The following is a 268,514-nucleotide window of genomic DNA, read 5'->3' on the forward strand; positions in this document are numbered from 1 at the left end:
AATAGGTCGGATCTGATTTCATCATCATTTAAAAAATCATCGATTATTTTTCACTTTATGTTTCTGTGTGGGAGCAAACTGTTGAAATCTTTACTTAATGTATACTAAGCTTATCTTCTGTATATTAAGAGAATCGAAAATGAATCTTGATGTGAATGGAAGGGGAGAGGGAGTGGGAAAGGGGAGGGTAGCAGGTGGGAGGGACGGTATGGGGTGGAAGCCATTGTAATCCATAAGCTGTACTTTGGAAATTTATATTCATTAAATAAAAGTTAAAACAAACAAACAAACAAACAAAAAAAAGAGAACTACAGGCCAATTTCTCTGATGAATATTGATGCAAAAATCCTCAACAAAATTCTAGCCAATCAAATCCAATAACACATCAGAAAGATCATTCTTCTGGACCAAGTGGGATTTATCCCTGATGTGCAGAGATTGTTCAACATTCGCAAATCAATCAATGTGATATATCACATTATCAAACTGATAATGGATTAATAACTATAATATATAAAGAGATTAAGAAACTTAACAACAACTAAACAACCCAGCTAAGAAACGGAAAAAGGACTTAAATAGACATTTTCAAAAGAGGAAATCCAAATGGCCAACAGACACATGAAAAAAGGCCCACAGGATCACTAGCCATCAGGGAAATGCAAATCAAAACCACAGTGAGGTTTCACCTCACTCCAGTTAGAATGGTTTTAATACAGAAATCAACAAATAACAAATGCTGGTGAGGACATGGGAAAAAAGGTACCCAAATCCACTGTTGGTGGGAATGTAAACTGGTAAAGCCACGATGGAAGACAGTATGGCAATATTTCAGAAATCTGAATATAAACCTACCACATGACCCAGCCATCCTACTACTGGGAATTCACCCAAGGAAAATGAAATCAGCATATGAAAGAGTTATCTGCACCCCCAAGTTTATTACAGCCCAATTCACAATAGCTAAGACATGGAATTAAAACAAATTCCTGTCTACTGAAGACTGGATAAAGAAATTATGGGGTATTGATACTATGGAATACTGCACATTGACAAAAAAAAGCTGGTCATTTACAATAAAATGGATGAATCTGGAAAGCACCACACTTAGTATAATAAGTCAGTCCCAAAGGGTCAAATACCACATGTGCTCCCTGACCAGTGATAACTAATAAAATACCTAAAATGCAATCTCTAGAAGTGAAACCGACACTTTGAAAAACAAGGACTTGAACAGCCCTTGTCTTGACTGTTGAGGAACAGTTTTTTATACTATTTGTTGAACTCTTTACTTAACATAGTGTTAGACATATTAGTATAAAGTCAATTGAAAATAGGTATCAGTAAAAACTAAGAGTGGGAATAAGAGAGGGAGGAGGAAGGGGGTGAGGAGTGGTAGGGGTGCAGACATGGTCAGGAAAATCACCATGTTCCTAAAGTTGTAATTATGAAGTGTATGAAGTTTGTAACTATAAAGCTGTATAGTTCAACACAGAATACTGTACCCTGAAAACCTCTCATTTATGAATGATGTTGAAACGAAGACCTTCCGTAACAAACAGATTTTGAAATAATTTGTCACCACTTGTCCAAACTGGAAGACCTGGAAGAAACTCCTGGCTTTGGATCAACTCAGCTCCAGCTGTTGTGACCATCTGGGAAGTGAACCAGCAGGTGAAAGACCTGTTTCTTTCTTTCTTTCTCTCCCCCCACTGCCACCTCTCTGTAACTCTGCGTTTCAAATAAATAAACAAATCTTTAAAAAAAAAAAAAAACTTAATGATGTGCTATACACAAAAAACATGGTCATCACTATGCAAGAAGGTGAAAGCAGAAAATGGCGCCGTGGTTCACTAGGTTAATCCTCTGCCTGCAGCGCCGGCATCCCATATGGGCGCCAGTTCTAGTCCTGGGTGCCCCTCTGCCAGTCAAGCTCTCTGCTGTGGCCTGGGAGGGCAGTGGAGGATGGCCCAAGTGTTTGGCCCCTGCACCCGTATGGGAGACCAGAAGAGGCACCTGCCTCCTTGCTTCAGATCGGCATAGCTCTGGTCGTAGCAGCTGTTTGGGGGGGTGAACCAACGGAAGGAAGACCTTTCTCTCTGTCTCTCTCTCTCACTGTCTGTAACTCTGCCTGTCAAATAAATAAATAAATCAATAAATCTTTACCAAAAAAAAAAAAAAAAAGAAAAGAAAATGTTCCAGTAAAACTACAAAGGAAATCCAAAGTAAACAATGGGAACATTTATGTAAAAACAACAGAAAAATTGAAGTTGCTCTGTTTTTTTTTCTGTCGTTCCTTAGATTTCAGAATACCTTGTTCCTGGGAATCTAGCCACAGATCAAGGCAAGACATTGCTTATATTGGACCATCTTGTTTTTTCTTAAGTCTTAGTACTTATGTCATTGGGCAAGAGTGTATCAGTTATTTTGGGGCCGGCACCATGGCTCACTTGGTTGATCCTCTGCCTGCAGCGCCAGCATCCCATATGGGCACCGGGTTCTAGTCCCGGTTGGTCCTCTTCCAGTCCAGCTCTCTGCTGTGGCCCGGCAAGGCAGTAGAGGATGGCCCAAGTGCTTGGGCACCTGTACCTGTGTGGGAGACCAGGAAAAGCACCTGGCTCCTGGCTTTGGATTGGCACAGCGCGCCAGCCGTAGCAGCCATTTGGGGGGTGAACCAATGGAGGGAAGACCTTTCTGTCTGTCTCTCTCTCTCTCTCTCACTGTCTAACTCTGCCTAATAATAATAAAAAATAGAGTGTATCAGCTATTTTAAATGAATTTTTCCTGTCTTGGAAGATCAGTTAAGTGTGGTGTTGCTACAACAGAAAATACTGGGGTTTGCATTACTTGAATATTTGAAAACTGAAATTGATAAGATAAATTACATAATGAATTAGGTTTTTATTTCTGCACAAAATTAGAAATGATATAAAAATTTGAACTACTTAAGGATGAAAATAATGATACTGCTGATAAGCACTGTGAATGCTTGTATTCTTCCTCTTCAGACAATCATTAGCAGTGTACTAATATGTACAAATGGTTGTTTTCTAAAGAAAATATTTATGATCATATGAAACATAATTAGAATGTAGAAAGTATACAAGGGAAAACTTGGCAAGTTCTTGCTGCATTCAAGGCAAAAGAAAAAAGAAAAAGAATCCAAAAACAACTCCAAATGTGACTTAAAGTTACTATGGTGAAGTGGAGAATGTTTAGAATCAAGATCAATAATTTCAAATTCTGAATCTTCTGATTCATGACATGATTTTCAGCAAGATATAAAATTTTGCTAAGCTCCAGGTCCCTTTTTTGGAAAAGAATACTACTGTCTTTGTTGTAAAGTTTATTAGGGAAAAGAAAAGTACCATGTGTGATACCAATTGAATATTTAATGCATTATTGTAATCTTCTCCTTAGACACATACAGTAAAATATTATGAATTTGCATATTTGTGCACACTGGAATCTAAATAAAATGTGGAAGTAGTGGAAGTATTTATAGGCAATCAAAAATATATTTCAGAATCTCATAACACAAGTTAGGATTGGAAATGCAGTTTCAAATCCAAAGAAAGGTGGCAGCAGAAATTTCAGGAGTGGTTTACATTGTCCAGATAGCTATAGGGGACAAGAAACGACCTACTGAGTGAATTTTTCAGGTCCAGCTTCATTTATGTAAACAAGGAATACAGAAGAAACCACAAACAAGAATGGCATAATGGTAGAATAAGATATGAGAGCACACTGTTACCAAAAAAACAAAGAAGACATTTTCAGAAGTGGGGATAATATACTCCAGTGCTACACTGCATTGAGTACTGAGAACAGGCTTTTGAATTTACATTTAGGGTGTTCTGAGGATGACTTCTGTGGCACCAGTTTCAGTAATTGTGATAAAAGCAGACTTCAGAATTTCATGAATGAATATTAATGTCAGAAAATGAAATAATTATGAATCATGTATTCTTCTGATATATGTGCTCTCTGCATATAAGAATTAAGAGGAATGAGTCAGTTGCATGTTTACCAACAGGAAAGAAGGGATGAAGAAAGCTTGTCAGTGAAAGAGAAAGATCACAGAAAATACAGTAAGGTCATTTCTATAATTGAAGAGGCTTTCTTCATAAAAGCAAAAAGGAGGATAAAATTGGTTGAAAGGTTCCAGGAAAAGAATACAGAAAATTGCAGTAGTTTATGGAAAAGTAGTCGATATTTCTATCCTCATGCTTGAAAAAGATGAAAGCTAAAAACTCCTTCATGTGAAAAACCACTGAAGAGTACTGCTAGCACATTTCATGATGCAAGTGCCCAATCTTATGGCATATGAAGCTTACTCACCTTAGAAACAAAGGAACTTTAATTAATTTATACGATCAGTTATTTCTCACCACCCCCTTAACAGGAGCCATGCTACTTGGCTTCAGCTACGCTATGCAAATACCATCTGTAGAGGATAAGGATCTACTGGGAGAACTGACATCTCTTCATTGACATCACAGACTGACTCATAGAGCAGCATTTGTGACACATGATTTGTGGGAAGAGTAAAACAGCTGCTAGCACCCATTAAGACTGGGCATACATGAAGAATCAAAACAGGAAGCTCAAATCTGGCACAGAAGGTTTGATGAGAGTTTGCAGTGAGCAAAAATCACCATGTTAAATAACAGAATAATGTTAACTATCTCAGAATGTTTTCTGAAAGAAAGCCCTTTATTTTCTTCTTCTTTTTGAGTCTGTGATACAAATACTTGGAGATTGGGAAAAGTTAAATACATGAATAAAGATCACGGAAAAGAGAAGCATTGCCCTCAGTGATAAAATCACAGGTAATTTTCAAACTTCACGCCCATCAAGCTTTGCCATAGAACCCCCTTGAACTCAATGATGATTCTGTTTTCCGTTCCTTTACCAAAACAACATTTTTATCAACACCACTACTTTCTGCCTCATTACACATCTGTGGGAAATTTAGAGCATTTTGTCTTCCAAAGGTTCATCAAGAAATGGATACAGCTTTGTTCTTGTTTTCACCAGAGTGAAGAAAATATCCATTATTAGTTTAACTGGAGAAAACTGTTCAAGAAATAGTAAGCATGTTTCCTTGTTTATTGAATATGTTTTGAGGACAAAGTAGAGGTTTCCTAAAAGTGATCCTTGATTTGCATGTTCAGATTAACTTGAGGAGCAAGTTAGCAAAAAGAAAATTGTAAAAGGAAGCAGATGGCTTTTCCTAGAGAAACAGACATGTTTTACTCCACTGGATATTTTCCTATTCATGAAGTTCGTAAAACATTGTAAACCCACCCCAATACACTTCAAGTTTTATTATTTACTTATTTGAAAGAGAGTTAGAGAGAGAGAGAGGTCTGCCATCCTCTGGTTCACTCCCCAGATGGCCACAACGGCTGCAGTTGTGACGATCCGAAGGCAGCATCCAGGAACTTCCTCCGGGTCTCCCACGCGGGTGTAGGGGCCCAACACTTTGGGCCATCTTCTACTGCTCTCCAAGACCATAGCAGAGAGTGGGACTGGAAGTGGAACAGCCAGGTCTCGAACCGGTGACTATATGGGATGCTGGCACTGCAGGCGGCGGCTTTACCCACTACGTCACAGCGCTGGCCCCGGACTCAAATACTTGATCCATCATCTGCTGCTTAAAGATGCATTAGCCTAGGATTAGCATGGAGTTGGTCCTCTATATATAAAGTCATACTAAATATGATCCATAATGATGAAGGAGATGGGAGAGGGAATTGGAGGTAGGATGGGAGTGGGGGGGGGGGATGGGGGAAAGAACCACTATATTCTTAAAGTTGTATCTATGTAAAAATGCATTCATTTAATTAAAAAAATGCATTAGCAGGAAGCTGGACAGGAAACAAAGTAACTGGGACTCTAATCAGCACTCCTGTATCAGATGTGGGGATCTCTAGAGGGGTATTAAACTGCTCAGCCACAATGTCTGTCCCAACCCAATCTACCTTCAGCTCTGAGCAATGAATCATTAAATCTTATCAGGAAGATGTAAAGAGAATATGATGCACCACACACCACTAATGCTGGATAGACAAAGAAGAATACAGGAGACATGATGCTGGACCCTATGGAGTTTATATTACACTTGTAAAAGACATAAAATACACAAAGAAATCAAAGAATAGAATGTTGAGTATCATTCTAAGAGAATACTTACTAGGAGATAAGTAGCTTGATGCAAGTGCTTCAGAGAGAAGTTGTATTTCTCAGAGCTTCAAAGTATGAGAATTTTCAAGATCCTTTGTAAGGACAACAGTAGTCAAATAAGGATAAATGTAACTTACAAACCATTTATTTGTGTGTATTAAATGGAAGGTAAAGATATACAGGAGGACTTGAGGGAGCATAAAGGTCAGAGGAAACATCCAGGTTATCCTCAACCTTTTTTTTTGACAGGCAGAGTGGGCAGTGAGAGAGAGAGAGAGAAAGGTCTTCCTTTTTGCCGTTGGTTCACCCTCCAATGGCCACCGCGGCTGGCGCACTGCGCTGATCCAAAGCCAGGAGCCAGGTGCTTCTCCTGGTCTCCCATGCGGGTGCAGGACCCAAGGACTTGTGCCATCCTCCACTGCACTCTCGGGCCACAGCAGAGAGCTGGACTGGAAGAGGGGCAACCAGGACAGAATCCGGCACCCCGACTGGGACTAGAACCCGGGGTGCCAGCGCTGCAGGGGGAGGATCAGCCAAGTGAGCTGCAGCGCCGGCATCCTCAATCTTTGCAAAAAATGCTTTAATTGCTTGTGTATAGGGTATTATTACTTATGAAGAAAGAAATCCTCATGAACATTGAAAGAAAGACTACCAATTCTATTTCATTTATCAAAAACATCTAGACAAATACCAAACTAGCCTGATAGGTAGGTTACCACATGATGGTTTTCTCACACAACATATGAAATGAGAGATGACAGGTAAATTGTTATATAAAAAGTCACATATCTACAACTAACTGAGCACCAAAAAGGAAACCTGTTAAAGTGAAATGAACACTATGAGAAACGGTGACTTGATCAGCCCTTGCCCTGACTGTTGATGAGCAACTTAATACGTTATCCCTCTTAGTATTTTTTTTGTTTGTTCTACTTAATACTTTTGGTTGAATACTGTAATCAATACACAGTTACTCTTAAGTGTTGAAACTTAACTGAAAAGTGATTGCTGGTAAATATAAGAGTGGGAATAAGAGAGGGAAGAGATGTGCAATTCAGGACATGCTCAAGCTGACGTACCTCAAACGGTAGAGTTAGAAACATACCAGGGGATTCTAATTCAATCCCATCAAGGTGGCATGTACCAATGCCATCTCACTAGTCCAAGTGATCAATTTCTGTTCACAATTGATCATAATGATAGGACTAAGAGTCAAAGGGATCACATAAGCAAGATTAGTGTCTGAAAATACTAACCGATAGAAGAAAAAAGGGAGAGAACGATCCAACATGGGAAATGGGATACACAGCAGACCCATAGAATGGCAGATGTCCTAAACAGCACTCTGGCCTCAGAATCAGCCCTTAAGGCATGCGGATCTGGCTGAAAAGCCCGTGAGAGTATTTCAGGCATGGAAAGCCAAGACACTCTGGTAAAAAAAAAAAAAAAAAAAAAAAATGACCTAAATGAAAGATCTCCATGAGTGACAGCCCAGTGGAAAGAACGGGTCTTCAAAGAAAGAGGAACCTTGCTCTGAAGTGAGGAGAGAACCTCCACTTTGACCATGACCTTGTCTAAATATGATAAAAGTCGGTGAACTCAAAAGGCTTCCATAGCTTTGGCAACTCATGACAAGAGCCTAGGGTGATTACTGATGCCATAAACAAGAGTGTCAATTTGTTAAGTCAATAACAGGAGTCACAGTGCGCTTACTCCTCATGTAGGAACTCTGTCCTTAGTGTGCTGTACATTGTGATTTAATGCTATAACTAGTACTGAAACAGTATTTTTCACTTTGTGTTTCTATGTGGGTGCAAAATGTTGAAATATTTACTTAATATATACTAAACTGATATTCTGTATATAAAGAGAATAGAAAATGAATCTTGATGTGAATGGAAGGGGGGAGGGAGAGGGAAAGGGGAGGGTTGCAGGTGGGAGGGAAGTTATGGGGTGGGAGACATTGTAATCCATAAGCTGTACTTTGGAAATAAAAGTTTAAAAAAATAAAAAAGTCACATATCTAATAAGTCGCATAGCTACAAATAATAGTGTAGTATCTCTGAGTTTAAAGCCCATATAGACATGTTCAAGCTGACTTGACCCAAATGGTAGAGTTAGAAACATACCAGGGGATTCCAATTCAATCCCATCAAGGTGGCATGTACCAATGCCATCTCACTAGTCCAAGTGATCAATTTCTGTTTTCAATTGATCATAATGATAGGACTAAGAATCAAAGGGATCACATAAACAAGTCTAGTACCTGCTAACACTAACCGATAGAATAAATAAAGGGAGAGAACGATCCAACATGGGAAGTGGGATACACAGCAGACTCATAGAATGGCGGATGTCCTAAACAGCACTCTGGCCTCAGAATCAGCCCTTAAGGCACGTGGATCTGGCGGAAAAGCCCATGAGAGTATTTCAGGCATGGAAAGCCAAGACACTCTGGTAAAAAAAAAAAAAAAATGACCTAAATGAAAGATCTCTGCGAGTGAGATCTCAGTGGAAAGAACAGGTCATCAAAGAAGGAGGTACCTTTCTCTGAAGGGAGGAGAGAACCTCCACTTTGACTATGATCTTGTCTAAATATGATCAGAGTCGGTGAACTCAAAAGGCTTCCATAGTCTTGGCAACTTATGACTGGAGCCTAAGGAGATTATGATGCCATAAACAAGAGTGTCAATTTGTTAAGCCAACAACAGGAGTCACTGTGCACTTACTCCTCATGTAGGATCTCTGTCCTTAATGTGCTGTACATTGAGATTTAATGCTATAACTAGTACTCAAACAGTATTTTTCACTTTGTGTTTCTATGTGGGTGCAAACTATTGAAATCTTTACTTAATATATACTGAACTGATCTTCTGTATATCAAGAGAAGTGAAAATGAATCTTGATGTGAATGGAAGGGTAGAGGGAGCAGGAAAGAGGAGGGTTGCGGGTGGGAGGGAAGTTATGCGGGGACGGGGGGGGGGAAGCCATTGTAATCCATAAGCTGTACTTTGGAAATTTATATTCATCAAATAAAAGTTTTAAAAAAGCCCATATATTTGATTCTGTACTTAGCTGTTATCCTTTCTCAGTGGCAAAATTTGAAGCATGAATAGGTTATTTCTTTGTACATAGGGAAGCGCCACCATTTGTTGTCTTGTGACTCTTTGGGTAGTTAAAGGAGTTAAAATGTGGTAATACTATAGAAGACAAGGAAGTTTTATGCAGAGAAATCAGTATAGATTTATTTCTATGGAATAGAAAACATGGGAAAAATGGTGAAGCAGGCAGAGTGTTCTAGATTTATTCTTTATTTCATTCTGGTATCTTTATTCTTCTCTTGCCCACTTGTTCTGTTAACCCTATGCAGCAATGCTTTAGGGCTTATTTTCACCAACTAGTGACTTTCATATGGTCCTGGGACTATCTTTGCTAAAAGACTATCGATAAGATGATTCTCAGTCTCCAAAAGTTGAGTCTGCCCATGTCTTCAAGGGTTATAATAGATATAAATACATGTGTAGATATACACACAAAATAGATCATATATGTGGAATGTATAAAGGCTATTATAGCTACCAAATAAAAACGAGCAAATGCATACATTTTATGAAAATGTCTATAGAAACTTACTCATAATGACAAAAATGACTGGAAACTCTCTAGATGCCTATTTAATAGTGATTGAATAAAGAAAACATTGAGGTTGCCATTGTGGCATAGAGGGGAAAGTGGCTGCCTGTGATACCGGCATCGCATATCAGTGATGGTTTTGTGTCCTGGCTGCTCCACTTCCAATTGAGCTCCCAGCTAATGGCCCAGGAAAAGCAACAGAAGATAGTACAAGTGTCTCAGCACCAGCCATCCATGGGAGAGATCTCGGTGAAGCTCCTGGCTCCTGGTGTCAGCCTAGTCCACCCCTGGCCATTGCACTAAATTGGAGAGTGAACCAGCAGATAAAAAATATCTCTTCTATCTCTCCCTCTCTCTCTAACTCTTTCAAAATAAATAAATACAACTTGTCAAAAATAGTGATGGAGCTATCCATTGAAATGCTACGAAGCAAAAAAAATGACAAATACTGATGAATATAACAGCATAGTTAATACTCAAAAACATTAATCAAAAACATAGTTGCAAATCAATAATTACTATATTATTATTATATTATTCATTTATACAAAATCCTAGAATCGGACCTATGTAAAACAAGCTTCAATTTTGAATTTTAAAAGCACATGTGGAGGGCCAGTATTCTGGCGCAGAGTGTAAAGCCGCCGCCTGCAGTGCCAGCATCCCATGCAAGCACCGGTTCGAGTCCCGGCTGTTCTACTTCTAATCCAGTTTTCTGCTATGTCCTCAGAAAGCAGTGGAAGATGGCTCAGGTCCTTGGGCCCCTGCACCCCCGTGGGAGACCAAGAAGAAGCTCCTGGCTCCTAGCTTTGGAACAGACCAGCTCTGGCCTTTGTGGCCATTTGCGGAGTGAACCCATGGATGGAAGACCTCTCTCTCTCGCTCTCTCTCTCTCAGCCTCTGCCTCTGCCTCTCTGTAACTCTACCTTTCAAACAAATAAATAAATCTTTAAAAATTATACACGGCACTTTGAATTTCATTAACAATGTGCTGATTCAAAGGATATCATTGAGATAGAAAGATATAACTCATGGGGCCGGCGCTGTGGTATAGTGGGTAAAGCAGAAGATGGCCCAAATTCTTGGGCTCCTGTACCCACATGGGAGACTCAGAATAATCTCTTGGTTCCTGGCTTCAGATCAGCACAGCTCCGGCCATTGTGGTCAACTGGGGAGTGAACCAGTGGATGGAAGACCTCTCTATCTCTTTCTGCCTCTCCTTCTCTCTCTGTGTAACTCTGACTTTCAAATAAATAAATAAATCTTTCAGAAAAAAAGGAAAGAAAGATATAATGCATAGTATAGCAAAAAATACTTGGGGGCCAGCACTGTAGCACAGAAGGTTAAGGCCCCGAGATGCAGCGCTGGCATCCCATATGGGCGCCAGTTCAAGTCCCAGCTGCTCCATGTCCAATCCAGCTCCCTGCTAATGTGCCTGGGAAAGCAGTGGAGGATGGCCCAAGTCCTTGGGGCCCTGCACCCACGTGGGAGACCTGAAAGAAGCTCCTGGTTGCTGGCTTCAGATAGGCTCAGCTCCAACCTTTGTGGCCCTTTGGGTAGTGAACCAGTGGATGGAAGGCCTCTCTCTCTCTCTCTGCCTCTGCCTCTGCCTCTCTGTAACTCTGCCTATGACTCTCTGTAACTCTGCCTTTAAAATAAATAAAAATCAAATGTCTGATAAGGAACTTGTATTCAAGGTATGTAAAGAATTCTTATATAGCATCTAAATACACAGCACTTAAAGAAGATAAACTTAACCAAAAACAACTTTGAACTAAAGAAGCCTCCATACTTGAATAAGTTTGGCCAAAGTAGCCTCTGTATGAAGTGAACTATGCACAAGCTATCTTGATACAGAAGTAGGTTCTAACCTGAACTAGGAGGGTATGTTTGTAGCCACTCAACTAAGTCACAGACAAACAAAGCAGTTAAGTCAAGTTCATCAAACACTGCCAAATGACCAAATCATATCAATTTAAGGCAAATGCCAACTGAAGCCAATCAGTTTGCTTCTGTCTGTCACTACCTTTTCTTTGACTATAAGCCTACCTTGTACATGTGATTTGAAATGCTATCCAGATATAGACCCAATTTTTTTCTTAAATGAACTTTATAAAACGTAACTGGGGCTGGTACTGTGGCGTAGCAGGTAAAGCTGCCGCCTGCAGTGCTGGCATCCCATATGTGCGGCGGTTAGAGTTCCAGTTCCAATCCAGCTCTCTGCTAAAGCTGTGGAAGATGGCTTAAGTCCTTGGGCCCGTTTACCTGTGTGGGAGACCCAGAAGAAGCTCCTGGCTTTGGATCAGTGCAGCTCCAGACATTGCGGCCAATTAGGGAGTGAACCAGCAGATGGAAGACCCTCTCTCTCTCTCTCTCTCTCTCCTCTCTCTAGGTAACTCTGACTTTCAAATAAATGAATAAATCTTCTACAAAAAAGAAAGGTAACTGTTTATTCACAATACAAATATATAATATACAAATAAAAAAAGCATTATTAACCATTAGGAAAATGCAAACAAAAAGCCCCAGAAGATAATATTCTACAACCCCTAGGATACTTAAAATAAGACAGATGGTAGGAAATGTTGAAGAAGTGGAGAAACAATGACTCATGCACTGCTGCCTGAGAATGCAAAGTGGTGCCAGTACTTATAAAAATATTTAGTATTGGGGCTGCATGATAGTGCAGTGGATTAACCTGCTATTTGTTATGGTGACATCCAATATGGGAGTTCCAGTTCAAGTTCTTTTCTGCTTCCAGTACAGCTCACTGATAATGGAGCTGAGAAGGCAGCAGAACATGGCCCAAGTGTTTGGGCCTCTGCACGCCTGGGAGAATGGATGAGGCTCTGAGGTCCCGGATTTGGCCTGGCCTAGCCCTCTCAGTTGCAGTAATTAGGGAGATGAAACAGCAGATGGAAGATTTCTCTTCTTTGCTCTTTCTCTCTTTTTCTGCTTGGGGGCTCTGCCTTTCAAATAAATAAATTTAACTCGTTCAGGACCCAGGCAAGAGACTTTAAAATATATATATTAAAACTGATTCTTGTACACAAATGCCCATAGCTGCCTTATTCACACTTCCTAAGGAGTCAAAGCAATCCAAATGTCCTTTAACTAATGAGTGCATAAGCAAAAGTGGTATATTTATACAATGGCGTATTATCCTATCACAGAAAAGAATGGAGCATTTATATATGCTACAGTGTCAATGAGTTTCTATAATATTATCTAAGTGAAAGATTATGATTCTATTTATATGAAGTGCCCAGAATAAGCCAATATATAAACAGAATGCAAATTAACAGTATCCAAGGGCCTCTGTGATCTAGGAATTAACTCCTAAGTATTTAGTCATGAAAAATGAGAATGTTTCTTGCAAAATAGTTGTGACTTAGACAAAAATTATAATGGCAGTTTAAAAAATCCACAACAATCCATGTCCATCATAGCTGAATAGATGACAAATACATGACAAATTCAAAGAATGTATTATAATTTAGCAACAATTATTGGGGTAGGGGTTTGTCATATCAACTAAAACATTGCTTGGGCCCTCACACCTCACACCTGCTAATGTGCATCCTGGGAGACAGCAGTGTTGGCTCAGGCTATTGGTCCCTGACACGTATGTAAGAGACCTGCATTGAGTTCACAGCTTCTGGCTTCAGCTTGGCCCAGCCTCCAGATGTTGCAGGAATTTTTTTTTTTTTTTTTTTTTGACAGTCAGAGTGGACAGTGAGAGAGAGAGACAGAAAGAAAGGTCTTCCTTTTGTCATTGGTTCACCCTCCAATGGCTGCCGTGGCCGGCGCACTGCGGCCGGCGCACCGCGCTGATCCGAAGGCAGGAGCCAGGTACTTCTCCTGGTCTCCCATGGGGTGCAGGGCCCAAGCACTTGGGCCATCCTCCACTGCACTCCTGGGCCATAGCAGAGAGCTGGCCTGGAAGAGGGGCAACCGGGAAAGAATCTGGTGCCCTGACCGGGACTAGAACCCGGTGTGCCGGCACCGCTAGGTGGAGGATTAGCCTAGTGAGCCGCTGCACCGGCCGATGTTGCAGGAATTTTAAGAATGAACCAATGGGTGGAATCTCTCTTTCTCCCCTACACCATCTCCCTGCCCTCTCTTTCAGACATTCAAATAAATAAAAAATGAAGAATATTACTTATGGATATTTCATTTATACTGTTGCAGAAAAACAAAAAAATACAGAGATATACCATGACTGCCTATCTATAGTGGAGGTGTAGGTACTGACTGCACAGATAAAGCAAAGAATTCAGGTGGTAGAAATGTACTCTGTCTTGATCGATGTGATGGTTACAGGGATTCACATATTTGTCAAAACTCATCCATCCACACTTAAAATATATGCCTTTTAATTTATACAATTATATCTCAATATAGTTAATTTTTTCAAAAAACAGAGATTCCTGATTCAAACTTTTTCAGGTACTACTTAACTTGGTTGGTCTCAGTTTATGCTAAGGACTTTGAGAAAGGAGATTTTTGGTTGAAAAATGCTTGGGGTCCTTTCTAACATTTTCATTTTGGTCAATTTCTACGTTATGCACAAAACAGAATGGTTGAATTCATTCAGTTCTTAGCAATTTGGGCCTGAGGTTTAACAGATGAGTTGAAAATACAATGTGTGGGTGAAATACGTGTCAAAATTTAAGAGCAACCTCTGAACAATTGCTCAAAATATCTCTTTTGTAGGAGACAATAACATAGTATTTCAGATGTAGATTTAGAAGTAAGTACGAAAGCCACTGAACAATAGGGATTCATTCTGGAATTCATATAATTGTAGTAGGAGCATATTTTCTTTTACTATTTTAAAAATATGGTAAAAGCCAAATACTTAACCTCAGTTTTATTTTGTATGGTCCAAATAAAATTTGAGTCACAGTACTTGACAACAGAGAACAATACAAGATTTTCTGAAAGCATGTTATTATAGATATAGAATGATATATCTGAAATCACAGAATATTCTAGCAAAAGTTACTGTGAAAAGTGAGTAAAGTAGGCAGAAAACCATTATTCAAAAACATTTATTACATACATGGTCTTAGAAGAGGGCACTACAAAACAATTAATACTCAATGATATTCAAAAATTGTTATAGAATGCTCCCAAAACTGGTTGGAGGAATCAATATCTAACATCCACAATTGGGTCTGCTTCTCGAGAATAGAGTCAATACTGACATTAGGGTGACAGAAGAAAACAGTATATTTTCCATGTGCAGAGCAAAGATCCAGATAGCTAATGCTCAATCCAGACTCCCCAGGGATTATGGCAAGGAATCTATTGGTTCAAACTATGAGATGAGCCGTGAGTGATCAGTTCATTTGTGGGTATCTGATAGGTATACAGTCCTTGTGTGGACTTCCTTTGATTGATCAGTGATAGGAGCCAGTGTAATTTTTTTGAAATGTCAAATGCATGCTATGGTCTGCATGAGTCTAAGGGTAAACTGGATATTATTTTGTTTCATATGGGCCTGTAAGTTCCTGTAAAACTCTGAGAATTGAGTTGAGCTTTGTGATCTTATGTACAATGTCTGTTTCCATCATTGTAATTCATGGTCTTGGCTCCAGCTTTACCATTGATCACCCATAGTTAAATAAGAGAATTAAAGACTAAATCAAAGACAGTAGAAGTAGGGCCTCAATTTCAATATTAGACATTAATTCATGTACCTACACAATGAAAGTTTACATAGAAAATCTATGTTACTAGGATCTATAATAGAGAAAGGAATTTCAGAAGTGAATTAAATAGGTATGGCCATTGAACTTACGAGCTTTAAGTTCAAAACAAATTCACTGACAAATTTAAAGAGTTCTTTTCACTGTTTTGTATTTGTTTACATTGTTATTACTTTCAAACTGCATTCCACGTGTAATACTCAAATTTGTCATTACAAATGAGCAGAGTGGAAAAAGCAACAGGGTCATTTAAAGAACTGAAACTTGATTGGTCTGCTTCTCTGGCTTCTCCATCTACTCTTGACCCATTTTTTGGTCTCTCTGTAATGGCAAGTTTCCTTAAATACCTAGGAACCAACGTCAGCAGCTATAACTGTTATCACCAGAGTTTAGATCTACTAGAAAATCTAGCAAAATTTTAGGAAAAATTCAACAAAAGGGATTCTGAATTTTTAAAATAAATTCAGAAGAGAGAACTAACATAATGGGATAAAATATCTACCAAAACAACAAAAATCACTTAATAAATTGGCAAAAGTTCAGAATAAACATTTCACAACAGAAAAATGCAAATGGTCACCAAATAAATGAAAAAAATTGTCAGTATCACCAGCATTTTGAGGACTGCGAATCAAAACTGTATTGAAATACCATCTTACTTCAGTTAAAATGGCTATTATCAATGGGACCAAAATTTCTGACAAGGTTTTGGTTTTTTTTTTTTTTTTTAAACTTTTATTTAATGCATATAATTTTCCAAAGTACGACTTATGGATTACAATGGCTTCCCCCTCATACCGTCCCTCCCACCCACAACCCTCCCCTTTCCCACTCCCTCTCCCCTTCCATTCACATCAAGATTCATTTTCGATTATCTTAATATACAGAAGATCAGCTTAGTATACATTAAGTATGGATTTCAACAGTTTGCTCCCACACAGAAACATAAAGTGAAAAATAATAGATGATTTTTTTTAAATGATGATGAAATCAGAGCAGACCTATTGTCATGTTTAATCCCAGTGAGAGTCAAGTTGGGAATTGATAATTTCTTTTTTTTTTTTTTACAGAGGATCAGTTTAGTATGCATTAAGTAAGGATTTCAACAGTTTGCACCCCCATAGAAACACAAAGTGAAATATATTGTTTGAGTACTCATTATAGCATTAAATCTCAATGCACAGCACATTAAGGATAGAGATCCTACATGAGGAGTAAGTGCACAGTGACTCCTGTTGTCGACTTTACCAATTGACACTCCTGTCTATGGCATCAGTAATCTCCCTATGCTCCAGTCATGAGTTTCCAAGGCTATGGAAGCCCTCTGAGTTCTCCGACTCTTATCTTGTTTAGACAAGGTCATAGTCAAAGTGGAGGTTCTCTCCTCCCTTCAGAGAAAGGTACCTCCTTCTTTGATGACCTGTTCTTTCCACTGGGATCTCACTCGCAGAGATCTTTTGCCAGAGTGTCTTGGCTTTCCATGCCTGAAATACTCTCATGAGCTCTTCAGCCAGCTCCGAATGCCTTTAGGGTTGATTCTGAGGCCAGAGTGCTATTTAGGACATCTGCCATTCTATGAGTCTGCTGAGTATCTCACTTCCCATGTTGGATCACTCTCCCCTTTATTTACTCCATCAGTTAGCGTTAGCAGGTACTAGACTTGTCTATGTGCTCCCTTTGACTCCCAGTCCCTTCACCATGACCAACTGTGAACTGAAACTGATCACCTGGAACAGTGAGATGGCATTGGTACATGCCACCTCGATGGGATTGAATTGGAATCCCCTGGTATGCTTCCAACTCCACCACTTGGGGCAAGTCAGCCTGAGCATGTCCCAAATTATACATCTCTTCCCTCTCCCATACCCACCACCATGTTCAACAGGCATCACATTTCAGTTAATTTTCAACACTTAAGAATAACTGTGCATCAATTACAGATCTAAACCAGTCATATTAAGTAGAACAGATAAAAAAACTACTAAGAGGGATAATGTATTAAGTTGTTCATTAACAGTCAGGGCTATGCTGATCAAGCCACCATTTCCCATAGTGTCCACCTCACTCCAACAGGTTTCCCTCTTGGTGTTCAGTCAGTCGTCACCGATCAGGGAGAACATATGGTATTTGTCCCTTTGGGACTGGCTTATTTCACTCAGCATGATGTGTTCCAGATTCCTCCATTTTGTTGCAAATGACTGGATTTCGTTGTTTCTTACTGCGGTATAGTATTCTAAAGAGTACATATCCCATATTTTCTTTATCCAGTCTATCGTTGATGGGCATTTAGGTTGGTTCCAGGTCTTAGCTATTGTGAATTGAGCTGCAATAAACATTAGGGTGCAGACCTCTTTTTTATTTTCCAATTTAAATTCCTTTGGGTAAATTCCAAGGAGTGGGATGGCTGGGTCGAACGGTAGGGTTATCTTCAGGTTTCTGAGGAATCTCCAGACTGACTTCCATAGTGGCTTGACCAGTTTGCATTCCCACCAACAGTGGGTTAGTGTCCCTTTTTCCCCACATCCTCGCCAGCATCTGTTGTTGGTAGATTTCTGCATGTGAGCCATTCTAACCGGGGTGAGGTGAAACCTTATTGTGGTTTTGATTTGCATTTCCCTGATTGCTAATGACCTTGAACATTTTTTCATGTGCCTGTTGGCCATTTGGATTTCCTCTTTTGAAAAATGTCTATTGAGGTCCTTGGCCCATCTCTTAAGTGGGTTGTTGGTTTTGTTTTTGTGGAGTTTCTTGATCTCTTTGTAGATTCTGGTTATTAACCCTTTATCTGTTGCATAGTTTGCAAATATTTTTTCCCATTCTGTCGGTTGTCTCTTCACTCTCCTGACTGTTTCTTTTGCAGTACAGAAACTTCTCAATTTGATGCAATCCCAATAGTTGATTTTGGCTTTGACTGCCTGTGCCTCCCGGGTCTTTTCCAGAAATTCTTTGCCTGTGCCAATATCTTGAAGGGTTTCTCCAATGTTCTCTAGTAACTTGATGGTGTCAGGTCGTAGATTTAGGTCTTTAATCCATGTTGAGTGGATTTTTGTGTAAGGTGTAAGGTAGGGGTCTTGCTTCATGATTCTGCACATGGAAATCCAATTTTCCCAGCACCATTTATTGAATAGACTGTCCTTGCTCCAGGAATTAGTTTTAGATCCTTGATCAAATATAAGTTGGCTGTAGATGTTTGGGTTGATTTCTGGTGTTTCAATTCTGTTCCATTGGTCTATCCATCTGTTTCTGTACCAGTACCATGCTGTTTTAATTACAACTGCCCTGTAGTATGTCCTGAAATCTGGTATTGTGATGCCTCCGGCTTTGTTTTTGTTGTACAAGATTGCTTTAGCTATTCGAGGTCTCTTGTGCCTCCATATAAATTTCAGCACCATTTTTTCCAGATCTGAGAAGAAGGTCTTCGGTATCTTGATTGGTATTGCATTGAATCTGTAAATTGCTTTTGGGAGAATGGACATTTTGATGATATTGATTCTTCCAATCCATGAGCATGGAAGATTTTTCCATTTCTTGGTATCCTCTTCTATTTCTTTCTTTAAGGTTTTGTAATTTTCATCGTAGAGATCTTTAACGTCTTTGGTTAAGTTTATTCCAAGGTATTTGATTGTTTTTGTAGCTATTGTGAATGGGATTGATCTTAGAATTTCTTCCTCAGCCATGGCATTGTCTGTGTATACAAAGGCTGTTGATTTTTGTGCATTGATTTTATACCCTGCTACTTTGCCAAACTCTTCTATGAGTTCCAATAGTCTCTTAGTGGAGTTCTTTGGGTCCCCTAAATACAGAATCATGTCATCTGCAAAGAGGGATAGTTTGAGTTCTTCCTTCCCAATTTGTATCCCTTTAATTTCTTTTTCTTGCCTAATAGCTCTGGCTAGAACCTCCAGAACTATATTGAATAGCAGTGGTGAGAGTGGGCATCCCTGTCTGGTCCCAGATCTCAGTGGAAATGCTTCCAACTTTTCCCCATTCAATAGGATGTTGGCTGTGGGTTTTTCATAGATTGCTTTGATTGTATTGAGGAATGTTCCTTCCAAACCCAGTTTGCTTAGAGTTTTCATCATGAACGGGTGTTGTATTTTATCAAATGCTTTCTCGGCATCTATTGAGAGAATCATATGGTTTTTCTTCTGCAGTCTGTTAATGTGGTGTATCACATTGATTGTCTTGCGCACATTAAACCATCCCTGCATACCAGGGATAAATCCCACTTGGTCTGGGTGGATGATCTTTCTGATGTGTTGTTGCATTCTATGGGCGAGAATTTTATTGAGGATTTTTGCATCTATGTTCATCAGGGATATTGGTCTGTAATTCTCTTTCAGTGCTGCATCTTTTTCCGGCTTAGGAATTAAGGTGATGCTGGCTTCATAGAAAGAATTTGGGAGGACTCCCTCTTCTTCGATTGTTCTGAATAGTTTGAGAAGAATTGGAGTTAGTTCTTCTTTAAACGTCTGGTAGAATTCAGCAGTGAATCCATCTGGTCCTGGGCTTTTCTTTGTTGGGAGGGCCTTTATTACTGTTTCAATTTCTGTCTCAGTTATGGGTCTGTTTAGGTTTTCGATGTCTTCCTGGTTCAATTTAGGCAGGTTGCATGTGTCCAGGAATCTATCCATTTCTGATAGGTTTCCCTGTTTGCTGGCATACAAGTCCTTGTAGTAATTTCTGATGATTCTTTTTATTTCTGTGGTGTCTGTTGTTACATTTCCTTTTTCATCTCTGATTTTATTGATTTGGGTCTTTTCTCTTCTTTTTTTAGTTAGTTGGGCCAATGGGGTGTCAATTTTGTTTATTTTTTCAAAAAACCAGCTCTTCGTTTGGCTGATTTTTTGTAATGTTTTTCTTGATTCAATCCTGTTGATTTCTTCTCTGATTTTAATTATTTCTCTTCTCCTACTAGATTTGGGTCTGATTTGCTGTAGGTTTTCTAGATCCTTGAGGTGAATTGAAAGCTCATCTATTTGGTGTCTTTCCAATTTCTTGATGTAGGCACCTATTTGTCGCTCCCCGTCTTCGTGGAGGAACGACACAGGACCCTGCGCTGTTCTTTTGTCTGCTCGGCCCTCCCCGGGTTTGCTGCTGGTTCTTCCCGGGTTGGCTACTATCCCTTCCACCTCCGTGGAAGGGCAGTTCCCCCTGGCCGCATTCCCCACTTCCGCAGGGGAGCGGCACCCCGCCGGCCGGTTCTCTCGGGGGCTGCACGGGTTCCCTTAGATGTTCCCCATAGATGTTCCTGGTGCATGCCGTCTCTCTCCTCCTTTATAGTCCTCCTCCGCCAATCCCAACTCAGCTGCCCACACGCCGAGTACGCTGCTCTCCAATCAGGAGCAAGTCCTACAGTTAATTGGTTGAACTGGAGGCAGCTGTGCGGAAGCTGTTTACTTCTCTCCCAGCGCCATATTGTGGGAGAGCAGATGCATAGAACAAGTCCCAATCCCAGTAACAGTCCAGTCCGGTTTGCTCCCCACAGATCCCCCTTTCTTTTTATTTTTTGGCGTTGATACGCGCCTGTCTTCGGTGTCCCGCGGCACACACTCTGCTCTACTTGCTAGAGTTGCCACAGGCTCTTACAAGTCCTATCAATCAGGAAAACCGAATCCGGGTCCTCTCTTCGCCATTGTGAGGAGGTTTTTAGGCGCTGATGCGTGCCTGTGTTCGGTGCCCTGCAGCGCATGCTCTGCTCTGCCCGCAGGGGCTTACAAAACCTATCAGGCAAACCGAATCCAAGCCTTCTCATTGCCTTTTTGTGGGGGAGACTTATTAGTGTTGGTTCGTGCCTATCTTCGGTGACCTGCAGCTCATACTCTGGTCGAGCTGCTTGCTGGCGTTTACCGCCTTAAATCAGGCAGACCGAATCCAAGCCTCCTAATTGTTGCATTGTGGGGAAGCTTTACTGATGTTAATTCGTGCCTGTCTTCGGTGACCTGCGGCGCATAAGCTGCTAGCTGCCCGCAGGTGCTCATCGCCTCACTTGATTAGGCAGACCGAATCCAAGCTCTCACATTGCAGTGTTGTAGGGAGGCCTTTTTATTTCTCTATTTCTCTATCTCCGGGCATTCCTATTTCTCCCATTTTACTTCTATCTTCCAGCATTCCTATTTCTCTCACTTTACTTCTAAAACTTCTGTTTCTCTTATCCCTGCGGCTTTCCGGCGCCTCGCCCTGCCGGCGGGTTCCCGGCTCTGCGCCGCTTCAGCCCGCGCCTCATCTGCGCGGCTTCCCGGCTTTGCGCGGCTCGGCTTCGCGCGCTCCGCGGTCTCCACGCTTAACCCTTTCGCGTCTGAACCACAGCCTCGCGAGCCCCGTTCCCTATCTACTCACGCCCCGTGCTCTCTCTGCACGCGGCGGCTTCCGCGAGTAACACAGCGTAGCTTACGTGTCCGCCACTAGCATTCAATCTAAGTTCCCCGGGCTAGCCTGGCGAATTCAACCCAGCGTACGTCTCCGCCCCACGGTTTGGCTTCCCGTCCTTTGCTCCCCGGGCTAATCAGACGGATCCCAATCTGGCTTGCGTCTCAGCTTCTGGTTTCAACTTTTCGCCCCCTATTCCCGGGCTAACTTGAGAACCCCAAAGTGGCTTCCGTTTCCGCCTCGGCCTGCCCCCCGCGGCTTCAATTTCCCTAACATTTTTCTCTACCCGGTATGTTTCCCCAAGCTTTCCTCCAACGATATTCCTCCCTCATTTCTCCTGGCCTCTCCCCACAGTCCGCGTCCGAGTCTGTTTGTTCTAGCTTTCACTTTCGCTTTCGACCTTAGAGATTTCTCCCAGCTTCCCCCCGTAGTCCGAATCCGAGTCTATGCCTAGGCTTTCAATAGCTTCTTCCGGCTCCTTTTTCGTCCGGCTTTTCCCTAGGCTGTTTGCTAGTCTCTCTCTCCGATATTTTCCCAATTCTTCCCGTTTCTTCCCGTTTCTTCCCTCCTAAGTTTGCTATCCGTCCTAGGTTTCCTATCCGAGTCACGGCACCATTATGTCGCTCCCCGTCTTCGTGGAGGAACGACACAGGACCCTGCGCTGTTCTTTTGTCTGCTCGGCCCTCCCCGGGTTTGCTGCTGGTTCTTCCCGGGTTGGCTACTATCCCTTCCACCTCCGTGGAAGGGCAGTTCCCCCTGGCCGCATTCCCCACTTCCGCAGGGGAGCGGCACCCCGCCGGCCGGTTCTCTCGGGGGCTGCACGGGTTCCCTTAGATGTTCCCCATAGATGTTCCTGGTGCATGCCGTCTCTCTCCTCCTTTATAGTCCTCCTCCGCCAATCCCAACTCAGCTGCCCACACGCCGAGTACGCTGCTCTCCAATCAGGAGCAAGTCCTACAGTTAATTGGTTGAACTGGAGGCAGCTGTGCGGAAGCTGTTTACTTCTCTCCCAGCGCCATATTGTGGGAGAGCAGATGCATAGAACAAGTCCCAATCCCAGTAACAGTCCAGTCCGGTTTGCTCCCCACACTATTGATATAAACTTTCCTCTTAACACTGCTTTTGCTGTGTCCCATAATTTTTGGTATGTTGTGCTGTTATCCTCATTTACTTCCAGAAAGTTTTTGATTTCTCTTTTGATTTCTTCTATGACCCATTGTTCATTCAGGAGCATGTTGTTCAATCTCCATGTGTTTGCGTATGCTCTAGGGATTCCTGAGTTACTAATTTCCAACTTCATTCCTTTATGGTCTGAGAAGCTGCATGGTATGATTCTAATTCTTTTGAATTTGCTGAGACTCGCTTTATGGCCTAGTATGTGGTCAATCCTAGAGAAGCTTCCATGTACTGCTGAGAAGAATGTAAAATCTTTAGCTGTAGGATTGAAAGTTCTGTATATATCTGTTAGATCCATTTGGGCTATAGTGTCGTTTAAATCTACTGTATCCTAGTTGATCTTCTGACCGGATGATCTGTCTATTTCTGAGAGTGGAGTATTGAAGTCCCCCAGTACTATTGTATTGGGGTCTAAGTCTCCCTTTAAGTCCGTTAATAAATCTTTTAGATAAACTGGTGCCCTGTAGTTAGGTGCATATACATTGATAATTGTTATATCTTCCTGTTGAATTGATCCCTTAATCATGATATAGTGTCCCTCTTTGTCTCTCTTAACAGTTTTTGTGGTAAAGTTTATGTTGTCCGATATTAAGATGGCTACGCCCGCTCTTTTTTCATTTCTATTGGCATGGTATATCTTTTTCCAGCCTTTCACTTTCAGTCTGTATGGATCTTTGTTGGAAAGATGTGTTTCTTGTAAGCAGCAAATAGATGGGTTTTGTTCCTTAAGCCAATCAGCCAATCGGTGTCTTTTAACTGGACAGTTCAGGCCATTCACGTTCAAAGTGACTAATGATAAGTGGTAACTTTGCCCTGCCATTTGCCAAAGATAAGTTCTAATATATGCTTTGAATTCCCTGTGATCTTTTGCTGTGAGGTTTCCTTCCTTGGTTTCCTTCCTTTACCTTCTTTCATATTGATGACCGTGTTTCTGTGTTTCTGTGTGTAACACATCTTTAAGCATCTTTTGCAGGGCTGGACGAGTGGCAACAAATTCTTTCAATTTCTGTTTGCAATGAAAAGTCTTTATTTCACCTTCATTCACAAATGATAGCTTTGCAGGATATAATATTCTGGGCTGGCAGTTGTTCTCTCTTAGTACCTGGGCTATATCTCGCCATTCCCTCCTAGCTTTTAGAGTTTCTGATGAGAAGTCAGCTGTGAGTCTGATTGGAGATCCTCTGAGAGTAATCTGACGTTTCTCTCTTGCACATTTTAGGATCTTTTCTTTATGTTTCACTGTGGAGAGTTTAATTACAACGTGTCGTGGTGAGGATCTCTTTTGGTCGTGTTTATTAGGGGTTCTGTGGGCTTCCTGTACTAGGATTTCTCTGTCCTTCTCCAAACCTGGGAAATTTTCTGCTAATATCTCACTAAAAAGGCCTTCTAATCCTTTCTCTCTCTCCATGCCTTCAGGAACTCCTAGAACCCGAATGTTGGGTTTTTTAATAGTATCCTGAAGATTCCCGACAATATGTTTCAGATTTCTAATTTCCTCTTCTTTTCTTTGGTCTGACTGTATCCTTTCCTGTTCTCTGTCTTCTAAGTCCGATATTCTCTCTTCTGCTTCACCCATTCTGTTTGTAAGGCTCTCTATTGTGTTTTTCATTTGATCTATTGAATTCTTCACTTCAGTCACTATCCCAGTTTCCTGTTGTACTAGTTGTTTCGTTTCATTTTGATTCCTCCTTAATATTTCATTTTCACGAGAGAGATTTTCTATCTTGTCCATTAAGGATTTGTGTAGTTCAAGAATTTGTTTTTGAGAACTTCTTAATGTTCTTATCAATTTTTTGAGATCTGCTTCTTGCATTTCTTCTATGTCATCATCTTCATAATCTTGAATTGGGGTGTCTTTTTCATTTGAGGGCGTCATGGTGACTTCCTTGTTTTTATTACCTCGGTTTTTGTGTTTGTTATTTGTCATATTGGAGATATTTGGTTTCTTCACTGTGGTGCTTTTTCTTGTTATACTATGACTCTAGATTAAGTGGACTATCTGTTTTTGATGGAGCCTTAGGGCTTGAGATGGGTGTGGCCTGAGAGCTCTGTTTGGTGTGCCAAAGGTGACACTCCCAGGTTAGGCGTAGTAAATCTCTCTCTCTCTCTTTCTTTTTTTTTTTTTTTTTTTGATTCAAAAGGGAAGTAATTCCACACAGCTGAACGAAGTTGGAGGTAGTTAGCAGGCAAATGATATACCCACAGGAGGCAGAGATCGGAAGCTCTTTCCCAAGATCCCCACAGGGAATCTGTTCGGCCCTCAGAGTGGGCTCAAATTCTCCTTCAGCCTCCCACTGGGTTGCCAAAGTTACGGAATTGTAGCGTCTCTGGAGAGTGCTCACGTGAATTCCGTGAGTTCTCTCCCCCACCGTCTCTTTTTTCACAGTCTCAGTTAAGTAGCACCACAAATTTACTAGGTCCTAATCTGTTAATTCGCCCCGCCCAGAGTCAGGTTTTTCTGCTAGGCTCTGGGCCGGTGCAGACCTGAGGTCGCTCTGCTTATGACGTATGTCCAAGATGGCGCCTGCTCTTTGTCTTGCTTGCCCTTGAGAGGTGAGCGGAGAGAGAGAAACCCGTGTCCGTACTAGTCACCCTTTTTTTTTTTCTCTCTCTCTCTCTCTCTTCCAGTTAGCCTCGTGAACTTCCCCCCCCGGGGGTCGTTCCCTCTAGTCTCCTCTCTCCGCTTGCCTGCCGGTGTCTCGGGCTATTGAGGTTCGGCTCACCTCGCGTTCCAGCGCTGGTGTGTTGAGTCTGCCGCTGATGTCCCGAACTGTGGGCTCCCACGCTCTCCACGCAGGTCCGCTGTGAGTCACGCGTTCCGGAAGAGTTTCTTCTGCTGTTTCCTCCCCTACTCTTCCTTGAACCTGCAGTATCTCCACTTTTATTAAACTATCTCTCCCCAGACTATCAGTGTGCTCCCTTCCTATTCCGCCATCTTGCCGGAACTTCTGACAAGGTTTTGGAGAAAAGGGAACTGTTATACACTATTTGTGAGAATGTGAATTTGTACAGCCACTACAGTAAACAGTAAGAAGGTTCCTCAAAAAACTGAAAATATATCTGAAACTGAAAATATACCCCAACTAACCCACTTATGGGTATAAATCCGAAACAAATGAAATCAGCATATGAAAGAAGTATGTGAAGCCTTATGTTGAGTTTAGCACTACTCACAATAGCCAAGATATGTAATCAACCTAATGTCTATCAACAGATGAATGGATAAAGAAAATAGGATATATTAGGATATATACACATATGTATAGATATATATATGTATACACATGTACACACACTCACACAATGGAATATTATTCAGTCATAACAGGAAAATAATTCTGTTATTTGCAGGAAAATGCATAAAATGAAAGTGAAAGTGAAGCCTCTGTCATACATGGAAGACAAAAAAAAATGGGAATAGAATAAAAACTAGTGGAGGTTGAGGAGGTTGGGGAAAAATGTGTTGAGGGAGGATGAATATGATATCAAAACATAGTCGGACACAAGTAAGAAGTTCAAGTGTTACGTATAATATTCTCATAAATAAGAGAAGAGATGATTGGTTTTAAGTATAAGGAAAGAAATATGAAGAAAAGAAAGGCTACTTGGTTTGACTGGTTTATTCATGTGAATATGTATTGAAAAAAATGTTTACTGCAGCGCAATTCACAAAAGCTAAAACCTGGAATCAACCCAAATGCCCATCAACAGCAAACTGGATAAAGAAATTATGAGACATGTATAGAATACTATACAGCAGTAAAAAAAAAAAAAAATGAAATCCGGTCATTTGCAACAAAATGGAGGAATCTGGAAAACATCATGCTGAGTGAAATAAGCCAGTCCCAAAGGGACAAATATCATATGTTCTCCCTGATCAGTGACAACTAACCAAGGACCAAAAAGGAAACCTGTTGAAGGAAATGGACACTATGAGAAACGGTGACTTGATCAGCCCTTGCCCTGACTGTTGATGAACATCTTAATACTTTATCCCTCCTGGTATTTTTTTTGTTCTACTTAACACTATTGGTTGAATTCTGTAATTGATGCACAGTTATTCTTAAGTGTTGATACTTAACTGAAAAAATGATCCCTGTTAAATATGAGTGGGAATAAGAAAGGGAGGGGATGTACAACTTGGGACATGCTCAAGCTGACTTGCCCCAAACGGTAGAGTTAGAAACATACCAGGGGATTCCAATTCAATCCCATCAAGGTGGCATGTACCAATGCCATCTCACTAGTCAAAGTGATCAATTTCTGTTCACAATTGATCATAATGAAAGGACTAAGAGTCAAAGGGATCACATAAACAAGACTAATGTCTGAAAATACTAACCGATAGAATAAAAAATGGAGAGAACGATCCAACATCGGAAGTGAGATACACAGCAGACTCATAGAATGGCAGATGTCCTAAACAGCACTCTGGCCTCAGAATCAGCCCTTAAGGCATGCGGATCCGGCTGAAAAGCCCGTGAGAGTATTTCAGGCATGGAAAGCCAAGACACTCTGGCAAAAAAATAAATAAATAAATATATAAATAAAAAGAAAATAAAAACCAAACCTAAATGAAAGATCTCCATGAGTGACAGCCCAGTGAAAAGAACAGGTCTTCAAAGAAGGAGGAACCTTTCTCTGAAGGGAGGAGAGAACTTCCACTTTGACTATGACCTTGTCTAAATATGATAAAAGTCGGTGAACTCAAAAGGCTTCCATAGCCTTGGCAACTCATGACAAGAGCCTAGGGTGATTACTGATGCCATAAACAAGAGTGTCAATTTGTTAAGTCAACAACAGGAGTCACTGTGCACTTACTCCTCATGTAGGATCTCTGTCCTTAATGTGCTGTACATTGTGATTTAATGCTATAACTAGTACTCAAACAGTATTTTTCACTTTGTGTTTCTATGTGGGTGCAAACTGTTGAAATCTTTACTTAATATATGCTAAACTGATCTTCTGTATATAAAGAGAATTGAAAATGAATCGATGTGAATGGAATGGGGGAGGGAGCGGGAAAGAGGAGGGTTGCGGGTGGGAGGGAAGTTATGGGGGGGGGGAGCTGTAATCCATAAGCTGTACTTTGGAAATTCATATTCATTAAATAAAAGTTTAAAAAAATAAAAAAGTCACATATCTAATAAGTCGCATAGCTACAAATAATAGTGTAGTATCTCTGAGTTTAAAGCCTATATAAACATGCTCAAGCCACTGTAATCCATAAGCTGTACCTTAGAAATTTATATTTATTAAATAAAAGTTTTAAAAAAATCTGTGCAGTAACTCATAAATATACAAGTATTATATGTTAATCAATAATGTTAAATGATAAAATGAAAAAATAAATAATGCAAATTTAGTATTTCTGCACATGGGTCATTTGGGTAATATAATATGTGGTTCAGTTTTTGCAGTAATTAAATAATAGCTTATTATGAATAAAGTAAAAAATTAGTTAATCTGCATTCAAAAACAATGATAATAGTCTGCATGTTGCTGCCAGGGGCAGGAAACACACTCTGCCTATGTCACAGTTACCCAGAGGCATGCAATGTCAACATGGCTGTCAAGTCTCTTGAAGAGTTTCTTGCAATATTTGAGTTAGAACCCATTAATAGGTCATTAAATCAATTTAGGTGGAGTAGCATTTTAAAATATGAAATACGCATAGACTAAGAAATGTATCACACATAAAAAAGGTAAATATTATTTCATAAAACTTTGATTTGAGCATTATTCTGATGCAAAAAATTTAGAAATCCCTTCATAATATTTTCATATTACACCTTTTATGCTTTGATGACCCCTAACATGTATTTATGCAAATAGTGTCCTATAAGTTTTAATTTGAATATTTAAAAGGATAATTTCCCTAGGTATCAAAGGAAAATCATGAAGAGGGAGTAACTACAGTTTTTATCACAGACATTGAGAGTTGTAACTTTGTAATATTTATCTTTGTACATGTATATACATAGGTAATATTTGAGAATGACAATTGTAGGATATACATTTATAAAAATAAAATGTCAACTTTGCATGATTTATTAGTTCTAATGAGAACAATTTTTTTAATTTGGATTAATATAAACTAATATTAGTAAAAAAATATGGCTGTCATGGCTTTTTCCTCTTCCCTATTCCTGAGGCCAGACTCTAGTAGGGATAATAAAAAGGAGAAAATAAGCCTAAATAACCTCTGACCTATATGTCCAGATCTGAATAACAAAGAGGGGGCTGCTTTTTGAAAATAACATGTCTTCCTTTATGTAAATAACTTATGTCGAGTGGATTAAAGCTGGTAGTCCCTGGGCGTTCTTTTTATCATCGTACTATATGCCAAAATGAATTGTCAGTGCTAAAGTGATTCAGAACAATTGAAAATGATAACATGAAATGTCACTATTTCTCAGAGGAATAAAGAAAATACAAATGGGCAGGGAAGCTAGATTTACACTGGTCCTTCATGTAGTAGTTACAATGAAAGGAAGAAAAATCTGGAAAATTTAAGAAATAATACAAAACCCACTTACTGTATTCAAGTGATATTTTCAAAAGCGAAAAGTTACCAAAAGAAATGAGTTTACTCAAAGATGAATTGTGTAAATAAATGATATTTATTACATTTAAAGTTTTTATTCAGCATATCAAGTCATTTCTTGGAATCTCCTTCATGGTCAATATTCCCCAACTGGGGTAATTTCTGATCTAATGCTCCTCTGTGCTATAACAGCTTCATGTTCCAGACATTTGACTATCTCTGGTTATCAGAGAGACATTTAACTTGAATAAGTAAATGAAGTACATACATTAACACACAATAAGCTGTTAGCCAGCAGTATTATTGCAATGTTTCATTCTTCCTTGTAAAATTTCTATTTCAGAAGTAAAATTTATGATTTAGATATATTAAAATAATCATAACATGTGGGATTAGCTAAATCAAGTTAATTAACATGAAATATCTCACATAATTTTTGTGCTGAGAATACTTAAAATCATACCATATATTAACTAGTTAATACATTTTTATTAGCAATATTCACCAAGATGTACAATAGGTTTAACTTAATCCTCTAGTCTAATGGAAATTTTGTATCCTTTGATGAATATCTGCCCAATCCTCTCCTCTGCCATAATTACTGCCTTAAGTAACTAGAATGATTTCCAAATAAATCTAATAGAATTATTGCAAGAATGTATTTGGCCAGAAATGCATTCCAGTATCCCTGAAAATCCACCACATAGTCTGTCTCTCCTACCGTTAAGGATGATGTTGCTTACAGCATTTTTTGGCTCAAATTAAATAAATTCCTATCTAATTAAAGAACTAGCATGATTCTCTGAGTTGCAATCATGTTACATTTTCAAGGACTTCCTTAGCTGTGGAACTGTAGTTACATGCTTGATACTTACAGCACTTCACACATAAAAACAGCTGCAGTAATAGAAGGTCAAGTTAGTATCAGAGTCAACAACAATGCTCAATATAAGCAAGCCATGGAAATAAATGAAATCCTGTTTATGGATACACTAAAACATTCAGAATATATCATACAAATACATTTTTTCACATTTAGATTATCAAGTTAAAATCTGGAAAGCAATCACAACTTCTTGTCGAACTATTCCTTCCTGATGTCTCAAAAACAGATGTCTGAAGAGAGCCAACTCGAAAGATAAGATAGGATTTTACAAAGTTCAGGAAGAAGTGGAATTAAAGGAGGCTACTTTGGTGCAAAAATTTTCAAAAATCTGTGCTTTTTGATAATGCATATTTTCCATGAACTTTTTAATGTCTCCTAGTATGTAAGGTCAGGAACCTATCCTACTATGTGATTTCTGTAAGGGACCCAACTTCCTATTTCCCATTTTTCTGCAGACAAATTGAAATACAAAAGAATTTCTCAATCTAATGAAACATATAGAAATTTTCATCAGTTTAGTGATAGAAACATGATGGAAGGGCTAATAAAGACCCTGGTCATTTTTTAAAAAATGATTTGTTTTCTTTATTTGAAAGCTGACTTAGAGAGTGAGATATAGAGGGAGAGGAGAGAGGTCTTCCATCAACTGGTTTACTCCCCAAATGGCTGCAGTCAAGGTTGGGACAAGCTGAAGGAGGAAGCAGGAGCTTCTTCTGGGTCTCCCGCTTGTTGGCAGGAGCCCAAGCACTTTGGCCGTCTTCCGTTACTTTCCCAGACACAATAGCAGGGAGCAGTAGTTGGGACTCAATTCGATGCCATCAGGGGATGCTGGTGCTGCAGGCAGTGGATTAACCTACTACGCCACAGTGCCGGCCCTCTCTGGTCATTGTTAATGGGGAAAATAGAGTAAGACCTGTAAAGGAGTACCTTTTGCTTCTAAAACACTGAATGTTTAGCACTTTTGTAACCAAGACGAATGACTTTAATAGCAAAGTATGAATATAACCACTTTTCATTCAAGAACCCACCCACACATAATAGCAGAGAGTTCAATATCTTCTTTTCGAAGCTTTAGAACTTTAAATTGACCAAGGTTAGAAAATTCTATTGGATTCCAAGTTGGTCAAGTTCTGCCTCACATTCATTTAAAAAAAAAAAATTGGAGACTCTCAGCATTCAAGGAGCAGACATGGTTTCCAATTGCTTGTCATTTCTGAAACAAAAGATGGAGTTGCTGTTTAAGAAATACACTGTTCGTCGCTGGCGCCATGGCTCACTAGGCTAATCCTCTGCCTGTGGCGCCGGCACACCGGGTTCTAGTCCCGGTCGGGGCACCGGATTCTGTCCCGGTTGCTCCTCTTCCAGTCCTTTGGCCCTGCACCCACATGGGAGACCAGGAGAAGCACCTGGCTCCTGGCTTCGGATCGGCGCGGTGCACCGGCCGCTATGGCCACTGTGGGGTGAACCAACAGAAAAGGAAGACCTTTCTTTCTGTCTCTCTCTCACTGTCTACTCTGCCTGTCCAAACAAACAAACAAACAAAAAAAGAAATACGCTATTCGTGGTGAAATATGCCATCATACACTGATTTTGAAACATACTGGGTGGCTCAGATATCTGAACATTGATCTTAATACCACTGCTTCAATTCTCTTGATATCTTAAATAAGACCATTAAGGAACAAAGTCAAAAATCACTTTGATCTCAGCAGAGTCTACTGGATGTCTGACCTATAAAAATGAGAAAAAATGAACAGGTATTGTTTGAAGCCAATAGGATTATTATAATTAATAAACAGAATGACAAAGAAGGCAGGGAATCTAAAACCGTTAAGAAATGCAAGCTAGTGGGAGGTCCATAGATGACTGGGGGAGTACATTTGGAAGGTAGTTTTCCTGAGTGTGGTTACCAAACCTGAGATTAGAACCGCTTTCTCAGTTTCTGGATTGAGGACCACTGAATCCTACACATGCTCACAACCAAAGGTGAACCCAAAGAAGCCACCTGATCCTGGAGTTTTAAACATTTTCTCTTTCTGAAGTTAGTTACCTCAGGTGTTTCATTACAGTAACGCCAAGCTAGGATGTGCCAGTAGCACAGTGTTTTAAAACTAGCATAACTTTATACAATACTTTCAATACAGAAGTATGATGACTCCACCTTTCTTTATATTGCTTTGAATACTTGAGGATTTTCATGGTTCAATACAAATTTTAAGATTTCTTTTTTTCTGTCAAAAAAACAAAATATGGTATTGGGATTTTGATAGGGATTGCATTGCATTTTCAGGCATTTTGAATACTATGGATATTGTTAACAATGTCAAATTTTCCATTTTTCAAATCCATGAACACAGCATACCTTTCTATTCATTTGGATCATCATTAATATTTTTTTCATTAATGCCTTAAATTATGCATTAAATGTGTTGTTCTTCTTGATTATTGTAAATGAGACAGTTCTCAAAAGCTCTTTTTCATATAGTACATTGTACTTCACAAAAATAGGTTTTGTTTGTTGATTTTATATTAAATAATTTTGATCTTTAGTGAATCTAATAGCTATTTGTTGGAGTCAATGGTTGTATTACTACATTTGAGATTATGTCACCTGCAAATAGTGATCATTTTAATTCTTTTTTTTAATTTTTAAAAATTTATTTGGATGGGGCCAGCGCCATGGCTCACTTGGCTAATCCTCCGATTGCAGCGCCGGAATCCCACATGGGCACCGGGTTCTAGTCCCAGTTGCTCCTCTTCCAGTACAGCTCTCTGCTGTGGCCCGGGAGGGCAGCGGAGGATGGCCCAAGTGCTTGGGCCCTGCACCCGCATGGGAGACCAGGAGAAGCACCTGGCTCCTGACTTCAGATCCGCGCAGCGCCAGCCGTAGCGGCCATTTGGGGGGTGAACCAACGGAAGGAAGACCTTTCTCTCTGTCGCTCCCTCTCACTGTCTAACTCTACCTGTCAAATAAGTAAAAAAAAAAAAAAGTTATTTGGATGCCTTTTTTTGTCACTCAAATGCTTCAGCCAGGAATAGAACTGCTAAGATTGGAAATGCTTGCCTTGTTCCTGATCCTAGAGTAGGAAGAACTTTCATCTTTCTATACTGAATATGATGTTACTTGTGAGCCTGTGATAAATAATCTGTACTGTATCAAGGGAAATTCCTTTTATACTTAGATTCTGAGAGGTTGTTGAATGAAAAAAATGTGTGCAATGTTAACAAAATGCTTTTTCTACCTCTTTTAAGACAACTGTTTTATTTTATTTTTCAAACCGTTAAAGTGATGTATCACATTAATTAATATTCTTATGTTGAAACATTCTTGTATCCCAAGGTTAAATCTAATTTGGTCAGGCCGGTGCCACGGCTCACTAGGCTAATCCTCCACCTTGCGGCGCCGGCACACCGGGCTCTAGTCCAGGTCGGGGCACTGGATTATGTCCCGGTTGCCCCTCTTCCAGGCCAGCTCTCTGCTGTGGCCCGGGAGTGCAGTGGAGGATGGCCCATGTCCTTGGGCCCTGCACCCCATGGGAGACCAGGATAAGCACCTGGCTCCTGCCATCGGATCAGCGTGGTGCACCGGCCGCAGCGCGCCAGCCGTGGCGGCCATTGGAGGGTGAACCAACGGCAAAAGGAAGACCTTTCTCTCTGTCTATCTCTCTCACTGTCCACTCTACCTGTCAAAAAATAAATAAATAAATAAATAAATAAATCTAATTTGGTCATGGTATCCAATCTCTTTAAAATATGTTGTTGAATTCAGGGAGCTAATTTTTTTCTGAAGATATTTTACATACCATCATCAGGGATATAATGGCCTATACTTTTCTCACCAGCATCTTTGCTGTCATGTATATTGTTGTTGGTAAACTGAGTTTGCAAGTTCTCTCTTTTTCTAAGTTGTTGGAAGACTTTAAGAAGGATTGGATATTAATTTTTCTCTTTATGTTTGGTAGATATCATTGGCATGGCTACTTGGTCCTGAACGTTTCTTCCCAGGAAGTTGGTTTATAGATTCAATATTGCCAAAAAAAAGTAACTTTTTTTATGTTGTGATAATAGTTTTGCAGATTTAGACCTCAATATTCATCCTGTACAGACACATATAAATATTATTTTATTTAATTATTTTTGGGAAAGTTGTTCTATTCATGGTTACACTAATGGAGGTGATATCCAGGTTTTCAAATAGACAGCTCCTCAGGATGATGACTAAATGATTGTTGGCTTTATGGTTTGTTTGTTTGTTGTTTTTTTTTTTTTTTTTTTTTTTTGACAGGCAGAGTGGACAGAGAGAGAGAGGCACAGAGAAAGGTCTTCCTTTGCCGTTGGTTCACCCTCCAATGGCCGCCGCGGTCGGCGCGCTGCGGCCGGTGCACCACGCTGATCCAATGGCAGGAGCCAGGTGCTTATCCTGGTCTCCCATGGGGTGCAGGGCACAAGCACCTGGGCCATCCTCCACTGCACTCCCGGGCCACAGCAGAGAGCTGGCCTGGAAGAGGAGCAACCGGGACAGAATCCGGCGCCCTGACCGGGACTAGAACCCGGGGTGCCGGCGCCGCAAGGCAGAGGATTAGCCTAGTGAGCCACGGTGCCAGCTTATTGTCATTTTTAAAGCATGCAAAAATTACATGTGATTTTCTCTCTTTCCTACACACACACACACACACATACACACAAATATAGTCATGTATAAAGAGAAAACTTTCCAGAAGTGACCTTCGAAAATTTTACCAAATTTTACAACATCCTCAAAGATCCTACATTTATATATACTTTAGTTAATATCAAAATGAATTTTATTATTATAAATCTTAAGGCACAGGGCCAGGACTGTGGCTCACCAAGATAAAACCACTGCCTGCAATGCCAGCATCCCATATGGGCATCGATTCGAGTTCCAGCTGCTCCACTTCCAATCCATCTCCCTGCTAATGGCCTGGGAAAGCAATGGAGGATGGCCCAAGTGCTTGGGGCCTGCACCCACATGGGAGACCCAGATAAAGCTCTTGGCTCCTGGCTTTGGCCTGGCCCAGCCCTTGCCATTGTGGCCATTTGGGGAGTGAAGCAACAGACGAAAGACATCTCTCTCTGTCTCTGTCTCTCCTCTCTCACTATAACATTTTTTAAAAAATCTTAAGGCGCAGCTTAAATCCTGTATTTCATTATGTTAATTCGAAAATCACTGGTTTTTTAATTGCTATATTTGGTTTGATGCTGAAAAACAAGTAGGAACAGATGTAAGTCGTGTCTGTGGGGAAATCTCTTGGAAGTAGTAAGCAAAACATGTTTAAGTTTAGCATTCTGCTGGCAAAGAGGATGACAAAATAATTCTGTCACATGGCAATCTGAAAAGATGCTATAATATATGGATAGGGTTTCTCAATATGGTCATTAGTGACATTTGAACCAGTTGGTGCTTCATGTTGGAAGGGCTACCTTGTGCCTTATAGTCTCGATCAGCTTTCATGACCATTACCTACTAGATATCAGTGACACCATTCCCACTGTTGTTGCCACTAGATATATATCTCCAGGAAAACACATATCATCAGGAGAAAGGGACATAAAATCACTCCAATTGATAACCAGTGACATAAGTTCAGGAAAGTAGCAGGAAATATATAAATACATATAGTAAGAAAAAAATTATATATTCAAAAGTGCTATGGCCCCTAGTAATTTCATATGTATAGCTTACCATTTGTAATTGTGGATGATTCTCTGTGGATTCATTCAATTATAGTTTGAAAATATTTGGGAAAAAAACCTGCAGCTGTATTGAACATGTATAGATATTTTCGTGTCTTTATCCCCTAAACAAACATATCCTTTATCCTTCATTAGGAATTACATATAATCCAGAGATGATTTAAAGTATATGTACAACTACTAAGAAAATACTACTCATTACTGAATTAGTAAAAAATAATTCTAAAATTCATATGGAATGGCAAAACACTCGGAATAGCCAACTATAAAGCTATACTAATTAGAACAACATGGTAATGGCATAAAAACGAAGATATACATCTAAGGAACAGTATAGAGAGCCCAGAAATAAATCTACGTACATATAGCCAATGGATTTTTGACAAAACCGCCATGCACATACACTGAAGAAAGGATATTCTCTTCAATAAACTATGTGAGCAAAAGTGGATGTATATATTTAGCAAAATGTAATAAGATTATTTCTACACACCATATACAAAAACCAACATAAGATGGATCAAATATCTAAACTTAAGACTGAAAATTATGAAGATGCTAGAAAAAATGTAGGGGAAACATTTCAAGACATCGGTGTTGGTGAGGACTTCTTGGATAAAACTCCCAAAGCACCGGCAACAAAAGCAAAACTGGACAAAGGAGATTACAAAAAATTCAGATGCTTTTGCATAGCAAAGAAAAAACTAAATGGAGGGAAGAGAAAAATAATTAATATCCAGAATATATCAACAACTCAAAAAACTCAACAACAGAAAACAAAACAAATAATAAAATTAAGAAATGGGCAAAGGACCTCAACAGACAATTAAAAAAAGAACAACCAGAAGTGGCAAACAAATATATGAAAAAATGCTCAACATCACTAGACTCTAAGAAAATGCAAATCAAAATCATAGTGAGGTATCACCTCATTCCTGTCAGACACAGAGTAACAAATAATGGTAAGGATATAGAAAAAGGTAAAATTTTATAAACTGTCGGTTGGAATATAAATTGTTCCAGCTACTGAGACAAATGGAGTACAGACTTCTCAAAACAACTAGAAACAGGCCGGCGCCACGGCTCACTAGGCTAATCCTCCACCTTGTGGAGGCGGCACACCGGGTTCTAGTCCCGGTCGGGGTGCCGGATTCTGTCCCAGTTGCCCCTCTTCCAGGCCAGCTCTCTGCTGTGGCCAGGGAGTGCAGTGGAGGATGGCCCAAGTGCTTGGCCCTGCACCCCATGGGAGACCAGGATAAGTACCTGGCTCCTGCCATCGGATCAGCGCGGTGCACCGGCCGCAGCGCGCCGGCCGCGGCGGCCATTGGAGGGTGAACCAACGGCAAAGGAAGACCTTTCTCTCTGTCTCCCTCTCTCACTGTCCACTCTGCCTGTCAAAAAATAAATAAATACAAAATAAAAAAAAAAAAAAAACAACTAGAAACAGGCTCACCATATGATACAGCTATCCCACGACTGGGTATAGACACAAAAGACATGAATATGTTGTATCATACATTGAATATGATATGTTGTATCATATGACGGAGGGCATCATACTGAGTGAAATATGCCAGAGACAGAAAGCCAAATATTGCATGGTCTCCCTTAGATGTGAGAGCTAAAATTAAAAAAGAAAAAAAGAGGGGCCGTGGCATACTAAGCTAAGCCTCCGCCTGCAGTGTTGGCATCCCATAGGGGCAGGTACCGTTCATGTCTGAGCTGCTCCTCTTTCGATCCAGCTCTCTGGTACGGCCTGCAAAAGCAATGGAAGATGACTCAAGTGCTTGGGCCCCTGCACCCATGTGGGAGACCCAGAAGAAGCTCCTGGCATCTGCTTTTTTTTTTTTTTTTTAAGATTTTATTTATTTATTTGAGAGGTAGAGTTACAGACAGTGAGAGGGAGACAGAGAGAAAGGTCTTCCAGAGCTGCGCCAATCCGAAGCCAAGAGCCAGGTGCTTCTTCCTGGTCTCCTGTGTGGGTGCAGGGGCCCAAAGACTTGGGCCATCTTCTATTCCTTTCCCAGGCCACAGCAGAGAGCTGGATTGGAAGAGAAACAGCTGGGACTCGAACTGAAACCCATATGGGATGCCAGCGCTTCAGGCCAGGGCGTTAACCCGCTGCGCCACAGCACCGGCCCCTCCTGGTTTTCAATTGGCTCAACTCCAGGTGTTGTGGCCATTTGGGAACTGAACCAAGAGATGGAAGACCTTTCTCTCTGTCTTTCCCTCTCTCTGTCTGTAACTCTACCTCTCAGATAAATAAATAAAATCATTAAAAAAAAGAATCAAAAACAGAAAACAAAATAGAAATGCCTGTGTGTATCAGTATTGCTATAAATGTAATTTCATCAAACTTTATAACTTTGTCAAACCAATGTTTAAAACGATAAACTTCTATAGTTTTAATGATCTGTGACTGTTTTAAAATTTATGTGTATTAATGAAATGGTACATTTTCACTTGATTTTTGTTTCTAATCCTTACATATATTCCCACTGAACTGGGGTCTTTTTAATTTTTATTCACTGAACTTTTAATTTAGTGGAATATTAAGCCTGTAACTATAATGTAAATTAAAAAATATTGTCTCAAAAACTAAAAAAAAAGGAAAGCTAAATAAAAGCAAAAGAAAAGGAAGAGAGTAGGGAGAGGAAGTAAAGAATGGAACTACCATTTTATATATATATTTATCTAAGAACTACATTGCATCTGTTCTCTCTGTATTATTATCACATTAACATAAAAACTGATGAAACAAGTATTGATTTATTCATTTAAAAGACAGAAAGAGGAAGGAGGGGGGAAAGGAGAGAAAGGTTTTACATATATTATATAGAATGATTTCATATATATACATATACACACTCTCTCTACACACCCACAACATCCAGGAAGATTCCAGGCCAAAGCTCATAGATGAGTCAGGAACTCAATCCAGTCTTCCATGTGGGTGGCAGGGACCCAACTACTTGAGCCATCACCTGTTGCTTCGCACCGTGTATACTACAAGAAGTTCGAATTGGTAGCACGGCCAGGACTCAAACACTGAGGCCATCTTTAATGGCTCTCTTTTTTTTCCAAGTTAATATTATATATTATTTTTCAGACAACATTTCTAATTTATAGTTGGCTTACTGCCCCAATAAATAAGACTTCAACAACAGCAACAAAAGGCTCTCCTTGGCTGTTAAATCTTTCTCCACAAAAGTCATCTTTTTTTTTTTCATGTATGCCATATCTTTTATTTGGTCTTCTCATTGTAAATTCATTATAAAAACTACAAAAAATTGTTTGTCAATACTACCCTCCTGAAAAGCACTGTCAATCTATAAGAGTAGCATGAGATAAAAATGTCTTTGTATCCAAATCAAATACATCTTGTGTGTATGTTAAAGGTAGTCAGGAGGCTGGCATGGAGCCGTATCAGGTTACATCTCAGCCTGCAATGCCAGCACCCATTAAGGGCAACAGGTCCAGTCCTGGAATCTCTACTTATGATCTACGTGCCTGGGGAAAACGGCAGAAGATGGTCTAAACTGTAGGACCTTGCCTCCTGCATAGGAAACCCAAACAAAGTTCCCAGCTCCTGATGTCAGCCTGATGCAGAATAGGGAGATGCATCCACTTGGGTCCTGAACCAGCAGATGGAAGCTCCCTCTCTCTCTTTCTCTCTGTCTCTCTTTTAAATAAAACAATTATTTTACAAAAAACTGCATACTGTATTATTCCAAAGGCATTATGTATGGAAAAAAATTATAAAGCTTATAAACAAATAAATCTTAAAAAAGTAGGCACTATCTGGGAATATAACCCTTAAAAGAAAAAAGGAACACTAGACAAAAGTTCCCTTCCTCATGGAGTTTATACTCTTAGGGAGCAGAAACAAAACTGTATGTTTTTAAAAAGTTAATTACACGATCAACTCCTAAGGTAATAAGTGGTCATTATAAGTGTGTGTGCTTGTGAGAGTGTGTGTCTGTATGTATGAGGATAAGGGAGATTATGAGTGCCACAGAGAGTGGAAAGGTGGTATACATGTTCTCTATTTTAAATAGAGTTATTAGGGTAGGTTATATTGACAAACTGACATTTGAACATCATGACTAATTAAAATAGTAACAACAAAAAATATAATATAGCAAAGGTGACCCCTACAGCTTTAAAAATAAATTTGATAACATTTATTAAATTTGTAATTCAAAAAGTAAATAGCCTTTGTTAGTGACTGCTATTGAGAATCCAATTTGAAATTGTGCTTCTATGTTTGTTCAGGCAATATGCATCAATTATTCTAACCTATATCTCCTCTTCTAGGAAATGTACTTTCATGAGGTGTAGCTATTAGCAACAAATATCATTGTTAATTTAAGTCCCAGGGCCAGAGAATTGCTAAATAAGTAATTGGTACAGACATATAGTAAAAAGCTAAAAATCATGTTAGACATTTACATTTAATGATATGGAAAAACAGCATATAGTGTACAAAAGTTCCTTTTGCCAGATTGGGTGACAAGCTCACAGGTTTTGGGGATTAGGTGTTCACATCTTCGGGGGTATTAATCTATCTACTGTATCAACTATGGAAGTCATCAATGCGTTCATAACACTTCAGAGGTCATCACAATGAAGGACCTTGGGCATTAAAATAAATATTCCAGCTCCATTTCTGGTCTCTAAAGTAGAGACCCTGATTTTGATATATCTTCACAGTACCCATGACATACTACACACATAAAAGGGACTCAGAAAAACCTGGTTGAACGACTAAGTGTTAAAATCTTTTTTCATGTTCTCTAACTGCAGAATACCATCAAGATCTAAGAAGTTTATTCAAATCAGCCAAGTAGTCTACAATAAAAATACATATTGTTTTGGTGTCATTTCCATTTATCAACCAAGAAATGACTCTTGGACTATTTCATTTTCTCCAAGTATATTTCTGCAAATATAGTTTTTGTCAAACTTTGTTGTATATATTTGTCAAAATAATGGTTAAGGATGATATGTTACTATAGTTTGAATGATCTATGATAGTTTTAAAATTTACTGTATGAGTGAAATACTCATCTTTTCATTTGATTACTGTTTATTGTCCTTTCCTATATACACACTGAACTAGAGTCTTTCTAAAAAACATTTTACTTCTTGAACTCTTCCTAAGTGGAGCACAAAGTCATTGAATATAATGTAAACTAAAACTCTGGTATCTCAAAAACTGAAAAAGGAATACAGGGATGGGGTGGGTAGGGAGGTAAGTAATATCATTGAAATTTTAGGATTGTGTCTATGAACTGCCTTGAAGCTGTTCTGTTTGTATTAATATCACATTAACATGAAAAAATAGCATAAAATTTAAAACATATATTAGGAAACTCAACCAAGTGTATATTTAATAAAGAAGTGAAAACATATGTGATTTTGAAAGTCAGAGGGTCAGAGAGAGAGAGGGAGTGACAGACATCTTTCATCTGCTTGTTCACTCCCCAAATCGCCAAAATGGGCAGTGCTGGGTCAGGCTGAAGTCAGGAGTTTCATCTGGGTCTCCCACATGAGTGGTAAGGGCCCAAACACTTAGGCCAATTTCCACTGCTTTTCCCAGACCATTAGCAGGGAGCTGCATTAGAAGTGGAGCAGCTGGAACTCGAACTAGCACCCATACAGGACACTGAAATCGTAACTGGCGGCTTTACTTGCTATACCACAATGCCAGGCCCCACAAATGTGGTTTGTTTAAAGTAATTATATTGAAAAAGAAAACATCTTTAAAAACAGTGAATACTTGTTATTCATGCTTCCACGCTAATGAGATTATTGGCATTATTGTCATTGCTTTCAAAAGTATTCATGCATGGGGTAGGGTGGTAATTCTAGCGCTAAAGACACCATTAACAGTGTCTGCATCCCATCAGATACCAGCTTAAATTTCCATTTTTAGCTCTTCATTTCAGCATTAGGGTAATTTTAGACCCTGGGAAGCATTGGGTTCATGCCACCCAGGTGGGAGACCTGGATTAAGTTCTTGTCTCCTGGCTTTGGGCGTGGCCGAGCCCTGGCTGGTTAAGCATTTGAGAAGTAAATGTGAGCTGACAGATGTGAGCGGTCATCTGTGTACAGCTCTCTGTCTCTAGCTCTATGCCTCTCAAATAAATTAATAAAACTTAAAAAAAAAGTCATGCAGAATCATTTTTTATAACTGGAACTCTTCCATATGATTAACACCCACATTTTCTCTGATATTTTGTTATACTGTTTCAATAATCTTTGCTCATAACCTCTAAGTGAAATGATTCAAGTTTCCAGGGAGTCATATAATATATGAATTAAATGTTCTAATAAAATGAGTAACAAACTAATTTTGCTATTTCTATCTGACAGTGTTGTGGCACAGCAGTTTGAGCCACCACCTGCCATGCTGGCATCCCATACTGGACACTCCATTAGAGTCCAACTGGGAAAGCAGTCAAAGATGGCCCAAGTACTTGGTTCCTGCCACCCATGGGGGATACTCAGATGGAGTTCCAGGCTCCTGGCTTCCAGTTGACCTAGCCCTGGTCATTCCAGCCATTTGAGCAATGAAACAGTGAATGGAAGATCTCTTTCTCTCTGTCTGCCAACCCACTGCCTCTTTCTCTCCATCACATTGCCTTTCACATAAAATCTTTAAGTAATTATATTTCTTCTTCATTACAATAGTTAGCTAAGATATAAAACATTTTTGGTTTCACTGTTAACTGGTAAGTCTAGTGGAAGAATCGCCATTATTTGCTTGAATATTTATTATTATATCATGTGAATACTCTATCAAACACTAAGGGAAATACAGTAGTAAATTTCACAGACACTCACACATTTTCCACAAGTTCAACTGGAGAGTTAACAGCAAATTTAAGTCATTCCTTGTTATCCGAGGAGCAGGACTATGTTTTTCATAACGTTCAAAGGTCATAGCCTCTAAAATAGAAAACATTTAATAAACAGAGCCACAAAGCTTTATTTTTGATTTGTGGAGTAGCATTTTAAAATAGCTAAAGTGAACTTCAAACTTTCTTGAAATCCATACCACTTAAGGTCATCCTGTTGACGAATCGTGAAAGTTATATATCTTGTTAAATCAATCATTGTGTTTGGCCTTACAAATGAAAAATATAAAACTAAGTATTAGATGCGTAGCTTCCCACGATATTGCAAAAGCTGATGGTGATTTTTTTTCTCTTAAGCAGTAACAGTGACCTGGTTTGATACACTGAAATGCATTTTAAATTTTGTGTTATTCATTGAAAGAAAGAAGTTAAGGAAGAGAGACCTCCCTCTGCTGGTTCCTTCTGTAAATGCTTACCATGGTTGGAGCTCGGCCAGAGCTACAGTGAGGAGTCACAAAGTCAGTTTTGGTCTCTTGCATGGGTGGCCTGGACCCAGTCACTTGATCACTACTGCCTCCCAAGATCCACATTACTAGGAAACTAGAGTCAGGAGGCAGAGTTGACTCCAGTGTGGGATATGAGTACTCTAACCTCTGTCTTCAAGGCTAGACCAAATGCCCACCCCTTAACTTTCATTTTAAAGTGCTATGCTACTATGAATATAGAACATTATGCTTTTCAAATTAATAATGTTCTTTGTAATTATTAGTTCTCTTTAATGAATTTACTACAACAATCACTTATATTTTTATCAAGTAACTACAAATTGAATCCTTCCATACAGGGCAATAATTAAATTAATTAAATAAAATACCTAGTAGAAGTATACTATTTTGAAACATAACTTCTTGCTTAGAAAGTACAGTATGCATGTGGAACATCAGTGACTAAAATCCCAGAAAATAAAGGGAGAGTAAATCCTCACAGAACATCAAATAGTTTAAAAGTTAAACTTCATATATACTTTTTTTTCCTTTATGATGCATAAATATTTCGTAACACAGGGTACAAAAATACCTGCTTGGTTGGCAGGTTTGCAGAGAGTGAGGAGTGGCGGCGTGGGCAGGCTAATTGAGGCTGACCGGCCTTGGCCTAGCCAAGAAAGGAGGCACGGGGGACCCCGGTGGGTAATGAGAGGTGAACCCGGAAGAATTGCTGTGGGGTGGGGCCTGCTGGACTGGTTAGTTGGGGGAGGGAGAAGAGGTTGCAGGGTGACCATTGGGGGCGGGTGTGGAAAGATGAACCATTGGGGGCGGGCATGATGAACCATTATTGGCCAGGGCTGTTGCTACGGTGACGCAGCAGATAAACAAACTGTACACTTGAAGACGCACATTAAGTGTTGTACTCCATGCTACGAAACATGAAAAATCACATACCGCGCATCCTTCAGGCAGAGGTTCAATGGGTGCCGGGGGGCCTCCAAGCTGGGCCTGGGCGTCCCACCAAGAAGACCCCCATAATCCTCCCGAGAGGCCTCAGAGAAAGGCTTGGGGGCAGGGCAGGGCTGAGGGACAGGAACCAGGAAGCAGTCCAAGAGGCTTAAGATTCCGTCTTTGGAGGTCCTTGGCAGCTCCGCACCAGCGGAAGCTCAGAGCACCTACGTGGGCGCCACCGCACAGATCCCCAGAACCAACTTCCCGCTGCTAAATTGGAAGCGCTAACGGAAACTGGCAGAACTTCCTTCCATCCTTGCCGCGCGCTAACAGAGGAAGGGTACCAGTGCACCTACGCATGCAGAGTGGCAGTGGCGGCAGCGGCAGCGGCAGTGGCAGCTGAGTAGGAGAAAGTAGCCTGTGAGATGGCTGGGCTCAGCTCTGTGGTGTACAGAGCATCAGGGGCCCAAGCCTCTGGGGACGCAGGGATCAGACAGTCCCCATCACGTCATAGTGGTCCCAGGCGATGAAGTATGCGCTGAGGGCTGGATGGATGCTGCTGGGATTTGGTTCTGCCACGAGCTTGCTCTTGGCCATCTTGATGTTTGACATTATCTAGCTCCAGGCTCTGCGGGTTCTCAGGATCAAAATGAATGCCATTCAACGCGTTCTTGGCAGCTTCTGCTCCTGCCTGGCTGTCAAAGATCACGAAGCCTACAGGCTGTCTGGAGGTGAGCTTGATCAGTTATACTTCATACCCCTTGAACGGCCAGAGAAGCAGGTAGAGTTCTCTGGGCTTAATGCCCACAGGGAGGCCACTGACAAACAGTGTCTGAACCTGTTGGTAACTGTCAATTTGTCCTTTGCCTCCCATCCACTATCGTATTTAAATAGTTTATTAACTTCACAATTCTAGGTATTTTATTTTATGCATCTGAAACTAGTATTTTGAGAAGGGATCCATGTGATTTTCCTGACAAAGGATTCCTGTACAACAAAAAGGCTACTAATGATAGCTCCTGTTGGGCGCCCTCCCTTCCATGGCTAACAGTATTTGAGTATCACCATCTTTTCCTTTTTACCCTTCAGAATTAATGATGGCTATTTCTTCCCCCTGTTGCTATTTCCAAATGCCTCAATCAGCCTCGCTGGCTCTCTTAATCCTGCCATAAGACTTAGAATAGTCCCTTCATTAAATTCTTTTCAAATTCCCAACTGAGCAGGTCTTCTATTTTCTTTGAAGATTAGTAACAAGTATATTATCCTGCCTTCTAGGGACAGGATTTAGACAGAGGCAAAGTAGGTAGGGGTCGGGTAGCTTGATACGATTTGATGAGAATTATGTCAATACTGAGCTCCTTTGCTAAATATATTTGACTTGTACAATGAAATACCAAAATTACATACTAACATATTTTAGATAAGCTAGCACCCTTTACAAATATTCCTCATTCTAAAATTCAGGTGTTCCCTGGAGGTCTAACATATGCAGTTCCTTGAAAGAGCAATATGATTTTTCTTTTATTAAGCAGTGAAAATCTAAGCAGACATAGTGCTCCTTTACTAGTGAAATCCTGAGTACTAAAATAGGGGCAAATGCTACAAAAGATGTTATTTCCAAAGGCATACTTCATTTTCTGTCTACTATTCATTTTCCCATAGGCCATCAATATTATTATTTACAAAGGAAATATACGAAGTTATATTTCTGCACTATTGAGTTTTAGTGAATAAATTAGAAACCCTAAGCAGTAGAATTGTATCTCTGTATACTTATTTCTGTTGGTTCCTGAATGCAGGAGGAATCTCAAGAATGATGGGTTATTCATGTACTATCCTCTGAAACATCACCTACTGCTAATGTGTCTTACATGTTTGGCCTGGCATACCCCATCTTCTGTTCCCACCTTATCTGCTTTGCTGTAGCTAAGAGAAACTGAGTTTTTGAGCATGTGCTATTATTGCCACTGACATCTATAGACCCTGCCAAGACCTCAACTCATAAGAATCACAGATCTTGAAACTTCCTTTCTTATGTCCAAGCCTATTTTGCCCATCAGTTCCTTTATTTATTTTTTATTTTATTTAAGGTAAGCAAATTTCATGTATTTTATACTTCCCACCCTCTCCTCCATCCTGCCCACCTCTTCTTTCCTCTCTTATTCCTTATCTTATTTTTACAATGTTCCACTTTCAGTCTGCTTTATAATCATAAGATTAACCCTACACTAAGTAAGGAGTATGACAAAGAGTAAGAAGAAGAAAACACTGTTCCTCAACCCTAGAGACAAGCCTGTGAACAACCACTGAATTCTTTCAGCACTTCTATGTTTGCCATTAGGTTATATAGAATCTTCTACTTCTATATCCTGGGCCCTCTGGAACAGTGGGAAACAAAGAAAGGGATCATCTCAGATACCCTGTTTACCTTAACAAGCAAAAACTCCAATTGTACTTTATATATCTATCTTGTGTCTGCATGCCATATGTTATAACATTGTTTTCTCCTAGAATTTCCAATAAGAAGTGATACAGACACCTATTCTGTTTTGTATTTGTTTGATGTTTAAATCCAGGGAGTCTAGTCTTGTCTGCTTTAAATATTTCTGTCTCCTTCTTATGTCCCTGCAGTGTATTCTTACCTTCATCCACTGTGGACACTGACTTTGTATCAGACCTAGTGATTTATGAGTAGGAGCTGAAGAAACAGGGGCTACAGTAAGGTCTTTTAAACTATTGTAAGGAATTTCAATCTTTGAAAGAGAAAGAAAGTCACTGAAAAAACTTTGAGCAGAGTAGAAGGATGACAAGACTCTTTTGTTGAATGTTCAACATGGCTTCAGAGCTGAGAATAGACCACAGCATGGGTAGTGAACAAGACAGAGACTAATTAGAAGCTATTTTCATAATACAGGTGATAGATGATGGCTTGGAACAAGGTTGGAACAGTTAAAATGGTGAAAAGTGGTCAAATTTCATTTGTACTTTATATGATACAGATGATATACTTTATATGATGATGTATTATATATATCATATATATGTATCGCATATACATATGATGTATGTATGATAAAGATGATGTACTTTATATGATACAGGGTTTTCTTATAGACTGGAAGGAGAACATAAGAGAAAGACTCCAAGGAAAATAAGAAGACATCACTGGATTCTTAGCATCTCCCTTACTAACAAAATTTCCTTATTATTGGAGGTAGCAACATACTCAGCTTATAAAAGAAGGAGGGAGAAGAGAAAGAGAAGGAGGAAAAGGGACAAGAACTACATTTCTCACTTTCTCTTTCAAATCGCCATGACCAAGGCTGTTAACAGGTTAAAATAGCTGGGTGGATCTTCTAGGAAATCTATTTAAAGAAGAGTTGGCTCATCTAGGATATACATTGTATATACATTTGTCTTTTCTTCGATTCTGTTACTTGGAATATGAACTAAAAGGCCAAGACGTTTGTAAAAAGACATGTCTTGACTCCTTAAAATAATAACAGTTACCTATATAAACATGCTTATTATGCTATAAAAATAATCCATTATGTGTTTAAACCACTGTAATCAGGTCTCTGTATTTCTTTCTTTCCTCAATTTCTAATTGATGCAAATGAATTTGAGGTATTGGATCTAGGCAAAAAAAAAAAAAAAAAAAAGACATTGCTATGTACTGAAAAGGGAAAGTTAAGGGAAGGAGCAGATTTAGGGGGAGTCCAGAAGCACAGTTTTGCAGGTGTTAGTTCTGAGATGCTCATTACATGTCCAAGTGTAGATTTTTTTCTAGGTGACTGGAAATGGAGTCTGGAGATTATGGCAATAATCCATAATTTCTAAAGATTAATGAGTCATTTAAAGAATTATTTCAAATTATTATTTATTATACTTTTTGTACAGCTGTTAAACATTAGTTCATAAATTATAACAAATGGATAAGTATCTTTAATGTCTTTGTTTTCTACATTATAATGACATCACAATGGAAATTTACTAAAATAAAAAAATTCAGATAGCATCTTAAAATCTTTGTAATCATCTAGGTGTCAATTTATTTCCATCAACTTGCCTAAAATTATTTTTAGTAAAGTAAATAAGAAACTAATACAATCACGAATTTGATTACTTAAAAATTGTGATGCTGTTCATAATTAACAAAATAGTCATATATACATGTATATGTGCACATTTTATAATGAGCTGAATTATCATGAACAAAAACATGAATTATCAAAGCACAAACTGGAACTACCTCCACTTATTATGCTTGATTAACTTAATTAGCTAGTAGGTACATACTTGAGGCAACAGAATATATCAAGAAGGCAAATAGTAATGAATTAGCTATGAAAATATATTATCTATTGATGTCCATCCAACCTAAGCAGAAATCTTCATACTGCTGATGCGGCAGTGTTATAGAAGCATGGGTGATTATATTTCTAAAGATTCTTTCTCTATAAAAGCCTTGCTCTGCCCAAGCAGAATGTCAAAATTTCCATTCACATTTTAACACTATAGCTAGATGTTTCTTTGCTCTCACTGTAATTACTTAGAGGAAAATTAGTATCATAAAGTTGTACATTTATCATCTTATGGTATTCTTCCCATTTTTGATGCTGCATTTATGAGCTTGCGTTCAGCCGGGAGTTTATTATTATCCAGTTATAAGAAGCCAACAAAATAGTAAATTATGCATTTGAAAGCCCTGCTGGCTGACATTTTTGAAAGTTCACTGGACATTTTTTTTTTTCTGTAGTAGAAATGTGCTGCAAGCACTCAAGGTCTGAAATCTGATTCCCATTTAGATGTCGTTGAGAGGTAAGTGCAACAAGTTCTCATTAATATTTCATGGCCTAACTGTGCCATATTTTGACATTGCCATCTTGTAGTGATTTGTCCTATATCTAAAGAGCAACTTATAATCAGATAGATGTAATCTAACAGGTGCATTAAGCTTGAATATGTTTCACCACATCTTCACATACATAATTGTAAGTGATATATTAATTAATTTGCACGTGTGTTCTTTTTACTGTGTAAATACTATCAGAGATGGCATTAGGCATATGATAAGTTGCTATTAGACTTGGAAAAAATGATATTCCTTTGAAAAATTACAAAACAGCAAAGTATAAAAATGTACCTATGCAAAATTGTACATGACACAGAGAACTTCTTTGGGAAATAAAGACCTGAAGACCACAGAAAGTTTTGTAGTTGTATGCTAAATCTGAAGAAAAAATTTACATACTTGTGGAAAACCATGAGTGGACAAAAAGAAGTATGGCTTAGTGGTAATAAACTAGGGGGAACTTCCATGATAACTGTGTTCCAATTCTTTCCTGTGTCTCTGAGTGACAATCTTTCAGCCTAGATCTTTCGCAAACTAGAATTAGGTTTGAGGATATAAAAACGAACACACACCAAGTTTCAAACTGGTATTATTGTAGGACATGTAAATCCCAATGTTAGCTTTGTTATTTTACATGTATTTTTTGGTCATTAGCACATAAGAATAATTCTTTTGTTTAAAGTTGCAATATTTGATAACTGACATTTAAACAGCAAGTAAACATGTTAACATTGCTGTTTTTAGATATGTATTGGCCCATGTAAGACAAATTTGGAATTTAATTCTATTGACTATTTTGGGAGTCTGCACATCTCTTTTTCTCACCTACATTAGAATTTCTGTGGGGTGGTAGAAAGGCATAAAAGACATATCAATTTAAAACTTTGAAATTAATACTACAAAGCAAACAAGTAAATTATATAAGACCTCACTCACAGAGGAAAAAGGGCAATTTGTTAACTTTCTGTAGTTGTTATACTGCATTGATGGTTGAAGATTAATGAAACCTAATCTACTTATTGTCGACTATCAATAACCATTATGATAATTATTTCTAATATCTCAGGTAGATGAAACAACGAACCACAAAAGGGCAATTAGAAATATAATTAGTTAAGCCCACCTCCTTAGTGCAGTAGGCAGTGTGTCAGTTTCATAATCTGAAGAAATATAATTAGAAATATAATTCAACTTTACTGGAGAAATTGATAGCTTAGATTGCTGTCATGTTTTATAGGTACCTTATGTGCAAAAATGATAATTCAAATTTTTCTTTCTTATTCTAAATCTTCAGGTGAAACCTACATACATAAGGGCCAGCGCTGTGGCGCAGCGGGTTAAAGCCCCTGCCTGTAGCACAAGCATCCCATATGGACACAGGTTTGAGTCCTAGCTGCTCAACTTCCAATCCAGCTCTCTGCAATGGCCTGGGAAAGCAGTAGAAGATGGCCCAAGTCCTTGGGCTCCTGCACCCACGTGGGAGACCTGGAAGAAATTCCTGCCTCCTGGGTCCAGATCACCTTAGCTCTGGCCCTTGCAGTCAATTGGGGAGTGAACAATCGGACGGAAGACCTCTCTCTCTCTCTCTCTGGCTCTAGCTCTCTCTATTATTCTGTCTTTCAAGTAAACAAAATAAATCTTTAAAAAAAAAGAAATCAACATATATAAAAGTAGTACTGAGTTCAAATATTAATTGGAGTGATTTTCAACATTTATAAAATGTAAAGATATTGTAGTGAGTTCCAACTTTTGCCTTCTGATTCCAATATCTTTCCTTAATGACAACTTCTTAGTAGATGATGTTTTTGATGTTATTTATCAGATAGCTAAATTTATAAGGCTACTTAATTTCTTTGAAATCTTAAGAAAGTTTAATACTGAACTTCTAAGACAGAAGATCTTAAGTTGTCATGAAGGTTGTTATAAGAGAAGAACTTTCTCTCTGTCTCTTCCTTGCTCTGTCTGTAACATTGCCTATCAGACAAATAAATCTTAAAAAGAAAAAAAGTAATAGTGTCAAGAGGCAGGTATCTCAGAAGCACCAAGACATGCTATTTCCAAGTAATAAATATATTAGGTGGGCAGGATAATATTCCACACACACAATGTAATATCAACTTTTTAAGTTTAGATGTCCCCAGATTTTTCCACAGGAATGTTAGTTTTTTAATCTTTTTCTATTGTTAAAGGTTATAATTAGGAATCTGGTTATGAATTAGGTCAAATAATTAGACTAAATGTATTCTGATCACTTATTGAGAGCAATTTTTTTTTGACAGGCAGAGTTAGACAGTGAGAGAGACAGAGAGAAAGGTCTTACTTTCCGTTGGTTCACTCCCCAAATGGCCACTACGGCCGGAGCTACACCGACCCAAAACCAGGAGCCAGGTGCTTCCTCCTGGTCTCCCATGCAAGTGCATGGCCCAAGCACTTGGGCCATCCTCCACTGCCTTCCTGGGCCACAGCAGAGAGCTGGACTGGATGAGGAGCAACCGGGACAGAACCGGCACCCCAACCGGGACTAGAACCTGGGGTCCCGGTGCCACAGGCGGAGGATTAGCCTAGTGAGCCGCGGCGCCGGCCCAATTTGTTCTTTATATAATTTTTGAATTAAATAAATATTTAAACTATGATTGAATGATTCTTACATTTCCAGCTTAATAACAGACAATGTTGCAATTTTATGCATGTATTACTGACTCTTATTTGCTTTTATGCAAAATGTATAAGTCAATGTCCAACAGTGAGGTGGTTAGATTTTCTTTTTGTCTTCTATCTCTGTTTTTGTTTGATACTGATTCTGATGTGATGATGGTTGAATAATAATGAAAATATCAAATATTGTAAAGGATATCATTTTTAATATTTTTACATACCAGCATTGTGATTCTTGAAAATACATAATTACTTTTTCTCTATAGTAAGGAATATTTAAATATTTCCCAAAATTATCTGTTCTTAAATATATAGCAAAAGTTGTCTTTATAATTTTCTGGGCCAGAGATTTTCCATGGTATGATTTTTGAAAATCTGCTTAATTTCTTACTTGCATAATCCTCTACTTAGCTGTTAAATTATTTCTTGAGTCATGTTTTTGCTAATTCTCATTTTGTTTGTAAAAACACTAACATAGAATTTACTAACTTCACTATTTTTTGTTTTAAAATTAATTATTAATTTTCCTCTACTTCTTTTCATGTTTTCTGTAATCCTTTGTATTTCATTGTAATTACAGGTTTTTCTCTTGATAAATTATATTACATTATTGATCTCACTTGGAAATAGTTATAAAGTCTACTAATCTACTATTATTTTTTCAGTGTTAGTTGTTTTTCTTATTTTAAAAATTATTTGAGAGGCAAGGAGACAGAACACAGAGGGAAAGAAGGAGAGAGAGAGAGAGGGAGAGGAAGGGGGAGGGAGAGGAAGAGGGGGAGAGGGAGGAGGAGGAGGGAGGGAGGGAGGGGGAGAGGGAGAGGGAGAGGGGGAGGGAGAGAGGGAGAGAGAGAGAGAGAGAGAGAGAGAGAGAGAGAGAGAGATTCCATTTGCTGGTTCACTCCTCAAATGCACACAATACCCAGGGAGGCCAAAGTCAAGAGCTGGGAATACAATCTATGGCTCTCATGTGGATGCCAGAAACCCAGTCTCTTGAGCTATTAACCTCTGGTTCCCAGCATCTGCATTAGTAGAAAGTTGTGTTTAGTAGCTGGAGATAAGCATTGGACAAAAACACTTCAGTATGGTATATGAATGTCTTAACTAGTCCAAACACCTTTCTCTTGGGAAAATATTTAAATTTCTCTTTCCCTTCTATTGAATGATGTGTTTGTGTGAATGTTATCACTTACCTATTATGTTTATCCCATAGGTTTTGCTGCTCTCATAATCAGTTTTTCAATACTATTAACTGCACATTTTGATTAACTCTTCAACACTAGAATAAAACACTAAAAATAAAACAAAAACAAAAGAGCGCCTGTGATTGTACAAAAAGCAATCTGTAGCTGAATATTTTTGTTTGCTAACTGATCAGTAAAATAATAATTATCATTAGATATATAAGACTGAAAAGCAAAACCCCCAATTATCAATGCAATTATTATGTTCCTTCTCTTGTAAATTTGCCTACCTTGCATACGTGCGCACCTTGACAAATCAATTAGCATGTTCCCCAGACATATTCCCTTGTGAAACAAGCGAAAACCACAGAAATAACCACAATCATTTAATATATCTGGAATGTGGCCAAATTAAGATGACACATTTATTCAAGAAAATCTACAAAAACTGAATACGTACAGAGAGAGTCCATGGTATTTGACATAATCGTCCTGTCCTCCCATTTCTGTCTTACCTGGGTGAATATGGCCAAGAAGACAGACTACCACCAACCTTATATCCAAATCCAACTAGAGGGGAAGGCCAGAATTTCTTATTCCCTCCAACTACAATTAAAAGAACAAATGTTTCATTTAAATATGCCCAAGAAGTTGGGTTTCATAACCACATACAGCCTCTAACATGGAATGAAGGTGCTTCTTAAAGGGTGCTAAGCCACGAATGCTGAGTCTCCAAACAGCACTGGACCAGCTCACTCTTAGAAAAGAGTTTTTGTACCATGAAAATCCAGCATAAAAGAACAGTGACTGCTACCATGGCCAGAGGCCAGAACAATGGCTGAGATTTTCCTAGAGGAGAGGCAGTCCTTAAGAAAAGACAACTCTGAAATGCCCCTCAAAATAACTAACTTCATCTGAAATAGGGTGTGGGGAAGTTCAAGATTAAGGGCATTCTCAACAGCAATGACTCTTCTTAATTAAGATCAAGAAGTAAAAATATAAGAGAGATGCTTTGTCACAGAAAACATGGAGAAATATAGCTAAGAAAAGCTTCCTTGGGTTCAGAAAAAAGTTCAAAGAATGGCTTCAAACACACCTCCTGACCCACCTTAATTGGATCAGACTGCTAAGCAATTTTTGCTTCAGGGTATTACTGAGTACAATAAAGAAATCAGTAATTGGTAGAGCTTACTGGAAAAGTATAATACTAAATAAAGGAGAGAGCTAAACAGAATATAGAAAGAGACAAAGAGAGCTCGGCCAAATTCACTTCAGTATGTGATTGGAATCACACCTATCTATCTGTGCCTTCCAAGGAGGGACACAGGAGTTTTTACAGGGAAGGGACAATCGATTTCTCCATCACAGCTTAGTCAGATACCAAAAGATAAATCACCAAGCAAACAACAAAGGCAAAGCCTGAAGAGGGATGAGGAGAACTGGTGTTCAGAATTTCTATATTATGTATAATGTCCAATTTGAAATAAAAAGTGTATGATACGTAAAGAAATAAGAATGTGTGAACCATATGAAGGAACAAAAATCAAGCAACAGAAACACTGTGTGAAAAGCACCAGATGCCAGATACAAGAGATAAACAGACAAACACTTAGACTTGCTGTTATAAATATGTTCAAAGGACTGAAAAAAATGCTACAAAAAGCAAAAGAAGGTATAAATACAATGCTTCATCATATGGAGATTATCAATAAAGATGAAAATATATAAAAGAATAAAATGGAACTTCAAGAGTTGAATAGTACAGGAATATCAAAAATTTTTTAGCGAGGAAAAATGGATTAGAATTGACAGAAAAGAAGCAGCTAGGCTAAAGATAAATTGATAGAGATTATGCAATTTGACAAGCAGAGGTGAAAAATGAAAAAAGAAAAAATGAAGGAGGGAAACACAGCTTTTCGGAAATATAAAAACTGAAGAAATTTTATGCTGGTAGACTTGTCTTGCAACAGATGTTAAATCAAGTCTTCTAGAAAGAAGGAAAATGATATGTCAGAATCTTAAATCTACACAAAGAAGAGTGTCAGAAAAGGAATAAATGAATATAAACCATTTTAAAATTGTTCTTATTTTTGATCTACGAGATGAGAGCTTGTCTAAAATAATTCTAACAACAAAATATTCAGTGAGCATAGCTTTCAGAAAATAAAATGAATGACAATTATGCTATAAGATTACAGAGAGGCATAAGAAATACTGTTACAAGGTAGTATATTACTTGAGAGTGGACATGGATTAGTTTTAATGTATGTGTCAAATTACAGGGCAACTACTAAAAGGAGAAAAAAAAGAACTCATATGCACAGGAGAGACAACAGAATGACAGAAAATATTCATGAGATGGAAAGAGAGCGGAGGGCCAGCACTGTGGCACAGGGGTGAAAGCCCCAGCCTGCAGAGCTGGCTTCCCATATGGGCGCTGGTTCGAATCCCAGCTGCTCCCTCTTCCAATCCAGCTGTCTGCTATGTCCTGGGAAAGCAGAAGATAGACAACTCCTCGGGTCGCCCATGGCTCCTGGCTTCAGATCAGCTCAGCTCTGGCCGTTGCGGTCATTTGGAGAATGAACCAGCAGAATGGAAGACCTCTCTCTCTCTCTCTCTAACTCTATCTGAAGCCAGGAGCCAGGAGCTTCTTCCAGGTTTCCATGTGGGTGCAGGGGTTCAAGGACTTGGGCCATCTTCCTCCGCTTTCCCAGGCCACAGCAGAGAGCTGGATCAGAAGTGGAGCAGCTGGGACTCCAACTGGAGCCCATATGGGAAGCTGGAACTGTAGGTGGCAGTGCCACACCTTGTTATCTTTATATTAATACATTTTTTTTAATTTAAAAAAATATAAACACAAAAGTAAAGCGATAGAGAAAGCTATGGCATAATAATAATATAAAGTAGAATAGCTATATTAATTTCAAATAAAGTAGACTTGTCACCAAGGAAAATGATCAGAAATAAATAGAGCTTCACTTACTAATAAAGATGCTAATTCTCCCAAAAGATAACAATACCTAATCTGTTCCAAATCTAAAAACATCAGAATACATGAGTTTTTTATACATTGTGTGTGTTAGTGCAAATTATTTAACTCTTTATTTAGTATACAATTAGTCTTCTGTGTATCAAGTTAAATGAAAATGAATCTTAATGGAGAATAGGACTGGGAATGGGAGAGGAAGGAGGAGGAGAGGTGGGAATGGGGGGGGGGGAGTGCAGGTATAGTGGAAAGAATAACTATATTCCTAAAGGTGTACTTAGGAAATTTGAAATCATTAAATAAAAGGTTTCTTTTGGGAGTAAAAAATGACTCTCAAATAGATGCAATGCTTTTGAACAGGGCTTGTCTCAACTATTGTAGAACAGTGATTTTGGCTGGCGCCACGACTCACTAGGCTAATCCTCTGCCTGCGGCGCCGGCACACTGGGTTCTAGTCCCAGTTTGGGTGCCAGATTCTGTCCCGGTTGCTCCTCTTCCAGTCCAGCTCTCTGCTGTGGCCCAGGAAGGCAGTGGAGGATGGCCCAAGTGCTTGGGCCCTGCACCCGCATGGGAGACCAGGAGGAAGCACCTGGCTTCTGGCTTCAGATCGGCACAGTGCGCTGGCTGTAGCGGCCATTTGGGGGGTGAGCCAACAGAAGGAAGGCCTTTCTCTCTCTCTCTCTCTCTCTCACTGTCTAACTCTGCCTGTCAAAAAAAAAAAAAAAAAAAAACAGTGGTTTTTTTTTTTTTTCTGAGCTCTTTAATCAGTGTAGGGTTAATTTTATGAGGATAAAGTAAGCTGAAATAGAATCTTTATAAAAATAAGAATGAGAGTAGGAGACAGAGGAGGAAGAAGGGTGGAAGGGTCCGCGGGAGGGAGGGTAGGGTGCGAAGAATCACTGTTCCTAAAGTTGTGTATATGATATACATTAAACTTGTATTCCTTAAATGAGACAATTAGGGGGAAAAATCACACACACAGTTCCAGGAAACATGAGGAAATGGAGCCTGTGCGGATGATATGCCTTTACACCAGGGTGACCAAAATAAGCATTTCCCTACAGACAAATCCAACCCACTTAAAGTGGAAGAGGTGAGTGTACTCAAATACTGAAAGACATATAAAGAAACAGCAAAACACAGTGCCTTCAAAGGCAGAAAATAAATCTGTAGTCATCAACCCTAACAACACAGGCCTCAGAATTACTTGAAGCAGATTTAAAAACAGTTTCTTCTCTATCAATGGTTACGTTAAATGTAAATAAGGGGTGGGCATGGTGGCACAGGCAGTTACAATGCATTTGGGATGCCTGCATCCCATATCACAGTGCCTATAATCAGGTGTCACCTCCATTTACAATCTAGTTTCCTGCTAATCCACTTGAGAGGGCAAAGTATTTGGGCTCCAGCCACCCATTTGGCTCCTGATCTTGGCCTGGTACAGCCCCAGCTGTTACAGGCATTTGGGGGCTGAAGCAGCATATTCAGGTATTCTCTCTCTCTTTCTCCCTCTATCCTTTTCACTCTGCGTTTAAAATATATAAATAAATCAAACTTTGAAAAATGTCAGCTGATCAAACTGGCCAATCAAAAGACATAGCTTATCAGAACAAGAATCATCCATATGTAGGCTACCAGAATCTCACTTCACCTCTAAAGATAATCAACTGTTTAAACTGAAAGGATAGATATTGGTTTGTTCCAATATCACTACAGACACTGTAGTATAAAAGACAGGGTGAGAATAGCAACCAATGACCCTACAAGTGGCATTAACCAGGTAATGAGAGGATTTCATAGAGGAGAGGAAACAAAGGGGTCTCTGGACCCTAGTGAAGACTGATGGATGGACGTGGTTTAAAGCTGATCCCAAACAAGACTGGAAGAAAGGCCGCTCAACTTTTGCAGGTAGAGGGAGTTTGTCTGTAGAGAAATTCTGAACAATCATATAACATTAAGTGGGGGAGAGGACCATCAGTACACACAGGTCAGGAGTAGAGCCATTTAAGTTAGAGTAGAGGCTATGATTACAAAGGAATGAAGCCCCAAGTGGGCTAGACAGGGGCTAAAACAAAGAACACAGAGTCATTATTGGAGAACTTAAGAAAGGTGCTAAGCCACAAAAAAGTTCTCCAACTGAGAGGCAAATAGAAACTGACAGAAGGGGCTTGATAATAATCTGGTGGGCTTTAAGGCCTTGTCAGTTATTAGACCCAGACCTATCTATCTCTTCACATGGGGCACATCCTAAGGGAGGTGTGAACCTCTTGGGGAAGGCACCCTGTTGACTTCCATTACCTAGCTGGCCTTGGAGGAACAAACCAAGGCATTCAGAAACCAAGTGGTCAACCAAATGCTGCTACAGGGATATACTCGGCTCCCCACAAAGGATACAGTGGCTTGAGACATTGCCCCATGCCAACAAAGAGTACCTCGTCGCCCCATGTCAGCAGGAAATAGGTCTGAAGACACATCATTGTCCCTCTACTCCTCCTGGACTTTTGGGACTAATGTAATTCCATACAACTCCTGCTTTATAAAAAACAAAATGGGAGAGTGTTAGTAAAATGGCGCAGTCTTATCTATGGCACGATCTACACCCTGATACCATCCTAGGCTCTAGCCCCCACCGCCATTGCTGGAAGCCAGGTGGCCACATGGCCCAACCACCAGTGTCAAGCTCTGCCCGCATCCTAAGGGATTCGCTGCTCTCTACTTTTCTGCCTCTCCCCCCCACCCGCCCCCGGAAAGTTCTTTTAAAATGACCTGCTCCTGAACACGTGGTTCTCTCTTTCTCTCTGTCTCCTAATCTCTGTGTCTCTCTGTGTCTCTGGATCACTCTCTTACACTCTCCTTCTCCCTCTTTTACTTCTTCGCCCCTTACCTTCCCTCCAGTCTGTTGGGTTTCCCCAAATAGACTTTCCCTTAAAATAAAAAAAAGATGGACAAAGATATTGCATGTAACTAACAAGCAAAAGAGAGCAGCCATGACTATATTAATAATATACAAAAAATCACATCAAAAACTGTTATAAAAGACAAAGAATGACATTATGTAATAATAAAAAGTTCAAATCACCAAGAAGATATAAGCATATATGCACCAAAAATCAGCACTTACAAAATTGCAAAGCAAATATTCATTGATTTAAAGGGAAAAACTTGAATACCTTACTTTTGATAGTGGGGGGAAAAAGGGATACAGAAATAAAATAAATAAAACATGACATGACAAACATTACTGACCAATTAGGTCTAACAAATGCATATAGTACACTTCACAAAAGAACCACTATGGAAAATAGCATGAAAATCTAACAATTAAAAATAAAATTACTATATTCAAATGTTCTACTTCTGGATATATATATAAAATAATTGAATGCAGGATTTCAAAGGACTATTTTTACTCATGTATATAACAGCATATAGCAGCATTTTTCACAATAGCCAAAATGTGTAGGCAATGGATGACTAAATAAACTAAATATAGTATATACATATAATGTAATATTTTTCATCCAGAAAAAAAAAATTGACACGTTACAACATGAACACTGTATACATTGTTATATCAAATAAATCATTTAATTATAGCAAATATTCATCAATCCAATCAAGACAAAAATAATATGTACACATATTGGGAAAGAAGAAATACAACTCTTAGATAATCTAAGTAGGAAACCCAAAATCAACATCAACAATAATAAAACTCTTGGAACTAATCAGCAATTATAATGTGATTTCAGAATACAAGGCTAATATTATAAATAATCATAATTAGATTAACTGTAAAGTTAATATACAAAAGTACACTCATTTTGTATATTACAGCAATGAAGAATTAGAATAGCCTTTACATTGCCCAAAAAATGAAATACTTAGACATAAATCAAATAAAATATGAGCAAGTTCTGTATGAAAAAAACTGTAAAAGACACATTATAGAAATCAAATTAGACATAAATAAATGAAGAAATGCCATTTACATAGATGGGGTGATTTAATACTGTCAAAATGTCATTTCTTCAGTACTTGATCTATAGTTTCAATAAAATACCAATCAGAATTCCTACACTAGACCTACATAAATACACTTAACTGATATTGACAAAGGACCAAGGGCAATTCAAAGGAGAAAAGATTGTTTTCATCATACATACACTGCTGCAACAACTTGACATCTATAGGCAAAAGAAAAAAAAAAAGAAAAGAAAAGAAAGGAAGAAAGAAAGAGCAAACCCACAATATTTAACTTAAAATGAATCATAAACATAATTTAAAATGTAGAATTACAAATTACTAAAAGATAAGATGTTCCTAAAGAAACCTCTAGGTGACCTTGAGTTTGGTAATAGCTTTCAGACACAGCAGCAAAAAGCATGATCCATGAAAGAGTCAAAAGAATTCATAAGTTAGATCTCATTAAAATTTTTAAAAATTATGCTTTGTAAAAGACACTATTAAAAAGTCATATCCCAAACTAGTAGTAATTTTTTTAAAAAGCCCACATATCTGATAAAAGGAATATTATCCAAAGACTATTTAAAACTCAACAAAAACATCATTGGATAAAATGAAAAGATCTAAACACAAACCTCAGCAAGGAAGGAATACAATCATAAATAATAACATGAAAAACACATATCTCCTTAGGGAATCAAAAACTAAAAAAGTAGCAAAATGTATGTTATTAATATGGCAAAATCTAAATCACTGACAGTCTCCAAAGTTGGAAAATGTTATGGAACAAAAACAACACTCATTCAATGATGGTGAAAATGAAGAACAGTGAAGCCACTTTGCTTTTTTATGCTTTTAAATATAATTATGCTTTTTTAGCATACTGTTTTTAATTATTTATTATTTTTTGAGAGGGAAGGAGGAAGTATGGGGGGAGTGGCGAGAGAGAGAGATTTATTTATTTGAAATAGTTACAGAGAGAGGTAGAGACAGAGAGTGGTCTTCCATCTGCTGGTTCACTCCTCAAATGGCTGCAAGGGCCAGAGCTGAGCCAATCCAAAGTTGGGAGCCAGGAGCTTTTTCTGGGTCTCCCACATGGGTGCAAGGGCCCAAAGGCCTGGGCCGTCTTCTGCTGCTTTCCCAGCCCATAGCAGAGAGCTGGATCAGAAGAGGAGCAGCTGGGAAAAAAACTGGCGCCCATATGGGATGCCAGCAGTGCAGGAGGTTGCTTAACCCGCAATGCCACAGCGCTGGCCAAGTGCATAATTCTAAATGAACAGAGCCAACTGAAAAGTAACAAATGTTATATTTCCAAATCTAAGTCATTGTGAAAGTATATTTGGGAGCAGATGGTATGGATACCTAAGTGGAATACAGGGTATTATTAGAGCACTGAAACTATCGAGTATGATGATCTAAAAACGAGACATGTTATTACATAATCGTCAAAACACATAGAATGTATAACATGACACATGAACCCTAACTTGAACATTGGAGCTAATAAAATAAGTCTATATTGGCTCTTCAGTTATGACTAATTTATAACATAATGTAAAACAGTTTTAATAGGAGAAACTGGGGGGCCAGCGCTGTGGCGCAGTGGGTTAAAGCCCTGGCCTGAAGCGCCAGCATCCCATAGGGGCGCCGGTTCTATTTTGCATGATATCTTTTCCTATCCTTTTACCTTTAACCAATTTTATATATTTGAATGTAAAGTGAGTTTCCTGTAAGCATTATGTACTTAGATCTTTTTTTAAGCAATCTTAATGTATTTTGCATTTCTTACATTACTGATCAATCCATTCAAACTTAATGCTATTATTGGTAATATTTAATGTTATAAGTGGATTTATATCTGCCCATTTACTTTTTATTTCTATACACCTTTTTTGGATATCCTCTATATTTCCATTCAACTTGTTTTTGAAATTAAATGAATATTTTATAAAGAGATATTTAAATTCCTGTACCTATTTTATCAATACTTTTAAACTATTTTCTGAGATCCTGCACCAGCGTGAGAGACCCAGAAGAGACTCCTGGCTCCAGACTTCGGATCCACGCAGCTCCGGCCATTGCGACCAATTCAGGAGTGAACCAGCAGATGGAAGAACTCTCTCTCTCTCTGCCTCTCCTTCTCTGTGTTCAACATAGGGATGGGGAATCTATGCTCAAGAATCCATCATATTCAAAGTTCTCCCTTCAGGGCCAGTGCTGTGGCACAGCGGGTTAACGCCCCTGGCCAGAAGCGCTGGCATCCCGTATGGGCGCCGGTTTTTTTCCCAGCTGCTCCTCTTCTGATACAGCTCTCTGCTGTGGCCTGGGAATGCAGCCATCTGGGGAGAGGGCCAGAGGATGGAGGATTCTGTCTCTACCTTATACTATAACTCTTTCAAATAAATAAATCTTTAAAAAAAAGAAAAAAAAGATTTGAATATTTGGAAACAGTAGTCTTAAGGGCTCCACATTTGACCATGGGGAAGAAGTTGGACAAAGGAATTACATAAAAAGAGAAAATTCTCATTCAACTAATACTGCTACAACTTGTTCTGTTGTATTCTCTGATAGATACTCAAACATTAGCTCCTTTCTTCATAGTTAAATAGATATAAACACAAATACATAGTCAGGATATTTTTAAGAGTTTCCATTGAAAGCCAAAGAATTTTGGATAGCAATTGCTGATTTCATAGGTATAGTGTCCTCATGAGGGAGGAAATATGCAAAACAAAGAAAAAATCTTCTGTTGATACCAAAGAAGTTAAGGAAATTATCACTACAATCTCTATTTATGGTATAAATTATGCCCAAGAACATTAAAAGGACTAATGAGTAGTTGTTACACAAATGATTTGTTTGGAGAACGGTCACACAGAATGTTGCAAATTCAATTCAAAGAGACTACGGTAGGTGGGCCAGGGGTAAAAGCTAATTCATCTGTGGATACAGTCATTAAAAAAATAAACATAAGTGAGCATAAATCATCTAACAGTCTTTATGCTGTCTTCATGGAAGATATAGCTTAATATAGCACAGGCTTTGGCCTCATGTATTCCAGATACCACATATTCCAAAACCAAATGTTTTTCCATATAAAATGCACATGCAGATTCTCCTCTGTATCCATTTTGATGAGACAGGGATGTTCACAATGAAGTTTAAATTATCAAATGAAAATAATTCATTAGGAATGTGTAGTTAAAAAGCAAAGCTTGAAAAGAAATTAACTTCTGGGTCTGTTGTGGTGGCAGAGTGTGTAAAGCTGACACCTCCAGTGCCAGCACCCCATCTGGGCGACAGGATCCTCCACTTCTGATCCAGCTCTCTGCTATGGCCTGGGAAAGCAGTAGAAGATGGCCCAAGCCCTTGGACACCTGCCACCCATGTGGGAGACACAGAAGAAGCTCCTGGCTCCTGGCTTCGAATGTGCGCAGCTCCAGCAGTTGCGGCCATCTGGGCGGTGAACCAGGTGATGGAAGACCTCTCCCTCTCTCTATCTCTGGCCCTGCGGCTCCATAGCTTTTTTTTTTTTTCCAAAAAAATTTATTTATTTATTTATTTGAAAGAAACAGCTACAGAGATCAAGAGACAGAGAGAGAGAGAGATTCCATCCACTGATTCACAAGCAGGGTTGGGCCAAGACAAAACGAAGAGCCCAGAACTCCATCCATATCTACATGTGACTGTAGGAGCATAGAAACTTGAGACTCTTCTGCTGCTTTATTTAAATGTAATTATTGAAACTCTACTGTGCTATAGATATTATTACGGTCTGTGAGTACAAGGATGAGCAGTCTAAATTCTTGGCCCAAAAGCATTCAAATTCTGGTGGAGATGGCATTCAAAGCAGCCATTTTAATCATATCTGATAAATCAAAAAAAAGGACAGGAAGTGATAGAACATCGCAGAGGGACATTGAAGTCATATTGCTGTTAACACACAGTGCACACAGAATTCAATCTGTGAGACCAGTCATTCAAGAAGAGAGAGGTATGACAGGGAAATGACTGTATGGGGAAATGATGGTGAGGCAAGTTTTCACTGGAGAGACTTGGGAAATGGCCAGTGAAGTAAAATGAGTGTGAATTCTGCTTCCCTTCTGAAGCAGAGCTCACTTTTAGAAGGGCTATGGAGTTTTTTAAATTCCAAATGTTCTCCAATCTCTTAGATTCTACAGGTAAGCTTTTCTTCCCACTATGCACGCTTAGATTTTTCTGTACCTGCACAAATAATTTTGATACAACTCCCCTAAAAAAAAAATTAACTTTAAAAGATATGATCAGACCTTATGACCAGAATCTATTCTAAAAGCATAGGGCAAGAAAGGAACAGGGAGAAAACAGTTTTTGAGCTTCTGGGTTTCAGGTGTGCCAAGAGGAAATCTGGTTAAAGGAACAATGTGGGAAAGTTTAGTCATGAATATCATGAAGAAATCAACTGGGTGAAGTGTGATTTGAGGAGTGGAGGATATTCCAGCACAAAGAAAACACTGATAAATGAGAAAGGAAGAATGACATATTTGAGGCAATGTACAGTTTTAGCATGCTTTTAACAAAAGGCATATTTGTAGATGCGGTATGAAATGAAATTAGATAATTAAACGGCCAAGCAAGATCTTAAAAAGTGGGTTTTATGAGAATAAATGGGAAATACTGCAAAAATCTGAGAAAAAAAAACAACTCAAGCACCCATCAAAAAATCGGGGGGTAGGGGGAGAATGGAATTAAAAGATGTTTACATTGGTGCAAAAAAAATTGAAATTCGCAGATAGTTCTCTTCATAATTTGCATTTCCCATGAAGTTTTTGTAGATCCCTCATATAAGCTGCTTGAACAAACCAAACTGCTTTAGTAGAGACCAATTATAAGAACCATCCACGTTTCATAACTACCCAGCTGCAAAGCAGTAAAATTCAAATGTAAACTCTCATTTTCGGTGGTATAGACTTAGAATAGAGGTTATTAAGCTGCTTGGGTTGTCTGTATCCAACATCAGGATCCCTGGATTTGAACATCAACTCATCATCAACTTGCCATGCTACTCAACTTGTCCTCACCTTTGGCCTAGACAATCAGAAGTTATTGCAGGAATTTAAGGTATGAACCAGCAAATGGGAGCTAACTAACTTGCTCACTCTCACTCCCTCTTACTTTCTCATGCTCTCTCCCAATGCCTCTCAAATACATAAAACAAAAATTAAACTCAATTTTGGACATCAGCTCTAGAATGTTCTCCATATATACATACACACACACACAGGGGTAATATAGTTAATAAAACTATTTTGGTAACTCTCTTGGTCTTTCGTTATCTCTTAAATGAAACAAAGAGAAAAATTTCAGGAAAAGAACAAGCATTGATCATAAAAATAAATACATAAATAAATAAATAAATCTTATCAATGGAGATTTATCAATTCTTTTTGATAACCTTTGGGGTAAAGAGATAGTTTTAAGAGCTTCTCTACAGAAACAGATACTTACATACTATTATTTATTTTTTATTTGTATTTTTTATTTGTATTTTTTATTCTTAAAAATTTATTTGAAATTCAGGTTTAGAGAGAGAGAGAGAGGGAGAGACAGCTAGAGAAAGGGGTCTTCCATATGCACACCTCAAATGGCTCTAACGGCCATGGCTGGGGAGAGCCAAAGCCAGGAGCCAGGGGCCAGCACTGTGGTGAAGCAGGCAAAGCCACCACCTGCAGTGCTGGTATCCAACATGGGTGCTACCGTGAGTCTCGGCTGCTCCTCTTCTGATGCATCTCCCTAACCCTCCTGGAAAAGCAGCAGAAGATGGTCTAAGTCCTTGGATCCCTGCACCCACATGGGGGACCCAGAAGAAACTCCTGGCTCCTGGATTCAGAACCACCCAGCTCTAGCGATTGAAGCCATTTGGGGAATGAAGCAGAGAATGGAAGGTGCTCTCTCTCTCCCTCGCTCCCCACCCCTTCTCTCTCTAGCTATATGTAACTCTGCATTTCAAATAAGCAAATTGACCTGGAGCTTGTTCCAGTTCTCTCACATGAATGCAGGGACCGAAGCACTTGGGCCATCTTCTGTAGCTTTCTCAGGCACATTAGCAGGGAGCTGGATGAAAAGTGGAGAAGCACACTTGTGGGATTCCTGCATTGTAGGCTGAGGCTTAACGGGCTAAGCCACCAAGATGACAGCTTAGTTAAGGCAAAAGCTAAGTCCCTGGTTGCCTACTCTCACTCCCTTTCCTTGAGGTTTATTTATTTGAAAGAAAATGTCTTATCTGGACTAGAACCAGGTACTCGGACAGGAGATGCAGGCATCCTAAGTGCTGGCTTAACCTGCTGCACCACAATGCCTGTCCCCCTGCTTTGACTTCACTAAAGTGACACTTATTATTTACCTCTGAAATATTGGATGAGTAAATTGTGTAATATCTTCAATGACTGCATTTTCTGAGCACTTCAATTAACCTGACATTTTACAAACTGTTTTATATATACTGTATAATTTAACTCTTAAAATGTCCTTCAACAAGGTTCCTATCATTTCTTAAATATATATTTATTTATCTAAAGGCAGAATTAAGGAGAGAGAGAGGATAAAGAAAAAGAGAGATCATCCACTGGTTCAAGCCCGAAGTGGCCACAACAGCCAGGTCTGGGCCAGGCCAAAGCCAGGAGCCAGGAGCCAGGAGCTCCAGTTGGATCTCCCACATGGGTGGCATCCCAGTATATCAGCATGAAGCTGGGTTAGAAGCAGACCAGCTCAGATTCCGGCTTTGCAAGGGACAGCTTAACCAGGGTGCCCCAACACTGGCCTCAGTTTTGCAATTTTATTCCTTCTTTTTCAGATAAAAATATAAATATGAAAGCTGAGAACTTCTCAAAGGCATATACCAGCAAAATGGTAAAGCCAAGATTTTTACCCAAATTTGGCTAATTATGTGTGAAAAATAACTCAAATTACTTGATTACCATATATTTAAGAAAAGGAAAACAGATCCCTAAATACAAGGGAATTGTCTAGAAACTAAGCAGCAATGTTTGTCTAAACACAAACCTTTTCTCATCTCTTCTGAAATAATGATAGAGAGGAGCTGTTTTTATTCTTAAGGATAAGCACTTCAAGAACAGGGTGGCAGAACAAGACCCCCAATCAGTTAGCAACAAGCAGAGAAACTTTTCCTACAAAATTAAATAATATTTTATATTTTGGAGCAGATAAAATATGTATGAACATTCCTTAAGCTGATCTCCTATTTCAGTCAACCATTAAATAAACCTAAAAAAGAACATGAAAGAACTATCTAGCTTATATTCAAAATAGTGGCCCTGGTTTCTTACTACAGGGAGGTACTGATTCTCCCCAATAGTAACCACTGTTAAATGTCACTCCTTTCTACAGAGATTACTAAGCAAATCTCCCACTCAATCATCCAACTCACTATTGTGAATGGAAATACAGTTATATACGTGAAAAGGCATTCCATTTCGCTCTAGCATTTGAATAGAACGGGCATGATTACCATACACTTTAAATGGATGCAGAGGGGCCAGCTCCATGGCATACAGGTAAAGCTGCTACCTGCAGTGGCTGCATCCCATATGGGCAATAGTTCAAGTCCTGGCTGCTCCTCTTCCGATCCAGCTCTCTGCTATGGCCTGGGAAAGCAGTAGAAGATGGTCCAAGTCTTTGGGCTCCTGTATCCATGTGGAGGATCCAGAATAAGCTCCTGACTCCTGGCTTCAGATCAGCCCAGTACATGCTGTTGCAGACATTTGGGGAGTGAACTAGTGACTGTAAGACTTCTCTTATTTCGGACTCTCTATAGCAATGCCTTTTTTTTTCTTTTCTTTCTTTCTTTTTTTTTTTTTTTTTTTTTTTTTTTGACAGGCAGAGTGGACAGTGAGAGAGAGAGACAGAGAGAAAGGTCTTCCTTTGCCGTTGGTTCACCCTCCAATGGCCGCCGTGGCCGGCGCGCTGTGGCCTGCGCACCGCGCTGATCCGATGGCAGGAGCCAGATGCTTCTCCTGGTCTCCCATGGGGTGCAGGGCCAAGCACTTGGGCCATCCTCCACTGCACTCCCTGGCCACAGCAGAGAGCTGGCCTGGAAGAGGGGCAACCGGGACAGAATCCGGAGCCCCGATCGGGACTAGAACCTGGGGTGCCGGCACTACAAGGCGGAGGATTAGCCTAGTGAGCCTCGGCGCCGGCCAGCAATGCCTTTCAAATAAATAAATATCTTTAAAAATAAATAAAATAGGCTGGCGCCACGGCTCACTAGGCTAATCCTCCACCTGCGGCGCCAGCACACCGGGTTCTAGTCCTGATTCTGTCCTGGTTGCTCCTCTTCCAGTCCAGCTCTCTGCTGTGGCCCAGGAAGGCACTGGAGGATGGCCCAAGTGCTTGGGCCCTGCACCCGCATGGGAGACCAGGAGGAAGCACCTGGCTCCTGGCTTCGGATTTGGGAGGTGAACCAACGGAAGGAAGACCTTTTCTTTGTCTCTCTCACTGTCTAACTCTGCCTGTCAATAAATAAATAAATAAATAAATGGCTGCAGAATCAAAGCAATCTGAATGCCATGTAGCTACTTATCCAAAATCATTCCTGTTTGATAATACTTCTTTAAAACTTAAGGTTTTCACCGTGTGTGTGTGTGTGTGTGTGTGTGTGTATATATATATATAGTTCTAAATTGATGTCCTAGTCCTACAGATAGGGAAATATGATTTTAAGTGCCCACATAGTACTAAAGTATACATTTAAAAACCCATGAGATATTTCACTACCACTTAACTGGTCCTCAGTATCATTTCTACCAATCTTCTGTTCCAACTCACCATACGAGTAATGTGTTTCTTATGTGTTTTTCCTGTGAAGCTTGCCAATATTCAGGCCAACATATTTCTTCACAGTAAATCAATCAATCTATTCTAAAATGAATATGGTTGGAAGCTATCGATTTAATTTTATATAAGCATTACATTTTTATTACGGTTCATGTACACTAAGCAAAACATCAAGGATTAGAGTAATAAATAGGTCATAGCTACTCTAAAGTATCCATAAACTGTCTTCACTATTGGGAGAATCAACCCAGTCTACTCAGTATCTTTTTTTTTTCATAGAATTTGCATAAACTGGGGAGGTAAAAATAAGTTTGTGTATTCTCATCTAACTATTATAGTTTATGATAATTCCTTTAAGTTGATGTTCTTCTAATGCTTTGAGTTCTCACAGAAACATGTGCAATAAATAGGTAATGAACTCTCAATGAAAGTCTGTTCCACATAGGTTATGTCCTTCAATTACACACTCTCATTACTCTCAATTATTTTCACCTGAAACACTTCTCACAGCTATCATTAAAAAATGTTTTCGGGCCTGCGCCGTGGCTCACTAGGCTAATCCTCCACCTAGCGGCGCCGGCACACCGGGTTCTAGTCCCGGTCGGGGCGCCGGATTCTGTCCCAGTTGCCCCTCTTCCAGGCCAGCTCTCTGCTGTGGCCAGGGAGTGCAGTGGAGGATGGCCCAAGTGCTTGGGCCCTGCACCCCATGGGAGACCAGGAGGAGCACCTGGCTCCTGCCATCGGATCAGCGCGGTGCGCCGGCCGTGGCGGCCATTGGAGGGTGAACCAACGGCAAAGGAAGACCTGTCTCTCTCTCACACTGTCCACTCTGCCTGTCAAAAAAAAAAAAAATGTTTTCGGTAATTATTTGTCTAATGTCTATATTTCCTGCTGGAAATACAGAGATTTTATCTTCTTCATTCTTGAATTTCCATATTCTAAGGTCAGGTCCTACATGGGTATATGATAAATATCTGTTGAAATACAAAAATATTTTGGTATTCCAGTGTATATTTATTGAACATGTCTCAATATAGAGAATTTTACAAATAAGCATAATGCCAAGTTTTTGAAAAAGACATGGAAACCCTTAAAGCCAGAGAAATATAAAATGATGATATTTCTGTCATTTAAATCACAATACAACTTACCCCAGAGATATTCTGGCAGAACGTATTTCATTGTTGAAGTATCCTTAGATTTCAAAACGCTAACCAGAAGGAAATACAATTTGTACTATAAATACAATGTATAATAGTAATGGGAATATACTTAGAATCACACTATGATGAGGTTTCTTTTAAAAAACATAATAAGAGTAGGCATTTGCACACTGCTGGGATACCAGTGTCCCATATAAGACTATCCGAGTTCAACTCCCAACTTTCCTTCTGATTCTGGCTTCTTCCTAGTGTTCCCCCTGGGAGTCAGTGAATCATGGCTCAAGTACTTGCTTCCCCAACAGCCACATCAGGATAGCGCTCTAAGCTCCTGGCTTTGGTGTGTCCAGTTCCAACTGCTGCAGGCATTTCAGAAGTAAACCAAAGGACGGAAGAGCTCTGTCTCTAACTCTGTCTCTCTCTCCTTTCCTCCCGCCTTCCTCCTTCTCTTCCTCTCTGTATAATCCCCACAATACATTTTTTAAAGAAAAATGAAAATAAATACATTTTCAAAACTGTTAAAATATCCTGTTTCTATAATTTGTTGCTTAATTTGATGTAAATCAGAACCATTCTTTTATTATCACAGAGATGAAAATCTCAGGGAAAATACATAAAAAATCAAGTGAATAAACATACATATATGTGTGTGTACACATGCATATATGTATATATATACATAAAAACATTGATTTAAATTTTAATCTTAAAACATTGAAGACCAATAACACTATGATACAAGCATAAAAACTACCACATGGATCAACAGAACAAAATAAAGTGCTCAGAAATTAATCCACATATATAAAACCAATTGATTTTCCACAAAAATACCTAGAGCATATATTGGAGAAACGATACTCTCTTCAATAAATGGTGCTGGCAAAACTGGATGTATATATGTAGAAGAATGAAATTAGATCCCTAACTTTTACCATACACAAAAACTACCTCAGGATGGATCACAGATCCAAAACGTAAAACCTAGGATTATGAAGCTGCTGGAAGAAACTATAGGAGATTTGGTGGAAGTGATAACTTCATGGATAAGACCTACAAGGCACAGACAACAAAAGCAAAGCCAAATAAATGCCATAATGTCAAGCTCACAAACTTTTCCATAGCAAAGAAAACAATCAATGGATTGAAGGAACAACCAGCAGAACGGAAAAAGTATTTACAAACTACTTATCTAACAAAGGATTGACATCCAGAACATATCAAGAACTGAAAAAACTCAAAAAAAAAAATCCAGTTGAGAAATTGAAAAACGAACCCATTTTTTCATTTTTTTCTCAAAAGAAGAAATACAAATATCCAACAAATATATGAAAAAAGGCTCAGTTATCACTGGCCATTAGGGAAATGCAAACCAAAACCACAATTGTGCTATCTGCTTACTTCTGACACATTGGTTATTATTCAAAAGACAGAGAGCAACAAATGTGGGTGAGGATGTGGAAAAAGGGAACTCTGTATAAAGAGTTAGTGGGAATGGAAATTAGTGCAACTACAGTGGAAAAAAGTATGGAGATTTCTTAAAAATCTAGAATTAGACTTAGACCCTAGATCCAACACTCCTACTTCTGGGTATATACCCAAAAGACATGAACAAGTGGTATCAAAGAGACACCTGCAACACCAGGTTTATAGAAGCACAAGTCACAAAAGCCAAAACATGGACTCACCAATGTGTCTATCATAAGATGAATGGATAAAGAAAATGGGGTGGTGAGGGATGTATAATGGAATATTATTCAGAAATAAAAAAGAATGACATTCTATCATTTTAATTAAAATGGTTTCAACTGGAGGAGCTAAGGCTGAGTAAAATAAGACTGACATAAAAAGACAAATACTGCATGTATTCCCTTATATGTGAAAGCTAAAATATTTTTAAAATGTGAATTATTTTAAAATTTCCTTTATTCTGAGTAAAACTGAACATCTTTTCATTTCATTATTTGAGTTCTTTCTTGCCTATTTTCCTGCTGAATCAGGTACTTTAGTTTTTATTCACTGAATTTTTATTTAAGTGGAGTATTAAGCATTTAACAATAATGTAAATTAGAACATTATCTCTAAATTAAAAAATAAAACCAAATGAATAACCAGATACACACACGTACATGTAAGCATACATATATATAGATCAACACAAAAATAATGATTTAAGCTTTAATAATCATATTAAAATTGAAGACTAAGTGGCATATTTTAAAAGTATGTATTTACTTCCATTAATTCTACACATGGACATATAAATAAATATAGCCTTTAGAAGGCTTTTTAAAACAATTCTCATTCATTAGAAAAGTTGATATTTGTCACCAAGACAATTATATTTCTCACGTGAGTTATTTAATGCTAACTTCTTTCTCATAATAAGTACATTTACTACACTCATTTTCTTACAACCACTTAGCTGATAGGCTGTGCATAGAGTGTGTTGTCAATTATTGAATAAACGATGATAACAGCACTTAGGAACATGTTCTAGTCCTTTCCCTACATGGAAATTCAGGCTCAAAGTATAATCAAAGCTCTATAGAGGCCAGCGCCGCGGCTCACTAGGCTAATCCTCCGCCTTGCGGCGCTGGCACACTGGGTTCTAGTCCCGGTTGGGGCGCCGGATTCTGTCCCGGTTGCCCCTCTTCCAGGCCAGCCCTCTGCTGTGGCCAGGGAGTGCAGTGGAGGATGGCCCAGGTGCTTGGGCCCTGCACCCCATGGGAGACCAGGAAAAGCACCTGGCTCCTGGCTCCTGCCATCGGATCAGCGCGGTGCGCCGGCCGCAGCGCACCGGCCGCGGCGGCCATTGGAGGGTGAACCAACGGCAAAGGAAGACCTTTCTCTCTGTCTCTCTGTCTCTCTCTCTCTCTCTCTCACTGTCCACTCTGCCTGTCAAAAAAATAAAAAAATAATAAAAAAATAAAAAAAAAAAAAAAAAAAAAAAAAAAAAAAAGCTCTATAGAATCACTTTGTGGGTGATTTGTAAATAATCATTGTGTATTGAGAAAACGGGATTTCCTATAGGAGGCAATAAATTATAATCCCAATATTTGATGTTCTGTATCATCTGAGAAAGTTCGTATAGAATAATTTAATCTGTAAAATAGTAGTCAGGTTTAATATGTTTGAAATGCATTGACAGTATTTTCATTGAATAAACAAATTACATTCCATGAAATATAGTGTGATACAAATAATTCCATAGCAAAAAGACAAAGACTATGTTTTCCCTGATCTGTGGTAATTAATAGAGTACCAAAAAAGTAAAGTATAGGAGTGAAATGGACTTTTTGAGATTTAAGGATTGTTTACAGCTGTTGTCTCTACTGTTGAGCAACAGTGTTCTCTTCTGCTTACTATCTGTTGAACGATTTACTTGGTGGACAGTTAAGTCAAAGAATATAAAGTAAACTGAAATAGATCTTTGTAAAAATTGAGAGGGAACAAGAGAGGAAGGAGGAAGAAGGGTGGTAGCCTAGGTGGGAACATAGAGTGGGAAGTAGCACTATATTCCTAAATCTGTATATATGAAATTTGTTTACCTTAAATTTTTTTAAAGGGGGAAAACTTAATCTCAGGCAAATCTTAGTTCACAATGCAGGACCACACATAAGCATTTGTCTTAATATTTTGGGAATGCCTATTAACATCGAGTGTACTATTTTCCTATTATATTGTGATTCAATAATGCCATCCTTATTCATTAAAAAATTGATCAATGTGCATGCCCTAAACTTTTTTAGGAGTTTCAATAAAAGTTTCCCAAAATACTTTGAAATTTTATTTAAATTTTTTATATACTTTTTTTTTTTTGACAGGCAGAGTGGAGAGTGAGAGAGAGAGACAGAGAGAAAGGTCTTCCTTTTTCCGTTGGTTCACCCCCCCAATGGCCGCCGCGGCCCATGCGCTGCACCATAGCCAGGAGCCAGGTGTTTCTCCTGATCTCCCAGGCGGGTGCAGGGCCCAAGCACTTAAGCCATCCTCCCCTGCACTCCCGGGCCACAGCAGAGGGCTGGACTGGAAGAGGAGCGACCGGGACCGCAGGTGGAGGATTACCTATTGAGCCACGGCGCCGGCCGAAATTCTATTTAAATTATTAAAGTAAATGATGACAATAAAATAATTCACATGAGTTTTTTTCCTTCCTTAGGAAATACAGTCAGCCCTCCAAGTCGACATGTCCCACATTGTGTAAATTCAACCAACAATGGGCCAAAACTATAAGGAACAATGTTGCATCTGTATTGAACATGTGCAGATTTATCTCTAGCCATTATTATATTTTTAATACAATATATCATCTATTTATATAACATTTATGATTTATTAGGTATTATAAGGAATGTAAGTTGATTTAAAGTATATGAGAGTATTGCATTTAGTACATAAAAATATTATGTCATTTTTCATACAATGAATTTTGGTATCCACAGGGGTTCCTAGAAATAATCCCCTGCAGATACCATAGGACAACTGCATTTATTCATTAGAGTATTATGGAGACAAGTTAACAGAATAAGAATTGAAGGGAATACAACAAGGAATGTAGACATTTGCAAATGGTAGTCTAAGGAAAGAATCCTCATGTCACTCCTTTTCTCTTCTCAGATGGACTGGATATTGGTCAAGTTAAATTGTGTAGAAACCATTAAATAGAACATAGCAGAATTTGGTACTAGGTTAAAACATAAGTATTAGGGTGATTTGCAGAGGAGGAAAATCTAAGTATGTTTTTTGAGGTTCCACAAATATGATACTGTCACTACCAGTAAAGTACCTTTGTAACAATGTCCAGGATTTTTTTGACACTATTTTTATATTATGCCTTTGAGTATTAACACTTGTTCATAAGAACAAATTTTTTAAAAGTGTAACTTTAAAAATATTTCTTTTCTTATTTGGTATAATTTTAATACTTGCCAATGCCATTTTTGTCCTAAAGTAATCTATCTTCAACTAAAAGTTCCTTTGGAAAATGGAGTTTATGTTACAGAATGTTGAGGCTTATATTTCAGGGAAATGACAAGTGTTTTTAAGAATTGTGAGCAGCCGGTGCCGCGGCTCACTAGGCTAATCCTCCGCCTTGCGGTGTCGGCACACCGGGTTCTAGTCCCAGTCGGGGTGCCGGATTCTGTCCCAGTTGCCCCTCTTCCAGGCCAGCTTTCTGCTGTGGCCCGGGAGTGCAGTGGAGGATGGCCCAAGTGCTTGGGCCCTGCACCCCATGGGAGACCAGGAGAAGCACCTGGCTCCTGCCATCAGATCAGCGCGGTGCGCTGGCCACAGCTCACCAGCCACGGAGGCCATTGGAGGGTGAACCAACGGCAAAGGAAGAACTTTATCCCTGTCTCTCTCTCTCACTGTCCACTCTGCTGTCAAAAAAAAAAAAAAAAAAAAAAAAAAAGAATTGTGAGCAAGTGACCGGCGCAGCGGCTCACTTGGCTAATCCTCTGCCTTGCGGCGCCAGCACCCTAGGTTCTGGTGTCTCGGTTGGGGCACCGGATTCTGTCCCAGTTGCTCCTCTTCCAGGCCAGCTCTCTGCTGTGGCCCAGGAGTGCAGTGGAGGATGGCCCATGTGCTTGGGTCCTGCACCAGCATGGGAGACCAGGAGGAAGCACCTGGCTCCTGGCTTCGGATTGGCGAAGTGCAACAGCGTAGTGGCCATTTGGGGGGTGAACCAATGGAAAAGGAAGACTTTTCTCTCTCTCTCTCTCTCTCACTGTCAGACTGTCAAAAAAAAAGAATTGTTAGCAAGTATATACAAAAAATACTTTTATTTTACAAGAGTAACTTTTACAAGTTGGTGGTCTATTTGTGTTACCTAATGGAGAGAAGCAGAAACTTCACACAATTTCTAATGAGGCCATTTAAAGAAGCTTAGGCAATTGAGAGGGCTTGATTATTTTAATAGCATTGCCTTTATTTTTGCCTTTAATTTAACCTCATCCAATTTATAAAGTACTCACTTAATAATACCTATACAAAGATATTCTAGGCACTTAGCATAGATTTAATAAAAAACTATCTACTTTCTACTTAAAGGTCAGTTGAGCTGAGTACCAAATTCAAAAGATATATATTGAAGTGGCCATAGGCTATTCACAAACTATGAATATTTAATATATATGTACTTTTTCGTATTTTTAGATATTCAAAGGACTAAGAATAACAGTCTGTAAATTCATTCTAGAAAGGCTACCTAAAATACGATTAATGGCTTCATAAGTAATAACCTAGGTAGTACAATTAAGTAACTCTAAAGCATTCTTTGCTTTTTGTGCACAAAAAAGGTTCAATTTGAAAGTTTTTTATTTGCAATTTCAAAGATTTTTATGAAAAACTTTTTCCCCCTTATAGAGCACTTTTTTCTTGGATTGTTATTTTTCAGACTAAATATACTTTTTAATTAGACAGCTTTAAAGCAGTAGAATATCAAATGCAAAAGAGTCATTTATGTAGAAAATTTAGATGGCAGGGAACCAATTTAATGAATCAAAAGCTACATCTCCTTTTCAGCCAAATGATCCATATTTCTGCAATTCTGTTCCATCATTCATTTCACTCACTATTCTGACTTCAATGCAGAAAATGTGTTAAATGTTTTCAGATAATTATTTGAATGATTGAAAGACAAAGATGTCGATCCTATACTTGTATCCTTCCTACTGGAGCATCATTGTTTTGAAAATCCATTTATGGTTTCCCACCAAATCATTTCTTTTTTTTTTTTAACTTTCATTTAATGAATATAAATTTCCAAAGTACAGCTTATGGATTACAATGGCTTTCCTCCCATAACTTCCCTCCCACCCGCAACCCTCCTCTTTCCCACTCCCTCTCCCCTTCCATTCACATCAAAAATCATTTTCAATTCTCTTTATATACAGAAGATCAGTTTAGCATACATTAAGTAAAGATTTCAACAGTTTGCACCCACACAGAAACACAAAGTGAACAATACTGTTTGAGTACTAGTTATAGCATTAAATCACAATGTACAGCACACTAAGGACAGAGATCCTATATGGGGAGATCCTATATGGGGAGACCAGGAAGAGGCGCCTGGCTCCTGGCTTCAGATCGGCACAGCGCCGGCCATGGGAGTGAACCAATGGAAGGAGGACCTTTTTCTCTGTCTCTCTCACTGTCTAACTCTATCTGTCAAAATAAAAAAAAAAATATTAAAAAAACAGAAATTAAGTACCTTACCCAAGGCCAAATAGCCAGATTGTGGCAAAACCACTACTTGAAACCAATCACACTGAACAAATGACCCACTACCGAAAACTGTAAGCGAGGGAGATATAAATCATTTTATATATACATGTGTATATATACATATATAAACGTGTATTTATCATTTTATATTTTATAAGTATCAAGAGAGAGCCAAGTACAGAGTAAAAATCATAAATAATTCCCCTACTTCCTTTTTGATATTGCTAAAAAAATACAGTGGTGAAAAATGAAGTTTAGTTCGAAATCTGTGATTAGGATATCTGGTACACAGACATTGTAAGAGGTTCCCCGAACCACCTCTTCACACTTTCACACGTGCTCTCAGTACCCAGAACTAACCAATTCTAAATCTGGCACTTTTCTCTCACATTTACAAATGTCCACAGTTTATTGATTTTAGGGATTATCTATTGGATCCCTATTATAGGTAAATGAATATTTAGTATTCTTACACTGGTAACTCCTCTAATCACTCTCTGCCAGGGGAATTACCTCATTCTTGTTTTTGATTATTCAGTATACAAATTTCTATCAGCTATTCAAATATTCTCATTCGAGTATTTTATTAAATTATGGAGGCTTGAAACCACAGAGAAACGTATTTTCTCACAGTATCAGTGCTAGAAGTCTAAAACCAAGTTGTTTGTGGGGGCATGAAGCCTTCAGTGCTCCAAGTGGAGGATTGTATCTAAGGTCTTCTGGCTTCTTGCAGCTCTGCCCGTTCTTGGCTTGTGTCAATGCAACTAGAGTTCTGCCTCTGTCATCACATGGTGTTTTCCCATGGCTCTTCAAATGCCATTCACTTCTCTGACAGGAAACTAGCATTATTTATGTAAGAGTCTATTCTTGTGTGATCTCATCTTAACTAATTAAACATACAATGACGCTAGTCACAAAGATCACATTCTGAGGTATGAGGAGTTCGTGTTTCAACATGTTGCTTCACAATCATAACACAAAACACTCTTCAATTTATAAATTTTTTTTAAAAAAATACTACCAAATATTTGAGTACCAATATACAAATAGAATACAACTTCAAACATGGACTCTACTCACTACCCCAAAAACATACATCCAATTATTATTACAGAAAATTGCTAAAATATTATCTAAAATCATGCCGGAGCAAATATTACTTGGGCATAAAGTGGTAGCAGTGTTATATATAGGACAGCATAGATGTCCCATATTCACATCGTCTCAAGGATGTCATCAAGGAGATCAGAGATTTGTCATTTGATAAAGACCTTTCAGATTTAATTTTGTTTAGATTATAATAAGAATATTTACTATTAGAGAACTGAGAATTACATGAAGACAAAACGGAAAATAATCCTTCTGGCACAACAGGTTCTCAAATCGAGCCTTTCTGAGTCCTTACCAGAAACATTTCCACTGGCCCAGAAATGGAGTACACTATTTTCTGTGACATCTAACTTTCCTTTCTTTTCTTTTTTTTTTTTTTTTTTTTTTTAGCAATGAGTAGAATCCTGGGAGAATGCCAAATTACATCATCTGCAGAGACCAATACAAAAGGACAACATAGGCCTCAACTGTAGGATGGGCAGTAAATCTCCCTTACAATGAGCATTCCCTCCCACAAGCCAAGGGCCAACAGGTGACTCAAAGAATACAACCTCTGTGTTAGATGCACTTGGTATTTGCATCAAAGGGAGGAACGGGGCTCCTGCCAAGTGTGCTGTGGGAAAGCACCATGATAATGTCAGTCTGAGTTGGTGAAGACTAGCTGCTTACCCAACACTGTGGTGCCAAGGAACATAAGCCTGACCTCAACCCACTATACACTGTCACCAATGCTGCTACAGGCTTTTTATCAATGGTGTATGCCCACCAGCCTGAAACTCCCTGTGAGGAGCAGCAGTAGTACTAGGGGTGCAGACAAGGAAGGAGTAGCTGTGTAGATCAGAAAGACATGGGAAAAGCAGAAGTAAGAACTCAACTCTTGGGAGTACTGTAGAGGCAGGAGGTAGCAAAATGTCAAAGCTCAAGCAGCAAGTTCTTAAACATGTTGAAATGGCCATTCAACCTTTATTTATAAAACACAAATTGAAAACCAAAATTGCCATGACTGAAGAGAGTCATCACAAAGAAATAGGCTTTGAGTGCTGGGACTTTCCGGACATGAAGATCACTTGACCACGAATAACGTCAGTCCTGCTGAGAGAATGGAACACAGACAGACAACCTGGGGGTGAGGCAAACAAATAAAGCACTGTGGAGCACTGCTCTAAGTCTGCCTCTGGTTCTTCACAGTTAAAGGTATTAACAATCTGTGGTTGGCTGCTGAGTATGAAAATGTTAACATAACTGCATGAGAAAAGACTACATTAGGACTACATATTTTATATATAACAGTACATGAAAAAGTACATGGAAAAATCTGTGTTCTGAAAAAACTATGCATGATTTTCAAATTCTTTATAGCAAAGTGAACTTTTGTTTTTTCTTAAGATTTATTCCTTTGAAAGGGAGAGAAACAGCAGGAGACAGAGCGAGCTCCTTGACCCACTGGTTAACTCCCCAAATGGCAGGAACAGTGAGGCCTGGAAATCACCAAAGTAAAGGGGCAGGAACTCCAACCATGTCTACCTACCACACAGATGACAGAACCCCGAGTACATAGTCCATGTTCCATTGCCTTCCCAGCAACAGTAAGAGGAAGCTGGATTGGAAGCAGAGTACCTTGGAATGGAATCAGTACTCTGAGATGGCACCAGGGTTATTTAAGCAGTGACTGAACACCCTGAGCCATGATGCCATCCATGAGACTTTTGATGTATGCTCATAAACATCAACAAATTACAGATACATAAAAAATCATCTGGAAAACCAATTACAGAACTACATTGGTTCTGCTCACATAACATTTTGAAAAACTATTTATTTCAAAGACAGAGTTGGAGAGGGTCAGGCGGGGAGACAGAGAGAGAACTTCTATCAGTTGGTTAACTGTCAAATGGCTGCACTGGCTGAGCCTGGGCCAGAGTGAAGCCAAGAACCTGGAAATCTATCATCGGCTCCTGCATGGGGGGCAGGAGTGAAAGCACTAAGGCCTTCTTCAACTGCTTTCCCAGGTGCATTAGCAGGGAGCTAAAGAAAAAAAGACAAAAATTGGATTGGGCATAGAGTAAAGTGGTTGGTATGTCTGAATCCCATATTAAAGAGTTCGGATGCCTGTCCTGAAAACAGGTGCGAATTCCAACTTCGTGCTAATGTGCACCCTGGGAGTCAGCAGGTGATTGCTCAAAGACTTGGGTCCCTGCCTCCAAGTAGGAGACTTAGAATGAGTTCTGGCTCCAGGGTTAACCCCATCACATGTTGTGGCACTTGGAGAGCTCACTCTGATACTCTGTCTCTTTCTCTCTCGCTGTCTCTGCATCTCAAAATAAAGCAATAAATTAGATTTCATCCACATAAAAAACCTTTGTGCATCAAAACACAGCATGAAGAAAGTAAAAACACAGGAGATTCTTATTTAGAATATATAAAGAACTCTAACAACTTAATACAAAGAAAAAAACCAAGCCAAAATTAGTAAACATCATTCCTTTTATATTTTTTAACCTAGAATCCCTTTATTTAAGGTATACAAACTTCACGCATTTCATATATAGAAATTTAGGAAAATACTGAAGCCTCCCAACCATCTTCTTCCCCTTTCTCCTAGTCCCATTCTTATTTTTTACACAGATCTATTTTTTATTAACTTTATACATATAAGAGTAACCCTACACGAAGTAAAGGGTTCAACAAATAGCATAAAAAAAGAGACTGCTCTTCTAGAGACTTGGGCTTTTCAAAGTCATTGAAACTCAAAGTGTCAATTTCACTTCTATAGATTCTTTTTTTTTAAAAGATCCCCAAAGAACCAGTACAGCCGGAGCTGGGCCTGTCCAAAGCCAGGAGCCGGGAGCTTCTTCCGGGTATTAAACAAGGGTGCAGAGACAAGCACTTCGTCCAATTTCTTTGCTGTCCCAGGCACATTAGCAGGGAGCTGGGACTTCAATCAGCATCCATGTGGGATTTCAGCACTGCAGGTAGCGACTTTACTTGCTCTGCCACAGCACCAGTCCCTAGATTGTCGGTCAGTTACTCTCTTAGTTACCACAGATTAGGGAAAACAGATGAGATCGTCTCTGAAATGGATTATTTCCCTAAGTATAATCATTTCCAGTTGAATCCATTTTGTTACAAATAATCAAATTTCATTATTGCTATGACGAATTCCATGGTATATGTATACCATAATGTTTTATCCAGTCTTCAGTTGATAAAAATCTGGGTTGATTCCCTATCTTATCTACTGTGAATTGAACTGCAAGGAACAAGGGGGCACAGATAACTGTTTCATATGCTGATTTCATTGACTTCAGGTAAATTCCCAGGACTGGGATGACAGGCTCATAGAATCACACAATTTTATCAATGGATGAAAAACAACTGGAGTTTGCATTTTAAATACATGTACTGCAGGATATGTGAATTTTATCTCTTTAAGCCTGTTAGATGTTAAAAATACGAACAAGAAGGGGCTATAAGATAGTGAATTTAAAATATAAATAAAAATAAAAGACAAAATTTTCTGTTGATCAAATATATTACCCATTATACTTTTAATAAGAATTTTTCAAAAAAATAATTATTTAAAATTGTTACATTGTAGATTCAGCACAATATTTCTTGACTGAGAGAGAGTTCTTATATCTGCTGGGTCACTCCCAAATGGACACAACAGCCAGAGCTCAGCTGATCCAAAGCCAGCAGCCAGGAGCCAGGTCTCCTAGGCAGATGAAGGGGTCCAAGCACTTGGGCCAACTTCCACTACTTTCCCAGACCATAGCAGAGAGCTGGATAGGAAATCCAGCCCAGAAATTGAGCCTGGGACTCGAACCGATGCCCATATAGAATGGCGGCACTGCAGGCAGCAGCCCCTCATGCTACACAGCAGTGCCAGCCCCTATGTATTGTTTTTAAAAGAAAAAAAAATGTGACAATGCCAAGGAAGAGTTTATAGGGGACAAAAGAGTGTTCTGAGTTGGGTACAACAGTTTGCCAGGGTTGCCATAACACAGTATCAGAGAAGTGAGGGCTTAAAATGAGAGCAATTTACTTCCTCACAGTTGTTGAGTCCAAGAGAATGGTGTCAACAGGATTTGTTTCTTCTGTGACATCTCACTTATCAGCTTTCTCCCTGTGTCTTCACATGTTCTTTCTTCTCTACATGTCTATGCCCAAATTGCCGATTTTTCTATTCTTGTAAGAATATCAATTATGAATATTAGATAATTACATCTGTGTCATACTTGTTTCATAGCTGACACAAGTCAGTAATGAACAGAGGGAAGAGACAGCAGAAACATATGGAAGTATAATTGAAAGGATATATTTGAGGGTGAAAAGTTTCTTATTTGTATGACTTAATTATGAAGTCAGCCAAAATGTTAGGAATTAAATTTTATAGATTTGGAGATAGTATCTTTAAATAGGAAACTAAAATTAACTCAGCGCTTTACATTAGGATGTGAAGATTGTTGTCTTTGAAATGAGAGTAAATTTGAACATGTGAACACATAAGAACCATGCAAGGATGCAGGGAAAAGGGTGCCATATATAAGCAAGCAGAGATGTATCAGAGTAAGAAAATCCTGCCAATAACTGGATCTCGAACTTCTGACCTCCAAAAATGTAGAAAATAAATTTCTGTGCTGTTAACTCACCAGTCTGTAATATGTGCTGTGGCAGACCTAGAAAACTAATAGGACTTTTATACTGGAAGGTGGACTGGTGCTGTAATAAATATCTCAGACTGTGAATCTAGTTTCACAACTAGAAAATAGGTAGACACTAGAAAGGTTCTGAAGTACAGTATGACAAACAGCCCAGATTTCCTAGAAGATGGTATTGATAGAAACAGGGATGTGAAAAGGGATTCAGCCGAGGGCAAAGAAGGAAAACAGGAGGAGTGTACGCCATGCTTCTAACACATCATTATAAAGAGAATATTCTTAGAAATATGAAAGCTACAGGTGCTTGTGATGCGACTACAGATGAAAGTGAGAAGCACTTTCCTGGAAACTCTAGAAAATGGACAATACTTGTAAGGTGGCAAGAAACGTGGCAGAATAGTGTTCCGTGTGTTGCGGAAAGCGGAACTTCTCAATGGTGAAATTAGATGCTTAGCTGAGAACACTAAAGAATGTTTTAATGGAATGCTCTGATATCTAACTGTAACATAAAAGAGATGAAGAAAAAAGATAAAAAGTAAAGATAGATGAATGAAAGAAGGATCACTAAGGAAAAAGGAACCACAAGTGAAGATCTAGGAAATTCTCAGTCTATTCATACTACAATAAATGGAAATGTATGTTCTCGAGATAACATCAACAATATGTATGGAAATGAGAATGTATGTTCTGGAGATAATAACAGCAGTGTGCATGGACAACCATTTGCCAAAGAAAGGATGTGACTAATGAACCCAATTAACCATTTCACATAAAGCCAAAGATAAGAATAAAGTTATCCAGGAGAATTCTCATCTTATGGCTAGTATTCACGTGAACTACTTGAAAGACTAAGGTTTTGGAGAATTTTATAGCAGTAAAATCACTACTACATTGGATGACATGGGTCAGATATGGTGAAATTAAAGTAAAATAGTCAAATTTCTGGGATTCTATAAGAAAGGCCAAAACAGTGAACTCTGACTGAAAACTTCTTATCCTTCAAGAAAGAAAGAATGATTTCAAAGACAGTTTAGAGGCTGGCAAAGATATCATGGTCAACATGGGTTCCAAAGGCTGCAATGACCTCCTTGGAATCAGAGGCCAAGGCCAAGGTCAAGGCCAAGGGTTCAAAAGGACAGAAACAGGGCTGAGGATGATTATTCTTGAGCTCTAAAGTATAACAGAATTTTTTCCGATAAATAATGAGCCTGTATATAACTTTACTATTCTATAGGTTACTAAGATTTTTGTCTAAGTCACATTGATTTAGCTATGTTTTAAAGTATACCTTTATGTACAGATTGTAAACCAGCCTAGGCATTGCATTATATAATCACACTTTATCACAATCCATGGCTATTGTAATTTTCTCATATCAAGAAATCTTCCCTCCCATTATGTCTCTTGAAGCTCCTTCACTTGTAACTGTCTTAAGGTATCTCATACACATACATTTAGAACCATACTAGGAATTGGAAGAGGGGCAACCGGGACAGAATTCGGCACCCCGATCGGGACTAGAACCCGCAAGGCGGAGGATTAGCCTAGTGAGCCGTGGCGCCGGCCACTTATGATGAGTTTTATATGAAATTCTTGTCCTAATTCGCATTGCATTCACTTATTAAATCTCCAGTTTAGAAACTTTCAAAATCTGAGACATTTTCACTCATTATTTCTTTAAGTACTTTCTGAGTCCTGTCAATTATCTTCTTTTGGAGCTACAATGATGTGAATATTGAACCTTTTATTATAGAACAAATCCCTGAAGTTATGCTCTTTTTTTTTTTCTCATTCTACTTTTCTTTTGGTTGTTCAGACTGGATAATTTCCATACAGCTGCCTTCAGACCCACTAATTTGTTCCTCTATCTCCAGTGTGTGGTAGAACATACCCATTGAGTTTTTGTTTTCTTATTATTATAACTTCGCACTTCAATTCAAACTTGCTGCTTCTTTATGTCTTCTATTTCTGGGTTGAGATTTACGATTTCTTCACAGCTTTCTGGTTATTTTAATAATAATTAAAACATGTTTATCATTACTACTTTAAAATCTGTATCAGAAAATGCTAACATTTCTTTCAGATTAGTGATATTGATTTTTCTCAATCATGATGACATATTCTTGGTTATTTCTGATATTCATGGAGCTCTGGACATTGGGCATATTAAAAGTGTCTGCCTTATCTCTACCCTGTGGCTTTAGCTGCTTTATCTGACCCATATCTAGTCGAGAGAAGGATTACTGTTTTCTCTGACTTCCAGAGTAGAATGAACTGCAGGCTCCCTTCTTGGATTTCATTCATACACAAGGTGGGGAGCATACAAGTTTGGATCCGCACTAAGCCTCTAATTATATCTTCTGCCTGGATGTGAAGAGGCACAAATAATTGCTGCTCACTCTGTGGCCTCCACATAAACCACGGAAATAGGAGGTGGTCTTGTGACCACTGGGAAGTGTTAAAAGTCCTAAATCAAAATGGATGGATCAGAAGATCATTATGCTAGTAAGCCGATCTCAGACAAACATCACATATTTTCTCTTACTTGTAGAAGTTAGTATACAGTAAGTGGCTGCGTAATCATTTGGTATATAGTTATAACTAATGCTTCATTGACTCATGCCATGTAAAAAACAAGCCCTTTTTTCCCTATGATTATTGTCATAAATCTTTCACTTTATGCTTTTAATGTTTTTTAGAAAAAAATAAAATTTTAAAAAGGAAAATAGTTTAAATTCTCCATTAGGCCTCCTCTATTAACACCGAAGTGGTGAGGGGAACTAAATCATTACCAAGGTACAAGTCCAGGTTTCCAATAGGGTCTCCGGAGTAAACACAATGGTTATGAGGCTCATTACCATCAGCTGAGATTAAAAACTCCAGATTCTCTGACACTCCCGAAGCAGCTGTTTATGGTGTGAGAACAGAAAGCGTAGCCCTACTCAGGTTGCGGTGGTAAGCATGGTGTTGAGTCCTATATGCAATATTTAGTGGTGTTTGGATCCAGTAGAGTAGCTATTGTATCAAGATATAAGGTTCTTCTAGGCTACCTCTTTACTGCACATTTGACTATAGAAATCAGGCTATGCTTTGGGGCTTCTCTATTCTCGTTGGCTTTTCTAAGTGGTAGGTTTAATCAACTACAACTAAGGTACATATGAGGCAAAAAGAAATCCCAGGGAACATACCTAACTGTCATTCCTTGGGGCCTGTGATTCTCAATGAATGAACCTTCCTTAGTTCAACTTTCAGTGTCGTATTTGTTTTCTACATGACACCCAGGATTTTTAGCTAAAGCTAAAGCATATCTGTTCCATTTTTCCTCCATCTCTTCTGAAGAAATAATCTGGCCTTTCTGTTCCCCTCTCCTTTTTCTTGCCCTCTTTCCCATATCCCTTCCCCTATCCCTCTTTTCTCTCCATCTACACTTTCTTCCTTCAATAAATAAGATGGTAATTTAACTGGGTAATTTATATAGACAACAGAGATGGATAAAAAAGTACAACAAAAACTATGTGATGACAGTACCACACATCAAGTTTAAGAGATAGGGGACAGTCCTTTATCTAAGGGTTTACTCAAATTATTTAATCTTCCAAACAATCTTATAAAGTACACATTTTAGAAGTCTTGTTTCACAAATGAAAATAAAGAGAATAATTAGGGGGAAAATCATTTTATTATTCAAGATCTATTTTTAAGGCAGAGATACAGAAGGAAAGGGAAAGGGTAGGAGGGAGGGAGAGAATCTTCCAACTGCTGGCTTACTCCCCACATGGCCACAACACCCAGAGCTGGACGAGTCCAATCCCAGCAGCCAGGAGCTTCTTCCAGGTCTCCCACATGAGGGCAGGTGTCCAAGTATTTGGAGCATCTTCCAACGCTTTCGCAGGCAAATTACCAGGAAGCTGCGTGAGAAATGGTACAGTAGGGACTTGAACTGCACCCATATGAGATGCAGGTGCCATAGGCAGCCCCCACAAAATCATATAAATATGTTGCTTGTAAGCAAAAAACAGGAAGGGGTAGAGCTAAGACTAACTCTTCCAGAAAGTCTTTTGCCAGAATTTCCTTCCACAATTTCCGGACTACACTGCTGTGTGAGAAGGTGCACCTATCTCTTAAGGAGAAATACTGAGGGAGAATCAGAAAGCAAGAGAAATTGTTAAAATTCTGTAGGTATAATAATATGCAATCAATTATTTATAAATATCAATATTATAAATTTTAAATTGATCATCCATCCTTACAACAAAGTGATAAAATGCAAAACCTGATCTAAGGAAATTATCTTCAGTCTGGTGCAAATTCCAGTTGACTCATCTAGATTCTGACTCCTTATTAAGATTTTTTAATTTCCACTTATACTGCATTATTCTGCTGGAATATGCACAGCTATAGAAAATATCCAGTAGGAATTGCTAAAAGTTCACATGGGCCTCAGCAACTATGTATAGTGTGTTGTTTGCTTTCAGTCTATTAGGCTAAATGCATGTTCGTTGTCCTCTATTACCCAAGAGTGGACTATTTCTATATTTGATGCAAACTTCCATTTTCTAATCCACCAACTGTTGCTCTTGTGCTCTGCAGCAGTACAAAATTAGAAGCTGCTTACATACCACACTTTTTTTTTAGGGAAGTATAATTTTTATATTAAGAGTGAAAAGGTGTACAAACGAAAAGGCTGCTAAGTAACTTCTCTGGAAAAAATACCAAACCTGTTTTCCTAGCTCCAGTAGCATAAGTTAGGTATATCTTATATACAATTGGCTAAATTTGAATTGTGGTAAAACTATTGTGCTAATAATTTTCATTGATTTTCTCAATTTTCTTTCATAAGCTATTTAATATGTGAATAATATTTATTATTATGCCAATTCTAAATATTTATTAGTTGAAAACAACACTTTATACTTTTTCTCACGGTCAGAAGTATCTGATTTATCTTGTGTTTGTAAAGAAATTGAACAAAAAGCCAAATTTATTTTGGTGCAATTAAAAAAAACACATAGATCTGAACTTTTTAAACTCCCTTTATATACACACACACACACACGTATGTGTATATATATATATGTGCGGAGGTGGATGTTTGGTGCAACAATTAAGATACCAATTAGGATGCCAGCATCCTTATCAGTGCCTGGGATCTAAGTCCCCACAACGTGCACCATGGTAGGTAGCACAAGATGGCTCAAGTACCAAGGTAGCTGCCACTCATGTGGGAGACCTGGATTGAGTTCAAGGCTCTTTCCTTTGTTATGAACCAGCCTCAACTGTTGAGTGAATGAGGGCATTGAAGAAGTGAATCAATTGATTCAACTACCTATCCATGTCTGTCTGTCTGTCTGTCTCTCGCTCTCACACACACACACCTTCAAATAATAAAGTTTAAAATGAGATAACGTTGAGCTATTTTAAGAGGTATGTGCATATGAGTCAACATAATCTAGGAACTCTGTTCTAATGTGATATTTTTACCTCCAGTTCTTTCTATCATTACAGAAAAAAAACAGGAACTCTAAAGCTCAAAGTCATAGAACACATTTTGTAGAAAGACTATCTGGTTCCTCTACAGAAGGGCAGATTTCTAACTGATTTCTAATTTGTTTTAAGACATAACTTATGTAAGTACTGACATGTTCATTGCCACATACCACACAGAAAATTAAATATAAGATACAGTTCTCAAAGAGGCAAGACTAGAATCAGATTAGAATACATCTGAAATAGCTGGCACCGCGGCTCACTAGGCTAATCCTCCGCCTTGCAGCGCCGGCACACTGGGTTCTAGTCCCGGTCAGGGCACCGGATTCTGTCCCATTTGCCCCTCTTCCAGGCCAGCTCTCTGCTGTGGCCAGGGAGTGCAGTGGAAGACGGCCTAAGTGCTTGGGCCCTGCACCCCATGGGAGACCAGGGTAAGTACTTGGCTCCTTGCTTCAGATCAGCATGGTGCGCCGGCTGCAGCGGCCATTGGAGGGTGAACCAACGGCAAAGGAAGACCTTTCGCTCTGTCTCTCTCTCTCACTGTCCACTCTGCCTGTCACAAAAAAAAAAAAAAAAAAAAAAAAAAAAAAAAGAATACATCTAAGATAACAAACTCCAAATAGGGGATGTTACAGTGGAGACAGGATTACAATCAGAAGACTACCCATTAAAGTGAAACTTGTTATAAAACTGTGTGGATACGCACATATATATATATGAACATAAATTACATAAAGATGTTTTAACTATGTTATTTTCACATGATACATTTTTAAATTGAATTTTGAGAGACTGATGAAGAATAGGTAAGTCCCATCTTAGTTTATAGCATAAAGCTTGTCAAATAGGCACTAATAAAAAATCATGAAATTAAACTGGAAAGAACAGAATATTTGAAGGTTCAGTAAGAAGTCAAGACATAATAGCACAGCAAGTTTCCTACTACCAATGGATGGAAAACAGTGTCTCAAATTATAAATTTCAGTCATATTTAACTAGTAATGCTATGTTCAAAGTGAATCTTCCTTAGAGTAGAGCAAATTAATAAAGCATTGAAAGTGTTCTATGCTATTTAAACATAGCATCTTATAATAGTTTGACGCATGAATAAGATTTAAAAATTCATCCAACTTTTTACTCAGAATGAATCAACTTAGTTTTTCAGGAACCACTAAATCTTATGTTCATTATGTTTATGCTTTCCCTATTTATGTTAGGTTCATTATGTAATGATATTGCTATTGATTTTAAAATTCAAAGAAGCCATGTTTCCTAGGACTGGATCTTTAAAATTATTATTACTAGAAAACATCTTAACATTACAACATTGTCTCCAATTGAGAACAATTTATACACCAAAAGAATGGCTATTATAATCCTTATCACATAGTTCTCAGTCTTTCTCTGGGTTTCTTTCAAATAGTTGCACAGGTTTAACGGATGCTAGGTGATTTCAGTCCTATTACAAAATTCTTACTTCATGAATACAGAATTCAAAACATACTTTTAATGTCAAAATAATGTTGGCCAATGCACTTCGTTGCCATATGCCAGAGTGTACAGCATTTTAATTTTAATTTTCTTGAAGGAAGACACTCAGTACTAAGTATAAAATTTCCTAAAATCATCACAACCTTGAACTTTTTTACTGAATGGTGATTGACTTTCTAACAATTAACTTTAGGAGGTAGCATAATAAAACTATATGGTAGCAAAAAGGCCAATAAAACTAGCAAAAACCCTTCTTAATTTAAGCATATTCATTTCAACATCATAAACAAATTTTACTGTGAATTTAGAGCTTTAATTTTAGGTTTTTCAATTAGAATGCATAATGCACAAAAGAACTGTAGAGAACATAAAATGGAAAAACAAGATTTTAGGACATTAACACAAAACTGAAGTTCATGTGGCTAAAGTCCTCTATAATTAATATTAATGGCAATGAACATTAACTGGGCACTTGAAAATAAATTACATAATTTTCACAACAAATCCATAAATTAGTTAGAACTCCACATTACAATTGAGGTAAATGCATTTTAAGTTTATATCCTAGTTCACAATTAACATATAATAAACTAATAAACTTTGTAGGAAAAATTATGAACCCAATTCTCCCACTTTTTTTAAAACTTGTGTTCCAACCCATTACTCTATAACATTGCTTTTTCAAATGACCCACTAACTCAAAAGCACTAATACAAAAAAGATTCACATTTTCTTTAAAATTTCTAGCACTCTCAAATATACGGTCAAGTTGATTATTGCTAAAGATGTTGATAAAACCATATCACTATGATAGGAAACTCTGACAGTTTATAATCGCAATTATGAGAGATTTATTTGTTCATGTCTATACCCACTACATGTTTATTAAGTAACAACTGTCACTGATGCAGCAACATGCATATGAATGATGATGAACTCAACAGGGCTCTTAAAACTTCACAGGGTAGAACAGGCATAAACCACAAAAAATAAGATAGATTGATGACAAGAATTGAACCATTGGCAGTTATATTATGGACCATTTCCATAATTATCGTATTATTTATGATTATCTTCACATATATAACATATCAGAGACCAAGGAAAGTAGAAATGAAACCAAATAAACTAAGCATACAAACAATGGGCATACAAGCTTGATATGGTACAACAAAAAAATTTTACTATCATACTACTAACCTATGGTCTTTTTACTTGTTGAACTCTTTATTTATAGGAACAATAAGCTTTTAACTATGTAAATAAAAAAATGTCATCTAGTTAAGGGCTATTTATTTTGATACCATCGTCTCTTAGGAAATAAATCAGTCTAAAGAATATCATACAGAGTGGGGATTCAGCACACAAGTTATGATGCCTGTATACCACATATTCATGCCTGACTTCAATTCTTAGCCCTGGCTTCTGACTCCAGCTTCCTTGGAAGGCAACACTGGTGCATTCTTGCAGGTCACATGGGAGACCTGAATTGGGTTCCCAACTCCTGAATCCAGCACTATTACAGCCATGGATGTTTTGGACATTTGGGGAATGAATCAAGGACAAGGAAATCTTTCTACTGTACAAACGTCTGCATGTATCCTTATCAGTTTCTCTTTCTCTCTACCTCTCAAATTAAAAAACATTTTAAAAAAAGAATCTGAAGATAGAATAATGCACCTTTATGTATCTTACATATTTTCTTATATATTTTCAATTTTGTCTTCGTGTGACAGGCATTTTACAAACTTTCAAAATATCTATTAAGTATATAAAGAAAACAATAGTGAGAAATCTAATGTAATAATTTTAAGAATTTATCTGCTGTTAGCATTTCGAAGACTTTAAGATAAAACTAATGTTAATCTTGACAATTATTTCAACTCTAAGTTTTCACTTGTGGATCATGCTAGTCATTATTTCTAAATTAAACTATTTTAATAAGGACATTTCTGAAACAGAGATTTAAAACTGGTTTAATGATATGGTAATTTTCATAATAAGAATTTATTCTTTGAAAACTGCTTAAGATCACACGCATACACATATATTTACAAACAATTATGATTATCAATACTAGAGAAAAAACCTTAAGTGTACACAAATGAGATACATATGAATATACATATGAGATATAGATTGAATGCAGTAATATGCAGCTGTTGATAATCATACTTACAAAGAAGTTGAAAAAACATTAGGTGATTAAAAGAATGAATTGCATCTATAGCATAATGTCAGGTATGAACATATGTAAAACATCAAGAGAACATGTGAAATGATATTTATATTTCAACAAACAAGATACTGGTTTAATGCAAATGGGCATAAGCATTCCACTCACATTTCTTCATGCCTAATATGATTGTACTTTAAAATAAAAGTTTGAGAATGGACAAATAGTCTAGCAGTTAAAACAACAACATCCCACATTAAAATACCTGGGTCCAGTTCCTACCAGTGGCTCCCGACTTCAGCTTCCTGCCAGTGTAGATGCTGGGAGGCAGCCAGTGAGTTTTGAAGTAATCTGGTTGCTGCCACTCATGTTGGAGACCAAAACTGCATTAGTGGTTCTTGACTTCAACCCTGACCCTGAACAAGTGGGCTGAATTCTCTCAATTTATCTCTTGTTCTGTATCTCTCTGCCTTGCTAATAAAAATATAATTATGCATATATATATATATAATTTATCAAAGTAAAAAATACCTATAGTTTACCAGGATAGCTTGGAAAGATTTAATCAATATGAGAAATTTAGGATTGTATAAAAAAAGGGGGCAGGGGGAGAACACATCATTGTGGCATAGTGTATTAAGCTGCTACCAACAATGTTGGCATCCGATACTGGCACAGTTGGTATCTTGGCAGCTCCACTTCCAACTCAGCTCACTGCTAATGGCCTCAGAAGAGCAGCAGATGACGACCCAAGTACCTGGGCCCCTTCACTCACGTAGGAGACCCGAATGAAGCTTGTGGCTCCTGGCCTTAGACTGGCCCAACTTTGGCCATTACAACCAATTTGAGAATAGAGAGATGGAAGATCTCTGTCTCTCCCTCTAGTGCTGTAACTATTTCAAATACCAACAGAAAAAAAATTTTAAAAATAAGAATTGTTTCTAGATGAGAATGTATAAAAAATAGCTGTGGCATACTGATTACCCACTATTTTAGACAACACAGAAAATCGGTACTCTCCCAGGAACAATATCCTTTAATTAGGTGGACAAAGAGTAAGTTAAAACAACATTTACTCAAAATATTGAGCTTTATCTATTTTTAGAAAACTGAAAACCAAAGCAATACCAATTCTCTATAATACTAAGTAACTCTACAAGGGACTAAGTACTACATCAGAGAGTCACCAAAGTTCTCATAACCATAATTATCACTAGGTTTAGATCTTGCCTTTCAAAAAAGTTGGCATCATGTACATAGAAACTATGATTAAGTACAATTTAAAAATATTGAAAAGAGAACCTATCACAATACAAAACAGTAAAAAGATACTAAAACAACACTGACAGTTTTTATTATGTCAACATAAAATTGCAGGTTGATGAAATGGGCTAATCTTTCAAAATAAACTATCACAACTCAATATGGGGCCGGCGCCGCGACTCAATAGGCTAACCCTCCACCTTGCGGTGCCAGCACACCAGGTTCTAGTCCCGGTCAGGGCGCCGGATTCTGTCCTGGTTGCCCCTCTTCTAGGCCAGCTCTCTGCTGTGGCCAGGGAGTGCAGTGGAGGATGGCCCAAGTGTTTGGGCCCTGCACCAGCATGGGAGACCAGGAGAAGAACCTGGCTCCTGGCTTCGGATCAGCACGTTGCGCCGGCCGCAGCACGCTGGCCACGGCGTCCATTGGAGGGTGAACCAACCGCAAAAGGAAGACCTTTTTCTCTGTCTCTCTCTCTCTTACTGTCCACTCTGCCTGTCAAAAAAATTAAATAAAAGTAAAAATAAATAAAAAAATAAAAAATAATAAACTCAATATGAAATAATTCAAATCATTTCCTTTTTAAAAATTAAATATATAATTTTTTACATTTCTCAAATAAAACCAGCAGATCTAGATTTTATTGGAGAGCTCTGTCATGGTTTAAAGAATAATACCAACTTTCCACATTTTATTCCATAAAACAGAAAAGGAAAGTATATTTATTAATTCAATTTCTGAAACAAGATTCACCTTAATATCAAAACCAATGATGGTACATAAGAAAACTACAGATTGATTTCTCCTAAATGTAGGCAAAAAAATCATAAAAAGGCAAAGAAAATGCATCAATATATAAAACATAACATCCAATGCTCAAATAAAATTTATCCAAACATGCAAGGCACATTTAAAATTTGAAAATTAATCAGAAACATGTCAACAAGATAAAGAAGAAAAATCACATGAACAAATATTAATTCAGAAAAGCATCACAAATGGTAAAATCCATTAATGAGAAAAAACTCAAAAATCTGAGTAGAGGTGAACTTCCTCAATTTCATAAGGAGTATATGAAAAACAAATAAATCCATACACCAGACATTACACTTAACAACAAAAGACTAAATTTTTCTCCTGAGATCAGAAAAAAGCATAAATCTTTACAATTGTTATTCTTAATCAACATGGTACTCAAACTTCCAGTCAGTGAAATACAGCAATAAAACAATACAAAAGGCATATAGGCTAAAAGGGAAGAACTAAACTGTCCGTATTCACAGATAAAATGATTACCCTAAAACATGTCAGCAATCTGGAAAGAATCTCCAATAACTAAGCATTGTGTTTATCAAAACATTAGGAAAAAAGGTAAACATATGAAAAAATTGCATTTACTAACAAATGAATAACACAATTTAAATACAGTAACACTTATATTCTCTCAAAAATAATAATTGAAATTCTCAAGTATAAATCCAGCAAATCATGTTCTGGTATTTTAATGCAGAAAAATTCATCAAATTGATGAAAAGTTCTTTAATCGTGTAAATGAAAAACAATACATCACCATATCCTGTTATAGATCAGAAAACTTTATATTGGTAAGATATAAATTTTCCCTAAGTATATATATAAAAAATTCAGGGAAAATGGAATCAAAAAGGTGTTTACAGACCTTTAATATATTTTACAATATATATTTCCCCATATATCCATGGATTTCAAAAATCTTTTTCACAAAAATAATCTTCTGTTTTAATTCTACTTCCACAAACTTCTTGAAGTGCCCTCACATATATACAAAACAATTACAATCAATATAGTAGCAGGATATATTTGTAAAAATTAGCAAGGTCATTCTATAATTTACATGGAAAAGCCAAGGAAATAGCCTGGCCAAAACTGTTTTTATAAGACAGGAAAACATTTGGAGGATACATTATTCTTGTAACTTACAAAGCCACACAATTAGGACAGTGTGTGATTGATAAAAGTCAAGGGGCCAGCACTGTGGTGTAGCAAGTAAAGCTGCCCACTGCAGTGCCAGCACCCCAAATGGGCACCGGTTTGAGTCCCAGCTGCTCCACTTCTGATCCAGCTTTCTGCTACGGCCTGGGAAGGCAGAAGATGGCACAAGTCCTTGGGCCCCTGCACCTGTATGGGAAACCTGGAGGAAGCTCCTGGCTTTAGATTGGCACAGGTCTGGCCCAGCTTTCCAAAGTAACCACTGCTGTTGAGGGGATGGCCAAGTAGGGTCAAGCAACATTGCAGACAGAACTGTAAAGTAACAAAAAAAGAGAAGCCACCGACCTTTCCATCAAGCCAACTCTCCTCCCAGACCAGCTTTGTTTTTTTTTTTTTTTTTCAATTTATTTTTTTAGGCAGAGTGGATAGTGAGAGAGAGAGACAGAGAAAAAGGTCTTCCTTTTGCCGTTGGTTCACCCTCCAATGGCTGCTGTGGCCGGCGCACCGCGCTGATCCGAAGGCAGGAGCCAGGTACTTATCCTCCAGACCAGCTTTGTAATGGAAGTCAACACCTCCCTCATGATGCACACCATCTGAAGAGATAGATAGGTACGTGTCTCTTAACCGGCAAGGCCTTAGAGCCCACCTATTTATTATCAAGCCCCTTCTGTCAGTTTCTATTTGTCTCTCAATGGGAAAACTTGCTCCTGGTTTAGACAGAACCAATAAAATAATGACTCTGTCCTTTGTTTTAGATGCTGTGAGTTTAATCTGCTTGCTAGATTCATTTTCTTGAGACTTGCAAACAGGGAAACTCTAGATGGGCATGCAGCTTCTGCAAGCTGGCACTGCCTTCCCCCTTGAGAAGCCACCTCCTGCTGAGAAGCAACCTCCTCCTGGAACACTGTCTTGACTGCCACTCCCAAGGACGACCCACTTCAGCAAGAAGCATGAAACAGCCAAGAGCAATCATCACCCAGTTCCCCTAACAGAAGTTAGAGTCATACTTCTGGGGAGGGTGGTGGAATGTGAGGAGTCAGAGGTATTAATAGACAGTCAGTAGAAATTGGGGTCCAGAGTGCTTGCTTTCCCCCATGGGTAAGGTAAGCAAAGAAAATACAAAAAAGAAACAAACAAGTATTACAGCTGAAGAACACAATGATAAAATTAAAGGGCGCATTTTAGAGTTTTAACAGAAAATCAAATTTAAAAAAAAGAACAAACAATTTCAAAGATATAGCATTTGAAATTGTCCTTACTGAGGAGAAAAAACGAAACAGTAGTAAAATAGAATAAAGAAAACCTATAGGATCTTGCAATACATTTAAGACACCTAACATTTTGCTAAAAGGAATTCAAGAATAGATAAAGGGGAGAGTGATCCAACATGGGAAGTGAGATACTCAGCAGACTCATAGAATGGCAGATGTCCTAAATAGCACTCTGGCCTCAGAATCAGCCCTAAAGGCATTCGGATATGGCTGAAAAGCTCATGAGAGTATTTCAGGCATGGAAAGCCAAGACACTCTGGCAAAAGATCTCTGCGAGTGAGATCCCAGTGGAAAGAACAGGTCATCAAAGAAGGAGGTACCTTTCTCTGAAGGGAGGAGAGAACCTCCACTTTGACTATGACCTTGTCTAAACAAGATAAGAGTCGGAGAACTCAGAGGGCTTCCATAGCCTTGGAAACTCATGACTGGAGCATAGGGAGATTACTGATGCCATAGACAGGAGTGTCAATTGGTAAAGTCAACAACAGGAGTCACTGTGCACTTATTCCTCGTGTAGGATCTCTATCCTTAATGTGCTGTACATTGAGATTTAATGCTATAACGAGTACTCAAACAATATATTTCACTTTGTGTTTCTATGGGGGTGCAAACTGTTGAAATCCTTACTTAATGCATACTAAACTGATCCTCTGTAAAAAAAAAAAAAAAAAAAAAAAAAAAAAAAAAAAAAAAAAAAAAAAGAAATTATCAATTCCCAACTTGACTCTCACTGGGATTAAACATGACAATAGGTCTGCTCTGATTTCATCATCATTTAAAAAAAAATCATCTATTATTTTTCACTTTATGTTTCTGTGTGGGAGCAAACTGTTGAAATCCATACTTGATGTATACTAAGCTGATCTTCTGTATATTAAGATAATCGAAAATGAATCTTGATGTGAATGGAAGGGGAGAGGGAGTGGGAAAGGGGAGGGTTGTGGGTGGGAAGGACGGTATGGGGGGGAAGCCATTGTAATCCATAAGTCGTACTTTGGAAATTTATATTCATTAAATAAAAGTTTAAAAAAAATAAAAAAATAAAAAGAATGAAAAGGGAAGGGGGCAGGGGAAGGAAGGCAAAGAAAGCTTATTCAGATTCAGCATGGAAGCAAACTTCCCAAATCTCAGGAAAGATATAAACATCCAGGGGAGGCTCAACTATCTCCAATCACATTAAACCTAAAAAAAGATTCAATCAAGACAAATTACAATCAAACTGTCAAAAAATTAAGACAAAGAATTTTAAAAGCAACAATAGGAAACAAGTGTACCATGTATAAGTAACTGAAAGAGTCTGCTAGTGAAATTTGCAAAAGGAACCCTTGCAAGTCAGGACAGAGTGTGCTTCTTCAGAAACACAGTAGAAAGAAAAGCTTTGCTAGACAAACAAAAGCTGAGGGAGTTCATTGCCATTAGATCTGGCTAAAAAAAGAAAAGTACAACAGAATTCTTTCAGGAGAAACAAAAAGATTACTTATGACAAGCATGAAAACATAGAAATGTAAAACTTACTGATGAAAAGTCACATTCAGAATACTTAAATACTGTAATGTTAAAGTTAAAAATGAAAATATTAAAACAAGTATGGCTACATCAACTTGCTAATGCAAACACAATATAAAAAGATGTGAACCATAACATCAAAACATTAAATGTTAAGGAGTCAGCTAAAGTGCAGAGTTTTTATACTGAGCAAATTTAAGTTGTTATAAACTCCAAACAGACTCACTTAACATAAGATGTTTTATAGAAGATCCATGATAACCACAAAGTGAAAACAAAAGATAACGAAAAAAAGGAATAAACACATATAGCTACCAAAAATCATCAAATGATAGAAGAAGAAAAGGAATAAACAAGGAAGGAAGACAGGAAGAAAGCAACATAAATAAATAAAAAAAATAAAAGTAACCAAACTGTAGTAAGTCATCACCTATCTATAATACCCTTGAAAATAAATAGGTTAAATTCTCCAATCAGAACATATAGAACAGCTAAGTAGATTCAACTGTATTTTTCCCTAGAAGAGATTCATTTCAGGTTGAAGGACACATAAAATAGTATCAAACAAAATAAACATTAAATCAGACACTTTCATACAATACAAAGAAGGTCATTATATAATAATCAAGATAATATAGCTATTCTAAATACATATGTACCCAGAATCACAATACTAAATACTTATAACCAAATATTAATAGACACGGATGGATGAATAGCAAACAATATAACCACAGCAGGGAACTTCAGTATCCTACTTTCAATATTGAATAGATCCTCCAAATACAAAACTAACAAGGAAACGTAGAAGTACAAGATACATCAAAAGATGCATCAAATGGCTAACAAATCCACCTAACTTAAGCAAAATGCATGTTCTTCCCAAGCACACACTGAATATTCCTGAAGAGGTTACGCCACAAAACAAGACTTAAAAATAACAAAATTAAATTGGTAATATATGATTACACAGTATGAAATTAGAAATCAGTAATAGGAGGAAAACCAGAAAGTTCACAAATATATGGAAATGAAACAGGCCCCTTAACAACCTCTGTCGATGAAATATTTTTGAGAAAAATAAGAATGAAAAAAAACACTTATAGAATAAAAAGCACTTATAGAATACAGCCAAAGCAATATTCAGAAGGAAGTTTACAATAATACAAGCTTACATTTAAAAAAGAACAAAGATCTCAATAAGACAACCTCCTGAATAAAATAAAGGTAGCAATGAGAGGGAAGTATACATGATTAAAAACTATATTAAAGAAGTGCAAACGTTTCAAATAATTAATATTATACCTCAATGTACTAGAAGAAATGGCAAACTAAAGCCAATCTTAATGAAGAAGGGAAATAATAAAGATCAGAGAAAAAAGATAAAAGAGACTAAAAAAAACTTTATAAAGAAATCAACCAAATTGACTTAATATTTTTCAGAAAAATTAACAAAATAACAAATCCTATCTAAAGGAAAAATAAGAAAAGAACCAAATTAGTGAAATCAGCAATCAAATTATAGACACTACAAAGGATGACACAGAAATAAAAAGGATGAGGGCACATAGGGAGTAAATCACTAGAACAGGATCTCTATGTTCCTATGCCTTTCATATAAAATGCAAATAAATAATTTCTTTTAAAAGAAATAATGTTTAGGGCCAGCACTGTGGCTTAGCAGGTTGTCTCTGCCTATAGCCCCAGCATCCAATGTGGCTGCTGGCTTGTATCCAGGCTGCTCTTCTCATCCAGCTCTCTGCTATAGCCTGGTAAAGGAGTGGAAGATGGCCAAGTATTTGGGCCCCTACACCTGTGTGGGAGACCTGGGAGAAACTCATGGCTCCTGGCTTCAGATCACCCCAGCTCTGACTGCTGCAGCCATCTGGGGAGTGAACCAAAGGATGGAAGACCTTTCTCTCTATCTCCCTCTCTCTGTAACACTACCTCTCAAATAGAAAAAATAAATCTTAAAAAAAAGGTTTAGTTTTAAAAGTGCATGAGAAAAGTGAAATATATATCAACAGCTTAGCTTGGAGTACCCATAGCTGATTTTCATTTTGTTAAATTGTACGTATCTTTGTTTCTTGCCAGACATAAAGGATTTCTTTCTCTTATGCTCAAACTTGCTTTTAGGAAATTAAATTATTGCAATGCTTCTGAGAATTACCTTCAAACAAATCCTAAGTCAGAAACTCATAACTCAGAAGAGTTTTGCCCACAAACATGTTGAAGTGCTTACTCTACATTGCCTGGTTATCTATAAAAGATTTATAGACTAAAAAACGATGGGTCTCTCTGTTGTATATTAAGAACAAAATGAACCAGCTCAGTGTCCAGCCCCAAAGGATTTCTTTGTGATGTTGTAGTGTCTTTCAACTTCGACCCTGCCTCCTCAGGTCCTCCAGGATACACCCAGGAGTGTATGTTATCACTTATTTTTTTGTTTACAGCTTAGAAACAGTGTTGACTGGCTTATTTTCAGTAGGAAAGTAAAATGTCATGTGTTGTCTGACAAACAATGTATGTCAGAGACATGGATATTTTTCTCACTAAACTTCATTTTTTTTCCCTTGATAGGCCAAGTTTCTGAAAATCAATCTTTTAATAAAGAGGGAAATGTCTGTTGTTGATTTTTATAGGCAGAAAGGTCAGAACTACAGTTACTGAAAGAAAAAAAAATGGCATTAAAGAAGAAAGAAAAAAAAAAAAAAACAAGTAAAATAGCTCCATTGGGAAATACAAGAGGGTTAATCATGCAGACTTTTTGTCATCATATGATAATCTCAGCATCTTTGCCCCAAACCTTCTTGCTTAAAAATAACTTTAAATTTTTCAGTAAAATAGGCTCTCTCATTTGAAAATTATTTTGATCTTATATTGGTTACTATGAACCAATCAATAACAGTGATTAAGTTAATACTCAAGTGATCGACCTATTTCCATTATAATGTGTATTTAGTAAAATAGACCTAAATGTACACTATATATTTTACTAGCTTGTGGCATATTTGGCTTTTATTAACCAAAAAAGCTAATTGTATTTAATTTAAAATAAATATAATTCTTTTAGAAGTCAGATAATCTTTTTAATAGTTGAAACATTATTCCAATGAACAAATTGCAAACTATGCCATTAGTAAACTGTTAACATTCACAGTAAAATGGCAGAAGGTCTACAGGTTCTCATTTCTGTCTATATCCATACCATGAGCAATGTTATTTTGCACTCTGTCATAACAAGGTAGAATCTTGTAACGTGTTTAGCCAATACAAAGCAATATTAAGAGACCACGTACCAGTTCGTACCAGTTCTGGGCCTAAGCTGTAAATGAATAATGCTTCTATTTGTTCTGTCGAACTTTACCTAGTTGTCTTGTGAACAAGCCAGGGTCTTAGTTTGTTGGAAGATACAGACCATGAGCAGCACATATACACTGTTTCTGTTCAGGCAGTCCAACACCATCCAGCTTCTGGTCAACCTAGCAAGTGACCATTTTCGATGCATATCAACCAAACGGGAACCACCAAACTGAGAGTAGTCCATATTGTGAATTTCTGTAATATTGGGTTAAAATAGTTATTTTTAAAAAATGGTTATTTAGTAAAATCACACAAAACTGGGATGCACTGTCACACAGAGAAAAACTAATTAATACTTCTTTATTCAGTCATTTCTGCCTAAGCACCCAAATAGCATCTACGAGAAATAACCTTTTTTGGTGCAAAAACTGGTGCCATTTTCTTTGAAGCCAATGATTCTTTCTAGGGCAAAAGGTTGCTACTACTATTAACACTTTCCCTTGGAAACATTAAGGTTAAAATCAGTCTCACAGAAATGGAGATTAATAAAGGCTACCTGTACAGAAAATGTCTCCTTTTCATGCCTTGAAGTAGATTCTAATAGGACTTAAACAAACAACTTTTAGAAGTAAATATTGGCTGTGCATAAACATTACCAAATTGAATATAGAGGAGTAAACACATCTGTTAAAACATCGCTTAGCATTAAATAGATACAAACAGAAGTTATTTGATAGAATTCAACTGCTTTTTTAACTGAAAATTGATTTTTTTTTGTCCACAGCTTAAGTATAGTATTCAGGCATTACTTAAATACACTTCTTGGAGAAGAGATTGATTACCTGGCCCTAACCACATGGGGGGGGGGGGGGGGCAGAAGGCACTTCATACTTTAATGACAAAAAAATCACTACAATAAAAATTAAGTTGAAGAATGCTCACATATATTTATTTTCTACCTAATGGTTATGCTTCATCTATAGAAATTAGGAGGCCCAAAAAGGTTTAGAAATGGGTGTAAACATACATCTTAGAAAACTGTAAATTGGGCCGGCGCCACGGCTCACAAGGCTAATCCTCCGCCTAGCAGCGCCGGCACACCGAGTTTTAGTCCCGGTCAGGGCGCCGGATTCTGTCCTGGTTGCCCTTCTTCCAGGCCAGCTCTCTGCTATGGCCCAGGAAGGCAGTGGAGGATGGCCCAAGTGCTTGGAGCACCTGGCTCCTGCCTTCAGATCTGTGTGGTGCGCCGGCCGCAGCGGCCATTGGAGGGTGAACCAACGGCAAAGGAAGACCTTTCTCTCTGTCTCTCTCTCTCTGTCCAGTCTGCCTGTAAAAAAAATTAAAAAATAAAAAATAAAGAAGCTGTCTTTCTCATTTAAAAAAAAAGAAAAATGTAAATTTGTCTTTGGTTCTGAATTAAATAGCAAAAGATACATTTCTGTTTTAATATTCACATAATCTAAAGCCTGAAGGAACACTGGTGCTAAAATCAAACGCAAAATAATTTGAAGACTTTAGATGCCCTAAGAAAATTAGGAAGGAATTATATGCTAACTGGTTTCTGATAGTAGGCTGCAACATCTTGCAAAGATTCATTGATTGTAAAAGATAATACCGTGATAATGTTAATTTTAAAAATAACGTATCTATACACAATAAAGGCAATGTAATCTCATTAGAAATTTCAAAAGAAAAAAAGGTGCAATGTTGATTATAATGCTTGTGCTACATCCTCCCTTCAATATATAAGAGAAGCTGATGGATTAGACAGTTGGCCTGGTGCACGATCATGTGCATTAGGTATTCCAGACAGGGTAGTCTCTCTTCAAATGGAAAACAAACGTTTGTCACAAATATCTAATATATTACAAATGAGACCAATTCCAGACCCAACAATTCTCCAGCTTTTGCCAGGGGTCACCTGCATTTAAAGCACAGGAGTGGCAACTGAAAAACGAAGTTTCCATTTCTATTTAAAGAAGAAAATCAGATAAAACAGAAAATAGAAAAAGGTTACTATCGAGAACATACCAGGAACTTCTGCAAAAAAAAAACAGGAAATTCAATAGAAAACAAACTATCACACACACAAGGAATCAATATGAAAAGGCCATTTCCTTTTGACTTCTAGATGCCTAGTAGAAAATAGTCAATTAGTTAATATTGAATGAATGGAAAGAATAACTGGCAATTATATGAAAAGGTGTTAAACTTCACTAGCAACCAGAGACATTAAAAGGAAAGCAACATCTGGGACAGGTGTTTGGCACATTGAAGACGCCACCTGGAATATCCACATCCCATCTTGGGTTGGAGGCTTAGATCTTCTCCTGATTCTAGATTCCTGGAATACTGACATGCCACGCTACACATATTGGGGGACAATATTAGAAAGTCAAATACTTACTGGTGATTTGAGGAATTCTATAAATGTTCATATATAATCACTGGAAATTAAAACATTCATTTAGGAAGGTATTATAGCAGTATTGAGTCAAATTGAGGATGTATATAATAGAGGAATTCTGTTTCTAGGATTTATATTTAAAAAGAAAAAAATATACTTCTTCCAGGTGCACAACGAACTATGTATTAGTTATTCAGTGAGTAATAACGAACAGAAACAGAGAAGTAACTTGTAGTCACAGAGGTGGAGAGATTCTAGTTATCCATCTATAGCAAGAATACTTGAAGTAATTATACAACGACATGAAACATCCTTAAACCTCAAATTACACAAGGAAATACGTATGTATTTTAGAAGGCCATGGAATGAAAATAGCCGAATACCACATAGCAAAACACATACTTCATATTTCCACAAATATATATTCCTCAGTCTCATTTTTGCTTTTACTCTGAATATACAGAAATATGGAGATATAAAGATAGCATGCAAGATGGATTAGAGGTTGGAGGAAATTATGTTAATTAAAAGACAGTAAGTATGTATGGGAGAAGACAAGATTGGAGAAAAGTACAGACTAAAACCAATTAAAATTATGGTTCAACAAATAAAGGGCTGTGATGAAAATGTTCATGGACTGACCATGAACAAAAAAGTTCTGTACACTGATGTTATGTGGAACAAAAGCAAATTCCTGACTCTTACTGAATATTTTTCTAATGGTTATTAAACTGCATGAACAGCTATACTAACTTAAGATCTCAACTTCATGCTAGCAATGAGTATATCTTTCTGAGTTCATGTTTTCCCAACACATATGTACAAGTACACATAGAACAAAAGTAAAATTGAAGTCATGCATTTCATATGACTGAACATTAAATGTTATACTGTTAAATGCATGTTACGCCTTGAAGCTGTGAGAAGTATTCTTTATAACAACTTAGATACTATGGAAAATTTCACTGTACAGATGTTTTGATTTCCTCCAACACCTGAGCCTGTGGCCACCTTTATCTTAGTCTGAATCATACAATGTTGAAGAGTTTTTACTCATTTTCTCCTCTGTCCTCAATGTTGAAAGGACTCTGGATACCTATATCAGTTCTGTGGAGATTGTCCCTCTCTCTCTGTCTCTCCCTCTCTCCCACTCTCCCTCTCTCTCTTTCTCTGTTCATCCTGTTTTCCAGCAATAATTGTTATTGCTGGTCACTTAGATGCAGCCTCACTTTTGGCTTCTCCTTATCCAGCATCTGTCTTGGATTCCTATGAAAATTATGGTCTAATTATATTTGATTTTTCAGCAAAATAACAGTGATTCCCTACATTTTCAGTGTGACTCTAAAGAGATTTATTCTTGGGAGCTGGCGCCGTGGCTCACTAGGCTAATCCTCCACCTATGGTGCCGGCAAACAGGGTTCTAGTCCTGCTTAGGGCGCCGGATTCTGTCCTGGTTGCTCCTCTTCCAGTCCAGCTCTCTGCTCTGGCCCGGGAGGGCAGTGGAGGATGGCCCAAGTGCTTGGGCCCTGCACCCGCATGGGAGACCAGGAGGAAGCACCTGGCTCCTGGCTTAGAATCGGCACAGTGCGCCGGCCGTGGTGGCCATTTGAGAAGGGAACCAATAAAAGGAAGACCTTTCTCTCTGTTTCTCTCTCTCACTGTCTATGACTCTATCTGTCAAAAAAAAAAAAAAAAAAAAAAAAAAAAAAAAAACACTTTAAAGAGATTTATTCTAACTCTGAGAATTAGCCATATTAAAATAAAAATACATTTCTTTAATTTACATAAAAATGCTGTTATAATGTCTGAGCTGGAAAATATTGACAAAATATGATACATCTGATATATGTGATGTAATTAACAAAGGATACGGTAGGTTACTTGCATTCCATACATTGTTATTTGCTGTCATAAAACTTAGATCTGATGCATTGTACAATGAGATAAATCTAACAAAATTTCCAATAATGTAATGAATGAAGAATTTTTATCCTTTACTAGCACTAATACATAAAAAAAAACTGAATTTTTTATCCTCTTTTTGAAGATTTAGAAGCAAAAGAGAAGCATGAACAGCCATGGTAGAAATATTTCTGCATCACACGATCACAAATTAATTTTTTTCTTGGAATGTATCCAAAATATTCCAGCAGTCAGAAGACAATAAAAGCTAAAGTAGGACATAATTACATCATTAACATGAACTGATGTTCCTTTGGCCATGCACTTGACCCATACTGATTGAACTGTCATACAGAAATATTTTGCTGATCTTAGGGACATGCAGAACAAGTACTGAATGGTGTCTTAAAGGCTTAATTTTAGTAGAATGCACATGTCTTAAAATTGGGCCTTTCTTCTTACCAAAGAAAAAAATTTTTAAATGTCACACCTTTAATTATAACTAAATCCTTATTTTCTCAGTTATGTCAACTCAGTAGAAGCCTTATCAGGAATTCGGCACAGATATCACATGAAATTATCTTCATGAAAAAAATTAGTAGATTCAAAATTGGAGATAGTCATAAATAAAATGTTATGACATAAATTTTCTTCTAAACCACAAAGTGATTTATAACTATGTGCAATTGCTTCATCATCAGAACAAGTTAACATTTCTTTGTGATTTTCTTCATATCATTTAGGTACCCCATACTGCAGGACCTCCTTTTTTTAAATACATGAGAAGAGGAGATTCCAACACAGAACAAGTGCTTCAAAATAAACTGCTGGGGGCCGGCGCCGTGGCTCACTTGGCTAATTGTCCACCTGCGGCACCGGCATCCCATATGGGCGCCGGTTCTAGTCCCAGTTGCTTCCCTTCCAGTCCAGCTCTCTGCTGCGGCCCGGGAGGGCAGGGGAGGATGGCCCAGGTGCTTGGGCCCTGCACCCGCATGGGAGACCAGGAAGAAGCACCTGGCTGCTGGCTTCGGATCGGTGCATCTCTAGCCGTTGCGGCCATTTGGGGAGTGAACCAACAGAAGGAAGACCTTTCTCCCTGTCTCTCTCTCTCACTGTCTATAACTCTACCTGTCAAATAAAAAAAAAAAATACTGCTGACAAATATACTACTCATTCAAGTCTAGGACAATATGAGTTAAAGCTTGTATCTATCATTTCTTTTAATCCATTAATTCTTTTGAAAATTATTAAGTAGTAATTGCACTATAAATGCACTATTAAAACATAACATTTCAAGCATTTGATTTCTAAACAATAATGAAACATGTGCTTGGGGAAGAAATAAAAGTACCTTGGGAAATAAAAATTATGTAACTAAAAGATACATAATATATGCAATAACATTGACTGAGATAGATATACAATTAATTTGAATATTTACAAAAACATAAATGGTATCACTAACAATTGTTCTTTTCTTATTAGATTCTCAGATGTTCATTTATTCTATCAATTTCAGTGGTATCTTTTGAAAGATAATTTTGCTCAGCTATATCGTTGCATTTAAGTGTGGGTATAGAGGCCAACACTGTGGTGCCACGGGTTAAAGTCCCAGCCTGTAGTGCCAGCATCCCATATGGGGGCAGGTTCGAGTCCCCCCTGCTCCAATTCTGATCCAGCTCTCTGCTATGGTCTGGGAAAGCGGAAGATGGCCCAAATCCTTGGGCACCTGCACCCATGTAGGAGACTTGAAAGATGCTCCTAACTCCTGGCATTGGATCGGCCCAGCTCCAGACATCTTGGCCATTTCAGAAGTATAGCAGCAGGTGGAAGATTCTCTCTCTGCCTCTGCCTTTCAAATATATATATATATATATATATATATATATATATATATATATATATGTAGGTAACGTTGAGAAAGTGTAGACTCAGTCCATTTAAGACAAGATTGGATATACTCTATTAAAATGCCAGATAACAATGGTCATCGTTTTCTTTCTGCCAAATCCTAACAATGACAGGTAATTAAAAATTTCCTAGAAAATAAATGAAAAATTATTAGAATGGGGCCAGCACTGAGGCATAGAAAGTGAATCTACCACCAGCAATTCCAGCATCCCAAATCGCTCCATTTTGTGTCCTGGCTGCTCCATATCCCAACCAGTTACCTGCGGATGTGCCAGGGAAAGCACCCAGGTGGGAGACCCTGAAGAAGCTTCGGGCTCCTGGCATCGGCCTGGCCTAGGCCCAGCCTTTGAGGCCATGTGGGGAGTGCACCAGCAGATGGAAGCATGCACTTGCTCACTCACTGGTTTTCTGCCCCCACCTTCATTCTCTATCAAAGCTTTTCAAATAAGCAAATCTTAAAAAACAAACCTGATTCATGGATACCAAAAAATGTTTTACCTGGAAGTTAGCTTATCATATAATTTAATTCTCCAATAAGTTTTTGAAGTGCCTTTGTACTTTCTTTCAAAGGAATTCAACCTGTATATTACTTTAGCAAAAGAATTTATATGATAAAAAATAGTGAATTTTTTTGTAAATTATGTTAAAATTCCAAATTCTATGGGAGCAAACAACTCATTGTGTTTCATTGAAACATATTTGATCATCCATTTCACATATAATTGATAATGGGATAAAGAAAATCAGATCATCATTATTCAAATTGCAAAAGCAATCTAAAAATAGTAATGCCAGGGACTGCCAGTCACTTTAGTGAAAGGAAAAAAATACTCAAAAGATCAGTAGAGATATAATGTAATCATATACAAATACAAGTCATAAAAATTAGATTTTTTTTTTTTTTTTTTTGACAGGCAGAGTGGACAGTGAAAGAGAGAGACAGAGAGAGAAAGGTCTTCCTTTGCCGTTGGTTCACCCTCCAATGGCCGCCGCTGCAGCCGGCGCACCGCGCTGATCCTGGCAGGAGCCAGGAGCCAGGTGCTTTTCCTGGTCTCCCATGGGGTGCAGGGCCCAAGCACCTGGGCCATCCTCCACTGCACTCCCTGGCCATAGCAGAGAGCTGGCCTGGAAGAGGGGCAACCGGGACAGAATCCGGCGCCCCAACCGGGACTAGAACCCGGTGTGCCGGCGCCGCAAGGTGGAGGATTAGCCTATTGAGCCACGGCGCCGGCTTAAAAATTAGATATTATGGTAAAATATTATCATACATATTTGTTTGCCTGAATATTTGCACTACATGTAATATAGGATCTCATGAAAGATGGGGAAGAACTTGAGGACTACTCATCCATAGCACAAAAATAAGTTAGAATTGGATAACAGTGTCTAATTAAAATAAATTGTATTTTGATATGGTTTTTCACTTTTTTGACAAATCAATTACTCTGACACAGGCATATTGATTTGTGCTCCTAAGAAATACCCACTGCAGTTATATTTTACACTAACATTTTTTTTTTTTTTTTTTTTGACAGGCAGAGTGGACAGTGAGAGAGAGAGAGAAAAAGGTCTTCCTTTTGCCGTTGGTTCACCCTCCTCCAATGGCTGTCGCGGCCGGCGCGCTGCACTGATCCAAAGGCAGGAGCCAGGTGCTTCTCCCGGTCTCCCGTGCGGGTACAGGGCCCAAGCACTTGGGCCATCCTCCACTGCACTCCCGGGCCACAGCAGAGAGCTGGCCTGGAAGAGGGGCAACCGGGACAGAATCCGGCGCCCCAACTGGGACTAGAACCCGGTATGCCGGCACCCCAAGGCGGAGGATTAGCCTAGTGAGCCACGGCGCCGGCCCTACACTAACATTTTTAAAAAACACATACATCTTCTCTATAAAGTATGGTATTTGATCACCTAAGCTATTTTATTAATACCTACATAACAGAAGAAATGTAGACAGATATTCTTGAAGTATTAAATCTCCCTTATTTTCTCTAACAAATCCCTTTGAATCTATCACTTATATTCCTGCTTCTGGGGGTATGGAAGAGAACAAGAGAGAGAACACAAAATTCGGGGGTCGGGGGTGGGGGGTGTTTGACCCAGTGATTAAGATGGCCCATATTGCAGTATCTGTGTTCAAGTCCTTGCTGTGCTTCCTGACTCTAGCTTCCTGTTAATGCTCACCCTGGGAGGCAGCAGATGATGGCTCTACCAATCCATCAATTCAAAAATTATCAACAGGTTATTTGTATGGATATTGAGCAACTAATCCTAAAGTATATGGAAATAGTAAAGACCTAGAATAGCTAATGAAATACTGAAGGAGAGGAAAGAAGTTAAAGAACCATTATAACCTGACTTCATGACATACTTGACAGCTAACATCATCTAGACTGTGCGTTATTAGTGAAAGGATACTCAAATAGATCAATGGGCTGAAATAGGATAGATAGCATGGAAAGGCATCCTTGCTAAAAAAATGAATGAATGAATGAATCAATGAATAAATAAATATGTGAAAGCAACTCAAAGGAAAAACGATGTCAATGCAAAAAACTGAATCTAGAAATAGATCTTAGAGTCTCTACAAAATTAAATTAAAATGGATCAGAGCCCTAAATATAAAATGTAAAATTATAAAACTCCTGGAAAACATAGGAGAAAATCTAGGTGACTTTGGATTTGGCAATAACTTCTTAGCCATTACTAAAAAATAGATGTTAGAAACTAACTTATGACCTATACTGTGGTACACTGGGATAAACCACTGCCTGCAAGTCCAGAACCATGTATGAACGCAAGTTTGAGTCCCAGCTGCTCCACTTCTGATCTAGCTCACTGTGAATGAACCTGGGAAAGCAGCAACACATGGCCCAAATGCTTGGGCCCCTGCCACCAATGTGAGAGACCCAGATGGAGGAGATGCTGCCCAGCCCAAGCTGTTATAGCCATTTAAGGAGTGGAAGATCACTCTCTTGTCTCTCCCTCTCTGTTTTTAACTTGTTTTCAAATAAATAAATCTTTTTATAAAAGCATTTAAAGTTTTAAAAATCTGTTCTGCAAAAGACACTGATAAGAATATAAAAAGATAAACCACAGCCTGGGAGAAAACCTTTGCAAAGCACGTATCAGATATATACAAAATATACATAATGGACAACTAAAATTCAACAATAAGAATACAAACAACCCAATTACAAAATGCACAAAAGATCTGAAGAGAAGATATGCAGATAGAAAATAAGCATACAAAAAGGTGTTCAACAACCTATTATTTGTGAACTGCAAATTAAAACAATAAGGTACCACTAAACACCTACTGGAATAGCTAAAATAATACTAATTAAAAAATCTAGGACAACACCAACTGCTTGCTACAATGAGGAACAATAGGAACTCAAAGACATTGTTGCTAGGAACATAAAATGAACCAGCCACTTTGGAAGTCAATTTCCTACAGAACTAAACATCTGATATAGGTTGGTTATTTTCTATTTTTATGTGTCTTTTCCTACTGAATAATAGCAGTAAGCAACCAAGGAATTCAATGCTTTTTGTGTTTTAAGTGATAAATGATCTGGTGGTAAGTCGTGTTCAATGACAAAAGCTGCTGAAGATTTAACTAGCCTAGATTAAAGGGCTTCTAATAAACTTGATTATGATAAGGATGACTACTTTAGATTTTATTCTAGCATGTTTATTTTCTTCATAATCTTGTTGAAAGTATAACTCCACAGCTATAAAAGTGTTTTCGTACCATTTTTCTTTAATCAAACACTTGAATACATTTCCCTTTCCATTACAAAAACTAAAATAATTTTACCGAGATTTTCCAATTATCAGAAAGCTTTCAAATAATAATCTGCTTTAATGTCTAGCAACAAACATCAAAGGATGTTAGTGCAATCTCTACTCCTAGGACCCACAAGAAATGTCCAATTGAATTTTATGCCAAAGGAAAAAGTAACACTGGTATCTCAGGTACAAGAAGAATTAAATATTTAACTACACAATGTGTTATTTCTTTGACAATAATTCTTGATGAAAGTAATTTGCTTGTTGTACATTGGCAGCCATTAATTTCCTTTTTTGTGCTATTTGTTTATATGTGTAGATGAGAATAACCTTTTAGGATCAAGTGAACATATGCCATGAAAAGAATTTACTTAATTAGATTTAAAGTCTAGCAAACTATTATTCATGCAACTTTCCCATTAATTTTTATATATTTAGTAGGGGAAAAAACAGTTGCAATGTTTTTGTATCCAGCAACCATTAAAAATAGGGGCTTACGAAAAACAATTTTTGAATAATAACACATTTTTACACAAATTCTAACTCTTAAATACCATATGGCAATTCCCAGGAATGTGCCTTTATATCTGTCAAGGCATGTCAGTAAGTGAGAGAGATCTTCCAGACACTTAAATCCCTGAATGTCTGTAATGACCAGGGCAAGTCCAAGCCAGGCCAAAACCAGGAGCTGGGAAGTGCCATCTAGGTCTTCCATCCATCAGTTCCAATCACTCCCCAAATGATAACAAGGGCCAGACCTAGGCCATGTAAAAGCCTTGAACCGGAAGCAAGGGGCTTCTACTGGGAGTCCCCATGTGTATAGGGGCTCAGGCACGTAGGCCATCCTCTGCTGGTTTCCCAGCCACATTAACAGGGAGCGGGATCTGAAGTAGAGCAGCTGGGACTTGGATTGGTGCCTAAATGGGATGCCAGTGCTGAAGGCAGCAGCTTTACCCACTAAAGCACACCAGCCCTGGCCATTGGCTCTTCAGAAAGACCTTAAAGGGGCCTGCCCTGTGGCTAAGTGGGTTAAAGCCCCAGCCTGCAGTGCCTACATCCCATATGGTCACCTGTTCCAGTCCTAGCTGCACCAGTTCCATTCTAACTCCCTGTTAATGCTCTGGGAAAGCACGTGCTTGGGCTGCTGCACCTACATAAGAGATCCAGATGAAGCCCATGGCTCCTGGCTTCGTGTTGTCCCAGCCCTGGACAATGCAGCATTTCAGGGGGTGTACCACTGGAAGATCTCTGTCTCTCCTTCTATCTCTGTAAATAAATAATAATATAAAATAATAATAAATAAATAAATCTTTTATTTCAAAAAAAAGAAAGGGGTCTTAAAGCACAGGGCACTACTTTCCAAGCTCTTCTTCATTAAACTCTTTATTAGCTACAAGCATGTTAGCTTTGCCAACCTGCTTGCATTTCCCGGGGACGTTTCCATCTCTGTTGTCCCCACGTAAGGGCTAATAGCTCAATGGTATGATAACTTGATAATTATGTCCATTTTAATCATTCACCTCAACCTCCTTCACAGAAAAGTTATTTAATGAGATTTGAATGCAGAATGTTCTTAGTCCACAGTGACATTTTATATATATATACAAATCATTGGTATATTGGTAATCTTTTGTAGAATATGTAAGCATCCTGAAAACTGAATTACATAAGACTATGCATCATATTAATAAATGTACTCAGAGTGCTTAAGACACTCATTGGTTAACACTCCTATAAAATATTGCAATATTCTTCTCATAATCTATGAATTTAAAAACATGAGGTTATACTTGAATAGTGTTTCAGAACTCATAATATTAAGTATTAGAATTCTAAGCAATTTAAGCTAAGTTTTGAATGTTGATCTCTATTTCACTATTGATAGGGACTCTGCTACAGCTGCTGTGGTTTTGACAGTTCCTACGCTGGGTTTAAAAAACATTTCCCATAAACTAAATGCCCAAATGGCACACAGTACAATATGGCAATGCTCTCCAAAGAGACTTTCTTGTCAAGCTTGGAGCTGAGTATATTGTTAGTCTCAGCTCCATGAGCATCTGCAACTAGCAACCACATTTTTCTATGACTGTGATCCCTGAGACGATAAATCTAGCAAGCGAAATGACTCTCAACAGACATACCTGTGACTACAAAGAACAAGACTGTATCTTGCCACAACTCAGATCAGACAAGATTACATTTGGGGATACCACAAAGTCAGTGTGCAAGATAACTCAAATTATATCTTCAGAGTTTCATCTCTCACTTGCTATTTGCCACCTTGCATCCTCATTGCTTTGTTACCCAGTGCCTACTTACACTTCTTCTCTTGGTACACCTGGTAGGGACTCAATAACTACTGTGGATTTAAAGTCAGTCCCTACTCCTTGTCTTGGGTATAAAAAACTCAAGTCTGATCTATACTTTCCCTCTTGACTCTAATATAGTATTCCTGTCATAAGGTCTTTGTTTTCTAGAATTTCAATATTTCCAATTTAGTCTTCTCTGTGATAACAGTTCCACTCTTCTCCAATGCTAATTAACTATCTCTTGTATGTGACTGCCTGATCTTCTAATTTCGTCATTCTCTTATGCCTTCAATAGTACTATTTCTTTGATCTCCTGGGAAGTATTTATAGGCTATTTTGGATATTCTCAGTTTAATAACAGTAATGCCTAACACAGAAAGCAGAATATGCACTATGGGACTAGCACAAAGGAGCCTAGTGCCTATCACAGTGTCACTTAAAAGATTTCCTTAAGGGGCTGATGCGTCACCAACATCCCATATAGGCAATGTTAAGTCCTACTGCTCCAATTCTGACCCAGTTCCCAACTAATGACCTGGGAAAACAGTGGAGAACAGCCCAAGTGCTTGGACCCTTGCAACTGGGTGGGGGGACTCAGAGGAAGCTCCTGGATCCTGGCTTTAGATCTGCCCAATGGTGGCCATTGAGCCCATTTGGGGAGTGAAAGAGTGGACGGCAGGCCTCTCTCTGTCTCTCCCTCTCTTTGTAATTCTTTCAAATAAATAAATCCTTAAAAAAAGAAAAACATTCCTTAAATCATTCATTCAATTGCTTCACTGCTTCTGCTTTCAGACATTTACTAAGCAACTACCACCTGCCATTCATACTGATAAATCCTTCATAAATATATAGGTTAGGAAAATCCTACTCTTCCCCTCCTACATGCTCACTCTAATAGATAAAGATATAGACACAAATAACTCTAGGATTTTAAATTTTAGAGTAAAAGGTTGAAAAGAATCTAGACCAAAATATTCTGCCACCCTTTGAAGAAATAGAGGGAGACATCTCAAAGGACATGGAATTTAATTAAGTCAAAAAACCAAAAGTAGTTTGCAATATAAGTGTTGGGGATGCACTTTCCAAGCAGGAAAACAGCATGTAAAATAATATGACATTAAATAGCACAAATTGCAGAAAACAGGAGAAATTTTAATGCCATGTAAGGGATCTATTTTTAGATAACTAATGAGCAACCTTCTACATGCATTTAGTTCATTATTCAACACAGTCATCAAAACTTAGAAATCTAACATTTTAGTAGTATTTTTACTAATTTGCTACAGTTGATTGGGCATTATTTAACCTATAATAGATATGCACATATCATATTATACATCGATATACAGTAAAAACATTTAAAGTAAAGATGAGACTCTTCAACATTTAGAGTAAAGATGAGACTATTATACACATGTTTTACAAATAATGAAAGTGTCATCAACCTAATTCCAAGTGGATGTGATGATAACATACAACTCTGGCAAAATGAGATGTGTAAATTAGATCACTTAAGCTTCAAGAGTCCTCGAGCAATTTAGTGTATGAGTTTCACACTGTGTCAACTGAAATTTAACAAAAATTAGTTAAAACACTAGAAGATTTCCATCAATTCAAACTCAAATTACAAATACTAATGTATTTCGAGGCCTAGTGGAAATTAAAGAAGAAAATGTTTGTCTTCTATGAAAAGTCCTCTGTATAAAAGGCATATGATTGAGATATTTGTTTACATTGGTGTTTTCTGAATATTACTTAAGGTTGTTTATAAGATACAATATATAAGAGAACATAATCGTATTTTGGAACGTCAATAAGTAATCTGTGATTAGTGAAAGCAAAGGAGAAATACAGGATTTATTATACTAATTGCTATAAATAGCTATATGTTCTCTAAGGTAAAATGGTATGTTACAAGGTAACTTCTAATTTTATAAATAACTAAAATCTGCTCTGTTTTAGAAGTCATTATATGTGATCATAACTTAAGTGATTAACAGTAGCAATTGTAAACGGTTAGCAGAAACAAAATAAAATAATAACAATTAAAAAGCAGAAATATCATTGAAATGACTATTGTAATTTTTAAATGGAAATGTTCTAAATAATGACTTTGGCTGCACAACCACTACATCACCGTATCAGATTATAGCCACTATTAATTCTAATCGCCATCTGAACATAACTTATCCGAAACAATGTAGCTAAGTAGGGAAATTTAATGTCTCCATTTGACGGCATATAGTTCATAGTACTTGCTGTGTCTAACAAATACTCAATTTGTCATTTGTCTAGCATATTTAATGATGTTCACATAAGCTAACCACATGCAGAGAAGTACATTATTTCCTACATAATGATGTTTCAATGATGAAATGCATGAGACAGTGACATCATAAGGTCATATCACATGGTGACCCAGAACACTTTAGTCTGTGTAAGTATACTCTCTGGCATTCTCCCAAAGTCAGAATTGGTTAATATACATTTCTTCAGAACTTCTTCCCAACGTATAGTGAAGCATTGTTGTGTATTAGCATTCTGTTGCTATTTAACAAGTTAGCATAGATTCAGTAGCTGAAAGAAATACTTGTTTATTAGTTCACACTACTCCGGGTCCTATGTCTAGTATAACATGGATTACTTCTGTGTTCAAGTTATCACATAGTTGAAGTCAAATTGTCAACCAGGCTGAATTATATGGAGGTTTTGGGTGAAAGCCACTTCCAAGTTCATTCTACTCACTGGCAGTATTCAGTTCTTTGTGGCTATAGGATGGGCGTCCCTTTTTCCTGCAGGCTATCAGTCAGGGACCTCACTTGATTCATTAGGGCTGTTCATATTTATATTCATGTGGATACCTCTATCGCCAATGAAATGGTATGTTGAATCTCAATTAATACTTTCAATATTTCTGGCTTCTTTTTATTTTGCCTTTGATCTGATGAAACTCTTTGTAAGGGTTTATGTGACAACATTGGGCCCACTCAGAATATTCCTGGAAAAGTCCCTATTTCAAGGTCAACTATGGCATATAATATAATCAAGAGAGGAATATCATATTCAAAGGTTCTGAGGATTACAGTAAGACATGCGTTGGAGCACATTTTAGAAAATCTGCTTACTATATGAAATTCTGCTTAGTAATGGAAATTTCACAATAAAATTTTCCAAATGAACTATTTATACTAGGAAATCTAGGATGTGTTTCCCAAGGAAGAATACATTCACAAGAAGAGGCAGGGAAAAATGATATCCCTCTGAAGGAAACTTCAAATGGCACAGCATAGAGATGCACTATGAAGATACAGGATTCGATTTCCGCAATCCAAAGCTAACATGCTGCTTTCAATAAGCACCCACCACAGTAGGGAGGTTTCAGCTTTTGCTAAAAGAGATTATTCTTTAATTGGTGAGGAAATGTGGCAGAAGCACGTACAGAAACTCAATTATATTCCAAAGCAATTCTGTAAAGTAAGATAAACTTCACAATGCACAGTATGAAAAGGAAAGTTTGACCAGAAGAAGCGGCTTCCTTTTTATAGAAGGGCAAGCAGACACATGCACGTCCGCACACACATCACACAGAGTGATCTGAGCTCCCATCGGTGAACAGAGGGAAGCAGACGGGGTGACGATCTGGAAGGTTCCCAAGTCCCTCTCAACTTCCATAACCTGTGATCACAGAAGAAACAGAAATCATGAAATGGAAGCACAATGCTTAAAAACAATTTATATTTATTTATCATTTTAGTTTGTCATTCACCATGAAAAGTGACATAACAACAACTTGGGTATACAAACAAATTTACAGAGGTAATATGAAACTGCATAATGGAATAAAATATTTTAAATATTGTAAATCTTTCACATGTACATAAACCCTGATATACAAAAACAGGTTGACATCACTTGTTCATGTCAACTCTGTGGTAGCTTGGTATATTTTTCATTTTATTTTATATGCCGTTCCCTCACATGAACACAGACTTCTATACAATTAACTCCTTATACAAGCCTTTCTTGGCATTCCTATCTACAATATACCCACTTTTACTCGTTAATTGCTCACCTTATTTGTGTTTTATCACTACAACCAATTGACAGAATATTTCTTTATATGACACAATATTACATTATAAACAATGGTATTTGAAAAAGAAAAATGGAATTCAAAGGCCAAGTATATTTTGGTGCAAATTTTTTTTTTTTCATAACACAGGTTTTCCAGGAACATTTTCGAAGACATGTCTTCATTGCCTTGCCAAATATTTACCTCCATGAGGCAAAGGAATTTGAGTCGTTTGATCCCAGTACATCCTCTGCATCAGAACATTGCCACACATATATTAGTATTTAATTATTTAATTATATCCACAATTTTTGATGAATACACAGAATAAATTCTATGAATATATCCATTCTGTATAAGAACATATATATCTTGCTTTCCAGAAAATCAGACTAAAGTCAAATTTTATGAATATTTAAAATTTAATTTACTAAAGAAAAATGATCAGGGGCTAGGATCAGACTTGTCAATAAACACAAACTACAACACTCTAACTTCTACTGGAAATATCTACATACTTTAAGAGTGATATAAACACTTGTGTCAAAATGTTACCAGTAGTTTAATTATTATTTAATCAGGCTGTATTTTAAATGGTTTTAGAACTACAGATGAAACAGTTTTCTTTGTAAAATTAGGGCATGTCAATCTTCTCAATAAAGAACAGGAAGATTCTTATGTCAAATGCAATTACTCTGATTTTCAGCTCCAAAACATCTTGATGAATAAAACAAAGCAGACATGATTCATCTCTAGGAAGATTATTTACTCCCTGGCATTTGAGATGCCTTTGATTGAGAGTAGTAGTAAAAATGGAGAAAGATAACACAAATGATGATAGAAAAGCAGATCCAGAGAATTCCTTATAGCTTTCTGAACACTTTCAGCAACTTGAATGGAAACACATGAACACTTTACTCTCCCTGGTAATCACAGTCTCTGGGAGCGATTCTGATAAAGACAACGAGCAAGATAGAAAAAAAAAAAAAATTCAACCAAACTGCTTCTTTGGACTGTTGAAAAAAAATCAGTATATTAAAAAAAAAAAAAAAAAAAAAAAAAAAACTAAAAAGTGAACAATGACATAGCATAAAAAGTTTTGGGTTTGGAAGCAGAACTCAAATGCCCCCACTTCTGAACCTCTATTTTCTTATCTAAAAAAATGGTGATCATAATTTCAATTTCTTTGCTATAGGATTGTGAGGATTAAATGGGTAATGTACATGAAAGTACATACTAAGCTAAAAAAAAGTGTCAGGTTAGCTATTATTTGAGGTCTTGCAGGCAACTACCTATAAAAATAGCAAGTAATATCTTCATTTGTAAGTCATTTCTATGAAGTCATTAGGGTTACCTTAAAGATAAGCATCATTTATGAAAAGGAGAATGGGAATTAACATGTATTAAATACCAATACCATCTCTACCAGGTGCCTGACTGTATTATTTTGTTTAATCCTCACATATCCTGATAAGACAGGTAATATTCTTCCCTTTTACAGACTAAGAAATTGGAATTTGTTAATACTAATTTGCCTAGGGTCATCCAGGTAGAATTAACATCAAATGTCTATTCTTCCTCTTGGCCACTAATACCTCATTTTGTTAAGTTCCCTCATGTCTCTGTGATAGTATTACAAACTAATAACAGAATAAGATTTGTACAGACGCCATGGAGCAGTGGGGACAGTATAATCACACAGCAGTGAGCAGGAAACCACCAATGACTCATACAGCCAGTGGCTGGAGGGGATGCCATCTTCTTGGAACAAGGCCCCAGCAAAAGGAAGAAAATGCCACCTTATTAAGGCAAGTAGAGGCTGCTACAGCCCATGCACAACTGGGGTATTTTATGGGAGTGATAAATCTGTGCTACTCAGTGATTATGAGTCTGGCTTGCAGAGTCACAGGGAAGCAGGGTACCCACGTAGCCAGTGAAGCACTACTCTGCCCTCACTTTATCATGCCACCCAGACTCAACTGCTAAGGCGGAGCACCAACCAACCCCTGCTGGTTAGGCAGCTGATTCTTTGAAGGCTAAGGTTCCTTTCTTGAACAGGGGAGGCTTGTGGAAATGAGAATGGATCCCCTGTACCCTCGGTGCCGGCACACCGGGTTCTAGTCCCGGTTGGGGTGCCGGATTCTGTCCCGGTTGCCCCTCTTCCAGTCCAGCTCTCTGCTGTGGCCAGGGAGTGCAGTGGAGGATGGCCCAAGTGCTTGGGCCCTGCACCCCATGGGAGACCAGGAGAAGTACCTGGCTCCTGCCATCGGATCAGCGTGGTGCGCCGGCCGCGACGGCCATTGGAGGTTGAACCAACGGCAAAGGAAGACCTTTCTCTCTGTCTCTCTCTCTCACTGTCCACTCTGCCTGTTAAAAAAAAAAAAAAAGAAAGAAAGAAAGAAAGAAAGAAAGAAAGAAAGAAAGAAAGAAAGAAAGAAAGAAAGAAAGAAAGAATGAATCTAATATGTGAAATAGAAACTACAGTGGAAAGCCTTAACAGACTTGGTGAGACAGAGGAGAGCACACCTGAGAAAGAAGATAAACCCTTGGAAATATCTCAGTCACACACATACACACACACACACAGAAAAAAGAAAATTAGTAAAACCAAAAATAGTGTTCAAGATTTATGAGATACAATCAAACAACTAAACACATAGGTCTTAGATGTTCCTGAACATGTGGAAAGAGAGAATGAATTACAAGCCCAATTCAGTGAAATAATAAAACATCCTTAACGTGGAGAAAGAAATGCACATTCAAGCACACAGAACTCTTAATGGAGAAGCCCAAAGATCTTCACCATGACACACTGTAATCAAGATTCTAAAATCCACATGACAGAAATGCCAGATTACCTTCAGAGAATCACCAATTATATTAAAAACTGATTTCACATCAGAAACTGTACAAGCTAGGAGATAACTGAAACATAGTGCAAGCCTTAAAAAAAAAAAAAAGTCAATCCAGAACACTTTACCCAGCAAAGATGTCATTCATAAATCACCCAGCCTTACAAATGGTACTTAAGAATGTGTCACAGACAGAAGCAGAGAAAAATAGTAATAAAAGAATGTGAAGGCAGAAAATCTTAGAGTAAAAGTATAAAGGAAAGCTAAAGCAAAGAACAGGACTATTTATGGAAAAATGGCAAAAAGAAGTCATTACTTACAAAATGGCACCTTGAATATAAATAGCCAAAATTCCCCAATTAAAAGATACAAACCCATCTATTTGGTAATTGCAAGAAACACACCTCACCGACTCAAAAATAAACAGAGTTTTTAAAAGGTCCATTTTTTTTATTCCCAGATTACTATAGTGCAGGGAATATTTTCTTATAAGGCCAACCTTGTGAGCACTAAGGGAGGAAGATCAATACACCCATCTTCATGAAGCAGCCTGCAGTGGACACATGGATAGTGTCCGTGAGCTGACTGCTCAAGGGGCAGATGGCATGCAGTGACTGTGGATGGCTGGACACCCCTGCACAGTGCTTGTAAGTAGAATAATATCAGCATGACACAGCTATCAAGCCCCAAACAAAAGGCCTCTTGACCCACTTGCATCTTGCTGCTGGGAACAGAGACAGCAGAGATACCCTTGAATTCTTCCTGATTAACTGTTATATGGAACCAGGCCGGAAATACAACTTGCAAGAAACTGCATTTAATATCAGCAGGAAGTCGCCTAACACTACCTCTTTGAAAATGTGGAAGGCAGTACAAATTCTTCTCCTGTCTTAATGGTTCTGGTAATGTTCTTACATGTCTACATATTAATGCCTCCCTTGCATGAGATGTAAAATACGCTCCTAATACAAAATATTTTACTTTGTCTGATCCTGACGTCAAAACCTATTTGTGAGTTGTTTGCATTTATCTGTTACAATTTCTGTCAGGTTTCTCTTTTTTTCTGGGAAATAGGTTCAACTTAACTATACTTAAAGTATAAGAAAGGAAGGAGGAGGGAGGGTATCACCATGCTCCTAAATCTGTATATATGAAATACATGAAATTTGTTCATCTTACATAAGTTAAAAAAATGCAAAAGAAAGAAAAAATTCACACAGGTTGTACAGAAACTAAAGATATTTTGGTGCAGAACTTACAGAAATACATTTTTAAATATCTCATATCCTGAATATCTTGAGTACTTAGTATACTAACACGAATTTTTAAAAAGGTACGGTAATTTAGAATATAATTTAAAATGCTTAAATATACTGGTGCAGTTCAGCAGCCTTCGCTACATTACCATCCCTTGTTGCTTTCATTTTAAACCAGTGAAACTAAAATATCAGATCAAAAACATAGGTCTTTGTTTTTTTGGAACATAAACCATTTTCAGGAAAGCAGTTGACAGGTATTCTATACTGCCTCCAATACCACAATTAACCTTGTACTGCGGGTCGTCCTATCTAATCCTTGTCAATCTACACGACCCTTATACTTAGGCTGAGTCAATGAGTGACCTGTTCAACATGCCATGTAACTGTAGTGGGGCCCAGGACATCGTAACATACCTGCTCTACCACTGGGTTTACATGCAGAATCCTGCTCGGTTGGACCCTGTTTATAACCTCTTGAATTCACAGGAAATATTGATTTTCCAAGGTCTTCATTTTATACAAACCATAAAAAGGCAAATTGACAAGGGAAAAGGAATCCAAAGAATAAGAAGGTTGATTATTTTACTGAGACTAGAACCACAGGGAAAACACACACACACACACACACACACACACACACACCTACCTCTTAGTAGGGAGAGTAACAAAAAGTATAAATATAAATACAAATATATTCACTAAAAAAAAATGAAGAACGATTTTTCTGAAGAAAATTGTACCTTCTATAATACTGTCTAAACATCAATCCAGGAAAAAGTAACCTATAAAACAATATGCCATCCATGACAGCCTGATTTTGATGAAAAGGTTGGTTCACCATTTTATGTGCTTTTCAAAAGACATGTGACAAAACCCTGCTTAGAGGCAAATAATCAGAACCGCTGCTGAAATAGCTTTATTCTACTCTTCATTTGGGTGACATGATATGATACTACACTTGAATTCTCTAACCACCTGAGCTATGACACTAATGACTGTGTTACCTGCCCATTAATGTTAATGAGCCCATAATGAATCTCTTTCACTCAACATAACATAACTCAAAGAATACTGCATAGGTGGAATATGAGATAAGAAAACTTGTTAAAGAACTAAATTGCACATACCATGTTGAACATATATAACAACCCTATATTTCATTGTAATTAGCAAAACTGCCCTAACACAGACAGCTTATATTCACAATATTTAAATTTTTCTCTCTCCTGTGAGACTGTTTTGGGTCTAACTTTAATTTATAATACGATGAGAGAAATGTACAAATGAGTAATTTACAATGAAATATAAATTATGAAACCTTGACGTCTAACGAATCACAGTACTTCTATACAATCTGACAAAGCTTCCTCTGTTTTCTCACTTTCTACTCAGGCTGTCATTGAGGATTAAGGGAGCCTATACAATACTGTAACAAAAAAAAAGTATAAACTCATCTTGACAGTCAGAATTATTCTACTGAGACACAAAGGACAGAGAAGATTTAATTACTTTTTAGGCTCTGCCTAGGAACCCAATTCATCAGTGCGGACTAAACAGCACAGACATGCACATTAAGAGGCAAAGATTAGTTCTGCTGCGACTACAATGCAATACTCTCTAAACCAAGAAGGCTGAGCTACATATTTGTAGCCTACAAGCAATTCCCAGTGTACAGTAGAATCCAATAACCTATGTCTTCTCTCACTGACGGCCGCAACTGTGATATGATTCAAGATTAATTTGCAGCAGAATAAAACATTTAAATCTGAGCTTTTAAAAGAGAAATTTTAAGTTATTCTTAAGGTGTACAATTACAAAAGTTCTGCTTTCAATTTACATAAATTTTTATATAATAGATTTTTGACATGAATATTACAATTTTATTGTCACTTTCTAATATGAGATCTCAATTAAATCTTATGGAGTGGGCATGGTAACACAGTTGGTTAAAGCGCTGCTTGGAGCATCCATATCCCAATCAGAGTACTGATTCAAGCTCTAACACTTCTGCTTCCGATCTACCTTTCCTGCTAACATGCTACCTACCTGGGAGTCAGTAAGTAATTGGGACCTTGTCACTCACATGGGAGACCTGGCTCCTGGTTTTGGCCTGACTTAGCCAACATGTGGTGGACATTTGGGGGATGAACCACCAGGTTCTGTCTCTCACACACGGAATCTCTCTCTTTCTGTCTCTCCTCACCTTGTCTTTCTGCCTTTGGAGAAGATAAGCATTAAAAAATAAGTCATATATTACGATATATTTATGAACCACCATATTTTGAAACATTTGCACATTACAATATACTTTAATGCATCATAGAATATTCATGGAAAATAAGGTGTTTGTAGACTATGAAAAAAGAAATTGCATAAACATTGTAAATGAAGATAATTACATGGAGAAATATGTTTTTAAATCAAGTTAACATGAGAGAAGGCAACTGAAATCTTTTGTCTATAAAGTATAAAGCTAATGAAAAAATATGATTCTAAATGTTTTTATGCTGATTATTACATGCCTTCAGTAATTTATTTAACTTGTAACACACTGCTCCCATGTTAGTGGCAGATGTGTCTGAAGATATGATTACTTTTCAACAATATTCTATCATCTCTGATGTTCATTAAGTGTTCTTTCCTTCATGTAGAAATTAAGTGTACTTTTCAAGCATGAAAAGTACTGAGTTATAAGAGTATATTAGACTAAAGAAATAGAACTAAGATTTATTTACATTTTATATATATGATAAATTGATGTTTAATATTTGATAGTATCTATCAGTAAAATGATATATACTTTTCTGATAGATTCTGTCACAGAGTATTGCTACAGTTGTATTTAGGAACAAAATGAGTAGTCACAGTAGTAGTCTTACTATGCATTAAACTAGCTGTCATGTATGAAAGCTGGGAATTTATCTCACAGAACCAATGTCATCTTCTCTACACAAGCCTGAATACAGAAAAGGTTTGGTGTCATTGAGAATCCTCTTTCAGAAATGGAACAGACTTTGTTCAAATCCAAATGAAAGAGATCTTTTAAAATCAGGTTAGTCTGATGCCTTTTATCTCAAGTTGGGAGAAATTTCACATCATAATTGTGGATGAAAGAAACAAGATGAATTAACCCATTATGTCTCAACATCCTATACAGAAGGACAGCTACAGATACCTAAATTGAGCAATAAATATGTCTCTTAGGGTAACTATGAACCTAATTTTAAATTCATTGTGAAGATGCCATAAACTTTATTGCAAAGGCTACTTTTACTGAATGTTCAACTGAATAAGATTATGTATACAACTGATATGTAATATAAGAAATGCATTCATGAAAGTATTTTCTAGAAATACGTGTCATTTTATTTCAAGGAATCTACTGTATTTCAAATTATCTATTTTAAAAAGCAGCTGTTCTATAAATGGGACATTGAGACAACATATACTGCATAGTAATGTATATTTTACCACACTGTTGCATGACAAACTCTAATGTGTTGCTATCGTGGTTATTTGTTGACGTTTTTCCCTGTATGCTTGAGAGTAAAGTAGAAGAAGTGGCAGAAAATCTACAATCATATTCTTCTGAACAATCTATTCATGGGTTAATGATATGGGCAAGGTAGGGAGCTAGTTCCTGAATAAAGGAGATAAGAGACTGCTAGTTGCATTCTTCCCACAGTTCCATACCACCAAAGACTCCACACCCCTCCATGTAAATTCAGCACACTCACTTTCACATGATGAAACTCAGCTTCCTACATCACGCAGAAAACACCATTAGGAAACGGATGTTGAACTCCAAGTGGAGACACCAGGAAACCTTCCTAAGAGATCAGAATGTGTACTGAACTCCTAACCACTTTGCCCCAATTATAACAAAAACCCCTACCCCATGGGGGGGGGGGGAGGCAGATTGTGAATTTCAGTGAGTATACAGCAACACTGAGAAGTGCCAAGACACCCCTCTCTACCAAAGGAAGGAGGCTGCCTGTACTTCTTTCTCTAAATACATCAAGCTCCCATTCTCACTTTCTCTTTTTATTTATTTATTTTTTATTTATTTGACAGGTAGAGTTACAGACAGTGAGAGAGAGACAGAGAGAAAGGTCTTCCTTCCGTTGGTTCACTCCCCAGATGGCCGCAACGGTCAGAGCTGCGCCGATCCAAAGCCAGGAGCCAGGTGCTTCCTCCTGGTCTCCCATGCAGGAGCTACGGCCCAGCCCCCAATTCTCACTTTGAATTCATCCCTCTGAACAATAAATCCATCCAGGGGACACCCCATCAAACACCAGGACATTAAGTGGTACACCAGCCAGGAGAAAGTGGGGAGCGAGAATTAAACCCCTGCATGAATATTTACCTTATGACTTCTATCTCTAAAGTCTGCTACTGTACTGGTTTACCATTTTTTTCCCTTTATTTTCTAACCACTGGACAGGCCTTTGCAATTCTAATCTCTTTGCTCAGTCTTAGCAATTGGGAGGTGGCTTAAATAGAGGCTAAAAGCCACACAACAGCCACTAACTGTTTCAGACATAAACTGTGAAGGTAGGGAAGAAACATCCCCAAACATGTGGCAGTAGATACAGGCTCTTGGCCAGTTTCCAGTTTGCAAACGTGCTGACTGGCAGAAAGAGAGAGGTTTTTCAGCCTCCTAGAAGGCTGGGAATGCATGGGTGTTGCCAAAAGCAGTGAGCAGCTCCATCACAAGTTGCGAGCAGGTTTCCTATAGATGTTCCAGCTTGCCTCTGGAACAATGCTAGACAGACTCCAGGTGGGCTGATGGGCCCCACGGTAAATGGATGGCGTCTCCTCACTTCTGCCCTCAGAAACCAACACTCCACTGAACTCTACAATATTAAGCAATATGCCAGCAGGCACTGCACACCTCACATGAACATTTGATAAGTGCATTACAACGTTTCATCTCTGATGGCTGCTACTGTGGCAGGAGCAATGCCTAGCAGTTCCAGCAGAACTACAAAGTTACTGTGCCCATCGTCATAGGCACAGGGCAATTTATCTACTGGGTTGGCTGACATGTGTAGAATGTGCTCTGGCACAGTGGGTAAAGCTGCCGCTGCCTGTGCAGGCATGCCTTATGGGTGCTGATTTCATCGCCGGCTGCTCCGCTTCTGCACCAGCTCTAATAGGGTTCAGGAACTCAGCCAACTCCCACAACCCGAATAAGCATCTCATGCCTGTAGCCACAAATGACTTTCAACGATGCAGGTAAGAATGTTTTCTAATTGATATGGGAGACACTTACTCTATATTGAATTCCCAAACAAGACTCTTAACCTTCAAAAAAAAAAAAAAAAGAAATATTTAATTTACTTGAATGACAGAGTTATAGAGAGAGGCAGAGACAGAGAGAGAAGTCTTCCATCCACCTGCTAATGGCTGCAATGTCCGGAGCTGCGCCAATCCGAAGCCAGCAGCCAGGAGCTTCCTCCAGGTCTCCCACGTGGGTGCAGGGGCCCAAGGACTTGGGCCATCTTCCACTGCTTTCCCAGGCCATTGTAGAGAGCTAGATTGGAAGTGAAGCAGCCAGATCTCAAACCAGCACCCATATGGGATGGCGGAGCTTCAAGCCAGGGCTTTAACCCACTGTGCCACAGCACCTGCCCCGTAGACTCTTATCCTTAAAAAGCTGGGTCATTGGGCTGGCGCCGCGGCTCACTAGGCTAATCCTCCACCTAGCGGTGCCGGCACACCGGGTTCTAGTCCCAGTCGGGGCGCCGGATTCTGTCCCGGTTGCCCCTCTTCCAGGCCAGCTCTCTGCTGTGGCCAGGGAGTGCAGTGGAGGATGGCCCAGGTGCTTGGGCCCTGCACCCCATGGGAGACCAGGAAAAGCACCTGGCTCCTGGCTCCTGCCATCGGATCAGCGCGGTGCGCTGGCCGCAGCGCGCCAGCCGCGGCGGCCATTGGAGGGTGAACCAACGGCAAAGGAAGACCTTTCTCTCTGTCTCTCTCTCTCACTGTCCACTCTGCCTGTCAAAAAAATAAAATAAAATAAATAAAAAAAAAAAAGCTGGGTCATTACGGGAGTTGAGGACAAGTCTTGCTCTCAAAAATTTACTTTGCTTCTAGTATGACAAAAGGACAATATTCTCATTTCCCACCAATTTCTGCTGGTGACACTATCCAACTCCTTTATCTTGGCAGGGATTTGTTATCATCCCCGAGCACTCCTCAGGTTAATTGGCTTTAAGCCTTCTATCTTTTGCCATGATGCTAATGAATACTGAAAAAAGTTGCAGCTTAAGATAATCTTCCTGATGAAATCCAGGACAGAGTGGACACTTGAGTCTGACAGCAAGGACAAACCCAGATGGTCCACTTAAAGAACAAGCAGATTCAGAAAGGGAGGGGTTAGAAAGGGAGGAGAAGGGCCCGCTGCAGTGCCGGCATCCTGGTTGCTCCTCTTCCAATCCAGCTCTCTGCTATGGCCTGGGAAAGTGGTAGAGGCTAGTGTTAAGTGCAGGGGCCCCTGCAGCTGCGGGGAAGATCCAGAAGTTCCTGGCTCCTGGCTTCAGACAGACACACCTCTGGCTATTGTGGCCATCTGTGGAGTGAAACAGTGGATAGAAGATTCTCTCTCTCTCTCTCTCTCTGCCTCTCTGTAACTCTGCCTTTCAAAGTAAATAAATATTTAAAAGGGGGGAGGGGAACAGCAGGATATGCTGTAGTAAATCTTACTCAAGTAGTGGAAACCCAGGCATTGCCACACTACAATAATTCCAGGCGGCTGTAATTACTGCATTCATTAGAGCCATTTTCATGGACTCCCAATATGCTTTCCTTGTGCTACATGCACTTGCAGCAACTTACAGAGAGAAAGATGTAGGGACAGTAAGAAAACTCTCCCATTAAACATAGGAAACACTGGATCTCACCCAGGCAGTTAAGGAGCCTCTGGAAGTGGTGGTTTATCTACTGCGAGGGACACAAAGAGAGAAAAAAACACATCATCAAAGGAAATGCACTGGCAGATAGGGCAACAAAGGCAGCTGCCACTCATGGAGTTCTGGAAATGGCTTTAAATCTATACCCCTTGTGTTTTCACAGGTATACCCAGAGGATAATTCTGTCTACAGTTGTGGGCCAATTCAGGACCTCAACTCTATCAACAATAAGCAAAACCATAAGGGAAATTTTTGATTTTGTTATACACTTCTTCTTCGGGAGAGAGATTAAGGCTGTTGTACTTTCTAGCTGATATGTTTTAGCTATCTCTTCTCATTCTTCCAGCAAGAAAACTGCCTTTGAATTTATTTTAAGGAAGCTCTATTGCCTTGGACAACTTAGTCCAGACCAGTGGCAAGGTTGTACTGCAATGTCACCAGTCTGTAGATTTCCTAGCTAACGTACCCATGGACGACGTACTAGCCCTAGAATATCCATGATGATAGAGCATGAAGCCCAGCAGCTTCCGCCATCTGGGAAACAGTAGAAAATGCTCTTCATTTTGTAATGTGGATCCTACCCTTGTTTTTGCTTTTCTCAGTAGTGTTCATTTTAGCTGTCAAATTTTTCATTTTCAGAACTCAATAGTTTCTCACAAAAATGATGATCATACAGGGACTCCAGCCATTGTGAACAACCAGTGGCAATCCTCTGACTCCTGAGATGGTATATCTAGATAAGACAGCAAGGCATTTTCATGGCCTGATTCAGCATGAGAAGATATGGAAGACTGAATTACTTTCTTCCCATAAGGATTAAGGTATTGGGGGGGGGGGGGCGCCTTGGGCTAAGTAGAGAATTAGTGAACAAAGGAACTAGGAGACTGCCAGTTGTCTTCTTCCTGCGCCATCACAAACTCCATACCCTGTCCACGTTCCCATGATGCACCTGAGCCTGCTACAACCTGCAGAAGACACCATGCTAAAGACATGCATGTTGAGATGCATGTGGCAACAAGATGGAACCTTCCCAAGGATAATCATGGGCACTGAATCCCATACAAACTTAGCGCATTTTGTATGTCGTATTACGGCACCACTATCTACTCTATAAAAGCAGCAACCTAAACTTTGCTGGGCACATCAGCAGGTAAGAAGTGGCAGCAGTGGCGGCAGCACCGGCAGCACCAGCTGACACGCTCTCCCTGCATGGAGAAAGGCTCACATCTGAGTGTATGGTATCTCTGTAATCACTTCAAATAAATCCTAATTTCATTCTTGCACTTTAGCTATGTTCCTAATTTGAACTGATCTTTCACATCAACACAAGATTTTGGAATGAATATAGCCCTGGACATACCATTCCATAAGAGCTATGGCTTATTTATACACTTTTAAAACATTACATTCCAAGCTACAGGCACCATGAGAGAAAACACTTGTAACAAGTGTCCTTGAAAACTGACATTAATGGAAGAACAAGAAAAAGAGACAGATGATTACAGATTCTTTAGAAATAATGAAATTCTCATTGTAAAATGGCTGGGTAAAAAATGTATTGTAGTTCATTACAACAACAACAAAGTCAAACACTTGGAAAAGTTCAATGTTGGAAAAAATAAAGAACACAACCTGCCTATACCACAGATAATATGTACCTAAAACAATTTCAACAGTAGTGTAGATAAACATGGTTCAAGCCCCAACTGCTCTACTCCTGATCCAGCTCTCTGCTATGGCCTGGGAAAGCAGCAGAAGATGGCCCAACTCCTTGGGCTTCTGCACTCACACGAAAGACATGGAAGAAGCTCCTGGCCCCTGGCTTCAAATTGGCCCAGCTCTGGTCATTGCAGCCATATATGGAGTGAACCAGTGGATGAAAAACCTCCCTTCCTCCCTCCCTCCCTCTCTCTCTCTCTCTACCTTTCAAATAAATCTGAAAATAAATCCTAAAAATAAATAAGTCAATAAATAGGAGATGATCTAAGATGCTGAATGCTGGTCACAGAAAGATAGCAGAAAAACAAAGGAAGGACCACATTCCCAAGGGAAAGACGGACAGAAATTTTTAGTGGAGAAATGACAGAGAACAGAGACTCGGAACAGTGAGAAACAAGGACAAGCATGCCCACACGGCTGACCATGCTGCCAGACACCCCTACATCTATGCAGCAAGCTGCTGGATGGGACATCCCATCTTCCCAAGGCAAGACAGGAAGAAGATACCATGGAGTTCAAACACTGCAGCTTTAATGGAGGAAGAATTCCACCAATGACTTCAAGCCCAGCCTAGGGAGCTGACTGGGTACTGAACCGCTACATTGTCCAAAAATGGAAGCCACACTGCCTCCTTCGCATCCCCAGACCTCCCAATTGTATGTGGTAGAGTCCCAGCTAAATCCTGCTCTCAAGCAGCAGACAGTAGGCAATCATGCTGCTAGCAGAGATGCCAAGCTCCACAGTCAGGACAATTACAGGGCAGCGAGCAGATGCCCTGCATCCTGCGACTGTGACAGTTCTGGGTCTAAGCCCCAGGGCTGAGCTCACTCATTCTTTGTGATCCAGTGGGGTGCCTTCAGATTCTTGGAGCACAAGAAGCAGCCCATGAAAAATCTAAACATACCCAGAAACCTTCCCCTCTGCACGTCCTATATCATCACACTGCTGGGAGCCCTGGGCACAAGCCCCAGCATCACCCTTCCATGCTACATGAGAACGGGAGGCAGTTACATCTCTTCTTTTATAACCAGGACTGCTGGTGTTGCTATTACAATCTTTGGAGTAACTCACACTCATTCTTGATATCTGTCATGCTCTTCTGCATCATTTTGCTTCGGGCAGTTGGATTCCACCACTCCCAACACCTGTCTACCACCCTGGGAGATCTAGGTAACAACAGCATGGTATCCTACATGACCAGGTCTGTAACAATCTGTACTATTTTCCTCAAACCCACGAGAATCTACCCGGTGAACCTAGGGACGAACTTGACTGCAAACCACCTCTCTGGACCCAAAGTGCCAGTGCAAAATCTCCCCTAAAAGTGAAGCAGGATTCATTCACATCCTCTGGTGCCGGAACTAGGGCTTTTGGTGTGACAAGACAAAGCACTAGCTGGACTCTCCCAGGAAGACTTGGGGAAGGTCTACATATCACACAGTCTTAGAGCCACAACTGTTAGTTGCTCTCATCAGCAAGAACAAAGGCACTGCCAATCTCAATCCAGTGTGTTAACACCCAACACTCTGGGGACTGAAGATACACACCTGAGAAAGCCCACATTTGCCTCAAAGTCAGACTTTAAAGGCTATTAATTGCTGCAAACTAAGACAACTTTGTCACTTACAGAAACACCTGACATTTATTAAACCAAAAGAAATCATACAGATAGTTTTACTTCTGGGCACACTGAGAAACAGAGACAAAGCAACAAGACAATGAATGCCATGCATAACATCTAAACCATAACCTCTTTTCAAGAAAAACCATTCGATAAGAAGATGGGACTATTGTACCTTGTATACAGATGTCAACAGATGGACACAGAAAACATTAAGAAGCAAGGTAGCGGGCCGGCGCCGTGGCTCAATAGGCTAATCCTCCACCTTGCGGCGCCGGCACACCGGGTTCTAGTCCCGGTTGGGGCGCCGGATTCTGTCCCGGTTGCCCCTCTTCCAGGCCAGCTCTCTGCTATGGCCAGGGAGTGCAGTGGAGGATGGCCCAGGTGCTTGGGCCCTGCACCCCATGGGAGACCAGGAAAAGCACCTGGATCCTGGCTCCTGCCATCGGATCAGCGCGGTGCGCCGGCTGCAGCGGCGGCCATTGGAGGGTGAACCAACGGCAAAGGAAGACCTTTCTCTCTGTCTCTCTCTCTCTCACTGTCCACTCTGCCTGTCAAAAATAAAAAAAAAATAAAAAAAAAAATAAAAAAAAAATAAAAAAAAAAAAAGAAGCAAGGTAGCATGATACCTCCAAAAGAACACACTACTTCTCCAGAAATAGATACTGTGCTAAATCAAGGAAATGACAGAAATAGAATTCAAAATGATTGTAGGAAAATCAATGCAAGAGAATACAGATAGCATAAGAAGTAAGGAAAACAATAAGTCACATGAATGAACTATTCACTAAGGAGAGAGAAATCATTAAAAAGAAACAAATAGAAATACTGGAGATGAAAATTTCCACTAATGACATAAAAAATACGTTTGAGAGCTTCAACAGGAGACTACACTAAGTGGAGGAAAGAATTTCTCATCTGGAGAAAAATATTTTAAAAAAAATACCCAATTAGAGAAAAATAAAGAGAAAAGAAATAAAAAGAACAAAGAAGGCCTCCATGAAACATGGAATAACATTAAATGAAGGAAAATGGTGTGGAGAACCTACTAAATCACAGTTGAAAACATCCCGTCTTGAAAGAGAAATGCACGTTAGGATACAGGAAGCTCAATGGATACAAAGGAAACTCAACCAACAAAGATCTTCCCTAAGGCACATTGTAGTGAAACTGTCAAAAGTTAGGGACAAGGAGAGCATCCTAAAGATAGTAAGATAAAAGTATCAAAAGGAAAACCCATAAGACTAATAGCAGACTTCTCAGACGAAGCCACACAGGCCAGAAGAGACTGGGATAATATTTTCAAGGCCTTAAAAAAAAAACTTCTAACCAAGAATATTACAATCAGGAGAACTAACCTTTACAAGTCCCCGAGAGGGGCCAGCGATGTGGCATACATAGTAGGTTAAACCTCCACTTCTGGTGCTGCCATTCCATATGGATACCAGCTCTTGCCCTAGCTGCTCCATTTCCAATCCAGCACCCTGCTTATGGCATGGGAAAGCAGTGGAAGAGATAGCCCAAGTGCATGGGTCCCTTCATGGAAGAAGCTACTGCTCCTGGTTCAGATCGGCCCAGCTCTGGTCATTGTGGCCATCTGGAGAGTGAACCAGTGGATGGAAGACCTCTCTCGTTCTCTGTATCTCTGTAACTCGCTTCTTAAATAAATAAATGCATAAATCTTTAGAAAATAAAAAAGTGGTCTCCCAAACAAAAAAGGTCTTAATAAGAATTAAAGGAGAAATAAGGTGTTCCCTAGACAAGCAAAAACTGAGAATATCATTACCAGACCAGCCTTACAAGAAACTCTAAAGGCAGCCCTATGTTACAAGTAAACATCATGAAAACCTGTGACACTATCAAATTCACTAACAGAAAAAGTATAATCAGTATCCAATCAAAAAAATGACAGGTATCAGTTCTTCTCTATCAGTACTAAGCTGCAATATAAATAGATTAAATGGTAAAGCCACAAGACTTAGACTGCTAAAATGGACAAAATAATAAGAGCCAACTATATGGTGTTTACAAGAAACTCACTTCACAAAGGGACATATAGACTGAAACTGAAGGGCTGGAAAAAGATAGACCAGGCAAATGAACACCAAAAATGAGCAGGAGTAGCTATCTTGATATCAGAAAACAGACTTTAAATCAAAAAATGAACAAAGAGACATTATATTTTTGATAAAATGTTTATTTCAGAAAGAACTATACATGCAAACGACACAAGACTACCCAGATATATACAGAAAATACTATTAGATCTAAAGGGAGAGACAGACTCCAATACAATAATAGTGGGAAACTTAAACACCTCACTTTCTTCATTGGACAGATCATCCAGACAGAAAAATCAATAGAGTTGAAACATACCACTGAGCAAATGGACCTAACAGACATTTGCAAAACATTTCACCCAACAGCCACAGAATACACATTCTTCTCATCATCATTTTTCCAAAATAGAAGATTTATTAGGCTTCAATTCAAGTCTCAGTAAATTAAAAGTGATTGAAAGCATACCATGTATCTTCTGAGACCACAAAGGAATAAAGCTATAAATCAATAACACAACAAACCTTGAAATACTCATAAATACATGGAAATTCAGTAATATTCTACTGAACAACCAATAGGTCATTGCAGAAATTAAACAGAAAATAAAAAATTTTATTGAAATAAATGAAAATGAAACAACAAAATCTGAGATAACAGCAAAAGCAGTATTAAAAATAAGTTTACAGCATTAAGTGCTTATGTTATAAAATAGAAAGATCTCAAATTAGTGATCTAATAATGTACCTCAGGAACTTAGAAAAAATATCTAAACCCCAAATTAGCGGGAGGCAAGAAATAGTAACAGAGCAAATATAAATAAAATTGAAACTAAAAAAAATACAAAGGATCAATGAAACAAAAAGCTGGGGATTTGACAAGATATCCAAAATAGACAAACCATGAGCCAAACTAACAAAAGGAAAAATTTGAAATGAATAAAACTGGAAATGAAAAAGGAGAAATTAAACTGAAAATACTGAAATGAAAAGGATCATAAAAACTATTGTAAACAAGTATATGCTAACAAATTGAAAAACCTCAAAGAAATAGATAAATCCCTGAATACAAAAAAAAAAAAAAAAAAAAAAACCACCAAAATTAAATCAAGAGGGACACATAAAATCTAAACAGAACCATGCCAAACAACAAGTTTGAAACAGCAACTAAAAGTCTCCCACTAAGGAAAAGCCTAGGACTGACTTCTACAAAAACATTTAAATAGGAACTAACCACGATACATTACAAATTATTCCAATATATTCAACAGCATGGAATTCTATCAAATTCTTTATATGAGGACAGCATCTCTCTGAATCCAAAATCAAACAAATACACAACAGGGGGAAAAAAAACTGCAGACATATGAACGAAGATGCAAAAATTCACAAGAAAATACTAGTACGCTCTTGTTGAACTCCTTATTTAGTGGAGCATTAAACCTATGAATATAAAGTAAATTTAAGTTATTGGAAAAAAAATTAAAAGAAAAAGAAAGGAGAAGGGAGGCAGAGGAGGAAGCATCATTGTATTCTTAGACTTCTACCTATGAACTACATGAAAGCTATTCTCTCTACATTAATAAAAATTAATTAATTTTTGAACCGGTGCTCATATGGTATGCTGGCACTGCAGGCAGCGGATTTACCAGCTACACCACAGCACTGGCCGCTGGATGTATATATTTAGATCCCTACCTCTGATCATACACAAAAACTAGTTCAACACAGATAAAAGACATAAATTTAAGATCTCAGACTATGAAACTGCTAGAGAAAAGTGTAAGAAAAACATTTCAAGACACTAGTATATATATGACAACTTCTTAGATATGACCCACAAGCCACAGGCAAAGTGGGATTATGTCAAACTCAGGAGCTTCTACACAGCAAAGGTAATGATCAAGAGTGAAAAGACATCCACCAGAATGGGAAAAAAATATTTGCAAGCAACTTCTCACAAAGAATTAATATCCAGAATATATCAGCAATTCAAAAAACAAAAATAAAAAACAAATCCAGTTAAGAAATGGACAAAATATTTCAAAAGATGGCTCTCAAAAGAAGAAATACAAATGACCAACAAATATATGAAAAAATGGTCAACATCACTAGCCAACAAGGAAATGCAAACCACAATGAGATATCACCTCACCATCATCAGAATAACTATTATCCAAAAGATAGCGAGTAACAAATGCTGGTAAGGATATGGAGAAACAGGAAGACTAATACACTGTTGGTAGCAATGCAAATTAGTGCAGCCATTGTGGAAAATAGTATGGAGATATCTTTAAAAAAAAAACTAAAAATAGATTTACCATAAGTTTCAGCAATCAAAAACCTCAACAAAATAAAGAGGAGAAAAGATTTACAAATTCTATATCTGATAAAGGATTAATATCCAGGATATATGAGGAACTCAAATTCAAGAAAACAAGCAATCTACTTAAGAAATGGGTTAAGGGTATGAACAGGCATTTGTCAAAGGATAAAATACAAATGGCCAACAGACATACAAAAAGATACTCAGCTTCACTAGCCATCAAGGACATGCAAAGAAAATTCACAAGGAAGTTTCATCTCATCCCAGTTAGAATCCCTATCATCCAAAAATCAAGTAAGAGCTGGCAAGGATGTGGGGAAATAGGTATCTAATCCACTGTTGGTGGCATTGTAAAGTACTATAGCCATTGTGGTAGACATGGAGATTCCTCAAGAGATCTGAAAATATTTCTACCAAATGACTCAGCCATCCCACGCCTGCGAATTAACCAAAAGGAAATTAAATCTGCATATGAAAATATGTTCTATAATTCCCATGTTTATAACAGCTCAGTTCACAATAGCTAGTCAACCCAGATGTCCATCAACTGACAAATGGATAGAGAGATCGTGGGCCGGCATGGTGGAATGGCAGATGAACCTATCCATTGACTGTGGCGCCAGCATCCCGTATGGGTACTGGATTGAGTCCCGGCCGCTCCGCTTCTTATCCAAATCCCTGCTGGTGAGCCAGGGAAGGCAGCAGAGGATAGCCCAAGTGTTTGGGACTCTGCATTCATGTGGGAAACCCAAAGGAAGCTCCTGGCTTCTGGCTTCTGGCTAGACCAGCTTCAGCCACTGCAGCCATTTGGGGAGTGAGCTGGTGGACAGAATCAATAAATCAATGAATCCCTCTCTCCCTCTCTCGGTCTTGCAAATAAATATTAAAAAGAAGCAAACAATGAATTTATTTATCTATTTATTGACAAGCAGAGTGGACAGTGAGAGAGAGAGAGAGAGAAAGGTCTTCCTTTTTGCCGTTGGTTAACCCTTCAGTGGCCGCCGCGGCCAGCAGCACATCACACTGATCCAAAGCCAGGAGCCAGGAGCCAGGAGCCAGGTGCTTCTCCTGGTCTCCCATGCAGGTGCAGGGCTCAAGCACTTGGGCCATCCTCCACTGCCTTCTCGGGCCACAGCAGAGCTAGACTGGAAGAGGGGCAACCGGGACAGAATCCGGCACCCCGACCGGGACAAGAACCTGGTGTGCCAGCACCGCAGGCGGAGGATTACCCTAGTGAGCCACAGCACCGGCCAACAATGAATTTATTATATATATATACATAACATGATGAAATAGTACTCAGCCATGAAAAAAAAAATGGATGCAACTGGAGACCATTATGCTTTGTGAAATAAGTCAGTACCCAAGATGACCCAAGTTATTTGGGGGCCTTAATCCATGTGGGAGACCCAAAAGAAGCTCCAGGTGCCTTTTTTCGGCCTGGTAAAGACTCAGTTCTGGGAAAGCAGTTGAAGATGACCCAAGTTCTTGGGCCTCTAAATCCATATAGAAGAACCTAAAGAAGCTCCAGGCTCCTGGTTTCGGCCTCGCCCAGACCAAGCCATTGCATCCATTTGGGGAGTTAACCAGTGGATTGAAGATCTCTGTGTCTCTCCTCCTCTCTCTCTGTCTCTCGCTTCTCTCTGCCTTTCAACAAATAAAAAATAAATCTCTTTTTTAAAAAGGAAACCTCGAGCTGCCAGCAACAGTTTAAAAAAATTTAAAGCATGTCATTGTAAAATTAGAAGAAAAATAAGAAAAGGAGGAGGATGGAAGCTGGGAGGTAGTGAAGGAGGGGATATATTGTGGGAAGTTCCATTTTGCTCTTAAAACTGTGTATGTGAAATATATGTATTTGTTTCCTTTATATGACTAATTTTTACAAAGAAAAAAAGATCCACAACCTCATTACTTGGTATATACTGAAAAGACATGAACACATTGTATCAAAGAGATACTGGCACAATCATGTTTATAACAACACTGTTTAACAACAGTCCAAAATATGTACTCCACCAAGTTGTCCATTGCCAGATTATTGGGTAGAGACTATCTGATAGATACACAATGGAATAGTATTCAACAATAAGAATGAATGAAATTCTGCCATACATTGAATGAAATAAGCCGGACACAAAAAGAAAAACACCACATTTTCTCCCTTCTATGTGGAGCTAAAGTTTAAAAATAAAGAAATAAATAATCAGAAAACAAAAACAGAATACAGGGATTTAACAGTTTGGAAAATATACTTTTGTCAAAGTTTAATAACTTGGTCAAACAATATGTTAAGACTGAAATACTACTATAGTTTTAATAATCTGTGATTATTTTAAAATGTATTATATATTAATGAAATTGACATAGTTTCATTTGATTACTATTTATACCCCTTGTTTATATTCCCACTGCAAAATCATCTTTTTATTTTAACATGTTGAATTCTTTATCAAGTGGAGCATTAATTCTGACTTTAAGTTAATTTAAAAATGTTACCTGAGATATGAAAAAAAAGAAATTGTTATTAGCATAAATTGCCAAAAGGCTAAAGAAATCATTTTCACATTTCATTTGCAGGGAAGTAAATTGAAATTGATAGAACTTTTGGAAGAAGAAATTAGAAACAACTACCAAAAATCTTATGAAATGTTCAGATTTTTTTCTGTATTTCTACAGAGACACATAAATATGCAAAGAAAAATATGTAAATACATTCAATAAACACTGTTCAAAAGTGGGAAAATAGTAATACCAATAGGCAAAATAATGGAATGTGATACCACAACTATAAGAAAAAATTAATATAAAATCAGAGCATAAGTTATCGAAATATATGGCTATTTACAAAGCAATATTAACTGAGTAATATTTTGTACAAATATAATGTTGCATATCAAAAAAACTGGATAGTGACACATACCAAATTAGCAATGGTTTTCTTCGTAGAAGTGACATTTAATTATGATGAAAATCAGACTATAATAAAAGCGTTCAAAAATATATTATTGAGGCTGGCGCTGTGGCGTAGCAGGTAAAGCAGTCGCCTGCAGTACCTGCATCCCCATATAGGCGCCGGTTCGAGTCCCAGCTGCTCCACTTCCGATCCAGCTCTCTGCTATGGCCTGGGAAAGCAGTAAAAGATGGCCCAAGTCCTTGGACCCCTGAACGCACGTGGGAGACCTGGAAGAAGCTCCTGGCTCCTGGCTTCGGATTGGCAGTGCTCCGGCCATTGCAGCCAATTGGGAAGTGAACCAGTGGATGGAAGAATCTCTGCCTCTCCTTTTCTCTCTGTGTAACTGACTTTAAAAAAATAAATAAAACTTTAAAATATATATACTACTAGTTTTATATATTGCTCATGTATGTTGCTTGTATTTGGGGACTAATTATCAATATGATCACAATTTTAATCTCACAACCCACAATTTTATTATGTTGGTATTTTTTATCACTCTTATGAGGACTGAATAAACCTTTGGACATTCCCAATCATAGCCCTTTTGGGCACTGGGGAGAGAACCAGCAATACGAGCACTCTCTTGTTCTCTACCTGTATATATCTCTCTCTCCCCCCATCCACTCTCTCAAATAAATAAATTTAAAGAGAAATCTTAAAGGTCCTTGGCAAATATTGTTCAGCAATGGATATTATATTAGCACTTTTGACCATTAATCATTTTATTTCAGTGTATATCAATGTTACCAGGAATTAACCCAAGAAAATATTCTCACTATTAACTTGCCATGCCCAGTGAACTTTCTTTTATTAATACAAAAAGGACATAAGTACATAAGAAAAATATTCTTCAAGAAGTAAAATGACATTTTTAGATTAAAAAAGAAAAACTGAGATACTGTTTTTATCAAACCTGCACAGTAATAACAAAAACAAAACGTATCCAGTTTTGGGAAAGTATAAAAGATGTATACATGTACTTTCACTTGTGAGTGAAACACTATAAATGTTAAATATGATAAAAAAAAAAAAGCCCATCTTTGGTATTTCCCTCTTAGTGTTTTTATCAGTCATGTCTATTAAAGGCAAAAATAATACTCACTAGTGAGTTTGTAACATAAGTAGATAGAAAACACAAAACATTTATTAAACAATGTGTGATAGGGAGGTGGTATATGAATCTATAGTTATAAGATTTCCACATTTTATATGAAATATACCAATTTAAAATATAACAAGACTAAAATGCTACGGATGTGTATAATACTCCCTAGAGTAAGCAATAATCCAATGGAAATAAAATGTAATGTTATAAAATTTTATATGAAATTATTAAGTATTTAAATAATCTAATAAAGGCATTTAAAAAGATTGAGACAATTACATATCTAAAATGAACTTTTGAAGCTCAATTAAATTGCTGTGACTTGCGAGATAAATAAGCAAGGACCAACTATGCCAATCGTAAGATAAAATATTAACATAAATACAATTAAATTGAAAATAAAGTGGTAGAAAATGACATACCAAGAAAGTCAGCATAAGATCTGAAACACATGATTAACAAATTTGGTTTAATTGATATTTATCAAAAGTTACAATTTCTAAAGAAAGAATACATGTATGTGAATTTCAAGCAACTACATTATATTCATTGTTACGGATCACACAATGACCTTAAAATGTCTCAATAAATTCAGAAAGGTAGAAATCAACCACTGTGTTTTTTCTTTGTTTTATTAATGACAGCAAAAGTGCAACACATCAAAAATTTAGAATGCAACTAAAGCATTGCTTTAAGAAATTCTCAGAATCCTATGCTCCTATAAGCAAAAAATCAGCAAAAAAGAAGTACAAATAATGAACAATATACACACCTCAAAGATTAAGGAGTAAAATAAATGAAACACAGTTAAATAACAAAGATCAGATATTAAATCGAAAAACCTTTTTTTTAAAAGATTTATTTTATTTATTTGAAAGACAGAGTTACAGAGAGAGGTAGAGACAGAGAGAGAGGACTTCCATTTGCTAGTTCACTCCCCAACTGGCCCCAATGGCCTATCCAAAGCTAGGAGCCAGGAGCTTCTTCCAGGTCTCCCACATGGGTGTAGGGCCCCAAGGACTTGGGCCATCTTCTACTGCTTTCCCAGGCCACAGCAGAGAGCTGGATCAGAAGAGGAGCAGCCAGCACCAGAACCAGTACCCATATGGAATCCCAGCACTTCAGACCAGGGCTTTAACCTGCTGCACCACAGCGCTGGCCCCAACAACTTTTTTTTTTTTTTTTACGATTTATTTATTTATGTGAAAGTCAGAGTTACACAGAGAGAGAAGGAGAGAGAGAGAAGGAGAGGTCATCCATCCGCTGGTTCACCCCCAACTGGCCGCAAGGGTCGGAGTTGCGCAAATCCAAAGCCAGGAGCTTCTTCTGGGTCTCCCACACGGGTGCAGGGGCCCAAGGAACTGGACCATCTTCCACTGCTTTCCCAGGCCACAGCAGAGAGCTGGATCATAAGTGGAGCAGCTGGGACCTGAACTGGCACCCATATGGTATGCCAGCACTGTAGTTGAAAGCCACACTTGCTATAACACAGCGCTGGACCCAAGCAACAACTTTTAAAAACTAATAAAATGAAAACTTTTTTGAAGATCAATAACACTGATGTGCTCAGGCTAGATTATTACCTAAGTAAAAGATTAGAGAGGATAAATTCCCACCACTAGAATTTTAAAAGATGAAATCTCTGTAAGTCCTAAAGATATCAGCAATATACCATAGAAAACTTTGGTGAACAAGTTTTCTAACGATGTTCAGAAGTTAGATGAAAACACGATACACAAAAACATAAATCAACAGAACTAAGGACAAGATAGAAAATTTGAACAGTATAAATTTATAAATACAAATTAAATTAATAATCTAAAATTTTCCCATGAGCAAGATATCTTTATTTGTGAATTCTATTAAAGAAATTGTTGCATTATACAGAAGAAGAATGAATACATTAAAATATACTTTATGAGTTAGATGTTATCTAGATGTCAGAACCAAATACATCATAATAGAAGAAAACTACAGGCGAATAATGTCACAACATAGAAGTAAATAATCCTTAGAAAACATTACTAAATCATACACACACACACACACACACACTAAAATATATCCCATTCAAGAGATATTTATCCCAGGAAAGCTAGGGAAACTTAACATAAAAATCAAGCATATAAAAGTACAACTTGAATAAGTGGATTTCAAGACTGATTATTCAGAATTCGGCTATCAGCATAAGGATAGACATATAGATCACTGCAGGAAATAAAATTACACACTTGATTCGTGATGAAGATGCCAGGGTAATTCAATAGAAGCTAGAATGATGTTTTCAAAAATGTTATTGGAAAAATTTGGTAGTTGCTGTGGTTTGTCCCCCCTCTCCCCAGATTTATGTTGAAAGTTAATTCTCACTGTAATGGTGCTTCAGGAGCCTAGAAAAATGGACTAAGGCTTTCCTCACAGGAATAGCTTAGCTACTGTGGGAGTTTGGCTCCTCTTCTTTTCTTACTCATGCACCTGCTGCCCTATTCTGCTTTCTACCATGAGTTGAATCGCCATTAGGATCTCATCAGAAGTTAACCAGATGTGGCCGCTCGATCCTGGCTGCCTCCAAAACCATGAGCCAAAATAAACCTACCTAGTTTATAAATGACCCAGTCTCAGATATTCCATTATAGCACAGAAAATGGACTAATAAATATTTCTATGGGAACTAAAATGAACCTCTATGCTTAGTTTCATATAATACATAAAAAATTAATGCAAATGGATTATAGACTTAAATGTAGGAGCAAAAACTATAAAATTTCCAAAAGAAAACATAGAGGTATATGTGAAATTGGGGTAGGCAATGATTTATTAAACAGGACACAGAATACATACTATTAAATTTCAAAAAAATATTTGAATTTAAAAACTTGATGAAAGATATAGCTGAGAAAGCTTCAGAATGGGATAAAATATTTGAAAAGCATATATCTGACAAGGAATCTGTATCTATAGTACAGGAAGGATACATAAAACTCCATAAGACAAAAATTGAGCAAAAACTCTTAATAGGTATTTCACTACAAAGATAAAATCAAAGAACAGATTCCCCAAATCATTAGTCATCAAGGAAAAGCAAACTAAACCAAAAGGTTATAAGGACACACCTACTAAAACAGATGAAGCTAAAAGAGTTTGTGGTGGTGATCTGGACTTAGTTGAAGAGAAAAACTGCAAGAATTTCAATTTGGATCAAAACAGGTATCTATCTACTCTACACACATGTATAGAAGGACTTAAATCTCAGAGGCAGAAAGCAATACCCCCAGGACTTACAGCAACAAATCATTGCAATTTATCATAATCATTGTTCCATCAACTCATCATGAAACAACTGGCATAGTGCAGGACACAAAAAGTAGCATTACAAACAAACTGCACACTGCATTTATGCTGACATTGTCGTGGTTATCTTTTAAAGTCTTTTACAGATTTAGTGCCGCAGGCAATTGCCTCGCTGACTTTCCCCTTGCTACAATCCTAGGGTGGAATAAAACAGTTTAAATACAGTAAATACCTACTGTATCTCCTTTTTTTCACTCTTTCTGTGTATTCTACAACAGAGTGTGGAAATGCGTATTAAAGAGGTTTTGCCAAAATGGGCATGAGGAAACACGCTACATCGTTATAGTAGCACTTCATAATCCTTGCTTGGAAAATCCTTCCCAGGCATGTTCCTAAATGTCAGGACTGAGTCTAGGTGTAGTTTTTTTTTCTGTAAAATATCCAATAAGCTCATCATGAAAATAGCTAATGTCTAACATTTGAGATTAGTGTTTTGTGACAGCAATAATACAATACGATTGCATTATGAAGGTAAAAATTAAGAAACATAAAAATGAAGATAAAAATGTATTGGTGACATATTACAAAACACATAGTAGGAAACAAAGTGATATTTTTCAGAAAGATGCTTTTACGATAGGAAATACTAATTTCAGTTAAAATAAGTACCCTGAAATATAGGGATGCAAGGGGGAAATGGTATTTGTACTAAACATAAATGAAATAACCACTTCTGATTACTAAGGAGTCCTAACAATAAGGAATAAATACAATAAGGAATAAAATATCCAACCTATTTGGAAGCCACTGTCAGAAAAGTGTCAAGGAAAACAAAGGAAAGAATTTGATTCTATAGAACTCAGACCCAAAGAAGTTAACAAATTTTCTGAATTGGAGACGATTTAACTTCTTTGTTGAACCCAGGAAATAATTCCCACTGTTTGCCAAAATTATCAAAGTTTGTCTTTTATAAAACATTGGAATGTTGAAGAGATCGATATAAAAGCTCTTGGGTACCAAAAACATGCATTTGTGTCCTAATTAGCTGTGGAAAAAAAACATAGCTAAGCATAAAAATAAATTATGCTCACTTCATTCCTGTGGTCTGAGAAGTTCATGTACTATTACAGTTCACCATGTTACAGAAATTCTAGCCAACTGCTTCTATGGAAGGTAATAAACTTGAGGAATTAACCTTCACTCCTGTCTCAGATGAGGCTGGGGATATTACTCTACTACAACCAAAGTTTGCACCCACCTAGAGTATGTAGCATTCGGTCTTAGCATTTCTCAGAGAACTCAAAATAGTATGACCCAAGAGCTTCCTCTTCTGGTCACTCCCATGAATGTTTGAAATTATTGGCACAGTTTTTTGGGATTTGGTTTGGTTGGTTTTTCGGTTTTTGTTTGTTTGTTTTTATTTTGTTTTTGCCTCTAACTCTCAACTGTTAATAATCTTGAAATCTAAAAGTGTAAAAGGAGAAATGCAAGGGCATTTCAAAAAGTTGTACAAAAGGGGAATTAAAACATAAATGTAAGGGCCTGGTATTGTGAAGCAGGGTAAGCCACTGCTTATGATGCCAGCATCCCTTATTCGAAAGCTGCTCTGCTTCCAGTCCAGCTCCCTGCTAATGCACCTGGGAAAGCAGCAAATAAGCCTAAGTGCTTGGACCCCTGCTGCACATGTGAGAGACCCATATTGGAATTCCAGACTCTTGGCTTCCGCATGGCCCAACCCCAGCCACTGTGGCCATTTGTGTGGAGTAAACCAGTGGGTGAAAAATGTATCTATCTGTCCGTTTCTATCACATGATTTTCAGATAAATAAATCTTAAAATGGGACTTTTCAATTTCCTTTTTAAAAAAATAAATTTATGTTGGTTCAAATTTTTTTGAAATCTAATTTTTATGATACGTATTCTCCATGAAATACTTAAAATAATGCTTATTTGTATATACTTGAAAGGCAAAGCAACAAATTAGGATAGAAATCTTCCATCCCCTGATTCACTCCCCCAAATACTGGTATCAGCTAAGGCTGGACCAAGCAAAGCCAGAAACTGGAATTCCTTCTAGGTCTCTCACATGTGCGGCATAGGCCTAAGCACTTGAGTCACCATCTGCCACCTTCCAGGATGCATTGGCAGGACTAATTGGAAACAGAGCAGCTAGGGCTCCAATCTGCACTCCAATTTGGAATGCATGTGTTCCAAATACTGAACCCACTGTGCCACTAAACTTTCACCTTCCATGAATTTTTTGAGCACCCCTTAAATAGTAAGATCAAGGAATTTGATTTGTGGAAAATTTTTCAGTTAAATAGACAAAAATAAAATGAAGCACTGAAGACTATGCCCTATCGAATGTAAATAAACATGGTCATAATTTAACTTTATATGTTAGCTTAGATAGCATTGGCTGAATCAAATCAAGTCAGGCAACCAACAAACCTGAACTGGCCTTTAAGTGAATCTACCAATATCCTCCTAGATGATCAGGATGATATTGAACACAAGATAATATATATTGTCTTGGGTAGAAACCTAAATTCAAAATAATCTAAAAACTAGTCTTTAAAAAAAAAACTGTTCTCAAATTTACCTAGTTCTCATGTCATGCTGTGGAAATAAAAACCCACACTATTTCGAAGTAATTTATATTATATTTTTAAATATTATCTTCCAAATGGATATTTGCCTTGGGAACAGATTTTTTAATTCTTGAATAATTTGTGTCTGTTAAGCTAAAGTGTGTATGGAGCTAGAAAAAGCAAGGATAACATAACTTCTCTTCCAGTATCTTCCAGGAAATGACCTGAATGTGGAAGGGGGAAAAAAAGCCAAATAGAATAAGCAGCGAAGCTGATAAGGCTCTAAGAAGCTAAAAGCAAGATTTGTTAAAGGTGAGCTATAATGCAGAAAATCTGCTAGCAGAAAATTGAAAGTTGATTGTAGATACAACACAGGTTACTAGCCTACCTTGAAAAGACAACTCTGGAAAATTGAATATTGCATGAAGTAGCTGATGTAAAGAAAGAAGCAAATAAAAATAAGCTTCGAGAATTAAAAACACTTTTAGAGATATAGTTATATACAATAAGAGAACCTGTGGTTTGATCAAATTTTAACAGGTCCTCTGGCTGCCTTCAAATGTTCACAGCACTGTATAAGTATTACCACTGAGGACAATGTCATCATTGAAGATGATTTTTACTATGCACACATATGGTAAAATTTCTTTGCCATATATAAACTTATAGAGAAGCATGTGTAAAGCAAAATAGTCAGTTATAACAATAAACAATAGAATATCAAAATGAATGCGTGAACCTAAATTCAAGGAAAACAAAAACTTACTAGAACGCTGAAAAGTTACAAGTCTTAATTTAATCATTCTAAATAATTACTACATTCATCAGAGGTTTCAAGTAAGTGATTTTTTTCAATACACCTGGACTGTCCTCAAGATCTAATTCATAAGTTTAACAAAAACTGTATCACTAGTCATTTAATTTTTTAAAAGTTATTTACTTTTTATTTGAAGGATGGAGATAAAGACAGAAAAATATCTCCTACCCACTCGCTAACTCTTCAAATGTGCTCAACAGTTAGGACTGGCCAAGGCCAAAGCCAGGATCTAGGAGCCAGGAGCTAAATCTGGGTAGCAGGGATCCAATAACGTGAGCAATAGCCTGCCACCTCCAAGGGTGCACTTTGGCAAGAATCTGGAGTCAACAGCAGAACAGGGACTCCAACTCAGGCACTCTGATACGCGATACAAGCACCCCAAGGGGTGATTTAAAAACTGTGCCAAATTAAGGCCATTCATTTAATTTTTAAAAGCAAAAAATAGTCCCATAGATAAAGTTTTAAACTTGAGTTAGAAAGTATATCACACATACAATATTTCAAATCATCAGGAAAAAGCTAATCAATGCTTTCAAATACATTTGATTTATTTTTAAGATATGTTCTTAGCAGATTGTATGCAGCTTTTATTTTAAACAGAATCCAGAATTTGACACCAACATTTCCTTAAATAGTAGTTGACTATTTGCTGTTTGCTAGCTAGAAAGAGAGAGAGAAAAGATATTATGCCTGCAATATAAAAAGTTTGCAATTGTAGGGAAGGCTCATAACACCTTCCCACCCTGAGAAAGAGCAAGCTATGCCTCTAGCATAGGCCACTCCCTGCCAAGGAGAATCTGCTGGGGAAGGAGAAGCTAAGCCAAATAAAGCTGCCAATTGTGACTTAGAGTTGATAGCTTTACCGCACACCGGGGAACACACCCATGAACCAACTGTGCTTAATTTAAAACACTGTGCAGTCTGGCCAGGTAATGTGGATTACAGACCAACTGGCCACCATTAGTCCCTCCCACAAGAATAAATCTACATCTCTTCCAAGTGGACTTTCAGGTGGTTTCTTTGAAGTTAATGAATGGTATACACGAAGTCTCTTGGATTTGGGGCTCCCATAGCATAACAGCAATTTATAATGCTAGGTAGCTAAATGAAACAAAATCGCTATTACAGGAAGAATGTGGGGAGCTACAGGAAGCCACAGATGAGCTGAGTTTTAGAGGACAAGTAGGTGTTACCAAAATAAAAAGTGAATAAAAGGTCAGAATTAATTCTGGTCAAAGTGACTAACTCATAGACCAGGCAATTCACTGTCCAAAAACTTCCCAAAACTCGTTTTTGTTGGAGTATTGTGTGCTCATGAAGGAGATGACGTAAAGTCATGGACCATGCTAAGTAGCTTGAACTCAGAGGCTCTGATGAAACATTGAAGAATAAACAGTAGAATGAAAATGTCAGTTTACATTGTAACAACGTTATTCCAGTAACTATTGCAAGGTTCGCTGATGCAGGCTAAAGGAAGAGTGAAGTGGAATGTATACCTGGGAAAGACTAAAGAGCTAGGAAACACTGAGTGTGCTACAGCAGGATTGAGGCAGGATGTGATCACAGCCCAAATATGACAGCAATACTAGGACTGCAAAGAAGAAACACATTTAAAAAGTGGGTAGGAGGGGAAATTGAAAATATTTAACTGGAATATCATCAGCACATTTAGCTATGGAATTTTCTTTTAGAAGTACTTTGCAGATGAGGAACAGGAGCAGAAAAGGCAGACGCTGGACTGATCTAGGGCTAGAAATTTTTTTGAAGGTAGTGCTTAGAAAATAAAGGATACCAAGCCATGTGGAAGTGATGATGGGAAAATAAGTGACTTAATTTAAAATACAAATATCCACTAATACATTGAAGGGCATTTGGATAGGTTCTACTTTGGGGAGGAGGAAGTCTTTTGGGGTGATAGAACTAGTCTGTATCCTGATCATGATGGGGGTTACACCCAAGTATATATGCATCAAAATGCACAGACCTCTGCTAAAAAGTCAGTGAATTTCACTGTAATTATTAAATGCATAGGAAATCCGTAACACAGCTATTGAGAAGATGATTCATGTAAGAAATAAATACTTGAAGCTAAACTTTATTTTATATATTAGCAAAAATTCAATACCAAAGTAAAAATTGCCATCTTTCAAATGGATGACTCTTCAGTATTTATTCACTTGTAGCTCACTACAAATAAATACAACTTTGGCATGTATAGAAGTCTCCTCTCATCCATGGTTTCAGTTATCCAGAGTCAACCATGGTCTGAAAATGTTACATGGAAAATTCCAGAAATAAATGGTTCGTAAATTTTAAAATGTGCACCATTTTAAGTAGTGTGATAAATCTCACGTTTTCTACTTATTCCAATTTGGGATGTGGAACACCACTTTTTACAGGCTACCCACATTATATATGAAACTCGCCTATGAATCACTGCATAATCACCTCTGTAATTAGGTCACATGTTGCAATATCACAGTGCTTGTTTTCAAGTAACCATTATTTCACTTGAACTTTAGCCCCCATGTGGGAGACCAGAAGAAAGCACCTGCCTCCCTGCTTCGGATCAGTGCAGCTCCTACCATTGCGGCCACCTGGGGAGTGAACCAATGGAAGGAAGACCTCTCTGTGTCTCCCTCTCACTGTCTATAACTCTACCTCTCAAATAACTAAATAAATAAAATCTTAAAAAAAAAAAAAGAATTATGCAAGCTTGCATAGCATTCTATAACCTTCTTAACAGATGTTGAACAAATGATACCATATACTGATTAAATTTTCATATTAAAATGTGTTGTTTTAATATTTCATATTAAAATGTGTTATGCATGTTAGCATTTCTCCATGTTTTGTACGAATTCTTTCCCATTGATATGGTTAAATAAGTAAGCAATTGAAAAAGAGACTCAGTATTCCTCCTCATTTTAAATTTGCAGAACATAGTTAATTAGCTATGCTAATAGGCTATAAAGCCCCCAACTCAAACTTGCTCAGAGGAGTAAAGATCCCAATGAAGATTCATTATAAGACAAGTCATATCAGTTTTCCAACTCTTTTGTAGTCACTCCATAAAACAATATTTTCCTCTAATTTTTATCAATTTAAAAAAAAGATACAGGCAACTTGAAAAGAATATGATAAATGGAGATTTCTGTAAGCTATACCTTTTTCTTTTAATAATAAAATAAAGGTGGGGCCAGCAATGTAGCACAGTAGGTTAAGCTGTCCTCTATGATGCTGGCACCCCATATGGGTCCTGGTTTGAGTCCCAGCTGCTCCACTTCTGTTCCAACGCCCTGCTAATGGCCTGGGAAAGCACTGGAAGATGGCCCAAATGCTTAGGCTCCTGCTACCTATATGGGAGACCCAGATGAAGCTGATGGCTCCTGGCTATAGCAGCCATTTGGAGAATAAACCAGTGGATAGAAGATCTTTCCCTGTCTCTCCCTCTCTGTAACTGCGCCTTTCAAACAATTAAAAAATAAATAAATAAATAAATAAAGGTAACATATTGGGTAAAGCCACCACATGTAGTGCCAGCAGAGTCCTGGCTGCTCCACTTCCGATCCAGCTCTCTGCTATGACCTGGGAAAGCACTAGAGAATGGCGCAAATGCATGGACCCCTGTACACGTGTGGGACACTTGGAGGAGGCTCAAGGCTCCTGGTTCTGGATCAAAGCAGCTCTGGCCTTTGCGGCCATCTGGAGAGTGAACCAGAAGACAGAAAATCTCTGTTACTCTGCCTCTGCCTCTCTGCCTCACCATTCAGATAAATAAATAAATCTTTAAAAAACAAAAAGGTAACATATTTAAAAGCCAAATAGAAGATTTTAAAATGTTGAAACCCATATTAATATATATTATATTATCAAATGCTATACTTTAACTAGATTTTTAAAATATCAGAATTTCACTGAACATTTACATTCAATATCAGTAGACAAAACCATGGTAGGGATGTAGGTAACTTACAGTACAACTTTTTCTGGATAAACAAAATCTACTGGAAGAAATTTGAAAAAAAAAAAAAAATGCTGTAAGGAATTGAAAAGCTTGCATAGGATTTTGTATTAATGGAAAGCTGATGTGAACAGAATCCTATGGTTTAACCCACCTTCTAAAAGCTGTATAACTGTATTTGTAAAATGTATCTGATCTGAAAGATTAGTCACAACATTCAATTCAACAAATTTCTATAGGTCATAGCCAGAAAATTTTGTACCAGCAAAAGAGAGCCTAGAGCAGGAATTCTGAATTAATTTTCCATGGGTGTGTTATAGCTAAGACAAACCTTAAAACTCAAAGGATTATCACAAATACTTTAGGGAACCAAAGGATGCAAATACTATTAATGTTCATGCTAGTCTTACTACTACTGGAAAGACACAATCATTTTAAACAAAACAAATCCAAGCAAATATTAACAAAAGGAATCGCAATGGATTCTCTAAAAGACCGGAGCTGCAGCCGAACACCATACCTAGGGTCCCATTAAAAAAAACCTGGACCTGTAAGCTGGGATAAGTATGCATTTTCCTGGATTACTTTTTTTGTTTTTGGCCTTAAATAAAGGTAATAGGAAGCTCCAAGTCATTAAACAAAAACATCCTGAACACACATTACACTTTTATAAAATGACATTGCCAAATGTAAAATTCAAGTTAGAAGTGTATTTCTGCTATCCTTCACCGCAGCTTTAAAGAGGTCAAAATAGTAATTGTAAAGCAAGCAGGTTAATTTAAAATGATTTTACTGGAGAGCTTCAGGAATATCTATAAATAAATATAACCATTTGTCATAAATATTTAATATTAGTATTTTCCAATTCGGTAGAAACAGACATTCAGGAAACAGTTTAATTAGAGAGCAGGAAAAGCTGTCCAGCTATACTGACTAGAATCCCTAATGGTGGTAAACGCTGCTTTCCCAGGGCAGCACGTATATGTGAGAACTGTTCTAGCACCTCATCAAAGTACATACAAGGCTTTAATTGTGTCTGGGCACTGCCAGTGGATCCACCTTGCTCCTTTGTACAACTACCATATTTATCATTTACATGTGCCACCAGTAAAATAAAATGTTTATACACTTTGAAGTAGTCAACATGGATGTTCCTTTAAAATCAAAACAAAGCAAACAATCACACAAATACATACAAACTCATTTGCATTCTGGAAAGCCCAAAAGAGTTCATGTCCAGGAACAAAAGTTTACCATATCAGCCCCCCCAAGATCAAAACATCTTGGATGGTATGGTTAAAAAATAAAAATTTGGGGGCTGGTGTTGTGCCACAGAGAGTTAAGCTACCACCTATGATGCTGGCACAGCTAACACGTATAATGTCTGGAACAGCCCCAGCCATTTGGTGAGGGAGCCAAGAGCCTCATCCAGATCTCCCACGTGGGTGGATGGGAGCCAAACACTTGGGCCATCTGTTGCTGTTGTTCCAAGGCCATCTGAAGGCAGAGGGATAAAAAGTGGAGCAGCTGGGACATGAACCAACTCCCATATGGGATGCCATGGTTGCAGGCAGTAGCTTTACCTACTACACCACACCAAACCCTGAAATGTGTATTATTAATATGGAATGTGGTATAATGCAATGCCATGTACTAAGAAGTCTATTGAAATATTATTCCAGTTCATTTTTAAAATGTGTTTATTTCTTTATTTATTTAAGGAGGAGAGACAGAGCACCCTCCCATTCAGTGGTTCACTCCCCAAATGCCTGAAATAGTTGGGGCTGGGCCATGGCTCTCCAAGTTTCCCACGTGGGTGGGCAGGAACCCAACTGCTTGAATCATCTCTACTACCTCCCAGGGTCTGCATTGACAGGAAGCTGGAGTCCAGAGCTGCAACTGGGAATCAAACCCAAACTCTGCTAAGAGATGCAAGCATATTAACCACTAGGTTAAATGTCTGCTCACCTTTTTATAATATAACATTTGTAACCCAATAATCTTCAGTACCTTGGGTATTCTGGGGTGCCTCTTTTTAAAATATATATTCTTTCAGAGAATATATATTATCAAGGGCTAAATTAACCATATATAAAACCTTTCCATTTTTCCATTCATTTATTCATTCTCATTTGCATATGCATTCTTCACTACCATTTCCTTCCCCTCATGTGGATTCCTGTGTTTGATATGGAACTTTTGTTTGTGTATAGTATTTTTATGAAAAATTCCTTTTAGTTTATGTTATTCAATTCTGTTCATTTTAAAGTTTATTTTAAATTCACCAAAGGTCAAGAGGATCATTAAAGTGTTTTACAAAATAAAATAGAAATAAATTTAATTTCAGAAGCACATTCATATCCTTCCTTTATGTATATACATAATCTATTTGATATCTTGGCCCCAAATCCCCAAATCATTTGGATCCCTCCATTTTGCCATTAATGTCAAGATAACCACACACACAGAAATCCCCAAAACTCTTTCACTGAGGATACAATTGTATGATAGTATAATTTTTATATATTTTTCACCTAATTTTATCATAGTAGGGTTTTTCTCTGGATTAGATTCTTTTTGACTGGGGCTTTACCTACCATATACAACATTGTTTCTGTGACAAAATGCCTTCCAAATTGCAAACCAATGAATGCTTGGAATGTACCTTGTTGCAGATCTGGAGTTTGTATTTATTCGACAAAATGTGGCTAACTATTTTCCAAGCCCACTGGTGAATTTCATTCTATCATAAATGTTTCATCAGATGTGTCAATATAATAAGACATATCTTGCCTAGGGATTTAACTGTAACAAAAAAGGGCAGAAAATACCTTCCTAAATTACATTCTCCGAAGTGATGGGTATCATGGCATTAAGTCAGTATTCAATAAAAATCCGATTACTTATACACTTAGGGGCCCAGCATTTGATGGATAATTTTAATGCAACCACCAGGAACATTACTTTAAACAGCAACATTAACTTTTCTGTCATCTTTGTGGTTTGAGAATCAGTGATTCACACTGTTCCTTAGGGAGCCTTCATTTCAAACTATATTTCAGACAATGATTAATTAAGCCTCATCGCACCTTGAGACCTATTCTCTAAATTATGTGCAAAACACTTAAAGCGAAACCAAGAAAATTTAAGTAACTTTTTAAGGCCATAATGAAGTGCACGACTATTACAATAATCCAGACAAACCTAACTAAATCCCACATCAAATGTTACAGTGGCATTGTTGCTTCAATGGCCTGAAATTATCACAGTGCCAGACACATATGCCACACAGCATGGGAAGCTGAAGTAGTGAGAGATTTTGCTAGATTCTCTCTGGTATCAAGAACCAAAAAGTGGGAAAGTATGAGATCACTTTAAAAACACTGGAAAATGAAATATCTTTGATGCAAAACAATTTGGAAACCCATGCACTGAGGGGTCTTCAAAAAGTTTATGTAATTGCACAATATAAAACAAAAATTAGGCATAAATTTCAAAAACTTTTGTACCAAAATAAGCATATCTTTAATAATCCTCCACTATTATTCTCACATGTTCACCCCTTGTCATTTATTTCTGTGGTTAAAGAGCTGCTAATTGGAAAACAAAATATGTTTAAATCATGTGGGTGAAGCCACTGCTTGCAGTGCCAGGATACCATATGGGTGCTATTTGGAGTCCCGGCTGCTCCACTTCTGATCCAGCTCTCTGCTATAGCCTGGGAAAGCAGTAGAAGATGGCCCAAGTCCTTGTGGCCAACTGGAGAGTGAACCAGTGGATGGAAGACCTCTCTCTCTGCCTCTCCTTCTCTGTGTAACTCTGGCTTTCAAATAAATAAATAAATCTTTAATAAATAAATAAATAAATCATATGGGTGACATAGGCAGAATGGGCTGGTTGAGTATTGAGGAACTTTGTGAGTACTATGGCCCAGTTTTACTAGCAGCTGAGGTATACCCAGATGATAACCATTTCTAAAAGCAACAGCTGTGGATTTTCTGTCTCTAGATAAACATATGTTTCACTGTGGAAGGTTAACACATTCTGAGTATTAGCAGAGGGACCTCAGAATGCTGTATCTCCACAAATAAATTCTGCAAGCTATGTTTCTATATGAAAACTACAAAATAAATGTCTTACTTGTGTGAACATCAGAAATTGTAAACCTTCTTCCACCAAAATAAAAGAATTTATCATTTTGGGGGGCTGGCATAGTGGCACAGCAGGTTAAGCCACCACCTGCGACATGGGCATCCCATGAGCCCTGGTTCAAGTCCAGGCTGCCCCACTTCCTTTCCAGCTCTCTGCTAAAGCACCTGGGCAGGTAGCAAAAGATGGCACAAGTACCTGGGCTTCTGCCACCCACTTGGGAGACCTGAATGGAGTTCCAGGCTCCTGGCTTCGGCCTGGCCCGTCCCAGCTGTTACAGTCATTTGGGGTGTGTACCAACAGATCCAACATTCATATTCATTCTCTCCCTCTCTCTTTCTCTCTCCCTTCCTGCTTCCTCTTCCTATCTCTGCAATTCAAATAAATAAAAATAAATCTTTAAAAAATGTATTATTTTTAAACAAAGCCACGAACAAAAAGTACTGAAGTAATACATTTTCTTGAACATGCACAAATACCTAGATGTTGTTATTTTAGATCACTGTATTTACATGGTCTTAGCAATAAACAAATGGCATAGTCAAAATGGATTATTACATAGTCAAAATGTATTATTAAAAAGTATTTAATGAACTGTTTTCAGATATGGGAAGGAATAAGAGAAAGCAGTAAGGTGTAATAAAGTACCCCAGACCTGTCAACAATAGAAGTTCTTAACCCACTTAGCGCTGAAGGATGAAAGACAGGGCAAGGTACAGGGACCACGGGACAATTAGAGCCGTAGGGAAAGGCTTCGCAGGATCTATGGTCTTGGGTAGAAGAATGCAGCGACTGCCATCACATGGCTATTCTACGGAAAGGAGTGAATTAAGGGAATAAATAATCGCATTTCTCACTCTCATCCTTTTTAATTCTCCTCCCTATGCTTCCCACTGGCTACCAAAAGCAAGCAAGAAAAGTAGTCAGGTCACTGTGGTCCACAAAGATAAGCATCTCAGGGCACAAAGAGGGAGATGGGAGAAGAGTATATCTGGGAGAAGCGAGTTGATTGAACACAGCCCATTCCTTTGTCCCCTGTGTCATTAAAATTTCCTTCCTTTCCCAAGTATTAGCTCTCTAACCAGAGAAGCAAAATGGAAAACAAGAAGGCAGTGACCAACTGAGAACAAAAGTAGAGAAAAGATTATACCAGGGACTTAAAATTCACACACACACACACACACAAATGCCTGTCCTTTATCTACTTGGATGAAAAATGGAATCTCAAACACAGGGGGCACATAAAGTCCAATTCAGTCACATTCCGACCTAGAATATAAAACACCATAGTTCTTTAGTAGGGCAAGGGGAGGAGGGGAGTGGCAGTCAATTAATATAACACATAGCCATTACCACTGTGGTATCTATAGCCAGCTAAAAAACTGATAATCATGGCGTCCTTTTCTATGATCAAGTTCATATTCAATTTCTTTTCTTCCAATATCTTGGCTAGATAGTCTCTTTACCTGAAAGAAGAATCTTAACTTACATTTCTGCATATCTGAGCCTTTGTCCTGATGCTTTTTATGGCTGAGCACAGCTTTGTATTAGCCAAGACTAGTACAACAAGAGAATACTAAGAGCTGTTCCTGAATTCTCTGGACTTCACACTGACTCACAATTGCTTCCACTGTATACCAGTAACCCTTTTTCACCCTGAGTAACTTGAATTGATTACTCTGGCCAGTACACTGACTTTCTCTGTAGCTTCCTCAAGAACAGGATCAAGAGGAAGTCTCACCTTCCATCATAACGGAACCACAAATGTATTCTTGCACACTGGGATGTTTAAAGGCATTAGATCAAAAGCACAGGAATAAGAAACACACTCTTCTAGGGAGCTCTTAGGTGTAAACTGGAAACAGTACTCCTACTTTCATCTCTTGATTCCCTATACCCAGACATTTATGCTACGGCAAAGAGGGTATCATATTTTGCTTACTATTTGAGCAATATTAAACATCTTGTATGACAACATCCGGATATTGCAAGGTGTCATCCTCCAGCTGGTATTAACTGAAACTTTACCAAAATATTCCAGAGTTCAAGCAGAACAACTGTTCCTGGGTAGTGGAATAAAGTTGCATAAAATCATTAAATTTCCCTTGCCTGTGCTGATTGCTTCATTCCCTTTTCCGTAAAATGTGTCTCTCATTTATAGATGAAGTTGTGTGCTGTACCACAACAAATGTAATGCATTCTGGGTACATAAGTTCAGTGGAAGTACTGGCCAGGAAAAACAAACCATATGCAGATTGTAGGTATCTTCTTTTGAAAACAAATTGCTTCCCCTTCTGGAAAAGATCCAATATAATCAATGTGACACCAGGCAGCTGGAAAGCTCCCCCAGCATGTTATAGAAAATGAAGACTCAAACTTTGTCCTCTCTTACTAAAAGGTAATGTATTTAGCAGCTATGGTAGCCATATCACGAGCCTTAATCAGCTGAAATCCTGTTTCATAAAAATTTGCAGTCTCCATACTTTTTGCCATGACCACTTAGTCGATAAGCCCATTGTGTAATCACCGCCCATTGTGTAATCACCGTGCCACAATTACACATTGTGTAATCACTACTAGCCATAAAATATATCATTCTATATATCAGACAGCCTCTCACATTGAATGTCCTTTAATTTTTTAAAAGGTAAATCTCCTCCTCCTCAGTGCCCATTTGGAGAAGTTCATTCCCATGCCTTGTCCTAAAATGTTGTCACCAATTTTCCAACTGCACTAAGTGCCCAGCTAGCCAGCTAACTCATTAGTCTTTACCCATGAATTGCCATAGGGCCAAACCCAGATTATCTCTGTGTCTATGCACAATGGAATCTCCATCTACCTAGGATACACCCACACATCCCTAGTGCACCAACTGGAGTCATGACCAACCACGGAGTTATCCTTCTCCTCCATTTTCTGGGTGACCCCTGACTGGGGCTCTAACGTAGTGGCCATCCACATACCACAGTATGTACTAGCATACTATGAAGATGCAAACATTAAACCAGACTTATCTTTCTGTCCCCTTCAGTAGCTGTTCCTAGGGACCTCTCCTTGAAAACATAGATGTATGGGAAAGGAGAGAAAAGGAAATAAATACCAAGGCAGTCTGAACTGCTGGCTCAGCATGTACTTGTGCCTTCCAGTTCTGCTGAGGCTTTGTTTTGAATGTACCAGTTCATTTAAAAGTGGAAAGCTGCTGCACACATCCAATTTTATGGATCAGATAGCACCTAGTTCATAAATAGTAGTGTGGGATTGCACAGCCACTTGGGAATTCCACAATCAGGTGTTCAATCTTTCTGGGCATATCAAGGCAGAAACTCATTTTCAAATGGAGAATATCTGCTAATCAAAAAGGCATGCTCTTGCAACAGAGTAACTCCAGAGTGATCTAAGTTTTTCCCCCCTCTTTTAGTACTTGTCAGAGATTTCATATATCATTTCTGCCATACACCCACACATCCCTAGTTTCAGCTGCCTGTAAGTAGATATATACAATATTTTGTTCACTGTAGCTTTTTACTGTACTCTCTGGGACATCCATTCTTACCCACTGGAATTGGCTACTTTAGCAAAAGTGGGCCACATTATCAATTGAATAGCTTTGATATCTCTTATGCTGTAGCTACAAGCAATGGATTAAATATGTAAATTGCAATCAGAGGATTTTAAAGGCATAATACGCATTGAAAAAAGAAACAAAATTGATAATGTAATGCAATTTTCATAAATTAAAATTGTTCTCAGGGCAAGCATTCAGCATAATATTGAAATGCCTAAATTAAAGAGCTGGCTCTGCTCCCAATTCCAGCTTCCCACTAATTCACACCCAGGAAGGCAACATGTGATGGCTTAAGTGACTGGGTCTCTGCCATCCATGGGAGAGACCCGTATCAAGTTCTGGGCTCCTGGCTTAGCCTTGGCCCAGTTCTGGCTATTGCGGCCATTTGGGGAGTGAACCAGCAGATGGAAGACCTCTCTTTCTCCCTCTGCCTTTCAACTAAATAAATCTGGGCCTAGTGCTGTGGCGCAGTGGGTTAGAGCCCCAGCCTGCAGCGCTGGCATCCCATATGGGCGCTGGTTTGAGTTCCTGCTGCTCCTCTTCCAATACAGCTCTCTACTATGGCCTGGGAAAGCAGTAGAAGATGGCCTGAGTCCTTGGGCCCCCGCACCCATGTGGGAGACCTGGAAGAGGCTCCTGGCTTCTGATCTGCTCAGCTCTGGCTGTTGTGGTCATTTGGGGAGTGAACATATCTAACAGGAGCTCAAACACAATGAAAAGCTATGGTTTTTTGTGTGTGGGTTTTTTTTTTTTTGGGGGGGGGGGTGCGCCAAATAAGACCAATAGTAACCTATGGTTCAGGAAAACTTAATTTTGATCTTACTAATTTCCACATGAGTCAACATTTATAATATCTGTTTCTAGGGCTTAACCCAATGTCTTGCATTAAAGGGTGATATCTTTATTCAGACATTTTCACTAAACTTTCCAAAGTCACCCTTGGCTTCTCTCAGAAACCTCTTCACAAGATGATAATGAAGCTTTTAGAATTATTTTGGAGATTACTGCTTCAATGTAAAAGTATAACTAATGAGAAGAAATAGTCTAATGCTTAAAAATCCACTGACTCTTTTTAGCACTTGAATGAATTTGATGGTGAAACTACTTAATGTTATTTTTGATTTATCCATATTTATTAAAGGATAACTTTTTCATGAAATGAGCTTTCACCACTAATTTGCCAACAAATCAAAGCCTTCACTCTATATATTTACAAGCCAAAGTGTTCGTTATTAATTGCTTGAACTTGGTAGAATTTTAATTTTCAAAGGGACAAGCTGAATAATTTATTTCCTGAGTGGACAACTATGACAGTTTGATTGCCAAGTGGCATTTGGATCTGTAATCAAATATCTCAATTCTGTTTATATAGTCAGTGGAAACTAAGAGAAGTCACTTAGAATAACATGTATTTTCCTCTAGAGATAATACATCTTACCCTATTATATGCAGTTTGATATTTCCTATCATGGGTAGCATTCTCTTTGTGAGACCTGAACCATCAAGTAAGATACATGACTACACAAGGACTACCATACTGGAGAGATGACATACAGGCATAATGACCAACAGCTGCAGAGAAGGGCTGGCTTCCAACTATCCGTAACAAAATATCAGGCATATGAGCAATGTTATATTACACATTGATACCAACCCGTGGCTCAGCTGAATACCACTCTGTTAACTCAGTAGATATCACATGAAACAGAAAAGTGACCAAACCTATCCAGGCCTGATTCCTAACAAAGGGTCTCCTCAATCAAACTCAGGATCCTCTGAGCCCTCTTTTTGACTAAACCTCAGTCAACCTTGGCCTATAAAGACTGCAGACTCTCAGCACAGAGATCTGAACAAACACTAACATAGTTTCTAACAGTTCATGCCTGCTAAGTATTTTACTGTTGTTCCAGCCAACTCCTGAAGGTAAGTAAGGGCCCTGTCTCCTAGTTTCTATGAAAGGGTAAGAATCCCAGGATTTTCCCTCCTGTGTGTTTTCCTCATGCTTCTTCATGGTCCATGATGCCAGCTGAGGTTGTCAGTACAATGAAACCCAACTGGCGGGATGGAAGCAGATTATTCTGCCATTTTTCTAAATCTTTCAACTGCACGTCAAATCTGGGGCTGATCACTCCACACTTGCTTAACCTGCCGGTGAGGTTCACCACGATCTTCCCAGCTCTGTGATCGTCAATGATTTCAAACTCACCAATGTAACCATGCTTCATCATCACAGTCAGAAACCTGACCATGACTTTGGAGCACGGCCTGATAAGAACCTGGCGCTTGCCTCTCTTCTCCGCATTGTTGATGCTCTTGTGAGCATCTGCCAAGACGTTCATGGGCTCCATCGCAGCGGCACGGGAAGATGGCAGAATTCCCCTTCTTCATTCTCTTATTATGCTTTTAAGATGCCCAGTCATATTTAAACAAACTGAATTTTGAGTTCAGTTCATGCTGGACTTCTTCCTATGACAATAGTTCTTGCCGATTAAAATCTGTTCTGTTTTCTTACTTTTGGACAGTCTTCACTGTCAACATTCTGAGATACAATAAAATGACTATTGTTTTAAAAAGCCCTGATTTTCAGATTGATCTTCTATGCATAAATAGGTAACAAAGAGGTGGAAGAGGCACTCTGGTAAGAATGCTAGATATTTATTCAAAACATATTGTCTACATGGGACTACGTCACTTGGTAGAATATAACTAAATGTATCTGGGTTTTACCTTTAAGGTGGGTACAGATAAATAATGGAAAGAAAAGCCAGCTAGGGGAGTCAGCATTGTGGCCAAGCAGGTTAAGCATCACTTGCAACACTGGCATTCCATACCAGGGTGAAATTAAGAGTCCTGGCTACTTTGCCTCCCATACAGCTGCCTGCTAATTGTGCATGGGAAGGCAGCAGAATATGGCCCAAACACTTGGGGCCCGATCACCCATGTGTGAGACCAAGATAGAATTCCTGCTGCGTGGCTCCAGCCTAACGCAGATCTGACCATTGTGGCCATTTGGAAAGTGACCCAGTATATGGAAAATGATTTTCTCTCTGTCTCTCTCTCACTCTGCCTTTCAAAACTAAATCATTGGGGGGGGGGGGGGGGAGGCCAGGCAGGTAAGGAGAAACCATATCACATTTATTAAAAACATGGATTTGGACAAATATACTAGCTCTATTAATGACTAGCTAGTAGTTTTTCTAAAAAACTGTTTAATCATTCTGGCGTAAATTTTCTCATCAGTGATAATCCAATGAACCAATATGGTTCCTGTTAGGACTAAATGAATTTAGTAAAAAAAAAAAAAAGCAATAAGCTATCATCATTTGTAAAGAATTTACATGGTAGCCATTTTATTGTCGAAATTCCTATAATGTCAGTGTGTTAATCACAAGGGAAAAAGACACCTCCTAATGTCAAAAAGGAAGAACGTAAGGTCTGCTAAGCTATTTGAACTGACCAGCCTACCTACTTTCAGAACCCCTGTATTCTTTCACTTCTTATACCACACAGCATAGAAAGCTGAATATTTACTTTCCTGAGCTCACTAGTACCTAAAATCATCTATATAATCCAGTTTGGCTCAGAGAATACGAAAAGTCAATAATACCATTCCAGGAAAAACTTAGATTTTTAGTTTGTTTATTTATTTATTTATTTATTTTTAGTTTATCTATCACTTCTTCCTCTTCCTCCTACCTCGAAAATGCCAGTGATGACCAGAGATGGTGCAGTCATCTTGCATTATCAAAATGGGAGCACAAATGCCAAGAATAACAGTATGAATAGAGAAAATATTCACATCCTTGGGTATATCAATAAGGCATCATACTTACCTGGAATGACTAACTCCATGTCTCTTGCTTTCACACAAATAAAATCCATTGTTTAAAGCTGCATTTGTCAGATAGGTTATTCACTGCAGCTAACAGAAATGTTGCCAAAAGGCCAGAATTGTGGAGCACTCAGTTAAGCCACTGCTTGTGAAACCAGCATCCCATATGAAACTGCTGGTCTGAGTCCCAGCTGCTCCACTTCCAATCTAGCTTCCTGCTAATGCACCTGGGAAGGCAGCAGAAGGAAGTCCAGGTGCTTGGGTCTGTGCTATCCAAGTAGGAAACAAGAAGGGAATTCCTAGCTCCAGGCTTCAGCCTAGTACAGACCTGCTACAGCCATCTGGGGGTGAACCAGTGGATGGAAGGTATCTCTCTCCTCTCACTGTCTGTCTGCCTTTCAAATAAATAAATAAACCATTTTAAAAAAAATCTCGCTAATAAAGAAAGCTTAGTGGAAAAAACAATGTTCAGCTGTGAAAGAAACATTGTGAGCTACTTTGAGACAGGTAGCACTACAGGGACTTCACAAGGAACAACATTAAAAAAAAGTGAAAAGTAAATACATACTTAACAGTCCTACAAATAAAAAAATATTGAAAAACACTAAAAGCAATCTACAAAACTTGATCAAAAGGAACAGTTTCTTTTTATTTAATTTTGAAATTAGGTCATTTTAAATATATTTTGTTATTTTAACTTATTAAGGATGATGTATGAAATAAAAGCAGAACAAGGTATAGAAGCTGGTGTTACGGCACATCAGGCTAAGCTGCCACCTGCAACGCTGGCATCCCATGAATGCCAGTTTGAGTCCTGGCAGTGCCACTTCTGATCTAGTTCCTTGCTAATGAGCCTAGGAAAACAGAAGATGGACTATGTACTTGGGCTCCTGCCACCCATGAGGGAGACCCAGGTGGAGTTTCTGGTTCCTGGCTTCAGCCCAGGCCACCTTGGCCATTTGGGGAGTGAACCAGCAAATAGATAATCTTTCCTTCTCTGTCTCTCCCTCTCAAACTCTACCTTTCAAATAAATCTTGAAACACACACACACAGGTCATCAAAGCTCTTGCTAAAGTTTTATCTGAAAGATGGGAGAACCCATTTAATTTCTCCAAAGTTATAACTTACTTCAGTAGAAATGGATTTCTTACTATTGGAGAAAAAATATATATTATCCTTCAAGTTTCAAAAATACAACCAAATAGGCAGAGGGTTAGCCTACTTATTGAGCAGTCTCAGGTAAGAGTACCTGGGTTTGATGCCCAGTTCCAGCTCTTAATTCCAGCTTCCTATTGGTGTGGACCTCTGGAGACCGCAGTGATGTAAAACCGAGGCATTACACAAAACTTGACAGTCTGCTTTTACCTATTCTTCCCCACAAGCACACAAATAAAAACTTTGTGCTTCAGAAGACTGAGGGTACTATATCATATTTTAATAAATGAGTGATCTCCTTTAAGGTATTGTTATTAAATAACAAAAGCATTTTACTCAACAGTAAAGATTACATATTTATAAATACTACTGAGTACAAATTTTCTTGTTTCTCTGAATCTAAAACAATCACATATTGTGAACATATAATCAGCTTATACAATATATCTACCATTTTCTAATTTTTAACACAAGCTTAAAATATGAAATGATCTCTTATAATAGAAGACTCATTCAGCTAACTGAAATGACAGCCTACATTTCAGAGCTAAGACAGAATAGTTTAGATATACAACAAAGACTAATGGGGCCAGTGTTGTGACACAGAGGGTTAAACTGCTGCCTGTGAAGCCAGCATCTCATATGGAGGCCAGTTCAAGTCCTGACTGCTCCACTGTGGATTCAGCTAGCTGCTAATGCACTTGGGAACACACTGGAAGATGGCCCAGGTGCTTGGATCCCTGCCTCCCATGTGGCAGACCTGGAGGGAGGTCCAGGCTCCTAGCTTCAGGCTAGCCCAGCTCTGACTATTATGGCCATTTGGGGAATGAACCAGCAGATAGAAGATCTCTCTCTCTCTTTCCCTCTCTAATTCTGCATTTCAAATAAATAATTTTTGATGCATAACAACCACTGTTGTGTTATGATTACCTATGGTATTCAGTAAACATTCTGTGCAAGTTTGTAGGCTAGGAGATAAGATATGCTCTACATCCTAGGTTTGTAATAGGTTATACCATACCCATTTGTGTACATACATTCTATGATGTCAATATACAAGAATAAACTTACTTAACAATGCATTTCTGAGAGTGTATCCCCATAATTAAGTGATGCATGCCTCTCATACCAAATAGAAAAGGAGTGGCCATATTTATTTGAGAAAATAGATACAATTTCAAAAGCTATGAAAAGACAAAGCACATTATATATAAAATTCACAAGGAATATATAACAAAGATAGAGATCAATGCACAAAACATCGGAGCATCCAAATATATAAAACAATGACACAATTAAAGGCATAATAGACAAAGCACAATACGAGTAGATGATTTCAGTAAACAACTTTCAATAATGGATACAACTACTAGACAGAAGGTGAATAAGGGAACAGAGGACTTGAACAATGCTATACACCAAATGAGTCTACTGGATATATACAGAACATTGTGGAAAATAGTAACAAAAGACATTCTTCAAGTACAAATGTAATATTTTCCAGGACAGATCCCATGTTAGGCCACAGAACAAATCTTAGCAAATTTAAGAAAATTGAAATTATATAATTATCTTTTGCAGTGGCAATAAAAGGAAACTAGCCACCAGTAGCAGAAAGAAGAAAATATAAAGATATGTGGAAATTAAACAACACACTCCTAAAATATCAATGGTTTAAAGAAAATTAAAAAGAAAATCGTATATCTTGAGAAAAACAAACATAAAAAACACAACACAAACAGAAAGAATGCAACAAAAGCAGGATGTTAACATTAAATGGCTTAAATGCTTTCAAATGAAAAAAGAAATCTAACTTTGCACTTCATGCAGATAGAAAAAAAGAAAATTCCAACCCCAAAGTTAGCAGAAAGAAGAAAATAAATATTAGGGTAGGAATGCATCCAATTGAGAATAGAAAAACAAATAGAAAAAAATAAATCAATGAAACTAAGGAGTGATGTTCTGAAAACATAAATCAAAAAAACATTAAGTGGTCTAAGAAAAACAAAAGGAAAATAAATAAAATCAGAAATAAGGAAGAGTCATTACAACTAATGTCAAAGAAACAAAAAGGATTAGAAGAGAAAACTTTGAATAAATTATGCCAACAAAGCAGATAACTTAGAATAGATTAATTCCTAGAAACATTCTACTCACTCAAGACTGAATTATGAAGAAACAGAAAACTTGAACACAGCCATAGCTAAAAAGGATATTGATCAGTAATCAAAAACCTCCCAACAAAAGTCCAGAAATGGATTGCTTCACTGGAGAATTCTAGCAAACCATTAAAGTCATAATTTCTCAAACTCTTCCCAAAAACTGAAGACAAGGAAATACTTCTAAATTTATTTCCTCAGACAATTATTTCCTTCATATAAGGGCAGGTTAAAAACAAAATTGTACTAGAAACCAAAAATATGAAAATGTATGTGTATGTGTGTGTGTGTGCGTGTGTATACACAAACATTCAATATAATACTGGAAAATCACTTCAATAGCATATTAAAATGCTATATACCATCACCAAGTGGGATTTTATTCACTTATTCTTGGGACACAAGGATGGTTCAACTTACAAAAATCAATCAGTGTAATAGACTACATACACTGACAGAGTGAAGGACAAAATTCACATAACATCACTAGATATAAATAGGCCTGACAAAACTCCGCATCCTTTCATGATAAAATCATGCAACCAACTAGAACTAGAAAGATATCACATAAACATAATAAAAAGTAAATACAAAAGAACATTACTAACATACACATGAGAAACTGAAAGCTTTTCTTGTAAAATGAGGAACAATGCCCACTCTTGCCACTCCTATTCAACACAGTATGGGAAGACCAACACACAAAAATTAGGCAAAAATAGTAATAATAATAATAATTAAAAAGTATCAAAACTGGAAAGAAACATGTTTGCAGATGACATTTTCTATATTTAGAAAACACTAAATGTTCTATGCAAAAAAGTTAAAGCAAATAAATTCAAAGTTTTCAGATACAAAATCAACAAAGAAAATCAATCCAGTGTTTCCATATATTAACAATAAATGATCCACAAAAGAAATTTTAAAAAGCAGCCCCATTTGTTAACATCAAAAGAAACAAAAGTCTTAATAGTGTTGTTAGCCAAAAGGCAAAAGATTTAAATGATGAAAACTACAAAAGGTTACTAAAAAGAAATTAAAGACATAATATATCCTATATTCACAAACTAGAAAATCTCACAGTTAAAATGCCCATAAGATCCAGAGTGATCTACAAACCCAATGCAACCTCTATTAAAATTCCAAAGGTAATTTTTTACAAAAATAGAAGTCTTAAAACTCATAGAGGGCCAGCACTGTGGCATAGCGGGTTAAGCCGCTGCCCAAATGGGTCCTGGCTGCTCCACTTCTGATCCAGCTCTCTGCTATGGCCTGGGAAAGCAGTAGAAGATGGCCCAAGTCCTTGGATCCCTGCACCCACGTGGGAGACCCAGAAGAATCTCCAGGCTTCTGATGGGCGTAGCTCCGGCCCTTGCGGCCATTTGGGGAGTGAATCAGCAGATGGAAGTCTCCCTTCAAAGGGAAGCTCAGAACCAGATGACTTCATTGCTAAATTCTAACGAACATTTAAAGAACACCTATTACTGGAATGGGCATGCGACTTGGCGGTTAAGATGCTGTGGGATCCCCACATTCCACATGGGAGTACCTGGACTAAAGTCCTGGCTCTGCTCCCAATTCTAGCTTCTGATTAATGTTCGCACTGGGAGGCAGCAAGGCTTAAGACTGGTTTACTGCCACCCAGTTACGAGAAACGCATTGAGTTCCTGGCCCCCAGCTTTAGCCTGGACCAGTCCCAGCCATTCCAGGCATTTAGAGATTACCATCCATGGATGGAGACTTTCTACCTGTATGACTACCCCACCAATCTCTGTGTGTGTGTGTGTGTGTGTGTGTGTGTGTGTGTTCCTATCTCTCTCTATATTTCTTGTATAAAAAAGATTTATTTCTTGGAAAAGATGAGTGACAGAAAGGAAGAGAGGAGGAAGAGAGAGATCTTCCATATGCTTGTTTACTCCTAAAATGGCCACAACAGTCAGGTCTGAGCCAGGCTGTGCCCGAATTACAACCTAGTTTCCCATATAGCTGGCAGGGGCCCAAGTACTTGGGCCATCTTCTGTTTCCTTCCCATGCACATGGTCAGGAATCGGGATCAGAGGCATAGAAGCCAGGACCTGAATCAGTGCTCTGATATGAAATGTTGGCATTAAAGTGGAATCATAACCCACTGCACCAAAACGCTAGCCCCTATCTCTCCATATTTCTGCATCTCAAATAAGTAAACATTCTACAGAATAATGTCAATTGTCAATTTTGTACAAAATACAGAACAGGAAATTCTTTCAAATTCATTGTAGAAAACCAGCATTACCCTCATATCAAAGCCAGACAATAACACCACAAAACAGAAAGCTATAGGCCAATTTACCTGAAGAATTCTTAAAGGAAGTATTAGTAAATTGAATCCAAAGCACACTAAAATATCTACCATTATGTGGATTTCATTCCAGGAATGCAACTACTTCAACAAATGTCAATCAATAAATGTTATACATCAACAGAATGAGGAATAAAAACCATGTGATCAGCTTAACAGATGCAGGAAAAAAAATCTGATAAAATTCAACATCCATCATGATGAAAACTCTAAAAATATTATGTGTAGAAAGAATATACTGCCACATAATAAAAACCACAGAGAGCAAGCCCACCATTAACATAATACTGACTGTGGAAAAGTATACAGTTTTCTGAGATCTAGAACATGACAAGAATGACTATTTTCATCACATTTATTCAACATATTATTCAAAGGCCTATCCAGAGCAATCAAGCAAGAGAAAGAAACAACATCCAAACTGGAAAGGAGATCAAATTTGTCATTGGTTACAAATAAAATGATCAACATGTAGAAAGCCAAGTATTTCACTAAGATATGATTAGAATTAGTAATCAAATTCAGCATTTCAGGATACAAAATCACCATACATGAATCAGTTGCATTTTACATGCTTTAGTGAATTATCTGAAAAATAAATCAAGAAATCAATGCCATTTACAATAGTCTCAAAAATAAAATACCAGGCAATAAATTTAACTAAAGAAATAATGATCTGTACAATGAAAACATTTTTGAACAAAATTAAAGAGAACATAAATAATAGAAAAATAGGGGACAGCGCTATGGCGCAGTAGATTAATGCCCTGGTCTGAAGTGCAGGCATCCCATTTGGGCGCCAGTTTGAGATCTGGCCGCTCCACTTCTGATCCAGCTCTCTGCTGTGGCCTAGGAAACAGTAGAAGTTGGCCCAAGTCTTTGGGCCCCTGCACCTGCATGGGGGACCTAGAAGAAGCTCCTGGCTCCTGGCTTCAGATCAGCATAGCTCCAGCCATTGCGGCCAGTTGGGGAGTGAACCATCGGATGGAAGACCTCTCTCTCTCTGCCTTTCCTCTGTGTAACTGACTTTCAAATTAAAAAATTAAAAAAAAAAAGAATGCTATATTTAAAAAAAAAAAGGAACAGAAAAATATTCTGTGTTCATGGGTTGTAATAATCAATATTGTTAAAATGACCATACACCCAAAGCAATTTACAGATTCAATGTACTTCCCATCAAAATATCCATGATATTCTTTAGAGAATTAGAAAAAAAAAATCTAAAATCCATATGGACTAAAAAGACCCTAAGTAACCCAAGCAATCTTGAGTAAGAACAAAGCAGAAGGCATCACACTACCTGACTTCCTGTGGGTGGCTACCAGTCACATTGGCATCAGGGCTGGCCTGGTGGTTGGCGACCAGGATTCACTCCTGAATGTGGCCGTCCATCTGCCAGAGAAGTTCCTGACCTACATGTGCAGCCTTCTTGGGAAGCTCACCATCAACCCCCTGGACAACTTCAACCTGCGCAGCCGGTGGGTCCTGTCCCTGAGCATCAGTGCCCAATGGCAGTTCCAGTTTGAAGCTGACTGGACTATCGACAATGGCTCCTCCCTATTCATGTATGACTTGTTGTTCCTGGTCCATAACTTCCTATACTGGCCCAAGCACAACCTCAACTTCTGGTCCCTTTTTCCCAGCAAGGCCACTCTCAGCCCCAGCCAGGCAGAAGTGGCCAAACTGTGTGGTTACAACCACTTCTGCACTTTGAATACTCTGGCCACCGGGAGCCTGAGCATGGGCCCCCCGGGCAACAGAGCAGCTGCACCAGTTCCAAGTACAGAGCTTGCAGCCTATGGTGACCTGTGGCTGGCTCTATCCGAAGCAGCTGGAATAAGAAGGGCATCAGGTACACATTGAGCCCCACCATTCATTTCAGCTGTGACAGTGGCGAAAGCCTAACTGTGGCACAGACTAGCACCTACCAGGCTGATGGCACTTGGTCTGTGCCCATGCCGAAGTGCCATCAGCCACAACATAGCTACGCGGTGCTACTGAGCATGCTCTTTCAGAGGCCTGGCCATGGTGGTACCGATCGTCCTCGTCTACATTCTGATATGCCACACAAAGAGCGAAATGGGCATGAAAGGAGCCCACCTAGCCAACGGTACCGTGCTGGGGCCGAGACCCAGGCTCCCAGGGGAAAACCCCGGGCCCTAGAGGGCATGTGCGCCAGTCTTGTATCTCCCAACTCAGACTTGGACTTGATGACCATGGACTCAAAACCTGGAACCTACTCTAATCTCAGACCCTGGGTGCAATGCCTGGTGTCTAGCCTCTGAGTCCAACGCAGGCAGCACTCCATACTGTGCTCCCCATAGAGACATCTCATAGCCTGGAATCTAATGCCCACAGCAGACAACTTATCCCATTCCTCACTCCCTATAGCCTGATGCCCAGAATCTGTCCCTGATATTACTGACCTGCTGCCAATCCCCTACCACGACGGGGCCTAGCCAAGCTGCCTTGATAACTGCATCCCTTGCCTGGCCTGAGGCACCAGAGCAGACAGCAACTCCCCTCAGTGACAGCAGCATCCTATATGTGTACTGCTTGCAGTCCCAACTGCTCTGCTTCTGATTCAGCTCCCTGCTAATGCACCTGGAAAGGCAAGGGACAATGGCTCAAGTACATTCACGTAGAAGATCAAGACGTAGTTCCTTTCAAATAAAACAAGTCTTTAAAATAAAATGAAAAAAAAAAAAAAAAAAGCCCATTAAATACACTGCAGTACTACAATAATCAAAACAATACAGTATTTGCATAAAATAGACAAATGGAACAATGGGACAAAGTACAGAGCTTAGAAATAAACATATGCATCTATGGCCAAATAATATTCAATAAAGTTGGTTGAGAACACACATTGGAAAAAGGATAGACTCTTCAATAAATTGACCGAGGGGTAGGTATTGTGGCCTAGCAGGTGCCACAATCCCGTGTAGGTGCCAGTTCAAGTCCTGACTGTTCCACTTCTCATCCAGCTCCTGGCTACTGGCCTGGGAAAAGCAGCAGCAGAAGACCCAAGTGCTTGGGCCCCTGCTACCCTTGTAGGGGACCCAGATGAAGCTCCTGACTCCTGGCTTGCACCTCGCCCAGCCCTGGCTGTTATAGACACATAAGGAGAGAACCAGCAGGTGTGATACTTATAATTCTGACTTTCAAATAAATAAATCTTTAAAATAATTGAATAGAGTGAAAAAATTGGATATCTAAAAACAAAAGGAAAAAGAAAATATATTCTTCTTTCATTATATACACAAGCCAATTCTAAATAGATAAGACTTAAATACAAGACATGACACTATTAGTAACAAAAAAAAAAAAGGGGGACACACTTGAAGACAAGGTAATGGGCAAAGATTTTTTTGGCTACAACTACAAAAGTACAAGAAACAAAAGTAAAATTAGACAAATGAAATTATCCTAAAATGCTTCTGTACAGCCATCAACATAGTGAAAAGACAGACTACAGATTCTGAAAAAACATCTGCAAACTGTACATCTGACGTGGTTAAGATACAGAATATACAAAGACAATTTAGTAGCAAAACAACAAACCATCCTACTAAAAACTGGGCAATCACCCTAAATCAACACTTCTCTAAGAAGACAAATAGTTAACAGGTATACAAAAAAATACTCTAAAGCATCAGAGAAATGCAAATCAAAGCCTCAATGAGATATTATCTAATTCCAATCAGAATGGATAAAAGACAAAATATAGTAAGTACTGGAAAGAATGTGCAGAAAAGAGAACATTTACAAACTGTTAGAGGGAATCTAAACTAGTACAATCAGAATGAAGATTCCTCAAAAAACGAAAAACGCAACTGTGGGGAGCAACTGGGAGCAACTCGGACTAGACTAAGTTACTGGAATTAAGACTTATTCTATGCATCTGCTCTCCCACAATATGACGCTGGGAGAGGAGCAAACAGCTTCTACACAGCTGCCTCCAGTTCAACCAATAAACAGCTCCTGATTGGAGGAGAGCAGCGTACTCGGCGTGTGGGTAGCAGAGTTGGGATTGGCGGAAGAGGACTATAAAGGAGGAGAGAGACAACATGCACCAGGAACATCTAAGGGGAACATCTATCTGAAGGAACACCTGTGCAGCCCCCGAAAGAGCCGGCCGGCGGTGTGCCGCTCCCCCGCGGAAGTGGGGAAAGTGGCAGGGGGAACCGCCCTTCCACGGAGGTGGAAGGGACGGTAGCCAACCCGGGAAGAACCAGCAGCAAACCCGGGGAGGGCCGAGCAGACCAAAGAACAGCGCAGGGTCCTGTGTCGTTCTTCCACGAAGACGGGGAGCGACAGCAACTATCGTTCAACAATAATACTGTGTACAAAGTCAAAGGAAATAAAAGTAGTATGTGGATTAGCTATGTACACTCCCATATTTATGGCACATCATATGACATAGTATTCATAATAGCCAACTGATAAATGGATAAGAATGTCATGGATATACAACGTAATATTATTCACGCAAAAGAAAGGATGAAATCTTAGCATTTGCAACAACATGGATAGAACCAGGGGATATTATGTTAAAAAAATAAGCCAGACACAGAAAGACAAATACCAAAAGAACTCATTCATATGTAAAATCTAAAAAAGCTGCATTCATAAAAGCTCAGAATACAAAATGGTTACCAAAGCCTAGGAAGAGTAGAGTGAGGAAAGAATGAGTCAAGTTTGACCAATGAGCACTAAATAACAATTAGAGAGGAGAAATAATTTCTAGCATCCTCTTGCACAATTGGTTAACTGCAGATAATGACAATATAGTATACATTTTTAAAAAAGATAGAATAACATTTTTCAATGTTGTAACCACAAATAAAAAATGCTTGAGGTGCTTCATGTTTACTCAAATTTGAATGTGTATAATTATAAAAGGGACTTGCAAAATGTCCATGGAAAAATGTACATCATGAGAAACTTGTGTATTTCAAACTTTTGCACCAAGATAAACTAATTTTTAAATTATTTGTTTATTTATTTATTTGAAAGGCAGACAAAGAGTGTGAGAGAGACCGATCTTCCATCTACTGGTTTACTCCCCAAATGCCCACTACAGCTGGGACTGGGCCAGGTTGAAGCCAGGAGCCCTGAACTCAATAAAGTTCTCTCATGAGCGTGACATGAACCTAAATACTTGACCCATCATCTGTGCAGGAAGTTGGAACAGAAACACAGCTAGGACTCAAACACAAGCACTATGATATGTGATGTCTGCTTCCCAAGCAACTATACAGCACAAAATGCCCACTCCCAAAGTTAACTTTTAATTCCATCTTTCCAAGAACTTTTTGAATTTCCCTCAACTGTATATTAAAACATCACATGGTACCCCATAAATATGTGCAGTTTTTATGTACCATTTAAAAAATTAAAAACTTCTATGTAACTGGAATAAAGACATACAGACCAACAGCATAGAATAGAAATCCCATAAATGGACATGTACAGATACAGAAATAACTCCCAAGGGTACCAACTAGTCTCTTCAACAATGGTGTTCAGAAAAATAGATATCATGTGAAAAAATAAAACTACCTTTTTTGCACCATATACAAAAAACAATTTGGATTAAACACTTAAAGACTTAAAATTATAAAACTCTCAAGAGAAAATATAGGAGGAAATCACATTGATCATAGCAATGATTTCTTGAATATGACACCAAAAGCAAGGGCAATGAATTTAAAACATAGACAAATAAGACTATATAAAAATACAAAGCAACTGTGCAAATAAAACAATCAAAATAGTGAAAAGGCAACCTAAAGAATGCTAGAAATATTCACAAACCATAAATCTACTAAGGGGTTAATATCCAAAATATTTAAGGAACTTTTATAACTCAATAGCAAAAAAGTAACCTGGTTGAAAATTAGGCAAAGCATTTTGTTCAAAGTATCATCCCATCAAGTTAAACTACATAAACATGTATAACCTGTTTGTGCCAAGATGCTTTAGGGTTCAGTATAATGTACACTGTCATATGAGTGTATCTTTTAATATGTGATAAACATCTTCAGTTTGTGTATGAAGCATCGTAACTGCATAAGTGCATTTGACCTTGATGCTCACTTGGTATCTGTACACATTTTTAAAATGCTTTTTAAGATAGGATGAAAAATATTGTCTGTGGCATGAAATACAGAATTTGTACAGCCCTACAAGATTTAATCATATTCCAATTCACAAAGCAACAATACTGCAATTTAAATCACTATGACAGAGTGATTGTTGTGTAGTAGGTAGCTGCTGCCTGCTAAGCTGGCATCCCATATGGGTGCTGGTTTGAGTCCTGGCTGCTACAGTTCCAATCCGGCTCCCTGCTAATGCATCTGGGAAGGCAGCAAAAGATGGCCCAAGTGCCTGGGTCCCTGTGCCCATGTGAGAAACCAGGAAGAAGCTCCTAGCATAGGCCTGGTCCAGCCCAGGCAGTTGGGGCCATTTAGAGAGTGAACCAGCAGATGGAAGACCAGTCATAGAACAAATCCTGCATGATTCGACTTACTTGATGTATACAATAATGAAACTCATAGAAGCAGAAAGCAGAACGGTAGTTTCCAGGCACTGTAGGGAGGGGGAAATGGGAAGTTGCTACTCAATAAAGACTATCTGTCATGGAAGATGAAAATTTCAAGAGATATGTTGTGAAATAATGTGCACCTATACTCTATGTATTAAAAGATTGGATTTTACATGTGATTATTCCATAACAAAAATATACACAGATAATTTCTCTAAAACCTATTATAATGCAGAAAGCATCTTATAAGGCAACTTCCTTTACAAAATAATTCATGACAAGTCCCCATCAATTAAAATGTTAATGTAGCTTACAATAAGATTTGAATTATATTTAAATTTAAATGAAAAATATACAACTTTCCTAATGTTTTTTTCCAAGCATTTTGCCTGTCATCACTGTCCTCATGATCTATATGTAATTCACCTTCCAGCTAATAATGTTTAAGTTTTATAAAGGAATTTTAGCCGATGTATCTAATTTTGATATATTTAGCAGATGTATCTAATCATGATACCATATATATTGATTCAACTATACGGACAATAGTCTCAGCTAAACATATTATTTATTTCAATTATGAAACATAATGCCAAAAGAAAACTACCTGATACTGGTAGCAATAATACTACAAAATATTAGCATGGAAGGTAGACACAGATTCTCTGAACACCTGGATTATTTACCAGCAAGTTGTAATCATAGCAGATTCACAGTGTTTGTGTATTGTGTGTGCTGACGGGAATACTGCAGATATAATACACAGTTTTTTAGAGGCCAGCACTGTGGTGTAGTGGACAAAGTCACCACCTGCAAAGCCAGTATCCAATATGGGCACTGGTTCAACTCCTGGCTGCTCCATTTCAGATCCAACTCCCTACTAATGTGCCTAGGAAATCAATGGAAAATGGCCCAAGTGCTTGGGCACCTGCAGCCATTTGGGAGAACTAGAAGTTCTTGGCTACTTGCTTTGGCCTGGCCTAGCCCCGGTTGTTGCGGCCATTTACGATTGAACCAGTTGATAAAAGACCTCTTTCTCTGTAACTCTGCCTTTCAAATAAATAAATCTTAAAAAAAAAAAATGTTCTATTTATTTATCTGATAAGCAATGATAATCTTTGGCCTGACCTAGCTTAGGCCAGTGCTTAAATTAGTTTAAATGTTTTTGAAACGCTTTTGCCATAATTTTCTTTTTATATTTCTAAGGACCTTTGTTTCAGGTATGATGTCTGTGATGATTTTTCACATTGGTCAGCATTTACTAAGTAACCAGTAAATGTCAGGCATAGCTTCACCTTGATTTGATCATTGCAGCAAATCCATCATCAGGCACAACTGTTATAATTTCCATGTTACAGATGCAAAACTGAGGTGGCAAATGAAAAGAACTCCTTCAGGTTATATGACTGCATGGGTAGAGCAAGGGCTTCAACAGTGTTCTGACTGTTGAGTCCATTTTTCCCCAACCTATGGTCTGTGGTACTTGGCCACCAATATCTGAAACATGGTTTGAGGCTTAACATGAGTATTTATTTCTTTGGATAGAGAAACGTAAACATGCTTCTTAAATTAAATTTGAAATTTTCATTTTGCTTTCATTTTATTTGAATGGCAGAGAGACAGAGTCAGAGCATCTCCAAGCACTGGTTCACTCCCCAAATGCTTGCAACAGCCAGGACTCAACCAGGCAGAAGCCAGGGGCACAGAAAGTAAATTTGAGTATACCAGGTGGGTGGAAGGAATCCAACTATTTGAGCCATAATATGCTGTGTCACTTGCTGTGTGCATTAGCAAAAAGATGGAATCTAGATCAGAGGCAAGCCAATATGAGATGCAACTTCCAAGGTGGCACCTTAACTACTGTCCCAAATGCCCAATCCCTCACCATAAGCTTAATTTTCTATTTTCCCCCTTCACTATTCTGCTTCTATACTCTGATTCCATGAGTGGAAAGATGAAGGTAAATACAATGGTGCTGATCACCAATAACATTATAAATTTTTATATTATTAGCCCAATCCTAAAGTGAATCCCCAAGCAATGTTGTTTGAAATATAGCTAATGTGTCTTAACTCAGAAGTGAACAGCTTCAAGAAAATTAATACTGAATACAAAAGAAAAAACAGAATACAATTAAAGAAGGCAAGGTACGGAGTAACTGCTAAAACACAAAGTAGAATTCTCTTTAGGAAATAATTAACAGCAACGTGAATTACTTCATTCTGGGCACTTGATATCATGCATCAAGATTCCAGAAACTTTTTTACTACAAATTTGCATGATAAAAATATGCTTGTATGTTCTTACATCTCTACAGAGTCAAAATTCTTTCACCTACAATCTAGACCATTGCTTCCCAGATCATAAAACCATCTAATCTTGTTAAAAATTAAAATTTCTTGAGGCTGGCACTGTGCCATTGTGTGTAAAGTTGCCGCCTGCAGTGCCAGCATCCCATATGGGTGCCCGTTTGAGTCCCTGCTGCTCCACTTCCAATTCAGCTCTCTGCTATGGCCTGGGAAAGCATTACAGGATGGCCAGTGTGCTTGGGATCCTGCACTTGCATGGGAGACCTGGAGGATACTCCAAGCTCCAGCTTCAGATCAGCCCAGCTCCAGCTGTTGTGGCCATTTGGGGAGATAACCAGAAGATGGAAGACCTCTCTCTCTGCCTCTACCTCTGTCTCTGTAACTTTGCCTTTCAAATAAATAAATAAATATTTTTTAAAAAATTGAAATTAATATTTCTTGGTTCCAATCTTAGATCAGTGAATCAGAAACTCTAAGGAATGAATCCAGGTATCTATATTGTATCAAGACTCCCATTTTGCAAGTTTGAGAAATATCAATTTAATTAGAAATATATGGATATAGGGGCTGGCACTGTGGCATAGAGGGTAAAGCTGCCGCATGCAGTGCTGGCATTCCATATGGGCTCCGGTTCAAATCCCGACTGCTCCTTTTCCGATCCAGCTCTCTGCTATGGCCTAGGAATGCAGTGGAAGATGGCCCAAGTCCTTGAGCCCCTGTACCAACATGGGAGACCTGGAAGAACCTCCTAGCTCGTGGCTTTAGATTGGCCCAGCTCCGGCCATTGCAGCCAACTAGGCGGTAAACCAGCAGATGGAAGACCTCCCTCTCCCTCTCTGTCTCTGTCTCTCTCTCTCTATTTAACTGATTTTCAAATAAATCTTAAAAGATATATAGATATAAAAAAATTTAATGATACAAGTGTTAGTGATTGGACAAAGAATAAACTTATGTATTGACTCTCTATTGATTTCACTATTATATCCTGTTTTTTGTTCCAAGAAAGCAAGAGTTATGTGGTTATGTGGAGTCTGTACTTTTTATGGATGAATAATAATTACATTCTGTTCTGAAAACAGACAAACAAACAAACTTACTGAATTTGGGGGGGATTATTGTACATCTACTTACTATAAAAGGTCTGCTACCATTCTCTGATCTGTGTTTCTAAGGACCCTATAGAATAGAGTAATAAACAACTTAACTTGGAATCCCTGCTCTACCACTTACTAAATAGGAGACCTTAACCAAGTTATTAAACAATCTACTTTCTGTGAAGGGTTAATATTGAGATAGCAATAACTGACTCATAGGGTGGTTATGATGAATAAACATTAATATATGGACATCTAAGAGCACAATGTATATTAGCTATCATATCACCAACACAAGATATTGCCAGATAGGCATTAGTTAAGTTATCACCAACAAATCAATTTTTAGATTGTAGCAATATTCCAAATAAGAGTTTTGATAAAACATTTTCTAAATTATAAACACTCAAGATAGTAGATACTGCTTTCAAAAATATTCAGTGAAAAATTCTGAATGTAATCATATATAGGACCAAACTAAGTGAATAAAATAACACAATTTGAACTCTAATGAAGCATCTATGATAACTTTGTAAAAGCTAATCTCTACCATTGCTTAATAAAACTTTTCTTGAAAAATTAATGTGGGACCAGCACTGTGGCTAGGGAGTAATGCCTCCGCCTGCAGTGTGGGCATCCCATAAAGGCACCTGTTAGAGTCCCAGCTGCTCAACTCCTGATCAAGCTCTCTGCTATAGCCTGGGAAAGCAGTAGGTCCCTTGTCCTTGGGACCCTGCATCCATGTGGGAGACACTGAAGAAGCTCCTGGCTTCGTATTGGCGCAGCTGTGGCCATTGTTGCTATCTCAGGAGTGAACCAGCAAATGAAAGACATCTCTCTCTCTCTCTCTCTCTCTCTAATTCTTTCAACTAAATAAATAAATCTTTAAAAAAACAATGCAAATTAAATGAACAAAAATTATCAGTGATATACAAAATGGTCCACACAGACAGAGAAAGTATAAAGTACTTAGGGGCCATCAAAGAAGAAGGTACCGTTCTCTGAAGGGAGGAGAGAACTTCCACTTTGACTATGGCCTTGTCGGAATAAGGTCGGAGTTGGTGAACTCAAGAGGCTTTCATAGCCTTAGCAGCTCATGACAAGAGCCTCAGGTGATTACTGATGTCATAAATAAGAGTGTCAATTGTTAAATCAACAACAGGAGTCACTGTGCACTTGCTCCCCATGTAGGATCTCTGTTCTTAATGTGTTGTAATATGTGAATTAACAGTACATCTAGTCTTCAAACAGAGAAAGTCTGGTTTAGGAGAAATCTATAGGAGACTTCCCACAATAAATGGTTTCCACCTCCCAGGATGTGCATTAGTTAGAAGGTGAAACTGTGACCAAACCAAGGCACTCCGACACTGGGTACAGGCATTCTAGGTGGCATCTTAGCCACTGTGCCAAATACTCATCCCATTCCTTTAACTTTATTACACTCCAAAAGATCTTTTTCTCAAATAGAACCCTCTGCACACTCAACTGCATTATGCCAAAGCCTACCAATAAATTAGATTACTTGCAGGGCCTGCGCTGTGGCATAGTGGGTTGCACCTTGGCTGTGGTACCAGCATTCCATATGGGCAACAATGCGTGTCCCAGCTGCTCCTCTTCCAATCCAGCTCTCTGCTGTGGCCTGGGAAGGCAGTGGAGGATGGCCCAAGTGTTAAGGGCCCTGAACCCACATGGGAGGCCTGGAGGAAGCTCCAGACTTCCGGCTTCAGATTGGCCCAGCTCCAACCATTGAGGCCATTTGAGGAGTAAACCAATACATGTAAGACCCCTTTATCTCTCCCTCTCACTGTGGCTCTGCCTCTCACATGAATGAATAAATCTTAAGAAAAGAAAATTAGATGGCTTTCTTGCCATTTCCAAATGTCCTCTCCTTCCTTAAAATGTAAGCTCCTTTAAAATACATCATCAGATTTTACTACTTGCAAATTCTCCATGCTGTAGACACCTCTTGACCTAAACAAAACCAATGGTACATCAGATATTTTAGTTTATCACATAAATCATATGGAACAAACAAACTAGTACCCTAGCTTCTGACATCCTGCATCTCACAACAAATTATCTTGTCTTCCATTCAGATTTAGATACACAGTCTCATAGTCCTACCTTCAAGTACTCACTCTCAAACATTTTATACCATTATAGCTAATTACTAACTATCTGGATGATGTTGGAGAATAATCGCACAACAATACTGATGGGATTCACTGAAAATTTTTGTCATTGATTCTCAAGTGCATATTAAACAATTGTAAAAATTCTGCTAAACTTTCCTGGTATTTCTTTCCATTTTTCTTTTCATCTGTGCACTGTCCCTTGGGTGATCGCCTCCACTCCCATGGCTCCAAATATAATTTGTTGATTTTCTTTAGTAATCTTCATTTGATTTCCAATTACTCACCCAAGATCACCATTTGCATGTCTAATAGGCAATGCTAATTCAACAATGCTAAAACTGAACTATAATTTCACTCCCAAATCTGTACATACAAATATTTTCCATTATCTTTGGAGGAGCTCTCTACATAGTCAGTATTATCTTTACAGAACCTAAATCACATAATATGACTCAGCACCCTACAAAAGGATTTTCATTGCATTCAGAATAAAAGCCAATATCCATGCCGTAATCTGCATATTATCATCATTTCCTTTCTTCCCTGTCTTCCTTAGACTTCAGACTTCATGGTTCCTTGAGGTAGCTTTTACAGGATTTCACACTTTTCTAATTATATTACTTAAAAAGTGCTTCCCTTTAAACTTTACATCCCATATGGGCACCTGTTCAAGTCCCTGCTGCTCCACTTCCAATCCAGCTCTCTGCTATGCCCTGGGAAAGCAATAGAAGATGGTCCAAGTCCTGGGGCCCCTGCACTCACGTGGGAGACCCAGAATAAGCTCCTGGCTTTGGATGGGCTCTGCTCCAGCCACTGCAGCCATTTGGAGATGAACCTCTCTTTCTTTCAGTGTGGAACTCTACCTTTGAAATAAATAAATCTTTAATAAATAAATACATAAATAAATAAAATCAGAGGCTTTCTTTTTCTTATTCTCAGCTATAGTTTTAGCATTGAATACATATTACAGATTATATATGTATATAATATATATATGTAATTAAAATATATAATTAAGTGGCACATATAAAAAATTCATAATCATATCTTGTCACAAAATGATCTTGGACAAATTTTCAAATTTCTGTAAATCTTACCTCATTTATAAAATGTAAATATCTATGATAATCACCTTTTAGGATAATATACCCAGATTGAATTATATAATGATATAATGTACATAATGCAATGTACATATGTATAAGGCTTCTTAACTTATAGGAAGGGCCTTCAAAAAGCTCACAGAAGTGTATATTACAAAAACTACACATGGATTTAAATATAACTTTGCACTAAAATAAAATGATTTACTCTGAAGCAATCTTACAGCTCAATTTTTAAAAAGAATTATATAATTCGTACATATCAACTCAGCCTAACCACCTGAAATTATCTCAATTAATTTTCACTTATTGTTCATAAATGAGAAGCTATCTAATCACTTCTCCCAATCATTTAACATTTGAAAAACATATTGCACTGAGATGTATTAAATGTAAATAAGGTCATGAGTCAGAATAAAAGGATGCTTAGTGGCCAAGATCTATCCTGTATTCAATCATTTCCTATATTATCTGCATTCATTTCCCGACTTTATTTTGATTTATGTAAATAGAAAGATTGTACATTGTCGATAAGCAAATGAGGGTTAAATAGTTTAGTAATTAGCCAAATTATGTGTAATTTGTGCAACAAATCATGCGATATAATTTGCAACATGGCTAAATCAAAGTCTTAATGCTGTTATCTTCCCTATGGATTTTTTTTTTGCTATGTTTCAGTATATTTTTTAAAAAGACAAATGCAAAGGATTCAATATTGAGCTTGAACTGTATAACCATTTTTCAGTCTTAAAATGAACAATAAAATGCAGCACTTACTAGAGCTATATAATTTGGACACTATCCTAATGCAAGCTGCCATTAGAAACCATATTAGTATATAGTCATAATTGCTAGTTGGTGCTATGGAAAACATTCTTAAAAACGAATGACCATATATGCTAAGAAGGAATTCAATAAATGTGAAAATTCATTTTCTGTTATTCCCTACTGACAAACATTAGTATTTTCTCAATGACTCAAAACAGCTTTAACAGATAAAGGAAAAGGCAATTAGTGTGCAATAAAGTAAAAAGTAAAATATTAAATTCAAGTAAATTGCACATTTTCTGTTTAATTACAATACTTTGGGATTTTTCAGAGTCTGAATATCTTTATTATATCTTAATATTTATAGGTGAGAGTACCTCTGTAATGAACCAAAGTCTTTCTGGAGTTTGGAGTAATCTGTGCCTTACTTATAAATTTTATTGTTCACAAATATACTTTATAATAAATAAAAGTGAAAATACAATTTAATTTTATATATGAGTACATGACTCTTGGTAAACAGAGCAATATGGACCATTTCTAATGGTTATTCCAAATAAACGTGGTCAGAACACTGGATCTTCTATGTGGTATCTGAGAAGTTTATCTTTAGTCCATTCTGTCAGCTTTTTTAAAGTACCTTAAAAAAACTGCTATTTATATAACCTGAATCTCAAGGCCTTTAAAGCAAACATAATATCCGTCTTAGTCTGCATTTCATTACTTTAACTGAAATACCTGAGAGGAGCTTAAGAAGTTTATAGTTTGGAGGTTACAGTTCAGTGGCCCCAAGGGTTGGTGATTGAAGCTCCACATGACAGATGCCAATGAACAATTACATGGTAAGCCTGAAACCCGCCCACCCAACACACACACACACACACACACACACAGAGAGAGAGAGAGAGAGAGAGAGAGAGAGAGAGAAAACGAGAGAACCTAATCTGAAATTGAATTCAACTAATAATCCAACCTCTTGCAAAAGCCACTCTGAGGGCACAACCCCAATGACCCAAACACTTCCCACCCTGTGGGGAGCAACTGGGAGCAACTCGGACTAGACTAAGTTACTGGAATTAAGACTTATTCTATGCATCTGCTCTCCCACAATATGGCGCTGGGAGAGGAGGAAACAGCTTCTACGCAGCTGCCTCTTGCCAACTTGAGTGATGACCTCCAGGAGCTGATCCTACTCCTGATTGGAGGAGAGCAGCGTACTCGGCGTGTGGGTAGCAGAGTTGGGATTGGTGGAAGAGGACTATAAAGGAGGAGAGAGACAACATGCACCGGGAACATCTATCTGAAGGAACACCTGTGCAGCCCCCAAGAGAGCCGGCCGGCGGTGTGCCGCTCCCCCACGGAAGTGGGGAAAGTGGCGGGGGAACCGCCCTTCCACGGAGGTGGGAGGGACGGTAGCCAACCCGGGAAGAACCAGCAGCAAACCTGAGGAGGGCCGAGCAGACGAAAGAACAGCGCAGGGTCCTGTGTCGTTCCTCCACGAAGAGGGGGAGCGACATAATGGTGCCATGACTCGGATATGAAGCCTAGGCAGGGTTTAGTGTCGTTCCTCCACGAAGACGGGGAGTGACACCACCCCACCGACCTCTCAGCTACCCCAAGTAGAGCAGATCTTCATTCTCAATCCATCAACAACTAACATTCAGACCTCAGAATTATGAGGTCTACATTGTGGTAAAGCAGGTTAAGCTGCAATGCAGGCAGCCCATATTAGAGTACTGCTTGGAGTCCCAGCTGATCCACTTACAATCCAGCTCCCTACTAATGGGCCTGGGAAAGCAGAGAAGGCGGCTAAAGTACTTGGGCCCCTCCACTCATCCGGGAGACTCAGATGGAATTCTAGGCTCCTGACTTTGGCCTGGCCCAGCCCTAACCCTTGTGACCATCTCTCTCTCCATTACTTTTTGAAATAAATTATATTTAAAAAAAAAAAAGACATCAGCATTTAAACACCTGCATTGGTCTTTAGAACACAAATGCTAATTAAACCGTAACATTTCACCCCCGGTGCCCCAGAATCCAAATCCTTCTCACAATCAATTCCACGTCTCAAAGTCCCAAAATATTAACTCAGTCCAACATTAATTTAAAAGTCCATAGACCAGGGCCGGAACTGTGGCGCAGTAGGTTAATCCTCCACCTGCGGCACCGGTATCCCATATGGGCACAGGTTTTAGTCCCGGCTGCTCCTCTTCCAGTCCAGCTCTCTGCTGTGGCCTGGGAAAGCAGTGGAGGATGAGCAGATCCTTGGGCCCCTGCACCCACATGGGAGACCTGGAGGAAGCTCCTGGCTCCTGGCTTCGGATTGGCGGATTGGCGCAGCTCCAGCCCTTGCAGCCATCTGGGGAGTAAACCAATGGAAGGAAGACCTTTCTCTCTATCTCTCCCTCTCACTGTCTGTAGCTCTCTCTCAAACAAACATAAATTTAAAAAAAAAAAAGTGCATAGACCATAATCTCCTCTAATGCTCCAAATTCTCTTAGCTGTGAACCTGTAAAATCAAAAAATTATGTGGGGCCAGCGCTGTGGCACAGTAGGTTAATCCTCCACCTACACACCCGCATCCCATATGGGCACTGATTCTAGTCCTGGCTGCTCCTCTTCCAATCCAGCTCTCTGCTGTGGCCTGGGAAAGCAGTGGAAGATGGCCCAAGTGCTTGGGCCCCTGCACCCCCTGGGAGACTCAGAAGAAGCTCCTGGCTCCTGGCTTCTGATCGGCACAGCTCCAGCCGTTGTGGCCATTTGGAGAGTGAACCATCGGATGGAAGACCTTTCTGTCTCCCTCTCACTGTCTGTAAATCTACCTCTCAAATAAATAAAATAAAATCGTTAAAATTAAAAAAAAAAAAAAAAAAGGTTATGCACTTTCAAGATCCAAAGGTAAGGCAGGCCATGGAGATACATTTCTATTCCAATCAAGGGAAGGAAGGAAAAAAAGAATTATTTGGGCCAAAGCAAGACTAAAATTCCACAGGGCAAACATTCAAGTTCCAAAACTTCACATTTGGCACTCTTAGAAGTATTGGGGTTAGACTCCCAAAAGTTAGGCAGCCTGGCCCCTACAGCTTTGCTGGCCACAGCCCATGTTTTAGTTTTTGCAGATAGGAGTCTCGTCTCTGCAGCTCCACTAAGCATTGCCATGGTAAAAGTTGCTTGTAGGGATTCCACTCCTGAAACCATTTTTGTCTGGGTTCCTGCTTTGTCCAAAACATCATTTCAAAGTCTAGATGCAAGATTCCATGCCTCGATGCCGCTATTGGTATTTGCCCTGTGAGGATGCTCCCTGAAGCTGATGTCTATGGCTTTTCAAGGCTAGCCCGCCACCCTGCTTGCAGCTTTTGTTGATGGATGTCTGATGTGGCTGGCACCTCTACTACTGTGAGGTTTCCTCCTCAATATCACTCTCACAGTATCATTACATATAGCTCCATGCAAGGACTCCAGCCATGTAGGACTGCTCTGCCTGGTCTCACAGGCTTCCCCTTGAAATCTCTGTGGAGGCTGCCAAGAATCCGTAACTCATCCTGCAAAGCAAGCACCATGTAGACAAAACTCCCACCTAACCCAAAATAACAGTTTTAAGTAATTCTTCCTGGAAAATATAGGTATGACATTCCAAACAACTGAATTATAAACTCAATTCCTCATTAACATTTTTTATTTAAATTGACAGCATTTATTCTCACAAATGCATTGAATAATTAAACAGTTTATTACAATGGCTTTTAACAGACTTTAAGAAAATGAAATGACATATCCCAGCAGCAACATTAAGATCAAGAAAGCAAACAAACCTTCAGTAATTCTTCACCAGAGCTAAAGACATAATTTATTTTTCTTGTTTTCTTATTGGATTTTTTCTGCTTATAAGCAATTAAAAACTGTTTAGCATCAACACTGTTGGGAAAGTAAAATAAATTTCTGGTCCTCAAAGGAAACAGACAATTTAGAAGGGGATAAAATGGGCTTTGTTGATCCAAAGCAATTTAGGATGGGCTTTCTTAAAATATTGTTGGATGGAATGATAATCATTAAGAGCTGTTTATCAGCACAGTTAACTTCAGAGGTCTACAAGAACTGCATGGGCATCAGTTTTCACCACAACATGCCACACCCCTCCTAATCACACTGGCAGTGCTCAAATGTACTTTTGGGACCAAATATTATTGCTTGGAAATTCCTAAGATGAATTTCTGATTGCTTAAAAATTTGCTAGGAACTGTAGAAGACATAGCTTCTAAATCCATCCCATTCACTTTTCAATAACAAATAGTTTATAAAAATATATAAACATATATACATATCTGCATACATATGTACAGATATATTAGAAATTATGAATATACTTGATACAATAAATGAAAAATATAAATTAAAAAGAAAAAAAAGAATACCCTACCAGATAAAAATGAACCAATGGGGCCCGCGCTGTGGTATAGCCAGTAAAGTCACTTCCTGCAATTTTGGCATCACATATGGGCACCGGATCTAGTCCTGGCTGCTCCATTCCCAACTCAATTCTCTGCTATGGCCTGGGAAAGCAATAAAAGATGGCCAAAGTCCTTGGGCCCCTGTATCCGTATGGGAGCCCTGCTCATGGCTTTGGATGGGTCCAACCACGGATCAGCCCCATGTCCAGCTGTTGCAACCATTTGGGGAGTGAACCAGCAGAGAGAAGACTTCGCTCTTTGCCTCTGCCTCTCTGAAACTTTGACTTTCAAATCAATAAATAAATCTTTTAAAAATATAAATATAGGGGCCGGTGCTGTGGCGTAGCAGGTAAAGCCGCCAGGTGCAGTGCTGGCATCCCAAATGGGCACTGGTTCAAATCCTGGCTATTCCACTTCCAATCCAGCTCTCTGCTATGGCCTGGGAAAGCAGTATTAGAAGGCCCAACTCCTTGGGCCCCTGCATCTGCGTGAGAGACCCAGAAGAAGCTCCTGGCTCCTGGCATTGGATCAGTGCAGCTCTGGCCGTTGCAGCCAATTGGGGAGTAAACCAGCGGATGAAGACCTCTCTTTCTCTCTGCCTCTCCTTCTCTTTCTGTGTAACTCTGACTTTAAGTAAATAAATTAATATTTAATATATATAAATATAAAAATAAAAAATGGACCAAAGACTTGATCAATCAACTAACCAAAAAATCGAGAAAAAATAAACACATCAAAATATACTGTTTTACATGTGATCAAATACTTTTTTTTTTTTTTTTAGTAAAGTGCCATATCAAACAAGTAATAACCATTACATTAAGTAGAAATCTGCAAAGTTGTTTTGTGGTAAGGGACGTGGAAACTCATAAATTAGCTTGGAATGTAAATTAACAAAACATGGAAGAATTCTATTATACAAGTATATGTATATCAAAATAGATGGACAAATGGACATTTAGACAGAGAAGGAAAAGAGTATGCAGATGTCAAATGGACATTTAGAGAAGGAAAAGAGTATGCAGATGTCAACATTTAAAAAGTCCATTTACCTGGCCAGCACCACGGCTCACTAGGCTAATCTTCCGCCTGCAGCGCCAGCACTGTGGGTTCTAGTCCCAGTTGGGGCACCAGATTCTGTCCTCGTTGTTCCTCTTCCAGTCCAGCTCTCTGCTGTGGCCCGGGAGGGCAGTGGAGGATGGCCCAAGTGCTTGGGTCCTGTACCTGCATGGGAGACCAGGAAGAAGCACCTGGCTCCTGGCTTCGGATCGGTGCAGCACTGGCCATAGCAGCCATTGGTGGGGTGAACCAACGGAAGGAAGACCTTTCTCTCTCTAACTCTGCCTGTCCAAAAAAAAAAAAAAAAAAAAAAAAAAAAAAGAGTCCATTTACAGAGGTTTCATGGGGCACAATATTTTTAAGAATAAATTTAGTCAAAGCAGTTTATACTCGGAAAACTCAAAATTGAAGGAAATTAAACACTTAAATTGGAATAAATCCCAAATTCATGGACAGTTGGCTTAATATTGAAAGATGACAATCTTCCCCAAATTAATCCACACATTCAATGCAGTTTCCTTTAAAAATTACAGTTGAATTCATTATAGAATTTAAAAAGTTGACACTAAAATTCTTAAGAAAATAGGAAGTACCTAGAATACACAAAAGAATCAGTGGAATACTCACTATTCCTAATGTTAAAATTCTCCATAAACTATGATTATAAGGAATATGTTTATAACAGACATATCAGTCAACGGAATAGATTTGATAATCCAAAATCAAAACTGCCCATGTATAGTCAACTGATCCTGACAGGATTTGCAGAGCAATTCAGTGAGAAAAAGGAAAAAAAAAATTAGTCTTTTCAACAAATAGTGCTGGGACAACTGGATACCCTCATTCAAAAAAAAAAAAAAAAAAAAAAAATGAAGCCACACACCTACCTCATAGCAGGAAACATTCCTTCAGATTTCACTCTGTGGGGGAATTTGTAGATATTATCATTTCTCTTTAAATGTTTAGTAGAATATATAGTGAAACCATCTCTTCCCAGTGCTGTCATTTTGAAAGGCTATAAATTATTAGCTCATTTTTTTATAGGTACATGCCTATTTGGATTTTTGGATGATGCTTCTTCTTGTGTCAGTTTCAGCAGTGTGTTTCTTTGACTGAATTGATCTATTTCATGTAAATGCCCAAATAGTTGAGAACAGTGTTATTCATAAAATTCTCTAATAAATTTTGGATTTTAATATTAACAGAAGTGATTACACCTCTTTTATTTATACTATTAGTAATGTGTGCCTTTTTTCTCTCCACAGTATGTGAGTGTGTGTATATATATCTACGTGGTTATGCAGGCAAAAGATTTACTAATCTTATTCATCTTAACAACTAGCTTTGTCTTTCATTGACTTACTCAATTTCCCATTTTCAATTTCATTGATTTGCACCCTAATTTGCGTTATTTCTTCTTTTTCTCATTGCCTGTAGGAAGCTTACATTATTGACATTACATTTCTCTTCATTTATAACAAATATATCTATTGCCATGAATTTCCCTCTAAGAATTGTTTTTGCTGCATCACACAGATTGCTAGGTTGTACTTTTATTTTCATTTACTTACTTCAAAATACATTTTCATTTCTCTAGTGAGACTTCTTCAATCCAAGTACTAGTTCGTAAGTGTGCTATTTAATCTTCAAGTGCATGAGGATGTTGTAGTAATATTTCTAATGATCTAGATTAATTACACAGTGGTTTAAGAATATGCTAAATGATGTCCAATTAAAAAAATATTGCTTTGCTGTATAACCCAAAATGTGGTCTATCTTGAATGTTTAAAGGGAACTTAAGAATGTGTATTCTAGTGTTGTATAAATTAGATCCAGTAGATCAATGTTAATCCATTCATTCAATTTCTGCCTGTTGAACCTATCAATTACTTTTACAGTGGATACAGAATTTCACATTGTTGCTTTGCTTCTTCTTAAAATTTTAACGTTTCCAGATTTAATATTTTCTTCTCAACATGCTCAACAAAAGTGGTTTCCCTGTCCTAAGTGGAAATAAGCTTCCCCACCACTACCCACAGCAATATCAGCCTTTCTACCTACCTCCTTCCACATTGCCTGAAGAAATGGCAGTGACCTACCCTGAGGAAACTGCCATGGCTAGAAAAGGACGATTCTCCCCAGGCCTAAGCCTACCACTTCCCAAGTCCTTGGGCCCTTGCACCCACGTGGGAGACATGGAAGAAGTTCCTGGCTCCTGGCTTCGGATCAGTTGTCTCCGGCCGTTGCGACCAATTCAGTAGTGAACCAGCGGATGGAAGACCTTCCCCTCTCTCTCTCTCTCTCTCTCTCTGCGTAACTCTTTCAAGTAAATAAATAAATCTTAAAAAATAAATCAAGTATAAGTAGTGACCAGTGAAGGGGTATGCTACATGCTAAAATAACTACTTGAGTTTTCTAATTTATAGCACGAGAAGTCATGGGATCATGGAAGGCAGTAGATATTAATGTTGTGGGATAATCTTGAAAGGGACATAAATTTTGAAAGGGACCATGCATTGGTATGGGCCCACTAAGCAGATTCTGAAGTTAACATTGCACCTCAGAGGAACAGAAAAGGCACTGATTATTTGGTTCATTGGCCAAAACATGTACCAAAAGATGATGGTGATCATTTCATAATGCACATATGTATTTCAAGGCAACACAATGTATATGGTACATTTATCAAATTCTGTCCATTGTATCTCAGTAAATCTGGAATATTGTTCCTTACAAACTAACTAAACAAAAGGGACCAAAGGCCTTAACAGATGCCTCAAAGATGCACAGATGGTTAAAAAAAAAAAAGCATGTGAATACGCCTCACATCATAACTCACTGCATAAATAAATGCAAGTAAAAATAATGAGAAACCACTATACACCTATAGAATGGTGAATATCCTGAATACTAGCAATATTAATTGCTGGCAAGAATGAAAAGAACAGGAAACCACATTCAATGCTGGTGAAAAGGCATAAAGGCATACTACTTAAGAATACAATACAGTTCGATAGTTTCTTACAAAAGTAAATACATCCCTACCACAGATACAACAATTTTATTCCTTGGTATTTACCTGAATGAGTTGAAACAAGGTCCACACAAAAATCTGCTTATTGATGCTTATAGTAAGTTTATTACTAATTGCCAAAACTTGGAGGCAACCAAGTATACTTAGTGAGTAAACTCTGGTACATCGAAACAATGGAATATTATCCAAGAGTAGAAAAGAAATGAGCTATTGTCATGAAGACATGGAGAAAACATAAATGCTTATTAATAAGAGAAATAAGTCAATGTTCAAAATCTACACACTGGGGGTACCAGACCTGTGGTTCAGCAGATTAAGCCACAGCCTGCAGCACTGGCATCCCTTATGGGCACCAGTTCAAGTCTCTGCTGCTCCCAATCAAGCTCCCTGCTAATGTGCCTGAGCAAGCAGCAGAAGATGGCCTGAACTCTAAATTTCCTGTTAGAGTTGCCACCTGCCTTTACCTGGCCAGCTCTCCTCCCAGGCCAGCTAGGTAATGGAAGTCAACAGGGTGCCTTCCCCAAGGAGGTTCACACCTCCCTTAGAATATACCCCATGTGAAGAGATAGATAGATTTGGGCCTCATAACTTAAAATGCCTTAAAGCCCACCAGATTATTATCAAGCCCCTTCTGTCAGTTCCTATTTGCCTCTCAATCAGAAAACTTAATCGTGGCTTAGACAGCACCTATCTTAATGACTCTCTTTTGTTCCAGACCCTGTCTAGCCCACATGGGGCCTCATTCCTTTATAACCATAGCCTCTACTCTACCACCAATGGCTTTGCTCCTGACCTGTGTGTACTGATGGTCCTCTCCCCCACTTAATGTTGTATGACTGTTCAGAGTTTCCTCCATAGACAAACCCCTCTACCCGCAAAAGTTGAGTGGCCTTTCTCCCGGTCTTGGTTGGGATCAGCTTTAAACCACGTCCATCAAACAGTCCTCACAAGGGTCCTCATTTCCTCTCCTCTAGGAAATCTTCTCATTATCTGGTTAATGCCACTTCTAGGATCACTGGTTGCTATTCTCACCCTGTCTTTTATACTACAGTGTCTGTTTAAGTGTTTACAGCAGGTGATAATGGAACAAACCAAGGCCAAATGCCGCTACAGGGATATACTCGGCTTTCCACCCAGGAGAAAGATTGAGACATCGCCCCATGCCGGCAAAGAGTACCTCATCGCCCCATGTCAGCAGGAAGTAGGTCTAAAGACAGATCATGTCCCTCTACCCCTCCTGGACTTTTGGGACTCATGTAATCCCATACAACTCTTGCTTTATAAAAAAACAAAAGGGGGGAATGTTAGGAAAATGGCGCAGTCTTATCTATGGCGGGATCTACACCTGACACCATCCTAGGCTCTAGCCCCCTCTGCCATTGCTGGAAGTCAGGTGGCCACATGGCCCAACCACCAGTGTCAAGCTCCGCCCGCATCCTAATGGGATTCGCTGCTCCCACTTCCCTGCCTGCCCCCCCCCCCCGCAAAGTTTTAAAAGGACCTGCTGCTGAACACATGGCCCGCTCTTTCTCTCCGGATCTGTGTCTCTCTGTCTCTGGATCTCTTTCTTACGCTCTCCTTCTCACTCTTCTCCTTCTTTGCCCCTTCCCTCGGGTCTGTCAGGTTTCCCCCCAATAAACCCTTTCCCTTTTAAAAAAGAAGATGGCCTGAGTGCTTGGAACCCTGCCACTCACATGGCTTCCGACTTTGGCCTAGCCCAGTCCCAGCAGATGTGGCCACCTGAGGAATAAACCAGCAGATGGAATCTCTCTCTCTCCTTTCTCTCTTCTCTCTCTGTACCTTTTAGATAAACAAATAAATCTTTACCTAAAATCAACATTCTATATTATTCCAAGCGAATGATGCTATGGAAAAAAAATTATAAATATTATAAGAAAATCAGGGGTTATATGAGAAAAATGGATGTATAGGTAGAACACATTGGATTTTTTTAGAAAACGTTTTCTATGATACTAAAATTGTGAATAGGTATTATTATAAATTTGTCAAAACACATAAAATGTATAACACCTAGAAAGAATCTTAATGTAAACTATGTCCTCTGAATGATAACATATAAGTTTATAAATGGTAAAAAACGCACACACACAACATACACACTTTCCATTCTGGTAGCGAATATGATAATACAGAAACTATGCATAGGTTGGAGCAGGAGGTATGTGGGAAATATCACTGGCTTCCCTTCCATTTCACTGTGAATCTGAAACTGCTCTAAAAATAAAGTCTGTTTAAAAATTCTTTGAGTGTGATCGTAAGGGAGAAGAAGGATGACTGAGAAAGAGATTTTAAAAAGCAAGATAATATCTTATGAAGTTGACCCTAACTTTACAAGAAACACAGATGCTTATTAAAACACACAAGACCTACAGGTCAAGACTGATAAAAACATCATACCTTAAGGAAGGTGAAAATTTTAATCACTAGTACTTTCCCATCTCGTTGTCGCTCATTAGCCTATCACACAGCAGGTCATTGACTTCAGTTAGTGGCTGAGTCGTTTCATTCTGCTCATCTGTACAAACGATGGGAATCCAGATCTGGCATAATCTGGTGCATAATCTGGACCCAGAAAAGGCTGAAATGAACCAGACTCAGTAGGACTGATGAGGTTAGACCTAGACACTAATGAACTTGAAATTGTCATTGTGGCAGGTTTGATAATGGTCATTCAGAAACGCAGCTATCTCCCCATGGGAAGTTGGGACAGTCAAAGTTGTTAGATGAGGCTGCTTTGATAGACAGGCTCAGGCAAAGAGGTTAGTAATGCTGGGCAAATTTGAGTCAGTACATCTTTGCTCTATAAACATTTTAACATATTTTCCTTTTCTAACCTTCACACATTAAATACAAATATAATTTTCAATAGCCACCAATGTTTATTTAGTTGTCAATATTATTTTGTCTATTTCCTTAGATCACTGACTCACTTTTACAGTAATTTTCTGCTCAATAATTAGCTGTTGCTAAGCTGAATAGCTCTTTTCTAATATTTTCTGTCCAACATTTTTATAATTATGAAACCTACTTTTCATTCTATCATTTTATCACTTTAATTTATTTATATATATGTAATTCTATTTCTCATTATTGTATTTATTTAGATAATTCACACTATTTCTTTGGATGGATTCTCTTACATAAAACATACTTAAGGGGGCCAACACCATGGCATAGTGGGTAAAGCCACTGCCTGCAGTGCTGACATCCCATATGGATGCTGGTTTAAGACCTGGCTGCTCCACATTCGATCCAGCTCTCTGCTATGGCCTGGGAAAGCCGTAGAAGATGGCCCAAATCCTCGGGCCCCTGAACTCGCCTGGGAGACCTGGAAGAAGCTCCTGGCTCCTGTTTTCAGATTGGCCTTTGCGGCCAGTTGGGGACTGAACCAGCATTTGGAAGACTGACCTCTCGACCTCTCTCTCTCCATCCCTGCCTCTCTGTAACTCTTTCAAATAAAAAAATAAATTTTTATTTAAGAAATACTTAAAATTTCCTAGGCATCCCTCTCTCTCTCCCACCAACCACTTCCCTCTCTCTAGCTCCTCAAATGCTCCCTCTTTGTCCCACCTTCTACTTTACATTTTTAAAATGTTTCCTTTTTATTAAGAAAAATAATATACACAAAAACTTCTATAGGATATATATGCCAATTTAAAACAAAGGTCATGAACACCTGCATGAAACCACCTAATTTTATTATTAAGTTATACAAGTTTAATACATTTCCTATATACATTTTTACAAACATAGTGACACTTCCCCCTCACCCTCCCTCCCGCTCATGCTCCAACCCTTCCTCCCCCTTGCATTGCCACTTTTAATTTTCACAAAGATCAATTTTCAGTATACTTAATGATCATATAGTTAACCCTACTCTAGTAAAAGTGTTCAACAAATAGTATGAAAAAAAAAAATCCTGTTCCTCAATGGAATAGACAAGGGCTATAAACAATCGTCGAATCTATTTTACTCCAATACATTACATTTCAGGTACCCTGTTACCTCGGATCAGGGAAAACAGACAACAGATTATTACCAATCCTTTGAAATTTCCCAAACTATATTCGCCTTTTTGTGTGTGGAAAATGGAATTAAATAAGTCTATTTTGGTGGAAAACTGCTTGAAATCCATAATTTTTTCATTGTTTGTAAACAGAACTTTAGTAATTTCTGTTTAAAATTTTTTATTTTAGAAAACTGACAGAAAATTTAGAATTTTTTTAATTTAGAAAACTGACACATTTATGGAGTACTGTGTGAACTTTTGTTACATGGATATATTGCCCAATGTTCAATAATTCATTCCCATTTCTACCATCAGGAATAATCACAGTCTTAAGTTTTATATTAACCCTGTTCTTATTTCCTTTACACTATTATCTAATTGTCACATTTTCCTACAAAATATGATTTAGCGGATTTTTTTTCAGCCATACTGATTCAATGAATTCAGTGTGCCATTCTATCTTTTGGAGATTTACTCATTCTGATGCATATTACCATACTTGAATCATTTTAATTGCTGAATAATACCACAATATATTACCTATAACAATTACTCAATCTATTCTATTTTTGTAGCAATATGAGTATTTTTCGGCTTTTTTGGTTTTTTAGGGGTTTTTTTTTTACATTTCTTCTCAAGTACTTGTACAAATGCTATCTGAAATATATAAATAGTAGTGAAGTTGTTAAGACATTTACATATTCAACATTATGAAGTATTAAAAATATTTTTCAAAATGTCTGTCCCAAATTCAACTCCCATTTAAGTACGTAAGCTTCATGTTAGTTTAGTAGTGTCTCTTAACATTTAGAATGTTGAGCTGAATTATGTTCCTCCAAAATTCATATTTTGAAAGACTTACTCGCAATATCTCAGTTGTGACTGCATTTGGAAATAGGGACTTTAACGAGGCAATAAAAGCAAAACAAGGTCCTACTATAGGAGGTCATATAGTATTCTTATAAGCGATGATGACTTACACTACTCACAAAAGAATGGCTATGTAGGACGTGGTAAAAAGATAGCCATCTATAAGCCAGAAAGTGAGGCCTCGGGGTGAAGATGTGATGTCTCAGGTAAGATGCCTTCTGGGATGCTCATATCTCATATCTGAGTGTCTGAATTTTAATCCTGGCTCTGCTCTCAATTCTAGCTTCCTGCTAATGCACGCTCACGGAGGCAGCAGGTACGGCTCAAGTTCTGTGTCCCTGTTCCCCACAAATGAGAGCTGCTGACTCTGACCTGGCTCATTCACGCCTGCTCTGGAGAAGAAATAGTGATGGATCAAAGATGTCAGTCTGTTTATCTGCCTGTCTCTGTCGCTCTGCCTTCCAAATAAATAAAAGTAAGTAAATAAAAAAATTTTAAGTAGAAGGCTTGGAAGAAATAAAATCTGCCAATTACCTCATCTTGGACTTCTATCTTCCTGAATTATGAGAAAATAAAATTCTGTCGAGTCATCTAGTTTGTGGTATTCAGTTATGACACCCCCAGTGGAGCAGCCGGGACTCGAACCAGCGCCCATATGAGATGCCAGCACTGCAGGTGGCAGCTTTACCCGCTACGCCACAGGGCCGGCACCTCCATTTTTAATTTTCAATTTTGTAATGAATATGAAATTGTATCTGACTTCAATTTTAATTTGCGTTTCTATCTCACTAACAAAATAGAGCAGCTTTTCAAATATTTATCCTTGATGTCTGCTGCTATGGAAAGGCTTGTCACTGTTGCCTAAGGCTCTAATTATAGGTTTCTTGTCTAATACCTATTGATTTGTACCAAATTATTTTAACATTTATTTATTTGTTTAGAAAGTTGTAGTTAGAGAGAAGAGTGAATGTGAGAGAGAGAGAGATCAATCTTCCATCTGCTGACTCACTCCCCAGCTAGCCACAGTGGCCAGGGCTGGGGCTGACTGAAGCCAGGAGTCAGGAGTTTCATCCAGATCTCCCACGTGGGTTCAGGGACCCAACAAGCACGTAAGTCATCCAGTACTGCTTTCCCAGGCCATATGCAGGGAGCTGAATCTGACGCGGAGGAGCCAGGACTTGAGCTGGCACCCATACGGGATGCCAACACAGGAGGTAACTTTACCATCTATGCCATTATGCCAGCCTAGATGTGTAGCACTTGTTTATAAACCGCCTTAAAATATATTCTGAAAAATAAATACTTGCCCATTATATATATTATACATATAATATATAATATAATAAATATATTTTCCCTGTTATGTAATGCTTTTTTCACTTTCTCTACTTGTGTCGTGTGTACAAATCTGGTCATGGAGCTACTCTCATACATTACTATGAAGTTTTAAAGAGTTATTTACACTGAAATACTTAACATGTCCCATAATTGAACTTTGAGTAGGTATATGATAAGGATTGGCTTTTATTTTTTTTATTGTTTTTATTGTTTTCCTATATGGATAAACACCACCACATATTAAACTTCCATATGTGTCAATGCTGTGCTACTTTTCCTCTATTACATTTATTTACTAGTCAATATGTTCCTATTACCATGATCTTACAATGAGTCTTAATAATGCTATGATAGCTGAGTAGGGGAGTAGAACCTCTCCATTGTGCTGTCATTGAGAACTATCATTGCAATGTTCACCTTAGCTCTTCCAAGAAAACGCAAGGATCCATCTGTAAAATTCCACTAAAAATATATGTTGAATTTTGACTTGAATTGCCATGTTAATAATAAACTACTGTAGAGTCTTCTTCATGCATGAGCATGACATATCTTTCTCCATTCATTTAATTTTTTATAACCATGACTTTAATGATTTTCAAACTCTTTCAATAAATTGTTCATATATACAATGCTATTGCAGATAATTGAGTTTTCAAAAAATTTTGTTATCTTATTGGAGACACATACTTCCAAAGTAGAAAACAGTGAGTGAGTAAAAATAAAATATTTGGAAAAGTCACAGATATATTCATATGGCCACTAAACATATGAAAAGATAGTCAGCTTCATTGGAACTCAAAGAAATACAAATTAAAACTACAACGTGGTATGATTATATACCCACCATGGAAAGATAGATAAAAATCACAAAATGTCAAATCAAAAATAGGACTTACATGCATGGATATTAGGTGTGTAATTTGCTACAATTAGCTGTATCTGTTACAGCAGAACATAATCGTACACAAGATTATTTATCATTTCCAATTCTAGCTCTATTAGGCAACCTAAATGTGCTATGCATGCTCATCAAGAACAGGTGATAAGAACACTCAAGGGAACAATATTTGTAATCATAAAATCCTGTAACAGTAGAATGGGTAAGTTATGTTTTTATATATTCATACCATGGAATATTATCTGCAATAAAACTTAACAATCACTGAAAGCACAACATGGTGAAACTCACCAACATAAAGTTATGTAAAATAAATTAGTAAAAAATAACTATAAGGCTCAACTCGCTTTATATGAAATAAAAACTCATTTATGGTAGAAATCAAGAAAGACTGGCATTCTGGTGTAGCAGCCTAAGCTGCCACCTGCGACACTGGCATCCCATATGGGCACTGGTTTGTGTCCAGATGCTCCACTTCAGATCCAACCCCCCTGCTAATGGCCTGGGAAAAGCACCAGAAGAAGATGACCCAAGTATTTGGGCCCCTGACACCCACATGGGGGACCCAGGTGTAGCTCCTGGCTCCTGGTTTCAGCCTGACCCAGCCCTGGCCTTGCACCCATCTAGGGAGTAAACCAGCAAATGGAAGCGCACTCTCCCTCACTCTCCAGCTCTGACTTTCAAATAAAGAAAGAAGAAGAAATCAAGAAAGCTCTTCTCGGAAAAGAAGTTCCAATAATATGGTAACTCTATGTAAGTGGCAGCCATAATAATATGTTCATGCTGCGACAGTTTAACAAGATGTAAAGTGATGATCTGAGAATTATTATATACTTCAATAAAATGATCCTTTAAAATAAACGTGCAACAATAAAAATGCATGAGTATTCATTTTTTAAAAAACTTCACTTCTATACCAATATCTACTGAATTTTCAATATCTGTTGACACCAGTTTTATATCTTTCCAAATCAATCTTTGGTTTTATCCTGCAATTGCTGACCATGGATACCCCAACTCATATTGTTTTATTGACTGGTGTTTGAGCCAAACATCAAACTCAAATTTCAGATTCAGATTGTTGGAGAAATGTTAAAAAGGTGTGAGAACTCCAGTATGCTGCTCACAGTAGACAGAACTGTCACATTTTGGAGCCAGCACTGCAGAGTAGCAGGTAAAGACGCTGCCTATAGTGCCGGCATCCCAAATGGGAGCCGGTTCAAGTCCCGGCTGCTCCACTTCCCATCCAGCTCTCTGCTATGGCCTGGGAAAGCAGTAGAAGATGGCCCAAGTCCTTGGGCCCCTGAACCCATATGGGAGATCTGGAAGAAGTTCCTGGCTCCCAGCTTCAGATCAGCGCAGCTCTAGCCATTACAGCCATCTGGAGAGTGAACCAATGCATGGAAGGGGCCGGCGCCATGGCTCACTTGGTTAATCCTCCACCTGCAACGCCGGCATCCTATATGGGCACCAGGTTCTAGTCCTGGTTGCTCCTCTTCCAGTCCAGCTCTCTGCTGTGGTCCGGGAATGCAGTGGAGGATGGCCCAAGTGCTTGGGCCCTACACCCGCATGTGAGACCAGGTGGAAGCGCCTGGCTCCTGGCTTCAGATCGGCACAGCGCACCACCCGTAGTGGCCATTTGGGGGGTGAACCAACGGAAGGAAGACCTTTCCCTCTGTCTTCCTCACTATCTATCTGTCAAAAAAAAATTTTTTTTTTAATTTTTAAAAATGGAAGCCTGTAGTGTCTGCAAATACTAGCTGATAGAATCAAAAAAGGAGAGAACGATCCAACATGGGAAGCGAGATACACAGCAGACCCATAGAACAGCAGATGTCCTAAACAGCACTCTGGCCTCAGAATCAGCCCTTAAGGCATGCGGATCCGGCTGAAAAGCCCATGAGAGTATTTCAGGCATGGAAAGCCAAAACACTCTGAGGAAAAAAAAAAAAAACCACACAAACCAAACCCTACATGAAAGATCTCCGCGAGTGAGATCCCAGTGGAAAGAACAGGTCATCAAAGAAGGAGGTACCTTTCTCTGAAGGGAGGAGGGAACTTCCACTCTGACCACTTCAACTTCGACCCGTTCTTTCCACTGGGATCTCACTCGCGGAGATCTTTCATTTAGGTTTGTTTTTTTTTTTTTTTTTTTTTTTTTAGAAAACAGAATTCTTTCAGAAACAGTAGCTTTTAATCTGCTCTCCCACCAAAACTTTTAAGAAGTCATGTAGGAAAATGAAAATAGTTAGCTATGTTTAGCTGATTATTTACCAAATTTATATGATCATGAAATCTTACGTTTATGCCATGATACTTATTAATATTCTACACATATACCTGTGTTCCATGGAATACAGATTGGGAAATGAATAGTGAAATACTCATTGAGCCAAATAAGAATGAGGGAATTAATCTACCTCCATAACAATTATGAATGGAAGGATTTCTCCTCTATGACACTGAGGAGAAAGTGCTTTTGAGGCCTGTAACGTGAGACACGGACTCCATAGTAACTATGTGCCTGGATGATGTCTGAGTATGGGGAAGCTCCATAGGCCACTGAAAATGCAAAGCTGTGTTTTGATAGGCTGGGATTTGAAGATATCCCTTCTGACTACTAAACATGTCTAAAATGATTGACACTAGCTAGGGAGTATGTTCACATTTCAAGCCTATGTGACAACTGCCTGTATAAACAATAAGCAGAAAAAAGCAGGAAAACATTCCTCTTATTTATTTGAAAGCAAGTGATACAAAGAGAGAGGGAAAAGGAAAGAAAGATCTTCCATCTGCCAGTTCACTCCCCAGATGGCGGCAATGGCCAGGGCTGAGCCAGGCCGAAGTTAGGAATTTCACCCAGGTCTCTCACATGGGTGACAGGGGTCCAAACACTTGGGCCATCTTCCACTGCTTTGCCCAGTCCATTAGCAGAGAGCTAGGTTGGAAAGGACACAAACTGACACCCATATGGGATGCCAGAGAGGCAGGCAGCTTTACCTGCTGGGCCACAATGCTGGCCCCTCAAGTTTACATTTACAAATCTGCTTTGTTGCTTGATTACCTAAGTGGCAAACTGTCACTAAAATCATAAACTGTCATTAAAATTTTTATACAATTTTTTTCACCGGTTACCCAGGGGATAGTACATACAGTTGAGTGTTCATTGTGTGTTCCTAAAACTTGTGAAGTGCATCTCGGGAGAGGCTGCAGAATAGTAGAAAAGGGAGGAAAACTTCTGCCCCCATCATCTTCCGTCCACTACTGCAAATGGTACCTGCTGTTAGTTATAATGCATATTACTCATGTAGAACCTGAAGATTAATTTTGTCATCTTTTCCTTAATGCTCAAGTATTCTAAATTCATTAAGAAAAATGAATAGAATTGTTAGTTTTGAACATTGGGAAAAATACTGAGTATTGGCATAAGGTGAAATTGCCATCCAGATATGAGGGAATTAACTCATTTCGCCTTTGTACTTTCTGTAAGTGCAACTATAAACTCTAGAAATAATAGAACCAAGCAAAGGAAGACTATAAAGCATGGTCCGTACCCAAGGACAAGCAGAGCAACACTGTATTAGGGAGCCAGCCACAAAAGTGGCCTGGCCTTGGTAGCTTTGTGGTCACCATGGGCCTGACACTTCCTTCTTCCACAAAGAAACACTGAGGTAAATAATGGGCTAACTAGGGCTACAGTAACCACCCAATTCAGGAGATGCTGTCTGTTTCCTTGCGTAGCAGATATCATAGCTGCCTGTACACAGGTCCTTGACTTCACCTCAAGAGAGAATTCAGCAGAGGCCTGGAGAGTAACAACTAGTGCACAGCAGGTGTTTCATTGACAAAGCAAAGTACACACTCCACCTTCAGAGTATGGGGCTACTCAGAGGGCAGTAGCCCGGTCTCTGAACTGTGTTTAACATAAGGATCATGGCATGGAAGAGGAAGAATAGTCATGGTTTTTCTGGGAAGTATGGGGGAATGTGCCCCTTTTCATCTCCCTGTCTCACCCTCAGACAAGAGGACCTGCTTGCCTGCCCAGAGAAGTATCTTTGTCCTCACAGACATCAACAGATGCAGGGGCGGCCCAGGCTACAGAGATCATTTCAGATCTCTCGGGCAATAACAGATCATAGTAACACTTCACATCTCTGAAAACCAAGCTGTCATTGGAACTATAGCACACAAATGTAAGGTAGGACTATTATGCTAAATGTAATAAGGCAACCTAAAATTGAAATTTAAATCAGAACTAGAGGATTTTCATAACAAAATTTTCAGGTTACAATTAAAATGTTCTATCAAAGCAGTAAAGCAAGAAAATCACAACTTTAATGAGAAAAAAAAAAAAACAAGCACTGACAACAAAATCATGATCAATCAAATGTTGGAATTATTTGAAAAGCATTCCAATACAGCCGTAATAAAAACCTCAACAACTATCCCTTCAAACAAACCAAAAAGAGAAAAGATCTGTAAAGAAATAGAATTTATAAAACAGAACCAAATGAAAAATATGGAAGTTAAAAGTTGTAATCATTGAAATTTAAAACAAAGGAAAAACAACAAAATACAACTTAGTGGCAGCAAACAGAATAGACAGAAGAGTGAACCTGTAACCTTGAGATCAGATCAAAACAATCCATTCAGCCTGAATGGCGGAGACAAAACAGACTAATAATGTGCAAAGGACCATCAAGGGTGACAATAACAAATGATTAACCATTCAAATTACTGGTATCCAAGAAAAGTAGAAAACAAATATGGTTGGGAAAAAAATGAAGAAATTTAAGCTGAAACTTCTCAGATTTGAAAAAAAAAAACCTACAAAGTAAGTAGTTCACTAGTAAATAATAAATAAGATGGGCTCCTGGGGTCCACACTGTGGCACAGCGGGTTAAAGCCCCAGCCTGCAGTGCCAGCATCCCATATGGCCGCCAGATTGAGTCCTGGCTGCTCCACTTCTGATCCAGCTCTTTGCTGTGGCCTGGGAAAGCAGAAGATGGCCCAAGTCCTCGGGCTCCTGCACCCTCATGGGAGACCCGGAAGAAGCTCCTGGCTCCTGGCTTCGGATCAGCTCAGCGCTGGCCGTTGTGGCCATCTGGGGGAATGAACCAGCGGAATGGAGGACCTCGCTCTCTCTCTCTGGCTCTACTTCTCTCTATAACTGTTTCTCAACTAAATAAAATAATTTAAAAAGAAAGGGTCCTAAAAATTCATAACATTATAATCAAACTTCTGAAAACTGAAGATGAATAAAAATTTTGGAAGCAGCTGAAAGGGAATTACACAGTAACTACAGGCAAAAACCACTGAAAATGACAGTGGGTTTCTTATTTGGAATTATGGAGCCAAAGTAAGTGACATACATCTTTAAGTGCTGAGAGAAAAAAAACTAAAGCTTTAAAGTCTATATCTGATGAAACTTTATCTGTGGAACAAAAATAAAGCCCTTATTAAATAATGAAAGTAAAACAATTTATGAAAAGCACATGCAATCTTAAAGACTGGATATAAAACATATTTAAACAGAAAGGAAATTATAAGAGAAGTCCTTATAGCATTAGAGAAAAAGAACTACAAGAAAAACAGGTAAAGTGATTATTCCCCTCTTGAGTTATAAAACATTTCCATAAGTGAAATTGCATAAAAATGGTATTTTAAAAGGAGGAAAGAATTTACATAGAAATAAATCTTTTTGAAGATTTGAAAAGCAGAGTGACACACAGAAAGAGGGATACACACACACACACACACACACACAGTCTTCCATCTGCTGGTTCACTCCCCAAAGGGCTTCAATAGCCAGGGCTGGACCAGTCTGAAGCTAGGAGACAGGAACTCCATCCGAGTCTTCGCTGTGGATGGAAGGGGCCTATGTACTTGGGCCATCTCCAGCTGCTTTCCTAGGTGCATTAGCAGGGAGCTGAATTGGAAGCAGAGCAGCAAGGACTTGAACCACTGCTCTGACATGGAATGCCAGCGTTCCAAGCAGCTGCTTAACCCACTGATGTACAATCAAATAAAGCTGGATCCAAAGCAGAAGCAAAACCTCATTGCAGGTATTTTATATGGGATGCAAAGGTCTCAAGATCTATAACAGCTACTCATGAAAGATATTGTTGGGGCTGGCGCTGTGGCAGAGCAGGTTAAAGCCCCAGCCTGCAGCACCGGCATCCCATATGGGCACCAGTTCATGTCCCAGCTGCTCCTCTTCTGATCCAGCTCTCTGCTATGGCCTGGGAAAGAAAAACAAGGTGGCCTAAGTCCTTGGGGCCCCTGCACCCAGATGGGAGACCCAAAAGCTCCTGGCTCCTGGCTTCAGTTCAGCTCAGCTCTGGCCATTGTGGTCATTTAGGGATTGAACCAGCAGAATGGAAGACCTTTCTCTCTGGTCTACCTCTCTCTGTAACTCTTTCAAATAAAATAAAAAAAAAATTCTTTAAAAAAAGATGTTGTTAAGAGAGTCAAAAGATAAGCCATAGCTGCCACTTGCAGTGCTGGCATCCCAGGGCCAGTGCTGTAGCATACTGGATAAAGCTGACAGCATCCCAAATGAGCGCTGGTTCCAGTTCCAGTTGCTCTATTTCCAATCCAGCTCTCTGCTATGACCTGGGAAAGCAGTAGAAGATGGCCCAAGTCCTTGGGACCCTGCACCCATGTGGGAGACCCTGAAGAGGCTCCTGACTCTGGATCGGCACAATCCCAGCTGTTGTGACCAATTGGAGAGTGAACCAGCAGATGGAAGACTCTCTCTGCCTTTCAAATAAATAAATAAATGCTTAAAGAAAGAGAGAGAGAAATCTATAGATTCACTGCACTATCAAATTCTCAATGAAGTTTTCTTTTCTGTAGCATTAGACACACTGCTCCTAAAATTCACATGAACCAAAGCATAATAGGCAACACAACATTTTTAAAGGAATTTATTAATACATTGGATTCTCAGGGCCACAGCAAAGGCACGATAATTACAACACAATTCTCAATCTTCATGTTAATGTGATAATAAAGAGAACAGGTTCAATGTTGTTCATAGATACAGAACGACATTTTTAAAAAAGAACAAAATTGAAGGTCTAATGTTTCCTAAATGTCTAAAATGTACTAAAAAGCTAAAGTAATCAAAAAAACATGGTGCTGGCCAGTGCCACAGCTCACTAGGCTAATCCTCCACCTACGGCGCCAGCACCCCGGGTTCTAGTCCTGGATGGGGCGCCGGATTCTGTCCCGGTTGCCCCTCTTCCAGTCCAGTGCTCTGCTGTGGCCCGGGAGTGCAGTGGAGGATGGCCCAAGTGCTTGGGTCCTGAACCCCATGGGAGACCAGGAAGAAGCACCTGGCTCCTGGCTTCAGATCGGCACTGTACACCGGCCGTAGCGGCCATTTAGGGTGTAAATCAACGGAAGACCTTTCTCTGTCTCTCTCTCTCATTGTCTAACTCTGCCTGTAAAAACAAAAAAACAAAAACATGGTGCTGGCATAAAGGTAGGGACAGAGATCAACAGAATAAAGAGGCCAAAAACAAGCCTGAGATTTGTTCAAGCTATTTTTGCCATTACCATGACCATTCACGGGAGAAAGGACAGCCTTTTCAACAAATGGTGTTGGAAACACTGAATACTCACATGCAAAAGAATCCAGCTGGATCCTCATCTTAAACAAAAATATAAAAGTTAATTCAAAATGGATCAAAGACCTAAACGTGGAAGTTAAAATTATACAACTCCTAAATGAAAAAGCTTTATGATGTTGGATTTGCCAATAATCTTTGAATATAGAACCTAGCTCACAAACAATAAATGAAAAATAAACTGGCTTTCATCAAAATTGTAAACTTTCTACCTCAGATGAAGCTACCAATCAAATAAACAGGAAACCCAGGGGCCAGCGCTGTGGCACAGCGGGTTAACGCCCTGGCATCCCATAAGGGCAGCGGTTCTAGTCCCGGCTGCTCCTTTTCCAATCCAACTCTCTGCTGTGGCCTGGCAAAGCGGTGGAAGATGGCCCAAGTGCTTGGGCCCCTGCACCCACGTGGGAGACCCAGAAGAAGCTCCTGGCTTCGGATCAGTGCAGCTCCAGCCATTGCAGCCATCTGGGGAGTGAACCAGCGGATGGAAGATCTCTCTCTCTCTCTCTCTCTCTCTCTGCCTCTCTGTTTAACTCTGACTTTCAAATTAATAAATAAATCTTTTTTCTTTAAAGAAAAGGAAACCCATAAAATGAAGAAAATATTTTCAAGTCCCTGCTAAAGCATTAATATCCAGAATAAATGAAGAATTCACACAACAACTATAACAAATTCCTAATTAAATGTGGGCAAAAAATTTGAATATCTCCAAAGAACATATACAGATTGCCAATAAGAACATAAATAAGTGTTCATCATTAATCATTAGGGAAACATAAATCAAAACCACAAAGGAACACCTTTTTATATTCATTAGGATAATAGTACTAAAATTAAAAAAAAAAACAGAAAATAACATCTATGTATAGGGATATAGAGAAATTATATCCTCATGAACTACTATTAGGAATTTAAAATGGAGGAAATTTAAAATTTAAAATTGAGGAAAACAATATGCAGGCATCTCAAAAAACTAACAGTGCCAGCATCCCATATGGGTGCCGGTTTAGGTCCTAGCTGCTCCACTTCCAACCCAGCTCCCTGCTAATGCACCTGGGAAAGCAGCAGAGAATGGCCCAAGTGCTTGGGCCCCTGTACCCATGTGGGAGACCTGGAAGAAGCTCCTGGCTCCTGGCTTCAACGTGGCCCAGCCCCAGCCTTTGTGGCCATTTGGGGAGTGAACCAGCAGGTGGAAGATCTCTCTGTGTCTCTCCCCTCTCTCTGAACTCTGCCTTTCAAATAAAGAATAAATCTTTAAACAAAATAGAAAATGATGACGATTGCATAACACTTGAGAATATATGATGTCACTCAACTGCACATGTAAAAATGGATAAAGTGCTAAATTTTGTTATACATTTTACCAAAATAAAAAAAATTTTTAAAGTATCATACATTAAGTCCTGTACTCTAGCTGTTAAAATTGTGTTCATAGGGTTATATGTTAATCATTTGGATATTATATATATACATATTGAACAATTAAATGCTATACTGTAGGAGTTAGGTTTTTCACTGTTGGAAGAATACAGAAAAGCCAGGCAATGACATATTTGATAATAGATTAAAATAGTAGCATCAGTATGATCTCATGTTTAACTCCATATAGATACAGATGGCTACGTAAAGAAATAGTTTCAGATATGTGTATATCCATGAGTTAATACACCTACATGCTGTCCTGCTTTGTGTCTTAATTCATTTTGGCTACTGCCACAAACTAACATAGATTACATCATTTATCAGCAACAGAAATGTATTTCTCACTGTTCTATGAGCTGGGAAGTCCAAGACCCAGGTACTAGCTAATTCAGTACTTAGTGAGGCCCTGCTTCTTCACAGACATGCTCCACTTCCTATCTAGCTGCCTGCTAATGCGCCTGGGAAAAGCAGCAGAAGATGGCCCAAGTGCTTGGGCCCTTACACTCATGTTAGAGACCCAGAAGAAGCTCCTGGCTCCTGACTTCGGACTGACCCAGCCCCAGCCATTGCAGCCATTTAGGTAGAGAACCAGCAGATGTGAAATCTCTGTCCTTCTCTCCTTCTCTCTGTATCTGTTGCCTTTCCAATAAATAAATAAATCTTTAAAAAAAAAAAAGTTTCTCATCAAGGAAAAGTCATGGACCTGACAGCTTTACTGCTGAATTCCACAAAACATTTTTAAAAATTAAATAAATTATGTTGACAGTAGATACTTTTGATGTGATAGGGTGAAACTAAACTGAACCTCTATGAATGTTCTCCCAATAAGTCATAATCTCTGGTCTTATCATGAGAAAAACATCAGACAAACTCCAATTGTGGAATATCCCACGAACACCTGGCCAGTACTTAACAAAACTGCCTACGTCCTCAAAAACAAGGAATGTCTGAAAAACTGTCCTAGACACGCACCTGGGAAACATCACATGATGTACTTGAGTCCCCAACACCCATGTGGGAGACCTTGATGAAGTTCTGGGCTCTTGGCTTGACCCAGTCCCTGCTATTGCAACTATATGGAGACAAACAATGGATGAAAGATCTCTTTCTCTCTTGGTCTCTCACTCTCTCTATCACTCTGCCTTTCCAATAAATAAATCTTTAAGAAAAAAAGAAAAACTGCCATACACAGAAGTTGCCTAACGAGATATGGTAAATACATGGAATGTGGTATCCTGAATGGGATCCCAGAACACACACACACACACACACACACACACACGCAGACATTAAGCAAAAACTGAGGAAATCTAAACTATGTACTTTAGTTTATAACAATGATTAGATACTGGCTCATTCATTTTGATAAGTGTATTATACTAATACATTAGTAGGGAAAAGAATTTGTGATATGTGGGAATTCTTTTTTTCAAAAAAATTTAAAACTTCTAAAAACTAAAACACTATGGGGCCCGGCAATGTGGCACAGTGGGTTAAAGCCCCAGCCTGCAGCACTGGCATCCCACATGAGCACCAGCTGGAGTCCCAGCTGCTCCTCTTCCAATCACTATGGCCTGGGAAAGCAGTGGAAGATGGCCCAAGTCTTTGGGGCCCTGCACCTGCGTGGGAGACCCGGAAGAAGCTCCTGGCTTCTGGCTTCAGATCAGCTCAGCTCTACTCTAGCCATTGCGGTCATTTAGAGAGTGAACCAGCGGAATGGGAGACCTCTTTCTCTGGCTCTACCTCTCTCTGTAACTCTTTCAAATAAATAAAAATAATTTTTTTAAAAAATAAAATACATTAAAAAGATTGACAGAGTAAATTTTTAAAATCTAGACTGTAGTGTTAGAAAACTATTTCACTTCAAACTCAATGAGATGGGAAGAGATGGACAAACATAGAACACTTTACTCAGTAATGCAAGAATACACATATTTTCAAGTAACCTCTCACCAACACAGAACACATCCTCAAGACATAATGGAGAAGTCAAAAATCTTTTCAAAGCCACAGGGTTTTCTCTGACCATTACAGAATAAAACTAGAAATTCTGTCAAAAACACAACAGAAAAAAAAATCTAACTACGTGGAGGGGCCCACGTTGTGGTACAGTGGGTTAAGTGGCTGCTTGGGATGCTCACATGCCACACTGGAGGGCCTGGGATTGAATCCTGCCTTCGCTTCTGATTCAGCTTCCCCCTAACGTGCACCCTCGGAGAGGATAGCAGACGATGCCCAAGTACTTGGGTTTCTGCCAGAATGAACATCCTGGCTCCTGGCTTTGACCTGGCCTAATCTCAGCTTTTGTAGCCATTTTTGGGGAGTGAAGCAACAGATAGAAAACACACCTGTCGCTTGTTCACTCACTCACTCTTTGTGTTACTCTACCTTTCAAACAAAAATAAAGTACCTTAAAAAAAAAACTACCTGGATATTCAATAACATCTCTAGTTCAACTTTCAACGAAATCACATATGTAATAAAAATCACATAATAAGTGATTCAAGTCACTTGTATACAACAAACCAAATACAAACACTAAAATTCATGTAACTAAAACCACTAGATCTGTAGTTTATTTCACTAAGTGCTTATATCAGAAACAGAGGAAAGGGACTGGAGTAGTAGAGAAGCAGGTTTAAGCTACCGCCTGTTATGCAGGCATCCCATATGGGTGCTGGTTGGAGTCCCAACTGCTCCACTTGTAATCCAGCTCCCTGCTAATGGCCTGGGAAAAGAAGCGGAAGATGGCCCAAGTGTTTGGACTCCTGCCACCCATGTGGGAGACCTGGACGAAGCTCTGGCTTCGGACTGGCCCAGGCCCAGCCAGGATGCGGCCATCTGGAGGCGTGAATCAGCAGATGGAAGCTCTCTCTGTCTCTGTCTCTTCCTCTCTCTGTGTAACTCTTTCAAAATAAATCTTTACCAAAAAAAAGGCATGGGGGAAGGTCTTAAATCAGTAAGCTAAATTTCCAACTCATGAAAGTGGGAAATGAATAGCATAGTAAACACAAGAAACAAGGAAATAGTAAAGATAAGAGCAGAAACCAAAACAATAAAACAATAAGGAAATCAATGGACAAAATTAGTTATTTCAAAATCAATAAAATTGATAAACTTCTATCGAGACTAATAAAAATGGAGAAGATCATGAATAAAATGAGGGCTATTTTAATAGATCCTACAGGAGTAAAATCAGTAAGGAATAATCAGGAAATACTAAACATAACTTTACATTCATGAGTTTAACATGGGAAAAAATGGGCTTATTCCAAGAAAACTGTACATACCAAAACTTAAATAATATGAAATAACCAGACCAGCTCAATAACCATTAAAAATTGAATTAATCAAAGAAAAGCTCCAAAAATTTGCCAGGCCCATGTGATTTTACTGTTTCAAATGTTTCTTGCAAATATTTATGCAATTGATTCCAACATTAAATAATTGCTTCCAGCAAACAGAACTGAAAGAAAAAGTCTGCAACTTATGAAACTAGTATTACCCTGATACCAAAACCAGAAAAGTACAAAATAGAAAACTACAGATTAATATTTCCCATAAATATAGACACAAAACTCATTGATAAAGTATTAATGAGCCAAATAAATACACAAACAGAATTAAACACAATGACTAACTGGAATTTATACCAGTTAGGCAAGGCTCAATTATTTTTCAAGAATCAACTTACATAATCAACTATGGAAACAGTCTAAAGAAGAAAATTCATGTGATTATATCAGTTGCTGTTGAAAATATATTTCACATAATTCAACACCATTAATAATGAAAAGAGCAAGTTAGGATTAAAGAGAGAAACTTCCACATACGGATATAGCACATAGAAAAAAGCTAACATCACTGCAGCACAGATTGCAGCATACATTATTAATGGAAACATCATTTTTTAATTGTTAAAGACTAAATACTCTCAAGAACAAAGCAGAGATATCAATTCTCACAACTCCTAATAAACAGTCTTAGCAACTGTCATAGGGAAAGAAATAGAAATAGACATGTAAGACTGGAAAGGAAGAAATAAATCTCTACCAATATTTTCAGAGGCATGACTGTCTATGTAGAAAATCCCAAGAAATCTATGAAAAAGAAAATGACTGAATTTGCCAAGGCTGCAGCATACAAGACAATCACATAAAAATCAATTGTGTCTATATCAACAAGAAACATATGGAAATATCCCTTAAAATGCCATTATCATTTATAATCATGCAAATTTTTTTTTAGATTTATTTATTTGAATGGCAGAGTGACAGCCAGAGACAGAGAAAGCAAGAGACAGACAGCATGCAATCTTCCATCTGCTGGTTCACTCCCCAAATGGCCAAATTGCCAGAGCTGAAACTAGGCTAAAACCAGGAGCCCCATCAGACTCCACCTGGATCTCCCACATTGGTGGCCATCTCCCAATACTTTCCCAAGTCACATTAGCAGGGAGCTGGATTGGAAGTGGAGCAGCTGGGGCTGGAGCCAGCACTCGGGTATGGGATGCCAGCATCCTAAGTAGTGGCTTAACCTACTTCAACACAACACTGGCCCCTCCAAGAAAATTTAACACCTAGATATACACTTAACAAAACATCTAAATGATCTGACTGCTGACAATTATAAAATGCTGGTAAAATAAACCAAAGAGGGCGGGTGTTATGATACAGTAAAGCCGCCACCTAGAACGCAAGCATCCTATATGGGCGCCAGTTCATGTCCCAGCTGCTTCACTTCCAATCCAGCTTGCTGCTATATGGCCTGGGAAAAGCAGTAGAAGATGGTCCAAGTGCTTGGGCCCCCCTACCCTCATGGGAGACCTGGAAGAAGCCCCTGGCTCCTGGCTTTGGCTTGGCCCAGCCCTAGCCATTGTGGCCATCTAGGGAGTGAAGCAGCAGATGGAAGATTTCTGTCTCCCTCTCTCTCTGTAACTCTTAAATAAGTAAATAAATCAAGGAACTAAATAAATGACAAGATATATTATGTCCATGAACTGAAACACTCAAATGCTTGAGATTTAAATTCCATCCCAAATGATGTATAGGTTTGATGAATTTTCAATAAAAAGCCCAGGAAATATTTTGTTATGACAGAAAGGCTTGCAACTTCTATTTAAGGAGTGAAAATAGTAGGAGTGGCACAATGAAGACCTTCAAAAAGCAAATCCTCCATTGAAAAAACAAGAGCACTGGAAAGAACTGCCAGAACCAAATATTCAGCATTTTGAAAATAAACCCCCATCTTGCAACAATACAAGGAACATTTTTTACTTAGCCTATTCCCATTCTGTTTCCTTGATCACATTAAAAACAGTCCCACAAATAGCTAGAGGCCTAACAGTCTAACAGCTTCTGGAAACAACAGAAAAGTTTTGAAACATGAAAGCATCATTTCCAAACAAATTGTCATTACTTGCCCTGGTCGGCAGTACATGGAATACCTCCTTCACAGGGCTTGTCTTTATTTGACCTGACTCAGATCTCTCAGTTGTAGCAGCCCTTTTCCAAGGGGACTTTGTTCAAAACAGTGAGTGAATTGTTTTAACATTGTAGTTACCTGAGGTAGAGCTAAGAGATGGTACAAGGAATGAATGTAAAGAAAAAAAATCAAAAGTAAATGTTAAAAAAGCACATCTTCTTAGGTGCTTTGATAAATTCTGACAACGATCATGGGAAACCAAAAGGACACAAACACACACACACACACACACACACAGCTGTGCACATACATGGGGAAGAACAGAGAAAGTCCTAAGCTTTCACCCTTAGCTTACCTTGAGACTCTGTGTAAGCAAAAAAATGAAGCAAAAGAGTTGCCAAGTGCCTTGGGAAATGTTGAATGCATCTTTAAAGTATGCTTACAGAGCACTTTGAAAAACATGATGAGCCTTATCGATTCCAAATGTCTGATGAAATCCTTGTTTCATCATTTTATGATGTCTAAGCTAACCAATCACAGCCTTCAGTGGCCACATGCAGTGAAAAATACAGATTGCCTTCATCGGTTCAAAGACTGGGTTGCTTATCAACAACAGAAATTTATTTCTCACAGTTCTGAAGGACAGGAAGTGCTATTGCTGTCTGGTGAGAGCCCACTTCCTTCACAGCTGATCACTTCTGGCTGGTTCCTACCATGGGAGAGCTGGGGCAGGGCAGCTGACGGCTCCACTCTTACAACCTTATCAGTCACCAAAGATATCACATCCTAACACCATCACGGATGATTAGGCTTCAATGTTTGTAATGTAGAGGACATAAACATTCACACCATAACACAGAATGTAAAAATCAATTCAGGAAAGTGACAAATAAAGCGATAGCTGCAACAGAAACAATAGCAACAAACTCTGGGAGATGGAAGAATGTGATTTATGAAGTTTAATATTTTTTTATTTTAAATGGCCTATATTCAAAAATTAAAAGTCAGGGTGGGCCCTGTGACACAGTTCAGTCAGCCACTGCTTCAGATGGCCGTATCCCATATTGGAGTACTGGTTTCTCTCAACTTCCTTCCAATCCAGCTTCCTCCTGATATGCCTGTGGAATGTTCAAGTCAGGTAAATATGTTTCCTCAAATATTTTTATTTCTTTATGATTGTAAACATTCAAAATACTATCTTCTGGCTGGCACCACGGCTCACTAGGCTAATCCTCCGCCTTGCGGCGCCGGCACACCGGGTTCTAGTCCCGTTCGGGAAGCCGGATTCTGTCCAGGTTGCCCCTCTTCCAGTCCAGCTCTCTGCTGTGGCCAGGGAGTGCAGTGGAGGATGGCCCAAGTGCTTGGGCCCTGCACCCCATGGGAGACCAGGAGAAGCACCTGGCTCCTGCCATCGGATCAGCGCGGTGCGCCGGCCTCAGTGCGCCAGCCGCGGCAGCCATTGGAGGGTGAACCAACGGCAAAGGAAGACCTTTCTCTCTGTCTCTCTCACTGTCCACTCTGCCTGACAAAAAAAAAAAAAAAAATACTGTCTTCTGGTTTTCTTTCAGAAAAATAGTATCATTATCATTATTGTTATAGTAACCTGCAAGACTTAATATGATTAAAACTGTTTGAAAAATTTCCAAAATCATTCTACTTATTTAACAGAATTCCTATAAAATCTAAGTGCTTTCATCCGTGTAAACTAAAAAAAAATGCAAAAATTTTGGTGGAAATTTGAGTCTGAATTTCAAAATGATCTGGAAAAGAACTACAATTATAAAGATTTTCTGATTTAATTTTCTTAAATCTCCAACAATCAAGAGTTCATGGTACTGATGTAAGGATAGGAACACAGGTAAATGGAAGTTAATCATTGTACAACCATTTTGCTTTTCCTAGGTTTGGGTGAGACCAATACTGTTGGTCTTCACTGCAATAACAAATTTCAAATCTCTTTCCATGGATATCTAGAAAGCCACCTCTCTAGGAATGAGGTTAAAAGGTAGTATCAGAGACCGGCACTGTGGCGTAGCAGCTAAGGCCACCGCCTGCAGTGCCGGCATCCCATATGGGCACGGGTTCAAGTCACTGCTGCTCCAATTCTGATCCAGCTCTCTGCTATGGCCTGGGAAATCAGTGGAGGATGGTCCAAGTCCTTGGGCCTCTGCACCTGCATGGGAGACCCAGAGGAAGCTTCTGGCTCCTGGCTTCGGCTCAACATAGCACTGACCATTGTGGCCACCTGGGGAGTGAACCAACAGATGAATGACCTCTTTCTCTCCCTCCCTCCCTCCCTCCCTCTCTCCCTCTGCCTCTGCCTCTGCCTCTCTAATAAATAAGAACAAAAAAAATTAAAGGTAGTATCACACATCTGATGACGTGGAATCACCTCACGGCAATAGTTCTCTAAGAAATTACTGTTTGAATATTATCAATATCCTTGATCTTATTCAGGAGCCAATTCCTGAGTGAGAGGCAGTGGATTTTGTTTCAAATTCCTTTTGTAGCCTCTTACCTATCAACATAATGTATAATGTAATGATGAAATAATGAAATAATGAAATGTAATTGCTTATTCCTCATTGGTGCAGTAGCACACTAGGTTAATCCTCTGCCTGAGGCGCCGGCACCACTTATGGGCACAGGTTCTAGTCCCGGCTGCTCCTCTTCCAGTCCAGCTCTCTGCTGTGGCCTGGGAAACAGTAGAAGATGCCCCAAGTCCTAAGGTCCCTGCACCCACATGGGAGACCCGGGGAAAGCTCCTGGCTCCTGGCTTCGGATCTGCGCAGCTCTGGACATTACAGCCATTTGGGGAGTGAAGCAACAAAAGGAAGACCTTTTGCTCTGTCTCTCTCTCTCTCTCTCTCTCTCTCACTGTCTGTAATTCTACCTGTCAAATAAATAAATAAAATCTTTAAAAACAGAAAATGTGTTTCACTCCCAATCATAGTGAATATTCCAATTTTACTGTAGTGAGTGGTCAATTCTAAACTGGTTCACTATAATTTATGAAAATACAGTAACATTGCATTGGCCACTATAACACAAAGTATCTTTGGAAAAATAGTTTGTCATATATATATATATATATATATATATATACACACACCTCAACATCTTTAATACACACCAGCCTAAATAATATAGAGCTGAGAAAAACAGAAAGAGGAAATAACTTACTTCCGGATGTATCCACACGTGTCTTCCTATTGCCCATGCTAGCTTTATACAAAGAAACACTTTGCTTAATGGGTACTGCCAAATTTCCTGTTGCTGCTGAAGCAAATTAACTACAAACTCAGTGGCTTAGAGCACTGTAAAAATTATTAGCTTAAATTATTTTTGGGTTGGAAGTCTGGAATGGGTTTACATTGAGCTAAAATCAAGATATTGGCAAGGCTACATTCCTTTCAGAGGCTCTAGGGAACTTAACTGTCTTCTTCGCTTTTCCAGCTCTTAGAAGCCATCGACGTTTCTTGGCATATATCCTTCCTCCACCTTGAAAGCCAGCAATGTGTCATTTTCAAATGCCCTCACACTCTGTTTCCATTGTCAAATATCCTTTCTTGCTTTTTATTTTCACTTTATTTGAAAGACAGACCAAGTTTTCTATCTACTGGTTCACCCTCCAAATGTCTGCAATAGCCAGGAGACCAGAACTCAATCTGAGTCTCTAAGATGGGTTGCAGGGACACAAGCACTTGGTCCCTGAACTCATGTGATATCTAAACAAGTAAATGGTACTAAGAGGGGGGTAAGGGGGCCGGCACTGCACTACAGTGGGTTAAAGCCCTGACCTGCAGTATCCGCATCCCATATGGGTGCCTGCTTGAGTCCCGGCTGCTCCTCTTCCAATCCAGCTCTCTGCTATGGTCTAGGATAGCAGTGGAAAATGGACCAAGTCCTTGGACCCCTGCACCCATGTGGGAGACCCGGAAGAAGCTCCTGGCTTCGGATCAGCGCAGCTCCGGCTGTTGCGGCCATCAGGGGAGTGAGCTAACAGATGGAAGACCTCTCTCTGTCTCTACCTCTCCTTGTAACTCTTTCAAATAAATAAAATCTTTAAAAAAAAAAAAAAAAAAAGAGGGGGGTAAAAAGGAATCCAATTACGGTCTTCAGGAGGTAGGCTTAAGGAGAAATCCCTCAGTCATCAGGATCACGTCCTTGGACAAAATGTAATTTTCATGAGAAGGTTGGTTATAAAAGCCTAAATTGGGCCCCAGTGCTCTGCCTCCTGGCAGACTAGGCAATCCTTCCTCCACACATGCTGCACCATTGCCATCCACCACCCTCATCTGAATGACTTCCCACAGGAGCCATCCAGTCTCCCAACTGAACATCCCAAACTGTGAGCTAAATAAAACTTCTTTTTATAAAAGAATTTTACTGTACTAATGCAAAGATGACAAGATGGCTGGAAATAAAGTCCTGTAGTTGTAAAATTGTGCTTATTTTTGGATAGCATGAGGAAGTAACCACCAAGATAGAACAGAGAAAGGTGAGAACAGTATTTTTCTTTAAAGAACTGATGAATAATAGATCCAAAGTTTTTTATTTTTTACAATTTTAATGTATTTTTTAAAAGATTTATCTATTTATTTGAAAGGCAGAGTTACAGAGAGGCAGAGGCAGAGAAAGAGAGGTCTTCCAACTGCTGGTTCACTCCCCAGATGGCTGCAACGGCCTAAGCTGGGCAGGTCCAAAGCCAGGAGCCAGGAGCTTCTTCAGGGTCTCCCACATGGGTACAGGGGCCCAAGGACTTGGGCCATCTTCTACTGCTTTCCCAGACCATAGCAGAGAGCTGGAATGGAAGAGCAGCAGCCGGGACTCAAACCGGCGCCCAAGTGGGATGCCAGTACTGCAGGCGGCAGCTTGACTGGCTATGCCACAGCGCTGGCCCCTATTTCTTTTATTTGAGAAACAGACCTTCCATCCTCTGGTTCCCTCCTCAAATGCCCACAACAGTTGGAGCTGGGTCAGGCCAAAGTCAGAAGCTGGGAAGTCAACCTGGGTCTTCAGTGGGAGTGATCCAGCTTGATCCATCGCTGCTGCCTCCAGAGTATGTATGGCAGGAATTTACAATTAGAAGGAAAGCTGGGGGGGGGGGGGGGGGGGGCCTGGTGCTGCCCTGGCCATCCCATATGGGCGCCAGTTCGAGACCCAGCTGCTCTGCTCCACTTCCTGTCCAGCTCTTTGCTGTGGCCTGGGAAAGCAGTGGAAGATGGCCCAAGTCCTTGGGCCCCTGCACCTGTGTGGGAGACCCAGAGGAAGCTCCTGGCTCCTGGCTTCAGATCGGCGCAGCTCCTGCCATTGTGGCCAATTGGGGAGTGAACCATCAGATGAAAGACCTCTCTCTGCCTCTCCTCTCTCTGTATAACTCTTTCAAATAAATATATAAAAAAAGAAAAAATATAAAAGTAAAGCTGGGACTAAAACCAGGCACTTTACATGTTAATTGCTGTGAGAAACTCAACTCAGCTCCATAATTTGAATTGAGGTATTTGAAGTTTTTAGCTTAATTTTTCATGGACTACATACCTAGGGAAGTAGCTCACAGGGCAGACATCGTATCTACTGCTAGTTTCCTTCCTTTTTTTTGTTAGGACTTTTTTTTCAGGATTTATGTATTTATTTGAAAGGCAGAGCAGCAGAGAAAGAGAGACACAGAAAAAAAGAGATCTTCCATCTACTGGTTTATTCCTGAAATGGCCTCAATAGCTTGATCTGGGCCAGGACAAAACCAGGAGCCAGAATCCATCCAGGTCTCCCACATGGATAGCAGGGATCTAAGTACTCTTCCTCTGACTTCCCAGGCTCATAAGTAGATAGCTAGATCAGAAACTGAGGAGCCAGGACTCGAACTGGCATTCTGATATGGGATACAGCATAGCAAGCAGCGACTTAACCTGCTGCACCACAACACCAGCACCCTGCCTCTTTCCAATACATTTCTAATACCATCACTGTTGCTATTTATGATGAAAATCATTTCTTTTGATTTTAAATAAACCGAGAAATACATAAATTCAAATGTCATGTAAACAAAAATCCTAATCCAGCATAATAGGGATGGGATGGAAATCACTTAAATGTCCCTGTTGGAGATATTTTATAACACCTGGATGATTAAGAAACAGATTTTTAAGACAATCCAATAATGAGTGTCTTAGTAAGTCTATTAAGCAATGGCATTAAATAGATTGATAACATCATTACTTCTTTTAAGGTTTTATTCATTTGAAAGGCAGAGTGACACAGAGAAGGCACAAAGAAAAGAGATTTTCCAACCACTGGCTACTCCCCAAATGGCTGAAACAGCCAGGGTTGGGACAGGCCAAAGCCAGGAATCCAGAACTCCCCCCTGGTCTCCCACATGGGTGACAGGGACTCAAGCACTTAGGCCATCATTTGCTGCCTTCCCAGGGATATTGGCAGGAAGCTAGATTAGAAGCAGAGCAGCCAGGACTCGAGCTAGCACTCCAATAGAAAATGCAGGTGTCCCCAGTGATGGCTTACCTTGCTGCACCACAACACCGGCCCAAGCTCATTTATTTTTTAAAAAGATAGTAATAGTTGGGCCAGCACTATGGTATTGTGGGCTAAGCCTACACCTGCGACACTGGCATCCCATATGGGCAACGGTTCATGTCTCAGCTGCTCTTCTTCTGATCCAGCTCTCTGCTTATAGCCTGGGAAAGCAGTGGGTGATGGCCTAAGTGCTTGGGCCCCTGCACGCACGTGGGAGCCCCAGAAGAAGCTCCTGGGTTTGGATCAGCCCAGTTCCAGCCATTGTGGCCACTTGGGGAGTGAACCAGCAGATGGAAGACCTCTCTCTCTCTTTCTCTCTAACTCTGCCTATCAAATAAATCAGATATTAAAAAAAATAGTAGTTACTCTGTTTGAAAAATTGAATAATTTTTTTCCCACATAGCTGGAACTTTGAATTAAAGTCTGCAATGTAAAGGATGGGAAATCTATATGTTTATAGATTGAATTCTAGCAATAGGTAAAAATACGGGACATCACTCTTCCCTATTACACGGACTTTAGGTGAAGTTAGCACAGAAAAAGAATAATGAAGAATATAATCTGGTCTCAAACTTGCTTCTTAAAAGTAAGCAACCAGTTTCAAATAAACCAAGAACCTCTATTAACATAAGATATCTATAGTACTGAAGGCAGAACACTTCATTTATGGTCAGGATTTATTCAGTAGGAACCTTAAAGAAGTGGTTTGGACTATTTTACATAGCAAAGCATGTTTATTATTGATTGCTTTGAAAAATTTTACATATTAACATCTAGGTGTAATGATTAAACTCTTTCAAGGCAGTTGAAAAAGTCAAAAACATCTTATTTCCAGTCAGTGTGTTCACAGTATTCCAACACAACAAACTATAGCACAGGTGTTTATGTAATTGTGATAAATTCTGAAAATTTTCTGTATTTAATTGCCCTCAAATCCATGCCTCCATCTGTTTGGTAGTTTGGAGCAAATCACTTGGCTTTGTAACAGGAAAACATGAGATAAAATTGGCTGACTTTAAACTAACCAGAAATTTTACTGGCTTCACACTCTTTCTGTGTTCACATTCCTATGGTCTATTTACAATAATTTATTGGTCAATAAAGTCAAGTGTTCCATCAAAACAATGCATCCTAAAAGGTTCTGAATATGTTAGTGAAATGATTAGTCTTAGATAGCACCCGAAACAGTACATTTGACATGAAAAATTCAGGGAAAATACAATGTTATCTAGGTTTATATGCTGTCATTTTATGTGATTAATTGTAAAAAATGTTGTTTGATCATTCAACTATAGTCATGTGCCACTTAATCATGTGGGAACATTCAGAGAAATGTGTCATTAGATTCTGCCACTGTACAAATAACAAGCAGTCTCATAAACCTAGATCATACAACCTACCCACATATATGCTTCCTAGTATAGCCCCAGTTCATAGGCTGCAAATATATACAACATTACACGACACTGAATACTGAAGAAATCAGTCACATAATGGTAAGTATTTGTGTATCTCAACACAGCTAAACATAAAGCCCAGCAAAAATACAGAAGAATGGTGCCCCTGTCTATGGCACTTCTATAAGCTGCTCTTGGTGAGTCAGTAACTGCAAAAGCCTAAAACATTACACTACCATAGGATTTATAAACACTACATATTTGGAGTACATTAAGTTTACAAATTTTTTTTTTCAATAATTAACCTTAGCTTATAATTTTATTATATAAACTTTTTAAATTTTCTACATCTTTTATAACATTCAGTTTAAGACACCCTTCTTATACAGCTGTACAAAATTATTTTCTTTGTATCCTTATTACATAAGCTTTTTAATAAAAAAAGTTTTAAAAAGTAAAAAACGAAGACACAAACATACAGTAACATAGGCCTACACAGAAATCAGGAAAATTGATATCACTGTCTTCCATCGCCATACCTTGTCCCACCAGAAAGTCTTCAGAGACACTGGTATACACGGAGCTGTCATCTCCTAGGATAAGAATGCCACCTTCTGAACACCTCCTAAAGGACCTGCCTGAGGTTCTTTTTGAACAGATGTCACCCTTTTCAGAAACAACAACACAGTTGCGGTGGGTGTTTGGTGAAGCAGTTAAAACACCCACATCCCATATTAGAATTCCTTAGTTAAGTCCTGGGTCTTCTTCTCCCAGCTTCCTGCTAACGTGCACCCAAGGAGGCAGCAGGTGATGGCTCAAATATGTGGCTCCCTGTCACTCACATGAGAGACCCAGATTGAGTTTCAGGCTCATATCTCTGGCCTGGCCCAGCCCTCACTGTTGTTTGGAGAGTGAACCAGTAGATCAAAGATTTTTTTCCAAATAAGTAAATTTTTAAAAATTTTTAAAGAAATTATTCTGGCTACAATATCACTAGGTTGATAGAAAAAAAATTTTTAAGAAACATTTACTTAGAAAGTCAGAGAGACAGAGAGAGACAAAGAGAGGGACAGAGAGAGAGAAATATCTTCCATCCATTGGTTCACTCCCCAGATGGCAGCAACAGCCAGGGCTGGGCCAGGCCAAAGCCAGGACCCAGCAGCTTCATCCAGGTCTCCCACGTGGATGGCAGGGTCCAAACACTTGGGCCATCTTCCACTGCTTTTCCCAGGCCATTCGCAAGGAGGTGGACCAGAAGTGGAACAGCCGGGAGTCAAACCAGCACTCATAAGGGATGCCAGTGTCACAGGTAGTGGCTTTATCCAGTATGCCAAATATCAACCTGATAGAAATTTTTAAGCTCCATTATAATCTTATGGGACCACCATCATGGGTGTGGCCTGTCAATGACTAAAGGCATCATTACACAGTACTTGACTGTATGCCTCCTGCAGAGTTTATAGTTTATCATCCAATCCTCTTTCTCAATGAAGTTTGTTTGTAAATCACTAGAAAATATATCTACATTCAAGTGACAGCATACAAATTGAAAGGCGATTAGCTATACTGGAAGTTTCAGAAACAAATCTGTGTTGTTAATCTTCCTGATACTGTTATGGCATTGTTTTCACCTTGGTAGTGCAACGTCAGGGTTTTTTAGCCTTCCATCTTATATCCAGATGTTATCCGAAACAGCAATTAGCCACTTCCACCTCTTATTTCATTATCTTTTTTCCTACCCTACAATCAATAGGAACTTGGGAATTAAAATGATAAATCTCAAAATAGAGATTTTCATTGCTTTTCTTTACAAACTTTTTTGTTAAAGATTTATTTGAAAGCTAGAGTTATAGATAAAGAGAGGGAGAGACAGAGAGAGAGCTCTCCCATCTGCTGGTTCACTCCCCAAATGGCAGCAACAGCCTGAGGTGGGCCTATCTGAAGCCAGGAGCCAGGAGCTTCTGCCCCATCTCCCATGTGGATGCAGGGGCCCAAGCACTTAGGTCATCCTACACTGCTTTACCAGGCCATTAGCAGGGAGCTGTATCAGAAGTGGAACAGCCGGGACTCAAAACGATGCACATATATGGGATGCGGGCACCACAGGTGGAGGCTTAACCTACTATACCACAGCGCTGACCCCATTCATTGTGTGCCTGTTGTTTTCAAATCGAAATTTTTTTTTCAAATTTTATGGTACTATTTTTATAGATTTGTCCTATATTTGGTAATACTCAGTATAGTTATATGATACTAAATATTATAAAACAGGCATTCTATGGTTCATATTTTTAAAATAATTTTTAAAGTCTTTAACTAGAAGTCAACACTAGTTATTACAAAATAAGATCATTTAAAATAATTATAATTTTGACTACTCTTTAATTTTTGTTAAGGAGTATATTCTATTCTATAACTGCACTTAGAAATTCCATTATAGGGGCCGGCGCTGTGGCATAGCGGGTAAAGCCGTTGCCTGCAGTGCAGGCATCCCATATGGGTGCCGGTTCGAGTCCCAGCTGCTCCTCTTCCTATCCAGCTCTCTGCTATGGCCTGGAAAAGCAGTAGAAGATGGCCCAAGTCCTTGGGCTCCTGTACCTGCGTGAGAGACTGGAAGAAGCTCCTGGCTCCTGGCTTCAGATTGGCACAGCTCTGGCCATTGCAGCCAATTGGGGAGTAAACTAACGGATGAAAGACCTCTCTCTCTGCCTCTCCTTCTCTCTGTGTAACTCTTTCAAATAAATAATAAATCTTAAAAAAAAAAAAAAGAAATTCCATTATAATGAAGTATTTAAGTTAGAGTCTCTTATCTTCTGCTACATCCAAGTACCTACCAGAATCTCTCTGCAACACATTATGTAATCAAAATAAAGTTGTTGAATAACTATATGCAAATTATGAAAGGGTGGCTTTCCGTTAAAAATAAAGGATTAAAATGTCTTTCATGGGCAGGCATTTGGCCTAGTAGTTGAAATGCCTCTTAGAACTGCTGGATCAGCATACCTTGGTGTGATCCCTAGCTTCAGCTTCCTGTTAATGCGTACCCTGGGAAGCAACAGTGATGCTTCAAGTAATTGGATCCCTGCCTCCCACAAAGGAGACCTGCCTGGACTGAGTGCCTGGCTGGCTGGCTACTGGCTTCAGCTCCCAGGCCATTGTAGGCACCTGGGAAGTGAACCAGGATATATACACGGAAGCTGCTCTCTCACCCCCTTCCTCCCTCTGTGTGTTGTGTACATGTATGTCTCTCTGCTCTCAAAATTGAAACAAACCAAAAAAAACTTTCATGGGACAACTGGGTATCAATTCAAAAGAATTAAATTGGACCCTTCCCTCATGCCATATATAAAATTAATGGAATATGGAGCAGATGCCTAAAATGCAAATGATAAAAGAATCAGAATAAAACATAACAAGAAGCCTTTGTGCCATTGGATTAAGCAATGGTTCCTTAGATGTGGACACTCAAATCCTAAGTGACTAATAAATTCAACACAAAATTAACAGATTTTGTGCTTTGACTTTGAAGAAATTAAAAATGCATTCTAAACAATATTTCAAATTATATATCTGATAAGGAAGTTTTATATACAATAAAGAACACTTACAACACTACCCAATTTTTAAAATGTTCAAAGAGAAGACTCATGAGTAAATTAATAAATTAAGGAATGATACATCCAAAGTGTTATATTTGGACAATATTACTCACCAATAAAATAACAAATGAAGTAATGGTATAAGCTATACTACAGATGAACCATGGAAACATCCTAAGGAAAAGATACCAGTCATAAAAGATCAATATTGTAAGATTCTGTTTCTGTGAGATAACCAAAAATAGGCAAATTTACACAGAATTAAGGTATGTTGATAGTTGTCAAAGGCTTGGGATGGAGGGAACTTTAGAGTGATGGACAGTCAGTGCTACGGTCTGGTTACTTGGTGTTATGGTCTGGACATTGGTGCCCTCCACTCCATAAATTCATGTTAGAACCTAATTCCCATCATGACAATAATAAAAGGTGAGGCTTTTAGGAATTGAGGAGTACTCTACCCTCATGAATAACTTTAATGTCCTCATAAAAGAGGCTTTAGGAAATGTGCCTCTCTGACCAGGTGAGGATACACACAGTGTCATCTTTGAACTGAAAAATGAGCCTTCAACATACACTGAATTTGTTGGCAGCCTGATTTTGGATGTTCAAACCTCCAGAACTTGAGCAATAAATTTCTATCGTTTATAAATTACCAAGGCTATATTTTATTATAGCAGCTATAATGGACCAAGGCAACTGGTATGGAGTTTCTTTGCAGGATAAGCCAAAATTATTTTCTTTCTTTGTATCTTTATAAGCTTTTTCTTTTATTCACTTTTTAGGTTTTTTTTTTTTTTTTTAAATTAAAAACTAAGACACACACAGTAACCCGATACCACATTCAGAATTCTTATATGGTATGGTCCTATCTGTGCTTTCAAAATTATTGCTTTGTCTCCGATTTCTGACAGTTTGATATGTGAAACCACTTTTGGTGTTGAATTTCATTGTAGAATTTTACATATGCATATTGTGATCTGCAGATTAGGGAAGTTCTCAACCATTTTCACTGCTGTCCTGGAGCAAACCGATTCTACTGCTCAAGTCCATTGTTGCCTATTGATGTTTTCACTTAGTTATTGTTTCCTTTAGCAATTCTTTTAACAGTTACTGTTTCTTTGTCAAACCTTTTTGCTTATGCATTGTTTTTTCAATTTCATTTCTCCTTTTTTAATTCACATTTTCTTACAATTATGCTGACTGTCTGGAAGTCATTTCATCGAGTTCTATTCCTTTAGAGCCCATCTCTAGACCTTTATTAGTTTGTTTCATTTTTTGAGGTGAGAGGTATCACAATTCCCTGATCTTGAGCCTGTCCTGTGTTAGTGTCTGTACAGTTAAAGAGATTGGTGTAGGGGCCGGCGCTGTGGCATAACAGGTAAAGCCGCCAGCTGCACCACCAGTATCCCACATGGGCACCGGTTCTAGTCCCGGCTGCTCCTCTCCCAATCCAGCTCTCTGCTGTGGCCTGGGATAGCAGAAGATGGCCCAAGTCCTTGGGCCCCTGCACCCACGTGGGAGACTCAGAAGAAGCTCCTGGCTTTGGATCAGAGCAGCTCTGGCTATTGCAGCCATCTGGGGAGTGAACCAGTGGATGGAGGGCCTCTCTGTCTCTCCTCTCTGTAACTCTGTCTTTCAAATAAATAAAATAAATCTTTAAAATAAAAAATTGGTCTAGCCTAGGATTCTGGCTGGGGTAACTGAAAGCAACCATGGACAGGCAGAGTTTGCTATCAGGTTTTCTAGTTATTCCTGGTTGCTTCTTACTTGGAGGTTGGGAAGGGCTTCTGATGGTGCTCTACAGTTTGGGGATACTGTTATGGGGGAAATAGGCAGGAAGTTAGTTAGGAATAAATGTGCTGGGAAATTTTCCCACAACTTCTGTCTCTGTGGACCAGCACTGTAACTCCACCCTCTTGCATAACAATTTAATATGCCCACTTTCCAATGTCACTCCTGCATCTCATCCAGGACTCCGAGGGAAGAGGCATCATGATCACATGGAAGTTAAACTCCAGGTAGAGGTGCTATGGAACTCCCAGGAAACCTCACACACGCTGAACCCAGCTGAAACTACCTCGTTTGTATATTCAATTAGGGGACCACTCCTACCCCAGGAAGGGAACTGCTCCATGTGGAAGCGCCCTTTTGGACGTCTTCCCCTCACTTCCTTTCCCCCATGGTCTCGTCTCAAAGACATCTCTCTGGCCCTCCACTGGCAAGTGTCTCTTACCATGTGGTTGCCCACACTCATCCATAAGTGTATTCCAACCCTTTCTCTTTTATAAATCCTGCTCTCATCTTTTTTTCCACCGTATTTAGAACTCTGCTTTGAATTGTTATCTCACAAAGGGGCAAGGACTTAGAATAAAACCTGGGAAACATATTCCCCTAACAAGACCACTGGCTACCCGCTACAGCCAAGGTGAGTTGCTAGTTGGCTCTTCCCAGACAGGATTATGGGCTGTATTTCCTGGCTGAGAGGTACTTCTGTTTGAAATCTGTAGCTGGGCAGGGCCAAGGGCTGGGCTTCAGCATTGAGTAGGGTCATTGTTTAACTGCTATGGTCAGGCAGGACCAAATGTTTTGCTTCACAGCTAAGCATGGACACAGGTATGTCTCCCTTCTGGGGGAACCTTATGCAGGATCTGATGCTGAACAGGGGAGCTGGCTAGAAACTCATGTCAGACCAAAATACCAACTACACACTTCCCACAGAAAGAAGCTGGCGACCAGTTTCTCCGATTGGGTACCTCCACTGGACAGAAGTAGAATCACCATCACAACATACAAACTAGCCACTGCGGACACCGACTCCCTTCTTTGCTTCTAGTTGACCTCAAGTGGTCTAGCACTGCCAATAACCTCAGTAGGTCCTCCGCAAAGAATTCCAGAATGAATGATGCCACATTAGACTCTTTTCACCACTATGAAAACTTTGGGCCCAGGAAATTCCTCTCCATGTTGGTGCTGTGCAGCTTGGGGGAGGGGTGGCATGGTCTAAGTGAACCCATTCCTTTGTCCTTCTAATGTGACATTTTGCAGTCTTGTTGTCCAACAGGAAATCTCAGCTTCACTCTTAAGTTCTGGGATATTTGCAATGGCTTTCTTGTCTGTGGGTAATTGCTAGTTAAACTTTGAGGGGTACTAGAGCCAATGGCCATCTATTCTGTCATCTTACTAATGTCACTCTAAGAAAGCCTTTTTTTTTGTTTAGTATTTGAAAAATGCTTTAAAGTGCTTAATTGCAAAAATTATGAAAACCACAAAAAGTTACTATAAAAAGCAATTACATGGGGCCAGTGCCGTGGCTCACTTGGCTAATCCTCCACCTGCGGCACCGGCATCCCATATGGGCACCGGGTTCTATTCCTGGCTGCTCCTCTTCCAGTCCAGCTCTCTACTGTGGCCTGGGAAGGCAGTGGAGGATGGCCCAAGTGCTTGGGCGCCTGCACCCGCATGGGAGACCAGGAAAAGCACCTGGCTCCTGGCTTCGGATCGGCGTAGCTCCAGCTGTAGCAGCCATTTGTGGGGTGAACCAACGGAAGGAAGACCTTTCTGTCTCTCTCACTGTCTAACTCTGTCAAATAAATAAAAAAAAAAAAAAAGCAATTACACAAGATAGTTACAACAAAATACAAAACCAGAAAAGCGATGATATAGATTTTGATTGCTTAAAATTATGATGGTTAATTTAAAGGTGCCAAATTGGCTAGGTCATGGTACCCAACTATGGTCAAATAACAATCTAGATGTGAATGTGTACCTATTTTCAGAAAACAAGACTAACATCTGAATCAGTCGACTTTGAGTAATGCAGTTTAATTCCATAATGTTGACAGGTCTCTGCCACTTTAAGGCAGAGATCAACTGAGGAAAATGCAATTCTACTTCCAAACTGCTTTTGGACTTGAACTACAATATCAACTCTCCTGGGTCTCCAACACATTGGCTTGTCCTACAGATTTTTGATTTGCCAACTCTACAACTGCATGAGCCAATTGTTTAAAACAAAATCTCTTAATCAAGTTCTCTCTCTCCATTTGTGTGAGTTTGTATGTGTATATAAACACATTCTCTGCATGTACACACACACACACACACACATACACTCCATTGGTTCTGATTCTGTGAAGAACCCTGGCTAATAAAACACTAAAGAATATTTTTCTTCATTGTAAGAATTTAATAAAAACAGAGTTCTATTTTCCCAGCAATTAAGAAATAACCCTCTATTCCTGATAGGCCATTTAAATTTGATTCATGTGGCAAATTAAAGTTTGCTTCAATTTCTTCTAAATTTAACTAGCTCTTTTAGACTTCTTAATCACTTTACCTCTATTCAGAAACCTTTTGTATACTACCTCAAGTTAAATTACCTCTGCTTGATTTTGTTTTGTTCATATGAGCTCATCATAATTACACATACATATGTTCACCATTCCCCAATAAATTATATTTACTGTAGTAAGTTCTGTTGTTTCCTAGTCTCTTACTGTTATATCCATTCTTATATTTACAATGCTAATACAGCTCCTCTTCCTTATTATCCACTTATCCTTTCCTTTGCCTAACCAAAATTCACTCATAAAAACGTTGAGATTAACTTATCTACAAATCTTTGTTGACTATTCTATAACACACTGTGCAAGTTTTAACTTCCTATTTCATTTATTAGTCTTTAAATGTAGCTCATAAAAGCTATATGTATTCATTTGCTAAGACTACAAGAACAAAATACTACAAACCAGTCAGCCTACATGATAGTAATTTACTGTTTCACAGTTCTAGAGGCTGGAAGTCCAAAGTCAAGGTAACGACAGAATTTGTTCTTTTCTATGACTGGGAGAGAGAATCTACTCTACGCATCTTGCTTCACCGTGGGACGTTATAGGCAAATCTTTAATGTTCCTTTGCTTATTAAGCCATCACCCAGATCTCTGCCTTCATCTTCATTGCCATTCTTCCTACGTGTTGTCTGTGATCAAATATTCCCATTTTATATGGACACCAGTCATATTGGATCAGGGACACATCTACCACACTGACTTCATCATAACTTGTTCCAAATATATTTCCAAATAAGGTCACATTTTGAAGTACTAGAAGCTGAGACTACAACCTATGAATTTTAGAATATAATCCCATTCATACAAAATGCTATTTGATTCTTCAGTGAAATGTAATGAATATGATCAAGAATGAAATTATGATCCTTACTGCTCGTAAGAGAAAAAAGTTTTTCTCTGCTAATCTAGAATCAAATTATCTCTTTCAACTTTATATTCTAGTGTCAAAATTAAAGGAATTTTCTCCTTAGCATGATATTAATGGATGTAGATACTTTACTTCACAATGAAAGAGTGAGGCATTCAAATAAGAAGTCTGAGAACTGGTCTAACTGTATTATTCATTACAATTTCTAGGAAATTCAATCCCTTATAAAAAAAGTTTCCAATTTATATCTTTCTGTAATTTCAGGAACAGATATGGAAATGAACAAATGATGTATCATTTTTCTGGATTTCTGAGATTATCTCATGGACCCTCCAGAGATTATATGAATGAAGGTAGAATTTTAGGTAGTAGAATTTCAGTAGTAGGCACAAATTTTGTTTGGTACTGATAAATTGTTTTTTATATGGGAAATGCAAGCTTAAAACATTACATTTTCCTATAGATTATTAAGTTTAGTATTCATTAGCCAAACTATTTCAGCATTCCCAATTGATTACCTATGTACAACTTCTCAATTTCACTTTTGAACTTTCTTCTTAAATTGATTGGCTTCCTCATCTACTATCAAGCTAAACAAACCTTTTGACATGTATTTTATATTTTTTCCTTGAAGTTTTTGTTTTTTATTTTTGAAATAACATTTTCAATTTACATGGTAGTCAAAGGCTTAATGTTCCACTAAATAAGGAGTTCAACAAATAAAAAGAAAAAAGACCATAGTTCAGCAGGAATATAGGTAAGGGCTGTAAGCAAAAATCAAATGAAAAGATGTCAATTTTGTTACCAGTCGCGGAGGGGGGGGTGATTGCCTCGTGGGGTTTTTTTTGTGTGTGTGTGTTTTTGACAGGCAGAGTGGACAGTGAGAGAGAGAGAGAGAGACAGAGAGAAAGGTCTTCCTTTGCCGTTGGTTCACCCTCCAATGGCTGCCGCGGCTGGCGCGCTGAGGCCGGCGCACCGCGCTGATCCGATGGCAGGAGGCAGGTACTTATCCTGGTCTCCCATGGGGTGCAGGGCCCAAGCACTTGGGCCATCGTCCACTGCACTCCCTGGCCACAGCAGAGAGCTGGACTGGAAGAGGGGCAACCGGGACAGAATCCGGCGCCCTGACCGGGACTAGAACCCGGTGTGCCGGCGCCGCAAGGCGGAGGATTAGCCTAGCGAGCCGTGCTGGCCAATGCCTCTTGGGTTCTTTTCCTCAGCTTAGTAGAGAAATAAAAAACTGGGAAACAATTTGCAAAGAGACAAAGCGACAGAAATTTATTTGACAGAAAAGAAACTTTTATTTGATTGGCAAGAGACAGAAAAAGCATCTGGTCAGAGAGGAGACCAGGCAGGGTGCCCTAAGGGGACACTGGCTTTGAGGAAGTGTCCCAGGTTTTTAAGGCATTACTATCTGGTCATTGGGTTGTCCTATTGGGGGTGCCCATTGGACAGGGGGTTTCACATATATATGTTGATTGGCTTGGGGCTCATGGAGATAGTGGGGGTCTCCTGGAGACTGTCCGTCTCTTTATGGGCTCAACCCTCCTCCTCTGCTAGCTCTGAGTGAAAGATTAAATCACACCTCCAGGGTGGCTGCAAAGCCATAAGGTCACACAAGATAGTCTGGATCTCCAGGAACCAGTCTGACTCTCCCCAGGGGCCCAGCCCCTTCCCCTGCCAGCTCTGGGTGAAAGATTGCACCCACCCTGACCCTGAAGGTGTGATTTAAAGTTGCAAGTCACACATGCAGCACAAGAAGCGGTGGGGGAGATGCCAGCCAGTCTGGAGACTGGAGATGCTGGCCAGCCACAGCGGACAGCTTGTTTGTGAAGGACATTCCACCTATCTCTGAGGGGTCCACAGACTCCCAGCCCCACTGGACGGCCTCAAATTTCACTCATTCAATTTTAAGATGCTCGCAGATCATTAAAATTATAGTATATCATAAGAATTTGTTTGAAAACGATTTAAAACAAAAATTAACAAAACACTATATTTACAGCAAAAGTGATACACATAGGCATTTTTTTGTTTTGATTTTTTAATTAATTTTAGCTCCCGGATACAAGGGAGATATCTTTCCAACTAAAGAAAAGTCCAGAACCTGATGGCTTTACTAACTGAATTCTACAAAACATTTGAAGAAAAACAAATAATTTGCAAACTACTCGAAAATACTGAACAGGGTGGAACTCTGCCAAACTTTTTACATGGCCAGCATCACACTAATACCAAAACAAACCAAAAGCACAACAGGAGAGCTACAGACCAACACCCTTGATGAATATAGATGCAAAAATTCCAACAAAACACTAAGAAACCAAATCAAACACTTTATAAAAAAAAAAAAAAAATCACACATCACAATCAAGTGAGATTTATCCCAGTGATGCAAGGGTGGTTCACCATTCACCAATCAATAAATGTCATAAATCACATCAAAAAAAATGAAGAACAAAAACCACATGGTCATCTCAGTAGATGCGGAGAAAGGATTTGATAAGATTCAACATCCCTGCATGATAAAAGCCCTCTCCAAATTAGGTACAGAAGAAACATACTTCAAAATCATAAAGGCTATATATGACGAACCAACAGCCAAGTTCATACTGAATGGGGAAAACCTGAAAGCATTTCCTCTCAGATCTGGAACAAGAAAGGGATGCCCACTTTCACCACCCTTAATCAATACAGTACTAAAGTATCAGCAAGAGCAATTAGGGAGAGAGAAAGAAATGACATCAAAGTTGAAAAGGAGAAAGTCAAAGTATCCATATTTGCAGATGGCATAATATCGTACATGGAAAAATCTAAACACTCCACCAAAAAGCTGTTGTTAGAACTGAAAAACCAATTCAAAAAAAAAAAAAACATACAAAAACAGTAGCATTTTTATAAGCTAATTATGAACTCATGGAAAGAGAAAGAAAGAAATCCCATTCACAATAGCCACCAAAAATATCAAATATTTAGGAACAAATTCATTATCTTTAAGGTTTTCGTTTTTGAAAACCATACTTTAACATTAATATGAACTTCAAAATAATAAAAATTGTTAACTGTTTTAATTAAATAGTTGCTTTTTATTTTAATGAAATTTGCTTTTAGATAAGACAGTTTTATTTCCAGCATAATTGGAAATGTTCTTTTTAGTAAATAAATCTACTCATGGACTTACTGTTATTAGAAAAGTTTGAGACAAGCACATATTGCTTTAATTGCAAAATAATGCTACTTCACTAATTTTTGAAAAAATATCATATGGTTAAAATCATAAAAAGGAAGATAGAATTTCAGAGTAAATAACAATGATTCCTTTAATACAAACGAGATGGTACCTTCATGTAAGTCTCACTACCCATTTTCCTTAATATGCTGTCTTACTGAATTTAGTTGCCCTAAAGCTATAAGCAAAATGATTTAACATCTATTTAATTTGCTACATGATCAACACGATACCATAAGCAAGTACATTCATTACTACTAAAGATTCATGAATACATTTTTTTAAAAGATTTGTTTATTTGAAAGGCAGAGTTGTAAAGATGCAGAGAGAGGTCTTCCACCTGCTGGTCCACTCCCCAAATGACTGCAATGGCCAGAGCTGAGCTACTCTGAAGCCAGGAGCTTCTTCCAGGTCTCCCATGCAGGTGCAGGGACCCAAGGGCTTGGGCCATCTTCCGCTGCTTTCCCAGGCCATAGCAGAGAGCTGGACTGGAAGAGCAGCCAGGACAGGCATCCACAAGGGCAGCAGCCTCACCCACTAGCCACAGCGCCCGCCCCCATGAAACATTCATTGTATGTGAACCTGGATTTCTGTGACGCTCATGACTTAATTTCTTCACCTTCTGCTTGATATAATAAGCCTCAATAATCTTGACAACTTTTCCCTCTCATGTCTATGGAGTACAAAAAAATGTCTTCTAGAAATTGTGAAGCAGAGGGAACTTTCTCAATTTTCTCAGAGTATTAGTCCAAACCTGGTTTATTGCCAATCAATCATTTGTTTTTTTTTTTAGAACTTCCCTCCAGAAATTTTTATAAACTCAAATTCAAATGGAGTTAACTATCCCATGAGTTAGAGAAATAAATACATTAAGCCTGTGTCTTGTCCCTAAAAATCTCTGCAGGCTAAACATCTCTAGTCCAAAAACCCAAAATATGAAAGGCTCAAAAAATCCAAAGCATTTTGAACACCAACATGATGCCACAAGTGGAAAATCCCACAACCTGACTGCATGTGATGTATCACAGTCAAAACATGGATACACGAAAAATGTATCAAGTTATTTTCAGGCTATGGGAATGAGGTATACATAAAACATAAATCAGTTTCATGTTTAGAGTTGGGTTCCATCCCTAAGATAACTCGTTGTGAATATGCAAATATTCCAAAATAAAAAAGAACCGAAAAATCCAAAACATTCCTAGGCCTAAGCATTTTAGATGAATGCTATTCAGCCTGTATTGAGTGCAAATATGCTTAGGGTTGAGTAAGACCGTACTTGCTATATTACTATTGTTTTTTTTAATATGGTTTTTTTGGCAATAAAAACTTTTTTCCTCATGCCAAAGTATACCTATCAATTGTGATCATTATTTTGTCTGGCCAAAAGCCAGCATATGTATGCCAAGGAAAAAAAAAAAAAAGAATACTATTCTGTCAGAAGGTAAAAAGGGACAGGGGCTGGTGCTGGGGCTTAGCGGGTTAGGCCGCCTCCTGCAGTGCCACCATCCCAACTGGGCGCTGGCTGTTGTCCTGGCTGCCGTACTTCCTATCCAAGCTGCCTGCTAAGGTTCTAGGGAAAGCAGTGAAAGACGGCCCGAGTGCTTGGGCTCCTGCACCCACATCAGAGTCCGGGATGAAGCTCCTGGCTTCAGTCTGGCCCAGCCCTGGCCGTTGTGGCCATTAGGGGAGTGAACCAGCAGGTGGAAGACATCTCTCTCACTGCCTCTGCCTCTCCTCCCTCTCTGTAACTTGGCCTTTCAAATAAATAAGTCTTTAAAAAAATAAATGAATAAATAAAAGCTAAAAGAGGAAAGTTCCTGTCCTTCACCCTCCGTGGAGCGTCTTAGTTCACTTTGTGTTGTTATAATAATATCACGAACTGGCTAATTTATAAAGGAAAGAGCTTCATCTGGACTCACGGTTCTGGAGGTAGGCGACTCCAAGATCAGGTGTCCACATTCAGCGAGGGCCTCCATCTGCATTACAAGGAGGAAGAAGGCAAATGGGCAAATGCAAAGCAGAGGCACCACGAGGGGTGGTCTTGCTTTGTAACAACCCTCTCTCATGGTAACTAATCATTTCCATGAGAAAGGCACTAATCCCTCCAGCAATAAAATCACCTCTTGGAAGCCTCAACTGCCCACACAGTCACAATGGCACTGAAATTTCAACTTGAATTTTAGAGGCCAAAAGACACAAACCACGGCAGCAGGAAACAGCATTAAGAGAGAAGGAAGCCAACGTTATTTATCTCAATTCAGTCCTCTCTGTTAGGGCCCGGCTGCCTATAGAAAGAGTACATTTTTTTACAACTGCCACATCTGCCTAAAAAGAGCTCTCTCTCAGGGGAGGGTTTCAGTGGCTCTGGTACCTGTAATGAATGGATAATAATTCAGTGGTAAAATATGGGTGACAGGAACAAGCTTATTTTCCCACAGAAGTAAGTACACAAAGTTCAGTTCTATCAGCGATTTCTACTCATAATTGACAAACATAGGTGGGGAAGACAAATATTCTTTATTCCATTACTAACCTCTCAAGCAAGCCATAACACCTATCTGGAAAAGAACATGGTATCCATACTTGACCATACTAAAATACTAGGGTAAAGTAGCCGCCTGCATCCCATATGGGCGCCGGTTCTAGTCCCAGCTGCTCCTCTTCCCATCCAGCTCTCTCTTCTATGGCCTGGGAAAACACTGGAAGATAGCCCAAGTTCTTAGGCCTCTGCACCCAAATGGGAGACCCGGAAGAAGCTCCTGGCTCCGGATCGGCACAGTTCTGGCCATTGCATCCAATTGGGGAAGACTCTTTGCCTCTCCTCTCTCTCTATGTAACTCTGCCTTTCAAATAAATAAGTCTTTTTAAAAATAAAATAGATTACTAAAAGATACATTCAGTAGCCATGATGTAAACATAACCTCAGTGTCCACAACAAACAGATAAAGAAAATTCGGCACACACATGCAAGCCAGGAGCAGAAGGCCACATACTGCATGAACCTACTTATATGACGCACTTAATACAAATTCATAGAATCAAAGAGGGGAACGCGGTTTCCAGAGACTGAGGGGAGGAGCAAATAGGGAGGTACTAATCAACAAGTACGAAGTATCGAATGAGCAGGAATTCTCTGGAGAGCAAAGGAGTCTGAACACGGAGCTCCTAAAGAAGTTGAGTTTCTTTGGGGCAACAGAAAGAAAGAGCAAGCAGAGTGCCACAGTCTCGTTTCTGTACTTACCCTGCCTGCAAAGCGGCGGCCGGGAGGCACTTCACCTTGGCCAGAGCGGAAAGACCCACCAGACGCCCGGACCCGCCAAACGCAGGTGTCCCGCCTCTCCTTTTGTTTCCGGCTCCCGCCCATCAAGTTGGATACGATGTAAACACACCTTAGCCACTTATTAGTGGGAGAAGGAAATTTGCCCCGCCTTGCCCCGCCTATCTCTAGTGGCACCACCTGGAGTCCCAGCTGCGCCCCTGGAAAGTTAGCGGCTTCTACCTGAAACACGGTGGGTGATCTTAGGACTCGCCTGTCCTTTCTCAGGCTCAGTTACCTGCTTAGTACATTCATTCTTTTGTGTATAGCTTGGACAAAAACAGTCCCTGTGTTCCTGTCTCTGCTAGAAGCTGGTGATAAATCTTTGAACATGGTCTCCTTCCCCAACATCAGTCCAGGGGGGAAGCTGACTCTCTTGGGTCACCTGTCCCTTTCTGACTGGCTTGAGTGACTGGTCAACCTGAAGCTCAGCTTTCTACTGCTAGGGAACTACCTTTCTGAGGGCTGGGTTAAGTTCCCTTAGAGGTCAGCCCAGTCATTTCTCCCACTCATTTATTGATGCTTCTGTTCTCTTAAAGGCTCTATTAAACCCTAACTCAGCTTCTCTTTCAAGAGATCCTCATGCCTGCTGGCAACAGAAGTCCTTCAAAACCAACACTTGTGGCTTTTTTTTTTTTTTAGATTTATTTATTTATTTGAGAGGTAGAGTTACAGAGGGAGAGACAGAGAGAAAGGTCTTCCATCTGCTGGTTCACTCCCCAAATGGCCGCAGCTGCGTGGAACAGGAGCCAGGAGCCTCCTCTGGGTCTCCCACGCGGGTGCAGGGGCCCAAGGACTTGGGCCATCTTCTACTGCTACCCCAGGCCGTAGCAGAGAGCTGGATTGGAAGAGGAGCAGCCGGAACTCAAACTGGCTCCCTTATCGATGCGGGCGCCACAGGCTGCGGCTTTACCGCTAAGCCACAACACCGACCAAACACCACTTAGGAAGCTGCAACACCTGCCAACCTCTTACAGAGCCGGCAGTTCCACTGCTGTCCTGCTAGTGTGAACTTTGGCAAGTCCTTTTCCTCTGTCCAGAGTAAGTTTCTTCTGGGGTTGGAGGCCATTTCTGAAACCAGAGCCTCAGGCTACAATGAAAAGCCCAGCAGGCAGAGGATGATTTGGGAGAGGGTGCAGTTCTCTGAGTAGGAGGAGGGAGGGAGCCAGAGGGCAGAGCTCTGTTCAGCCAAGGGTTTCAAAAACGGTTTACACAGGAGTGCCCTCTATGCGAACAGAATCATACATGAACTGTGCAGAAGCAAAACCTGGACAGCCCTGCCCAGCAGCCCAGCTGAGTCTCATCAGCTCTCGAAGCACCCCTCCTCCGGGCACAGCAGCTCAGGGGCGTCAGCCTGCAGCTCAGAGTGAGGACTGGTCGGGCTGAGACTATCGCGGGTCGCCCCGCCCTCTTCCTTACCAAGTACCCGTGGTGCCTCCACTGATAAAGGAGGGCCTGGCCCCGGCCACGGGAGCTCAGTCCCCTCCCCATCTGGAGCCTCAGGTCTTCGGTTAGAAGGTCCCTGTGTTGCGGCCACCCCTGTGGGAGACCCAGATGGAGTTCTGGCTCCTGGCTTCAGCCTAGTGGCCATTTGAGGAGTGAAGCAGCAGCTGAAAGATCTCTCCCTCTGTCATTCTGTCTTTTGAATAATAAATTTAACTTTTTTAAAAGAGACAGTGTACTATGCGTATCAAATGTGAAATGAGTTTGTTAATTTTCATCAAAGATTTAAAATGTGAAAAACAAGTATGAAGTTGCAAAATGAAATAAACTAGATATCTGTTGTACATTGTTTCTATAGTCAAAAACAATGTATTATACACTTGAAAATTGGTTAATAGGGTTTGGTAACATATTAAGTGTTCTTAATAAAATTTAGAATGAAAAAAGGATTATTCTTTATTTTTTTAAAATATTTATTTGAAAGTCAGAGTTACACAGAGGGGGGGGGGGGTCTTCCATCTGATGGTTCACTCCCCAATTGGCCGCAACGGCCTGAGCTGCACCGATCCGAAGCCAGGAGCCAGGAGCCAGGAGATTCTTCCGGGTCTCCCACGCAGGTGCAGGGAGTTGGGCCATCTTCTACTGCTTTCCCAGGCCATAGCAGAGAGCTGGATTGGAAGTGGAGCAGCTGGGACTAGAACTGGCACCCTCATGGGATGCCGGCGCTTCAGGCCAGGGCATTAACCCACTACGCCACAGCGCCAGGCCCCAAGGGTTATTCTTTAAGTTAGATTTTATGAACTGAACAACAAAAATTGCATGAACTTATGCATAACATAGGACTTCCATGAAATGATCTTTGAAATTCGTGACTTTGGGGATCCGTTAGTCCTTTAAGAAGTAGAAAATGACTCTTACACTATAGTGTGGGGTTAAAAAATAAAATATTAGAAGTCTAGTTAAATTGAATATCAGATAAATAACAAATGCTTTATTTAGTAAAAGCATTGTATGGAATATTTTTACACTAAAAAAATCTGAAATTCAAATTTAGACATCTAGTATTTTTATTTTCTAAATCTGGCAATCCTATGTATTGGAATTAAATTTTTAAATTTATCTGTGTATGTTTTAGAATCCATAATATCTTAAATCTGACATGTTCCTCTTTTTTAGCTTTAAAAATTTTCGAATGATTTCCATCTTAAAGCTTCAGAAGATATTTTAATAAAAGATATAGCTTATTTGAGAAAAAAGAATGCTGCAGCAATGTTAGAATAAAATTGGTTTAGTTACTCCTTATAAACAGAAATTCAAAATCAATATTTAGTGAAAATATTAGCTTTGATATACAAACACGAAATGCTCTCCTTACCATGACCAAAGAAGGAACTTGGACAATAACATCAGTAAGAGGTGTCGCACTATCAATTTTATAGCAGTTTTTGTTTCCTGGCCACAGTTACCATCAGGAATCATTTACTCTGGCTATATTCCCTTCCAATTCAACCATTTCCAAAAATCTTCATGCATATATATAGCCATGTGTAGGATACACTAAGAAATAGCATCTTGGCCTTAGTTTCAGACCAAACTCTTCATTTAGTTGTAATTATTCTCTTGCCTTCTGAACTCCTTTGCATGGCTTTTTTCCCCCTGAGAAGTTATCACTACTTGACCCTCAATCTTGGCCTGTTGGTTACTTGATCCCAAACCAGATTTGATCTCTGGTACTTACATAGTTCGTATCATTTTAGCAGATAAACAGTTAAAGATTAAAACACCATAGAATATTGGCTAGAAATATTTATTTTTTAATATGTGCTAAGTAGTCATGTTTTTACTCACTGAGTTATAGCTTTTTTAACCTCAGTACTACTCTGCAATTATAACTTTTATTATTTTAATCAAAATGTGTGACATTTTTAAGATTCCTACACCACTCATCTCATCAGCAGACAGCCTAACAGACATAAAAGGCATAGGACTGCTTGTAGAGAGGCAGAAAGCTGCATATTTTAACAGAAAGAGAACAAATGTGATATTGGCGTTTGTGTAAGGAACTTTGAAGAATTCAGCTCTTAATATGAGCAGTTGGAAATGATACTGAGTGTGAAGTGAACTTTCAATAGGTGTATAAAGAAACACAGTATTTTTAAAATAGTAACTAAGGACCACAGAATGGCAGAAATCATGCAGAATAAAAATTGGCTAAGCTAAATTAATATTATGAGAGAAATCCATGATATGTCAAAGCGAAAAGAGTTCTTATAACTACAGTGAACTAAGTGTTTTACCAATTTTCTTTTTAGACAGAATGGGAAGCTATTGTCAGAAGCACGTTATCTAATAAATAATAAGACTTTTGGGTGCTGGCGCTGTGGTGCAGCAGGTTAAACCCAGGTCTGCGGCACCATCATTCCATATGGGCACCACTTTGAATCCTGGCTGCTTCACTTCGGGATCCAGCTCCGTGCAAATGAGCCCAGGGAAGCCTCGAAGGATGGGGCGAGTCCTTGGGCCCGTGCACCCATGAAAGAAGCTCCTGGTTCCTGGCTTCAGATCAGCTCAGCTCTAGTCATTTTGGCCATTTGGGGAATGAACCAGCGAATGGAAGATCTCTCTCTCTCTCTCTCTTTCTCTCTTTCTCTCTCTGTCTTTACTACTTTTCTCTGTAACTCTTTCAAATAAATAAAACAATAAAAAAAGACTTTTGCATATGTTTTCTTTAAGCAAATTACATAAAAGTAGGAATTGTGGCACAGTAGGTTAAGCCACTGCTTGGGACAATCCATATTCCATATGGGAGTGCTTGTTCAAGTCTCAACTGTTCCACTTCTAATCAATCCAATTTCCTGCTAATGAAATTCAGAAGCTGAAAATTATTGCCCAAGTGATTGAGTTCATGCCACCCACGTGGGAGACCAGATGGAGTCCCTGGTTCCTAGCTTTAACCTGACCCAACCCTCACTGATGAGACCAATTGGGAAATGAGCCAGGGGATGGAAGATCTTTTTTTTTCTCTCTCTCTCTCTCTTGCTCTGTGTGTGTGTCACTCTGCCTTTCAAATAAATAAATAAATATTTTAAAGATTATACATGAAATTATTTAATGTTTTTATTCCATAGGATGAATTAATTTATTCACCGTTAATCCTTTTACTGCATTGAGGTATCGATTCTGAAAAGCTCTTGTCTGACAACTGCAGGTCAAATTCTGATACTCTGATTAGAACGGATTCCCTTTTGTAGTACAGAGTTGAGATACAGCTCTTTTGTATCCTATTATGGTATTATAGTTGTACAGTCCATACTATCCTATGATTTATCCTTAGTAAGCCTACACTGGGGCCTCAGTCGAAAACTTGTCTCATGCTTGACCATTTCAAGCTTTCTGTCCCCTTATGTTAGGGCAAAGATACTCAGCATTTAAGGGATATTATTAGTAACATGCTTTCTTCAGGCCCATCCCAGATACTCCAGTTCAGGCTTTCCGAGATGGCACCCTACCATTTGCATGTTAGCAGGCACACCTGATGATACTGAGGCAAGGAGATAGTAATAAAAGCCTGTGATGTACGGAGCTGTGGGAAGTAGTTCCCTGCCCTCCATTCAGAGGAAAATAACAGTCATTTTCCTACTAAAAGTTGACCAGTGGCCGGCGCCGCGGCTCACTAGGCTAATCCTCCACCTGCAGCACCAGCACCCTCGGTTCTAGTCCCTGTTGGGGCGCTGGTTCTGTCCCGGTTGCCCCTCTTCCAGTCCAGCTCTCTGCTGTGGCCCGGGGAGTGCAATAGAGGATGGCCCAAGTGCTTGGGCCCTGCACCCACATGGGAGACCAGGAGGAAGCACCTGGCTCCTGGCTTCAGATCAGCACAGTGCGCTGGCTGCAGTGCACCAGCTGCAGTGCGCCGGCCGCAGCGGCCATTGGAGGGTGAACCGACGGAAAAGGATGACCTTTCTCTCTGTCGCTCTCTCTCTCACTGTCCACTCTGCCTGTCCAAAAAAAAAAAAAAAGTTGACCAGTGAGTGCAATTGGTATGGTATTGACTTTTTTTTTTTTTTTTTTTTTTTTTTTTGACAGGCAGAGTGGACAGTGAGAGATAGAGACAGAGAGAAAGGTCTTCCTTTGCCGTTGGTTCACCCTCCAATGGCCGCCGCAGCCGGCGCACCGCGCTGATCCGATGGCAGGAGCCAGGAGCCAGGTGCTTCTCCTGGTCTCCCATGGGGTGCAGGGCCCAAGCACCTGGGCCATCCTCCACTGCACTCCCTGGCCACAGCAGAGAGCTGGCCTGGAAGAGGGGCAACCGGGACAGAATCCGGCGCCCCGACCGGGACTAGAACCCGGTGTGCCGGCACCGCTAGGTGGAGGATTAGCCTAGTGAGCCGCGGCGCCGGCTGACTTTCTTTTCTTTTTACGAAAATTATATTTATTTTTGAATTTTCAGTTAACATGGAATACTTGTACATTTTATTTGGTGCACTTTTTTTTATAAGATTTTATTTATTTATTTGAGAGGTAGATTTACAGACAGAGAGAGGCAGAAACTATGTGCTGGTTCACTCCCCAAATGACCGCAATAGCCAGAGCTGGGTAGATTGGGTCTCCCACACGGGCACAGGGGCCCAAGCACTTGGGCCATCTTCTACTGCTTTCCCAGGCCATAGCAGAGAGCTGGATCAGAAGTGGAGCAGCCAGGACTAAGCGCCCATATGGGATGCCAGCACCAATGGCAGAGGCTTAGTCCACTGCATCACAGTGCCGACCCCTATTTGGTGCACTTTGATATTTCAACCATGCCAGGTAATTAGCCCTGCCATTTCCTGTATTGCAGACAACAATTACTCTATTGTTCTGTGGAATACTCATGACCTTCATCTGCCTGTGTTTTGGTACCTATTATTCATCTTCCCCATCCCCTACCATACCAGTCTCTGATAATCACTATTTTAGATTCATATTATGTATATTCTTAGCTTCCATATGAGAAAAAAAAACATATTTGTCTGTGTCTGGATTATTTCACTTAAAATCTCCAATTTCTGCAATTTTGCTGCAAATATCACAATAAAATTCTTTTGGAGGTTGAGTATTATTCCATTGTGGATATGTACACCACATTTTCTTTATCCATTCATCCATTGATGGACAACCAGGTTGATTCTATATCTTGGCTATTGTTAATAGTGCTATAATGATTACAGGAGTGCAAGTATCTCTTTCATATGCTGATTACATTTCCTTCCGATATATTCCCAGTAGTAGGTTAGCTGGGTCATATGGTAGATCTATTTTTAGTTTTTTGAGGAGGCTCCATACTGTTCCTCATAATGGTTGTGCTAATTTACATTCCCATCAACAGTGTATTAGGGTGTTAGGGTTTCCTTTCTTCCACATCCTCACCAGCATGTTACTTATTGTCATTTTTATAATAGCCATTCTAACGGAAGTTAAGTGATACCTCCATGTGGTTTTGATTTGCATTTACCTGATGGCCAGTGATATTGAGTATTTTTTCATGTGTTGGCTGTCCTTTTGTATTTATTTATTTATTTTTTTGACAGGCAGAGTTAGACAGTGAGAGATAGAGAGAAAGGTCTTCCTTCCGTTGGTTCACTCCCCCAAATGGCCGCTACAGCTGGCGCGCTGCGCTGATCCGAAGCCAGGAGCCAGGTGCTTCCTCCTGGTCTCCCATGTGGGTGCAGGGCCCAAGCACTTGGGCCATCCTCCACTGCCCTCCCGGGCCACAGCAGAGAGCTAGACTGGAAGAGGGGCAACCGGGACAGAATCTGGCGCCCCAACTGGGACTAGAACCTGGGGTGCCGGCGCCACAGGTGGAGGATTAGCCAAGTGAGCCGCGGCTCTGGCCTGTATTTATTCTTTTTTAAAACATGATTAATTAATTGTTTTTTAGTTTCTAATATTCAACGTAGTTCCTAGATAAAATCTAATATGAAAATATTCCCTTTTTCTCTTTTTTTCTTTCATTTTTGAGATAACTTTTTTTAAAAGATTTATTTATGTATTTGAAAGGTAGAGTTACAGAGAGGCGGAGCAGAGAGAGAAAGAGTCTTCCATCTGCTGGTTCACTCCCCAGATGGCTGCAACGGCCAGAGCAGAGCCGATCTGAAGCCAGGAGCCAGGAGCTTCTTCCAATCTCCCACGTGGGTGCAGGGGCCCAAGGACTTGAGCCATCTTCCACTGCTTTCCCATAGCAGAGAGCTGGATTAGAAGTGGAGCAGCCTGAATTCAAACTGGGATGCTGGCACTGCAGGTGGCGACTTCATCAGCTATTCCATAGCACTGGCTCCTGAGATAACACTTTTAATTTACATTACAGTCAAAGGCTTAATGCTCCACCAAATAAAGAATTCAAACAGTAAAAAGACTCTAATTTAGCAGGCATATTGGCAAGGGCTATATAATAATCAAATGGAAAGGTGACCATTTCACCCATATACAGTAAATTTTAAAATAATTACAAATGGGAGTGCATTGTGGCATAGTGGGTTAAACTACCACCTACAATGCTGGCAACCCATATGGATGCTGGTTCGAGTTTTGGCTGTTCCACTTCCAATTCAGCTCCCTGCTAATGGGCCTGGGAAAGCAGCACAAGATGGTCCAAGTGACTGGGCCCCTGCACCCACATGAGAGACCCAAAAGAAGCCCAAGGCTCCTGGTTTCTGCCTGGCCCAGCCCAGACCTTGAGGCTATTTGGAAACTGAGCCAGTGGATGGAGGTTCTCTCTATTTCTCTCTCAGTGTGTCTCTCTCTGTGTCTTTTCCTGTGTAACTCTGACTTTCAAATAAATAAATTTTTAAGAAAAATAATCACAGATCATAAAGACTACAGTAGTATACTATTACTAACCATTGGTTTGACAAAGGTATAAACAAAGTTTCACAATACCATATTTGCAGCAGTGTTGACACAGACAGGCGTTACTTTCTTTTTTACTGTTTGTTTTTTGATTTTTTTTTTCTTTTTCAGTTTTAGCTACCCCATCATTTGTTACTGTCTTTTGGATTTTAGCCATTCTGACCAGGGTGAGGTGATATCTCATTGTGATGTTTAGTTGCATTTCCCTCATGCCTAGTGATGTTTTTTTTAAAGATTTATCTTATTTACTTGAAAGACAGAGTTACAGAGAGAGGTAGAAACAGAGAGAGAGAGGACTTCCATCCGCTGGTTCACTCCCCAATTGACCACCCTTCTCTTCTTCCTTGGCCTCTTGCCAGGAGGGGGCTTGCTGTAGCCCTGCGCCCCCAGGGCACATGGCCTTTGGGCCACCCGCCCTAGGCTTCCTGGCCTAGATGCTCCTCCATGTGGCTGGTTCCTGGTGCTCGGTATGAACCCCTATTCACCTCTCTCTCTTAAATGAAGCTCTCACTCTCCTATGCATCTTTCTCACTAAATAAAGGCTTAAAATGTACCATGCTGCCTCGTTTATCTGTGCCGGTGTTTAGAATTCTTCTCTAAATATTAGACAAGAACCCTTTTGGGCTTATTCATATTGGGGATTTAGTAATAAGCATATGGTGATATCGCATGGCACCCCAAGTTCCGGTAGCATATGTGGCACCCCAGATGGCGCTTCTGGGGAACTTTAAGGGGCCACATTTTAGTATAGATTTTAGGGGGTCATCCCTGATGTCACCTTTAGTTTCTTATCCAAAATATTAATGCCTATGCCAATGTATTAAAAGGTTTCCCAAAGCCTGTGCTGTGGTGCAGCAGGTTAAAGTCATGACCTGCAGTGGCAGCATCCCATATGGGCGCCAGTTCGAGTTCTGGCAGCACCACTTCAAATCCAGCTCCCTGGTAATGTGCCTGAGAAAGCAGCGGAGGATGGCCCAGGTGCTTGGGCCTCTGTACCCATATGGGAGACCTGGAAGAAGCTTCTGACTCTTGGCACCTGGCTTCTGCCTGACACAGCCCTGGCTGTTACAACCATTTGGGGAGTGAACCAGCAGATGGAAGATCTCTCTCTCTCTGCCTCTCCTTCTCTCTCCCTGTAACACTGCCTTTCAAATAATAAATAGTCTTCTAAGAAATGTTTCCCTTATGTTTTCTTCTAGTCATTTCACAGTTTCAGGTCTTACATTTCGACATTTGATTTATTTTGAGTTGATTTGGTATAGGATGATAGACATGGCTCTTGTTTCAAATGTCTGCATTCGGAAATCGTTTTTTTCTGCACCACTTATTGAAAGTGCCCTTTCTTCGTGGGGTGTTTTTGGCAAGTTTATCAAAGATAAATTGGCTGGGATGCATGGATCTATTTCTGGGGTTTTTATTCTGTTCAACTGGTGTATGTTTCTATATTTATTGCAGTATCGTGCTGTTTTGGTTACACTAGTTCTGTAGTATGTCTTAAAAACTGCTATTATGATGTCTCGAGCTTCGTTCTTATTCAAAATTGCTTTGGCTTTTTTTGTCCGTGTCTCACATGAACTTTAGAATTTTTCTCTAATTCTGTGAAGAATAGCATCAGTATTTTGATGTAGATTTCATTGAATATGTAAGTCATTCTGGATATCATGTACATTTTAATATTAATCTTTCCCATCCAAGAACATGGGAGGTCTTTCCATTTATTTGTGTCTTTTTCAATGTATTTTTTTTAAGTTAATCCATTCTACCATCTTAAAAAAAAAGTGCCACCGTCACATCCTGGACTTTGAGGGTTGGGGGGAAAATACCATGTAAGTTCCTTTTCTAAAACAAAGAGGCTGTGTATTTTCAAGGTAGCTCTACTCGCTGAGCTCCTCTTCTGTGGTGACTGGATTCCTCTCTAGTGACTATTGCCCACACAAGTTATTAATGCAGATGAGCACCACTGAGGCTTTCCACATAACCCTTTCCTCTACAACAAGAATTCTCCTTGGCAATGGGACTTGGGAACACTGTTGCTTGTAGGCTTTGTTTTCTCTATGCTGCCATTTCTGGTCTCTGGGTCCTACTGTGCTCCTTCTACTCACCCCTCTACCTTGCGTTTTCTCCCTGGTATTGGAAGTAAATACTGGGCATTTGTATTAGCCATCTTGGAACTCTGCAGTGGTATTTGCCAGTAATAGATGCTGAGATTACAGTCAAATACCATCAATACTGTTGTTCTGACAAACATGTATTACTCCATAAAACATAGTGAACTATGAGAATTTATGCCAAATTGTGAAACATATCAGGGATATAATTATGTTTAAATTGTTCATTCTAAATAGTGGTTTTCTTCAGTATATCTAACTACTTTCACTAAAATAATCAGGAAAATAGCCTATCTTGAATGCCTGGCCCTGTACCTCACTGAACAAATTCATTTTAGAGAGTTCATAGTGGAGTTTAGAGATGTGCAGATTAGAGGGGGAAAATCCATGTTTTTAAACATTGTTTTAAAATGAAATGCTTCATCGGTGGTATATGAACTTTAAATGGACTATTAGTTAAATTCTATTCAGTCATGTAAGAGCATGAGATCATTATCACACATTAAGTAGAACAGGATGGCAGCAGCTTCCCTTCTCTACTACATAATACTTATATAGAAGAGTATGCTTTATGCATTACTTATCTTTCAGTATTTTAAGTCTCTCATAAAGCAAAAACTGAGCTTTGGACTAGTATTAATTATGACATAGTAAGTACACACAGCTTATTAACATTCTTAGAAAGTTTCTTATTTTATTAGACATTGTGATCTTTCATAATAAGTTGAATGGATCACAAATGATGGGGTAGGCATTTGACCTGATGGGTAAGACACTGGTTGAGACATTCATGTCCCATATCGGAGCACCTGGGTTCAGGTACCAGCTCCATACCCATTCCAGCTTTCTGCTAATATGTACATTGGGTGGCATCAAGTGATGGTTCAAATGGTTGGTTCCCTGCTAACAATGTGGGAGAGCCAGAGTGAATTTCTGAATCTTGACTTCAGCCTGGTCCAGCCCTGTTGTGGATATTGTGGGGGGAGGGGGGGATGAATGAGCAGATAGCAGTTCTGTCTGTCAGGCAGTCTCTCTGTATCTCTATCTTTCAAATAAATACATAATTTTAAAAAGTCACAAATGATAATTTGTATAAACATTTGAACAGGTGTTGGCGTCTTGGCATAGTGGTTAAGCCATACCTATGACACTGACATCCCATATGGGCATCAGTTTGTGTCCTGGCTGTTCCAATTCTGATCCAGTTCCCTGCTGGTGGCCTGGGGAAGGCAATAGAAGATGTCCCAAGTGTTTGGGCTCCTGCCATCCACGTGGGAGACCCAGATGAAGCTCCTGGCTCCAGGGAGTTTATGTGGAGGTGCTTGTTGAGAAAGCAAGATCCTAGCTACTAGAGGATTAAGTTTCTAATGTATTATTTGTCTAGTTTATTTAAAGAGAGTTTTTTTTCTGTGCTTGTTAGGGATACTAGTTCACACATTAAAGTCACTAATGTTAATTTTGTTACTATGTTATAGGACTGTGAAAAGAAAACATACAAAAAGCAACTTCAAAATACTTAGTCTAGAAGCCAAGCTATGTTTTTTGTTCCAAATGAAAATTAATTAAAAAAAAAAACACCAAGAGTTAGTGATTGGCTTTGACAAATATCAATACTTTCTGAGATACTTCATGACACATAGTATCTTTAAAAATAAATAACTCATATCTATTTTTATGGTTATCATCAGACTTCTTTAGGGCAGTTGAAGGAATATTTTACTGTCTTTTGTAAATGGAAACATGCAACATTAAAACTCCACGTGGGGAGGAGCAACAACAGCAAGGTGGCAGAATAAGAAGCTTGCACAGGGGCCGGCGCCGCGGCTCACTAGGCTAATCCTCCGCCTTGCGGCGCTGGCACACCGGGTTCTAGTCCCAGTAGGGGCGCCGGATTCTGTCCTGGTTGCCCCTCTTCCAGGCCAGCTCTCTGCTGTGGCCAGGGAGTGCAGTGGAGGATGGCCCAAGACCTTGGGCCCTGCACCCCATGGGAGACCAGGAGAAGTACCTGGCTCCTGCCATCGGATCAGCGCGGTGCACCGGCCGCAGCACGCTGGCCGCGGCGGCCATTGGAGGGTGAACCAACGGCAAAGGAAGACCTTTCTCTCTGTCTCTCTCTCTCACTGTCCACTCTGCCTGTCAAAAAAAAAAAAAAAAAAAAAAAAAGCTTGCACTGCAAGCAGCGTCTTAACCCTCTGCGCCACAGCGCACTAGCCCCCATACATGATTTTAAATTGCTGTTTCTGTAGGGATATGAGAACTGGGGCTTACCATGACCAGCGTGGTTCTGCAAGGTTGAGAGAAACAAACAATCCTGGAAGAAGAAGAAAAAGAAGACACAGCCAATTCTATGTACTGCCCTAGTGACAATTAGCAAGGGGTTCATTGTAGCCGATTCAGATCAGCAAGATGAGAAGGAGGCACAAAACCCTAAGACTTCTCGCACAGGATGGAAGGAGAGGCATGGAGAACGCACATTCATGAACAGTTTCGCGAGGTTTTCAGAATCTCTATCCAAGCAGAATAAAGCTTGTTACCTCTGAACACTAGCCTCTAAAGACGGAGAATTCCACAAGAACTATCAGCACATCTCTCACTGGAAACCTTTCAGGCCAGGAAAGAGTGGGATTCTATATTTAAAGTGCTGAAAGAGAAAGATGTCAACCAAGAACACTATACACAGAAAAAGCTGTCCTTTAAAAGTGAAGGAGGGGCCAGAGCTGTGGTGCAGAGGGTTAAAGGATTGCCGAAGTGCTGGCATCCCATATGGGCGCCAGTTTGATTCCTGGCTGTTCCTCTTCTGATCCAGCTCTCTGCTATGGCCTGGGAAAGCAGCGGAAGATGGCTCAAGTCCTTGGGCCCCTGCACCCACGTGGGAGACCCGGAAGAAGCACCTGGCTCCTGGCTTCATATCGGCGCAGCTCTAGCTGTTGCAGCCATTTGAGGAGTGAATCAGCGGATGGAAGACTCCTCTCTCTCTGTCTTTCCCTCTCTCTCTCTGTAACTCTGCCTCTCAAATAAATAAATAAATGAAATAATTAAAATAAAGACTTGTAATGATGAGGGATCTTCAAAAAGTTTATAAAAAATGTGTATTGTGAAAAACTATGCAAGGATTTAAAAATGCATCAAATAAATTTTTAAATCAAATTTTCCATGCACTTTTTATGCACTTTCATATAAGAAGTTTTATGTAAACCTCATAGGAGCCACAAACAAAATACTTATAGTAGATACACAAAAGTAAAAGTGATAGGAATCAAAACATTACTACAAAAATTATGAAACACAGGAAGTCAGCAAGAGATCAAAGGGGTTAAATGAAAGACAGAAAACAACCAAATGGAAATAGGAAGTCCTTCCCTAGGAATAGTTACTTTGAATGAAAATAAATGGATTAAACTCCTCAAAGACAGAATGGCTGAGTGTATTTTTAAAAATCCAGCTACTTATGTGGGCTGCCTACAAAAGATTTTAGATTTAAGGACTCAGACTGAAAATGAAGGAGTAGAAAAGTTAATACACACACACACACACACACACACATTGTAAACAAAGGAAACCAAGAGCAGCTATATTTTTATAAAACCAAGTAGACTGTAAGTCAAACACTGACAAAGACAAGAAAGGATGTTATACAATGGTAAAAAATAAAAAGAATGATTTCATCAGGAAAATATAACTATTGTAAACATACTTGTATATGCACAAATTATCAGAGCACTCCAAAAATATAAAAACAAACAGGAATAGAAGGAAGAAACAGATAATAACACAATAACAGGATGCTGGAATATGTCACCTTTAATAACAGATAGACTAGGTAGAAAATAAATATGGAAATATCAGACTTACAGCAATATAGACCAAAGGAGTCTACCAAACATACAAAACATTTCACCCAACAGTAAAGAAGAACACATTCTTTTTAGATATAGAAGGAACATTCTCCAGAATAGATCTCATTTTGTGTTATAAGTCTTAACAAATTTAAAGAAGAAATCCTACCAAGTATCATTTATACTACCATGGAATGAGACCAGAAACCAATAAGAAAAATTAGAAGACTCAAAAATACATGGAAATCAAACAACACACTTCTGAACAGTGAACATGCCAAAGAAGAAATCAAAAGGGAAATCAGCAAAAAAAAAAAAAAAAAAAAAAAAACCGGAGACAAAGCAAAAGGAAAATGCATCACACCATACTTGCTTTAAAACAGAAGAAATAACACAAATAAACAACCTAAATTTACAACTGAAGTTACTACATGAAAGAAAGAGAACTGGGATGGGTGTTGTGGCATATTGGGTAAAACCATGGCGTGTGATGCCAGCATTTTCTGTGGGCACTGGTTCATGTCCCAGCTGCTCCACATCTCATCCAGCTCCCTGCTATTGGCTTCGGAAAAACAGTGCAAGATGGTCCAAGTGCTTGAGCCCATGCCACCCACATGGGAGACCCGAATGAAGCTCATGGCTCCTGGCTTCAGCCTGGCTCAGCCCTGATTATTGTGGCCACTAGGGTAATGAACCAGTGGATGGAAGATTTCTCTCTGTGTGTGTCTCTCCCCCCTCTCTGTAAATTTTTCAAATAAATTAATTAAAAAAGTTACATGCAAACCACGAATGAATTTAAAAAAAAAAAAAAAAAGGAAAAACTAAGAATTTAGCTAGTGGCATAAGGAAGGAAATAATAAAGACCAAAGCAGAAATAAATAAAATAGGGACTAGAAAAACAATAGAAAAGATCAACAAAACTAAGCATTGGTTTTTTGAAAAGCTTTGAGCTAGACTAAGGAAAAACAAGACTCAAATAAATAAAATCAGATCTTAAAAAGGACACATTATAATTGATATCACAGAAATAAAAAAAATGATTCTGGGAAACTACTATGAAAAATTATACAATAAGAAATGAGATACTATAAACAAAATGGAGAAATTCTTAAATCTGCACAAACCTAAATCCTGAAACCATAAAAAGTATAAAATTACTAATGACAGACTGGTAAGGTAATTGAATCAGTATTCAAAAACTTCCCAACAAAGGAAACTCAAGACAAGATCCTTTATGGATGAATTCTTTCAAATATTTAAAGGATATTTTATATTAACCCTATCCAAATTCTTCCAAAAAACTGAAAAGGAGGGAGGACTTCCAATCTCATATGATGTCAGCATTATCCTGATATCAAAGCCAGAGATACTACAAGAAAGATAAATTATAGACCAATATTCCATTTGAACATATGTGAAAAAATCCTCAAGAACATTTAAGCAAATCAAATATAACAAAACGATGAATGACCAAGTGGGATTTATTCCTTGGGGTACAAGGATGGTTCAACATACACAAATAAATTAATATGATATGTCACGTTAACAGAATGAAGAATAAAAACCAGATGACCATATTGATACTTGCATAAAAAGCATTTGACAAGATTCAACACCATTACATCACAAAAACAAAAACTCTCAACAAACTAGAAGGAACATACCTCAATAAAGTAAAGAACATGTATGACAAACCACCATTAACATCACAGATAGGCGTCAAAAATCTAAACACTTTTCCTAAGACCAGGAATGCAATAAGTATGCCCACCCTTGTCATTCTATTAAACTAGAAGTCCTAACAGAGAGATTACACAAGAAAAATAATTAAAAGCCATCCAAATCAGAATTTAAATAAAGGAAATATCCCTCTCTGCAGATATAAAATATCCTTGTTGATGTAGAAGGTCCGAGACTCTGTGAAGAACTATTAGATTAATAATTTCAGTAAAGTTACAGGATATAAACTGAACATACAAAAATTAGTGGCATTTCTAGACACTAACAGTTAAATATGTGAAAAGTAATTAAGAAAACAATGTGGGGCAGGCATTGGCATAGCAACTAAGACACTGTTTGGGATGCCAACATCTCATATTAGAATGCCTAATTTGAGTCCTGTCTACTTCACTTCCAATTTAGCTTCTTACTAATGTGCACTGTGGGAGGCAGCACATGATGGATCAATACTTGGTTCCCGGTCACCCATGTGGGAGATGTGGGTTGGGTTCTGGTCTCGTGGCTTACCCCTGGACCAGCACTGACTAGTGCAGGCATTTGGGAAGTAAACCAGTGAATGGAAGGTTTCTTTATCTTTATCTCTCTCTCTGTTTCTCCGTTCAATGAAAATTAAAAATTAACCATTTTTTAAAATTCCATTTATAATAGTATCAAAAAGAATAAAATACTCATGAATAATCAAGAAAATGAAATTTATGCACCAATAGTTATGGAACCACAAAAGACATCAAATAACTAAAGAAATCTTAACAATAACAAAAATGGAAGCATGATACTCCCTGATTTTAAAGTATATAACAAGGACCTATGTTGTGGTGTAGAGGGTAAAACCTCTGCCTGCAACACCAGCATCCTATATGGGTGCTCGTTCATGTCCCAACTGCTCCACTTCTGATTCAGTTCCCTACTAATGGCCTAGGAAAAGTAGCAGAGAATGGCTCAAGTGCTTGGGCCCCTGCTATCCACCTGGGAGGCTGGGATGAAGCCCCTGGCTCCTGGCAGTTGTGGCAATCTGGGGAGTGAACCACTGGATGGAAGAACTCTCTCCTCTCTGTCTGTCTCTCTCCCTCTTTTTCTGAAACTCTGACTTTCAAATAAATAAGTAAATCTTTAATAAAAACACAAAGCATTTAAAAAAGCTGCAGTAATTAAATCTATCTGCTAGTAGCTTAAAGATAGACATATAGTCCAATGAGAGAATAGAGAGCTCAGAAATAAAAACATGTATATATGGTAAACTGAGGTTCCACAACAGTGCCACGGTAACAAAATGGTGGAAAGGATATTCTTTTCAACAAATGGTTATGGGAAAACCGGATATCCAAATGCAAAGAATAAAGTTGGATACTTAATAGTACATAATACATAAACGTCAATTTAGAGTAGATTTAATAGTTAAACATAAGGGTTAAAACTATGAAACTACTGTAAGAAAACATAGTGAAAAGCTTTTGACATTGGCCTTGACTATGATTTTTTTGGGTATCATACCAAAAACTCAGGAAGTAAAAGCAAAAAACAAACATGAAGAACTACATCAAACTAAATAGCTTCTGCATAACAAAGAAAACAATAAACAGAGAAAAGGGCAACCTATAGAATGAGAGAATATATTTTCTTTTTTTTAAGATATATTTATTTATTTGAAAGTCAGATTTACACAGAGAGAGGAGAGAGGCAGACAGAGAGAGAAAGAGGTCTTCCATCTGATGGTTCACTCCCTAGTTGACCACAATGGCCGCAGCTACACTGATCCGAAGCCAGGAGCCAGGAGCTTCTTCCAGGTCTCCCACGTGGGTGCAGGGGCCCAAGGACTTGAGCCATCTTCCACTGCTTTCCTGGGTCATAGCAGAGAGCTGGATCAGAAGTGGAGCAGCCGGGATTTGAACCAGTGCCCACATGGGATGCCGGCACTGCAGGCGACGGTTTTACCCGCTAAGCCGCAGCACTGGCCCCGAGATAATATATTTTCAAAGTCTATATCTAATAATGGGTTGATATAAAAAATAAATAATTGACTCTTACAGTAGTAAAAAATAAGCAAAAAATCAAGTCACACAATTAAAAAATGATAAAGACGTCTCCAAAGAAGACACAATTGGCCAAAGATTCATGAAAAAATTCTCAATGTCACAAATCATCATGGAACTATAAATCAACATCACATGAGATATCACTTTACACTTGTTAGGATGGTTATTATTTTAAAAATATCAAATGGTACTGAGCATATGGAAAAATCTCATACATTGTTAGAGAGAATTTAAATATTGTTGATATGAAAAACTGTTTCCTCAAAAACAAATACAATGGAATTACTGTAAGTTCCAGCAATCCCAGTTCTAGGTATATATCTAAAATAATTGAAATTAGATCTCAAAATCATATCTGCACTCCCATGATAATTTTAGCATTATTCACAGTATCTGAGATATGAAAACAACCTAAATATCTATCAGGAGGTGAACTAATAAAGCATACATGATAAATATTATCATGTATACTGATATATTGAAATATTTTTTAAAAGATTTATTTTATTTATTTGAAAGTCAGAGTTACACAGAGATAAGAGAGGCAGAGAGAGAGAGAGAGAAGTCTTCCATCTGTTGGTTCACTCCTCAGATGGCCACAATGGCTGGAGCTGTGTCGATCCGAAGCCAGGAGCCAGGAGCTTCTTCCAGGTCTCCCACGTTGGTGCAGGGACCAAGCACTTGGGCCATCTTCTACTGCTTTCCCAGGCCACAGCAGAGAGCTGGATTGGAAGAGAAGCAGCCGAGACTAGAACCGGTGCCCATATGGGATGCCAGCGCTTCAGGCCAGGGCTTTAATCCACTGCGCCACAGCGCCGGCCCTGATATATTGAAATATTATTCAGCACTAAAAACAGAGAAAATCTGACATATGTAAGAACATGAAATAATATGGATGAACCTAGCTCAGTGAAATAAGCCAGTCACAGGGGGACAGATATTGCACTATTCCACGTATATGTGCAATCTAAAATAAAGTCACAGAGTCAGAGTAGAATGGTGGTTGCTAGAAGCTGGGAGGAGGGAAAATGAGGACTTGTTATTCGATGGCCATAAAATTTGTTATGTAATATGACCAAGTTCTAGAGATATACTATATAATATAGTACATTTAATAATCAACACTACTGTACTTTTTAAAAAAGACTTATTTATTTACTTGAAAGGCAGAGTTACAGAGAGGCAGAGGCAGAGAGAGAGCAAGAATGAGAGCGAGAGCAAGAGCGAGAGGTCTTCCATCCACTGGTTCACTTCCTAAATGGCCACAATGGCCAGAGCTGTGCCTGTCTGAAGCCAGCAGCCAGGAGCTTCTTCCAGGTCTCCCACATGGGTGCAGGGGCCCAAGCACTTGGGCCATCTTCCACTGCTTTCCCAGGCCCCAGCAGAGAGATGGATCGAAAGTAGAGCAGCCATGACTCAAGCAGTTGACCACATGGGATGCTGGCACTGCAGCTGGCGGGGTTACCCACTACAGAGCCGGCCCCAACACTTACTGTACTCTTAACAAATTTCTTCAGATCTGTCTCATGATGCTTTCTTACTATGCGCATGCACACACATGCTGACACCCACAGAAAAAGGAGACACAATGAAATCTTGAGAGGTGATGGACATATTTATTACATTTATTGTGATGCTTCAAGGGTATATGCAATTGTCTGTACTAATCAAATGGTATACATAAAATATATTCAGTTTCTATATATCAATTATACCACAATAAAACTCACAAAGAAAAAAAAGTAAGAAAAGCAGCAGAAGATGGCCCAAATACTTGGATCCCTGCCACCCAGATGGGAGACGCAGATGGAGTTTTCAACTCCTGAGTTCAGTTTGGCCAAACTCCGGTCATTGCGGCCATTTGGGGACTGAACCAGCAGATGGAATCTCTTTCTCTCTGTCTCTTCCTCTTTCTCTGTCATTATGGCTTTCAAATAAACATAATAAATCTTCAAAAAAAAAAAAAAAGAAATGAAAAGCCCAGGTGAGACCATGAGAGAATAGAAGAAGAAAATATAAGTGGTAATTCTCTGACAATATAGGAGCTTTATAATGGCTTTGAAAAAAATTCTTTTGTTTTTCAAAAATGTTCTCAAAATGTGTTCAGTAATAGACTATCCTACTACTTTCCATCTGAAACTTTCAGGGCTGTGTCAATGTCAGTCAGTACAACTTCAGAAGGTTATAATCTAAAGTTTTCCTTCACCCTTTAGAAAAAGCAGAAATAGTCACATACAGTAGCAGCACTCTGGAAACTATAATGTTAATCTACCATCACAGTAGGATAAGAACTAAAAATTGCAAATAAAGTTTAGCTGGTTTTTTTACGTAATCTCATATATATACATGCACAAAGATGTATAAATACATATATATCATACATATAAAGCCATATTCATAAAAGTATATATAACCATGTGTATATAAAGGGTCTTCAAAATGTTCAGAGAATGTGTATATTATGAAAAAAACTACTGGTGGATTTCAAAAATTTTTGCACGACTATAAATTTATCTTAATTTCTTTTCCCATGAATTTTTGAAATCCCTTTATAAATCTAGTTTTATAACATACTCCCCAGTACATACAAAAATGAAAATATATCCATGTACTACTATTGTAAAAAAAGCTAAGAAGAGGATGGGGCCAACGTTGTGGCATAGTGAGTAAGGCTGCCGCCTGCAGTGACAGCATCCCATATGGGCGCTGGTTCTAGTCCCAGCTGCTCCACTTCTGATCCGGCTCTCTGCTGTGGCCTGAGAAAACAGTAGGAAATGGCCCAAGTCCTTGGGCCCCTGCACCCCTGTGGGAGACCCAGAGGAAGCTCCTGGCTCCTGGCTTTGGATTAGCACAGCTCTGGCCATTTCAGCCAATTGGGGAGTGAACCAGCAGATGGAAGATGTCTCTCTCTCTGCCTCATCTTCTCTCTCTGTGTAACTCTGACTTTCAAATAAATAAATAAATCTTAAAAAAAAAAAAGGCTAAGAAAAAAAATGGATAGAAGGCAGGGAGGAAGAAGACAGAATAAAGAAAGGAAGAAAGTAAAGAATGTAGCAGAAAGAATCAAAGGTATCAACAGAGTCAAACTACTAGGCCTTATTTCAACATTTTTAGGCATTTGCCTGATGACTCATATAGTGCATTTGCTAAGTTAAAGTTAGTAAAAGAAAGACTTTCTTGAATCCTCAACCTAGCCTATTCTTAGCCATTCTCTTATTGGTGGCAAATAATAGGAACACAAACTCTATATATTATTTGGACCCAAAAGTCTGCCCTTGGGTCAAGGATCAGGACAAGTATCATTAAAAACTACCAATCTCTTGCGATCTATTTTCCCTATGTAATTATTTTAGAACTCAAGGAATATCTCCAAGTTTAAATTTCACATTCCCACAGTACTGTTTTAATACAATCATCTTGCAAAAGTAAAAAACGAAAAAAAAAAGATGCTTTCCAAGGTTCAGAAAGACTGCTTATAATTTCGCTTCCTTGTCTAGACTAATACAATATTTTCTCTAAATACAGGAGATTATCATGCCTGTGTTCTGCCAATCTCAGGGAAGCATAGAGCCCATTTGCCCTTATGTAAGAATTCATTTGCAAAAAAAAAATTCATTTGCAACTAACTAGTCTTTATTATGTATTCTTTATTAAACTTACAGGTATAAAAATGATTATTTGAACTGTTTTTCAATGACCCCTTCCAATTAATTAAACAGAAGAACTTTAACCTAGTGTTAATTTAAAGGAAGTAAAACTTTCAATATCTGTTTAAAAAAAAAAAGCAGTGTTGGAGAGGCATATACTTTTGCATGTTTTTCTGTGACAGTGTATTGCTATTGTATATTGGAGTTTCCATGATCAAGAGTTTGTAACAGTAACAAAGAAGTGTTTCCTCACCACTTTTCAACTGAGGATTAGGTTTCTTTCACTGAAGCTTAAGTAGAAAGTTAGAGAAACTAGAATGATCAGGTGCTTGTGAATTTTAGTAGCAATCATCAGGCAGATCTTGAATGACAAGGAAGCGATTCACAGTCTTCCTTAGTATCTGCTTTGTGACAAATCCCAAGTCAGAGCTTCTTTTCTGATAAGAATGTACTTAATCCTTCTAAGAAAAATAGAAACAATCAGTACATATATATGTGTGTGTGTGTTTATATATGTTTATATATATATGTCTCTATATATATAGTTTCTTTCTTAAAAGTTTTGTGATTTTTGGACACAGTTCCGAGTGTCAAAGGCCCAGTGACACTGTGTGATGGAAAAGGTTTATCTGCGTTTTATGGGGTAAAAATTACAGTGCATTCAGTAATATGCAAGTGAACTCAGAAGCAGGTTATTCTTTTTGTAAAACGGAATAGTTGGAAAGAGATTTTCTTAAGTATAATGAATGGTTGAAGTATGGAACACTCTCACAGCAGGTCTGAACAACTGGAATTCAAATTAAGTTTCACTTGACAGCTGGTCAGGATGGGGGAAGGGAGCACATATGCACACAATTTGGGCTGGCTGGAGAGAATCAACAAGGAAATTTTTTTTTTAACTTTTATTTAATGAATATAAATTTCCAAAGTACAGCTTATGGATTACAATGGCTTTCCCCCCAATAACTTCCTTCCCACCCGCAACTCTCCCCTTTCCCTCTCCCTCCCCCCTTCCATTCACATCAAGATTCATTTTCATTTCTCTTATATACAGAAGATCAGTTTAGTATATATTAAGTAAAGATTTCAACAGTTTGCACCTACATAGAAACACAAAGTGAAAAATACTGTCTGAGTACTAGTTATAGCATTAAATCACAATGTACAGCACATTAAGGACAGAGATCCTACATGAGGAGTAAGTGCACAGTGACTCCTGTTGTTGACTTAACAAATTGACACTCTTGTTTATGGCATCAGTAATCTCCCTATGCTCCAGTCATGAGTTGCCAAGGCTATGGAAGCCTTTTGAGTTCACCGACTCTGATCATATTTAGACAACGTTGTAGTCAAAGTGGAAGTTCTCTCCTCCCTTCAGAGAAAGGTACCTCCTTCTTTGATGACCTGTTCTTTCCATTGGGATCTCACTCACAGAGATCTTTCATTTAGGTCATTTTTATTTTTTTTGCCAGAGTGTCTTGGCTCTCCATGCCTGAAATACTCTCACAGGCTTTTCAGCCAGATCCGAATGCCTTAAGGGCTGATTCTGAGGCCAGAGTGCTGTTTAGGAATCCGTCATTCTATGAGTCTGCTGTGTATCCCGCTTCCCATGTTGGATCGTTCTCTCCCTTTTTTGTTCTATCAGTTAGTATTTCAGACACTAGTCTTGTTTATGTGATCCCATTGACTCTTAGACCTATCAGTGTGATCAATTGGGAACTGAAATTGATCCCTTGGACTAGTGAGATGGCATTGGTACATGCCAGCTTGATGGGATTGAATTCGAATCCCCTGGTATGTTTCTAACTCTACCGTTTGAGGCAAGTCAGCTTGAGCATGTCCCAAATTGTACATCCCTTCCCTCTCTTATTCCCACTCTTATATTTAACAGGGATCACTTTTCAGTTAAGTTTCAACACTTAAGAATAACTGTGTATTAATTACAGAATTAAACCAATAGTATTAAGTAGAACAGACAAAAAAATACTAAGAGGGATAACGTATTAAGTTGTTCATCAAGAGTCAGGGCAAGGGCTGATCAAGTCACTGTTTCTCATAGTGTCCATTTCACTTTAACAGGTTTCCTTTCTGGTGCTCAGTTAGTCGTCACCTATCAGGGAGAACATATGATATTTGTCCCTTTGGGACTGGCTTATTTCACTCAGCATAGTGTTTTCCAGATACCCCCATTTTGTTGTAAATGACCAGATTTCATTATTTTTGACTGCTGTATAGTATTCTATAGAGTACATATCCCATAATTTATTTATCCAGTCTACTGTTGATGGGCATTTAGGTTGATTCCAGGTCTTAGCTATTGTGAATTGAGCTGCAATAAACATTAAGGTGCAGACCGCTTTTTTGTTTACCAGTTTAATTTCCTTTGGGTAAATTCCAAGGAGTGGGATGGCTGGGTTGAATGGTAGGGCTATATTCAGGTTTCTGAGGAATCTCCAGACTGACTTCCATAGTGGTTTAACCAATTTGCATTCCCACCAACAGTGGGTTAGTGTCCTGTCGCTCCCCCTCTTCGTGGAGGAACGACACAGGACCCTGCGCTCTTCTTTCGTCTGCTCGGCCCTCCCCGGGTTTGCTGCTGGTTCTTCCCGGGTTGGCTACCAACCCTTCCACCTCCGTGGAAGGGCGGTTCCCCCTGCCACTTTCCCCACTTCCGCGGGGGAGCGGCACACCGCCGGCTGGCTCTCTCAGGGGCTGCTCAGATGTTCCTCAGGTGTTCCCCTTAGATGATCCTGGTGCATGTTGTCTCTCTCCTCCTTTATAGTCCTCTTCCACCAATCCCAACTCTGCTACCCACACGCCGAGTACGCTGCTCTCCTCCAATCAGGAGCAGCTCCTGCAGCTTGTCAAGTTGGTGAAAGGCAGCTGTGTAGAAGCTGTTTACTCCTCTCCCAGCACCATATTTTGGGAGAGCAGATGCATAGAATAAGTCTTAATTCCAGTAACTTAGTCTAGTCTGAGTTGCTCCCCATGGTGTCCCTTTTTCCCCACATCCTTGCCAGCATCTGTTGTTGGTAGATTTCTGCATGTGAGCCATTCTAACCGGGGTGAGGTGAAACCTCATTGTGGTTTTGATTTGCATTTCCCTGATTGCTAGTGATCTTGAAAATTTTTTTCATGTGTCTGTTGGCCATTTGGATTTCCTCTTTTGAAAAATGTCTATTGAGGTCCTTGGCCCATCTCTTAAGTGGGTTGTTCGTTTTGTTGTTGTGGAGTTTCTTGATCTCTTTGTAGATTCTGGTTAGTAATCCTTTATCTGTAGCATAGTTTGCAAATATTTTTCCCATTCTGTCGGTTGTCTCTTCACTTTCCTGTTTCTTTTGCAGTACAGAAACTTCTCAATTTGATGCAATCCCAATAGTCTTGGCTTTCATTGCCTGCGCCTCCAGGGTCTTTTCCAGGAAGTCTTTGCCGGTCCCAATATCTTGCAGGGTTTCTCCAATGTTCTCTAATAATTTGATGGTGTCGGGACGTAGATTTAGGTCTTTAATCCATGTTGAGTGGATTTTTGTGTAAGGTGTAAGGTAGGGGTCTTGCTTCATGCTTCTGCACGTGGAAATCCAGTTTTCCCAGCACCATTTCTTGAATAGACTGTCCTTGCTCCAGGAATTGGTTTTAGATCCTTGATCAAATATAAGTTGGTTGTAGATGTTTGGGTTGATTTCTGGTGTTTCAATTCTGTTCCATTGGTCTATCCATCTGTTTCTGTACCAGTACCATGCTGTTTTGATTACAACTGCCCTGTAGTATGTCCTGAAATCTGGTATTGTGATGCCTCCGGCTTTGTTTTTGTTGTACAAGATTGCTTTAGCTATTCGAGGTCTCTTGTGCCTCCATATAAATTTCAGCACCAATTTTTCCAGATCTGAGAAGAAGGTCTTTGGTATCTTGATTGGTATTGCATTGAATCTATAAATTGCTTTTGGGAGAATGGACATTTTGATGATATTGATTCTTCCAATCCATGAGCATGGAAGATTTTTCCATTTCTTGGTATCCTCTTCTCTTTCTTTCAGATTTTGTAATTCTCATCGTAGAGATCTTTAACATCCTTGGTTAAGTTTATTCCAAGGTATTTGATTGTTTTTGTGGCTATTGTTATTGAGATTGATCTTAGAAGTTCTTTCTCAGCCATGGCATTGCCTGTGTATACAAAGGCTGTTGATTTTTGTGCATTGATTTTATATCCTGCCACTTTGCCAAACTCTTCTATGAGTTCCAATAGTCTCTTAGTAGAGTTCTTTGGATCCCCTAAATAAAGAATCATATCATCTGCAAAGAGGGATAGTTTGAGTTCTTCTTTCCCTATTTGTATCCCTTTAATTTCTTTTTCTTGCCTGATGGCTCTGGCTAAGACTTCCAGAACTATGTTGAATAGCAGTGGTAAGAGTGGGCATCCCTGTCTGGTACCAGATCTCAGTGGAAATGCTTCCAACTTTTCCCCATTCAATAGGATGTTGGCCGTGGGTTTTTCATAAATTGCTTTGATTGTATTGAGGAATGTTCCTTCCATACCCAGTTTGCTTAGAGTTTTCATCATACAAGGGTGTTGAATTTTATCGAATGCTTTCTCTGCATCAATTGAGATAATCATATGGTTTTTCTTCTGCAGTTTGTTAATGTGGTGTAACATTGAACCATCCCTGCATACCAGGGATAAATCCCACCTGGTCTGAGTGGATGATCTTTCTGATGTGTTGTATTCTATTGGCCAGAATTTTTTTGAGGATTTTTTGTCTATGTTCATCAGGGATATTGGTCTGTGATTTCCTTTCAATACTGCATCTTTCTCTGGCTTAGGGATTAAGGTGATGCTGGCTTCATTGAAAGAATTTGCAAGGATTCCATCTTTTTCAATTGTTCTGAAAAGTTTGAGAAGAAATGTCCAATAAGGATTTCTGTAGTTCAAGAATTTGCTTTTGAAATCTTCTAAATGTTCTTATCATAAATTTTTTGAAATCCGTATCTTGCATTTCTTCTATCTCATCATCTTCATAATCTTGGCTTGGGGTGTTTTGTTCATTTGGGGGCGCCATAATGTGTTTGTTGATCTTGTTCCCTTAGTTTCTGCGTTTGTTGCTTGGTATTTTGGAGGAATTCTTCTTCCCTTGCTGTGTTTTTTTTTTTTTTCTTGTTATACTAAGACTGTGTTAAGTGGACTGTCTGCTGTTGGAGGAGCCTTGGAGGCCTGAGATGGGTGTGGCCAGAGAGCTCTGCCAAAGGTGACACACTCAAGTTAGGTGTGGTAGATCTCTCTCTTTATTTATTTATTTATTTTTTCAGGAGGGAAGTAATACCACACAGCTGAGCAGAATTGATGGTAGTTAGCTTCCAATCTCTTGCTTCTGTGTGTGTTTCATTTATCTGCTTTTTCCCATGGACCAAAGAATCTGTCCTGCCCTCAGTGTGGGCTCAATTTCTCCTGGAGTCTCCCACCGGGTTGCCAAGGTTACCGAATTGTAGTGTCTCTGGAGAGTACTCACATGACCTCCGTGAGTTCTCTCACCCACAGTCTCTCCCCCCCCCCCCACCTCAGTTCATTAGCTTTACCTTTCACTAAATCCTAACCTCCTGGTATTTCACCCCCCAGAGTCAGGTTTTTCTGTTTGACTGAGTTAGCGCTCAGCTCCAAGTTTGTGCACAGCCCTGAGGTCGTGCACAGCTCTGACGTCACGCACAGCTCTGAGGTCGTGCACAATCATGAAGTAGCGCAGAGCCCTGAGGATGCGCACCTTTTATGTATATCCAGAATGGCACCTGTTCTTTGTCTCTTGCTCACCTTTGCAAAGTGGGTGGAGAGAGAAACTCGTCTGTACTGGTCCCCCCCCTTTTTTTTCTTCTTCTCTCCTGTAGTTAGTCTGGTGAACTTTCCTCAGCGGGGCTTCAAGGCTTCTTCTCTCTAGGCTCTGTCTGCCATTTCCCCCGCCAATGTCTCGGGTTACTGAGCTCACCTCCCCTTCCAGCGCAGATGTGTAGACTTGGAGCCGTGGGTGTCCTTGCTCTCCCCAATAAGGAATGTTGAGGTAACAGATGTGAGCAACAGGAAAACACTCTCTCTCCAAAAAGCTGAAGGGTAAACGTGAGAGAATGGTATTATCAAATCCCAAGAGGAGGGGCCGGCACTGTGACCCAGTGTGTTAAAGCCACAGCCTGCAGTGCCAGCATCCTATATGGGCGCTGGTTCTAGTCCTGTCTGCTCCACTGCCAATCCAGCTCTCTGCTATGGCCTGGGAAAGCAGTAGAACATGACCCAACTCCTTGGGCCCCTGCACCTGTGTGGGAGACCTGGAAGAAGCTCCTGGCTCCTGGCTTCGGATAGCTCAGCTCTGGCCATTGCAGTCATTTGGGAAGTGAACCAGCGCAATGGAAGACCTCCCTCTCTCTTTCTCTGCCTCTCCTTCTCTCTCTCTGTGTAACTCTGAATTTCAAATAAATAAAATAATTCTTTAAAAAAAATCCCAAGAGGTGTCAGATTGGACTCAGCCATGGGAATGGAGCTAGATGAAAATAGCGTCTCCTGCCTGAAATGTAGTGTGGAGGCAGGGATGGGAACCAATCAGAAACACTGTATTACTATAAAACAATGTACTTGGGTGGGGATATTGTGGTCCACTGTGTTAATCTTCTTCTTGGGACACCTATATGCCATATCAAAGTGTCTGGAAGCAAATTCATCTCCCAGCTAATACACCTGGAAGACAGAAGATAATAAGTATCTGAGCCACTGCCACTCACTTGGGAGACCTGGATGTAGTTGCAGGCTCCTTGCTTTATCCTGGCCCAGTCCTGGCTTGTTGGACACATTTGGCAGATGAACGAGCAGATAGAAATCTCTGTCACTCTGCTAAATAGATTTTAAAAATCTAGATAAATATCATTGAAATATTGAAAAAGTGATAAAATATTTGAAAAATAAGTCAATAAAAAGTATACTTGGTCTTTTTCCCTGGTTATAGGAGAAGACAGCTCCCAAATCCTTGGAATTTTCTGAGTTATAAGAGTTTCTTTTTATGTTAATGAAGTGACTCAAGACAAGGGACCCCTTGATATCTTCAGAGTGGGGGGTTGGTCTTCATCACCAGAAAAACTAGTCAAGTAATTAGAGAGTTAGAACTTCAGCCCCACCACCCCAACTTCCAGGGAGGGGAGAGAGGTTGATTTAGTTCAATCACAGCTGATCAATGATTTAATCAATCAAGGCTGTGTAATGAAACATCTAAAGAATGAGGTTCAGGCAGCTTCAAAGTTGGTGGAAAAATAAATATTGGGGAGTATGGAGCTGCTGGAGAGGGCACGGAAGCTTTTGCACATCTGACAGCCTCAAACATCATTCTACACATCTCACCCGTTTGGCTGTACCTGAATTGCGTCCTGTATAATGAATTGGTAATCCTAAGTAAGGCTTTTTCCTGAAAACTGTGAGACATTTTAACAAATTTCCAACCTCAGGAGGGAGCTGTAGATGCCTCCGAATTTATAGTTGGGAAATTAGAAGCGTGGGAATCTTGGGAATCTCATTTGTGGCTGACATCTAAGTGGGGTAAGTCTTGAAGGACCGAGTCTTTAAACTGTTGGGTCCACACAAACTCTAGAAGTTAGGGGTAGAATTGAATTTGAATTATCAAATACGTAGTTGGTGTCAGAGAATTGCATAATTGTTGTAGAAAAAAACACACACCTTTGATGACTAAAAGTAATCTTACATTTGGTGTCAGAAAAATCACAAAAATAATCTCCTGACCTCTTTCTTTATTATCATGCTTCTGCTTCTACCTTCTACTTCCTGAGCTAGCTGGCAGCCTGTCCAGTAGGGTAGTTTATTCTGTAGGAGAAGATATAGCAGAGGAAAAATATATTTTCTTCTCATTGTAAATTCATGAATGAGGTCCCTATACCAAAATATAATTAGCAACAAAGTATATAAATTTATTTAATATAAATTTGCACAGCACAGTATTCTTCAGAAATGAAGATCTGAAGAAACAGGCAAACCTGTGCATTTCCTACTCTTGGGATTGATGAGAAGTGAGTAGTCATATTTAGATTGGAAGACAAAAGAATATGATCGCATGATGGTCAACTGGGGGGAACCTAAAAAGGCCTCTTCAGATTGTTCTATGTTTTCTAGCGTCTTTGGAGGTCAGGATGTTCCTTTCCTCCAGCTATAGGGAGGATACCTCTCAAATGAAGGTCATAGACATGCTTTGGGGGAGAAGGTTGAAGGGAAAGTGAGAAAGACCTACCCCTTTCTACAGTTTTCTCAAATGCCAAGGTGCTGTATTTTGAGGAATCAAACCCCGAACCCCATCAAGGCCAGTCTCCTGGATCCAAAACAGGACAGAGATGGGTAAAAAATGAAATATATTTTTACATAATAAATACCTATACATATTTATACATGTATATGTATTTATATATATATATATATATAGTACATAATAAATCATATTAGTTGAAGAAAAAAACTAAATGCCCCAACCTTCCACAGGGACCCACAGCACAGGTTGGGTCCCTGAGACAGAGGTTAGAGAGCAGGCAAATTACTAGAAAATCAATCTTTGTATGTAGAGCACCTTGGGAAGCAGGTATAATCTTGTCGAGGTATGCATCGTCAGCTGTTGACAGTCTTTAAAGGAGGTGGCTACTGAGGACTTTCTCCCAGCACCACTGCCAGTAACTGCAGAATAAAAATTCTGTTCACGAGGTAAGACCCAGGTCATGCATCATAACATCTACCACACCAATTTTCTGGGAAGTGTTACCATTTAAATAGACTAGATAAGCCTTTAGACATGATATGATTTCATTCCTGCCTTTACTTGTTAATTTACTGAGTAAATATTTATTGAGTACCTGCTAGATAAGTCACTATGCCAATGTTTGGGGATATAGCCACAAAGAGAATAGTACCTTTTTGTTTTGAAATTTAGTGAATGAGAAAGACATACAAACAGCCAGGTTGATATGATATGATACCTGTTATGATGCAGGAAATTGCAGGAGTTTGGGAGCACAGAAAGGGGACGCCTGACTCGGACTTTGAAGATGTGCAGATGAATCATTAAAAAAGAAATGTTATGGGGCCAGTGCTGTGGCATAGTGAGTAATGCCGCCGCCTGCAGCGACTGCATCTCATATGGGCGCTGGTTCGACTCCTGGCTGCTCCACTTCCGAGCCAGTTCTCTGCTGTGGCTTGGGAAAGCAGAATATGGCCCAAGACCTTGGGCCCCTGCACCCACATGGGAGACCCAGAAGAAGCTCCAGGCTACTGGCTTTGGGCTGGCCCAACTCTGGCTGTTGCGGTCATTTGGGGAGTGAACCAGAAAATGGAAGACATCTTTCTCTCTCTGCCTCTACCTCTCTGTAACTCTGCCTTTCAAATAAATTAAAAAAATTTTTTTAAAAGAAATGTCATAGGTAGGGAAGGGACTTGGATGAAGCAGAGAGAGAAGCAGAAACCAGACAGGGAAATCAGCATGTAAACTTTGAGAAACAATAGAATAAATGCCAAGTTTAGTGAATTAAAAGGTGTTTGATGTGAAGAGTAAAATGTATAGAGAATCACTGGTGGGGAAAGCAACAAGTGAAGAGCTTGAACAAATAAATGATGCAAAACTTATTAGGAAATCTAAGGGACAGGCTATAAAATTCAGGTTTAATTCTGAGAGAGATGGAAAGACAGTGAGGAGGTTTAATAGATACAGTAATACTCATATTTTCATTTTAATTAGTCAAATTTTCATTCTTATTTTCTTACCTCATCACTGCTTGAATAGATATTTATTTATATCCTGCTATATGCTAGACACTAGCTGTCCAAGACTGTCTCAGTCCATTTTTTTTTTTTTAAGATTTATTTATCCATTTGAAAGTCAGAGTTACACAGAGAGAGAAGGAGAGACAGAGAGAGAGAGCAGTCTTCCTTCCACTGGTTCACTCCCCAGATGGCCGCAACAACCAGAGTTGTGCCGATCCAAAGCCAGGAGCCAGGAGCTTCTTCCAGTTCTCCCATGCAGGTGCAGGGGCCTACGCACTTGGGCCATCTTCTACTGCTTTCCCAGGGCATAATAGAGAGCTGGATCGGAAGAGGAGCAGCCGGGTCTTGAACCAGAGCCCATATGGGATGCCGGCACTCAGGCGGTGGCTTTACACACTATGCCACAGCGCCAGCCCCAGGCCATTTTCTCTTGCTATAACTGAATACATGAGACTGAGTAATGATACAGTATAAACCCTTCTATAGTTCATGGTTCTAGAGGCCAGGAATTCTAAGAGCATGTCACTGGCGTCTGCTCAGCATCTGCTGAGGGCCTTCTTGCTGCATCAAAACATGGCAGAGCGCATCACATAGCAAGAAAGAGTAAGAGTGGTAGCTTAAGTCTTTCTTTCTCTTACAAAGTTACCAATGCCATGGCGGTGGGGGGGAGGGCACCTTCCTGAACTCATCTAATCCCAATGATCTCCCAAAGGCCCTACCTCAAAATGCCATTAGCATATGAACTGGAGAATTACTTTATTTATTTATTTATTTATTTATTTGACAGGCAGAGTAGACAGGGAGAGAGAGAAAGAGACAGAAAGGTCTTCCTTTTGCCGTTGGTTCACCCTCCAATGGCCGCCACGGCTGGTGCGCTGCAGCTGGTGCACCGCGCTGATCCAAAGGCAGGAGCCAGGTGCTTCTCCTGGTCTCCCATGGGGTGCAGGGCCCAAGCACTTGGG

General features: G+C 39.0%; 1 protein-coding gene and 3 pseudogenes across 9 annotated transcripts; 1 reads left to right on the forward strand and 3 right to left on the reverse strand.

The window, feature by feature from the left end:
* Nucleotides 1-44,697: 44,697 nt before the first annotated feature.
* Nucleotides 44,698-45,405, reverse strand: LOC100357867 (RNA-binding protein with multiple splicing 2 pseudogene; annotated as a pseudogene).
* A 41,419-nt stretch (nucleotides 45,406-86,824) lies between these two features.
* On the reverse strand, nucleotides 86,825-236,231 carry LOC149119659 (uncharacterized). 9 transcript variants are annotated; one of them, XR_016228381.1, is made up of 4 exons: nucleotides 236,014-236,173; nucleotides 234,692-234,748; nucleotides 188,143-188,434; nucleotides 116,328-117,619 (listed from the first exon to the last, which is right to left on the reverse strand). XR_016228381.1 is itself a non-coding variant. In XM_089324844.1 (4 exons), exons 1-4 carry the CDS (start codon nucleotides 236,134-236,136, stop codon nucleotides 213,879-213,881), a joined length of 288 nt encoding a protein of 95 aa, XP_089180970.1. In that variant the 5' UTR covers nucleotides 236,137-236,231; the 3' UTR covers nucleotides 213,784-213,878. The 9 variants fall into 9 exon arrangements, 3 of the variants coding, with proteins under 3 accessions (XP_089180969.1, XP_089180968.1, XP_089180970.1); XR_016228380.1 differs by lacking the exon at nucleotides 116,328-117,619 and adding an exon at nucleotides 187,051-187,192; XM_089324844.1 differs by lacking the exons at nucleotides 116,328-117,619; nucleotides 188,143-188,434 and adding exons at nucleotides 213,784-213,914; nucleotides 214,970-215,041 and having other exon boundaries at nucleotides 236,014-236,231.
* LOC127484895 (ankyrin repeat domain-containing protein 49-like) lies at nucleotides 118,605-132,082 on the forward strand (annotated as a pseudogene).
* LOC127484896 (small ribosomal subunit protein uS8 pseudogene) lies at nucleotides 161,142-161,546 on the reverse strand (annotated as a pseudogene).
* Nucleotides 236,232-268,514: the final 32,283 nt, after the last annotated feature.

Source organism: Oryctolagus cuniculus, chromosome X, assembly GCF_051225735.1.
Source record: "Oryctolagus cuniculus isolate XC-2025 breed Fujian yellow rabbit chromosome X, ASM5122573v1, whole genome shotgun sequence".
Classification (NCBI taxonomy): domain Eukaryota; kingdom Metazoa; phylum Chordata; class Mammalia; order Lagomorpha; family Leporidae; genus Oryctolagus; species Oryctolagus cuniculus.

What these genes read in the sequence shown, in the direction of transcription:
- LOC149119659 (XM_089324842.1), bottom strand. Translation starts at nt 236,136, where the DNA reads ATGGGCGGGAGCCGGAAACAAAAGGAGAGGCGGGACACCTGCGTTTGG. An exon ending in GCCGCCGCTTTGCAGGCAGG is followed by an intron (nt 234,749 to 236,013) that starts GTAAGTACAGAA and finishes CTTGTAATGCAG; the next exon opens with ATGGAGGCCCTCGCTGAATG. An exon ending in AGTCGCCTACCTCCAGAACC is followed by an intron (nt 117,620 to 234,691) that starts GTGAGTCCAGAT and finishes CTGTGATCACAG; the next exon opens with GTTATGGAAGTTGAGAGGGA.